Source organism: Bufo gargarizans, chromosome 2 (genome assembly GCF_014858855.1).
Source record: "Bufo gargarizans isolate SCDJY-AF-19 chromosome 2, ASM1485885v1, whole genome shotgun sequence".
NCBI classification, from domain to species: domain Eukaryota; kingdom Metazoa; phylum Chordata; class Amphibia; order Anura; family Bufonidae; genus Bufo; species Bufo gargarizans.
In genome coordinates this window covers 280,261,388-280,549,745 of record NC_058081.1, presented here as the reverse complement: position 1 = coordinate 280,549,745, position 288,358 = coordinate 280,261,388, and the positions used below count along the sequence as shown (strand labels likewise).

The 288,358-nt window shown below is 43.5% G+C and overlaps 2 protein-coding genes across 3 annotated transcripts; both read left to right on the top strand.

The window, feature by feature from the left end:
* The first annotated feature begins 43,932 nt into the window (after positions 1–43,932).
* On the top strand, positions 43,933–72,290 carry LOC122925686 (protein kinase C delta type-like). The gene is made up of 8 exons (XM_044277033.1): positions 43,933–44,011; positions 48,588–48,714; positions 66,363–66,454; positions 68,047–68,248; positions 69,412–69,531; positions 70,070–70,195; positions 70,943–71,159; positions 71,716–72,290. The coding sequence occupies exons 3-7, from the start codon at positions 66,363–66,365 to the stop codon at positions 71,069–71,071; spliced, it is 669 nt and encodes a 222-aa protein (XP_044132968.1). The 5' UTR covers positions 43,933–44,011; positions 48,588–48,714; the 3' UTR covers positions 71,072–71,159; positions 71,716–72,290.
* Positions 72,291–139,499: 67,209 nt separating this feature from the next.
* Positions 139,500–269,436, top strand: LOC122925685. 2 transcript variants are annotated; one of them, XM_044277031.1, is made up of 13 exons: positions 139,500–139,688; positions 146,567–146,656; positions 154,030–154,137; positions 164,714–164,798; positions 199,863–199,924; positions 200,493–200,681; positions 202,454–202,536; positions 219,017–219,129; positions 220,695–220,847; positions 228,056–228,119; positions 238,371–238,425; positions 258,684–258,706; positions 269,062–269,436. In XM_044277031.1, the coding sequence occupies exons 1-12, from the start codon at positions 139,596–139,598 to the stop codon at positions 258,690–258,692; spliced, it is 1,104 nt and encodes a 367-aa protein (XP_044132966.1). In that variant the 5' UTR covers positions 139,500–139,595; the 3' UTR covers positions 258,693–258,706; positions 269,062–269,436. The 2 variants fall into 2 exon arrangements, with proteins under 2 accessions (XP_044132966.1, XP_044132967.1); XM_044277032.1 differs by lacking the exon at positions 146,567–146,656.
* The last annotated feature ends 18,922 nt before the right edge of the window (positions 269,437–288,358 follow it).

Genomic DNA, 288,358 nt, shown 5'->3' with positions numbered 1-288,358 from the left:
GTGACATCACAGGTGAGTTTTAGTCAGGTGAGCTGCTGTGACATCACAAGTGGTTTTAGTCAGGTAAGCTATGACATCATAATTATGTTTCAGTCACATTACCACTACGACATCACAACTATTTTAGTCCCATAATCTATTGTGATATAAGAAGTGTATTCTCATCAGGTAGACATCATATGCAGTCTCCTGGAAGCCCACTGAAAAGAGTTAATGTACTGTACTTTCTGAACGGTGTACCTTGGAGGTTGTGTATGGAAAGTAGGGAGTTAAGCAGCTAGCCAGCCCTTTAGTTACTGTAATCGGGTGTTGCTGGTTCCTCCCTTTTAGCTAGCAGGCTACTGAGTCAGTGTATGGCCGAGAACCAGAGAGACAGGCTGTGTGAGACAGGCAGATAGCAGCCCTGGAAAAGAAGTGAACCAACCTCCGAGAAAACTGAGCTAAAGAGGCGTCCGTTACAAAGGCGACTGCTTAAGAATACGAGCCAGTGAAATGTAAAGCCTATAGTTACGGCTATGGACTATGATACACTGCCATTTAGTGGGCCGAGAAGTTTCAGATATCCTGTCATGCTCAAGAAACAGCCTGATATAATCTGCTCCTGCAGTGGAACCACATAAATGCTTATTGGACTAGCTGGGCATTGTAGTTTCAGCAACCTGAGAAAGGAACAAAGCTCCGTCTGTCATATAGCAGACGCCTCATGGTTACACGGAAAAAAATGCGACAACACCCTTGGCTGAATTAGAGAGAATTGTGCAAATTATAGAGAGGCTCCATTACTTCTGTAGGGAAACTCAGAGGAGACTAATAAACTGCCCATGCTCAAAGCTTTTGAGGAAATTTTCTAAAACATCTGTAAAGACTGTACTGACCCTTGCAAGTACTTGGATGTGTAAACTACCGATATGCTCAGTAAAGTATTTGTTGTAAGAATACTTGCCCTCGTCATTGTCTGCACCAACATCTGCCTTGCATCGCAACATTCAGGGACCCTGCCTTGCACCCCAAAACATACAGTATTTACATCAAGGGCACCTTCACTACCACTATAGAGAGGTGTAGAACCCCAGAGTGGGCACTACCATTCCTACAACCTGATACTGTGCTATGTATTGTATTTCATCCACTGTACCTGGTCGTCCAGCAGGTGGCAGTGTATCTGGCAGAGTACCTTTAGATAGAATGGAATGTACCATTCCATGTGTCCCCTTTTTGGACAGTACTGGGATTGTCCTGCTTTGTACCAAGGGCGGGGTTGCAGCAACCTGTGGGGAGTTGAGAGTTGGAGCAAGAGAGTGAAGTAGAATGGTGTGGTGAGGGAGCGTTTTCCTTCACTGCTGCAGGAGCTTTTTGAAAGTAGTTAAGAGAACAGCTCACTCCTGATATATAAAAGGACTTAGTACCTCTGAGAGGGAAAACAGTGCCAAAGACACCATACTCAGCAAAACCGGTCACAGGATACCTCACTCTCATAAGAAACAATAACTGATAACAATAACAGTTCAGAGAACAGCCTGATGAAGGTCTCCGGCGACTGTTCTCAGAACTGCCTGCTCCCGGTGACCGCATTTGATTTAAGACCGGCTCCCGACACAGGCACAGGTAAGGGCTTACCTGTGCATCGCCGGACGGGTGAGTCAAGATGGCAGCCTGTATGTGTTCGTTGGCGAACACTGTGAACTGACCATGACTGATCACAAGTAGGTTTCAGTCTGGGTAGCGGCTGAGACATCACAATAGTCTTTCTGTCACATACCTGTACATACTGTGACATCACAACCATGTTCCTGACAGGTAACTGTGGTGACATCACAAATATTTTAGTCCGAAAAGTTGCTTTGACATCCCAACTAGTTTTCTGCCAGGTATCTGCAGTGACAGCAAACTTGTTTTTCTATTAGAAAAGCTGAGTGACATCTGTAAGGGAAGGGATTGCTCTCTCACAGGGGGTCGTGTCAGAACTTTTGGGTATGAATAGTCCATAAGTATAAGGCCTATATAAGAGTATGGACATGAGCCTAAGGGACAACCATTTTGTCTTATTTTAAAAGGCAGAGTGAATTCAGGATTTTTTTTTACTCTGAAATTGCTAACCTAAGGTTTACGATATGTACCAAAGTGTTTACCTAAGTCTGTTTTTGTGAGAAGGAGATGTCCCAAGGTCTAATGCAATGTAATTGCCTAGATAAGACAATGTATTAGAAATGTGCTGAGTTCTGATAATTTTTAGTGAATAGAAAGACTCTAATCTTTCTTTGTGGTTTTATATGAATCAATGTATGAGTAGATTGATTTTATATTATCAATTTTAATAGGTGTGCTGAATATATAGTATGTATATATATAATAGTATGGTCCTTATAGCTAGATTCAGTTTTAAAACTAGAAACAAGGTACAAACTCCTCTGTCATTTTTAGAATCTCTCTCAGTGTAACACACAAATTAATTATTTCTTTCCTTGAGGTTTTCTTGAATAGAGAAATGTGGACACAGGTGATCATGAACAAACCCTGTCTTTTACAAGAACAATGATTTAAGATAGTCATGTTTATCTTGATTTAATTAGGTCTGGTCAAAAGATTTAAGGATAAACAAGGTGGTTGACTAAGTATAAAAGTCATTGTCTATTCAAGATCTTCTCAAGGTTTTGTCTGAAACCTTAGATAACATTCATTTCTAGTATATAATAAGAGAGTGGTTCGATTTTTGTATGGAATACTAGTGCCATCTAGTGTTAGGGTAAAATACTAGAGGGAGGTTATATTGATTATAAAGTGAGGTCACTAGTTAATGATAAAACTTGGCCAAGCCCTTTCTAAGATAGGATAAAAAGATGGTATGGGCTGACAGAAAGGGCGATCTCTAGAGCTATCTAGCTCTCTCTCTCTGACCATCTTCAAAAGACCAGATCCAGCCCTGACCACCTTTTCAGTCATTGGAGGCAGCCATCTTAGAACCATTGAAACTGATTTCTGCTAGCTGACATTTTGGTATAGTATAACCTTACCTATATTTTATAGGATAATTAATTAATATAATACATATCTATATATATATATTCAATTAACCATACTTTGTGTATAGTATCTGTTTTGGAATAAGATTGGGGTGTACCTGCAGCATCATCCTGAAAATTAATCCAATACAGGGAGATTGAAAATATACTAGTGAAAACACGGTATTATCTCCAAGGAATTGAATTCAGTTCTAGACCAGTATGGTTGATTATATATATATATATATATATATATATATTTGTATAGATAAAAGATAAACCAGATTTGGGTTTAATCGGACATTTGTCGGCTGAGAGAAATCAAGTATTAAATTGATTTTAAATATAATTGAGGGGTGTTATTATAAGAAGGCATAATTGTGTATACATATGTTCTCAATTATTTTTTGTCTTTATCACTATTTTGCATATCATTGATTGAATTTTATTATCGCCAATTTTATTATATATATTATTTTGCACTATAAATTGTATTAATAAATTACATATATATTTTGTCTGTAACTGGGTTTTGTCTTCAATTCAACGCAGATCACGAGCTTGTTTTAGCTTGATATTTATGATAATAAGTTAGAATCTCCTTTATTACCGATTTTAATTTATTCACATAAATAATATAGACTGTCAATCGGAGACAGCATAAATATTCCGACAGTCGGCAATGACAGACTTCTTATCAAACAAGGGGTTTCCAAGCCCAAACAGTGCTTTATTATGTCGCTTTAAGCAGTACAGATGATCTTTCCAGTTATAACGTCAGTGGGTTCCAGCACCAGAAAGCATAATTAGAAAATAAACATCTTCCCGTCTGTAGAGTTGAGTGCGAATATTCGTAAAGCAAATTCTTTTCACGAATATCGGCACTTCGAGAATTTGAGAATATTTAGAATATAGTGCTATATATTTGTAATGACAAATATTCATATTTTTTTTGTTTGTTTTTAACACAGTACACATCAGGTGATCATCCCTCCCTTCTTCTTGCTTGTGGGCCAATGAGAGTGCTTTGTCACAGCAACATCCCTAGCAACCAATAGAAAAGTTGCCTATCCCACACCGATATTTCGAGCGCATTACGTGAATATCACATTGCCAATTTTCGCAATCAATACAATCTCAAATTCGTGAATTCACGAATATATGACGAATATTCTACAAAATATTCACAAAATATCGCAAATTCGAATATTGCTCCTGCCGCTCATCACTACCCGTCTGGGCTCTAACTAATAAACAGGTCGCTATCTCACCTCTAAGTCCCTGCTTCACTCAGCCTCACGGTCATCCAGTTGCCAAGCCTTTAACCACCTCCCGACCGCTGTACGCGTATATGCGTCCGGGAGGTGGTTGCTTTATTCCTCACAGGCGCGCGCGCTCACAGGAACGGAAGGTAAGCGAGTGGATCTCCAGCCTGCCAGCGGCGATCGCTCGCTGGCAGGCTGGAGATCCGAATTTTTTAACCCCTAACAGGTATATTAGACGCTGTTTTCATAACAGCGTCTAATATACCTCCTACCTGGTCCTCTGGTGGTCCCTTTTGTTAGGATCGACCACCAGAGGACTCAGGTAGGTCAGTACAGTCCCACCAAACACCACACTACACTACACTACAACCCCCCCGTCACTTATTAACCCCTTATAAACCCCTGATCACCCATGATCACCCCATATAAACTCCCTGATCACCCCCCTGTCATTGATCACCGCCCTGTCATTGATCACCCCCCTGTCAGGCTCTGTTCAGACGTCCGTATGATTTTTACGGATCCACGGATACATGGATCGGATCCGCAAAAAGCATACGGACGTCTGAATGGAGCCTTACAGGGGGGTGATCAATGACAGGCTGGTGATCACCCATATACACTCCCTGATCACCCCCTGTCATTGATCACCCCCCTGTAAGGCTCCATTCAGACGTCCGCATGATTTTTACGGATCCGATCCATGTATCCATGGATCCGTAAAAATCATGCGGACGTCTGAATGGAGCCTTACAGGGGGGGTGATCAGTGACAGGGGGGTGATCACCCTGATTACCCTGATCACCCCCTGTCATTGATAACCCCCCTGTAAGGCTCCATTCAGACGTCCGCATACGTTCTGTGGATCCGATCCATGTATCCATGGATCCGTAAAAAATCATGCGGATGTCTGAATGGAGCCTTACAGGGGGGGTGATCAGTGACAGGGGGGTGATCACCCTGATCATCCCCTGTCATTGATAACCCCCCTGTAAGGCTCCATTCAGACGTCCGCATGCGTTTTGTGGATCCGATCCATGTATCCATGGATCCGTAAAAAATCATGCGGATGTCTGAATGGAGCCTTACAGGGGGGGTGATCAGTGACAGGGGGGTGATCACCCTGATTACCCTGATCACCCCCTGTCATTGATAACCCCCCTGTAAGTCTCCATTCAGACGTCCGCATGCGTTCTGTGGATCCGATCCATGTATCCATGGATCCGTAAAAAATCATGCGGATGTCTGAATGGAGCCTTACAGGGGGGGTGATCAGTGACAGGGGGGTGATCACCCTGATTACCCTGATCACCCCCTGTCATTGATAACCCCCCTGTAAGGCTCCATTCAGACGTCCGCATGCGTTCTGTGGATCCGATCCATGTATCCATGGATCCGTAAAAAATCATGCGGATGTCTGAATGGAGCCTTACAGGGGGGGTGATCAATGACAGGGGGGTGATCAGGGAGTCTATATGGGTGATCACCCCCCTGTCATTGATCACCCCCCCCCCCCCCCCCCTGGTAAGGCTCCATTCAGACATTTTTTTGGGCACAAGTTAGCGGAAATTTTTTGTTTGTTTTTGTTTTTGTTTTTTCTTACAAAGTCTCATATTCCACTAACTTGTGTCAAAAAATAAAATCTCACATGGACGCACCATACCCCTCACGGAATCCAAATGCGTAAACATTTTTAGACATTTATATTCCAGACTTCTTCTCACGCTTTAGGGCCCCTAAAAAGCCAGGGCAGTATAAATACCCCACATGTGACCCCATTTCGGAAAGAAGACACCCCAAGGTATTCCGTGAGGGGCATATTGAGTCCATGAAAGATTGAAATTTTTGTCCTAAGTTAGCGGAAAGTGAGACTTTGTGAGAAAAAAACAAAAAAAAATCAATATCCGCTAACTTATGCAAAAAAAAAAATAATTCTAGGAACTCGCCATGCCCCTCATTGAATACCTTGGGGTGTCTTCTTTCCAAAGTGGGGTCACATGTGGGGTATTTATACTGCCCTGGCTTTTTAGGGGCCCGAAAGTGTGAGAAGAAGTCTGGGATCCAAATGTCTAAAAATGCCCTCCTAAAAGGAATTTGGGCCCCTTTGCGCATCTAGGCTGCAAAAAAGTGTCACACATCTGGTATCGCCGTACTCAGGAGAAGTTGGGGAATGTGTTTTGGGGTGTCATTTTACATATACCCATGCTGGGTGAGAAAAATATCTTGGTTAAATGCCAACTTTGTATAAAAAAATGGGAAAAGTTGTCTTTTGCCAAGATATTTCTCTCACCCAGCATGGGTATATGTAAAATGACCCCCCAAAACACATTGCCCAACTTCTCCTGAGTACGGCGATACCACATGTGTGACACTTTTTTGCAGCCAAGGTGGGCAAAGGGGCACCTTTCGGATTTCGCAGGCCATTTTTTACACATTTTGATTGCAAGGTACTTCTTACACATTTGGGCCCCTAAATTGCCAGGGCAGTATAACTACGCCACAAGTGACCCCATTTTGGAAAGAAGACACCCCAAGGTATTCCGTGAGGGGCATGGCGAGTTCCTAGAATTTTTTATTTTTTTGTCGCAAGTTAGTGGAATATGAGACTTTGTAAGGAAAAAAGAGAAAAAAAAATAAATCATCATTTTCCGCTAACTTGTGACAAAAAATTAAAAATTCTAGGAACTCGCCATGCCCCTCACGGAATACCTTGGGGTGTCTTCTTTCCAAAATGGGGTCACTTGTGGCGTAGTTATACTGCCCTGGCAATTTAGGGGCCCAAATGTGTGAGAAGTACCTTGCAATCAAAATGTGTAAAAAATGGCCTGCGAAATCCGAAAGGTGCACTTTGGAATATGTGCCCCTTTGCCCACCTTGGCTGCAAAAAAGTGTGACACATCTGGTATCGCCGTACTCAGGAGAAGTTGGGGAATGTGTTTTGGGGTGTCATTTTACATATAACCATGCTGGATGAGAGAAATATCTTGGCAAAAGACAACTTTTCCCATTTTTTTATACAAAGTTGGCATTTGACCAAGATATTTTTCTCACCCAGCATGGGTATATGTAAAATGACACCCCAAAACACATTCCCCAACTTCTCCTGAGTACGGCGATACCAGATGTGTCACACTTTTTTGCTGCCAAGGTGGGCAAAGGGGCGCATATTCCAAAGTGCACCTTTTGGATTTCACCGGTCATTTTTTACACATTTTGATTGCAAAGTTCTTCTCACACATTTGGGCCCCTAAATTGCCAGGGCAGTATAACTACCCCACAAGTGACCCCATTTTGGAAAGAAGACACCCCAAGGTATTCTGTGAGGGGCATGGTGAGTTCCTAGAATTTTTTATTTTTTGTCGCAAGTTAGTGGAATATGGGACTTTGTAAGAAAAAAAATAAAATAAAAAATCATCATCATTTTCCGCTAACTTGTGACAAAAAATAAAAAGTTCTATGAACTCACTATGCCCATCAGCGAATACCTTAGGGTGTCTACTTTCCGAAATGGGGTCATTTGTGGGGTTTTTCTACTGTTTGGGCATTGTAGAACCTCAGGAAACATGACAGGTGCTCAGAAAGTCAGAGCTGTTTCAAAAAGCGGAAATTCACATTTTTGTACCATAGTTTGTAAATGCTATAACTTTTACCCAAACCATTTTTTTTTTTGCCCAAACATTTTTTTTTTTATCAAAGACATGTAGAACAATAAATTTGGCGAAAAATTTATATATGGATGTCGTTTTTTTGCAAAATTTTACAGCTGAAAGTGAAAAATGTCATTTTTTTGCAAAAAAATCGTTACATTTTGATTAATAACAAAAAAAGTAAAAATGCCAGCAGCAATGAAATACCACCAAATGAAAGCTCTATTAGTGAGAAGAAAAGGAGGTAAAATTCATTTGGGTGGTAAGTTGCATGACCTAGCGATAAACGGTGAAAGTAGTGTAGTGCCGAAGTGTAAAAAGTGCTCTGGTCATGAAGGGGGTTTCACCTAGCGGGGCTGAAGTGGTTAATCACGCACGTCTGTTCTCTGGGGCATATCTCTCCCGAGACTTCCCCCTCCACTGAGGATTGCTGCTCACTTTTAAATGAGAACCGTGGACATGGGCCATCTTGGAAACCCGGAGTGGATCATGGGGAATAAGCACCCACCAAGCTCTATGCTTATTCCCAATAAAGCCAGGCCCGGATTAGCTGAAACCAGCTATGCTAAGTACCAACAGCGTTCACTATCTATCCTAGTGGACACACTAGCTACTGGCTTTTACTCCACCAAGGCTAGGCACCTTGGTGACATGTCTCAGGTGAAACACAGCAAACCATGATATGCATCTCCTCTAATAGATTTCCTGCACCATTCTAGGAGACACATATCCTCCCTCACACATCCTAAGAGGTTTGGGTTAGATGAACTGCTATGACATCACAAATTTGTTTCCGTCAAATAATTGGTGTGACATCGCAACTGTGTTTCCAACATGTAAGTGCTGTGACATCACAAGGGGCTTTCAGTCAGCTAAGCTTTTGTGATATACAGCACTTCTATGTTTATAGTGTGTTTTTATTGGATAGTTGCATGGCAGAATATGTCATATATATTGCCAATGTTATTACACACAACCCAAACCCAAACACATTTGGTTATACCTTATTTTCTATTTATTCAAAATAATACACAACACAGAGAGTGGAGTTAAAAGCCAAGGCCTGTTTATTAACTTAATAAATAACATTCTAACTCATAACATTATAACTCATAACAAAGTCCAGTCATAGACTCGGACTTACCTTCAGCAGTACAAACAAATGTACACATAAGCAAGTCCATCCCTATATCGGGGACGACTATCCTTACCACCCACAGCGCCATGACCGCTTACCATATTATCATACTTGACAAAAAAAAAAATTGGGAGGGCGGGCGGGGGACGAACGCTCCACTTGACACGCAGATAAATCCAAAAGGCACCGCTGCCTGCAGCTCCCCATTTTTATTTGAAAATAGCGGCCTCCAGAGACCAATCAGAGCCTATCTCCAAGTCCCCTGCAAAACTGCCCTAGCCCTAGCATCCTCACAGGCCTACCTAAAAACCAATCATACCCCGGTTACTGGGCAAAGCACCTCTGCCCAGTAACCCTAATCAAAACAGCGGGAAAAAACTCCCGCCTGAATCATCCTAATCTGCCTAACAACCTCAACCCCAGCACCCAGGGTCAAACATAGTTCAACTGGCCTAATGCCAATTCAGCCATGGATCCCCCTCCTAATGGTCCGGGGGCTATTCATGGCAGAATATGTCATATATATTGCCAATGTTATTACACACAACCCAAACCCAAACACATTTGGTTATACCTTATTTTCTATTTATTCAAAATAATACACAACACAGAGAGTGGAGTTAAAAGCCAAGGCCTGTTTATTAACTTAATAAATAACATTCTAACTCATAACATTATAACTCATAACAAAGTCCAGTCATAGACTCGGACTTACCTTCAGCAGTACAAACAAATGTACACATAAGCAAGTCCATCCCTATATCGGGGACGACTATCCTTACCACCCATCCGGCCCGCAGCCGCTTCCCAGAAGTGGCCAGGGCCCCACCCCACCCACAGCTAATTCAATCATAGCCTGCAGGTTTAAATTAAAAATATCATAACCAATGTCCGACAAATGAACCCCGTCCCGGAAAAACAGACCAGCCTCTCCACTCTCAAGATCCACATGCCTAAAAGAAAAACCCCCAACTGACGGCATAAACTTAGCCATAACCCTATTTATCCGCTTCCTTACTTTGTCCTTAAACTGCTGCCCAGCACTTAACCTCCAGCACCTCCTTGGAATAATTTCAGAAAAAATTAACTTAGTGAGGTGAAGAAATCTGCTGAGTTCCAACATGGACTGCTTCATCCGGAAGATCAGGTGCATGGTATCTCCTCCACCGATGTCATTCCCTCCTAAATGAATGATTAAGATATCTGGCGGGGGAAGAACATCATACAACTGCAGTACTAAATCCAACAAACCTGACCATCGAAGACCCCGCACACCGTTCCAGTGCAACTTGACAGCGCCTTCTTGCAAAGACAAATTGAGTCCGTAACATCGATCTGCGGCCCTCCTACTCGCCCAGTGTACAAAAGAGTGGCCCAGAATACAAACCGACACACCTGAAACTAGAATAATTACTCAATTAATAAATGCGGTCTAACATACAATTGATAACGATTGGAAGACCAACGCCCGATCCGTTGTATCACGGATTCATGCAAACCTGCTTGCGCCGCTGACGTTGCTGCCCCAATCCGAAAGGAATGCGAAGAAAAATACCTATCATTCAACTGCAGCATCTTTAAACATTTTGACAAAACAGCCCTAAATTGAAATTGCGACAGCGGTGACAAGTCCTGATGCGCAAAAAAGGATGTCCCCGCCCCATCAGGGCGATAAGCCAGATAGCGCTTCACCGCCTCTACTGGACATATACCTTTTTCCTGGATTGCCCCAATTCTCAGCCTGCAACCCTTACCATCCCGATCCGTTTTTGACTTACGAATGAAAATCAATAACATTGAATCAACAACTACCACATCCCTCCGTGACAATCCCCCTCCGCTATACCTGGACCTGGGCAACAATTCCCCAATCCGCAAAGCCGCAAAAAACGTTACCACAAAAGCTGCCTTAAACAACATCGATTCGAACTGATCAAAACACAACAACTCAGCCGCATCACATAACTTCAATAATATCCCTGGCGTAATAGGACACCTCCCATCCTGCAAAACACCGCCAGCCTTATACCCCTTCAACAACTGCCGCACCACGAAAACATCCGATAACGCCTTACGCCCACATGCTTTAAGAAAAAACGAAACTCCCGCTAAAACCTTGCAAACAGACGCATAAGCTAACTTTTCTTCCAACAAGCTCAAACAGAAAGACAACGCCACAGCATCATTAACCCCCCAGAAGCGACCAAGACCTACCGTTCATGAAACGCTCCCACCTCTGCCATGACGACAAAAAACTCCTCCAAGTCGCACTCGCCACCGAACGTCTCAACAGCTCCCATACTACCGCCAAATCAGCCCCCATAGGTGCTCCGGACATGGAATCCCTAAAGCATCTGCCCACGGAACCAAGCTGAAGAAACGCTGCATCTGTGAACGGGATAACGCATCAGCAATGTCATTATCAATACCCGGGATATGCACTGCTTTTATCCAAATATTCCAACGCAAACAAACAAGCACTAAATGCCTCAACAATTTAACTACTAGCGGATTCTTTGACGACAGACAATTAACCGCAAACATCACCCCTTGATTATCCGTGTGCAACCTGATGCGCTTATTCCTAAAGAAACTACCCCATAAAACCAACGCCACCACCACCGGAAAAAGCTCAAGTAACACTAAATTTTTTAAAACGCCATTCCTCACCCAGGACTCGTGCCAAGCCTCTGCACACCAATGCCCCTCCCAAAATGCCCCAAAACCTACACTCCCTGCTGCGTCCGTAAATAACTTCAACTGAGGGGCATCCACAAACTCCTCCTGCCACATAGAGCGACCATTAAAACTCCCCAAAAAATCCAACCATAACTTCAGATCATCCTGTGCGTCACTGTCCAAACTCACATGAAAACTAGGATTCTTGATACCTGCAATTCTCTGTGACAGCTGCCTGCAAAACACCCGCCCCATGGGCATTACCCTACAACAGAACGCCAACAAACCTAATAAAGACTGAACCTCTTTCACAGTAACCGAACGACGCAACAAAACTCCTTGAATCAAACCCGCCACCTTCTGCACCTTCTCCCTTGGCAACCTCACCTCCCCTAAACCTGAATCTATAATAATACCCAAATACTCAATACAACAAGATGGCAAGACAGTTTTCTCAACAGCTAACGGAACACCAAACTCCCTACATACCTTAAAAAACTCCCCCAAAACCTCAGAACATGCTGAATCCCCTGGAGGCCCCACAAATAAAAAATCGTCTAAGTAATGAACTACACCTCCCTTCATAGCCCGGACTGAAACTACCCACTCTAAAAAAGACGAGAATGCCTCAAAATAAAAACAAGAAATAGAGCAGCCCATCGGCAAACATTTGTCAAAATAAAACCTATCCTTAAAACAAAAGCCCAGAGAATTGAAAGCCGCCGGGTGTATTGGCAACAACCTGAAAGCGGACTTGACATCCGCCTTGGCCAAAAGAGCCCCCACACCAAACGACTTTACCAGTGACACAGCAGCATCAAAAGTAGAATAACACACTCTAGATAAAGAACTATCAATTTCATCATTCAAAGAACCACCAAACGGGTAAGATAAATGATGAATCATTCTGAATGAATTAGGTTCCTTTTTAGGAACCACCCCCAGAGGAGATAACCTCAAATCCTCAAAGGGGGGCTCCACAAAAGGACCCGCCACTCTACCTGCTAAAATTTCTGCCCTCACTTTCTCCTCTACAACATGCGGGTACTGCTCAACTGACGGCAGATTCCTCACCATCTCACAGCCCTGCCCAGAAAATGGCGGAATAATAAAACCCTCAGAAAAACCTGAAATTAACAAATCAGCTATCTGCCGGTTTGGGTACCGACCTAACCAGGGTAGCATGCTCTCCAAGTTTACTGGAGTCAACGCTTTTTTGAAAAAACTCTTTTGCCGACGGCTGCGCCGGCAAACTGGCTTTCTTAAAACATCTAGACATTGGGTGGCCAGCCCCACAGAAAGCACACTCGTGCTTGTATTTACATGTGGCGGGCCACTTACAATGTGATTCATTGTACGCAAAACATACCCCACGCTTCATTACACTTGTAGAAAGAGAAGCCGTCTTTGGCACCGCAACCGGTCTCTGCGGTAATAATAAATTGAGCCATAAGCCCACATCTTTAGTACCCCAACGCAACTGCGGATATACTGCCATTTTTTGCCGAAAGTTTTCATCATATTGGAACCAGCCAAAACCACCAAAGTTCTTGTATGCTTCCAATACTATATCGACATGTTGAAACAAACCTGAACACTTCTCCGGCTGCTTCTCACCCACCACACTAGCAAAAATGCAAAACGCCTGAAGCCAATTGTGAAAAGACCTAGGAATGGGACGCTTCCTCTCCTCCTCTGATTTATCATCCCTGCGCTCCATTTTAACAATAAAATCCTTAGAGGCAGGGAGGAGAGACAAAATATCAATGAAATCCCCATTCCAGATCCTTTCCCTAATTGCTGCAGACAGGTGAAAACCCAGCGGAGAGATAGAACAATGGCATCACTTCTCTAAAACAGTCCTCTGCTATCCCCTTAGCACGAGCCCGCACAGGGACAGACAGAGGCTCTATCACGCTATCCCCCTCCCCCATCCCCAAACCGTCAGCTGGCAGCCAGGCAGAAGAGACATTACCCAATAAACCACCAGCCGCAGCAGGGGACGAGGGGGGCTGAACCCGGGGGTGGCCAGACACCAGCCCCTGCAAAGAAGACAGCACTAAAGACAGCGAGGATATTACTGGAGCAAGTTGCCCCGGCCACTCACCAGACTGTTGCACCGGTCCAGGTAGGGATGCCACCGCTGTCTGCGAACTGGTCTCAGGAAGTCCTTCTGCTGCAACTCCAGCCCAGCCACCAGCCGGCTGGCTTTCCACGATCCCGCTCCCAGGCCCCTCCGCACCCTGAGACTCCAAGCCAAGAGCCCCCAGGGGGGAGTTAGAAGCCTGCGTCGCCGCCACATTTCCAGGAGCCGGAAGCCGCACAATGGGTGACGTCATCTCCCGGCGCCCTCTCGCGATGCCGCCCACCCGGCTCCTGTTCCCGCGAGATCTCGGCCGCTCCTGCGCAGACGGAGAGGGAGAATATCTTCTGTTGGCCCGCCGGCTCCTCCGCAGACGCGACTCCCGGACCGCACCAGCTTCCACCGGATCCTCCGCTCGCATCGCCACAGGAATCACCCCGTCCACACTCCGGACCGCTTCAGGCACAGGTGGCAGCATGGCAAATGGTACTGCAGGCATCCCCGACGGAACCAGCTCCGGACCTCTCAGACGCAGAAGGCATTCACCGATCCAGGCAGGAGCTCCATCCTCCACCGCACGGCTCGCCAATTCCTCTATTAACGCCTCCATCAGGTAACAGCAGCTGGGACGAACGCTCCACTTGACACGCAGATAAATCCAAAAGGCACCGCTGCCTGCAGCTCCCCATTTTTATTTGAAAATAGCGGCCTCCAGAGACCAATCAGAGCCTATCTCCAAGTCCCCTGCAAAACTGCCCTAGCCCTAGCATCCTCACAGGCCTACCTAAAACCAATCATACCCCGGTTACTGGGCAAAGCACCTCTGCCCAGTAACCCTAATCAAAACAGCGGGAAAAAACTCCCGCCTGAATCATCCTAATCTGCCTAACAACCTCAACCCCAGCACCCAGGGTCAAACATAGTTCAACTGGCCTAATGCCAATTCAGCCATGGATCCCCCTCCTAATGGTCCGGGGGCTATTCATTCCTTCCAATTGTATTCACCATTGTATTCAACTGTATCAGCATCCCCAGGACACAGGTACAGTTAAAATCAGGACATGCCACAACCGTTCCGGGACTGTAGGACAGTCGCTGAATTCTGGGATTATCCTGCCAGAGATGGGTTGATACCAGGGTTGAACTGGCCCACAGGAATACATGACAGTTTTCTGGTGTCCCAGGTTCTGTCACAGTAAGGGCTCATGCACATGACTGTGTGCTGGCTGTTCCGTGCATTGGGGACCGCAAATTCACGGCAACATCCGAGCGGCGGCCGCAGACAGATCCAGACCCTTTCAACTTGAATGGGTCCATGATCTGTCCACACCGAAAAAAAGGCACAGACAGAAAACCCACAGAAGCACTTCGTAGTGCTGCCGTGGGCTTCCGATCCGTGCCTCCGTTCCGCATCTCCCGGATTGCGGACCCATTGAAGTGAATGGGTCCGTGCCTGTGCATTGCGGACCTGCCGTATGAAGGCCGCTTTAAGGCCACGGGCAGCACGCGGTTATATGCATGAGCACTAATACTGCCAAGCCACAACAGAGTCCATGAGGTTCAAGAGCAAATCATATGCTAAAGGAGGTAGGTACTGTCATTTCTGTAGATTTATCTTAAATTTTTGAACCTGCTCTTTATATAATCTTGCTCTTTATTAATATGATTCCAAGTAAATGAAAAAAAACCTTGTTTTTGGTCTGCTACGGTCATGAAAATACTGGCCTCGTGAAAACAAAATGACAAGTATTATCTAAATCGTGAATGTAATGAAAAGCAGAACCCCTTCGAGTTTATTTTACATGTACACTCACTATTCTCTAAAACATACATTGCGTTATGTTATTGATGAGAAATACTGATGTCTTCTCACTAGGTGGCAGAACTTTGCCAAGATCCATGGTTTATCAAAATATCGCACAGACATTACACTAATTGAGGAGGAAAACTGGATTAACAAGACAAACAACAGTAATGATTCTATATTCATTGGATACAATAAGGTTTTATACCGGCAGAAGGGAAAACCTTGCATTAAGTACATTTGTGAAAAATATATTTGCTGGAGATCTCCTACAGCTTTCGATGCACTCAGTGGATGTAATTCACCCCACATATGCGCTCCCCTATTCTACGAAGGCACTATCATCTCCTGCATTATACCATTGCACCTTGGTTATAAAATCCTTCGGATTCATTTGTCACAGCTGGCTAGGCATTTTGTTCAGCCTTAATAAATGATACAGATTAGAAAGAAGAGCTGCTTTCCTCCAGCTTCATTTTCCGAATGAAAAACCGTTAACCGCTAAAAAGATGATTAAATATTAAATACAACATATTCTTCTACAAAGCAAAACTATGATGACAGTCAATGTCTTAATATTGCTTTACAAAGTGAAACATTGTCATATATCAATTAGGGTTAACTATTTAAATACGATAGTTGTGATAGTTCATTCTATTTCCTATAGTAAAGCTGACCATCAGGAGTTTGGTTCCAGAAACCTCTGGTGCTCAGCTGTTATTACTCGGGGGAGCTGCAGATGGCAAGTGAATGGCTGACCATATAATAAATGACAAGCTGGGCCTGCCCGAGCAATAAAGAAATGGTGATGATACAGGAGATGCAGAAAGGGTATGATATATATAAAATCATCTGAAAGTTGTGGCAGATTTTGGAGGAAGTTTATCAAAATAGTGCATTATTTATTTATTTTACACATTTATATAGCGCTGCTATATTCGGAAGCCCTTTATACTGTAGACATTAGAATCAAGCTGTTCCCAATAGGGCTCACAATATAAGTCCCCTATCAGTATGTCTTTGCAGTGTGGGAGGAAGCCCACTCAACCACAGGGAGAACATACAAACTCCATGCAGATGTTGTCCTTGGTCAGAATTTAACCTGCAAGGAACCAGTGCTAACCACTGAGCAACCATGCATTGCAACTTTTTTTTTTTATTATTTTTTATTTTTTACTTTTTTTTTTTTTTACACTGCTCACTCCATGTAAAAGTGGTTAGATATGTTAAAGAGGTTTTTCGAGATATTTTAACTGGTGACCTATCCTCTGAATTAGGTCATCAGTATTTGATCAGTGGGGGTCCGACACCCAGGACCCCCACTAATCAGCTGTTTGAGAAGACACGGGCACTCGCATGGATATATAGTTCTGGACAGAATTGTGCACAGTAGTAACATCAAAGATAAATCCAGAACTTCTAAAATCCACAATGTTTTATTGATAATTCATAAAATAGAAATGGGCAAAAGGCTTAAGCGATATTTTTTTATCTGTGGACTCGGTTTCTGTTTTATGAATTCTCATTAAAACATTGTGGATTTTAGAGGTTTCGGATTTATTTTTGAAATCTCAGCATGGACTCCACACTGAAATCCTTATCAAATCCACTAACATTCCACATCCAATGCATAGGAATAGGGCGTTTCATACCTCATCCACATGCTCCAGAAAATCATTTGTGAGAATTTGAGTTGAGCAAACCTGCCAAAAGGTTCTGGTTTGGGGTTTAAGCGAATTACGTAATGGATCCTGTGGGAACGTAATTCAATGCCGACATGCCGCATAATACAAATGTATGGCCAGCCCCGAGGGTTCCGTTCTGCTGGACATACACTTGTATTATGACGGCATGCAAAACGTATTGCCTCTAAAGGCATTTCGTTTGGCATGCCAGCATTGACTTACGTTATGAATTCCGTGAGAACGGAATCCATTACGTAATTCACTTAAAACCCGAACCCAAACTTGAACCTGCCAAAAGGCTCAACTCTAGTGAGAATTAGGAGCATGCTCATTATCCGCACGTATTGCACATGAAAAAGCCACGGATCAGCTCATTAAATGACAATGGGTCTAATTCATGTGTGGCTCCATTGCACATCCACAGCATCTTGGATCATAGTTGCATGATAAGACAGCATACTGTATAGGGTCTGTTTGTAGTCTGTAACCATTGAGTTACATACAGTTGCAAGAAAAAAAAAAATCTGCACAAATTGGTCATAAAATGTGATCTGATCTTCATCTAAGTCACAACAATAGACAATCACAGTCTGCTTAACCTAATAACACACCATTGGCGGATCCAGGGGGGGGGCAACGGGGCAATTGCCCCCCCCCCCGAGAATCTCCCCCCCGCCGGGTCTCTACTTCACTGTACTGTCATGTACTAACTACTCATGACTGACTCGGACTCTCATTCATTCATTTTAGTAGTACTAGCGCAGCAGGCACTGCAGGCACTGCAGGCAGGTCTGACTCTGGCCGGGAGCGGCTGCGGCTGTGTGGGTAAGAGTAACCTACCTACGTCACTCACTTCGTCACGTAAGCACCTCCTGCATTAATGACGCTCCTCCTGCTTCATTAATAAAGTGGGAGGAGCAGGGAGTGAATGACGTCACAAGCCTGCTACGCGGCAACGGCAGCCAGTCTATACTATATGATAGATGAGTTGTAGTGACTCGTGAGTCAGTTGAAGTTACTTGAGAGAGTCAGTTGAGACTGTGAGTAGACAGTGACAGTCAGTCAGTAGTACCGGTCCGGCAGTATTAGTAAGTAAGTGATGAGTACTATATGTGTATCAAAAATGTAATAATTAATTATTCAAAAGGGTCAATTTTAAATCAAATGCCTTACTTACCCTTCAGTGGGCACTGCAGTGTGTGACTGTGTGACAAATGGCACTGACCATTGCCTGGAAAGGAGTCAGGAGAAGATGGCAGTATATGGGGGGCTCTTATTACTGGCACGTGATGGGAGAGCTGGGCTCTTATTACTGGCACATTGGGGGTCTCTTATTACTGGCACGTGATGGGGGGGCGCTTATTGGCACGTGATGGGGGGCTCTTGTTACTGGCACGTTATGGGGGACTCTTATTACTGGCACGTGATGGGGTGGCTTTTGTTACTGGCACATGACGGGGGGCTCTTGTTACTGGCACGTGATGGGGGGGCTCTTGTTACTAGCACATGATGGGGGGGATTTTGTTACTGGCACATGATGGGGGGCTCTTGTTATTGGCATGTGATGGGGGGCTCTTATTACTGGCACCTGATGGGGGGCTCTTATTACTGGCATGTGATGGGGGGCTGAGCTCTTATTACTGGCACATTGGTGGGCTCTTATTACTGGCACGTGATGGGGGGCTCTTGTTAATGGCACATGATGGGGGGCTCTTGTTACTGGCACATGATGGGGGGGCTTTTGTTACTGGCACGTGATAGGGGGGCTCTTGTTACTGGCACGTGATGGGGGCTCTTGTTACTGGCACATTATTGGGGGCACTTATTACTGGCACATTATTGGTGGGCACTATAGGGGCATCTACTGAGGCCACAAAGAAGGGTTATTTTATATGGGGGGCTCTGTACAGTAGCATTTTAAACTGGGACACATTATGGTGGGTACTATGGGGAAGGGGGAGAGGAGTACTATGTGGTCATCTACGGGGGGCACTAAGAAGGGGTATTTTATACTTTCAAATGATGGTGGACACTGAGGGCATCTACTGGGGCACTATATAGGGGCATTTTATACTTGCACATTATGGGGGCACTATGGGGACATTAGCTCAACTGGGGGCATTACAAGGGGGTATTTTTTGCACTGTCACAATATAAGGAGAATTATTTCTACTGGGGGGGCATTATGGTGGGCTTTATTACTCCCCCATGGTATGAGCCCCCTAGTAGCAGCACCGGCCTCTCCCTGCTCTGCTATCGCTCTGCCCCTTCTCCAAATCCTTATTATGAAATCTTTCTCATTAGGATAAAACACAACATCAGCTCCGCCGAGCCCCCGGCCAAGTGTGGAAGTGGCGTCCGAGACCCCCAAGGGCCAAGCCAAGTAACTGTAAGTTTTCATGTAGAATATGTTTGTTATACACATATAGCCTACACTGTGCCACACAATATACAGTATACCGCTACACTGTGTAGTCTGTTCTAGAAGCACCATTGTTTTGTGGCGGCGGACAGAAAATAATCAGGAAGTGCCCCTCCCGAGACCAAGCTCTGGATCCGCCACTGTAACACACAAAGAATTACATGTTACCATGTTTTTATTGAACACACCATGTAAACATTCACAGTGCAGGTGGAAAAAGTATGTGAACCCCTAGACTAATGACATCTCCAAGAGCTAATTGCAGTGAGGTGTCAGCCAACTGAAGTCCAATCAATGAGATGAGATTGGAGGTGTTGGTTACAGCTGCCCTGCCCTATAAAAAACATACATCTGTTCTGGGTTTGCTTTTCACAAGAAGCATTGCCTGATGTGAATGATGCCTCACACAAAAGAGCTCTCAGAAGACCTATGATTAAGAATTGTTGACTTGCATAAAGCTGGAAAGGGTTATAAAAGTATCTCCAAAAGGCTTGTGGTTCATCAGTCCACGGTAAGACAAATTGTCTATAAATGGAGAAAGTTCAGCACTGCTGCTACTCTCCCTAGGAGTGGCCGTCCTGTAAAGATGACTGCAAGAGCACAGCGCAGACTGCTCAATGAGGTGAAGAAGAATCCTAGAGTGTCAGCTAAAGGCTTACAAAAATCTCTGGTATATGCTAACATCCCTGTTAGCGAATCTACGATACGTAAAATACTAAAACAAGAATGAATTTCATGGGAGAATACCACAGAAGAAGCCACTGCTGTCCCTCAAAACCCCCCATTGCTGCACATTTACAGTTTGCACAAGAGCACCTGGATGTTCCTCAGCAGTACTGGCAAAATATTCTGTGGACAGATGAAACCAAAGTTGAGTTGTTTGGAAGAAACACACAACACTATGTGTGGAGAAAAAGAGGCACAGCACACCAACATCAAAACCTCATCCCAACTGTGAAGTATGGTGCTGGGGGCATCATGGTTTGGGGCTGCTTTGCTGCGTCAGGGCCTGGACGGATTGCTATCATCGAAGGAAAAATGAATTCCCAAGTTTATCAAGACATTTTGCAGGAGAACTTAAGGCCATCTGTCCGCCAGCTGAAGCTCAACAGAAGATGAATGTTGCAACAGGACATTGACCCAAAGCATAGAAGTAAATAAACAACATAATGGCTTAAACAGAAGAAAATGCGTCTTCTGGAGTGACCCAGTCAGAGTCCTGACCTCAACCCAATTGAGATGTTGTGGCATGACCTAAAGAAAGTGATTCACACCAGACATCCCAAGAATATTGCTGAACTGAAACAGTTCTGTAAAGAGGAATGGTCAAGAATTACTCTTGACCGTTGTTCACGTCTGATCTGCAACTACAGTAAACGTTTGGTTGAAGTTATTGTTGCCAAAGGAGGTTCAACCAGTTATTAAATCCAAGGGTTCACATACTTTTTCCACCTGCACTGTGAATGTTTACATGGTGTGTTCAATAAAAACATGGTAACATTGAATTATTTGTGTGTTATTAGTTTAAGCAGACTGTGATTGTCTATTGTTGTGACTTAGATGAAGATCAGATCACATTTTATGACCAATTTGTGCAGAAATCCATATCATTCCAAAGGGTTCACATACTTTTTCTTGCAACTGTATGTCTGCATAGGAGCTCTAGTATTTTGTTTATCAAGACTATTTGCAAAGTAGCTTTGCGGTTTATTTCAGAGGAATTTCAGCATGGCATGGGTAGCCAGAACCTGGGGCAAGCCAAGTATTGCTCCCCCTAACCTACGCATATGCCCCTTTTTATAGAACCATGCCCGGCTAGTATAACAAGACAAATATTACCAATAATAACACTATATAAAGGCCAAATAATACTGCTCCACCATGACCATACCCATTTAATAATCCTTAATTATGTAATCCTTAATTATTAGTCATTAATAATCCTTAATTATTAGTCATTAATAATCCTGTTTAGGCCCCCACTCAGTGACTTACAGGTGATGTCTCCTCTCACTGGAGTGTTTCTCAGTTCTGCACAGACCACTATGATGACATCTCCTGACCGTAACTTGTCCCTGCTTAATTTGACACACAGAATACCCCCATCCCAGTAGTGGCCTCTTCATGTATAATGCCCTCTGTACGTACCATTCTTACCCCCTCCCCCATCCCCGTAGTGCCTCCAATAGCGCCCACAAAAAAAAAAAGACCTCTTCCGGCTTGTGTTCCTAACTGCCTGTTTCCTGGAGCAGACGGTCATGATGACAGCACCTTGCTCCGCTGAGGCAGCATGGTGACATTGTCACGCTAACTGTGACCCAGCACAGGAGGCTTCAATTACATCGAGACCATCAGGTCCAGTGGCCTTCTGTCTATGGGGCTGAATGGTGGGGATGGGAACCATTGGCTCCTGTGCCCCTCTGTCCAGTCTGGCACCCTTCCAATTTGGCGCATGGGGCAACCGTTCCCCCTGCCCCTCCCCCACGCCACGCCACACCACGCCACTGGTTTTGTCCTGTTCACTTGAATAGGACAAAGCTGCAATATCTTGCACTAAGTAGATGGCCCCATGCACAATAAAGATTGAAGAGGTCACAGTTGCCCCTGATAGGTGGGGGTGTTGACAATCAGACCCATACATTCTTATATTGATGGTCTATGACAAAGATAGGCCATCAATTAACCCGGAAAACTTTGTAGCAAATAGGTTGAATGTAAGTGCTATTTTTAAGACCATATACCACTCTTCTAATGTAAGGTAAAATGTCACAATATGCTTTGTCATGTTATTGTGTACCTGCATTGCCATTTGTAAGCTTTAAATAGCACTTGTCCTACAAAATATAGGTCACATTAGTATTTATAGCCTCCCATGAGCATGGCTTCGATAAAAATTTGAAGTTACAAATATTAAGACTGCAAAATTAGTACAAAATTATTTTGGAAAAAGATTCAATTAATGGGATTTTCAGTAACAGGAGTAATATGTTTTAGCACATCAATCATTTAATGGAAGCAGTACATAAGAGGAATAAAGCACTATGGTGCACACAATGTGCACTCTATTGTCATTCAAAAAGCTCTGTCATAGGAATTTTATTGTATGTTCTGTGTCATTTATGCTCCTCATATACAGTTAGTTTAATAAAATGTATCACACCATTTGAGTATGTTGTATATCACCAGTGGCAGTCTTGATCACCACGCAAACCACGTAATTATGCGGGGCCCCTTGACAGGCGAGTCAAACAGTGCCATTTGACGGCGAGGCATAGGAGCCTATGGCTTCTCTCCCCACCATTCACTCTCATTGGCCTCAGGCCGCTAGGCTTGAAGCCTATGAGGCAATATACTGGCACAGGCCGTCATCCATCGCAACTACCTGCGCCAAGTCTTCTGCAGCATAGGGACTAGAATGGAGATGCTCCTGGTTGGTATAAGGAAGAGGTGGAGTCTCGTCATCTAGTATTGATTACAGAAGAAGATTACAGAAGAAGCTTCAGAGTAGGTGGTGGAGAGAGGATCTGGTTGCTGCAGGTTGGTGTCTGGAATGTCATTGAGTTACTCCCAGCCTGTCTAGCTGCTGTCCATGCTGCATACTGCAATTACTCTGGATATTAGCTGGTGGTCATAATTAGGGATGAGCGAATCGACTTCGGATGAAACATCCGAAGTCGATTCGCATAAAACTTTGTTTCAATACTGTACAGGGCGAGTGCTCCGTACAGTATTAGAATGTATTGGCTATGATGAGCCGAAGTTATCACTTCGCGAACTTTGCATAATAGCTTAATAAATTGATTTCTACTGTAAAAAAACATTTCCCGAACTCGGGTTCGGTTCCAAGTGGTACGAAGTTTAATGCGAATCGACTTTGGATGTTTCATCCGAAGTCGATTCGCTCATCCCTAATGATGACCACCAGCTAATATCCAGAGTAATCGCAGTATGCAGCATGAACAGCAGCTAGACAGGCTGGGAGTAACTCAATGAGGTCCTGGTAGGTTGTCACAGGTATCTAGAGCCATGCTGACTGCAGTGCAACCCACAGCTGATGCAGACTACATGTAGGAGGATCCATGGAGTGAATGTGAAGATTGAGGTGATTCCACAGATGCTAAACTGGGTTAAAGTCTGGGGAATTAGGGGGCCACGGTAGTACTTGGAAGTCTTCGTCATGCCCTTCCAACAAAAGTTGGACATTTCTAGCTGTGTGACATTGTCGCATTATCTTGCTGGAAGATCGAATCCACCACAGGGAAGAAAATCAGCATGTGTGGGTATATGTGATCTGCAAGGATGGATTTATACCCAAATTGATTGAGAGTGCCTTCTACATGGAAGAGTGGGACCAGAGAATGCCACAGATAGAGATGTGGATATCATTCTTGATTAAGTAAGATGGCCCCCATATCCTCCAGCTCTCAGGTAACACCTTATTCACTCAAGTTCCAAGAGGACCCTCCTCTCTGATGTGTCATATATGATGTATGCTGTACTGCTGTTAGTGTGAAGCCATTACAATATGGCGATTGTACTTAGATGTTTACATAGTTTGCATACCAAAGTTAGTAAAACAATGCACAATGCGCAGATGCCAAGTGTTATCTCTTTCTTTATTTTTGTATTCTAGCCAATGGAACAATGCCACGAGCCTCAGGGCGGATGCCCCTTCTGATCTCCTTAAAAACTGCTTAACTTCCTGTAATAAAGGAGAACTGCTTTGAAGCTTGCCTGTATCAGTGTGGGTTCTTCCATGCATGTAAAATCCTAGGATCAAACCAATTTGACCCCAGACCATAACGCTGCCACCACCAGCTTGCTTTCTTCCGGCAATGGTTGCAGGGTGTTCTCTGATGATTCTCGCCTGACACTCCAACGTCCATCTTAATGATGAAGCAAAAAATACTCATTGGAGAAAGCAACCCTTTGCCAATCAGTGGGGGTCCAATTCTGATACTGCCATGAAAATTGAACCCTTTTCAGCTGATGCAACCTACTTAGCAGAGGTACAGAGACCATCTGTCTGCTTTGGAGCCCCATACACAGTAGGGTTTGCTGAACTGTTGTTTTAGACACATGTCTGGTAGCCCCATGGCTCATTTTGGTGGTAAGCTGCTCCACTGTAGCGTGTCGGAACACCCTCGCAAGCCTTCATAGCCAACGCTCACCTCACACATCAATGGCACATGGTGCTCTGCAGTTTCCACATCGCTTATTTACAATGGTGGAATTTGTCCACAAATAAAATACTTTCACCACACCAGCCATGTAAAAAGTTCACAAACTGAGCGTTTCAGAAATATTGCCATCCTTTGCTCGAAAGCCAATAATCATCTCTTTTTGCAACTCTGATAAATTGCCCATTTTAGCCATGACAACAACGAGAGGTATGTGTGCAGACAGCCTATCGCACACCTTTTATACCCACCAAGTCAGCTCGTTCATGAGCTACACGCTGCTGAAAGTAGGATGTGATCATACTAATGTGACTGGACTGTATATGTAGAAAGATGAAGGAAGGTATATAAAAAATATGTCCCTCAACGTTTTTGTTGGCACATTCAAACTCACACACTTAGCAGCAAAAGTTGCAAAAGAAAAATATAGCAATAAACTAAAATATCAGGTTTCCACCAGAAACTGCTGCGTCTTATGCATCCAATAAATATGTGCTTGATTACAAGTGTGATAGTTTCAACCCATAAGACTTCTCATAAATCACAAGGTCCCTTCCCTGTCTATAATACAGAATAAGAAAACTCAAATTCTGGGCTTATGGAGGCTTGTACTGTAACAGATCAAAATGTTCTGCTTCATTATTCATCAAAAATGAGCCATAGGGATGAAGCAAAGCTATAGTATTATAAAACGACATAGCACTAGAAACGTATACTGTGCAATACACAATTATGTGTGTGATGTATTATTTATCTCCAGAAAATGTATATAGATGTATACAGAACAACATGTACCCTTAAGGGGGACAAAAACGGTTTTATTTTCTTTAGGAACCAAAAAACCAAGATCTACATAGTGAAAATACTTCAATTATAACTGCTATAATGTTGTCATCCTTGATTTCCAAGTGTCTCAGGTTGTTGCAATGACAGAACCAGGCGTGTATTTTTATGAACGGAGCCAGGCGGTTGTGGTAAAGAAACATTATTACACTTTCCTAAAGTCATCGAGAAGCAATTAATTTGTGAAAGATGGAGACCCCTTTTACAATATTTCTAAATGTCATTTCGTATGTAAATTTTTTGGGAAACTATATTATGAGTCTAATTTCATTCTCTCATGAATATTTCACAAAAACATCTGGTGAAAATGAATATTCATTTCATTTCACAAAGGGGGCTAGCCAGCAAATTGCATAAGCAAGCAGTTTAGTTCCTTCGAAGTCTTAGTAAATGAAACACTTAGGCCTCATGCACACGACAGTATTTTTTCACTGTCCGCAAAACGGGGTCCGTTGGTCCGTGATCCGTGACCGTTTTTTCGTCCGTGGGTCTTCCTTGTTTTTTGGAGGATCCACGGACATGAAAAATGAAAAAAAAATCTAAGTCAAGTTTGCCATTGAAATGATAGGAAAAAACGGACACGGATCACGGACACGGATCACGGACACGGATGACAATCTTGTGTGCATCCGTGATTTTCACGGACCCATTGACTTGAATGGGTCCGTGAACCGTTGGCCGTGAAAAAAATAGGACAGGTCATATTTTTTTCACGGCCAGGAAAAACGGATCACGGATGCGGCTGCCAAACGGTGCAGTTTCCGATTTTTCCACGGACCCATTGAAAGTCAATGGGTCCGCAAAAAAAAACGGAAAACGGCACAACGGCCACGGATGCACACAACGGTCGTGTGCATGAGGCCTTAGGAGGAAGAAATAATCTGAAAACCATGTATAGGCATGAATAGAAGAAGTCTATAATTACCATCTAGTCAGCATGACCTCTCTCCCCAGAATGGGAACCTCTGCGCCCCATGTATCGCGTTGTGGAGCGGATAACCTGCTTCATGTTGCCTTGGTCATTGCCTTTGTCCTAAGTAAGGGCTCATGCACACGACCGTATGGCTTTTTCAGTGTTTTGCAGGCCGTTTTTAACAGATCAGTTGATTGAATTATTTCAACATCCTTGATTCTTTGGTGGCTTATTTCTCTCTCCTCATTGAAAACACATGCTGGCCTGAGCTGAATGTGCATGCGTTTTGGGGGAATCAGAAGTAATAACTGCTGGCCAAACAATGGCATCTGAAATGTTTGGCCAGCTGAGGCCAGCACACATGACCCCATTGAAATGAATGGATCCGCATCCAAGCCTCAAAAAATGTGGATCAGATGAAGACCAAAAATACGGTCGTGTGAACTTCAGTTGGTTGGGAAAGTTGCTTGCTTTTGCTTTGATGTTCCACATTTGCTCCTGATTTAGACCTCATGCACACGACTGTATTTTGGTTCCATGTCCTATCCACATTTTTTACGAATTGAAGGTGGATCCGTTAATTTTTATGGAGAAGCAAAAAATGTGGACAGCACACGGATGTCATTCGCGTTTTGTGGACAAGAATAGACATTTCTATGATAGGAACAGAGAGAAAATGCAGGATGCACACGGCTGGTTTCTGTATTTTGCATATCCATGTTTTATGGCCACGTGCATGAGGCCTTATATGTAGGTAATTATATTGTAGTTATGGTGCTGGCCGGCTGTATAGTTTTTGAAATCTAGACCATAACATTTCACGGCACAAAGATGATGCCCTCCCTGTAGAATTCCGCTGAAGCATCTAAATAATTCATTAGGAACTGCGTGACTGAATGTCTGGAGCGGTATAGCGCTCCTCAATGATTTTATTGAGACAGTGCAAACATATAGCTTATGTTCTGGTTAACAGATCTATCTTAAATGTATTGCGCCTAATCTATCACAGTTCACGAAATCTCTGTGTCTAGAATACAATCAGTTGCTAAAATCAGTGAGTGATGATACGTCATAAGATAATGTTTGGAAGAAAAATCTAAAATGTTCCCTGTAATACTTTGTAGTGATTCTAAGTGATTGGCAAGTTCACATTTGGTGGCATATCATAAGGCTGTGATTTTAGCATATTTCGAGGAGCAGTATTAATGGCATACCCTGCAGCATAATAGTACCATCCCACTCTTTCACTGCTGGCTACAGCAGCACACATGACCCATGTAGGGACCTAAAGGCTGTGGAAACAGGTCGAGACCTATAGAGGTAGCAGCAGGGAGCAGGTAAGAACACTTCCCTTCACAGGTCTGGTGGGATACAATTTTTTAAAAAAAGACAACATTGGGGAACCCCTTTAAAGGGAACCTGTCAAACTTTATGCTGCCCATACTAATGGCAGAATAAGGTTCATTGGTCTGTCACTTATAAGTTAAAAGTAGTGGTTGCCGAGAACCAACATCACAATCATTGCAGACTGGGCCTGGAAAAGAGTCATGGCCACCTGAGAAGATCATGGTTATTCATGAATTCCTGCTCTCCTGCCCACCTGCTGATGATTGACAGTCTCCTACCGAGTTTTCTCCCTTTCTGTCTAGGAGAGAACTGCCAATCATCAGCAGATGGGTGAGAGAGCAGGAGATTATGGCTAACCAGGAATCTTCTCAGGTAGATGTGACTCTTTTCAAGGCCTGGGCTGCAATGTTTATGACGCTGGTTCTCAGAAACCACTTACTTTTAGTTCATGAGGGGCACACTGCCAAAATCAAGATTTCTGTCACTATTGTATGCTGTCCTCAGTGAGGTCAGGATAAAGTTGATGACAGGTTCTCTTTAAATTTAATCTTGTTGTAACATCAATGTTCAGTATTCCTCCCAATGCCTGTTATCTTCTTGACAAAGCTATTATATATTTGGATCACATATTGTGGAATAATTAGTAGAGCACTGATTCAGTTTACAATGGTAATTTTATTTTACTGCAATCTGTACAAACATTTCAGCTGGTATTTATAGATTTGCCACCCATGCAAAACCCCCAGTATAAAAAATGCATGTAGGTCTCTGGTGTCCAACTCAAGGCTATGAGGAACATTTGGTCCTTGAGTACTTTTTCTGTAGTCAGATGGTTCTGTGGCAGATGAAAAATTAGGTTGCAGTCTATTTGTTGTTATGGAAACTGGTAGTTATAGTGCTAGGTATTAATTGTCCTCATTTATCTCATACAAAGTTATATCTACAGATTGTACATGCAGTGAAAGAATGTTCTAAGGGTACTTTCACACTAGCGTTTTTCTTTTCCGGTATTTTCTGTCCTAGGGGCTCTATACCGGAAAAGAACTGATCTGTTTTATCCTAATGCATTCTGAACAGAGAGCAATCCATTCAGGATGCATCAGGATGTCTTCAGTTCAGACACTGTACGGTTTTTGGCCGGAGAAAATACCACAGCATGCTGCAGTTTTCTCTCCGGCCAAAAATCCCAAACACTTGCTAGAATGCCGGATCTGGCATTCATTTCCATTGAAATGCATTAATGCAGGATCCGGCCCCAAGTGTTCCGGCAAAATGGATCCATTCTTCTGGCCTGCGCAGACCTTTAAATCTGTGAAAAAAATAAATACCAGATCCGTTTTTCCGAATGACATCAGAGAGACAGATCCGGTATTTCAATGCATTTGTCAGACGGATGCGGATAGCTAGTTTAGCACAGATTGCTTAAAAGGTTAATACAGGATATAGAAGAAAGATGTCAGGAACATTGCGGCTTGCTGAGTATGGGGCCATGTTGCCACAGACTGGTCAGAGTGACCATGCTGACCCATCCATCACCGAGAGCACATACAATGGGATCAAAATGCCCTGTCCTGATTAATCGCATTTTCTTTTACATCATGTGAAATGCCAGATGCATGTAGGTAACCTATCATAGGAATTCACTCTGAGAAGAAAGCAAGCTATTGGAGGAGGTGTGATGCTGGCATTCATGTGGATGTTTTTTTTTTTTTGCCATGTTAGATTCCTGGAGCAAACACATCGTTACCTGTGTAAGACTTAAAAGGGTTATCCGGGTATACATGTTTCTCTTTCCTGGTGTTTTCCCCTGCTAGGCCCTGCAATTTACTAATGTACTTGCCCTACTTTTTCTGTCTCACCCTGGAGATTGAAAGGGTGGTCACACGATTGCACCGTCTGTGGAGACTGTACTTCCTCTGATGTCACGTCCAGGCCTCCTATGATGCTCTCATAATGGTCTCGAATGGTCATGATGTCAGACCCATGTGATCCTGGAATGGGCTGGTCTGTGCTCTCAATCTACAAGCAGGGTAGGAAGAGTCCGCTTGTCATATCGAAGTTGTGTGAGGGGAAGCACAAGGAGGAGAAAGCCATGGGGTTAAGGAGGGTGTAGCAGGTGGAGTTTTCAGCCCAGGAAAGGGTATAATAGGCTTTTACATTTCTGGCTGATCTTGCAGCACACAGCACTATGAGAATTGTTGTGGCTGCAGCTCATCTACTCCCAAAATTCGAAAGTTCAGGTTGTAAACAATGGAGTGCAATGGGAACATGAAGACTGAAGTGAAGACTCAGGAAAAGTTGACATGTACAGCATTATGCTCTGTAGGAGACTAGATGAGGTTTATAATAATTAAATTACATTTTTTTAGGATACTGCACAACCCCATTAAAGGAGTCTGCTCCTAACAATCTAGTGCTAAATACAGGACACCTTGAGTGATCTTGTGGAGTTCAGGCCCTGACTGGTCAGTGCTGTTTTAGTGATATAAGGGAGGCCTACACAATATCAGACAAGTGCTTTAAATGCTATGGCTGATCTGTGTACACTTCCACAGGTTCAACTAATTGTCAATTTATGGATTCCGTTCTTTACAAACCACTGTGTGTACAAGATGTAATAGATGGAGTTTCCAAACCTACTTCAGTTAATAACGTGCCATTCAGAAAGGCACACATCTCATGCATTGTACTTTATGCTTTTTTTTTTTTACTATGTAGGTGCTCATGACTCTGCCTAATCTGTTCCTGTTACAATCTCCCCTGTTCGAAACACTGTAGCAGTTATTGAGTATTTGGTCTGCATGCAGTTTTTTCTTTGATGAGTTCTTAGTGTAATATCTCTACCTATGGTAACTGTCCTTGACATTTTGAGAGTTGAGTTCATCTGATCTACCTCACAAATGTTCCTGCCAACCTAAGATTCTGCTAGCTTTTTATTTCCTAATGTCCCTGTAACCTTACCTAGCAACACTACAAGTCAGGCTACTTTCACACTAGCGTTCGGGCGGATCCGTTCTGAACGGATCCGCTCATAATAATGCAGACGGAGGCTCCGTTCAGAACGGATCCGTCTGCATTATTTTTAGCATAGAACAGCTAAGTGTGAAAATAGCCTAGTACGGATCCGTCCAGACTTTCAATGTAAAGTCAATGGGGGACGGATCCGCTTGAAGATTGAGCCACATTGTGGCATCTTCAAACGGATCCGTCCCCATTGACTTACATTGAAAGTCTGGACGGATCCGCACGGATCCGCACGGCCAGGCGGACACCCGAACGCTGCAAGCAGCGTTCAGCTGTCCGCCTGTCCATGCGGAGGCGAGCGGAGCGGAGGCTGAACGCCGCCAGACTGATGCAGTCTGAGCGGATCTGCCTCCATTCAGACTGCATCAGGGCTGGACGGCTGCGTTCGGGTCCGCTCGTGAGCCCCTTCAAACGGAGATCACGAGCGGACCAGCGAACGCTAGTGTGAAAGCAGCCTCAAAGATGTTACCTGCACTTAGCGGGACCTCATAGGTGGTAAGGGATTGCCTGAATCGGGAAACCACTATAAGCGCAATGCTGAACAGTGACATTCCAGCCTGCCTTTGGCTTTTTGACTATATCAGCGTTTCCCAACCAGTGTGCCTCCAGCTGTTGCAAAACTACACCTGGACAGCCTTTGGCTGTGCCGGCATGCTGGGAGTTGTAGTTTTGCAACAGCTGGAGGCGCGCTGGTTGGGAAACACTGGACTATATCATCCAATTCATATATAAATGAGTTGCACATGCAAATTATGCGTTTGTCTTTAAGCACCTTATATATACGTAGGTAGAATTCAGAGTTACAAGATACAGGGTGTAGGAGAGTACCTGGGGTGGTAATAGACGGCAGGTACGTGCCACCGGGGGTCCTGGCACCGGTGGAGTAAGAGCCAGAAAAGTGCATATTGCAGCGGTTATGCTGTTAACACAGCGGATCCGGGCCGGCTCTTATTGGGAGCAGGCAGATATGCGGGCGGGTGCCTGTCTCCCCACGGTCCAGGCCAGGTTTTGCAGGGAAGGGTTAAAAACCTGACCAGCAACAAGGGTGTGGTGTGCAATGTGAACCTTCTGTGTTCTCTGGCTGTGAGAGTGAGAAGTGGAGGTGAGCTGGGCTGTGTGCTGAGGCCTGTGGAGGACTGTGCAGGATCCTGCAGCTGAACCCAGGAGGGATCCATGTCCTGTGGCTAGAAGCAAGACCCATGGACTTACTTCACCAAGGAGAAAAAGGTGACATTACTCCTGGCTTTAAATAGACTTTGCTTTATGTGACTGAAACAGGCCTCAAGTAGCCTGCAGCAGGGACTTGCTGTGTTTGAACTATTATTTTGCTGTTGTGTGTGACCACCCTCCCTATGAACTGCACCGTCTTTCACTTGTATGCACCGTGTGAATAAACAAAGCATCGTGTTTTACACCAAGACCATTCTGTGTTGCCTCTATACTGCACTCGCTACCACTGCCTACCAGAGCGGATCCCCACAATTGGTGGCTTCAGCGGGCAAACGGCAGTGAGGCTGAAAATGGTGCTGTTTGGACTGTATGTCACATATTAAGCCAGCAAGTTTTGTGGCTCCAGACAAGATGGAGGAGGCTATTAGACACTTGGTGCAAAGTAATGAGGAGGCTACTCGGAGACATGAGGAAGCCCTGAGAGACCAGCGGCAGTTGAATAGTTTACTGGCCCAGCAACTGGCGACTATGCAGGAGTCCATGCGGGTGTTACAACAACAAGCCGTCCCGGGGGGGACCGCAATCCTACCTGCTGCCCGGGATAAGGTGCGCTCAGCGTTAAGAAAGATGGGCCCCGAAGAGGATATCGAGGCGTTCCTGATGGTCTTCGAACGCACTGCGGAACAAGAAAGGTTACCGGCAGAACAGTGGGCCGAAGTAGTGGCGCCATTTTTAGTGGGAGACGCACAAAAGGCCTACTTCGACCTCAGTCAGGAGGAAGCCAAAAGCTATAAGAGGCTGAAGGGGGAGGTGTTGGCTCGTCTTGGGGTTAATACCTATGTGCGTGCACATCGAGTGTACCGGTGGGCCTTCTCCGAGTCCCGGCCTGCTCGGTCCCAGGCCTATGACCTGTTACACCTGGTAAGAAAATGGCTGCAGCCTGAGACATTGAGCCCCTCGCAGATGGTGGAACGGGTAGTGGTTGATCGTTTGGTGCGCACACTGCCAAGGGCCATACAGCGCTGGGTTGGTCAGGGAGACCCTGGCAACCTGGATCAGTTAGTAAGCCTTGTCGAGAGGTATGTGGCAACCCAGGACTTGGTGCGGGACTCACGCAGGCGCAGGAATCCCGTCGGGCTCCCTCTCAGGCTAGGGATCCGGAAAAAGGGACCCAACCACAAAGGGGGGGGGAAGGCTAGTCCTACTCCAGGGAAGAGAGACCGGGGAGGGACCACGGGGATTCAATGTTGGCACTGCCACGGCCTGGGACATAGGGCAGCGAACTGTCCTCAAACACCTAAACCCATGGATTGCAGGTTCGCTCGCCGGTCCTCTTTCTTTGCCCGGCCTGTATGTACCGCGGATGCCAGGCCGACCACCGATATGCCACCTCTGTGCCAAGTCTTGGTCGATGGGCATCTGATTAATGCTTTGCTGGACTCTGGGAGCCTGGTGACCCTAGTGCATGAGTCCTTAGTGTCTGAGACACTCCCAGAGAAGCAAACCCTGTCCATTGTCTGTATCCATGGGGACCGCCGGGAGTACCCCACTGCCAGGGTTACCATGTCCGTGTTGGGCAAAGAGGTGCAGCATGTCGTCGGAGTGGGACGCCAAATCCCTTATGCCGCCATACTGGGAAGGGATTTTCCTTTGTTCTGGACTCTGTGGAAGAGCAATATGCCTTCCCTTAGGGACAGACGACAATCGGGCCCAGTGCCCGAGGATCCCGATGCAGGGATACCAGCTGTAGGGGTCACCACATCACCCGTAGAGTGTCATCCCGATAGGTTTCCCCTAGAGGTGTTGGCAGGCGAATCCGTGGAAACCCCGTCCATCCCGGACCTGGAGGTATCCCGTGACACGTTCGGGACCGCCCAGCTCCAGGATCCGACATTATTACGGGCGAGGGAAGGGGTGACAGTGGTAAATGGGGTGGCTCAGCACCCAGGGGCCGACTCTGTGTTTCCCCATCTGGCTTTTAACCAGGACCTGCTGTATAGGGTGGACAAAGTGCAGCACGAGGTAGTGGAGCAGCTGGTGGTACCCCAGCCATACCGCCGTGTGGTACTGGACTTGGCCCACTCCCACGTGCTTGGAGGACATTTGGGCGTAAAAAAAAACCAAGAGCGGATTCTGCAAAGGTTCTATTGGCCCGGGGTTTATGAGGAGGTCAAAAGGTTTTGCCAATCCTGTCCAGTGTGTCAGATGACGAGCCCCCAGCCCCACTATCGCAGTCCCCTAGTACCCATGCCCATCATCGAGGTCCCCTTCGAAAGAATAGGGATGGATCTGGTAGGCCCCATAAACAAGTCGGCCAGAGGGCACCAGCATATCTTGGTGGTCTTAGACTATGCCACCAGATATCCTGAAGCGATCCCACTACGTCATACTTCTGCTAAGCTCATAGCTAAAGAACTCATGGGTATGTTCGCAAGGGTGGGGATTCCAAAAGAGATCCTGACCGACCAGGGGACGCCCTTCATGTCTAAGGTGACGAGGGAGCTCTGCAAGCTTTTAGGGGTTAAACGGTTGCACACGTCCGTATACCATCCTCAGACCGACGGACTAGTGGAACGCTTTAACAAAACCCTAAAAACTATGCTTAAAAGAACCGTAGCCAAAGACGGAAAGGATTGGGACCTGTTGCTGCCGTACGTATTGTTCGCAGTGCGAGAAGTGCCCCAGGCATCTACGGGATTCTCGCCCTTCGAGCTATTATACGGTCGACGGCCAAGAGGGTTGCTGGACATCGCTAAAGAGGCGTGGGAGCAACAGCCCACCCCCCACAAGAGTATTATAGAGCATATAGAAAAGATGCAGGACCGTATAGAGACAGTCCTACCAATCGTCCGGGAACACATGGAAGCCGCCCAACTGGCACAGAGCCGGGTATACAACCGGAGTGCCCAGGTCCGGACATTTAACCCGGGTGACCGGGTACTGGTGCTAGTCCCCACCATTGACAGTAAGTTTTTGGCACGGTGGCAAGGTCCCTACGAGGTGAAAGAGAAGGTAGGGCCAGTGAATTACAAGATATCCCAGCCAGGCCGGCGGAAGCCAGAACAGGTATATCATGTGAATTTACTGAAATCGTGGAGAGATAGGGAGTGTCTCATTGGGGACAGCCCAAGCACTGTCTTGTCTGCGGGGAAGATCCCAGCTCCACCCGAGGTCCGGGAGGGCACCTCCGCAGTAAAGATAGCGGGTGGTCTGTCGACTAAACAAGCTCAGGAAGCCAAAGAGTTGGTGAGTCGAAATAGGGACGTATTCTCTGAGCTTCCTGGTCGAACTTCGGTAGTCCGACATGACATCGTCACCGAGCCCCACGTCAGGGTACGGTTAAAGCCGTATCGTGTACCGGAGGCCCGGCGACAGGCCATTTCAGAAGAAGTAAGGTCCATGTTGAGGTTAGGGGTGATTGAGGAGTCAAGGAGCGAGTGGGCCAGCCCCATAGTCCTCATCCCAAAACCTGACGGTACTCTGCGCTTCTGCAATGACTTTAGAAAGCTCAACGAAGTGTCGAAATTCGATGCTTACCCCATGCCCCGGGTAGACGAGCTCATAGAACGGCTAGGGAAAGCTCGCTATTTCTCGGTCCTCGACCTCACAAAAGGATATTGGCAGGTGCCTCTCACGGAGGCGGCAAAGGAGAAGACTGCCTTTGTCACCCCCGAGGGGTTATTTCAGTACCAAGTTTTGCCCTTTGGCCTACATGGTGCTCCAGCCACCTTCCAGCGATTGATGGACGTCATCCTACGGCCCCATCGTCCATATGCTTCGGCATATCTGGACGACATCATCGTGTTTAGCCAGGACTGGGAGAGTCACCTGCCCAAGGTACAGGCCGTAGTCGATTCACTTAGAAAAGCTGGACTGACGGCCAACCCAAAAAAGTGTTCGCTCGGGTTCGAGGAGGTCCGGTACCTGGGATACGTGATTGGGCGGGGAGTTGTCAAACCCCAGGTAGACAAGGTTGAGGCGATCAAGAGCTGGCCCAGACCTCTTACCACCAAGCAAGTACGTTCGTTCCTAGGGATGATAGGATATTACATGCGCTTTATCCCCAACTTTGCCACAATAGCGGCCCCATTAACAAGACTTTTAAAGGGGAGGAAGACGGTGATGGTCCGCTGGGATGAGCAGGCGGAAGAGGCATTCTCCCGTTTGAAGTCGGCTCTGTGTGGGTCCCCGGTTTTGGTGACACCCGACTTCACACGGGAATTTGTCGTTCAGACGGACGCCTCTGGAGTGGGCCTAGGGGCAGTACTCTCTCAGGAAATCAGTGGGGAGGAACACCCTGTTGTCTTCCTGAGTCGCAAACTCACCCCAGCGGAAACCAGGTACAGTGTGGTAGAGAGAGAATGCCTGGCCATTAAGTGGGCCCTCGAGTCCCTTAGGTACTATCTGTTAGGGAGAAGGTTCCGTCTGGTGACCGACCATTCCCCTCTCCAGTGGATGAGCCGGGCCAAGGAGGGGAGTGCCCGGGTCACCAGATGGTTCTTGTCCCTCCAGAATTTTAAGTTCAGTGTCGAACACAGGGCAGGCCGCTTACAGGGGAATGCCGATGCCCTTTCCCGGGTACACTGTTGTACATGTGTCCAACCCCTCAGGATTGAACAGGGTGTGCAACCCTTCAGGGTTGAACAAAGGGGGGGGATATGTAGGAGAGTACCTGGGGTGGTAATAGACGGCAGGTACGTGCCACCGGGGGTCCTGGCACCGGTGGAGTAAGAGCCAGAAAAGTGCATATTGCAGCGGTTATGCTGTTAACACAGCGGATCCGGGCCGGCTCTTATTGGGAGCAGGCAGATATGCGGGCGGGTGCCTGTCTCCCCACGGTCCAGGCCAGGTTTTGCAGGGAAGGGTTAAAAACCTGACCAGCAACAAGGGTGTGGTGTGCAATGTGAACCTTCTGTGTTCTCTGGCTGTGAGAGTGAGAAGTGGAGGTGAGCTGGGCTGTGTGCTGAGGCCTGTGGAGGACTGTGCAGGATCCTGCAGCTGAACCCAGGAGGGATCCATGTCCTGTGGCTAGAAGCAAGACCCATGGACTTACTTCACCAAGGAGAAAAAGGTGACATTTACCCCTGGCTTTAAATAGACTTTGCTTTATGTGACTGAAACAGGCCTCAAGTAGCCTGCAGCAGGGACTTGCTGTGTTTGAACTATTATTTTGCTGTTGTGTGTGACCACCCTCCCTATGAACTGCACCGTCTTTCACTTGTATGCACCGTGTGAATAAACAAAGCATCGTGTTTTACACCAAGACCGGTCTGTGTTGCCTCTATACTGCACTCGCTACCACTGCCTACCAGAGCGGATCCCCACAAGGGGCAGATTTACTAAATCTGTAAATGGAATAAACTTAGACAGGATGTCTAAACCTGCACCAGATGTATCACAGTGGCTCAGGCTGGATGATAAATGTGGTACATAGATAGACACATGTGTTTAGTTCTATAACAACTATTGGCTTACTTTGAGACAGAATTTCATGTTAGAATTGTGGCGGATAACGCTGCATTATGCCATTCTCTCTTCCTACAAAGCCACAACCCCTTCTCGATAAACCCCATCCCCTTTATAAATGAGACCCCCAAAAAATTGAGAAACATACAGATTCTAGATGCAGTCACATTAGTAAATCTGGCTCACAATGTTTAGTTATTAGTAGATATACTACAGAGCAGTGATGGCAAACCTTTTGAAGACCGAGTGTCCAAACTGCAACCTAAAGCCCACTTATTTATCGCAAAGTGCTAACACGCCAATTTAACCTGACTACCATTATCATGTACTTTATCATTTAGCTATAATATCCTGCCTACATTCAGTGCACCGCCTGTGCTGTTCATAGCACGCCCTGCGCTGATAAATGGCAGGAAGAGTCTAAGGCATATTAGTACACCACAGACTTTTTCCAGGGTGCGGGTGCTCACAGAGAGGGCTCTGAGTGCCAACTCTGGCACCCATGCCATAGGTTCGCCACCACTGCTATAGAGTGTTTATGCTTTATCCATGAAGTTTGTATTCTTCTGTATTGCATTAATTAATCTATTCAGTTGATACATATTCACGGTTTAAGTAAATATTTATAGAGTACCTTTTGATTATGCGTTTTTGTGTTTCCTTGTCTGACAGGCCAAGAAAGGCCATTAAAAAAAAAAGATGCATTATATAAAATGGGTGTCATTTAGAAAATGGCTGCATTTTCTGCTCAGATCTTAGCAATCATGGTATTTAGAATATGGCTGGAAAGGAAAACTGTGCCCTTCAACAACAAAAATATCTGAAAATGGAGCTGTACTTGGTGGTAGGTGTGCATACATTTTACATTGTGTTTTAACCTAATTTGTTTCTGTTTTAATCACTTTTTTAAGCTATGCTGAATGTTAATTGGCCATTTTTTCAAAAGGCAAAAAATGGATCATTAATAAGAAATTAGAAAATAAATGTATTATTTATGTATCAATACATAAGTGTATCATTAATGAGAAATTATTAAAGGTTGCTAAATTATTTACATCTAATAATAACAAATTATAGTAATGGGAAAACACATTAACATACAAATTAAAAATTACACCAAAAGGCACAATGAATAATACAGCCTAGTTTAAATGGTGTGATGAATGGGGTAATCTTTATCTAGGACATGGACATCAAATATGTTCCAGCCAAATGTATTAATTATTAATTAACAAGAGAAAAATGTTTGGAGGGTGACTGATGTTTCTTAAAATATATTGCAAACCACCTGAACAAATGGAAAGAAGATGTATGGCCGTGATAGATGCTAATGTGGTTGAAGGAGGTATTATGGAATGTGTTAGCACTAGGAATGAAGGACAGTAGTAGATCGCCTTTGCCTATTGGTGTATTGTTATTCAGAAATTGTTATTGTTTCATGAAATAAATGTAGTTATATGATAGATTATACACGATTTCAGACGGATTTAGGCTACTTTCTGGCAGAGGATCTCAAAACCCTAATTAAATGGTTCAGTTTTGTCCCCATTCATGGTCAATGGCGACAAAACTGATCAGGAAGTATGCATCCATTCCGTTTTGTTGTATTTTGATTTGCGAAATGGAACAACCCGGTTTCAGCATGTAAGTCAATGGTGCCAGATCCGTTTTTGTTTTTTTCACTAACAAAAACAACAGATCTGGCACAAACAATGGTTTTTATACCGCATCCGGTTTGAAACAGATCCAGTTGAAACGGATGCATCCGGATGTATTAAATGGAACAGATCCGTTTTTTCTTTCTGATTTTGAGATCCTGCAGAGGATCGCAAAACCAGACCAAAACGGTTCAGTTTTGTCCCCATTCATTGTCAATTGGGACAAAACTAATCAGGGTGCATCAGTATGCATGAGTTCAGTTTTGTGACTGGACTGGTTTGTGAATAGGAACAAACCACATCCGGCATGAAAATCAATGTAAGTCAATGGTGTCAGATCCAGTTTTTTCGTTAACAAAAAAAATCGGATCTGTCACCCATTGACCTACAATTATTTTAATGCCGGATCTGGTTTGTTCTGTTTCGATTTAATCCAACCACATATGAACGGAATGGATGCATAGTGTTGTATTGCCAGATCTTAAAACCTGAAAAAAAAAACGCAGATGTGAAAGTAGCGTTAGCAAGGTCTCTACAAACAGGAGTAATACTCATAACTGTACAGTACTACGATCAGTTTATGCAAAAACAGGTGTGTCTGCAGCTCTCACCTGTGCTCCTTTGCAATGAGCACGGACGCAGCCCCTGGAAAGTGCTGGCAATCACGAATTCAACAACTTGAAAAAGTCCAGCTTCAATTGTCAAAGTAGAAAAAGGTATCTTTATTTCAGCGATTATAACAGGACAAATTGCTACGCATTTCAGACCAGTTTAGTGGGGGTCCTTCTTCCTGACAATACAAAACTTAACTGATCATGCTATATATATACCATCCCCCCACATCCACACCAATAAGGCACCTAATTAAGAACAGGTGTAGGGGAGGCACAAACAGAATGGTTTAAAATCACATGCAATACTGGAAAAAAATTATACAAGTAAATGTGCTTCATTTAAACTTCATAAAAATACATATAAGTAAAAAATCTATTATTAAAGCAGCACAATGCATTGGCACAGCACAAAGATGGATTACGTAAATATAATATGTTATTAATATTGCAGAATAAGATCGCATCTTCTGTTTAAACCCTGCGGATAGTGTGTAGCCAACTGGAACATCCAGTAAGCCTCCCTGTTTAATCATTTTTTTTCTATGATCGCCTCCTCTAACACTTTTTCTATACCCTGTGCACACAATCCAGATGTGTCCCCATCATGACAAACCGCCAAGTGCATGCTGACCGCAGACACGTTGCGGTTCTCATGATGGGGCATATCCGAAATGTGCTTGCGGACCCTAGATTTGAGTTGGCAAGAAGTACAGTCGACATATTGCAGGTGACATATTGTACAGGTGATCAAATAAATTATGTATTTAGTGTTGCAGTTTAAAGGGATTCTGTCACAAAGTTTTGGCCTATAGAGCTGCGGACATGCACGGCTAGATTACCGCTAGCATGTCCGCAATATATCTGTCATATAGGGCTGTGTGCTTTTAATGTCTTTAAAAAAGGATTTTATAGATATGTAAAGCGCCTATGTCCTCCGAATAGATTGCCGTAATCTCGCGATGCGCAGTTCTTTCCCTGAGGCTGATGCCAGCACAGGGAAGGAACACTATACCGGCACTGCGCATGCGTGGGCTCACGCATTGTGAGATTATGGCAATCTATTCGGAGGACATAGGCGGTGCTGGGCTCCTTCACAGGCGGGCATGGCTGGGCACCAGGAAGGTTCGTACAGCCCCTTGGATACCTACAAGACTAATTTACATATCGATAAAATCCTTTTTTAAAGCCACACATCTGACACCTCCTCTCACGACATCCGACCATTGTTCATCAATTTTCAGAAGAGGTAAATGTTTCTTTACAATTTTACACACTTCAGAATATTGTTCACTGTATTGTGTGACAAACATGGTGACATTATCATTATTTTTCTTTTTGTTTCTAATTTTATTTTGATGTTGCTCTATTCTTTCCTGTGAGTGATTACTCACAGGAAAAAACTGTGTTTTTCTATCCATACTTGAAACAACCTTCTGTTCCTCCTTCTCCTTTTTTGACAGAAAACGCCCTATTCGATAACCTCTCCAATATGTTACTAGATTCTACATCAAAATAATCCTTATTAGAACAATTCCTCCTTGCTCTGATGAGCTCACCTTTCGGGATGTTGTGGATGACATGCGGTGGGTGGCAAGAAGTAGCATGTAATATAGTGTTCCCTGCCATATCCTTCCTATGTGTCCTGGTGTGAACACTGGCCAAACTGACATTCCCCCTCAGGCACAAATCCAAAAAGCAAATCGACTCCAGTTCATACTGAACTTCAAAGGAAATATAGTCTACACATTGATTCAAATAATCTGCAAACAGTGGTATGGCCACCACATCACCAGACCATACAATCAGCAGGTCATCAATGTAGCGACCATACCACTGCACACAATCAAAGAATGGGTGGGTGTTGATGACGAGGAAGTTTCTCTCCCACCACGCCATTAATATATTAGCTATGGAGGGAGAGAACTTAGCCCCCATTGACACCCCCGACACGATCAGTTTATATGCGGTGTGGTAATGTGTACAGTGCTGGAAGCGTGTATATCCCACCCAGATACCTCAGCTGGGTGAGATAACTAAAATCCAGAAAGCTGCAGTGGTTTCAGCAAAGTGTAGTTTGCTGAGACAGTTTTGTCTAGATTTTGTTCTGGGCTGGATTTTATTTGGACTGTTTGATAGGTTTGGTATGGGATCTACCAGTCCACACCCTTTCAGTACACGTATTGCCTTTAGCTGAGGAGATCGCAGGAGAGGCCTGCTGTTGTAATCCCGGGGTATAAAATAAAACCTCTGTGTATTACTGGAGAGAGAGAGAATTTGAACTTGGAAGGAAGCCTGCAGAGGCTCTGTGTGGTCTCAGCCAGGAGGGCTAAGGGGCCACAAGGCTGTGTGAATGCCTGAAAATTTGGGGGCCCAGCGATGCCTGCGGAAAGACGTTCGCACAGTCACAATCGGGAGGACTTTTGGACCATCTCCCCCCAAGGGTGCTGGTTTGGTCACAGCCTGGAGGCTGCAGGACCGTTTGACTGAGGAAGACGGATCTGATTCTGTGTGTGAACTGTGATCTATAGGTGAGGTAGAGACAACCTATGTATTAGGTAGTGCCTAGACGGGCAAGTGTTTATTTTGTGAAGTTTGTATTTGTGCTGGTGCTGAAGTGCCAAAATAAAGCACCATTTGAACTTGAACCCCATTGTCAGAGGAGGAGTCTGTGATTGCGACCCCCTGTGAGAGAGTGATCCCTTACAGCGGTAAATGGGAATTCAATGTTTATTTTCTACAGTATCTGGCAGTAAAGCTGCTCTATTATAGTCAATGCATCCATTTATGTGTTTCAACAATATAACCTGCATGAACAAAGTTTTCCTAGAGCAGGGATGCTCAACCTGCGGCCCTCTAGCTGTTGTAAAACTACAACTCCCACCATGCCCTTCTGTCGGCTGATAGCTGTATGCTGTCCGGGAATTATGGGAGCTGTAGTTTTCCATAAGCTGGAGAGCCGCAGGTTTAACATGGCTGTCCTAGAGCAAAAAAATTCATTTCTTGCCATGTACTTTGAGAGGTCTCAACGTAGAGATTCAGTTTCTAACTTGAAACTGGTAACTTGCTGCAACAAAAACCATTGAGAGCCAATCTAAAAGTCAAATAAAAGTTTTTTGCAACTGTTTATTTAAATTGTTAATGCTACTTTCACACTAGCGTTAATATTTTCCGGTATTGAGATCTGTCAATGGGTCTCAATAGTGGGGGAAAACGCTTCAGTTTTGTCCCCATTCATTGTCAATGGGGACAAAACTGAACTGAATGAAACAGAGTCTACCAGAATGCATTCTGTTCTGTTTGGCTGCGTCCCCATCACAGACAGAATAACGTTGAAAATTTTAAGTCATGGGGACGGATCAGTTTTCTCAGACACAAAAGAAAACTGATCCGTCCCTCATTGACTTTCAATGGTGTTCATGACAAATCCGTCTTGGCTATTTTAAAGATAATACAACTGGATCCCTTCATAACGGATGCAGGCGGTTGTATTATTGTGACGGAAGCATTTTTGCTGATCCATGATGGATCCAGAAAAAATGCTGGTGTGAAAGTAGTCAATATCAGTGGCGTACCTCTAATAGAGGCAGACCAGGCAACTGCTATGGGGCCCGTAGGGGAAGGGGGCCCGGCTGTGGAGGAAAGGCCATGCCCCCTTATAAAAATTAGTGCAACAGCTCTGTCCAGAGTCCTTGCCAGGGCCTCTGGCTCTGCCTTCCAGCTCTCCTCACTGTTTCTCCTGTGCAGGCTGTGCTCCAGCTTCCCTCCTCCCCCTCCCCCCAACAAGGGTATATGAGGAGATGCCTCTAGCAGCAGCCTGCACATATCCTCAGGGGCTGCACTGCTGAGGAGGGGTCCATTTTTCAGCAGCTATAGAAAGATGTGCTGCTGCCATCAGAAGCCTCCCCAGTGCTCCCCTCCCCCACTCTGCTCCTCTTCCCTGTCCTGGCACACCGCAGAGTCCTCCTCTGCTGTTATGTAAACCATGTGCAGCAGCGGGACAGAGAAAGGGGGGAAGAGACGTGCACTCCCTGCTGAGGAGAAGATGTCCTCACACCCTGGAGACCTACACAGAAGGTAAGTGTGTGCCAGTGTAATACTGTATGGTGTGTTTACATATATATACTTATGCCTGTGTAGTGTACTGTATTCTGTACATGTGTGTGTAATTGTCTAAGGCTACTTTCACACTTGTGCTAGCAGGGTCTGGCAGGCTGTTCCCCTGCCGGATCCTTTCTAAAGCTAGCCTATGTGTGCTGCCGGAAGTCCGCTCCGGCCCCATTCACTATAATGGGGACAGGCAGGAGAAGCGGCCACAGCACAGCAAACATGCTGCGTTTTTTGTCCGCCCGCCTCTCGGCATGTTTGCCATTCTGCGGTCGCATCTCCCGCCCGTCCCCATTATAGTTAATGTGGCCGGAGCAGACTACCAGCGGCACACATGGGCTAGCGCTAGTATGGATCCGGCAGGCTGTTCCCCCGCCGGAACAGCCTGCTAACGCAAGTGTGAAAGTAGCCTAATGTATCTGTATATGTGTGAAATACATCTACAGTATGACTGAGTAAATGTATATGTGTGTGTACTATATGTACAGTATATATGATTGATGTATATGTGTGTATAATGTATATGTGTATATATATATATATATATATATATATATATATATATACAGTACAGACCAAAAGTTTGGACACACCTTCTCATTCAAAGAGTTTTCTTTATTTTCATGACTATGAAAATTGTAGATTCACACTGAAGGCATCAAAACTAAGAATTAACACATGTGGAATTATATACATAACAAAAAAGTGTGAAGCAACTGAAAATATGTCATATTCTAGGTTCTTCAAAGTAGCCACCTTTTGCTTTGATTACTGATTTGCACACTCTTGGCATTCTCTTGATGAGCTTCAAGAGGTAGTCACCTGAAATGGTCTTCCAACAGTCTTGAAGGAGTTCCCAGAGATGCTTAGCACGTGTTGGCCCTTTTGCCTTCACTCTGCGGTCCAGCTCACCCCACACCATCTCGATTGGGTTCAGGTCCGGTGACTGTGGAGGCCAGGTCATCTGGCGCAGCACCCCATCACTCTCCTTCATGGTCAAATAGCCCTTACATAGCCTGGAGGTGTGTTTTGGGTCATTGTCCTGTTGAAAAATAAATGATGGTCCAACTAAACGCAAACCGGATGGAATAGCATGGCGCTGCAATATGCTGTGGTAGCCATGCTGGTTCAGTATGCCTTCAATTTTGAATAAATCCCCAACAGTGTCACCAGCAAAGCACCCCCACACCTCCTCCTCCATGCTTCACGGTGGGAACCAGGCATGTAGAGTCCATCCGTTCACCTTTTCTGCGTCGCACAAAGACACGGTGGTTGAAACCAAAGATCTCAAATTTGGACTCATCAGACCAAAGCACAGATTACCACTGTTCTAATGTCCATTCCTTGTGTTCTTTAGCCCAAACATGTCTCTTCTGCTTGTTGCCAGTCCTTAGCAGTGGTTTCCTAGCAGATATTCTACCATGAAGGCCTGATTCACACAGTCTCCTCTTAACAGTTGTTCTAGAGAGGTGTCTGCTGCTAGAACTCTGTGTGGAATTGACCTGGTCTCTAATATGAGCTGCTGTTAACCTGCGATTTCTGAGGCTGGTGACTCGGATGAACTTATCCTCCGCAGCAGAGGTGACTCTTGGTCTTCCTTTCCTGGGGCGGTCCGCATGTGAGCCAGTTTCTTTGTAGCGCTTGATGGTTTTTGTGACTGCACTTGGGGACACTTTCAAAGTTTTCCCAATTTTTCAGACTGACTGACCATCATTTCTTAAGGTAATGATGGCCACTCGTTTTTCTTTACTTAGCTGCTTTTTTCTTGCCATAATACAAATTCTAACAGTCTATTCAGTAGGACTATCAGCTGTGTATCCACCTGACTTCTCCACAACGCAACTGATGGTCCCAACCCCATTTATAAGGCAAGAAATCCCACTTATTAAACCTGACAGGGCACACCTGTGAAGTGAAAACCATTTCAGGTGACTACCTCTTGAAGCTCATCAAGAGAATGCCAAGAGTGTGCAAAGTAGTAATCAAAGCAAAAGGTGGCTACTTTGAAGAACCTAGAATATGACATATTTTCAGTTGTTTCACACTTTTTTGTTATGTATATAATTCCACATGTGTTAATTCATAGTTTTCATGCCTTCAGTGTGAATCTACAATTTTCATAGTCATGAAAATAAAGAAAACTCTTTGAATGAGAAGGTGTGTCCAAACTTTTGATCTGTACTGTATATATATATATAAAAACAAAGCGGCAGCACCGTCAATGGTATAGACAAAAGGGTGCAGCTGGCCCAATATGGATATAAGCCAATCCAAATAGATAAAAATTGCAAAAAAGGCCAGCACTCCAGAAAGTAAAAATTCAAAAAATTACTTAATTTACCCAAATGGGACATGCGACGTTTCGGCTCTATACAGGAGCCTTCCTCAAGCTTGAGAAAGGCTCCTGCATAGAGCTGAAATGTTGCATGTCCCATTTGGGTAAATAAAGTAATTTTTTGCATTTTTACTTTCTGGAGTGCTGGCCTTTTTTTTTACTATATATATATATATATATATATATATATATATATACACATACATACATACTGAATTGCACAGGAAAAGGGCTTTTTCTGCAGATCTGGTGACACAACCAGATCTCCAGAAAAATTCTCCAGATTCAGTGCAGGGCAAGGGAGAGCATTGGAGCATGAAATGCTCTGATGCTCACGTCAGAGGGATATGTCTGGGTTCAACTCTGAACCCGGACAACCCTTTTAACTCTGCTACATCCATATATATATATATATATATATATATATATATATATATATATATATAATGTGTTTGTGTCTGAGATTCTGGCTCGTGCTGTTAGTCTGTGATCACTGTCTTTAGGGCTTCTGTATTTCAAATGTTTCATTTTACTTAAACAGAACAAAATAAAGTCATCTGGTCATTGCACTTTGCCCTATTAGGGTGCAATCCCACAACCGCAATTCTGGGTCCGCATCCATTCTGCAATTTTGCGAAACTGGTGCGGACCCATTAATTTCAATGGGGCCGCAAAAGATGTGGATAGCACACCGTGTGCTGTCCACATCCGTAGTTCCATTCCGTGGCCCCTCAAAAAAGATGTATGACAAGAATAGGCATTTCTATCATAGGGCCGGCCATGTGGGGGTCCGCAAAATGAGGAATGCACATGGCTGGTATACTTGTTTTGCGTATATGAAATTTGCAGATCCACAAAACACTACGGTCGTGTGAATGCACCCTAAGTCTTTATTCACTTCTCTGGTGAACAGTATCTGGTAGAGAACATCCTGCCAGAGTTCACCAGATGCAGCATTTCTGGATTCGGTCCTTCACCAGTAGAACAGTTTTTCTCAGGCCGAAACCCTTCTGGAAAGGGGTCTGGATCCCATTATAGTCTATGGCAGGGAAGTTTAACCTGCAGCCCTCCAGCTGTTTTAAAACTACAACTCACAGCAGGCCCCAATAGCTGTATGCTGTCCAGGCAGTTGTAGTTTTGCAACAGCTGGAGGGCTCAGGTTGGGCATTCCTGGTCTATGGGGTCCGGCAGTGAAAGGTAGAATCTAGCAATGCTGGATCTGGTGAACTCTGGCAGGATGTTCTCTGTCGGAACAGCCTGCTGGATATAGTGACCGGAGATATAAATGAAGCCTTAGGCCTCGTTCACATTACTGTTTAGTTTTCCCTTCTTCTGATCCTGTATTTTAAGCATCCGTTATGCTCAGTTATGCATATTTTGCATCCTCTTTAGCCATTTCTGTCTGAGATCCATTTTTTTTTAAGATAGAAAAAAAAGTTCTACACAAAAGTATTTCGTTTTTTTAGTCTAAAATAACTGATCTCAGTTGGAAAAGATCAAAATGTGCATAAATGAGCATAACGGATGCTTAAAATACAGGATCATTTTTTTTGCTTATTTTTTGTTTCTTCTGACGAATCAGAAGAACAGAAAACTGACAGTAATGTGAATGTGTGCTTGGACGGTAGTGCTATATAGTGCATTATACCTACTAATGTCACCCCTTGTGTACATACTGTTTCTTAAGCACCCCCCAGGTTATAAAGAACCCCAGTAATAATGTGTAATGTAGGACCAATGTAGCTACTTAAGGCACAGGTCATGGGTGAGGGAGGGGAGGGGCTGGGGTAGAAGGTTGGTGGGACCGGGGATGGGTAGTCAGAGGGGCTTGGGAAGGACCATGGGGCCCAATTCAGATTCCTGCTATGGGGCCCAATGAATTCTATGTAAGCCCCTGGCATGGGAAGAAGTGAAAAAGGATGGATTCAATGTAAGAGCCAGGGAAATGCTGGGAGTTGTAGGGCATTGTTACTAATGGGGGCTCTCTTGGGGAGTATTATCACTATTGGGGGCACCCTTACTAATGAGGGCAGTCTGGGTGTATAGTATAGTGTTTGTGGACATGGGTGGAGCACAGCGGGCACAGTATTAGGAGTAGCTTCAGGATGACAGTGCTCTGTATACATTTGGGGGCTGATCTTGAGTCTGTGTAAATTTGGGGGCTGAGTTGCAAAATCTGTAACAGTTTTCTATCTACCATGTGCCATATAGTAATGCTGGTATCTTCTTATGTGGCGGGGGGTGCACACCCCTGAGTAAAGACATCTGCCTGTGATGGTCTGGACCAAATGGAGAAGAAAAGGAAAGTGAAGAACTGAAGTCCGTGGAGACGTCACCTGTAAGTCACTGGAAAGGTGTTTTAATCTCTTTATTAGGGTACAGTCACACAGTCAAGTTTCCAGATGTAGTTTTGGTAGCAAAAACGAGGAGTGAATAAAAAAAAAGTTGTTTTGATTCGGGAGGGGGTGGGGTGCAATATGCCTACTCCGCCTAGGGCACCGACATACCTTGTCCTGGCTCTAATATCACATAATAACAGCCTGGACATGCTGGGCGTTGTAGTTCCATGTTTGGGGAGGGATGATCCATGTCAGTACAGTCAAATCATTTCTCTTCCCTATATCTATACCCAGGAAAGCTGGGTAATTTACAGTATGGCTGCCATTATGGCTACTACAGCTGCTATTTTCAGGTACATTTTTATCTGACCTGCCAATGGGACCCCAGCAGTGAATGGAAGGGCCCCAACACTCTGTCCATATGAATCCATGCGCTTGTGTGATCCTACCACCTTGTTCTATGGCAGTGCTGGGATTCTTTAAAAGAATATTCCGGTTACATTATGTTATCCCCTATCCTCATCTCACAGCCATTCCATTCATATCTGTCTAGAGACAGCTGAGTGTTATACTCTCCGGAACTCCCATAGAAATGAATGGTGTTCAACAGGCGTTGTTTACTAGATAAACGCACCATAGCGTGAATACCGTTTGCACAAGTAAGAAATTAATACTCCAAATGGAGGCTCACTTTTGAGGGTTGTGCAAGTGATAGGAATAGTTTCAATTCCCTAAAAAGGTCGTTGTGCAGCCACGGATGTAGGTCCCCTTGATGAGAATGCCTGAAACCTCACGGAGAGTTACTATGCAGAAATAGATACAGTCATCCTTTGACGCAAGGTCAACCAACCAATCAGAAGTTGCAAGTTGCAGGAGTCTTCATCAAATGTTTCTTTATTATTTTTTCAGAGACACTTTACACAATGCATTTCGGGGAATACTGCCCCTTCCTCAGATGAAAACAGTGTTTAACAGTAAAAACTTCACATGCAGCTTTAAATACATACACATATAAAAAACAGGGGTCAATTACGGGGTTGTGGGGGGTGGTACTAGAGTTCAGAGGTGACATTAGCAAGATGAACCCCTCAAGTGTAGCCATAATGTATTAGTAATGATGGTGATAGTGGGGACTTGCTGGACCCTAAGGTACCATAACCCTATTTTCATAACATTTCTAAATATATACAAAGGTTGTTTAAATATCTGAACAAGGGTGACTAAATGACCCTCCCACAACACATGACCGCCAAGTGGTCACGTGCAGAATGCCGGCTACAGAAAGAAATGCTGCGCCGAGGCGCCAGTAAAAATCGGGAGCCCGCGGCGCGATCGCATGACGCCGCCGTCACTATAGGAACATGGCGTTTAGGTCCCGGCAGTCACGTCTCCGGGGAGAGGAACACTTGGAGCGGGATGGTAGAATGGGTTACTAAAGAAGCAGCAATTAGTTATAGTCTTTAAATACATAACTCATATGAGTGATTCAATATAGTTAGATAAATAGATAAAAAATAAAAATATATATAAAATATAAATAGATAGTCATAAGTGATTCATTATAATAGCATCAATTGATAAATATAAACATAAAAAAACACATAGATAAATAAAAATAGAAAATATATATTAAAATTAAATATCCAGAATCAGAAACATTCTGATTTTATGAGAAGGAGGGCCTCTATAATGGGACTTAAGTATTTTGGGGCATATACATAAAAATGAAAACATAATATACCTGGTATAAAAAAAAAGAAAAAAAAGAAAGATGAATGCATGATACAAAACATATATCCCTGTCAGATGAATACAAACCGGATTCCAAAAAGTTGGGACACTATACAAAGCGTGAATAAAAACTGAATGCAATGATGTGGAGGTGCCAACTTCTAATATTTTATTCAGAATAGAACATAAATCACGGAACAAAAAGTTTAAACTGAGAAAATTTACCATTTTAAGGGAAAAATATGTTGAATCAGAATTTCATGGTGTCAACAAATCCCAAAAAAGTTGGGACAAGGCCATTTTCACCACTCTGTGGCATCTCCCCTTCTTCTTACAACACTCAGACATCTGGGGACCGAGGAGACCAGTTTCTCAAGTTTAGAAATAGGAATGCTCTCCCATTCTTGTCTAATACAGGCCTCTAACTATTCAATCGTCTTGGGCCTTCTTTGTTGCACCTTCCTCTTTATGATGCGCCAAATGTTCTCTATAGGTGAAAGATCTGGACTGTAGACTGGCCATTTCAGTACCCGGATCCTTCTCCTACGCAGCCATGATGTTGTGATTGATGCAGAATGTGGTCTGGCATTATCTTGTTGACAAAGGGTCTTCCCTGAAAGAGATAACGTCTGGATGGGAGCATATGTTGTTCTAGAACCTGAATATATTTTTCTGCATTGATGGTGCCTTTCCAGACATGCAAGCTGCCCATGCCACACGCACTCATGCAACCCCATACCATCAGAGATGCAGGCTTCTGAACTGAGCGTTGATAACAACTTGGGTTGTCCTTGTCCTCTTTGGTCCGGATGACATGGCGTCCCAGATTTCCAAAAAGAACTTTGAATCGTGACTCGTCTGACCACAGAACAGTCTTCCATTTTGCCACACTCCATTTTAAATGATCCCTGGCCCAGTGAAAACTCCTGAGCTTGTGGATCTTGCTTAGAAATGGCTTCTTCTTTGCACTGTAGAGTTTCAGCTGGCAACGGCGGATGGCATGGTGGATTGTGTTCACTGACAATGGTTTCTGGAAGTATTCCTGAGCCTATTCTGTGATTTCCTTTACAGTAGCATTCCTGTTTGTGGTGCAGTGTCGTTTAAGGGCCCGGAGATCACGGGCATCCAGTATGGTTTTACGGCCTTGACCCTTACGCACAGAGATTGTTCCAGATTCTCTGACTCTTCGGATGATGTTATGCACAGTTGATGATGATAGATGCAAAGTCTTTGCAATTTTTCGCTGGGTAACACCTTTCTGATATTGCGCCACTATCTTTCTGCGCAACATTGTGGGAATTGGTGATCCTCTACCCATCTTGGCTTCTGAGAGACACTTCCACTCTGAGAAGCTCTTTTTATACCCAATCATGTTGCCAATTGACCTAATTAGTGTTAATTGGTCTCCCAGTTCTTCGTTATGCTCAAATTTACTTTTTCCAGCCTCTTATTGCTACTTGTCCCAACTTTTTGGGGATTTGTTGACACTGAAAATTTTAATCAACGTATTTTTCCTTTAAAATGATACATTTACTTGGATTAAACGTTTGATCTCTCATCTACGTTCTATTACAAATAAAATATTGACATTTGCCATCTCCACATCATTGCATTCAGTTTTTATTCACAATTTGTTTAGTGTCCCAACTTTTTTGGAATCCGGTTTGTAAAAGAAGCACTATTCTTGGCATTTTAAAAACCATTTCAAAGGTTGTTTCCATTGGTGAGATATGGATGGTGTAGAAAGGACAAAGGAAGAAAGGCCCTTCACACCCGTGAAAAAAAAGGTTTGAAACACGTATCAGGCGCCAAATCACTCAGTCAATAGTCGTGATGTAAATGCAGATGGATTCTTATTAGTATATAAGATGTAGATAAGACCTTCACCGGGGTCTGTGTGATGTTAGAGGTCATAAAATAGTGATAATAATAAAATTAAGGGTAAGAATAAAATCAAGGATAAGAATAAAATCAAATCCACTCACTTCACGGGGGGGGCAGTCACCAGGATAAACTCAATACACCTGGGACTATTTTTCCCCCCCAGCCAGGATCGTATGTAGAGATGTAAATAATTGAACGCCGCCTACACATGTGGCTTCTGGTCAATCATTTTATTAATACAAGGCTCAACGCGTTTCGAGGGTCTGAGGCCCTCTTCAGGAGAAATAAATACATTAATTTAGTTTTAACAGAAAAAAAAAAATATATATATATGAACAGATATAGAATAAAATATAAATAAAAAACTTTTTTATATATAGAAATATTTTTATGGGTGTATGTATGTGTAACACTGTGTATACGCATGCTTCAATGCATACACACATAGTCACACAATCACCCACAAAAAAGGGGAATTTTATCTCAGATTTTTCATTGGGTGCATGGATCCTAGAACATAGAAATATGTATAGTATGTATTATAGATCAGGTCTATTCAGAATTTGTGAGTGAATATACCCAACAAAGAAGGAATGAATGGGACCTTGATAAAAAATGCAATATGATATGATGTAATAAAATAATGAACAATAATATCAATATAAAAAAATATATTCGTATATAGAGTATAAAATAATGGACACATGTTTGCTGTCCAACCAAGAGACAAATATACACATATAAAAAATCTACATAGAGAAAACCTAAAAAGAAGAAGAAGACATATATGTCCATAGCAATAAGTCCAAAAAGAATTAAGTTGATCCATACCTTCAGGAGTGCTTTGGTGGATTCCAAGACCAGTCAGGAGTCATTAGGATGAGTTGTTCTAAGTGAGGTATTTATAGTTTGCACGTGTAGTCTATAGAACCTCCCACTTCCTGTCTGCATGGATCAAATCAAGTCTCCCTCCAGAGTTATCTAATTCATATATTCCCTAATGTCTCCTGCTACAAGCACATAGTGGTCCCTAGTCTTATTGTTTTAAATATCGAAGACATTACCTTAGAAGAAGAACTGAGTATTCCTAATCGCGATGCGTTCCACTGTGGAACGCACCGCCATTTACTTCCGGTTGTTTGATGTTAATCTGGGGAATCGGTTTGGAAGATTAGTGTATGGATGAAGATCTTTTTATGGGTAGTAGACAGGGAAACGGGAAGGGGGAAAGGTGGGCCCCCTCTAGTTTGATTTTTTGGCTTAACATTTTCCCCACGGTTGGTGCATCGGCAACATCTATGTTAGCGATGCGTTCCACTGTGGAACGCACCGCCATCTTCTTCCGGTTCCCAGGCAGGGTAAGAAGAAGAGGGGCCGGCGTCTGATTGGTGGGTGGATAACACACGCTATGCGTGTCACCTTGGGACGCAAACCCCTTCCTAAATATCTGTATAATACAGAGGTCCTTTTTAATTTAGGGGAATCTAACTTAATTAGGTGAAAATGGGAAAAAAAGGGGGGTCAAAAAGATACCCAGATGAGCATTAAATATGGAAATTATGGTCTTGCTATGAAGGAATATTGTGAATCAAAGATGAATTTAAATTAAGTTATAATTACTTTGGGAAAGGGGGGGGGGGAAGAATGGAGAAGTTGGACGGCAATGGTGCTGGTGAACATGTGTATAGACATTAATAGATAATACATTTATATGTGCAATATATCTATGGATGAGACACAAATGTATAAACTATATATACCGTAAAAGAATATGGAATAAAAAATATTAAATATTTATTATATTTAAAAAGTAGTTTTTAATAGTTCGCATACTCCAGGGATTCATTTAAACCGAATGGTATTAAAGTGTTGAGGCAGAAAATCCAATACATCTCCCTGCGACATAGAGACTGGTAGGACTTCATGTCCTTTTCTAGTAATGTGACTGTTAGACCGGATGGGTCTCCCTCATGGAACATCGCAAAATGGTCCTTTCTACACCATCCATATCTCTTCATAAGTGGACAAGGGCAATCCTTGATCCATTGAAACACTTGAGCTGCCTATCTTGTTCCATAACTTCAGATGAGCATAACTCCTATATTGTTCTGTATAGAACCCTCCTCCGCCCCCTGGCGCCTCTAATAGCCTCTACTCTAGGTACTTATTTTGCGACTCCTGGTGCACGGTTAGACCAGGTAGTTCAAATTGTACTATAATCCTCTTTTTGTATCTCTACATTCTGTTTCCATTGGTACCATGATTAGTGTTTCGTGGTTATAATAAATTTATTTCAAAAAGCTTTGTTTAGGCCGTTTGGGTTTAAGCAATTTAGTCTAAAAATCTAAAACATTTCACGTCTCTTCAGGGTTTGGTAATATTGCGGCAATTGTTCGCTATTTGCTCGATGGGTGTCACTTTGAAACCCAGAGCGCTCCCTTGTCCGGTAGCGTGGCGGGAGACATTTAACCTATGTTTATTTAGCCTACTTCTAAGCGTTTGTGTAGTTTGGCCTATGAATTGTAACCCACACGGACATTCTGATATATGATGTTTTGTGACCCACAATCCAGGTAATCTCTGATCGGTAAGGATTCACCAGTGGAATAGCTAGAGAAAGTAGGAGACGAGCTTATCATGGTGCAGCACAAACATCTGGATACATTGCATCTGAAACTGCCTGATGTGGTTGACGTACAGCTACCTGTAATGAATTTCTTTTTATTTTGTATGTTGGGTTTTGTTTGCTGGGCGCCAAAACACTTTTTAAGGTTTTTGCCCTCCTAAAAATAAGGGGAGGCCTGGTCGGGAGAAATTTCTTCAGACGGGGATCTTTTTTAATATATACCAGCGTTTGGATAATATGTTTCTAATAACACTGTGATTATCACCATATGTTGTAATAAAGCTCATATTATAACATCTCTTATTTGTATCTGGATTTTCTTTTTTGGTGGTTGTTTTAACTTTGGTAAGGTTATCTTCTTGGGATAATTCATTGGCTTTTTTGTAAGCGGCCTCTATGACCATCGGAGGGTATCCTTTTTGTAGCAATCTATTCCTAATGGTCTCTCTTTGGGATATAAAGTCACGGCATTCTGCACGTAACCACTTGGTGGTCATGTGATGTGGGAGGGTCATTTAGAGAACCTTGTTCAGATATTTAACCTGTTTGGGACACAGGGCATACAGGTACAGGTGATCGGAACAAGGTGCCTGCTCAAATCATTGAGCAGGCACCTTGGGTCAATGCGAGGGGGGGTCCCGTGACACCTCCGTGTCAGCGTTCGCTGCAAACCACAGGTCAATTTAGACCTGCTGTTTGCGGCTTTTACTGTAGGTTGTGGCGGCGGTGCCATCGGGTCCCCATGTGGCCTTCCTTAGGCATCGGCTCTGCCTTCCGGTGACGAGCCTGTAAGATCCAGCCCCTGGATCTCACAGGCCGGAAGCTGTATGAGTAGTACACACTGTATTACTCATACAGCCAATGCATTCCAATGCAGAAGTATTGGAATGCATTGTAAAGGGGATCAGCCCCCTAAAAGTTGAAGTCCCAAAGTGGGACAAAAAATAAAGTGAAAAGAAAGTTGAAAAAATAACGTTTGTCCCCCCCAAAAATCCAAAATTTCAAATAAAAAACAAAACAAACTTGTCATTTCCCACAAATAAAGTAAAAAAAAATTGGTAAAAAATAGAGAAAAAACGGAAGTAGACATATTAGGTATCGCCGCGTCCGTATCGACCGGCTCTATAAACATACCACATGACCTAACCCCTCAGATGAACACCATAAAAAAATAAAAACTGTGCTAAATAAACAATTTTTTTGTCACCTTACATCACAAAAAGTACAACAGTAAGTACAAAAAGGCGTATGCCCACCAAAATAGTACCAATCTAACCGTCACTTCATCCTGCAGGAAATGAGCCCCTAGCTAAAATAATCGCCCAAAAACTGAAAAAACTATGGCTCTCAGACTATGGAGACACTAAAACATGATATTTTTTTTGTTTCAAAAATTAAATCATTGTGTAAAACTTACATAAATAAAGAAAAGTATACATATTAGGTATTGCCACGTTCGAAATACCATGTTCTATAAAAATATCACATGACCTAACCCCTCAGGTGAATACCGTAAAAGAAAGGTGTCAAAAAAGCTATTTTTTGTCACCTTACATCACAAAAAATTTAATAGCAAGCGATCAAAATGTCATATGCACCCCAAAATAGTGCTAATCAAACCGTCATCTTATCCCGCAAAAATCATACCCTACCCAAGATAATCGCCCAAAAACTGAAAAAACTATGTCTCTCAGACTATGGAAACAATAAAACATGATTTTTTTTGTTAAAAAATGAAATCATTGTGTAAAACTTACATAAACAAAAAAAATTGACAACCTGAAGTACATTACATGTGACGAACAAAACAATCTCAGAATGGCCTGGGTAAGTCAAAGCGTTTTAAAGTTATCACCACATAAAGTGACACTGGTCAGATTTGCAAAAAATGGCCTGGTCCTTAAGGTGAAAATGAGCCCGGTCCCTAAGGGGTTAAACAACCTTTGTATATATTTTGAAATTTTATGAAAATAGGGTTATGGTACCTTAGGGTCCAGCAAGTCCCCACTACCACCATCATTACTAATAAATTATGGCTACACTTGAGGGGTTCATCCTGCTAATGTCGCCTCTGAACTCTAATACCGCCCCCACAACCCCCTAATTGACCCCTGTTCTTTTTATATGTGTATGTATTTAAAGCTGCATGTGAACCTTTTTCTGTTAAACACTGTTTTCACCTGATGAAGGGGAACTATTCTCCGAAACGCGTTGTGTGAAGTGTCTCTAAAAAAATAATAAAGAAACATTTGATGAAGACTGCTGCAACTTGCAACTTCTGATTGGTTGGTTTGCCTTGCGCCGAAGGATGACTGTATCTATTTCTGCATAGAAATGAATGGAGCGGCCATGTGAATACCCTTCCAACCACTCTGATCATTTCAGGTGGATTGTAGGGGGTATGTGGTTCCCGTTCTTGAGATCAGTGGGGGTCCAAGTGGTAGAACCCCCATCGATCTAATTGTTATCACCTATACTGTTAATAGGGGATAACAATGTAACCAGAATACCCGTTTTTACAGTGTTCCACATAATCTGAATTAAAAATCATGACTGGTACTCCCTCTGCTTGTAGCAGTGGTACAGTGTAACTACAGCAGCTCGTTCCATTCAAGTGAAGGCAGAACAGCGGGGATGACAGACCCCTGCCGTTCTGATATTGATCACCTGAGGATACATAATCCATATTAAACCACTTTACAAATATCTATATACACTCACAAAGTACATATATCTATATAGTCAAACGTCCACTGTACATATATCTATATACTCACACATACACTGTATATAACTACAGTGAGGAACAGAAGTATTTGAACACCCTGTCGATTTTGAAAGTTCTCCCACTTAGAAATCATGGAGGGGTCTGAAATTCACATTGTAGGTGCATTCCCACTCTGAGAGACAGAATATAAAAAAAAAAAATTCAGGAAATCACATTGCATGATTTTTAAGGAATGTGTTTGTCTTGCACTGCTGAACATAAGTATTGGAACACCTGATAAAATCAGTGTTAATATTTGGTACAGAAGCCTTTGTTTGCAATTACAGAGGTCAAACGTTTCCTGTAGTTCTTGACCAGGTTTGCACACACTGCAACAGGGATTTTGGCCCACTCCTCCACACAGATCTCTAGATCTGTCAGGTTTCAGGGCTGTCATTGAGCAACACAGAGTTTCAGCTCCCTCCAAAGATGTTCTATTGGATTTAGGTCTGGAGACTGGCTAGGCCACTCCAGACCCTTGATATGCTTCTTACGGAGCCACTCCTTGGTTATCCTGGCTGTGTGCTTCGGGTCGTTGTCATGTTGGAAGACCCAGCAACGACCCATCTTCAATGCTCTGACTGAGCGAAGGAGGTAGTTGCTCAAAATCTCACAATGAATGGCCCTATTCATTCATCATCTCCTTAATACAGTGCTGTCCCCTTTGCGGAAAAGCACCCCCAAAGCATGATGTTACCACCCCCATGCTCCACAGTAGGGATGGTGTTCTTGTTCTCGTCCTTTTGATTTGATTACTGCTTTGCACATTCTTGGCATTCTCTTGATGCGCTTCAAGAGGTAGTCACCTGAAATGGTCTTCCAACAGTCTTGAAGGAGTTACCATAGATGCTTAGTACTTGCTGGCCCTTTTGCCTTCACTCTGCGGTCCAGCTCACCCCAAACAATCTCGATTGGGTTCAGGTCCGGTGACTGTGGAGGCCAGGTCATCTGGCGCAGCACCCCATCACTCTCCTTCATGGTCAAATAGCCCTTACACAGCCTGGAGGTGTGTTTGGGGTCATTGTCCTGTTAAAAAATAAATGATGGTCCAACTAAACGCATCACCGCACTGTTACATTATCTATACACACAGCTTGGTTCTGTTACTGTATTTATACACACAGCTTGGTTCTAGTACTGTATCTATACACAGCTTGGTTCTGGTACTGTATCTATAAACAGCTTGGTTCTAGTTCTGTATCTACACACAGCTTGGTTCTGTTACTGTATCTTTACACATAGGTTGGTTCTCTTACTGTATCTAAACATATAGGTTGGTTCTCTTACTGTATCTATTCACACAGCTTGGTTCTGTTACTGTGTCTATAAAAACAGGTTGGTTTAGGTACTATATCTATGAAAACAGGTTGGTTTTGTTACTGTATCTATACACACAGGTTGGTGCTGTTACTGTATCTATACACACAGCTTGGTTCTGTTACTGTATCTATACACACAGCTTGGTTCTGGTACTGTAACTATACACACAGGTTGGTTCTGGTACTGTATCTATACACACAGCTTGGTTCTGGTACTGTATCTATACACACAGCTTGGTTCTGGTACTGTATCTATACACACAGGTTGGTTCTGGTACTGTATCTATACACATAGCTCGGTTCTGTTACTGTATCTTTATATAGCTTTGTGGTCAGGGCTAGGACAACGTTGGCGCACGCAGAGAAACCTGCCCTGAACATAGTGGCTGAATTGTGCCGGGAGCCACGGGCGCGGGTACACCAGTGAAAAAGGGGGCATACCTGAAGGGAGCTTTGAGAAAAAGGGCGGGAGGGAGGGGCGTGAGGCTCGGGCGCCTGGCTGAGCGGCAGGTAGGGGGATAAATAGCCAGACGCCCCTCCCACAAATGCAGGCTGTTAACAGCCTTACTATTTGTGGTCAGGGCTAGGACAACGTCGGTGCACGCAGAGAAACCTGCCCTGAACATAGTGGCTGAATTGTGCCGGGAGCCACGGGCGCGGGTACACCAGTGAAAAAGGGGGCAAAATAACATCAGTTAGGTACAACACTTTATCGCAAACTACAAAGCCAGTGATCGAAAGGCACGAGATATCTCTACTTGAGGATTAGGTATATACCTAGTAAAGCAGGAGGACCGCCACCGCCCCATGGACCGGATGACATGAGCTGGCACCTGATGCCGAGAAGCAGCGGAGGCTACCCCTATGCGACATGAGTGGCCTGAAATTACCTTGGGGTCATAGCCTAGACCCTGGGCGAGGACCCGGATGAAAGATATAAACTGAGAGGTGCTGAGAGGCTTGCCTGCGTGTGGCAGGAGTGGGCTATCTGGTGATGAACCTTGGATGAGGGCTAGCAGTTGATGCAGCACCTGAACTGGACACCAATCGTTCCACGTGGGACAGAATTTAACCTCGGAAGGGGGTCCCGTCTGACTGGTTTTGGTGGAAGGTAGCAGGGGAGTGTAATGGCCCTGGCCCTATAACAGATGCTGCTTCAGAGGATGGTTATGGCGATTTGGACCCGCCAGAACCTCACCGGGCCGGAGGAATCCATAAAAGGTGAGAAACATGGCCGCTTTCAAAATCAGGCTAGTGAAGGGCCCAAAAGGATTACCATCCAATGACGAAGAAAGATCCCTGAACGATTTACCGGACACTGGTTGCCTATGGCTCACGGACCCCTTCCCCTCCTTTTGAATACCCCGAAGGGTGGCTTTAGAAAACGAAGATAGACGCTGACCACCTGGGCGATCCAGGGACGCTGACCACCTGGGCGATCCAGGGACGCTGACCACCTGGGCGATCCAGGGACGCTGACCACCTGGGCGATCCAGGGACGCTGACCACCTGGGCGATCCAGGGACGCTGACCACCTGGGCGATCCAGGGACGCTGACAACCTGGGCGATCCAGGGACGCTGACAACCTGGGCGATCCAGGGACGCTGACAACCTGGGCGATCCAGGGACGCTGACATCCAGGGACGCTGACCACCTGGGCGATCCAGGAACGCTGACCACCTGGGCGATCCAGGGACACTGACAACCTGGGCGATCCAGGGACACTGACAACCTGGGCGATCCAGGGACACTGACAACCTGGGCGATCCAGGGACACTGACAACCTGGGCGATCCAGGGACACTGACAACCTGGGCGATCCAGGGACACTGACAACCTGGGCGATCCAGGGACACTGACAACCTGGGCGATCCAGGAACATTGACAACCTGGGCGATCCAGGAACATTGACAACCTGGGCGATCCAGGGACCCAGAAAAAAAACGGAAAGACCAGGAGACAGAAGCAAATTTGAGACAGAAACAAAACCCGCTGTGTTAAAACAGTAAAGTGTAAACAACCCCTGCACCTAGACCACCAATTCTGGTATTATAATGGTGTAAGATTATAATTTAGATCTATAGTTTTTTTTTTATTTTATAAAACAGCCTATGTATAGCTGCACTGAGTTAAAACGGCATATGCAATCAATGTACAGCCATTTGCTGTTAAGCAGATTAAGGCTTTTTTAAGGGGGTGAATCTCTGCAGGCTGTATAATTGCCCCAGTGCTGCGCTATAATAAATGTTTACAGACATGGAAAACTTTGGAAAGTAATATGCCGAATCCAAAAACCCTTTTCCCATGAGATAAAATTAGCCTCAGACCTTTCAGATTTTCACCCCGTTTTGAAACAGTCAGGGCAGAACAACTAACTGAGCTTTAATTCCTGTATGACACATGTCCTGAGCCGGCATGTGACCGGCGGGACATGACACTAGGATGCCGCTCCCCCAACCCAGCCGCCTGTAATTCCGTGGGCGGAACATACTGGGGGAGAGCGGCATCTCAACCCCGCGCTCCAGGGGCTAGAGACCAGGCCGGACGTGATACACGGCTGGAGCGGGGCCAGCTGAGCCCCGATTACCTGCAAGCTGGCGTGTGGTGATGCGGATGTCGGCGGCACGTGCACGCGGTAACACCGGAAGAACAGACACTGACCGGAAGAGGGAGCGCGATGCCGCAGTGATGCGTGAGGCTCGGGCGCCTGGCTGAGCGGCAGGTAGGGGGATAAATAGCCAGACGCCCCTCCCACAAATGCAGGCTGTTAACAGCCTTACTATTGGTTCTGGTACTGTATCTATACACACATTTTAGTTCTGTTACTGTATCTATACACACAGCTTGGTTCTGTTACTGTATCTATACACACAGGTTGGTTCTGTTACTGTATCTACAGTGGAGGAAATAATTATTTGACCCCTCACTGATTTTGTAAGTTTGTCCAATGACAAAGAAATGAAAAGTCTCAGAACAGTATCATTTCAATGGTAGGTTTATTGTAACAGTGGCAGATAGCACATCAAAAGGAAAATCGAAAAAATAACTTTAAATAAAAGATAGCAACTGATTTGCATTTCATTGAGTGAAATAAGTATTTGAACCCTCTAACAAAAAAAGACTTAATACTTGGTGGAAAAACCCTTGTTTGCAAGCACAGAGGTCAAACGTTTCTTGTAATTGATGACCAAGTTTGCGCACATTTTAGGAGGAATGTTGGTCCACTCCTCTTTGCAGATCATCTCTAAATCCCTAAGGTTTCGAGGCTGTCTCTGTGCAACTCTGAGCTTGAGCTCCCTCCATAGGTTTTCGATTGGATTAAGGTCCGGAGACTGACTAGGCCACTCCATGACCTTAATGTGCTTCTTCTTGAGCCACTCCTTTGTTGCCTTTGCTGTATGTTTTGGGTCATTGTCGTGCTGGAACACCCATCCACGACCCATTTTCAGTTTCCTGGCAGAGGGAAGGAGGTTGTCGCTCAGGATTTCACGATACATGGCTCTGTCCATTTTCCCGTTTATGCGAATAAGTTGTCCTGTGCCCTTAGCAGAAAAACACCCCCAAAGCAAAATGTTTCCACCCCCATGCTTGACGGTGGGGACGGTGTTTTGGGGGTCATAGGCAGCATTTTTCTTCCTCCAAACACAGCGAGTTGAGTTAATGCCAAAGAGCTCTATTTTGGTCTCATCAGACCACAGCACCTTCTCCCAGTCACTCTCTGAATCATTCAGGTGTTCATTGGCAAACTTCAGACGGGCCTGCACATGTGCCTTCCTGAGCAGGGGGACCTTGCGAGCCCTGCAGGATTTTAATCCATTGCGGTGTAATGTGTTTCCAATGGTTTTCTTGGTGACTGTGGTCCCTGCTAATTTGAGGTCATTAACTAACTCCTCCCGTGTAGTTCTAGGATGCTTTTTCACCTTTCTCAGAACCATTGACACCCCACGAGGTGAGATCTTGCGTGGAGCCCCAGAGCGAGGTCGATTGATGGTCATTTTGTGCTCCTTCCATTTTCGAACAATCGCACCAACAGTTGTCACCTTCTCTCCCAGCTTCTTGCTAATGGTTTTGTAGCCCATTCCAGCCTTGTGCAGGTCTACAATTTTGTCTCTGACATCCTTGGACAGCTCTTTGGTCTTTCCCATGTTGGAGAGTTTGGAGTCTGCTTGATTGATTGATTCTGTGGACAGGTGTCTTTTATACAGGTGACTAGTTAAGACAGGTGTCCTTAATGAGGGTGACTAATTGAGTAGAAGTGTCTAACCACTCTGTGGGAGCCAGAACTCTTAATGGTTGGTAGGGGTTCAAATACTTATTTCACTCAATGAAATGCAAATCAGTTGCTATCTTTTATTTAAAGTTATTTTTTCGATTTTCCTTTTGATGTGCTATCTGCCACTGTTACAATAAACCTACCATTGAAATGATACTGTTCTGAGACTTTTCATTTCTTTGTCATTGGACAAACTTACAAAATCAGTGAGGGGTCAAATAATTATTTCCGCCACTGTATACACACAGCTTGGTTCTGTTACTGTATCTATACCCATAGCTCGGTACTGTTACTGTATCTTTATATAGCTTGGTTCTGGTACTGTAGCTATACACACATTTTGGTTCTGTTACTGTATCTATGCACACAGGTTGGTTCTGTTACTGTATCTATACAAACAGGTTGGTTCTGTTACTGTATCTATACACACAGGATGGTTCTGGTACTGTATCTATATACACAGGTTGGTTCTGTTACTGTATCTATTCACACAGCTTGGTTCTGTTACTGTATCATTATATAGCTTGGTTCTGGTACTGTATATATACACAAAGGTTGGTTCTGTTACTTTATCTATACACAGTTTGGTTCTTTTACTGTATCTATACACACGGCTTGGTTCTGTTACTGTTTCTATACACACAGGTTGGTTCTGGTACTGTATCTATACACACAGGTAGGTTCTGTTATTGTATCTATTCACACAGCTTTGTTCTGTTACTGTATCATTATATAGCTTGGTTCTGGTACTGTATATATACACAAAGGTTGGTTCTGTTACTTTATCTATACACAGTTTGGTTCTGTTACTGTATCTATACACACGGCTTGGTTCTGTTACTGTATCGATACACATAGCTTGGTTCTGTTACTGTATCTATACACACAGCTTGGTTCTGTTACTGTATGTATACACACGGCTTGGTTCTGTTACTGTATCGATACACATAGCTTGGTTCTGTTACTGTATCTATACACACAGCTTGGTTCTGTTACTGTATGTATACACACGGCTTGGTTCTGTTACTGTATCGATACACATAGCTTGGTTCTGTTACTGTATACACACAGCTTGGTTCTGGTACTGTAGCTATACACACAGCTTGGTTCTGTTACTGTATCTATACACACAGCTTGGTTCTGTTACTGTATCTATACACATAGCTTGGTTCTGTTACTGTATACATACAGCTTGGTTCTGGTACTGTAGCTATACACACAGCTCGGTTCTGTTACTGTATCTGTACACACAGCTCAGTTCTGTTACTGTATCTATACATGCAGCTTGGTTCTGTTACTGTATCTATACACACGGCTTGGTTCTGTTACTGTATCGATACACACAGCTCGGTTCTGTTACTGTATACACACAGCTTGGTTCTGGTACTGTAGCTATACACACAGCTTGGTTCTGGTACTGTTGCTATACACACAGCTTGGTTCTGTTACTGTATCGATACACATAGCTTGGTTCTGTTACTGTATACACACAGCTTGGTTCTGGTACTGTAGCTATACACACAGGTTGGTTCTGGTACTGTAGCAATACACACAGGTTGGTTCTGGTACTGTAGCTATACACACAGCTTGGTTCTGTTACTGTATCTACACACACAGCGTGGTTCTGTTACCGTATCTATACACACAGCTTGGTTCTGTTACCGTATCTATACACACAGCTTTGTTCTGTTGCTGTATCTATACACACAGCTTGGTTCTGGTACTGTAGCTATACACACAGGTTGGTTCTGGTACTGTAGCTATACACATAGCTTGGTTCTGGTACTGTAGCTATACACACAGCTTGGTTCTGGTACTGTATCTATACACACAGCTTGGTTCTGGTACTGTAGCTATACACACAGCTTGGTTCTGGTACTGTAGCTATACACACAGGTTGGTTGAGGACAGTGGTGTTCTGCCAACCTGCTCTAGAAGCACAATCTCCGAGAACATCAGGGAGAGATTAATGTTCCATCATGTGCTCGGGGAGGGAAGTTATGGAAAGGTCGTCTTGGCTGAGGACACTTCTAACCATCAGAAGTATGCTGTGAAGATCATCAGCAAGAGAGCCATGCTTGCCGACTGTGATGAGGCGGATGTGTTGGTGGAGCACCGAGTGTTACAGCTGGCATCTGGGAGCCCCTTCCTTGTCCACGCAGACTTTGCATTTCAGACCAAGGTACACTACTGACAACTTCACTTTTATCAAATGTCTCCACTTGTACCCCAATCAGCAGAAAATGGGGCCAGCAGCACTCGCTGGAGAACCCAAGACCCTTCACTGTAACACCTGACAGGATGACTATCCATGTCAGAGCAAATGGGTCTGGTAGGATTGCAGGGGCCCCCAGTGATAAGAAGAACAGGGGGGACTGAGTCCCCATGTGAATGAAGAGGTAGTTTGCCTGTGTGACCAATGCTCCATTAAAAACTCCATTAAAACTCAAACGGCTGTGTACTCCCTGCTTCGAGGAGCATACTCACTGCCTTCAAAGGGTCCACGATCTGCAAGATGCGGCTAAAGAGGGGACGTGTCCGTGTTTAGCAGATCTATAGTTTGCAGTCTGGAAAAAAGAAAATGATCGTGTGAATGGGGCCTAAGGGAAAAAAGTTCCCTTGTAATCCAAAAATACAGCACTTTTTGCATCAAGTCGTCACAGTTTGTAAGATCTCTTAAATAGGATCCTTCATTGTTTCTCCTCCCCATGTCATGGACACAAGGACACTTGGATCATTAGAGAACAGTTATCAGTTCTGTGTCTAGTAAAGTGCTGAGCACCATGTCTCCATCACAGGACCAGGACAGATTTATAGCAGCTACAGGAAAGCAGTGAAGGTTTCTATTCATAACTGCAAGCAGAGATCATAATAACTGACAACCTGATACAGAAAGATCGTAAAATTATAATCTTTCACTATATACAAAGAATAGCTGTTACCTAATGAAACTTGAATATCCCTTCAAGGATTTCAAAAGCCACTAGCTATATTCTGTACAGTAAATGTGATCTGATGGTTCGGTAATGGCGTCTTCTATGTCACAGATGCTTGTTCTACTTGGGCTGGAATACATGAGCTGCGGGGACTTTGATCAATTCCTGAGGATGAAGGGGCGGCTTGACATCCCCAGTGCAAGGTAAGACTGAATACAAAACCTCAGCCATACGGTCCGAAAATGCCGTAAAATATTAGATACAGCGTCCTACCTTATGTACATCACACTGATGAGATCTGCTCCTCCGTTTCTTCTCTACCAAAGAAGGATCGAAGAAATGTTCCTCAGGGAATGTTAGGGAATGTCTCCTCTCTTCCTTGGGCCGTGATCCTCCATCTGATATTAAAAGACATACAGGAGAACAGATCTCCCCTGTGTGATGTGAAGAAGCCTTAGTCACATTCCCAGGTACTAAAGGGGTTCTCCAGGAATGGCCATCAATAGTCACAAGCAACTGGTCCTAGAATGTGACTACAACTGGTCTCCTCCAATAGCAGAGCTGCTTAATGGGGTGAGGGATTTTAAGCCACCATGCAGCCTCCTCAGTTGACAGTGATAAGATATATATTTTGACTTTTATTTTAGTGAATGGTAAGAATGTCTAACAGCCTTCTGTGCTATCCTCGCATTATATTGATTTACCGTATTTTTCGCCGTATAAGACGCACCGGCGTATAAGACGCACCTAGGTTTTTGGGGAGGAAAATAAGAAAAAAAATATTTTTAACCAAAAGGTGTGCTGTGGGTTTGGTGGGTTTGGAACTAGGTGGTCTGTGGATGGCACTATTACTGGGGATCTGTGGATGACGGACACTGTTATGGGGGGGATCTGTGGATGACGGACACTGTTATGGGGGGATCTGTGGATGACTGACACTGTTATGGGGGGGATCTGTGGATGACTGACACTGTTATGGGGGGATCTGTAGATGACGGACACTTATGGGGGGGGGATCTGTGGATGACGGACACTGTTATGGGGGGAACTGTGGATGACGGACACTGTTATGAGGGAACTGTGGATGACAGACACTGTTATGAGGGAACTGTGGATGACAGACACTGTTACAGGGGGATCTGTGGCTGGCACTGTTACAGGGGGATCTGTGGCTGGCACTGTTACAGGGGGGGGATCTGTGGATGGCACTGTTATACATGTGTCATCCACCGACCCTCCCAGCCCATAACTGTGCCATCCACAGATCCCCCGCCGCTCCAGTATACTAATATAATATGTCTTATTCAGTTAATAGTTATTAAATATTTATTCCTAAAAGTACCTTAAATCCTAAGCGCTTCAGTACAATGCCGGCAGGCCGGGCAGCCGGCGCGTCACTCACTGACGTCACTTGCCTGCGCCGCCTGCTTCATTCATCAAGTAAGCGGCGCAGGCACGTGACATGAGGGAGTTACGCTGCCGCCCGCCCGGCCTGCATTGTACGGATGCGCTTAGGATTTAAGGTACCATTAGGCATAAAGGGGCATATTTAATAACCATTAATTGAATATTACATATTTTATTAGTACACCGGAGCGGCGGGGCGGGCCTTTAGTACAGTGACTGCACCGCCCCGCCGCTATTGCCGGCCCCAGCTCCTCCTCCCAGTCCCTCCCCGAGTCCCCGCTCGCTTTACATCGCATCCAGCGATGTAAAACTGACTGCATTCGCCATTTTGGGGGAAGAAAAAGTGCGTCTTATACGGCGAAAAATACGGTAGTTACTTTTCTGACAGATTCTATGCCGCTGAGCTCGTGTGTGGCATCCAATTTCTCCATTCTAAGGGAATTGTCCACAGAGACCTCAAGCCCGAGAACATCCTGGTGGCTGAGACGGGCCATATTAAGATCACAGATTTCGGTCTCGCACTTGAGAACATGCTTGGAGACCGCACAGCCACCGAATATGCTGGGACAAAAGGCTATGTGGCTCCTGAGGTGAGAAAAAGGGAGTTTTCCTAATTTCTGCCATTCCATTTGTATTAAAGGGGTTTTCCAGGTTTGGAATATTGCTCGCATATCCTCAGGATCGGCCATCAACATCAGTTTGGTGGTGGTCCGACTCTAGGCACCCCCACCTATTACCTGTTTGAAGGGTCCACTTTGATGGTGTGAGCTCTACGGCCTCCTCATTGATTACTGCACGCCATCTACTTGATGCAGGCTACTGCACCTTCTTCTCATTGACATGAACGGGACAAGGCTGCAATAACCTGCAGGTAGCGTCATGGCCCCTTCATATAGCTGATAGGTGGGGATGTCGAGAGTCAGACCCCCACTGATCTGATACTTATGGCCTATTCTGAAGAAATATAATAAATATTCTGAACTCAGAAATCCCTTTAATGATGGTAATTCTTACTATTATTAATCATTTATTTTCTCATTATTATGTATTGATGAATGTCTCCTCTTACCCCTTTCCGGACCAGACCAATTTTGACAATTATGCTTTCTGCCTTTTTGCATTGGTCTTAATATCTCCTACGTTGCTCCTCCAGTCCATGCGCCTAACCGGAAATCTACCACAGCTCCCATCATCCGTACATTTCTGGCTTCACTTGCGCCAGAAAACTGGCATAAAAGAAAATAACTTTTTTATGGTTGGCTGACCATGCCCCCGTGACATAAAAACGGCAATTTTGGAGTCAAGATTTTGACGGTGTTCTCTAAGGGAAGTTGAACCAGCAATCCTTTGAACTCCTGTACTATTAACAGCAATACTTCTGTATTATTGCAAATATATTTCACGCATTCTTCTACAGAGTGTACGAGGTGTAATAGTTGAGGTAACATGGCAGTAGAATGCGCCTGTTCCAATGAATGGACCACCATGTAGCATTCGGTCACACTGAGCCTATAGCAGTGAGGTTCCTTCTGTCACCTTCATATGAAAGCCATTTATCAGAAACATAAGGGCTACACGGCAACGTCTGTCCCTACAGCAGCAGATGACCTTGTGGTTACAGTTTATCTGCAGCTGGATGGAGGCAGAACATCTTGTCCTCATTTAGCTAAACACCTTGTGTGACACAGCCTGAGCACCTACAGTGCGGGTTTATAGTATAAGCCGTGTATCACTCTTCTCTCCTTTCTGGCAGATGCTGGCTGAGGAGGAGTATGGCGTCGGAGTGGACTGGTATTCATTTGGTCTCATCTTAAATGAAATGATTACCAGTCAGTGCACAACACGCTCCGGCGCTAAAGACATCATTAAAAAGGTCAGTATGTTCCTACATGACACTACTGTACTGTATACAATGTTACATGACAACCTGTGATAGAAGACATCTCTCCCTACAATACCCCATAGTGCACTATGATCTCCTTCACTAGTACTCACCACTGTAGTGTTCGGGAAGGGTCGCCCCTCAGAGATGCTGCTAGCAGGATAGCAATACACAACCATCACTTCTTGTTAACTGGAATAGGAGTTTAAGAGCCTGGTAGTTAATGTATTGAGGACATGTCTACATATTTAGTCCACCCCTCGGAGTTTATGTAACAAGCAGCCACTGATTTCTAAAATCTCCCATTGCTGACACTACAGCCTGAGTTTAGTATCCAGACAGAATAAACATTAGGCAAAATATATCAAAACTGGTGCAAAAGAAAAGTAGAGAAGCCCATAGAAACCAATCAGATTGCAGATTTCATTTCCCAGCTAGCCTTTGAAAATGTTAGATCTGGGGTCTGATTGGTCCTTGTGCTCAGATGTCAAAATAGTGACTAAGTTATAATTACATTCCTCATTTTCAGCTCCTCCTGAGAGATCCTGCCAAGCGCTTAGGAGTCCACGGGAACATCCGAGGCCATCATTTCTTCCAGCATATTGACTGGGTCTCAGTGGAAGCCCTTCGGATGCCCCCACCACACATCCCTGTAGTAAGTAAATAAAGAGAAGCTCTACCCTGCTCTACATACACTTCATATGCTATATACGATTCTCAATGTCAGGGGCTTGATAGGGGGACATGTTGGCAGGTGGGCACAGCCATCCCAGCACATGGCAGTTTGGTGACTGGGCCACTAAACTCCAAATCCAAGAATGCATGTCACCATACAGAGCTTTTATGTATGACTTAGTGGGGAAGAGCACCACAACTCACATGAGGGTGTAGCGGAGGACAAACACTACTCACTGTTCTTCTGACACATATGTCCTCCATGATTTTCAAATATTCATTATGAAGCTTTTAAAGGGGTTCTCTCAAGATGATATCTTCTGTGCATATGTCATAGTAGGGTATATACAGTACATGCTATAGAGAGGGACCAGAAGGGAAAGCTGTTCAGGCAGATCTGACACCTCCAAGTACTTATTCTATTAATCTATGAATTCTGATTTCACTAGTCCATGCCTTTGAAGAAGACATGATTGTAATTATAACAAATACTTGTTGAGTGGAGCTGGTTAGAGGTAGACCTCTGTAAGGAGTGTAGGCTACTACCCTAATATGGCATTTAAGATGCTTTATACTCATCCAGAAAGACTATATCTTATTATGTGGAGGATGAGTACATAAGGTGATCATATTATATGTGATAATACTACCACCAGAAGCTTCATAACAGGTCTGTGACAGCCTGTGATGATCATATCCTCATTTTCATCTATTTATTTGCTTATAGCCATCTATACCTCAACGCTGTGCCAGGCGATTCAACCTGGACACAATAGAGGCAGCAGCAGCCAAGAAGGGACCTTTACCATCTAAACATCAGGCCATTTTCAGAGGGTTTTCATTTGTCACCCGGTAAACCCTCCACCCGCTCTAATGTCATCAGAGCAAAATGTCCTCCTGAGCTCCTGGAGAAGATCGATGGACGAACAGAAGAACGGACCCAGGTATATAGCTGGAAATAAGTGGTGTTCCTTAATAGTTGTATGAAATTCCTAATGAGTCAAGATTTAAGGTGTTCCAAATATGAAGCTTCAGTTTTATGACCATTAGGCGTCATGCACACAACTAAATATTTTTTGTGGTCCACAAACTATGAATGCACGAAATATGCATATCAGATGTATGCGTCCTGCATTTTCCCATTCTGCACGTCCCGCTTACTTTAAAAATGCTTATTATTGTTGGCAAAATGGACAACAATGGGACATGTTTTTAGGGTTTTTTTTGTGGACGGACATACTGTACAACTGCACTGATGTAGACATCAATTGGGTGACATCCTTGTGCTGTCCTCTTTGTTTGAGGCTCCAAAGAAATTAATGGGTCCACGTGCGATCTGCAAAAAATGCAGATCGAACGTGGAACAAAAATATGGTTATTTTCTCAGTACCTTAAATGGTTGTGTAAAATCCATGATCTTCACATGTAGCACACAGTCTTTATATATTATACCATATCTTGTGGTGTCTCTACTGATTCATCCTGTCATATATCCTATAGCATGAAGAAATATGAAGACTGGACCTGCGATTGGCACTGGGCTGAAGAAAAACATCTGGAACACACTTAATGAGAGAGGACACTGGTCCTGAAGCTCACAGATCAACGCTGGATGACTGAGTATGTGTACGGGCATTTGATCCAGGGACTATATTCCCACTGCCAAGGGGAGTGTTTTTCCCCTTAGATCAGGACAGATTGGCAAATGTCATAAAGGGTTTTTTTCTCGCCTTCCTATGGATCAACACAGTTGCCCTTCCCCCAATTCAGCCATTCCCCTAATCAAAAGTACAATTTGGCCAACCTTCTGTGGACAGATTATTTAGTCATTGATTCTGGGACCTATCTGACTGCCATGCGTGGAGTCGTGAAGGAATTTTTCCTCATCTGAAGCTGATGGCTAAGGCTCAGTGAGGTTTTTCGCCTTCCTCTGGATTAATAATATCTGATCCAGGGAAATAGTCTGACTGCCCTAAGCGGAGTTGGGAAGGAATTTTTCCCCCTACAGGGTTTTTTTTTCGCCTTCCCCTGAATCAATAAAAGTCAATGGATCTAACATATCCTTGACTTTGATTTGGAATTTACACCAAAATCGTCTGTCCCATCCTTAATAAAATTATAAATGAAATAAAATTCTCTATTCCCCCCTATATCGTTGTGTGCCTGGTTTTATTTCCACTGACGAGCCATGTGCTGCTCAGGGCTGTATTTCACTGGTCTCCTCATATGATTACATTTTAAGCTTCTACTCTACTTTCTGTAAGTAAAAAGAGAACATACGAGTTGATGGTGAAGAAGAATAATATCCATACAGAATCGTCTGTCTCTTCATAATGAAGACACAAGAACAAAATGGAACAGAAGATCTTCATCAATTATTCCTGCCTTCCAAACATGGAGAGTAAATATCAGAGCCCCTATCTAGAACACTCTAGCGTTGCTAGGGTCTCAAAAGATCCGGAGCCCAAGCCCCAATGCATATGGCCCAATTCTCTAAGTCGACTCTCTCCACCCCCCTCCCCACACAGTCAATGGAGGATAATAAGAGGGGTGTTTGAGTTAACAGCCCCGGGCCCTACGTCTAGTTGGGGCTCATTGCGCCCACATGTTCTTGCAAACAATCAGAAAGGAGATAGAGAACTCACTGCGTTGTGCAGCATTCTGCGCAGAGACCAAGCCAAGACCAGGCAGTGAGGAGGAGTCCATCCAATGAAAGCACGGTTAACTTTCCTGCCTGCTGCTTTGCAATGCAAGGCCTGTCACTCCCAGAGCAGTAAGGCACACAGGGCCAGATTTATCATTACTCTGACAGCTCACTCCACTTTCACATATAGCTAAAGTCCGTTTTAGCCAAGTCAGATTCATGACCGGCCCTTTAAGACTGTAATAAATGTGGTTTGACGGTAGTAGTTTGTCAGTAAACAGCTTTACAAAAGTCGCACAGCTTTACGAAAAAGTCGCACGTCTTTACAAAAAAGTTGCATGTTTTATTAAAAATACTCATAAAATAAGCATGGTCCTTACTGGAGTGAAATTGCACATTTTTTGCGACTTTTTAAATAGTCGCAATAGTAAGTCTGTCTAGAAATTCATTTACATAAGAAAACACGCCCACTTTCAGAAAACTGGTGAGTATAGTGCAGAGCAGAAAAAAGTCGCACATTTTTGCGCAGTTTAAGCGATTGCGCATAAATTTGTGACTTTTTTACTCCATTATTCTGACTTGAGCTAATGATAAATCTGGCCCACAGTGCTCAGCCAGGTCATGCAGCCCTGGAAGACAACATAGCAACCAGTCAGCCTTGCTTGCTCAAGCAGAACATGTGAGCACACTTCCAGGCCCCCAGCCCCCTTCCTGGCTGGTGGGATTCAGCAATGACATGCTTTCCGTCAAAAATAATGGAAGCATGACAGAATGGAGCTTTCTTTTTTATATAAATGAATGACACATACAAACAGAATATGTTCCGTTTGCATCTGTCAATTGTTGGAACGATTCCCTTTTCCCCCTTTTTAAAAAAAAATTCTGACTTCTGACAGAAGAAAGAAAAAGCTCAATGCAGATGTGAACAAGGCCTAAATGAATAAGTGATTCCATTAGGTAACTGCACAATTCCCATTAAATACTGTGGAGTATGTCATCTGGGTCTAATGGTGGGATTACGCTAGTTTTTTCTGCGCAGATTTTGTGCGTAATACAGTACAAGCAAAGTAAATGAGATGTCACTTTTTTTTTTTTTAGGGGAAAACCACTCCACAGAATTGTATGAGTAAGTGACAGTTCAATTTCCACAACTGGTTTTCCCCATAGACTTCAATGGAGTTATTAATATAAACAGAACAGATGCATGAAAATCCACAACAAAAAATGCATAAAAACACACCAAAAACACCACCAAAAACGCAATAAAGGCCTCATGCACACGAACGTTGTTTGTTTCCGTGTCCGTTTTTTTTTGCGGAAAGGATGCGGACCCATTAATTTCAATGTCCGCATCAGTATGTCCGTTCCGTAGCCCCGCAAAGAAAATAGTGCATGTCCTATTTTTTTCTAGTTTGCGGACAAGGATAGGCATTATTACAATAGATAGATAGCGCAGTTATTGACTTGCAGGCTCTGCTGAATTTGCCACTGGCTGGGGGTGTCCTCTGTAGCAGCACAGCACGACTTGCAGGCTCTGCTGTGTCCGCCATTGGCTAGGCCTGTCCAGTGGGCAGGGACATTGACTGTGGGCCTGGGATATAGCGTTTCTATACATGTTTATATTGCTTTGGTGATGCTTATGTTATTACTTATGGGAGAGGCTTTCCTGTGATGAGGGGGGAAGCGCTACCCCTGACCTAGCTGGCTGTGTTGTGCCGGAAGCCAGGAGCGAGGGTAAGCCTAGTAGTGGGCAAAGATAGACGAGGAGAGCAGAGTAGTGACCAAAAGCTTTTAATTCCACTCAGAGAGCAAGACTACAAAACGCCTGGGAAATCTCTACATTCGGGTTCGGGATGTATCTTGTGAAGCAGGAAGAGCGCCAACGACCCATGCATTTGATCACGTGCGACGGGAGCCCGTTTTTTGATGGCCAGTGGGTTATGGCCGAGACCTGAGGCCAGCGTTCTGAGGTAGGACACGAACTGGATTGATGTCAGGGGCCCCCCACGCCAAGGAAGCAGCGGGCCATCTAGGGGGGCATCTTGCAACAGGGCTAACAATTGACGGAGGACCATGACCGGGCACCAATCGTTCGAGGTTTTAAAACCTGACCTCCGAGGGAGGCCCATGCTGATTGGCCTTCGTGGAAGGGAGCCAGAGGACAAAATGGTCATGGGCCCAGGACAACTGCCGCACCTGCAACCCCTGACGTTTAGGGGAGGTGCTGGTAAACTCGCCTGGCCTGAGGAACCCGTAAAACCCGAGATACATGGCTGCCTTAATGATTAAACTAGGAGAGTGCCCAAAAGGATGTCTATCCAGCGCGGACGACAGTCTCCCAAACATCTCGCCGGAGACTTTCTACGGGCGGTAGGGGCATCCCCGTATCTCTGGATCCCCCTGAGGGCTGCCTTGACTGCCTGCACTGAAGAAATGGAACCTCCATTTGGATTATGAAGCATGGCGCAGTGCTGTATCCCTGCTAGGTACAGCCCGATGGTGTTAAATGACAGCCTGAGATTTGCAGTGACAGTGAGCTATGAACGCCAGGGTGTAGGAGACATCGTCCAAGCCACCTGCGGGTGGGACCTTGAAAAACTTTGGAAACCTTGACGCCGGCTTGGTAGTTTCCTGATGGTATGGGAAAACCCCTGAGCGTTTCAGGCAAATATATTGGATCCTGACCGATTCAGGCAAATGCGAACAACCTGTGGGAAATAAGACCTGAGCGATTCAGGGAAATACGTGACCTGAGTGAATCAGGAAAATACATACAACCTGGAAATACCGTCAACCCGAAAGAGACAGGAAAATACAAACCTGAGCGATTCAGGGAAATACATGACCTGAGTGATTTCAGGGAAAATACGTAAAACCTGAGTGACGCGGGTAAATACCTAAAACCCGGGTGATTCAGGTAAATACATGAAACCTGAGCGATTCAGGGGAATACATAAAACCCGAGCGATTCAGGGAAATGAGACCTGGGGTGCGTCAGAAACCCTTTTTTTATTTTTTTATTTATTCATTTATTTTTATTTATTATTAATATTATTATTATTTTTTAAGCGGTGGCCGAGTGACCGGGCGAGAGCGGAAAGTAAACAGGAATGACCATGGTATAAAAAGGATAGCAACCTACCCGAATCCACGGACAGCGCTTCCAACTCTCCGGCGATACTGAAGACCTAGGAATGGAGGCTCGTGATGAATGAAGGAAGGCTCTGAGCTGCGGAGGTGCGTAAAGCCGCTACCCGGCTGGACCTTACCTGAAACCTGGCACCGTGGAATGACCGGACACGGAGACGCCCTGCGACACAATTGAGGATGGATCAAAATTCCGGTGGCCTGAGGCCCTGCTTACCTGAAATAAACTTGCGTTGGTACGAGACCCATGCAGCCTGGGCGTCATGGCCAACTGCTGGATGACCCTGAACTGCCAGAATCAGGGCCCGAAGTCGCTCTGCATGCAACAAGACCTGCGGGAAACAGAAATCCAGACATGCAGGACACGAACCGGGTAACCAGGAACCAGCCACCAGCCGGACCCTGCTGAGAAACCCTCGAGCGTTCCAGGCAGACGCATGGAACCTGAGCGATTCAGGCAAATACATTGAATCCTGAGCAGTTCAGGCAACATGGAATCCTGAGCGAATCAGGCACTTACCTACACCTTTCGTGAAGATGACGGACCCTAGGTGCGTCGGGCATTACCCTGAACCTGGGTGGACCTGGCCACTACCTACCCACTGAGAGACCAGGGAAAATACAGAAGCCTGAGCAATTCAGGGGAATACATAACCAGACTGTTCCTGGAAAAATATGCAATAACTATATGTGACCGGAACGTAGTACGACCGCGAGAAGGCTTGTGTCAGTCTGAGTAACGTACCTGGGATTAGAGGCTACTACCTGTACTGATGTCTTGGGTTACCTGACCTTGGTCCAAATGTCGTACAAGTGAACGGTCAGAACACGTTCCTGAGAGGACAAATCCATAAAGTTCGGAAGGGAAAGAGAACATAACTGGGGAGGATGACAGGCCTGGGTGAACCAGGAGTCAGGTAGGTGTGAGCCTGGGCGAACCAGGAGACAGAGGTAGTTGCGTGCCTGGGCGATCCAGGAGGCAGAGGTAGGTATGAGCCTGGGCGAACCAGGAGACAGAGGTAGTTGCTTGCCTGGGCGATCCAGGAGGCAGAGGTAGGTATGAGCCTGGGCGAACCAGGAGACAGAGGTAGGTATGAGCCTGGGCGAACCAGGAGACAGAGGTAGGTATGAGCCTGGGCGAACCAGGAGACAGAGGTAGGTAGGAGCCTGGGCGAACCAGGAGACAGAGGTAGGTATGAGCCTGGGCGAACCAGGAGACAGAGGTAGGTATGAGCCTGGGCGAACCAGGAGACAGAGGTAGGTGCGTGCCTGGGCGATCCAGGAGGCAGAGGTAGGTATGAGCCTGGCGAACCAGGAGACAGACATAGGTGCGTGCCTGGGCGATCCAGGAGGCAGAGGTAGGTATGAGCCTGGGTGAGGCCAGGAGACAGAGGTAGGTGCGTGCCTGGGCGATCCAGGAGGCAGAGGTAGGTATGAGCTTGGGCGAACCAGGAGACAGAGATAGGTGCGTGCCTGGGCGATCCAGGAGGCAGAGGTAGGTATGAGCCTGGCGAACCAGGAGACAGAGATAGGTGCGTGCCTGGGCGATCCAGGAGGCAGAGGTAGGTATGAGCCTGGACGAACCAGGAGACAGAGGTAGGTGCGTGCCTGGGCGATCCAGGAGGCAGAGGTAGGTATGAGCCTGGCGAACCAGTAGAGGAAACAGCATATAATGTGAAAGTACATACATATAACACATGGCACTGTTGCCACCATGGACTGGATGACTGTAGTGAGCATTGTGACTGCTGAATGAATATGGCGTGTGATGATGACCTGGCCCACTCGTAGTGAGACCCCCAGTTTCTTTGAACATCGTACTGGAACTAGTGCCCTTTCAGCCCAGCAGGGACCCCGGGGCCCCTCCCTAAGTGAGGAAACGTGGATGACCTTGTCTTCCTCCCGCCTAGCGCTGCGTGGCACGGCGGGAGTGCGTATGAGATGGCTTGTGGTTGGGCCCTACTAAGGGATTTTTTTATTTTTATTTCATTTATTTATTTATTTTTTATTTTGCTGCTGTTTGTGGACGTGGCTGTTGTTGCCCAGGGGCTAGATACCCCTACTATGTATGGCCTGTTTTGACGGGGGTGCCAGGCTTGCCTGGGAAAAAATGTGCAGGGGGGGTGACCGTGCGGACTAGCAGACTGGGGGATGGGGACCACCCGTCCTAAGTAGTACGTAGGGCGGGAGACCTGGGTGTGGGGCCAGAATCAAGGTGTGTTTCGAGAGGGGGGAGGGACCCAGTAGGGACAGGATTAACCCAGCTGGAGTCACCGTACTGGAGCCGCCACGTCGCATGACTCCGCCGGGCCTGAATGAAGATTCCGGCGTGCGTTCCACCCTGGAACGCACGCCGAGCACGCGACCCGGAGCTCATGCCTGGTGGCGGATTTCCGGCGTGCGCTCCACGCTGGAACGCACGCCGGGCTGCAGCGGAGCCCTAAGTAAGGAGGGGACGGGGGAGGCCGTGTGGAGGGGGGGACCTGCGGACCGGACCCTGCCCCCCCCTGCTGCCTCGGGAGGGAGTTGGATGGGGAAAAGGAGACAAACAAAAACAAACAAACAACAAAAAACAACCTGGGGCAGGAATGTGTATAGGCATGCGTTCCACGCTGGAACGCACGCCGACTCAGGGAGCCGAAAGTATGGCACAGAATTTACCTCTCCTGAAGAAGTGAACGGCAGTGTATGAAATGAAAATGAAGCAGATGAAAGCAACTCACGACGTGCACGGATGCAGTACCAGAGCAAGCGACTCCCTTATCCAGGAATGAACAGAAGCGCCCTGAGGAGCTGAGGGCTGGAGCTTAAGAAGGTAAGATGCCCCTCCCACAAATTCAGGCTGACTTTTCAGCCTTCCACTTGTTGTGGAAGTAAAGTTTTCTGTTCTTGCATTAAGCTGGTGTCAGTGTCGCTTTCCTTGTCTGTGACTTCACTGTATTCTGGGGAGCCCACCCGGGTACACGGCCTACACATCCATACGCCAGTCTTAATTTCCCTCACTGGTGTGAGATGCACCTAATTTTTTAAGAGGTAGATGCATCTCTGCCCTGCCTTGTGCCTGATACTGAAGTCTGTTCAGGCTGGCGTAAGACTTTACTTATAACTTCTGCCACTTTCCTCAGCACTTCAGAAAAGTGCCAAGAAGCTCAAAAAAGTCGCAAGTTATGGTGCACACTTGCCGTTCACCATAATCTGCAACTTTTTTCACAATAGTGGCATAAAGAGCTTAATAAATGTCCTTCATTGTGTGGTCAAAAACTCCAGCAACTAGTAAAAGTAAATGGGGGCATGACCCAACAGTCACAAAAAATCCAACCTGCTGGATGTCTTGTGACTTTCTGCTTGTGGTTGTAAGAACCCTGCAGGTGGCAATGTGGAGCCTTTCATTTTAACTCCCAGGGACATAGCATTGTGTTGGTGTGATCCTTGGGTGCATGACACATCGCAGGCCAAAATCACTGTGCAGCCTTAAAGGGGTTATCCGAATTATTTATTTATTTATATTATTATATATTTTTTTATTCCCCCTCCTTGATTAGAGTAAGAACCTTTTCATTGCTACTTATTAAATGTTGCTTACTGGGCCAGCGCTCCTTGGTCTTCCAGGATCATATGTGCCATACGTTGTACATGTGATCCTAGTGCATGTACAGAAGTGAATATCTCACAAGCGCTGTAAGTTGTAACCAGGCTAGGATCACATGTACAATGTACGCCACATGATCCTGCAAGACCAAAGAGCGCTGGCCCAGTAAGCAATATTTAATAAAAAGTTCTTACTTTAACCCCTTCAAGACCAAGAGAGTTTTTAGCATAAGGACCAAGTCTGGAACACTTATCCCAGCCATTCAAAAATTATTTTCTAATGTCACATTGTACAGTACTTCATGTAAGTGGTAAATTTGAGTCAATGTGTTTTACGTTTATTTATTGAAAAATTTAAAAAATTACTGAAAATTTAGAAAAATTCACCATTCCCTAAATTTGAATTTTATTGATTTTAAAGCTACTTTTACACCTGCGTTCGGTGTGGATCCGTCTTGTATCTGCACAGATAATGCAAGCACTTATATCCGTTCATAATGGATCCGTTTACATTATTCATAAAAAAAAAGTCCAAGTCAATACGGATCCGCCTTGAGATCGTTGGAAGTGTGAATCTGGTGTTACCCCTGACGACTGCCTTTTACTGATGGTATTGCAATTCAGTTCGGAACCTTATTGATTTGACGGCTCCAGGTTTAGGTTAATCACACACACAGAGCATTCCTTTAAAGATTACTGTTGGGACTTCAACTAGTGTGGCATATTCTCGGGATCTTACCTTTGGATGTGAAAGCTAAGAGTTGATCCACCCCCTTCTATCGTGGTGTAGAGCAGTGCTTCTCAAATAGTGGGGCGCACCCCCCAGGGGGGGCACGAGGCTCCGTAAAGGGGGGCTCGTTCAGGGCCGGCCTTAGGGGTGTGCGGCAGTGTAATATGCGGCAGGGAGATGAGCGCTTCCATTGTGGAAGCGCTCATCTCCCTTCCTCTGATCAGAGGCCGGCGCAGTACGGAGCGGGGGCCGGGGGAGGGACTGGGAGGAGGAGCTGGGGCCGGCAATAGCGGTGGGGCGGTGCGGTCACTGTACTATAGCCCCACCGCTCCCTCCAGTATACTAATATTAAATGTATTATTGAATTAAAAGTTATTAAACATGCCCCCCTCACTCCTAATAGTACCGTATATCCGAATTTCTTCTGTATAATGCCGGCAGGCAGGCCGGGCGGCCGGCGCGTCCCTCAGTGATGTCACGTGCCTGCGCCAGCTGCTTTATGAATGAAGCAGGCGGCGCAGACAAGTGACGTCACTGAGGGACGCGCCGGCCGCCCGGTCCGCCTGCCGGCATTATACAGAAGAAATTCGGATATACGGTACTATTAGGAGTGAGGGGGGCATGTTTAATAACTTTAAACGGCGGCGGCGGGCACACGGAATCTGTGGATGGCACAGTTAAGGGGTGGGGGTCTGTGGATGGCACTGTTATGGGCTGGGGGGGCACTGTGGATGGCACTGTTATGGGGTGGGGGGTCTGTGGATGGCACATATATAACAGATCCCCCCATAAGTGTCCGTCATCCACAGATTCCCCCCATAAGTGTCCGTCATCCACAGATCCCCCATAAGTGTCCGTCATCCACAGATCCCCCCATAAGTGTCCGTCATCCACAGATCCCCCCATAAGTGTCCGTCATCCACAGATCCCCCCATAAGTGTCCGTCATACACAGATCCCCCCATAAGTGTCCGTCATACACAGATCCCCCCATAACAGTGTCCGTCATCCACAGATCCCCCCCATAACATTACTGGCAAAGGGGGGGCTGTTATTACTGGCAAAGAGGGGGCTGTTATTACTGGCAAAGGGGGGGTTGTTATTACTGGCGGGGGCTGTTATTACTGACACAGAGGGGCTGTTATTACTGACACAGAGGGGCTGTTATTACTGACACAGAGGGGCTCTTATTACTGACACAGAGGGGCTCTTATTACTGGGGGCTGTACTTATAACAATTTTATAGACAAATGATACTATTTACAGTCGCGCGGGGGGCACAAAATGTTTTCTTCCTAGGGGGGGCATGACAGAAAATAATTGAGAAGCACTGGTGTAGAGTAATATCCACCTAACTGACGGCTGGAGGTGCACGCCCATTGCACCTGTGAAGCACTCCTGTGGATGACATCGACCGGACTTCTATCCATGCGTGCTTGTAGTGGAGTCTTGTGAGTATAGCTTAATCACAAGGTGCGGCAAATCTTTTGCATACATACTACACCAGAGTGCGGTTTTCATATTTTTTCAGGTTTCCATGCTATGGTTGGGACAGATGTTTGTATGTGGTCCATTTATTTGAAGGCTTTTTCCGAATAGACAAGTAGAAGATTTGACTGAAACTGTAAAAGAACTCTCTCTAGCAGCGCAATCCTTTTTCATTTCTGAGCCTCTGGTACCCGATATGGCTTCTGTCTTACATTTTATCCAGGCTCCGTCACAATGTCATGCTTTATAACAAGTGTTTGGCCTGGTAATTATGAAAATGTTTTTCTATTTTTTTGTATAAACTGCCTAGCCTCTTGAGTTTGAACTGCTGACAGGGTTTCTGTGATATGAACCTCTGGTATATCATTACTAGAACCCTCCCTTGGTTGATTTATACCTGTAAGAACCTCCTGATCCTTCCAGAGTTTAATTAGATTTATTAGATATATTTGAAGGGGTTTTCTTTTCCCCGGTTTATAAAACCTGTAATTCACTTCATTTACCTTTTCATGGATATCATAGGGACGACATGGCCATTTGGCCAGAAACTTACTTTCTACCGTCGGTATTAGTACTAACACGCGGTCGTCTGGTTGAAATGTCCTGACCTTGGCCGACCTATTGTAAACCCTGGCTTGTGCCTCCTGGGCCTGCTGTATATGCTCTCGAACAATCAGTATAAAGGCCATAATTCTGTTCAGCATTTGAGCGATATATTCAACAACACTTTTGAGGGGGGTATGCTCTTGTTCCTGTTCTCTTTGGCTATGTCCAAAAACCCTCAAGGATGTCTACCATATAGTAGTTCAAATGGGGAAAACCCTGTTGACACCTCTGGCATCTCCCATATGTAAAACATGAGATAGTGCAACAGGCAATCCCAGTCCTTTCCATTTTTACCAACCACCTTTTTAAGCATCCCTTTAAGTGTTCTATTGAACCTTTCCACCAGACCATCAGTCTGGGGATGATATACTGAGGTACGTAAATGCATAATTTTTAACAGCTGACAAAGCTCCTTAGTAACGTTAGACATAAATGTTGTTCCCTGGTCTGTTAGAATTTCCGTTGGGATACCTCTACGGGTAAACATTTTGAATAGTTATTTTGCTATGACCTTAGATGATGTGTTCCTGAGAGGTATTGCTTCAGGAACGCTGGTGGCATAGTCTAGGACAGTGGTCCCCAACCTTTTTTGCACCAAGGACCAGTTTCATGCAAGACAATTTTCCCAGGGACCGGGTGGGGAGGAAGGTGGGTGGGGTTTCTTGGACGGGGCTTAGGGGGTAGGCGGGGGTTAGGGGGTGCTAGTCGGTGCTGACTGATTCACGCGCATAAGAAAACACAAGGTGCATATTAAACTATATAACACTATATAACGACTATATAAATTGACTAGGGTCTCTGCTGCTTCTGGTCTCTGCTGCACCTGGTCTCTGCTGCACTGGTCTCTACTGCACTGTACCGTATTTTTCACCCTATAAGACGCACCTAGGTTTTAGAGTAGAACAATAAGAAAAAATATTTTTCATTACACCTCAGGTCAGACCAGCAATCAGACCACCAATGTTAATCATACCTCAGATCAGACCCCCGATGCCTCAGATCAACCCCCCAACCTTTAGCCATCTATAAGCCCCCATGTCAGCCATCAGCCCCTTATGTCAGCCATAAGCCCTTATGTCAGCCATCAGCCCCTCATGTCAGCCATAAGCCCCTTATGTCAGCCATCAGCCCCTTATGTCAGCCATCAGCCCCTTATGTCAGCGATCAGACCCTTATGTCAGCCATCAGCCCCTTATGTCAGCCATCAGCCCCATATGTCAGCCATTAGCCCCTTATGTCAGCCATCAGCCCCTTATGTCAGCCATCAGCCCCTTATGTCAGCCATCAGCCCCCATGTCAGCCATCAGCCCCTTATATCAGCCACCCCCCCAAATTCAGCCATCAGCCCCCCATGTCAGCCATCAGCCCCTTATGTCAGCCATCAGCCCCCCATGTCAGCCATCAAACCCATATGTGAGCCATTAGCCCCTATGTCAGCGCCCAGGGCAAATAAAAAACAAAAATAAAAAAACACTTCCCTCTCCTGCTCCTGGTCACCATCGCGATCCTCTTCATCCTGCAGTCGGCTGTGTATCGCAGTGCACAGTGTAGCCGATAGCCGAGCCGAGGACTAGGAAGCGGTGTGTACAGATCCTTCACTGCTTCCTGGTCCTCCTGTACTAATGAAGCGCTTCATTAGTACCGCGTTAAAGACTGCCTTGATCGCCGCGGCCCAGCAAACAATCTTCCAGGGCCCAGTCCTGGGCCGCGGCACGGCAGTTGGGGACTGCTGGTATAATACACATAAATACATATATATTTACACATTAAACACATTAAAATATTAACAATTAAATAGAAAAGATTAAAATATTACCAATAAAACACAAAACAGTCCCAAGATTTGAAGGTTTTGTCCAAACAACTCAGTGGTGACATCAGTCAATCACTGATTACTTCAGTGCATGGCAGAGGCCAGTGATTGGCTGCAGCGGTCATGTGCTGTTGACAAAACAGAGTCCTGCTGGGAGAACTGCAGTGGCAGCACAGGATCTGTCAGATTCTTTATAAAAGGTCAATTCCATGAGTTGTCTGTTTTCCTCTTGAAACAAGACAACCCCTTTAAAGCTTCAACACTAGGGGACATTTACTAAGATAAACGTGACAGAATTCTCACTCAATTCGCGGCCATAAAAAGCATATATATGCCGTTCACCTAATTTATTAGGTTTCTTAGAATTTTTTGTGGATTGCTCAGCAAAGGAACGCGACTTACTGGAAAAGGGACATGGCGCCAACATTTTGGTGCAAAGTAAGTCAATAACCAATAGGTGGTATAAAGTTAAACAAAAATGTCTAAAGATAAACCAAATTTATCATACAGCATAAGCCACTTTGATCAATCTGGTGCATCTTTAGACTGTCTAGTTACACTGTCCAACTATTAGAAAGTCTTAGTAAATCTACCCCACTGTGTTTTTATTTTTTACAGGCAGAAGGTGGTGAGTATGTAAAATATATGCACTTCTTACACAGTAAAAAAACACTGACATTTAAGGGTACTGCAGCCAGTTCCCACAGAGAATGCTGGGAATCGGCCAGACACAAACTGCAGTATGCAGCAGTTTTTGCCCTGCCAATTCTCTGCATTTTTGACAGATCTCCGCCAGACCCCATGGGGATATGAGGTATTCAGGTTGCATCCGACTCTGCTGGAACAGCATGCCAGAATTGCTGCCACAAATGTGAAACTAGCCTAACATAATTATTCTAGACTAAAGAAATAACACATACATTAAAATCATTTGGAGATGTATTCTAGTGAAAAATATACTTCTTACACACAGTTGCATAGAGGTGAATAAGGGCAGTTTACATGTCCAAAAAACATAAGCATTATTTGACCATCTGCAATTGCCTAGTTCACACTTCACTTATTTAATCCGTTTTTTTTAAATTAGTTCTTGTGAGCCAAAACCAGTTGAGGGTCAAAAACACAGAACAGGTACAGATCTTTCCCGTATACCTTATCTCTGTGTAGCCTTAACTCCTGATTTTGGCTTACAAAAAGGATGGAAATAACTAACCAAATAAATGATTTGGTAACTGGGCCTTATAAGTATGTTTGTGACTGAACAAAGCCTCAAAAGATTTTAAGGTATGTTTTGTCGGACCCTTTTATTTTCTGTTGAACACAAGCGAGGCCCTGGCATCTTTGATCTCTGGAGCTGAATACAAGTGAGCTGGCAATAGTTTTTAAATTGTATTTTTTAAAATGTTTTATTGTAATGATTTTCATGACAGAATATACATTTATTTTACAGTACCTAATGGCTACTATGTATAGCGTTTAGCTACGGGAATGTTCTACTTATACTTTCTCATATGATAGCAATTGTTCTAAAAATGAAATGCAAAGATGGAATAAAGAGTCCTAAAATAACCCCATATTGTGAGCCTATTATTTGTTCCCATGTCACACATGCTAGACTTTCACTGTAGTTGAGAGCTTGTAATTACTATAATGTTTTTACTTCAACTATTATGGAGTCAGCTTTTATGCATGGAGAGAGTAGTGAATAGTCTTGACATGCCTTTCTATAGTTTTTGATAAATAGTACCAACATGAAGTGTAGGTATTTCCCATAGCATCCGTACCGTATCATTGCTTTTTATATTATCTGAAGAAGATAAAATGAAACATGGAATATTGGCTGGATCGAATAGACAGTTGATCCTTTTTTGTTGCACTAGCTTTTATAACTTAGGCTAGTCACACTAGCCTTGTGGGTTTCTCTGGATCTGGCATTGCCAGAAGCCATCATGTTCCCGTTCAGCCCCATTAATGGGGACTGGTGGAGATCCGTCTGCAACCCGGCAAATATGTCGGAAGTGGAACCTGAAGATATAACGCATATCTAGCGATGAGACTCCAACCAACACATGTCAGATATTGGCTATGAAGAGGAACAGCCTGCCAGAGTTCATAGTTTCCGACAAGCCAGATACTGCGTTGGAGCCTGTTGACTATAATGGCACTGGGAAATGGGAAACAGGCCGGATCCTCACCTATTATAGTCAATAGGACCTGGCGGTGCTCAGGCCCTTTCTGGCTATGCCTGTCAGATATGATCGTTTTAATGTCAGTGTGAAACTAACCTAAACCTTCCACAAGCAGCAAAGTCAGTAGCCATAAACAATTAATACCTTGCTAGCATGCATGGCCTTATGATCCTGGACAGTCTCTGGGCAGTGGCATACCGCCAATGGTGGCAGACCACATGATCACTATGGGGCCTGTAAGGTTGGGGGGTCCGGCAGGGTTTATAAGCCGTTTTACACATCAGCAGAGGAAGGAAGCATCATCTTATCTGAACTCTTTAGTGGCTTCCGGATGCCAGCACCACAGCAGGGATGTGAGGAGGGGGATGCAGATTCGTAGGTGCTAAGAGAAGTTTCTAATTCGCCCTCCCAGTGTGGCCATGACAACCAACAACCTGCCTCAGTAACAGCCACATCGGCGAACTTAATGAGTAGCAAAGGCTGCAGGTGTACTGCAGCAATCTTGATCACATTGTGTGTTGTTGACTGACTGTTAGGCCTCATTCACATGGCCGTTACCCATGGCCGTGTTGCGGCCTGCATACAGCGGGTCTGCAATACACAGGCACCGTCTTTGTGCACCCCGCATCATGGATGCGGACCCATTCATTTGAAGATTTTGTAAATCTAATGGTGGCCCAAACCAATTTGTACGCCCAACAATTCATTGCTCAGAACCCCAGTAGATGCAGTAGAGATGAAGATGTTTTGGGGACTCATGCTGCATATGGGCGTAGTAAAGAAGCCAAACGTTAGGCAATATTGGAGTTCTGACATTTTCTACCAAACTCCAATTTACAGTCAGACCATGACCCGGAAGCGATTTAAATCAATCCGAAAATTCCTACACTACAATGACAATACACAGTGCCCACCCCAAAACGACCCAACATTTGACCGTTCAAGGTTAGGCCTGTCATTGACCACTTCAGCAACAAGTTTGCTGAGGTGTACAACCCAGATAAAAATGTCAGTGTAGATGAGTTCCTATTATTGTTCAAAGGGAGGATTAGTTTCCGCCAATACCTGCCTAGCAAACGGGCAAGGTATGGCATAAAAATATACAAACTCTGTGAGAGTAAATCCGGGTAGACCCACAAATTCCGAGTTTACAAAGGTAAGATTCCAGAATAAAACCTCCAGAATGCCCCTTCCCTCCCTTCCTAGGAGTTAGTGGGAAGATTGTATGGGAATTACTGCACCCACTGCTGGATAAGGGTTACCACTTCTATGTGGATAACTATTATACCAGCATACCCCTATTCAGGTCCCTAACTGCCAGAGGTACTGTGGCTTGCGGCACAGTACACAAATATCAAAGAGGCCTCCCTAGATCCCTGGTAGGGAAAGTACTGAGAATGGGCAAAAATAGGGCTCTCTGCAATGAGAATATGGTGGTGGTTAAGTACAAGGACAAGAGGGACATCCTTGTACTGACCACCATTTACACCAATGCCAGCTCCCTTGCCGCTGTACGAGGTACCACTACCACTGTCCCCAAACCAGACTGCATCCTTGATTATAACAGGCACATGGGAGGGGTGGATCTTGCAGATCAACTTATGAAGCCCTACAGTGCCACACGAAAAACAAAAGTACACATTTTACAGATAGCAATGTGCAATGCATGCATCCTATTTCAATCTTCAGGCCACAGAGGAACTTTCCCTCAGTTCCAAGATCAAGGCCCTAATTTTTCAAACCCAGGCCGGGGAGGGTCCCAGTACTGTCGTACTAGGGCAACATTTTCCAGGTCAAGTCACCCAGACAGCAAGGAAGGGAAGGACCCAAAAAAGATGTAGGGTGTGTCACAAAAGAGGGATAAGGAAAGACACCATTTACCAATGTGAAACCTGCCCTAAAAAACCTGGCCTGTGCATGCAGGACTGCTTCAGAATCTGATTCTTCCATGGAATATACATTTTTATGCTCCCTGTAATATTTCCATTTTATATCTGATTTAGTCCACCTCGCTTGAATATCCACTTTCCAACAACCACTACATATTCTTTTCTGTAAGACACCTGTTTGCTAAAAAGTACCCTTTCCACCACTTAAAATGTTCGTACAGGGTGCTGTTTACGAAATGGGGTGACTTCTTGAGGTTTTTCATTTCTGGAGACCTCAGGAAAAATTTTTAATGCGACATGGCAGCAAAAATCCATGTCTGCCAATTCAGGCCTGCAAAAAACATATTTTGCACTTTGCCTGTAGAGGCCTGTTGTGCGCCAATACAGCAGGCTACGAGCACATATGGGGTGTTTGCAAAAGGGGGAGAAAATGGGGAACATATACTGGGGTGCATTTACTCCTTTAACCCCTTGTGAAAGTGAAAAATTGGGGCCTGCTAGTAATTTTTCATTTTTACAAATGTGTGCTTTGAAATCCTCTCTCTAGTATTTCTGCCTTCTGTGAAAAACCTGTTTGCTAAAAAGTACCCTTTCCACCACTTAAAATGTTCATACCGGGGTGCTGTTTCCGGAATGGGGTCACATTTTGGGGGATTTCCACTATAGGGCCACCTCAGCTTGTTTTCATATGCGACATAGCTCCCAATTACCATTCCAGCCAAATCATCTCTGCTAACCATATGGTGCTCCTTCCACTCTGAAGCCTGCCGTGCGGCCATACATCATTTTTTTAAAACATATGGGGTGTTGGCGTATTCGGGGGGAAATGGGTAACAAAACATGGGGTGAATTTTGTCCTGTTACCTCTTGTGAAAGTGAAAAATGTGGGTGGAAAGCAACTTTTTCTGGAAAAATTTGAAATTTTTTATTTTCACAGCCAAGCGTTTCCTAATTCTGTGAAACACCTGATGGGTCAAAATGCTCATTACACACCTTGAAGTATTCCTTGAGGGGTGTAGTTTCTGGAATGGGGTAACTTTTAGGGGTTTCCACTATAGCGACATAGCTCCCAATTACCATTCCAGCTAAATCCTCTCTCTTAACCACCATATGGTGCTCCTTCCACTCTGAAGTCTGCTGTGCGGCCATGCATCATTTTTTTTAGCACATATGGGGTGTTGGCGTGAAAAATGTGGGTGTAAATCAACTTTTTCTGGAAACAATTGTCATTTTTTTATTTTCACAGCCGAGCATTTCCTATTTCTGTGAAACGCCTGATGGGTTAATATGCTGACTACACACCTTTAATATTCCTTGAGGGGTGTAGTTTCCAGTATGGGGTCACTTTTTGGGGGTTTCCACTGTAGGGTTACATCAGGGTGTGTTCAATTGCAAGATGACGCCTGTGAATTATTCCGGTGAAATCTGCCTTCCAGAAGCCATTTGGTGCTCCTTTCCTTCTGACCCGTGTGGTACGCCCAAATAGCAGTATACAAGCACATATGGGGTATTGCTGTAATCAGGAGAAAATGGGCCAAAAATTAGGGGGTACATTTTCTCCAGTTTTTAATTTTTACAGCCAATTCCATGATTTACCTTTGAGGACAAAGTTATCTCTACACATCTTGAAATATTCCTTGAGGGGTGTAGTTCTCAGAATGGGGTCACTTTTTGGAGATTTTCACTCTAGGGGGTACCTCAGGGTGTCTTTATATGCGACATAGCTCCCAAAAGCAAATCCTGCAAAATCTGTCCTCAAAAAGCCCTATCGTGCTACTTCCCTTTTGGACCCTGCCATGCACCAATACATCATTTTCTAAGCTCATTTTGGGTGTTGGCATATTCAGGGGGAAATGGGTAACAAAATGTGGTGTGCATTTTGTCCTGTTACCCCTTGTAAAAGTGAAAAATGTGGGTGTAAAGCAACTTTTTTGGGAAAAAAATAGTAATTTTGCATTTTCACAGCCAAGCATTTCCTAATTCTGTGAAATGCCCCATGGGTCAAAGTGCTCGCTACACACCTTTAAATATTCCTTGAGGGGTGTAGTTTCCAGAATGGGGTCACTTTTTGGGGGTTTCCACTCTAGGGTTACCTCAGGGTGTGTTCAATTGCGACATAGCTCCCAATTACCATTCCAGCTAAATCTGCTCTCCCAAAGCCATATGGTGCTGTGTGCCCATACTTCAGTTTTTGAACACACATGGGGTGTTTCTGTAAACTCCAGATTCAGGGTAATAGATTATGAGTTTTGTTTGGCTGTTAAACCTTAATGTGTTGAAGAAAAAATAGATTAAAATGTAAAATCTGCAAAAAAAATTGAAATTTTTAAATTTCATTCCCATTTTCATTAAATTCTCGTGGGGCACCTAAATTGTTAAAAAAGTTTGTAAAATCAGTTTTAAGTAGCTTGAGGGATGTAGCTTCTAAAATGGGGTGATTTATGGGTGGTTTCTAATATGTAAGCCCCAGAAAGTGACTTCATAACTGAACTGGTCATGAAAAAATTGGGGTTTGGAAATGTTCTTAAAAATTTTGAGATTTGCTTCTAAACTTCTAAGCCTTCTAACATCCCCAAAACATAAAATGTAATTTTCTAAATGATTCAAACATGAAGTCAACATATGAGGAATGTAAAGTAATAACTATTTTTGAAGGTATTACTGTCTATTATAAAAGTAGGGAAATTGAAATTTGGAAATTTGCTAATTTTCCATTTTTTGGGTAAATTTGTTTTTTTTTATAAATAAAAATGCTATTTTTTTTACTCCATTTTACCACTGTCTTGAAGTACAATATGTGACGAGAAAACAATCTCAGAATGACCTGGATAAGTAAAAGTGTTTTAAAGTTATTACCACATAAAGTGACACATGTCAGATTTGCTAAAAATGGCCTGGCCCTCAAGGTGAAAAATGGCAGGGTCATTAAGGGGTTAAGTTAAAGACTTTGTTTTTGCCTCTGTACTGTGTCCGCTAATCTGCCTACCAGAGTGAATCCCCACAATATATATATGCTGCCCATAATTATTCATACCCCTGGCAAATTTTTACTTAAAGTTACTTTTATTCAACCAGCAAGTAATTTTTTGACAGGAAATGACATAGGTGTCTCCCAAAAGATAATAAGACGATGTACAAGAGGCATTATTGTGGGGGAAAAAATTCTCAGCTTTTATTTACATTTAAACAAAAAGTGTCCAGTTCAAAATTATTCATAACCTTCTCAATATTCAATAGAAAAGCCTTTGTTGGCTATTACAGCAATCAAACGCTTCCTATAATTGCAGACTAGCTTTTTGCATGTCTCCACAGGTATTTTTGCCCATTCATCTTTAGCAATGAGCTCCAAATCTTTCAGGTTGGAGGGTCTTCTTTCGATCACCCTGATCTTTAGCTCCCTCCACAGATTCTCAATTGGATTCAAGTCTGGACTCTGGCTGGGCCACTCCAAAACATTAATGTTGTTGTCTGCTAACCATTTCTTCACCACTTTTGCTGTGTGTTTTGGGTCATTGTCATGCTGAAATGTCCACTGGTGCCCAAGGCCAAGTTTCTCTGCAGACTGCCTGATGTTGTTGTTGAGAATCCTCATGTATTGCTCTTTTTTCATGGTGCCGTTTACTGTGATTAGGTTCTCTGGTCCATTGGCTGAAAAACACCCCAAAGCATTAGGTTCCCACCACCATGTTTGACAGTGGGCATGGTGTTCTTTGGGTTGAAGGCTTTTCCTTTTTTTACGCCAAATGAAGGAAACATCATTGTGAGCAAACAATTAAATTTTTGTTTTATCTGACCATAACACAGAAGACTAGAAGTCTTCTTCTTTGTCCAGGTGAGCTTTTGCAAAGGCCAAGTGAGCTTTTGTGTGCCTTATCTTGAGAAGAGGCGTCCTCCTTGGTCTGCATTGTGCAGTGTCCTTTGGATTGTCTACCTTGAGACATTGCCACCAGGAGTGCCCAGATTCACCAGGATGGCATTGGTTGTGATCCTTGGATTCTTTTTCACCTTTCTAACTATCCTCCTGGCCAGCATAGGTGTCACTTTTGGCTTCTCACCACGTCCTCTGAGATTTTCCACAGTGTGGAACATCTTGTATTTTTTGCTCAAATGTAAATAAAAGCTGAGAAATGTTTTTTTTTTCCCACAATAATGCCTCTTGTACATCATCTTATTATCTTTTGGGAGACACCTATGTCATTTCCCGTCAAAAAATTACTTGCTGGTTGAATAAAAGTAACTTTAAATCGAAATTTGCTAGGGGTATGAATAATTATGGGCAGCACTGTATATATATATATATATATATATATATATATATGGATTTATATATACACAGTATATATATATATATTAGTCAGTTACAATAATTGTACTATATATTTGGATGGGGGTCCCAGTTCTGAGTTTTGCTATGGGGCCCCTCCATTTCTATGTACGCCCCTGTCTATTGGCCTGATTTGTCATACAGATATGACACTTTTGTGGCGAGAAAAAGTCACACACTGCATATTTGCAACTTTCTTCACGGGTACTTGAGCAAAAAGTTTTGCTCAAGTGCCAGTACTACGCTGGCCTTGCTACTTACCTAAAAAGGGGGTGTGGTGACAGTGGGGCCAGTGGCTGCAGAAGCAATTTATAATTTATGATGATACGTACACCTCATCAAAAATCACGCACAGCGTCCTGCAGTGCACCTGGTTATAATAACATACATTGCCGGGCTTTCATAAATCTGCCCCTATGTCTTCTCCAGCTTTCCCTCAGGAATTGTTCTCTCAACAGCAGTGATGTTTCTCCTGGAGCTGAACTGAACTAGCATCTGCCCCTTTCACAGGAAGAGCTAAAACTAAACTTGGCTGATGCAACACTAACTAGAAATCTCTCTTAAAAAAGAGAACTAATTCCCTCTGCTGAGTCAGGGCATAAATAACTAAACAGTTCCACCTACAGAAAGCTTTTGGGAATAGATACAAAACATGAACAGATTAAATCAAATCAAGAACAACTTGCAAGTACCCTGTTCTGGGGTACCTCATATGCATAGATAGATTTGTCCTGTGGCATCTTTTGGATTATCCAGCATACTGTAATACATATTTTCTTGTCTTCATAAGCACTGTTTATATTAAAGAGGCTATCCAGGATTTTCATATTGATGGCCTATTCTCAGGAGTGATGTGGCCTCCTTGAAGCTCACTAAGCACCCCCCCCCGTCCATGTGATAGCGGCTGTGCTTGGTACTGCAGCTCAGCTCCATTCATTTGAATGTGTCTAAGCTGATTCTCACTAGAAACTCATCCCTCAAAGGAGAGAACTAATTCCCTGTGCTGAGTCAGGGCACAATTAACCCTTTCGCTACCAGCGCCATACATGTACAGCGCTGGAGCGATGTGCAAAGATGGTGCCCGCTCGCATGTGCAGTGGGGGTCAGAGACCTGCAGCTAATTAGCATGACGGCAATAATGCCGATCAAGGTAATTAAAGGCTTTAGATGCTGTGATCAAGTGAGATCACGGCATCTATATGCACAAAAACCCGGGAAGCACTGCAGCCAATGGGGCTGTCCGTAGTTGCTCTGAATACTATGAGCCTCGCTGATGAGGCTTATAGTATTCATGCTGCAATTCTTATTTTGGCCACCAGATGGCAGGCTAACATAAGAAATGAGCAATTGACAGTCATAAACTCATTTTAAAAATCCCTGATTGTACAAAATTAAAAATAGAAAAAACTGAATTTATAGGCTCAAATGAGCTTCAAAATCATAAAAAAAATTACGTTTAAAAATATATAAAAAATATATAAAAGTTTAAATCACCCCCCTTTCCGTATAATAATAAAAAATAAAAAAAATAACAATAAATATAAACATCGTGGGTATCTCCATGACCAAAAACACCTGTACTATTGAAATATAAAAACATTTTTCCAATATGGCGAATTGTGTAATGGAAATAAAGGGTCAAAATCACTGATCTGCCATTTTTTCATTGCTTCTCTTATTGCAAAAAAAAGTTATAAAATGTAATAAATCAAAAAGCTACACACACTCCAAAATGGTATCAATAAAAACTACAGATTGTCCCCCCCAAAAATGAGCCCTTATATAGCTCAGTATACATAAGTATAAAAAAAGTTATGGGGGTCAGAATGTGGTCATATACTCATATTTTTTAAAATGTATTATTATAGGGTATCGTTGTAATCGTACTGAACCAGAGAATAAAGGGCATGGGTCAGTTTTGCTGCAAAGGAAACACTGTAGGAACAAAACCCGTAAAATGGTGGAGGAATAGCTTTTTTTTCCATTTCCACCCGATTTGAATTTTTTTTACCGCTCCCCACTATGGCATACTATTGTATGCCATAATTAATGGTGGCATTAGAAATTACTTGTCCCGCAAAAAATAAGCCCTCATACAGCTATGTGACCGGAAATATATAAAAGTTATGGCTCAAGGAAGATAGGGAAGAAAAATGAAAACTCAAAAACGAAAAACCACCGGTAGTGAAAGGGTTAACTAAACAGTGCCACTTACAGAAATCTTTTGGGAATACATACAAGCTTTTGGGATACTATTTGAATTTGTCTAAACTATGCCCAGGGCATGTGACCGATGAATGTGACGTCACATGGCCGAGGAAGAGACCTAAGCGCCCATAAGAGTTGGACCCCCGCCGATCTGATATTGATGACCTATCCAGAGGTTAGGCCATCAATATCAAAATCCCAGTAAACCCCTTTAAGCATATATTCTTTCTATACTTTACGTTCTTTGTTATAGACGTTTGGAAATAGCTGTTATTCTTTAGCTATACATTAGCTATGACACTAATAAAGTAAATGCTCCTTAACAAGAACCAAGGAGCCAATAAAGAACTATGATTGTGTAAATTCCCCCTATGTCTGCCCTTTCCTGTAACTACTGTGAAACTAATTTGCAAAAGTAACTAGTAAGCAATCATGACATGTTTGTTAATCTTATAATAATTCCCTCATTTGTGCGTCACTAGACCATTCCCCTTAGACTCAGACACAACAACTTACAGTCATGTCCCAAACATTTTTTATTTGTTTAAAAAAACAAATACATTGCTAAACCATTATGATAACTTTTGTTTCCATAAATGCAAATGCTCCAGAAATACTACACATTCAATTCCAAATAACAACAATAAAAACATTTATCCAGTTTGTGTTAATCCTATACAGAAATTAAAGAAAAATGAATATTAGGCTGTTCAAAAATAGTACTACCAGCATTTAGTCTTTAAAAACTAAAACATTTAATGTATACATTTAAAATATGTTTGGAATTTCAATTTAATTTGAATTACTGAACTAATATTTAGTGGCATAACCATTGTTTCTGTAAACTGCTAGACATCTGTGTTGCATGGAGTTGACCAACCTCTAGCACCTCTGAACAGATATTCCAGTCCAGGACTACATTCCACAATTCAGCATTTTGGGGTTTTGCCTCATAATCCACATTTTTTATGTACCCCCGCAATTTCTCTATGGGATTGAGGTTAGGGGATTGGGCTGGCCACTCCATTACCTCAATCCTGTTTGTCTGTAACCAAGATGTTGTTTGCTTACTGGTGTGTTATGGGCATTTGTTCTTCAGCATAAAGCAACATGATCTCCTCAAGTATTCTGATATATTCATGATCCCTCATATGTGATATATAGGCCCAACACCATGATTGTCACTGCCAGCTTTGTGAGAAGATCTGGCAGACGTCCTTCTCTACCTCCTTCATGATGTTCTTTGTTTTGGTTTCACTTTCTCATCTCCTTCTCCCAGGTGTCACCTATTAAGTCTAATCCTCTTCCTTTATATTCCCTCCCATACTGCCTCACTTTGCGGTTTATACTACTTCCTGGATTGGAGTGGTCTGCTGGAGGCTTCAGTAGCTGCTTGTTCAGATAAGTCTTTTTTATGTATTGTGTTTCCTTGCTGGCTTGATTCTAGGTGACCCTGACTCCCTCCCTATTAAGAGCAGGGAGCCGGTGGTCGTGTCCCCTCACTATTATAAGGTTTTCAGGTGTCAATCAGTCTAGGTACGGGGGCATACAATCGTCTACCTTCAAGACCCTTGTATGTGCTTAGCAGTCAGGGAGAGCTCTTAGGGATTTATAGGGCTCACCTACATGCTCCGTAGTTTGGGATCAAGCCAGTCGGATGTTTATTCATGACTTCCAGCTATCTGCAACATCATCTGTGACAATGATATGAGATACATCCCCATATCATGGCTTTTGCACCACAATTCTTTACTGTCTTCACAGTGTACAGTGGCTTGAAATCAATGCTCGGTGGTCATCTGACATACTGTCTGCAGCCATTAGACCCGAAAAGAGCAGATTTGCTTTCATCAGTCCACGAAATGTTGCGCCATTTCTCTTTGGGCTAATAAATGTGTTCCTTGGCAAATTTTAACCTATTCACGAACAAGTCTTTTGTCCAACAACTGAACTTTGCGTGGAGTTCTTGCTGGTAACTTTGCCTCACTTAATTGTCTTCTGATTGCAGCAGTACTCACTGTTAACTTCATATTTTCTTTGATCTTTCTGGAGGTAATCATTAGCTGAACCTTTGCCATCTACGGAAAAACTGCACTGGATGTCACTAATATGTTAGGGATGTGCACATTTGAAACAGGAGATGTGGTGCGGATAATTTAACAGTCTGCAGCGGACACCGTCTACAAAAAAACTGCACTGGATGTCACTGATATTTTAGGGATGCGCACACTTTAAAAATGGAGATGTGGTGCGGATAATTAAACAGTGCGCATGGGAAACCGTCTACGGAAAAACTGCACTGGAGGTCACTGATATTTTAGGGAATGCGCACAGTTTAAACATGAGATGTGGCGCGGATAATTTAACTGTCCGCAGGGGATGCCGTCTATGGAAAAACTGCACTGGATGTCACTGATATTTTAGGGATGCGCACACTTTAAACAGGAGATGTGGTGCAGATAATTTAACTGTCCGCAGCGGCCTATTACACGGTATTTAGCGCAGGATGTGCTAAAAATATATATTGCTGCTGTCACACACAATAATCCTTAAAAGGACTTTTGGGTCTCTGAAAAGTTTTTTGCATAAAAATCTTCCTATTACACTCCCTACACTGTCTGTCCCTTCCTATGTACAGCTCTCCCTAACACTGAGCAATTTAGCGCAGGTTGCGCTACAAAAATATATTGCTGCTGTCACACACAATAGTCCTTACAAGGACTTTTGTGTCTCTGAAACGTTTTTGTACACTTATAATATTCGATTACACTCCCTACACTCTCTGTCCCTTCCTATCCTCAGCTCTCCCTGACTTAGAATGAGCCGAACACGCGTCATCGGGTGCTATATTGCACCCAATGACGCGTTCCAGCCAGCCAATCACTGTAATGCCAGTAGCCAACAAGGTTACGGCATTACAGTGAGGGCAGTACTTATCTGCATGTTTATTGGCTGCTTAGCAGCTGTGAAACGTGTGGGATGGAGACTCGAGCATTGCGCTCGAGTACATGCGGTACTCGGCCGAGTACCGCCATGTGCTGAGCATAGCAATGCTCGAGCCGAACTGGTATTCGGCCGAGCATGCTCGCTCAACACTATGAAGTCACAAAGCAATCATGTGTTTGGTGACGAAGCTCATTTCTTTGTAAGTAGTGGACGCAATGACGGAGAATGGTGATTGCATCCCCCCACCCCCGTCACTGAACCCCTTAGATGTCGAGGAGTGACTGATTATTTTTTTTCGGCTAAAAAACAAACATCACAGCTGAGGATTACTATGGGGGACATTGGGTGCCACCATAGAGGACATTATGGTCCATTATGGGGGACGTTATTACTGTTGGGAACCACTATGAGGGACATTATTACTGCTGGGGGCCACTATGGCAGACAATATTACTGCTGGGGGCCACCATGATGGGCATTATTACCGCTGGGGGCCATTATGGGGGAAATTATATATACTGCAGGGGTTGAGATTATTTTAAAAAAGCCAATGAAATTCATCCATATTCAATAGCCATGTTTAACATCCATAAAAGGCGGATGCAAAATGGCCATGGCTATCACTTTTACGAAAAACAGTACACTACTGTATTTAAAGAGGTTCTCTGGACATTTTGTGTAATTTTTGTATGATGTTAACCTGTGTAGGGAAGTAATTTTACATAGCACCCTCCATCGCTCCCCTGATGCTGCCGTCTCCGCTGTACTAGAGTGTGCTTTGGGTAGACATCTTTATATTTTGTCTCTCTAGATCCCACTCCTGGTTTTGGCGAAAAAATTCTGATGCAAAATGCTGACCAAATACTGACTGCGTGAAAGTAGCCTTAATGTGCTCTACCAGCACAATAGGTCATATTCTGTGTCTCCTGTGTCCATGCTTGTGTGGGAACGAATCCGGCAACACAGAAGACATAGGTGAGAAACATGTCCTCCTCATTTGGTCTCTATACTGTATATAACCTGCCCTCTCTACTATTATCACCTCCTGATGAAGCCTTTTCAGGTGAAACGCGCCTTGAGGTGCTAGTGCTTGGGGCTGTATATACTTGTAACATGCATGTCACAGGGTATGTACAGTATATTTGACTTTAGAACATTCAATTCGGACTATTTGGCTTATGGTTTTGGCTTACAAATGCTGATGCAAAAATAATGACCAAAAACTGACCATGTGAAAGAGGCCTTTTGTAGACACCTATATATATATATATATATATATATATATATATATATATATATATATCATTATTGGCCTTTTCACTGTAATTTTCACAGTAATTTTATAGTAATCATAATCCGATTTGTTATAACTCATATAATCTGGTATGGCAATGTGATAGTAGTTAGTTATTGGACCTATTATTTCATACTGTATTCTTTTACAAGCCCCAAGTATTTTTCTGTATTTGTTTCCCAACTAGCCAATTTCTTCGACTTCTTTTGTATTTTTTCATATATTATATACTTCAAATAATATTGGTATATTTTATTGTATTGATGAGGATATTGTAGGTTGTTTAAAGGGAACCTGTCAGCGGCAAAAGCCATCCCAAACCGCCAGCAGTACCTTCAAGTAGCCGGCAGTGAGTTTCAAATGATGATTTTCTTACTGCATTCTGATGAGGCAGAAGTATGAAAAACTATCTTTTATCCTCCGTCTGCGCTATTTTCCAGTCAGGCTTGAAGTCAAGGGGGCAGCGGTCTCCTTGCTTCAAGTCAAGGTAACCATGCCCCCTTCCTTGCCCCTTCTCCTGTGACTAACAGTGCTTATACCTGACAACCGGCTGGCTTTGCCAAACTGCCAGCTGTCAGTCACAGTGTTTGTCACCTAAGCAAATTAGTTTCAGCACGGCCTGTTGCCGCTTCAACACTACAGTGCTACACTGCTTCCAGCTACTGAATGATGGCTGACTGGTGCTGCAAGATAAGAATTCAGAGGTAGAAGTGGAGGAGGAGAAGGGGAGGTTGCAGCCACTAATGTAGGTGGTGGCGGAAATCTTGATGGAAGTAGGGCCCGCAATCCTTGGCGTCGGTAGCACCTGTGCCATCATAAGGTACGACCCGCTCCCAGCCTCCACAACGTTCACCCAGTGCCGTCAGGGAAATGTAGCGTCCCTGGCCAAAAGCACTTGTCCGTGTGTCAGTCGTTAAATGGACCTTCCCAATAACTGCGTTGGTCAGGGCACAGGTGATGTTATGGGACACATAAGGCAGGGACAGCACACCGGGAAAAATAGCGGCAGCTGGGACTGAGTAACAAGGGACGGCGGAAAGCCTCAGTGTCCACAAGCCTAAATGGCAACCTTTCCAGGGCCAGCAATTTGGAAAGGTGCGCATTTAGTGCTATGGCCTGTGGGTAGGTGGCTGGGTATTTGCGCTTTCGTTCAAAGGCCTGGGGTATGGACATCTGTACGCTGCGCTGGGACACAGAAGTGGATGTGCTAAATGATGGTGCTTGCGAAGGTCCAGGTGCATGGCGGGAGGCATCTGGGCCTGCATCTTGGACAGGGGATTGGCCAGCACTGAACACAGGGGAGGAGGAGGCAGTGGTGTGACCCGCAGACACTGATTTTGGACCCAGGCGTTCGGCCCACCTATTAGGGTGCTTTGATGCCATGTGGCATCAACGACTGACACACAGACAAGTGCTTTTGGCCAGGGACGCTACATTTCCCTGACGGCACACTGTGGGAACGTTGTAGAGGCCGGGATGGCCTGGGATGGCACAGGTGCTACCGACGCCAAGTATTGCGGGCCCTACTTCCATCAAGATTTCCGCCACCACTTACATTAGTGGCTGCAACCCCCCTGTCTCCACTTCCATCTCTGAACTCTCATCTTGCAGCACCAGTCAGCCATCATTCTGTAGCTGGAAGTCGTGTAGCACTGCAGTGGGAAAGCAGCAACAGGCCGAGCTGAAACTAATTTGCTTAGGTGAAAAACACTGTGACTTGACATCTGGCAGTTTGGCAAAGCCAGCCGGTTGTCAGGTATAAGCGCTGTCAGTCACAGGAGAAGGGGCAGGGAAGGGGGCGCAGTTACCTTGACTTGAAGCAAAGAGGCCGCTGCCCCCTTGATGGCCACTTCCCTGTCCCTTACTGCTCGCCTTGAGCATATTAAATGGTATATATGCTTGCAAGTATGTCACACGTACAGTAGCGCAAGTTTTGTAAGTGTATGCGCAAATAAATTACACCGAATGTCACAAATATTTAGGATGCGCGAACGTTATACAGGAGATGTAGCGCAGGTAATGTCGCTGTGACCAGCGGCTAAGAAAAAATTACATTGAATGTCACAGATATTTAGGATGCACAAACGTTATACAGGAGATGTAGCGCAGGTAATGTCTCGATCACCAGCGGCTAAGAAAAAATTACACTGAATGTCACAGATATTTAGGATGCGCAAAAGTTATACAGGAGATGTAGTGCAGGTAATGTCGCTGTCACCAGTGACTAAGAAAAATTACACTGAATGTCACAGATATTTAGGATGGGCAAAAGTTATACAGGAGATGTAGTCCAGGTAATGTCGCTGTCACAAGTGACTAAGAAAAAATTACACTGAATGTCACAGATATTTAGGATGCGCAAATGTTATACAGGGGATGTAGTGAAGGTAATGTCGCTGTCACCAGTGACTAAAAAAAAATATTTCACTGAATGTCACAGATATTTAGGATGCGCAAACGTTATACAGGAGATGTAGCGCATGTAATGTCACTGTCACCAGCGGCAAAAAAACAACACTGAATGTCACAGATATTTAGGATGTGCAAACGTTATTCTGGAGATGTAGCGCAGGTAATGTCGCTGTCCCCAGTGGCTAAGAAAAAATTACACTGCATGTCACAGATATTTAGGATGTGCAAACATTATACAGGAGATGCAACGCAGGTATTGTCGCTGTGACCAGCAGCTAAGAAAAAATTACACTGAATGTCACAGATATTTAGGATGCGCAAACGTTATACAGGAGATGTAGATCAGGTAATGTTGCTGTCACCAGCGGAAAAAAAATTAAACTGAATGTCACAGATATTTAGGATGCACAAACATTATACAGGAGATGCAGTGCAGGTAATGACGCTGCCAGCAGCGGCCAAACAATTGCGCTGAATGTAACAGATATTTATGATGTGCAAATGTAACACAACAGATGTAGCAGAGGTTGTGTCACTGTCAGCAGCGTCCAAACAATTGCAGGCAATTTAGCGCAGGTTTGCGCTAATAATTTATATTGCAGCCAGATAAAACAATAGTCCTTAAAAGGACTTTTGGGTCTCTAACACCTTTTAACACTAAACCCTGCCAAAAAAAAACTATTCCTGTACTTACACTATCTGTCCCTTCTGCTGCAGCTCGCCCTGACTAAGACTGAGCCGAACTACGTGTCATCGGTTGCTGTATAGCACCCGATGATGCGTTCCGGCCAGCCAATCACTGTAATGCGAGTAACCAACATGGCTACGGCATTACAGTGAGTGCCAGTACTTCCCTGCACGTTTATTGGCTGGGTAGCAGCCAACATTTGTGTGGGGAGGAGACTCGAGCATCGTGCTCGAGCACACACAGTGTTCGGCCGAACACCACGATGTGCCGAGCATCACGATGCTCGAGTCAAAATAGTGTTCGGCCAAGCATGCTCGCCCAACACTAGTCCTGAACCATCTTCTTCACCTGCTGGTATAGAGATGAAGGCACGGGCCTACATCTTTCTTTAATTGGAGGATGAGTGCCAGTGGGAATAGTGTGTTTTATTAAGCTCGTTTGACCATAGACCAAGAGGTGTTTGCTGAAGACTTGGTGGTGCTCCTTGGCTAAGTCCAACACACCTTTGAGTTGTTCGGCTGAGGTGGTGGCCTCTCCAATGTGTAGTTCGGCCCACCAAGGTTGTTCAGACAGATTTTTGTCTGCCTTCGCTGTTTGAAGCAGCTGTGCAGCAGCAGTAGGAGAATCCAGGACGTCTTGTAGACAGACATGGTGTAGACACGCCACTGGAAAAAATTTCTTTAGTTCCACAGTTTCATGACTTAGATTGACCAAGTGTATGGGCACTCTTCCACGCGACACAGTGACCAGGCTCCTGGTGACTCGGACAAGGGGGTGATCTTGTAATTGTAGGGGCTCCACTAGGGCCTGGTAATCCCGACCTTGGACCCTGATGACCATGGACCCATATCAGGGTCTCTGCTCCAGGTGGAGGCAGATTTCTCCCTGTCGGTTGCTGAATTTTTGTTGAGCGGTTAGCACTTGCATAGTCTGGTGTATGACACGTTGAGTCGCTTTGGGTGCAGTTAGCAGGGTTTTCTTCAAGGCTTCTTGCACTTCAGTGTGAAAGTTCCCGATTACTTTCATCCCACGGCCAACAGGTTCTTCTTCGTCGTCTGGAACTTGACTACTCCCTGGTGTAGGAGTTAGGTATCTTCGATCCGTAAGGTGGGTTTCTAATAACTTAGGACAGGTACTGTTTGGCCGTTTGTAGCTCTGATGTGGATCCAGGATTTTGGAGGCTGCATCAACTGGGCTCCTTTCTGGCATATTTCGCATGCTGATCGGCGTATGGTAGTTACTTGAGATCCGGTGTCGATTAAAGCAGAAAACATTACTCCATTGATGCTAACTTCAATCATAGGGCGACCTCCCACATATTTAGGCATGAAGGCTGGATCTTCAGGACCTAGTATTCTTCATCCTGAGGGGCTGTCCTTGGCCTCAGGGGATATTCGTTTAACTGCCAGCAATTATCCTCAGTGTGTCCATACTTCTGAATGATTCACAAGGGGTAGGTAACCGACATTAAAACTTAACATTTAATGTAAAAATTGCTAAAAATATGAGCCCAAATTTATCAAATAAAGTAAACAAGATTCAGCCTTCCCACACAGGATGTAACCTACAGTCAACCAGGTATACATGGGAGAGTGCCAACTGTGACAAGCATTCTACAATATACGATATGTCACAAGGATACAACTAGAGAGCACCGGAGTATATTAGATTAGAAAAGAGGTATCAGAGAGACAAGCTACTGGGTCTATGGTCCTATATCTCCCTCCAAAAATAGCTTCAACTCCCTCTCACTCAATGTCCCTGTCTTTCCCTACTCCAGACAGGACAGTGATTGGCCAGCTTCATCAAGGTATATAGGGAAAGGGAAATGAGGAAAATATAAACAGCTGTAACAAAAACGTCCAGACGCGTTTCCTTGGCTTGCGCCAAATCATCCAGGGACCAATATACCAAGTGATGTTAGAAGGTTGAAAACAATGATATTATGATCAATTTTAAAGCGGTGATCAATCACCTAAACAAAACTACTTAACTGTCTAAGGTGTAGGTCAGCCGTAGAACTTCAGTACAGGTCCTGCGTATGGCTGTCCATAACATGGCATTCCGCGTGTCTCGGCGGATGGTAGTTACTTGAGATCCGGTGTTGAGGTGTCACAGGGCGACCTCCCACATATTTAGGCATGAAGGCTGGATCTTCGGGACCTAGTATTCTTCCTACTGAGGGGTGGTCCTTGGCCTCAGGGGATATTTGTTTAACTGCCAGCAATTATCTTCAGTGTGTCCATACTTCTGACAATACCGACATGTCGGTTTTCTGGTGTATCAATGCCTGGGGTTTGACAACCTATCGGTCGTCTGACGTTGGTCCTCTCCTGGACCGGGTGGAGGACAGTCTCTTGGCATAGTAGTCCCTTTCTGGGCCTTGGGTTGCTGTTCCAGTCACTCTAGTTGTTTCCTCATCCTCTCCATATTTTCAGCTAGGAGGGCAACTTGGGCAGTCAGGGCTGCCACAGCATCTGGGACAGGTGTCTGGGCCCACACTCCGCTATCTAGCCGTGGGCAGCAGATCACAGTACGGGCCAGGCCTTCCTATCTTCAAGTGGTTTGGAGTAGGGATTTTCCCCAGGATGCCAATAGAAAACTCCTTAAAATCTAGGAACGGGATATCCGGGTGCAGAACTGACACCATCTTCAGCTGGCATTTGAGAGGTTCATCATGGACACCTTCGAAAAAAAAATGCTCCCTGAGGGTCTGATCTTGTCCCTCAGCTTAATGGGCATCTGGCTGGATAACTGCCCGTAAAGCTTCTTGCAGGGTTAGGGCAAAGTCTCATAACGACTCTGTGGGCTGCTGTCGTTTCTTAAAGAATTACAGCTTCAGTTCAGAGTCAGACTTAGTGTCAAAGGTGGTACTGAGTCGGTCTAGGATCTGTTTAGCAGTTTTTTGCTCTACCCAGGGCCAGGACTTGACCGCCTGGAGCGCAGCTCCCTGTAACTGACCAACCCGGATTTCCACTTTCTGGTCCTGAGATAATGAATATAGCTTAAACGTAGCCAGCATTTTACCACAGAATTCCATGAGTGAATGGAATTCTCCTGCGTAACGTGGGAGCCAGGGTGCTCCAAAGTAATATGGCATAGTAAGAGGCATGATGCATGCGGCTGCGGCAGGTGGATCGCTCCAGTCCAACTGATTGTTAACTTCTTTGCAGTCAGACAGGTATTTGCTATCAGACTAGAGAGGGAAATGTAGGCTAGATTGCAGTTTTTTGTGCGGGTTACTATGAAGAACTGCAGCGGAATTGGTGCGTGGCTCCTTTAAGAGTCGCTGCAATGGCACAATTTGGAGAAGTATAATGTTCTGGCAGGCAGATAACAGTCCCAAACAGCCTTTAATAAGGTTATTTTCCACAGTAGTACTCACTCAGATCTCTGGACGTAGTTTCTCAGGATTCGGTGTAGAGAGAACTGCACTCTCCCTTTTCCAAGATGGCCGCCGCTTCACTTCCTGTAAGGGCGCCGTCGATTTCCTTTGTCTTCCATGGTGCTGGCGTGAGCTAAAGACGATGGAGGAGCTGCCACTTCCCTTCTCTTTGCCGTGCGATCGCTCCCTGTGGGCGAAGCTGGATTTTCGCGCAGTGGAGAGGGCATTTCTTGTCTTTCCTGCTTCTGGACTGGTGGGAGAAGCTGCGTTATCACCATTAAAGATGGCAGATTAACCCTCCGGATGCCAGTTTGCACAGTTTTGCGCTTGCTGCTCCGTAGTAATTCAATAAAGTCCCTTTTTAAAAAAAAATTGTAATCCTGTAGGATTTATGTGGCACACAGTTTTGCATTATCATGATCCTGTTGGCGACGCCAAATGATACAAGGGACCCACAGGTTCAGTGTCTGGCGTATCCCTCGCCCCTTAGGAGGTTTCTATGAAATATATCCCTCTTATAGAGCAAGTAAATGTGACGCCAGCTGCGGTTAAGCAGCGGAAGCTCAAGGCTCCCTTTGTAGATGGTAATGTTGGTACCCAGAGGTAGGATTGCCAGAGTGGTGCAGGGTGGCCTACAGTCTCTGTAGATGTTATGTACCCGTGTACCTCTTACTTTGATTTTAGGAACTTCTTGTCTTGGCTGGATTTTATGAATTCTGTTTCTCCCTACAGCATGGAGTTCAGGGACCAACTGGTTCTTTCTAGACCGTACTGTCTTATCGGAGGGGAGTGTCTAAGAGAGCTGGAAAGCGAAGTTCCACCCTCTGTAAGTAGCACTGCCAAGTCTGCTGCCACCCGCTGGGGAACCAGGTTATTACATGAACAATACAAATGCATAAGAAGAAATGCACACTACATGGAGGACCTGAAATAAAGACATCAAATGAAATGGTTATTGCATGTACAGACATAAGCAGGGTGTAGGAGTGGTAATGCCACTTGGGCGTGTTACATTAGTCATGCAGAATGCTTTCAGACTTTTGGAATAAGATCCAACAGGTAATAAGCACTTTCCATATCGTCCCTCAGCAGCACACTAAAAGGTTAAACTTCCCTTTACCTACTACTAGGACAGAGGAAAATCGATTAATTATTTCAATTATCCAAGACCACCCATGGGTGGAACACTATAATAATCCTACTGAGACAATATGTGTTTTTTTTCTTCTGTCCCTCTAGGTATTGTGAGACAGTGACAGGTAGAGTGATTGATGGCAGGTATTCCCCCCCCTCGAATCCTGTCATCAGGGGTGTAGTGTGGGGGGGCCAGGGGGGCCATTGCCCATGGCGCCAAATTGTAGGGGGCGCCAGGCAGATGGCAGTAAAATAAGGGTGATGGAAGCCTATGGCTGCCATCCCCTCCCGTCTGCCTGGCCTGAAGCTTTACGACGCAGTAGAGCGGCGCAGGAGTCCAGGAGATCAAAGAATGGGCACCGTTTTATATTATACACAGGGGCCATGATATATTATACAGGGGGCCATTATATATTATAGTTATACAGTGGGGCTATAATATATAATAATTATACTAGGGGGCCATTATATATTATAGTAATACAGTGGGGCCATAATATATAATAATTATACAAGGGGGCCATTATATATTATATCTGTATTATTATTATTATTATATATATATATCTATATATATATATATATATATATATATATATATCTATATATATATATATATATATATATAATGCCCCTCTGTATAATTATTATATATAATGACCCCTCTGTAATATTATGATATATAATGGACCCTCTGTATAATTACTATATATAATGACCCCCCTGTATTATTATAATATATCATGGCCCCCTCTGTATATATGGCCCATTATATATCCTAATATTACAGAGGAGCCATTATACAGAGTGGGCCATTATGTATAATAATAATAATAATAACTAATAATAATAAAACTCTGCAGAGATGTGCAGCGGCTGAAAGGAGGTGTCATGGCGGTCTTATCTCCGAATGAAGATGCTGAGGAAAGTCTACATCACAGGAGATGTCACTGGATGGATGAGGTATGTGGTGCTGTATTCTACTGTATGTAATAATATCCATCCGCATATTTGTTTCACGGTAGGGTTGGGGGCCGCATCCTGGCCCCAGACTTCAGGTCATACTGTGCATGTTCTGAATTCTGGGGCCTTATACCCATCTACTACATTATCTGTAAAAGGGGCGTGTCCACAGGTTGGGAGGGGGGGGAGCGCAATACATGGCTCGCCCTGGGTGCTGGCAACCCACGCTATGCCACTGCCTCAGGGTGCATTCCACCAGAGCTACTTCCACTATATAAGCAGAGTTGGCCAAGATTTCCTTCTATCAAATTTGCAGTACCGCTTTGTGGTCGTCTCCAGGCACGTTTATCGAGTATTACAAGCTAGATATCTCTGCCTTTGGCAGAACAGTGCTTGAACGGGCTGTAGTGTTTTTCTGCATCAAATGTTGCTACCTTTACTGTGGAAAAATGAACATCCTCCTTACAAGTCATGAGAAGTTTTACAAAACATAGTGCTATTGGATACAGTTTCAGCTGTCAACTGAATACCCTGAATACCTTCAAAACTAGAGTTAATCTGGCACCAGTTCCTCTCTTACTGATTAGAAGCATTTAATCAATTTTCCTTCCTCCTTAAAGCAAATGTGTTATCAGAAAATGACCTGTCATTTTTTAAATAATTTTACTGCAGTTACCTGCTTTCTCTGTAATTCTAATCCTGCCTGATATCACCTCTGTGTATAGATAAGACAGGATATACGATTCACAATAGGTGATTGTCACAGACTATATACTCTTTCCTTGTACAATGACTTCTGAACAGATGACAGAGCACGCTTAGAAAACTCTCGTATAGAGGTCAATAGGGTCAGCTCCAGATCTATGTGTCTATACAATTTTCTTAATGCTTTCAAAATGCTGTTAAGAACAGCTCCAGCAAGATGGCCGCCTCCTTAATCATGTGCAGGAAATAGAATTAAAAAATCTTTAATCAGAAAATTAAAACAGATTAGAAAAAAACGGAATTAGACTTACCAGTAATTTTATTTCCATGAAATCACCATGACGGCCATACAGGAGGTTGACCCATGACCTCTGTAGGGGCAGGAACAGAGAAGAGGTTAAATTGCCCCCTCCCACCTCCACTCCCCAGTGTTTCAAAGATTACTGAGTGCCAGAATTATAAGCAAAATAATTCAGGGTATTACATCATACCCCAAAAGGGAGACACAAGGTATTACTTCATACCAATAAAATAAAATAAAAAGGGGAAGGGAAATATGCGCCGATGCGCCGTCATGGTGATTTCATGGAAACAAAGTTACCGGTAAGTCTAATTCCGGTTTTCCATTTCATCACCATGACGGCCACACAGGAGAATTATACAATTATACATGGGGGGGGGGGGGGCAACCGCTTGAAGGACCTTGCGTCCATAGGAAAGGTCAGAAGACAAGACCAGGATAAGTCTAAGCGGTAATGTCTGACAAAAGGTTGCTTGCTTGACCAGGTGGCCGCCCTGCATATGGCATCTAGCAAAGCTCCTGCTCTTTCTCCAAAGTGGTGGAAACTGCTCTAGTGGAATGGGCCCGAACGTTTACGGGTGGATCCAGGTTCTGAAGCTTGTAGGAGAGAGAGATGGTATCTTTAATCCATTGGGCAATGGAGGACCTAGAGACCTTCAAGCCCCTATTCTTTCCTGCAAACTGGGTGAGAAGACTGTCAGATTTTCTAAAGTCTTTTGTGGATTCCAGGTATCTCAGTACAGTGCATCTGACGTCAAGAATATGGAAATCACTTTCCCTCTGTTTTTTTGGTTTGTCGCAAAAGGATGGGAGGATGATTTCCCGACTTCTGTGATAGTTGGAGACTACCTTGGGTATAAATCCTAGATCTAGTTTTAAGATGATTTTGTCGTCAGAGATAGTGAGATAAGGTTCTCTTATGGAGAGTGCTTGTATCTCTCCCAGCCTCCTGGCTGAAGTAATGGCTATGAGAAATGCGGTCTTGAAGGAGAGTATTTTTATTGTGCAGTCTTCCAGGGGTTCAAAAGGAGGATTCATAAGTACGTTAAGGACTAGGTTTATGTCCCAGGTAGGAGTACGAGATCTAAATGAGGGCCTTAGCCTGATTGCTGCTCTGATAAACCGCTTAATCCACCTATGATCAGTGAAACTGGTGTCGAAGAAGGTACTAAGTGCGGAGATTTGAACTTTCAATGTAGAGGGAGTAAGCCCCATCTCCAGAACGTTCTGTAAGAAGTCAAGGATCTTCTGGATGTTAGGTTCCCTGAGGTTTGGTTCTATCTCACCAGACCATGAGCAAAACCTTTTCCATATTTTAAGATATATTGCGGATGTCACTTTTTTCTGACAGTATTTCATTGTAGAAATGACTCTGTCAGAAAGAACTTGGTGTTTCATATTGGCGACCTCAGGATCCAGGCTGTGAGCTTGAAGAACTCTGGATAAGGGTGTAGAATAGGACCTTGGTGAAGAATGTCCCGGATGGGTGGTAACTTCCAGGGTTCCTCTATTGCTAGTTTCCGGAGTAGGGGAAACCAGCTCTTCTTTGGCCAAAAAGGTGTGATCAGTATAACGGTCGTCCTCCCTTCCATGATTTTCTGAATTATTCTCGGAATCAGGGGGAGAGGGGGAAAGGCATATGCCAAGCCCCAATTCCAATTGAGTGATAGAGCATCGATTCTCCAGGGGCGGTTTCTTGGGTTCAGCGAACAGAATGTTCTTAGTTTTGCATTTTCTTTTGAGGCGAACAGGTCTATCGTGGGGAGGCCCCATCTCCTGGTTATCGTCTCGAACACTTCTTGTTTCAATAACCACTCTGAGTAGTCTATTTTCTGTCTGCTGAGGAAGTCTGCTTCCTGGTTCAGAGAGCCCTTCAAGTGGACTGCCGAGATAGATCTCACTTCTTTCTCTGCCCAGGAGAATATTTCTTCCGCAACTCTCTGGAGTCTTTTTGAGCGTGTACCCCCCTGGTGTCTGAGGTATGAGACAGTTGTCATGTTGTCCGATAGGATCTTTACATGGCAGTTTTTTAGAAGCTCCCTGGCTGCATTCAGGCTCTTCCAGACAGCGTACAGTTCCCTGAAATTGGAAGATTGATTGGACGTTTCCTTCCCCCAGGAGCCCTGGTAGTATCTGTCCTCAACCTTTGCCCCCCAGGCTGATTTGCTGGCATCCGTGAGGATTGTGATTGATGGGGATCTGCTCCATGAGACTCCCCTGGACAAGTTTCTCTCCACTGTCTACCAGGATAGGGATATCTTTATGGAGCTTGGGATCTGCAACCTGTGGTCTAAATATCCTAATTTTTTGTTCCACCGATTCAGAATCCAGCTTTACATGACACTATAATGTGCATGAGCCCATTCTACTGAGGGGATGCAGGAAGTTAGAAGGCCCAAGAGGCTCATTGCCTCTCTTATAGAACATTCTCTTTTCAATTGGAATCTTCTCACCTTCTGTTTGAAGGTCTGGATTTTGACCTGAGGGAGTACGTTTTTTTTGTTTTTGTGAGTCCAAGTTACACCTAAGAAGGTCACGCTCGTGGAGGGATATAGAATGAACTTTGACCTGTTCACTATCCAGCCCAGCTCCGCCAGATGGGACAGAAATGTTTCTAAGTGAGGTAGAAGGAGAGTCCTTGAATCGCCTATGATCAAAAAGTCATCCAGGTATGGTACTATGTTGAGTCCCTCTTGTCTCATAGGTGCCACCATTTCTATTACCAGTTTTGTAAAGAGTCTCGGAGCAGATGAGATCCCGAATGGGAGGGCTGTGAACTGGAAATGAAGGATCCGGTTGTGTAAGTCCTGAACTGCGAATCGCAGGAATTTTTGATGGTTGGGATGGATTGGGATATGATAATATGCTTCCCTTACACCGAGCACATGGCTGCTCCCATATTTATTAGGGGGATAATCGACTTCAGGGATTCCATCTTGAATCTCCTGTATAGGACAAATTTGTTCAAGTGCTTCAGATTTATTATTGTGCGAAATGATCCTTCTTTCTTTCTTACTAGAAACAGAGTCGAATAGTATCCCTGTTTTAATTGGGAAACTGGGACTGGAACTACCGCTCCTTTTTCCACTAGTTCCTGGACACCGGAAAGAATGTTTTGCCTGGAATTTCTGGAGCCTACATTTGTGATGACGAATTTTGTTGGGGGGATGGAAGCGAACTCTATTTTGTATCCTGACCGAATGATTTCCAGAGCCCAGGGATTTTTTGTTATCTTCTCCCAGGGGCCGAGGAAATCTCTCAGCCTCCCCCAACAATGGCGTCATTGCTTGTCGTAAGACTTAGTCTGGGGTTTGAAAAGGAAACCCCTACCTTTACCCCCTTTAGGGTAGGCCCAGCGGCCTGATTTGCGCTTGCCCTTATAGGACCTGTTCTGGCAGGCATAAGGGTCTATCTTCTGGGAATCCCTTCTTTTTATCTGCAGCCTTCTCTAGGATTTTATCTAAGACAGGGCCAAACACGTATTCCCCTGAGAAGGGGATTGAGCAGAGCTTCATCTTGGAGGCTTTGTCCCCTGACCAGGACTTCATCCATAGCGCTCTACGAGCAGCAGTAGATAAGCTTGCATCCTTGGCGCTGAATCTAATGGATTCAGCTGAGGTGTCAGCTAAAAACCCTGTAGCAGATTTCAGTAGTGGTAAGAACTGAAGGATTTCTTCCCTAGAATTTCTGTTCCTTAAATTATTCTCGAGTTCATTCAGCCACAAGAACATGGATCTGGCCAAGGACGTGGCCGCTATATTAGTTTTGAGCCTGTACATGGATGCCTCCCATGATTTTCTTAGAAGGGCGTCCGCTTTGCGTTCCATGGCATCTTTAAGCTGAGCAGCATCTTCAAATGGCAAAGCGGTCTTTTTATTAACTTTTGCCACCTTTTGCCATCTATTGTTGGAGTTTCATCAAACAGTTTTGACTGAGATGGGTAAAAAACTAAACGGTTTTTGAATTCTTTGGATATTCCCAATCTTTTCTCTGGTTCTGACCATTCCTCCAACACCATGTCTCTGATGTTCGCATTTATGGGAAATACCATTACCCTTTTCACTCTCAGCCCCCTGAACATTTGATTCTGGATGGAATGAGTCTTAGGGGCCTCCTCAATCCCCATGGTGGCACAAACCGCTTTTAATAGGTCGTGCATCTCCATAGCAGAGAAATAGAATTTCCTATCACTCTCCGAAATTTCTCCTTCAGAAAGGGAGGCATCCTCTTCCCACAGTCTGGAGGAGGAAGCCTCATCCCCCATGTCCGAATCCGAAGAAGAAATATCTTTTATCCTTGGCCATTTAGGGGGTTGAGGTTGAGGATCGGTATCCCGGACCTGGCGGCTCTTAGCTCCTCCTGAACCACCGAACGGATGCTTTTCATAAGCGAAGGCTGTTCTTGGTGGATTACGTCCGAAATACAGTCCTTGCATAACTTTTTTGCATATCCCTCAGGTAATTTCTTTGAGCAAGTTAAACAACGGGAAGGCTTTTTAATCTTTTTCTGTGCCTCCTAAACCTGGGGATATGAAAAATAAAGATAGAGAAGAGCCGTCAGGGAAAGACATGAGGATTTGCCAAGAAGTTTAACAGTTTAAGTAAATAGGGGTCCCACCAGGGGAACTTACGGGAGGCAGTATGGGGGCATCAGGCTCCATAGAAACCTGCAGCTCAGGACCCGACATGCTGGGGGTGCCAGTGGATATCTGGTACTTACTCAGACCTCAGATCGGTTTCTGCCGTGGCTTGCCCACTTCTTATACTGCTCTGCCTCCTGTCCATGAAAACGTCCGGGTTGGTCACGTTACCGGGACCCGGAAGTGACGTCATCACTCATCGACGTTGGAGTGCACGCACGCCGGCCGCTGCACTGCCCACCCCACTGGTGGAGATGAGGAACCATGCGGCCTGGGAGCAGGCTCCGGATGAACCAGAACGAGTCCTCCCGATACCCCCAGCCCAGCATAAGCACGCGGATGCCGGAGGACTGGGGAGCCCCCGCTGGAGCTAAGGTAAGAAAGACCAGGAGACCGTCCTCGGACCTCCTGGAGCTAAAGTAAAAAAAAAAAAGAAAAAGGATAGCTTCCTCTTCATCTTCCTGACGCGCAGGGAGACTCTTCTCCGCCCCTGCGCTCAGTAGGGATAGGAACACTGGGGAGTGGAGGTGGGAGGGGGCAATTTAACCTCTTCTCTGTTCCTGCCCCTACAGAGGTCATGGGTCAACCTCCTGTGTGGCCGTCATGGTGATGAAATGGAAAAAGGAGATGGGTTACTATCTAGTTTTAACTGCCAGATAAAATTTAGATTAAACATTTCCTTTAAAGGGGTTATGTTATGTTAATGTAAAAATTTAAAATTCATCCAAAGATCTCCCTATTTATTGCTGCAATTGCTTTGCAAGAGTCTCTTCAGGCTGGCAGCTCAGGGGACATGTCCGTTCTACTGCAGCACTCTCCCTAATTGTCACAGCTTCTAACAATAGATCCAGCTAGTGGCAGATGAAGGATGTAGCGGAGTATGTGCATCCTCAGTAAGGCGAGGAAAATAACAAACAGCGGCTGGCGCTATATAGATACATTTTATTGAATAATGGGCCCTTTACATAGGCCAACAATTGAAACGATCATTGCTAACCAGCGTAACGCTCATTAGCGATGATCTTGCAGTGTAAATGCACTGACAATTACCCGTTCATCGAGTAATTGTATCTTTTATGCAGCACAAAGGATCATTGTTTCCGGGTTGAAGATTTGTTCTGTGTAAACACGATCTGCTGCCGGGAAACAAGACAGTATGGGGAAGAGGGATAACATTAGCGATCATTCCTCCCCACACTCTGGAAGAACTGGAGCAGATTGGTGCATATGCTCTGGTCTCCTCCGCTAGAGATCAGCAGATTGTTGGGAAGGAGCGCTTCCTTCCTGACAATCTGCTAGATTGTTGTCCCATGTAAAGAGATCTTAACTCAGTGGCTATGCTGCATTTTTAATTACATGAAATTACAAAAGTATTCAAATCAGGTGGTGGTTTGAAAATGTAGAACATTTGTCATGGGACAACCCCTTTAAATTTCCTTTAACCTCCCTTTTTCTTGTTTTTTCCCCTCTCCCATCTTTTTTCCCGTTTACTCTTTCTCTTTCTTCTTTTTTTTTTCCCCCTGAATCAACTTCACAATTCATACTTTTCTGTCTCCCCTCTAGTTTCATTCATAGATGGAAACACTGGTGCAGAACTGAACCCCATATGTCCGTTAGTTTAAGCTGTTCCAATTTGTTTCATGTTTAAACAGCGCAACTTTTTGCATTTAGACATTTTGCATTTGCATTTTGTTCAATCTATTGTCACCATGGTGTTGCGGGCATGCTCCGGCTTTGTGATAATTCCTCTGTTTATAAATACAAGAAAGACATTTCTTCAGTTATGGAGACATTGGGTGAGCGTTATCAAAACTGGTGCAAAGGAAAGCTGACTGAGTCGCCCATAGCAGCCAATCAGATTGATCCTTTCATCTCCTAAAGGTGTGCTGATAAATGGTAGGTGGGATCTGATTTGTTGCTATGGACAACTAAACTGGTTACCCTTTGCACCAGTATTGATAAATTTTCCCCATTGTGTGAATTCACATTGCAAAATACAAGAAAATATTGTCATGCACACCATGACCATGCTCTAAGTCAGGATGGCAGCTTTTCTATCAAACTATCCACCACCTCTACCTTTTCATTCAGTCTATTATAAATTGACGTTATATGTAATGTTTATCTCTTGGACAATCTACTCAGTTATGAAGTAGGAACTCAGATTAGGTGAATAAGGGAGTAATTAGAGTGGTTGTCTACGCTCAACTCTGTATTCTATCTATCTATCTATCTATTAGCCAACATGGCATTTTAACCCATTGGCAGCATCTGCCTTACATGTATGGGGGAAATTGTGATTTTAAACATGGCATCCTCTCAGGAACTGAGTAGGCACCATAGTTGGTTGTTGACTGCTGTATTATACCTCTCAAGTTCTGTCTGGTTGGATTTTGACGGTTGGTGAACACCATTTTCAGGTCTCTCCAGATATGTTTGATTACGTTCAGGGCAGGGCTCAGGCTGGGCCACTCAAGAACATTCAAAGTGTTGTCATTCAACCACTCCTGTGATGTCTTGGTTGTGTGCTTAAGGTCATTGTCTTGTTGAAAGGTTAACATTTTCCCTGTCTGAGGTCCAGAGCACTTAGTCAGGTTTTCTTTTAGAATATCTCTGTACTTTGCTCCATTCAGCTTTCCTTCAACCACGACCAGTCTCCCTGTCCCAACCACTGAAAAACACTCTCACAGCATGATGCTGCCACCACCATGCTTCACTGTAGGGATGGCAACTAATGAGCAGTCCTTTGTTTCCTCCAGAGATGATACTTAGAATTGAGACCAAAAGGTTTACTCTTTGTTTCATCAGACCAGAGAATCTTGTTTTTCACTGTCTGAGAGTTCTTTAAGTGCTTTTATTTTTTAGCAAGCCAAGGCAGGCTTTCATGATTCTTTTACTGAAGATAGGCTTCCTTCTGTTTACTCCTTTTTAATACATTTGCAAAAATGTCTAAAATTCAGTTTTCACTTATTATGGGGTATTGAGTGCAGAATGATGAAGACAAACTTGAATTTGTATTTTATTTTAGGACAAGACCGCAGCATAACAAAATGTCAAAAAAGTGAAAGGATGTGAAGATTTTCCAAATGCATTGTATATCATTAAAGGTTTATTTTTATCGGGTGAATATTATTTTGAATTTTCTATGATTTAGAAAACAACAAAAAAATCTGCTAAAGGCCCATTTTGGGCTTGTTCACGTGTGCCCATGCCCGTGCTGTGGACTGCAAATTGCAGTCCGCAATACACGGACACCGGCTGTGGGGCTGACACATGCAGATAACGACCCCATTCACTTGAATGGGGTTCGCGATACGTCTGTTCCGCAAAAAGATAGAGCAAGTTCTATCTTTTAGCGGTGTGGAGGCTTGGAATGGAACCCACGTGGTGCTTCCGTAAGGTTCTGTTCCGTAGCTCCGGATTTGCAGACCCATTCAAGTGAATGGGTCCGCATCCGTGCTGCAGAATATAACAGAGGGGCATCGGCCATGTGAATAAGCCCTTACATGTAGAAATAGTTCAAACTACCCATGAGCTATGGGTAAAAGAATCATCATGAGCATATAGTGGACATTTACAGTAGAATAATCACACATGCCACATTTGTAAACACCAGATATATTGTTGCTACATTTAAAAATAGTTTATCAAGAGTAGTCGGAGGTGAGTGCACTGATTGTGAGGGTTGCAGTGACTTCTTTTCTGTGACTGAATTCAAAGGGAAAAGTTTCAATATATTTGGAATATTGAAGATTATCTTCTTCCTTTGTTTCAGAGGGCTATAATATCTGACTTTGAGGCTTTATACAGTGAGTGTACATGTAAAATATTATTTTCAATAAAACTTCTATTTTGCGATCTTGTGATAGTTGTCTTATAAAATTCCATACACATACTGGCAGCAGTCTTTGCTGAAGTTATAGCATGTTAAGAAGTAAAAAAAAAGAGAGCAAACTAGATAGAATGTTTTGTTCTATTATTTTTCAGTCGGGTCTCACATTTTATACATATAGCTGATGCCTGACACCTGAGCCTCATATCGTTCTTTGTAGGCCCAATCTGGAGAAATATATTACAAATAATGGAGAAACAATTTGTGATGCCTCTTTTGTGTGTCAGCTTATATGTGATGCAATCTGTTATCTTCAGCAATATCAGCTTCTGTAAGTACAGCAGACAATTTCTTTCAATACTATTACCTCTATTTGTTATTCTGTATTATTGATCTGAATTCAAACACAAATTTCGGCCCTCAAAACAGTTTTTCTGTAGTGAGATACATAATAACTTATCCTAGGTACAATGAGAGACAATTTCAAGAGCCAGAAGAGGAAATGTGCTTGGAAATTGAACTTCTATTGTGTTCTTTATATCACTGTTGGCCACCCAAATAGATGATGGAGACCATACGTACACTTCAACACGCAACATATGTAATTACTTATTGCTCAAACAACAGTTATAGTCCTGAATGCAGCACAACAATATACAAATGTCTCCTTTGGTTCCACACTTTATTCTGTTGTCGTTCATGTGAAGTCAACCAGATGTCAATTATCAGATTACTTATGTTTCTGATGTCAACTTTGCTGATAATTGTTTGTATTTTTAAGTTTTTGTCCTGTTAACCCCTTAGTGACCACCCATACGTGTTTTTACGGCGGTCACTAAGAGATCTTAGGTTGGCTTAGTCTAAGTGCTCTAGCAGCCCGGACAGGCAGGAGTGCCGATCCAGGCTGTTTAAGTGCTGCCACATGTTAAGTGCTGACAGACGGAGCAGACTGCTTCTGTCTCCCATCGGCACCCCACAAATGCGATTGCGGGGTGACGATGTGTGTGAAGGCTGCCTGGGGTCTGATGTAGGCTCCAGACCAGCCTTCAGTAATTTCCAGCAGGCTGCACCTCTCTGCTGGTCAATGTTAGAATAGCATTGCCATTAAAATGCAATGCACTATAAGGATAGTGCATTGCATTTTGAAAGCAATCAAAAAGCTGTCTGTTATAGTCCCCTTGTGGGACTATTAAGTGGTAAAAAAAGTTTTAAAAAAAATCATTTATTCACAAAAAAAAATCCCATTAAAAAAATTACGCTTTTTTTTCCATTGAAAATACGCTTTTCAATGAAAAAAATTGCAAAAAAAAAAATCTGCCCCATAAGTTTGGTATTGCCGCATCCATAATCACCTGGACTACATAAATATCATATAAATTATCTCCTACGGTGAACACTGTAACAAAAAACTAATAATTTTTAAAAGACAGAATTGCTAATTTATTCTTAGTTGCCACCAAAAAACGTAATAACAAGCGATCAAAAGTTGCCATTTACTCCAAAATGATACCAATGAAGAATACAAGTCGCCTTGCAAAAATCAAGCCCTCACACAACTCCATAGAAATAAATAAAAAAAGTTATGGGTCTTGGGAAGCGGCAATGCAAAAACATATTTTTCTTAAAAAAAAAAGAGGTTTTATTGCAACAAAAAGAACTATATGTATTTGGTATCACTGTAATCGTACTGACCCAGAGAATAAAGGTAATATGTTATTTATGGAAAATTTCAGCCCGCACAACCCCTAGCAGGTGCAGATTGCTGTGGCGAAATAGAGATATAAATGTAAAAACACAAAATGCAATCGCACACTGCAACCAGCACTCTGCCCTGCCTTTATGCTGGATGTTGAATAAGGCATTGGTGTACATTTTGGCATGCATGCTGTACCTGCGCTCCCTGGACTTTATGTGGCTGTCATGGCCCATAAAAGGTAGGAACTAGTGTTAGGGACCACTCATGAAGGCGACCTTGACGTGGTGAGTGGCTTATTACGCTTTGGCCAAAATGTACACCAATGCCTTATTCAACATCCAGCATAAAGGCAGGGCAGAGTGCTGGTTGCAGTGTGCGATTGCATTTTGTGTTTTTACAAATATGTTATTTATACCGAAATATAAGCGCTGTAAAATGTGTAATGTAAAAACGCAGCTGCAGTATTGCTGTTTTTCCCATCTCCCTCCCAGAAAAAGTTAATAAAAGTTAATCAAAAAGTTGTGTGTACCCCAAAATGGCACCATTAAAAACTACAACTTGTCCTGCAAAAAACAAGCCCTCATAAAGCTATATAGACAGAAAAATAAAAAAGTTGTAGCTCTTAGAACGCGACGATGAAAAAAGGAAGAAAATTTCTTGATCAGTAAGGCCCAAAATAGGCTGGTCACTAAGGGTTAAATATAATCTTTCACCTGCTTAAAGAGGACCTTTCACCGATCCTGACATTGTGAACTAAGTATACAGACATGGAGAGCGGCGCCCGGGGATCTCACTGCACTTACTATTATCCCTGGGCGCCGCTCCGTTTTCCTGCTATGCCCTCCGGTATCTTCGGTCACAAAGTTATAGTAGGCGGAGTCTGTTGCAGAGCTCACAGCCTGGGAGAAAATAACCCAGACTCCGCCTACTATAACTTAGTGACCGAAATCTCCGCCTATTATAACTTAGTGACCGAAGATACCGAAGGGCATAGTGGGAGAACGGAGCGGCGCGGCGCCCAGGCATAATAGTAAGTGCAGTGAGATCCCCGGGCGCCGCTCTCCATGTCTGTATACTTAGTTCACAATGTCAGGATCGGTGAAAGGTCCTCTTTAAACCTCTGCATTACTCCACTGAGTCTTCTGGTGGTACATTTTTCTTGGGGGTGCCTCTGAGGAACTGTTCCCACTGGAAGACTCAGTGGACCAGTACCGAGTGAGGAAGTTACAGAGATTTGAAAGTGTCAGCAGGAAACAGGTTCTCTTTAAGCCTCTGGTAAAAAAGAGACAGCTCATCACTTGAATTTCACAACGTAACTCCAAATCCCCACATATAGGAAAGTGCATGGACAATTTCCACTTTGGCCACTGGAACATGTAATGCACTGGCAATGGAATCCAGCACTCTTCCAAATAAAAGCACTGCTTTAGGCCTCATGCACATGACTGTGCCGTTTTTTATGGTCCGCAAACCGCGGATCCGCAAAAAACGGAAGCCGCCCGTGTGCCTTTCGGAACGGGCGGCCTATTGTAGACATGCCTATTCTTGTCAGCAAAATAGACAAGAATAGGACATGCTATATTTTTTTTGCGGGGCCTCAGAACGGAGCAATGGATGCGGACAGCACACAGAGTGCTGTCCGCATCTTTTGCGGCCCCATTGAAGATGCGGATGCGGACCCGAAAAACGGTTGTGTGCATGAGGCCTTATTTGATGAGTTAGAAAGCAACATGTGTATAGATTGTACACTACAACTACAAGTGTTTTGGACATATAAACTCGTCCTTAGGGTACTTTCACGTTTTTCTTTTCCGGCACTGAATTCCTTCAAAAGGGCTCAATGCCGGAAAAGAACTGATCAGGTATATCCCCATGCATTCTGAATGGAGAGTAATCCGTTCAGGATGCATCAGGATGTCTTCAGTTCAGTCATTTTGACTGATCAGGCAAAATATAAAACTGCAGCATGCTACGGTTTTATCTCCGGCCAAAAAAAACAGAAGACTTGCCTGAATGCCGTTTTTTCACATAGGAATGTATTATATTCAAAATACCGGAATGCCGGATCTGGTATTTTGTGAAAGACAGATCCAGCATTTCAATTCATTTTTTTCACTGATGAGGCATTTTTAAGACTGATCAGGATCCTGATCAGTCTTACAAATGCCATCAGTTGGCATACGTTTTGCCGGATCCGGCAGGCAGTTCAAGCGACTGAACTGCTTGCTGGATCACTCTGCCGCAAGTGTGAAAGTACCCTTAGTCATAGCAAATTTTGTGTTCCACAGCACATAATATTTAAAGCAAGACAAAATATCAAGTTAATGCCTACACATTAAAACTGAAATCTTGCATTTTTCACAGTGGTAACTGAGGCTCACAATAAGTGAGACTTCCTGTTCCGTAGTCATCATTTTTCAGCAGTCATCTCAGTATCATCACAAGCAGGATTACAATTAGGGATTAGCGAATGGACTTCGGATGTTTCATCCAAAGTCGATTTGCTCATCCCTAATTACAATGAATGGTAAGGGCTCTGGATTGGGACAAAGATTGTGGACAAACATCGGTTTATTGCATATTTCATATGGCATGTGCCCTAGAGTCTGCATGACTGTGCATTGGAGTCAGGTAACCTGCTACCAGTCCTATCACAAAAACCCTGTATCCTGCAGTGGATACTTCAGCCACTATTACACCAGTACTACTGCCCGCCATAGGTTTTGTTGAAAGACATTTTAGCAAGATAGATAGAAAGAGGCCCATAGCTCCCATCCTTTCCGAAATCCATACATCGCTATCTGGGAGAGAATTGTGCTGTGTACAGTTGGAGCTGTGTCTGTGAACTGTGTTTGCTATAATTGGATGTACTAGTGCAGTGAGCCGAACCGTGGTACGGTTACACGGACGCTAAATTATGCAGTGGGTCAGGATATGGGTTTAATAGTCTATAGTTTTGTTCGTGACACCAATTGCAGCGTGCTCAGGGTACTAACACAGGACCCTTTAAGGTGTTTTAAGTCACATACCAGGTTAGGAATGCCATAGTGAAGTAATGTCTCTGTATGGTAGTGGGTATAGTATCAACGGTGTCTCCCACCTGGGTACAGCTGGACTCCTGGATCCTGGCTCACTTGCAATAAAATGAGTGTGGTGCTAGTAGGAGTAATTGAGGAACTTGCAGCAGTAATTGAGATCCAGACCTTTGGTAAAGTTCAAACTTGTCTTTACTAGTTGCAGCTTTCATCCAAGCGAGATACAGCAATAGTCTTTGGTCCCAGCAGGTATCGGCAATGTGTGGCAGGAATCTATCTTCTGCTCTATCATGTGCCTGAAGCTTTTGCAGGAAAGGGACGTCTGCTTGTTGCTCTGTAATGTGGCAGGAATTTATTTTCTGCACTCTCTATCTTCTGCTGTCTTGGGGACTGACTAGCTGAGGAGGAATTTGGCTTCTCCTGGGTCTCTGGACTGTGACTCACAGTTGTTGTCTCAGGGTATGCTTCTTCCTGGAGTTCTGGAGTTGGCTGCTTGCTTTCTTCCAGCTGACGCTGCAAGGCTCAGGCTGGGGTTGATGATCAATTGTCTCAGCTGAGACTAGATCGTGGCTTTGGATCCCTATATCTGGGAGCTCCTACTCGCGCAGCTTTCCGCTAGCCGGTGTGGCTGGCACTCTAACTTAACTTCATTCTCTCCCCATGAGGCAGGATGTGGGAGTTATCCACTCTGCTCAAAGAGGGGGGAGCTGAACTGGAATGAACTATTCTAGTTTAGAAGCACTAAAATGTAGCTAAGTCCCTGCTAACACATTGCTGCCACCTGCTGGTGAACATGGAAAATGACAACAATATACATTTAACAAGGCTTAGAATGCAAATTTGTGAGAATATGATGTGAAATTACATTAGATGACAAAGTTAATGCCCTTAACAGGTTGTAGCAGGGTAAAAGAGTTTAGTAACACAACTCTGGGGTGTTACACTAGAACTAATGTAAAGAAAGGCATATATTCTGCTACATCTGGCTGCGGCATTGCACTCCACAAGCCCTTCCTTGTACCCATGCAAACACCTAACACCATGGGCCCCCCTGCTACCATCAGGCAGGAGCCACCGAGTCAGGCTGTGTCCCAAAGGAAGAAAAGGTGCCCCCTCCTTTTGCTGCACTGGGCCTATGGAGCAATGGTCTGAGGGAAGCCACTGTGGTAGATTGTGATAGCCAGAGCCACTACTACTCTTATTCTCTGCTCTGATTTTTCAGGGGCTTACTGCAGATGTGAATGCAGCTGAATGATCAGGGAGAGATCGGGAACAAATGATTCATTCCTGAAGTTTGATGGGTAAATGTTTTTATTAATGTAAACTCATTTGACTGTGTAGAGCAGTTATGTCCTTGTTTCCTTGTTTGCTTTATGTGCTCTCCCTAGGGCTGTAATGGCTAACCTTAGCAGTAAATATGTGGTAAAACTACAACTCCCAAGATGTACACATGCTTGGCTGTTCTCAGAACTCCATAAAAATTAATGGAGCATGCTGGGAATCGTAGTTTCAACATAGTTGGCGTGCCGGAGGTTGGCCATCACTGCTCTAGGAGATTGCAGTTTTATTTGGCATAGTCTACATGAGTCTTCTGCATACTGACTGCTCTGCAAAACCATAAAAAAAGTGAAGAGCTCCTTTGCCTCTTCTGTTATGAAGGATTGTCTCACTTAAGCAAGTGGCATTTATCATGTAGGCAAAGTCGCATATGTCGTGAGTGCGCTTTTGCTGAATTAATATATTAATAATATACAGTACAGACCAAAAGTTTGGACACACCTTCTCATTCAAAGAGTTTTCTTTATTTTCATGACTATGAAAATTGTAGATTCACACTAAAGGCATCAAAACTATGAATTAACACATGTTGGTAAGGCTGATTAGTCAGCCTGCATTTGTGGGAGGGGCGGAGGCATTTCATATACGAGCCACACCCTCACTTACAGGTGTGTGTTTTCAGGTGCCATTAGCACACTAGCGTCTCTGGTGGTAGGAGTCTTTCTTTGCAGCATGGAGCTTGTTATTTTGCTCTCTGCTACCATAGCATGTACGCGCCATACTACGTAAGTAGGTTGGGCCGGGGCCGGGGCCGTCTCTCCAGGCCGGTCGGATCCGACTTTGCTAGCGAACGGGAGGCTTCGCCGCAGCATCTGCTACCTCAGGTTTGCTCGTTTGGGCCTAAATACTTCCATTTGCTTTTCATTTGTTTGTTGGTAATAAGAGTTGGTTCCTATAAATCTTACAAGTTTCACTTTGCTTCGTTCGTCTCGTATGAAAAGTTTCTTTACAGCAATCCGGCTGAAGTAAGAGTTACCCGGGCTGCACCTGACGTCATGTTTGGAGATCGGACGCAGCGTTTATTGTTTAGGCCTTTTGCTGTAGCTGTTCCTTGCCATGTGTCTCCCCCCCCCCCTTTTCCCCCCGCTACCAGCATCTTTAAACTTCATGTATTTCACGTTCGTAAGCCGTGTACCGGCGTGGGCTCCCCAGGATACAGCAAAGTCACAGACATGGAAGCAACACTGACACCAGCTTTATATGCAAGAATATAAACTTTACCTTGGAAACAGTATTAACACAAGTACAAACAGTATAAGTAATACCCCAGGCCCACAGTCACCGTCCCTGTCCGAGGGACAGGCCTAGCCCATTGGCGTACACAGCAGAGCCTACAAGTCGTACTGTGACGCTATAGAGGACACACCTAACCGGTGGCAGACGCAGCAGAGCCGGCAAGTCAAGTGCTGCAGTCCAGTACAGTAAGGCCTAACAAAGCTATAACCCTATCTAACTAGCGCATACAAGGCCTAGGCTAGTCTCTGTTACTTTAGGCGCCAAACAGTGAAGTACAATTGGTAATCAGGTGTACTAACCTGCGTCCGTTCTGGGCCCTAGGATGCCGCTTTCCCAGGATGGCCACCAAGCTCTCAGCAACCGTGCGGTCCTTGCTTGATGCTAAGGTTTTCTGTCCATACACTGGAACTGGTCTTCCTGGGACAACCTCTCTTTCAAAGTGCTGGATCCAGACAGGGGACAGCAGATGCTCTCCTTCCTTTGAGTGCCCATTCACTGCCGGACATCTGCAAGCCAGGATGGAATCGGATTCAGTCCCTCACAGCACAATCCTTCCACCATGTCAGATCAACATTTACTGGTTCACCCAGAAGCATGCTGACTGTGCTGCAAAACAGCGGCCTCTAGTGCCCAGAATGCCAAATGACAGCTCCAGTACAATTCAAACATAAATATACAGGCAGAGCTTATCCACAATCTCACACTTTCACGCTCCGCTGTTATCCTGAGCGGCATTTACACTTTCGGCTTTTATTTAATGTCTTATGCTGCATCCGCACGTCTTCACTGTACTGCACTTTTCTACTCTTGGTTCGTATTCACTCAGATTGGTCTAACATTCAAGCTGCGCTCACCTGTTGGCTGTTACATCTCATTCCGTCCCCAGCAGACAGCCGGATCCGTATTACATGCCTGTTATTACATGTTGTATACTCGGCTTACAGCCATTGCTGCTACTGTTACTCCGTTTTCATGCTGGACGCACCACCCTGGTGTTCCCACCTTGCTCCACTCACAACCAGAGCTGCGTTCATACCAATTTTCATGCTCTGCTTATACCCAAAGTTGTGTTCACACTTCTACTGCTACACCAGGTTGTATACCCCACTCACCAAAGCCGCTTTCCATGTCTGCGGTCACATCAAGTTAATATTCCGTTCACATCCAAAGCTGCGTCCGCATGTCTGCTTTCACATCTTGTCCTATACTCCTTTCACTACTAGAGCTGCGTCCACATGTCTGCTTTCGCATCACGTCAATACTCTGCTCACTTTCAGGTTGCATTTATACGTCTGCTTTATACCATGCTTTTCATGCGCTACCCATACTCAGAGCTGCGCCTATACCATGTTTTTAGGTACCACTCACATCCAAAGCTGCATTCACCCATTTGTTGTTACATCATGTGTTGTACTCTGCTCTCACTCAAAGCTGCATTCTCCTGTTTATTGCTACAATATGGTTTTGCTCAATCTCACCGGGGCAGTCTGCACCCACCGCTCTGGTACCTCTCTCCTGACAAACATAACTGCGTTCTTTTCAGGCTTACGTTCCCTTCCTCAGTGGTCTGTCACATTCCATAGGCCTACTTTCTGTTTAATCCTGGTTCGTATTCCCTCAGACTGGTCTCCTTTTACTTCTGGTTCGTATTCACTCAGATTGGTCTCCTGCCCCAGTTCACCAAACAGCTCCTCAGCGGATGTCAGTGGGCCGATAGGAGTACGTTTCCTGCTATGTTTTCACAAGCTGTTCATTTGTTTGTCACGATATGAGACTTCTCTTAGCGAACTTGAAATGTCTCAGGCATTTCATGTTTACATTTATGGTTCGCGGTGGTTAGTGTTTTATGTACGCACGTGCTTCGGATTACTAATGTCTATATTTTTAACGCCTGTCGGCAGTCATGTTCTTTAGGCCGCCTTCTAGCCAATCCAATCATTCAAGTCGCTTCATATGCCATCAGGTCCGGCTTACGTTTTAATTACTTATCGTCACCGCAACGTCATCCCTCTGGCTTCGGGGGCCCTATGACCGATCCGGCCTCATGGCTCCGGGGGCCCCTTGACCGCTTTTCATGTTTTGTTTGTTAAGGGTACGACATGGTTGTAGGCTAGTTAGTGTCCCAGGTTTCTGTTGGAGGGGGTCATGGTTATGCGAGTCCATGTCTTTGTCTTTCTAGGTTATCGAGTCCCGGTTGCTTACTAAACACGTTGGGTTAAGGCCCAATCTTTTCCCCAGCCGTCCTTAATTCTAAGGTTCGCATCCCGGCGGCTGCCCGGCCCCATGGGCCCCTGGTGCTTGCTTCAGCCCCATGGCTTCAGGGGTCTGACCAATGGTTGTCTGTCCACCTGTGCAGCTATGCTTTTGAATGACTCATATCTTTACCTGCTTGCCAGCTTATGTTATTAATTTTAGTTAACGTCCGTTATTATCTCCATTTTCTGTCACGTTTCCCTTCGTCTTTTCAGGTCATGCAGTTGAACTATTGGGGTCACCTTCCACGTCGGTCAGGTCTCGTCTTAATTTCCTAATAATCCATGTTGATCGCTCCATGTTGATCCATGGCTTCGGGGGCCCGACGACTGCTTTGGCCCCATGGCTTCGGGGGCCCGACGACTGCTTTGGCCCCATGGCTTCGGGGGCCCGACGACTGCTTTGGCCCCATGGCTTCGGGGGCCCAACGACTGCTTTGGCCCCATGGCTTCGGGGGCCCGACGACTGCTTTGGCCCCATGGCTTCGGGGGCCCGACGACTGTTTTCAAACCTGCTAGGCTGATTGCCTGGTTGGTTGTCCATCTGTGCATCTAGGCTGATTTGGCCCCTATGTATCACATACATACCTGCTTCCCTAATTTCCTAATAATCCATGTTGATCGCTCATTTTATGTTTTGACCGCAAACTGGTCCGGTTCGCCCTACAGCATTATTGTCATGTCTTACGCAGATATTTCGTCTTTCTTTAATTGTTCATGCTTTCGTTCAGGTCCTGCCAGAGGAATAACAAGTAGGGCAATTCGCTCTAACATTTCAGTCTCTGATTGTAGTCGATCATATCTTGTAAACCAGGTCCCCGCGCAAAGTCTTTGCCTTTTTACCACGACCAGGAATTCATTTTCGCCAGTAGCTTCATTGCATTGCATTCCCTCACTCATGGGAGGGCATAGACAGAATCTTGTATATTATGGCTTCATAGCTTCTTGCCGCACTAACCTCCGACTCCCTACAACCACGTTGAATCGGATTTTGGACAAGGTCCAGCATTTTCTCACGGTAGAAGATTCAGATAGTAGGTCGGTCTTCACGTCTCAAGCGTAAAAACAATTCTCAGGGGCGCACAGTAGAACAAAGCGCGGATAGCTGTTGTCTGGGTAACTATTCAAGGATTCTCTTCCTATCTACATAGTTCTTTTGGCCCTCATCCCTACATAGTCTAGGCAGTTAGGTTTTGGTCCCACGATCTCCTGACGCTAGGGCATTGCCAGTACTCGCACTAGAACCAAACTTTACAAGTTTCAGTTGGTTTTTATGATCCATTTCATAACGTATTCCCGGTCCTCCATTCCGCTTCGGGGCAGTATTGAGCATCATGTCTCTGGCCTTGTCATCCACAAGATGGGTTGTAGGTTTCCTACTGGTCTTGCCTCACATACCCCGAATTTTCGCTCTAGATCCCGGATGCCTTGCAGTTGGCTTGGGGATTAGTTTGTACATGCCATTCAAATTCCTTTTCTACCCTACTTGGCTTGGTTTTTGCCCACTTATAGGCCTACCCACGATCATGGCTTAGGGCACACAACAAGCCATTTAGTCAGGTGAGCTAAGACACGCCTAGCTGGGTTAGGTTGTTCCTGTTGTTTTCTCCCTAGGGTTCTTCGGATACCTCTTGGCCGTAGCCATGACCACAAGTTGGTAAGGCTGATTAGTCAGCCTGCATTTGTGGGAGGGGCGGAGGCTCTTCATATACGAGCCACACCCTCACTCACAGGTGTGTGTTTTCAGGTGCCCCACCCTCCCTCCCTTATCTTCTCATTTCCACAGGGTATGCCCACTTATAGGCCTACCCACGATCATGGCTTAGGGCACACAACAAGCCATTTAGTCAGGTCAGCCGAGACACGCCTAGCTGGGTTAGGTTGTTCCTGTTGTTTTCTCCCTAGGGTTCTTCGGATACCTCTTGCCCGTAGCCATGAACACAAGTGGAATTATATACATAACAAAAAAGTGTGAAACAACTGAAAATATGTCATATTCTAGGTTCTTCAAAGTAGCCACCTTTTGCTTTGATTACTGCTTTGCACACTCTTGGCATTCTCTTGATGAGCTTCAAGAGGTAGTCACCTGAAATGGTCTTCCAACAGTCTTGAAGGAGTTCCCAGAGATGCTGTCACGACTGTGACTGATCCAGACAGGTCTGGGAGGAGAAGGTCGCAGCGACTTGCTACTCGCGATAGCTTGTGAGTTTGCTCCGTGGTTCAGGGTATGTCATCCGGGTTTTGCCTTGTGAACCTTTTTGTCCTGACTGGGAGTTTGTAGGCATCCTTCTCAGGTGAGTCCTGTCTGCCACTCCCAGCTACTATATTAGTTTCAGTTTCACTTGCAGTCATTGCCAGATATAGTCCTTACTTCCAGTGCTATTCTGACCTTTGAAGGAGATCGTTTGACGGTATTGCTGTGGAGCTCTTGTCTGGCGTGGACTGTCGTTATTGGGATCACCTTCTCTGCTTGTGACTGGATAAGTCTATCTATGTTATAGATTGTTTGTTTGTTTGTTTGTTTGTTTGTTTGTTGCTGTCTTCCCCTGTTGTTCTCCTAGACATGAGTGATGGTGACTAGTGCTCCCGTCTGCCTTTCCCCAGTTTAGTCTTGTTAGGGTGACTGAGGATTTAGGCATCCTGCTCGCCGCACGGGTTCACACCCCGTCTAGGGTATCAGGGCAGACAGGTGCCAGCTTAGGGTTAGTCAGGGGTGGCCGTTCTATTTCCCATCCGTAGATAAGGGTCCCCCTTCCCCTCCGTCTGGTGCGACACGACTGCTGCTGGGATAGCGGTCGTGACAGTATATCTGGCCTTTTAAAAAAAAAAAAAAAAGTGACATTTCTTTTTTTTTTTGCTTGCTGTTTTGCTTTGTATTTTTCTGTTCCACTATGGATCCAGTTACGGTTTTGGTGAAACAATTACAGGGGTTATCCCTTGAAGTGGCAGGATTAAAAGCAACAGTGCTGCAGCAGCAGCAGCAATCCTTGGGTTCCACCGTTGCTACGGGAAACCAGGGTACTCCTGAGCCAAAAGTAGCTTTACCTGATAGGTTCTCAGGAGGGAGAGACCAATTTGTAACCTTCAGAGAAGCTTGTAAATTGTTCTTCAGGTTATGCCCTAGATCCTCTGGCGGTGAGGAACAACGGGTGGGCATTGTAATTTCGCTCCTGCAAGGAGATCCGCAGGCTTGGGCTTTCTCCCTACCATCAGACTCTCCGGCCTTACGATCAGTGGAGGAGTTTTTTGAAGCCCTGGGTCTCGTATATGATGACCCAGACAGGGTCTCATTGGCTGAGTCTAAGCTACGTAGACTTCGGCAAGAGAACCGGTCTGCTGAACTATATTGTTCCGAATTCCGTAGGTGGGCTACTGATACATTATGGAACGACTCGGCCCTTAAGAGTCAGTTCTGCCAAGGGTTGTCTGAAAAATTAAAAGACGCGGTATACAAGGTCCCTGGGTCTCTTGAGGCTGCTATGTCTCTGTCCATAAGAATCGATAGACGACTCAGGGAGAGACTATTAAATTCTACAGAGGCCTCTATAGGGCAGGGATCGGTTTGTTATGATCCAGTCGAACCAATGCAAATAGGGGGCACCACTAGACGGGTGAATCCTCCTAAGGTCCGCTGTAGGTCAGAGGTTTGTTTTCGTTGTGGGGGAGGGGTCATTTTGTAAAGGTATGTCCCTCAGAACCCAAGAGACCACAAACAAAGGAGCCGCCGGAAAACTAGAGTCCCCAGATTGTGCGGAGGATAACAGTCTGGGTGTATTAGTTTCCTCCATATGCATGTCTCAGTTTTTGTTGTCCGCTACCGTTGAGGCGGGCAATAAGACTGAGATCTGTTCCGTCTTTTTGGACAGTGGGGCAGGGGTCAACTTGGTGGATTCACGGTTTGCTCAGGCTCTGGGTTTTACTCCGGAACCGGTACGCAGAACTATTCCTGTTTTGCCATCGACTCCTCCCCTCTTACCCAGAGAGAGTTAACTCAGATCATCCATAATATCAATCTGCAGGTAGGGGACCTCCATAAAGAGCATATCTCTTGTTATGTCCTGGACGGTCTTCCGGCTCCTATGGTATTGGGGCTTCCCTGGCTGGTGACTCACAATCCAGTGGTGGATTGGCAGGCCGGGGAGATTGTGGAGTGGAGTGAACATTGTAAGGACAACTGCTTGAGTAGTAGGTGCTCTACACTCTCTGTAATATCTCTACCTGCCTTTCTGTCAGATTTTATGGATGTGTTTTCTGAGAAGGGTTGTCAGGGGTTACCACCTCATCGTCCATATGATTGCCCGATTAGTCTTTTACCTGGGTCAAAACTACCTAAAACCCGGTTTTACAATCTTTCCGGCCCGGAGAGGAAGGCTATGAAAGATTATATTTCGAAGAGTTTGGCTAAGGGACACATCAGACCCTCTTCTTCACCCGTGGCTGCAGGGTTCTTTTTTGTTAAAAAGCAAGATGGGGGCCTGCGTCCTTGCCTGGATTTCCAGGAAATAAACCGGATAACTATCCGAGATCCCTATCCTCTTCCTCTCATTCCCGACCTCTTTAATCAGGTTGCTGGTGCTAAATGGTTCTCCAAAATGGATCTCAGAGGAGCCTATAACCTGGTTCGCATCAAAGAGGGGGATGAGTGGAAGACGGCTTTTAATACTCCAGAAGGGCATTATGAAAATCTGGTCATGCCATTTGGTCTTACTAATGCGCCTGCGGTGTTCCAACATTTTGTCAACGATATTTTTAGTCACCTTATCGGGAGATTTGTTGTGATATATCTTGATGACATCCTGGTCTATTCTCCGGATCTGGAGACACATAAGATCCATGTGAGACAAGTGCTGCAGATATTAAGGGCCAACAAATTGTTTGCTAAATTAGAAAAATGTGTGTTCGCCGTAAAAGAACTGCCATTTCTGGGGTATGTGTTGTCAGATTCAGGTTTCCGCATGGATCCAGAGAAAGTCCGGGCGATTATGGACTGGGATCTGCCTGAGAACCTGAAGGCATTGCAACGCTTCCTGGGGTTTGCCAATTTTTATAGAAAGTTTATAAAGAACTATTCCTTGGTGGTCAAACCACTGACGGACATGACCCGAAAGGGATCCAATTTTTCCAAATGGTCACATGCAGCCAAAACTGCCTTTACATCTCTGAAGGAGAGATTCACCTCTGCCCCTATTCTCGTACAGCCAGATGTCTCGCTTCCTTTTATTGTAGAGGTTGACGCATCAGAGGTGGGGGTGGAAGCGGTACTTTCTCAGGGCCCGTCCCCTGGTGAATGGTGTCCATGTGCTTACTTTTCGAAGAAATTGTCTACTGCAGAAAGGAACTATGATATTGGCAACAGGGAACTTTTGGCTATTAAGTTGGCCTTTGAGGAGTGGCGTCATTTTTTGGAGGGGGCGGTTCATCCCGTCACAGTGATTACTGATCACAAAAACTTATTATATCTGGAGTCTGCTAAACGTCTCACCCCTAGACAGGCTTGGTGGTCGTTATTTTTTTTACTAGGTTTAATTTTGTAATAACCTATCGCCCGGGGGCAAAAAATACTAAGGCGGATGCATTGTCTCGAAGTTTTCCTGGAGGGGGTGATGTTGAGGTACCAGAGCCTATTTTGCAAAAGGGGGTGGTGGTCTCTGCATTACACTCAGGTTTAGAGGGGAGGGTGTTGGAAGCTTAGGGGGACACCCCTGGCCTCCTGCCCCTCGGGTAAACTGTTTGTGCCAGAAAATTTACGCCTGGAGATACTAAAAGAACACCATAACTCCACACTGGCAGGACACCCAGGTAGTAAGGCAACCTCTGAATTAGTGTCTCGTCGGTTCTGGTGGCCTAAGTGGCACCAGGAGGTGTTTAATTTTGTGTCTGCATGTGCTACCTGTGCTCGTTCTAAGGTAGATCATACTCGTCCAGCAGGGCGTCTTTTACCTCTGGCCATCCCCAACAGGCCTTGGACGCACCTATCAATGGATTTCATTACGGATCTACCAGTATCAGCTGGGAAGACTGTTATTCTTGTAGTTGTTGACAGATTCAGTAAAATGGTGCACTTTATTGCTCTTACCGCATTGCCTAATGCTAACACACTGGCTCAGGTTTTTATTGACCACATCGTCAAGCTTCACGGGGTCCCTTCCGATATTGTTTCGGATCGTGGTACCCAATTTGTTTCTAAATTTTGGAAAGCTTTTTGTTCTCGTTTAGGGGTTAATCTGTTGTTTTCTTCATCTTTCCATCCACAGTCCAACGGTCAGACTGAACGTACCAATCAAAACCTAGAGACATATTTGAGATGCTTTGTTTCCGAAAATCAGGGGGAATGGTCATCTTATTTACCGTTAGCCGAGTTTGCCATTAATAATCGTCGCCAAGAATCCACCGATAAGTCACCATTTTTTGGTGCGTATGGTTTCCATCCTCAGTTTTGTACGTTTAGTGAGGGGAGGCCGTCTGGGATTCCCGAGGAGGAACGATTTGCGTCTTCACTTTCATCAGTGTGGCAGAGTGTGCAAGAAAGTTTGAAGAGAATTGGTGGTAGATACAAACGTGTGGCTGATAAGAAGCGCTCTGAAGGTCCGGACCTTGGGGTGAATGACTTGGTGTAGTTGTCTACCAGAAATATCAAGTTGAAGGTTCCCTTGTGGAAATTAGGTCCGAGATTTATTGGTCCTTATAGGGTAATTAAGATCATTAACCCGGTGGCTTTTCGTCTGGAGCTACCTCAGACTCTAAGGATCCATAATGTCTTCCACAGATCTCTGCTTAAGAGATATGTAGAACCTCCTGAACCATTGCCACTACCGCCTCCACCGGTGGTTGTTGATGGCAGTCTTGAGTTTCAGGTAGAAAAGATTGTTGATTCACGATATGTTCGCCGCTCTCTTCAGTACCTGGTGCACTGGAGAGGTTATGGTCCCGAAGAGAGAATGTGGGTGCCAGCATCAGAGATAAAGGCGGACAGACTCATTCGGGCTTTTCATAGGTCCCATCCGGAGAGGCCTGGTCTTGAGGGTCCGGTGGCCCCTCGTAGAAAGGAGGGTACTGTCACGACTGTGACTGATCCAGACAGGTCTGGGAGGAGAAGGTCGCAGCGACTTGCTACTCGCGATAGCTTGTGAGTTTGCTCCGTGGTTCAGGGTATGTCATCCGGGTTTTGCCTTGTGAACCTTTTTGTCCTGACAGGGAGTTTGTAGGCATCCTTCTCAGGTGAGTCCTGTCTGCCACTCCCAGCTACTATATTAGTTTCAGTTTCACTTGCAGTCATTGCCAGATATAGTCCTTACTTCCAGTGCTATTCTGACCTTTGAATGAGATCGTTTGACGGTATTGCTGTGGAGCTCTTGTCTGGCGTGGACTGTCGTTATTGGGATCACCTTCTCTGCTTGTGACTGGATAAGTCTATCTATGTTATAGATTGTTTGTTTGTTTCTGTCTTCCCCTGTTGTTCTCCTAGACATGAGTGATGGTGACTAGTGCTCCCGTCTGCCTTTCCCCAGTTTAGTCTTGTTAGGGTGACTGAGGATTTAGGCATCCTGCTCGCCGCACGGGTTCACACCCCGTCTAGGGTATCAGGGCAGACAGGTGCCAGCTTAGGGTTAGTCAGGGGTGGCCGTTCTATTTCCCATCCGTAGATAAGGGTCCCCCTTCCCCTCCGTCTGGTGCGACACGACTGCTGCTGGGATAGCGGTCGTAACAGATGCTTAGCACTTGTTGGCCCTTTTGCCTTCACTCTGCGGTCCAGCTCACCCCAAACCATCTCGATTGGGTTCAGGTCCAGTGACTGTGGAGGCCAGGTCATCTGGCGCAGCACCCCATCACTCTCCTTCATGGGCAAATAGCCCTTACCCAGCCTGGAGGTGTGTTTGGGGTCATTGTCCTGTTGAAAAATAAATGATGGTCCAACTAAACGCAAACGGGATGGAATAGCATGCCGCTGCAAGATGCTGTGGTAGCCATGCTGGTTCAGTATGCATTCAATTTCTAATAAATCCCCAACAGTGTCACCAGCAATGCACCCCGACGCCATCACACCTCCTCCTCCATGCTTCACGGTGGGAACCAGTCCATCCGTTCACCTTTTCTGCGTCGCACAAAGACACGGTGGTTGGAACCAAAGATCTCAAATTTGGACTCATCAGACTAAAGCACAGATTTCCACTGGTCTAATGTCCATTCCTTGTGTTCTTTAGCCTAAACAAGTCTCTTCTGCTTGTTGCCTGTCCTTAGCAGTGGTTTCCTAGCAGATATTCTACCATCATGTGTCTAACAGTTGTTCTAGAGATGTGTCTGCTGCTAGAACTCTGTGTGGCATTGACCTGGTCTCTAATCTGAGCTGCTGTTAACCTGCGATTTCTGAGGCTGGTGACTTGGATGAACTTATCCTCCGCAGCAGAGGTGACTCTTGATCTTCCTTTCCTGTGGCGGTCCGCATGTGAGCCAGTTTCTTTGTAGCGCTTGATGGTTTTTGTGACTGCACTTGGGGACATTTTCAATATTTTTTCAAATTTTTCGGACTGACTGACCTTCATTTCTTAAAGTAATGATGGCCACTAGTTTCAGGTGACTACCTCTTGAAGCTCATCAAGAGAATGCCAAGAGTGTGCAAAGCAGTAATCAAAGCAAAAGGTGGCTACTTTGAAGAACCTAGAATATGACATATTTTCAGTTGTTTCACACTTTTTTGTTATGTATATAATTCCACATGTGTTAATTCATAGTTTTGATGCCTTCAGTGTGAATCTACAATTTTCATAGTCATGAAAATAAAGAAAACTCTTTGAATGAGAAGGTGTGTCCAAACTTTTGGTCTGTACTGTATATAGAAACTATATATATATATATATATATATATATATATATATATATATATATATAATATAGAACATTCAGCGATTTTCACACAACACAATAGTAATGCATGAAAACCACCGCTCATGTACACAGCCCCATTGAAATGAATGGGTCCGGATTCCGTGTGGGCACAATGTGTTTGCATCACGCATTGCACCTGTGCGGAATTCTTGCTCGTGTGAAAGTAGCCTTAGGCTGGGTTCACACCTGAGCGTTTTACAGCGCGTTCCTACGTGCTGTAAAACGCTCAACAAGGAGAAACCAATGCTTCCCTATGGGAATGGTTCTCACCTGGGCGTTTTACAGCGCGTACGATCGCGCTGTAAAGCGCCCGATGCCCCATTCTGAAAGGAGCGCTCTGTCCGGGGTCTTTTTGCTCTCTCCTATATATTTCTAGACATTCCCTCCTGTCTCCTGCTATAGTGACACTAATCAGCATGGCCAGCACTGACAATGAATGACGCTGGGTTCACACCTGAGCATTCTGAAAGGAGCGCTCTGTATGCGCGATTGTACCGGCTTTTGCAATCGCGCATACAGAGCGCTCCTTTCAGAATGCTCAGGTGTGAACCCTGCGTCATTCATTGTCAGTGCTGGCCATGCTGATTAGTGTCAATATAGCAGGAGACAGGAGGGAATGTCTAGAAATATATAGGAGAGAGCAAAAAGACCCCGGACGTTTTAACTCTCAGTGCTGCCCTATGATATGAAGATGGATATACCTTTTTATGGACATTTTACAGAGCGCTGCTAAGGGAAATTTCAGGGCAAGTTTTTTCATATAAATACTGTATACAAGTTCTCTAAATAAAGTGTATTAGAAAAACGTCCATTATGACTATCCCTAAACATTCACAGACAAAATTAATAAATGGCTGTTACACTTTAGATTGGCAGTATACAGTATGTAATGGGTAATATTATACTAAGCTCACATATATTCTACCATGAAGATGTACAGCTATTATTGTTATTTTTTAAAGGCTTGTGTAACATTTTACTGCCAGAGCTATTTGTTTCCCAAGTGCATAGAGTGTGCTTGTAGCACTCATTTAGTAGTTAGTGGAGACAGTCAATATTCTCCTGTAGCTGCTGCTTGCTGGGGCCTCATTATTAAGCCACGGTGATATTTACATTGCTTGCCTTTATTCTGGTGTAACAAAAAACATTAGTCTAGTTTTATAAATCATTGAAATTACTAAAATACTGTGGATATAGAAAACAAGTACAGTATTTTTTCAATTATAAGACTCCCCTTTTAACAGGAAAAAAAATCTTGCTTAAAAGTGCCTGTGCCTCATAGTCCGCAGTCAGGGTGATCCGGAAGTGCCAGAATCTTTTGATTGCATTCTTCGTGATCCCGCAGAGCGCTTTGCTGGATTAAAGAGACAGCTGTGCTCTTACACTCTGCTCCGTCTCAATGGCTGACATCAATCTATGTGATCAGTGCAGTCAGGAGAGGAGACTGATAGATCTTTTAGCTCATGGAAAGGACTGTGAGAAACATCTCCCTCCCTATGCTGAAGGTCCTTAGGCAGCAGGGACATACATTAAATCTCTGACACAGTGTAGCTAAAAAACCTTTGATGTCATCAGACCAGTCAGAAGAAGAGGACTTCACAATCAGTACTCTATTGTACGTACACTGTAGCTTGAGATGTTTATTGCGATGCTGGTACTCCTATCAAGTGACCAGATGCGCCATTGCTGTTTGCTTCAATGGTCAAAAGATGACACATTAAGATTAACAGGAGATGACTGTAAACTATTGACCCCTCCATTTCATTAAATTACCAGGGAAGTTTTAACTAGTAGAAAATATTTACCGGTATTTTCTAATTCCATGTTGTCTAAATCTGGGGTTGTCTTATGGTCAGGGGTGTTTTTATAGTCTGAAAAATATGGTACTTTAAAACTAGTAGAAATTCAGCATGTAGTTATTATCCACATATTATACATGCCTTTTTAGCATTAAAGGGGTTGTGCCATAAATTACTTTTCATTCTAACAACAATACGACTAATTGATCAGCTCACGGCTCCCATTGGGGTAGATGTTCTGTGCATGGACCATGGAGAAAGTAATCCACTGGAATTCAAAAAGAAAAGGCGTTCAGCGCGATAGTTGATAGAAAATTAATTAATGCTACTTTATTGATATAAATTAAAACATAGCGGTACAGACAGGATTCCCCATGGAATAACAAGTCAACATGTTTTGGACGTGGACTTATTCATGACACAAAATAAGTGCTAGACCAACCCCGTTTTTAAGAACATTAGTTCAATCACATGACCAGTAGATAGGAGGAAACAATCAAGAAAAAAGACACAATTTTTATAGAAAATATTAGTTTATTAAACAAGCACAAATTAATAACAATAAATGAAATACTGCCTCTTATCCAACAAGCTAGATTAATTGTGTACTTCTGTTTAGTCAATTCAGAGATGTTCACTTTATGGCAGCATGCGAAAAATGACATTTCATTCGAACCTTCAGAAGCCCTGAAACTTACCCCACATAATTATAAACTTCAAGATGTAAAAGTGGCCCAAAAAAATTTGGATGAGTAATGTTGCAGTTAATATAAGCATGTGTTCTGCAGAGTGGCACAATTCAATCATGTTTAGCAATGCCCTCATTTATATGAGCAAGGAAGCAATAGCCATGTTTTTGATTTTGCATCTCTAGAAATATACACACTGTGGGACAACATATTCCCCAGTACCAAAGAGAGCACACACACAGGGAATATTTTTAATTAATATTAATGATTGACCTTATTGGCAATTTTCTCGTATCCCGCGTGCTTGAATTCTACTTTCTGGTTTGTCACGTGTCTGCTGTCTCATCGTGCCTTAGAGCAATGACATCAGGAGGACATGTGACACTAACCATGCCCCATGTTCTTACCAGTGATGATTGAGCGTCCTACATTACATGGCTTAAATGCAAGACGTAACCTACAGCAACCGAATATCAAATCAGATTTGCAATGGTAGGCTAATAACTTTAGAATGAGGCAGGGATACACGTAGTAGAGGCACAACCCCTTGAAAAGGAACCTGTTACATTGAACATTGGTGTGTAATCTGCAGGCAACAGGTTATAGCACAGGAGGAGCTTAGCAAATTCATATACAGATTTGTAGAAAAACGTTTTTATGCTTAGGAGTCCAGTGGGCGGTCCTACTCAGTGACTGACAGCGTTCCCTGTTTGATTGTGCATGGAGTTACTGCATAGGAACATTCATGAGACTCCTAGGCATAGAACGAGTGGGGACATGAATACAAGTGAAAGTGAAACTTTTCCCATAAACTAATATATATCAATCTGCTCCTCTTGCTCTATAACATGATTCCAGCAGCTCAGACATCATGTTTAATGTTAAAGATTCCCTTTATATCCTACCTTACCTTCTAATGTCAGGAACAGTGAATTGGAAAAGTGTATTAGGCACAGTTCTAATGATCTTTGTCAATAAGGAGCATTACGCGAGGCTCTACAATACATACATTGCGCTGATAAGAAGTGGACTAGGACCATCCAGCACAATGATAATTTGCTTCTCCAAATGGCAAATCTCCTAATAAACTTTCATGCATACCTGACCCTTCTATTTGGCAAGAAGCCTACTGGCTTTGATATTATACAACAAACCAAATATACAGCCTCTGGTTAGTCTATTTGTAAAGCATTACAAAGTGCTGGATTGCTTGTCTGGTCATGCTTGACCCCACAGGACAAACATAATATATTTGCTATGCGTTTCCTATTACAATTAATCATTACCATAGATCATAGTCATAAGAGCTCATGGAGTTAGTATAGGGTGCTAGGGAGTGTGGCTTGCTATGGAAACTGTGGGTATATTATTTGCAACTGTTATGTGCAGTTCAGTGCACAGCTCAGCAGTACCTGGTGCATGGCTGGATTTCTGCTCATATCAACGCTCCATTTTATATCCATTTCCATTTGAACCCACAGTTTTCATTTAACTTTTGTAGTAATCTTGTATTCTTCTAGGGTTACAGATGACCTCTACAGGATTCCGTGTTCTGAACGAAATGGCACAGTTAAGCCTGGACGTTGCCATATCCAGTGAGAGAGCAAAGCTCTGGGGGAAGGTAACATCATTAACTCATTTTTATCATTTTGCATAAAAAATAAATAAATATATATATAAAGAGAGAGAGAGAGGAAGAATGAGATATGTGTGTGTGTGTGTGTGTATATATATATATATATATACTAGCAGAATGACCTGGCTTTGCACTGGTATATTTCGACTATTTAATTTCATGTTTATGTGTATGGTTAAAAGATATCCATGTGTCCTCCATTACAGTAACCTCCACAGTGCCCAATCCAATTAACAGTGACCTCCACAGAGCCCCATCCCCTTAATGATGACCTTTCACCACTCCTCACATTCCTGTTTTAATAGCTCCATGCATTCCCTGTGTAATAATTCTGGAGCATCTATTCTTATGGCTCTATGTTGTGTCATTCCTTTATTACTTGTACTATAAGTTATGAATGAGTTGCTAGCAGTCTGCAGTAAGGGTACAGAGGGGAGGTAACCAGTTGGAGGTGTGTACCTGCACAGACTTACTCTATCCAATCAGTGCTGCCATTTTCCGACTGTGCAGGTACACACCCCAAACTGGTTACCTCCCCTCTGCACCCTTACTGCAGACTTCTAGCAATTCATTCATAACTTGTAGTGCAAATAATAGAGGAATGGCACATCATAGAGCCATAAGAATAGATGCTCTAGAATTGTTATTACATGGGGAATGCATGGAGCTATTAAAACAGGAATGTGAGGAGTGGTGAAAAGTCCTTTTTAACTTTGTACTTCGAAAGCAGCCCGCCACCTTAACAGTGACCTCAACAGTTACCTGCCCCCTTAACAGTGACCTCCACAGTGCCCCACCCCCTTAAATTTGTACTTTCAAAGCAGCCCGCTACCTTAACATTGACCTCAACAGTAGCCTTAACAGTGATCTCCACAGCAACCCATCCCCTTAAAATGGAACTCCACAGCACCCTGCCCCCTTAGCAGTGACCTCCACAACAGCCTGCCCCTTAACAGTAGATACCCACAGTGCTTATCCCCCTTAAGTGACCTTCACAGTAGCCCACGCCATTAACAGTGACCCCTCACAGCGCACCACCACCTGGACAGTGATGTCCTCAGTGGCCTCCCTCCTTAACAGTGACTCACCCACAGCTCCCTGCCCCCTTAACAGTGACCTCCACAGAGCCCCACCACCTTAACATTGACCTCCATAATGGTCCACCCCCTTAAGTGACCTCCACAGTGCTCATCCCTTTAAATGTGAGCTCCACAGCACCCTGCTCTCTTAACAGGGATCCCCCACCCACAGTGCCCCCTTAACTATGACATCCACAGTGGCCCACCCCCTCAAGAACCGAGAGAGCTGAGGCCTTTACAAAAACCTTCCTGGACACTTGATGTATATATCTGCCAAATTTGGTGCAGATAGGTCCAGTTGTCTGGCTATGCATAAATCAAAGACAGACAGACAGACAACAGACAGACATAAATTCATTATCATATATATACTAGCAGAATGACCGCCTTCGCACGGGTATATTTAGACTATTTCATTTAATGTTTGCGTGTGTGGTTAAAAAATATCCAGTGTTCCCCATAACAGTTACCTCCACAGTACCCCACTTTATAACAGTGACCTCCACAGAGCCCCACCTTTAGCAGTGACCTCCTCTTGGATAATTAGTGTCATGTGTCCGTGTGTGTGGCAGTTAGGATATGAGTGAAGCTGCAAGCTCCGATTGGTTAACAAATTTTTGGGGAATATCTCAAGAATAGTGCATCCTAGAGAATGGAGACCTTTATGAAAACCTCCAGTCATTTGGCTGTGCATAAGGAACAGACAACAGACAGACAGAAATGTGTGTGTGTGTGTGTGTGTGTGTGTATATATATATATATATATATATATATATACACACACGCACACTAGCTTAAGGCCCGGCTTCGCATGGGTATATTTAATCTATTTCATTTAATGTTTGTGTGTGTCGTTAAAAGATATCGACAGTATCCACTATAACAGTGACATCCACAGCCCCCCACCTCTTAACACTGACACCCTTCACAGTGCCACATCTCCTTAAAATGGGACCTCCACAACAGCCCACACCCTTAACTTTGACCTTTACAGCAGCCTGCCCCTTTAACAGTGAGTTTCACAGCATCCCACCCCCTTAACAGTGACCTCTACAGTACCCGCCCCTTAATACTGACCATAGGTTACAGTCCCCTTAACTGACTTCCACAATTTCCGGCCCCCTAACAGAGACATCCACAGTGACTGCCACGGTATACCCATCCCTTAACAGTAACCTCCACTGTACCCCACCCCTTTCAGTGATCTCTACAGAGCTCTGTTCCCTTAAAATGTGACTTCCACAGCACCCCACCCATTAACACTGACCTCTGCAGCACTCCGCCCCTTAACACTGACCTCCACCGTTCCCTGCCCCTTAACAGAGACCTCCACAGTGCCCACCCCTTTAACAGTGACCTCCACAGCATCCCGCCCCCTTAACAGTGACCTCCACAGCGGCCGCCCCTTTATTAGTGACCTCCACAGTACCCCATCTCCCTGAAAGTGATTTCCACAACAGCTCTCCCCCTTAACAGTGGCCTCTACAGCTGACAAAATTTTTACCTTAATTTTTTCTATCCCCATTGGCTGTGGAGTGGGAGGGGTCATGGCCTAACCACATCAGGGGCGTGGCTTAGCGGGACCTGGCGGCAGGGTTTTTAAGTCCGTCTTTTGAGAGTGGCCTGAATGGCCACCCTACCTGCCCCCTGAACCGTGACCTCCACAGCACTCCGCTCCATGGTTGACAGATGGTGGGGGGAACCACAGGCCTTGAGCAGGATCTGGGGAGGGAGGAGAGCAGAGGAGCTTCCTGGCTGTAGCCTGCTGTTTATTGTATAATGTGAAGTAGGCAGTGCAGCCAGGACAGGCCCTCCCCTCTCAGTATGATGTGTAGAGACAGGCCTCAACAATAGAATTTCAGCTGTACAGTGTTTGTTTGGGAGTGGCCTATTATATGTAGGAGGGGCTTTTAATAATTGGCGGGGTTAAAAATGGGCCACTTGACTGGATTTGCCTCCCAGGACTAAGGCTGCCAGCCCCCCCCCCCCCCCCCAGCAGTATTAGAATGTATTGGCCCTGATGAGCTGAAGTAATTACTTCACACAATAACTTCATAAAATCATTTGTACTGTAAAAAAAAAATCCCGAACTCAGGTATGGTTCAAATGTACCACTTGGAACCGAATCAGCGTTCGGGAAATGTTTTTTTACAGTACAAATTAATTTATGAAGTTATTGCGCAAAGTCTCACGAGACTTCGCAAAGCAATAACTTCAGCTCATCGGAGCCAATACATTCTAATACTGTATGGAGCTTCTGCTTCTGTATGCGAATCGACTTTGGATGTTTCATCCGAAGTCGATTCGTTCATCCCAAGTGGTGATACCCACCAATAAAATTTCAATGTCTCAAGAACTTGTCATGTGGCCTTGAGCATCAATTACAGCTTGACAACAATGTCTCATGCTGTTCACAAGTTGACTTATTGTCACCCCACTCTTCTTGAAGGGCGGCCTTCATGTCATTGAGGGTTTGGGGTACAGATTTACGAGCCTCTACACGGCGACTCGGCTGACTCAGCTGGTCACCCCATTTGAGGTACCCTAGTCTCCAGCAGCCGTTCCCTAATGATAGGACCTCGATGAGCTGGCACATTGTCATCCATGAAGATGAAATTAGGCCTGTTGTTCATGCAGAGGCACAATGACTAGATTAATGATGTTATTGATGTAGTATGGGCTTGTCTCTGTACTATTCACAAAGTGTAGGGCAATTCTGTATTAACTAGACACACCTGCCCACCCTGTAGCACCACCACCACCAAGGGCTCATCTGGTGACAACAGCAGCTGATGCATAGTGCTCTCCTTAACGCCTCTAACATTCTTGGTGGCCATCATTTCTGCTCAGCGCGAATTGACTTTTATTAGTGAACAGCACTGAGGCCCACTGGTCCCTCATCCAACGTAGATGCTCCCTGGCCCATGCAAGACGATGACACCTGTGGTCAGGTACCCTTGCAGATCGTCTAGCACGCAGACCATGCTTTTGAATGGTCTGAGGTGACACTTCGGTGCCTCTCACCTCCCTTAAATGTGTCTGGAGTTGTGTGTCATTTATCATCAGGTTCTGTAGGGCATTGTTCACAATGAAGCAGTCATCAGTGTAGGATGTGGCCAAAGGAAGTCCACTTCTATTCCTTTCTGTGACTCTTCCAGTCTCTCTGTATCTCTGTTGCAACCTGCTGATGACACTCTGTGACATTCTAAGCTCAGTGGCTATTTCTGTCTGAGAACATCTTGCTTGAACTCTTGTAATGGCAAGGTAGTGTTGATCAATTATTAGGTGTTGTCTTGGTCTCATGATGTCAAAATGTTAACAGCATGAAGAGGAGGACTGTTTAAATACCAATTATAATTAAACTGGGAAATGTATTAGGCAATTCATGGATCAAACACCTGTTGTGAATTTTGACACTAAGCTCCTTGTTAGAGAACAGCAAGTTGTACAAAGCACTGAAACATTGAACAGTTGGACATCCGCATTCAAAAGTTTATAGAGGGTCTCATAAAGTTCACTTGTAAAGTTTAGAGTTCATTTTAGGTTCATCCACAAGCCAAATATCCCTAACTTTTTGTGAGTAGCGTGTATGTATATATATATATATATATATATATATATATACAGAGAGAGAGATGTGTGTTTGTGTGTGTGTGTGTATATATATATATATATATATATACAGAGAGAGAGAGAGAGATGTGTGTGTGTGTATATATATGTAATGACCGGCGTCACGCAAAGGGAGGGAAAAGGGAAGGCCCTGCCCAAGGGAGAGGGAAAGTTGGTGACCCCTGACTCACCTTGCGGCTGGCATCTGACTGCCCTGACGTCCCTTAACACTGACCTCCACCGTTCCCTGCCCCCCTTCCTCACCCGTACGCTGATCACGTGCCTATACCCTGGCTTTCCCTAAGATGACCCTAGGTAGTGGACGGGGTGGTGGGATCACTAGTCCACACCACTGATACTAAGAGGGAAACACCAAGGAGAGGACAGACAATACAGACAAACATATAATCCCAGGTGGGCGACAACAGCAGACCACAAAAGCCCAACAGGGATCCGGAGGGTAACGTTCTGGAACAACAACCAGGGAACGCAGCAACACAGCTCCAGTGGGTCAGTATAGCAGTCCAGGCAGGAAGCTCTATATCTGGCAACCAGAGAAGTGTGAGTGGGGAATATAAGGAGGTTGGGAGTGCTGGACAAGGAACAGCTGAGGAGAAGGAGCTATGGATCCCTGAGTGAGCCAAAAAGGGTTGCAAAGCAAACCCAGAAAGCTACCATAAAGAAACAGCCCTATCTTTCTACATAGAGCGCGCAGCCAATCGATGCGACTTCCTGACCCCGGGTATAACGGAGTCAGGAGTGGTTCTTGACACCCTCGTGACATATATATATATATATATATGTACAGAGAGAGAGAGAGACAGTCATGCAGTGGTTGCGAAGTGGTTGCATAGTAGCCGAGTACTGTGTGGCCATGTACAGTAAGTTGCAGCAGGCTCCAATTAACTAATTAGGACTGCATTGTTTAGTAGGTTTTTAATTTAGAGAACCACCGCGACTAGTATGGTTGCATGTTACTCTGCTGCAATGTGACAGCATCGCAGCTGTGGCACAGCCCTGTTATGTGGTCATAACCTAACAGGGTGGTAGTAATAACTTTACCTGTGTAATATAAATTGCATGAAAAAGCTTTACCCATCAACTAATAATTCTGGAGACTGTTGATAGGGGTGTAGCTATGTGTGTGTGTTTTAATAAAGCCCTAAGCTGGTGGTGGTTCCACCGAAGTTATGAAGAGTTGTGGGCCTTCCTAGCTGTCTTACATTCAGGCCTTTTTGTACACCTGAAATAGGCATAGAAAATGGTAAATGAGAGGGGCCTGCCGGCCGTCCCCTTCCCCGCCCACACCACGTCCACTTATTTAGACTTGGCGTGAGCGGGGCAGTCTTAGATTGCTAGCTGTGGCGCCGCAATCTGAGCCTGACATACACCTAATATAGGCATATTTTAGCTTAATAAATGATCCCCTAAATCTTTAAATATCTCACACTTGGAAAATTCACGTTGTTGGGTGCCAGCCATCAGATCATGAGTCCAAAAGATTAAAAAAAAGGAAGATTTGCAGCACTTCACCATGTTTCAGGTTACTTTATGTGTCCATATTAAAGTAATGTTTCAGCTCTCCCCAGAGACATTTTCAAGATTTTTACGCTGCTGTGAAAAGGGCAAATACATTTTTTTTTGAACTTCATTAAAACTTGGTAGAGTGCTACAATGTTTTCTTATATGTATGTGCATAGATAGTTACAATGATCCCTCAAGATACAATGGCCTTAGGATACAATTTTTTCAACGTGCAATGTTCTTTTCTGACCCATCGTAAGTTGAAACCAGACTCAAAATACAATGTCTCAGACTCAGATCCAACCAATCAAGGCCACTTCTCTGGTTAAATTGCTGTATTAGTTGTTAGTTAGCAGCTATTCCTTACTGATATATGTAAGGACTTGTTTTATCTGTCTTAGTTACAGTATATGCTTATTTATCTTAAATCTTAATTTTCTCTTATCTTGGATGACATTTTGGGGCTTTGGAACCAATTACTCAACTTACAATGGTTTCAACATACAATGATCATCCTAGAACCAATTAATATTGAATCTTGAGGAACCACTGTGCTGTAGATAAATACTGTAGATAGATCAAATAATTTGCCTTTTAATCCCTAACAAGCACAGTTGTTTCATTATTCTATTTTATATACCAATTTAGGCAATAGAAAACTATAAGAAGCTACTGAGATTTCTTAACACAATTAAAATCTCTGAAAAGGTGGAAATGGATCCACAGCTCAAACAATTGGTAATTTTAAACATAACTTTTAATTCTTACTTCCAGTCACATAACGATGGCCTTATTACTCACTTTTATTGTTTTATATGATTATGTAACATTGGTCTCTTGCCAAAAACATTATGCAATGCACAAAACAAATCTTACTGAAAAAAATTTGCTTCTAAAGTTCATATGACATAATTGTGAATGTGGCATAAAGCCTATTCTGAAACAGTTGTATAACTATGCAATGCAAAAAGGGAGCGCTGTACAGTAAAGATTATAGCTAGGTGAGTGAATTTTTAAAAAATTCGGTTCCTAGCTGCAGAGAGCCTTTATAGTGGTGTATAACACTGTGACTTGCAGTAACACACACAGGGAGTCTGCTGTGGTAGTGAAATAATACTGTGAGTCAGTATGACATGCAGATGACAGGTGTCACTATTTGGGCAGTCACTGGGCCAAAACTGACCAAATAACTCAAGTATGAACTCAGCCTTACAGGTCGATGTTAGCGTCAAGAAGAAGCTTGCTTTTTTTACACCATCATCAGCTGATTCCACATAGATGTCTACAAAACCTGTTCTATTAAACGCTTATAAAAGTAGAGCCCCCCGACAGAGTGGAGAGGGTGTCAGCAGTAAGTTTGTGTTGACGTCACTGATTATTTTGCCCTTCCTCTGATCCATCAGAACAATAACCGGAATCCTGTCTGTGGAGCATCTGCCTTCACTCAGTCAGCATTTGGTCAGTAATCCATCAGTATTGCTAAGGCCCAAAAAAACAGGAGTGGATCCAAAACAGCAATGACATGTGAATGGAATATTTGCATGTCTTTTGTGTTTTGTACCCACTCCTGCTTTTGGCCACAGAGTGGCACAATGACAGGGTGCGGAGGTGGTGGCAGCATCAGGAGGCCACACAGTGGCAAGGTGACATAGTGTGGAGGTGGTAGCAGCATGAAGAGACCACAGCGGTGGCAAGGTGACATAGTGTAGAGGTGGCAGCAACATGAGGAGGCGACAGAGTGGCCTTCATTCTCCCTATAACTTAATCATGGTAATGTAAATATATATTCTTCTATGATATGATCTTGTGATTATATTTGTATTTTATAAATTGACCTATGAGCTGATATGAAGATAATTGAGAGGTGTGTTGAGTTATAGATAATTAGCTTTAGCTGTATACAGGACCTGGGAGCATTTCAGCTATGGTTGAAGGACCTGGGAGATGGTCACATTTCCATGACATCAGGACCATGTGACCAGGTAGCGATTATGTGATTGGCCGGCACATGTGCTGTGTAATTGCCACCCGGAAGTGCTGGAATCAGGTCGCATTTTAATGACCAGGGAGCACTGAAGGAGGCTGTCTCACAACATGAACACCCCTGGTACAGATGATCATGGTTAGTGATAATTAATCCCTCCTCTTTAGCCTTTATATGCCCAAAATTGTCTTAGTGTGTCTGTACTTCCCGACGAAGCCTATGTGGCGAAACACGTGGCGAGGTTGAAGCAGTGGGGGAACCGTGTCTCCATTTTTCAGCAGCAACATGGGTAGGTAACATGGTATCTGGATTAGGGTGGGACTAGTGGTTTGCAGTTATTGTTATATGCCATCTTTATGAGCAGTATTGCACTGTCCATTTATACTGTACAGTATCCATTGCTTGGACGCTGTGAATACGAGCCAGGTAGTTGTTCAAAACCAGGGAACAGAAATTGTACCCGCAACTACTCCAATATTTACAGCTTCTGTCAATTGTCTGTTACCTGCTGTATATGGTCACATTATCCCCCATTGTGATTCTCCACATTGTAGACCCCTTTTGTGGCCCAGTCTCCATGTTCTGTCCCTTTTGAGTCTCACCTGTAATGATCATGTGATTTATATTGAATAAAATGAGATTTTGTTTACCTTGTTAAATCCTTGCTCTCTTTTTTCGTACAGAGTGGCAAGGTGACATATTGTGAAGGTGGCAGCAGCATCAGGAGGCCACAGAGTGGCAAGGTGACATAGTGTGGAGGTGGCAGCAGCATGATGAGACCACAGAGTGGCAAGGTGACATAGTGTGGAGGTGGGAGCAGCATCAGGAGACCACAGAGTGGCAAGGTGACAGTGTGGCGGTGGCAGCAGCATCTGGAGACCACAGAGTGACCCGGTGACAGAGTGGGGAAGTGGGAGGCAATAACAGTACCTGCTGATGATGGTAGGAGTAAGAAGGAGCAATTGGCATCAGATGTGTGGCATCAGGCAGGTGGCAGCATCAGAATAGTAGCCGAGGCAGGTACCCAGAAGCAAATTCTGGCTGATCCATGCCTGATTCATCTTGACAAAGGTCAGTCTCTCTACATTTTGGGTGGACAGGCGAGTTCTTCTTGGGGTAACTATGGCCCCAGCTGCACTAAACTCCCGCCTGATGCCACACTACTGGCTGAGCAGGACAGCTTTTCCAGGGCAAACTCTGCCAGTTGCGGCCAAAAATTCAGTTTGTCTGCCAAGCAGCGGATCTTCAATGTAGGGTGGCAGGGTGCTGTCCAAGTATGCCACCACCTGCTGGTTCAGTTCCTGCTCTATGTCTAGCTGCCGGTGAGTAGTTTCTTCACTATGCGGGTGAAGACAGCTGCTCATCAGCAACTCTAGACTCAGGCTGCTGCTGATGGAGCTGGTACTGCTCCTGCCACCCCACCCCTCCCCAGCAGCCATGGCAGAGGAACATGAGCACAGAGGGCCCCCCCGGTCAGACCTGTGAGAGGATGGACGATGGCGCAGATAGGCAGCAGCCAACTGACTACATAGGATGTCTCTATAGTATTTCAGTTTGTCCTCCCTCTCAGCGGGTGTGAAAATGGCCCCCATTTTGGACCAGTAGTGAGGGTCCAACAAGGTGGAGATTTAGAAGTCATCCCTCTGCCGAATGGTGACAATTCAGTTGTCACTGTGCAAACAAGTGAGCATGCATTGGGCCATTTGTGCAAATGACTCAGAGAGACTCCCTGCCTCCATCTCCACTGCATACTGCCACGGTGTGTCTGGGTCCTCTGCTTCCTGTCCCTGTAACTCCTCTGGCTGCTCCTCCTCTCCTGTCACCTGTGTGCAAAAACCACCAATTTTGCTACACATTGCTTGTGCTATAATGTCCTCCTCCAGTTCAGCCCCCACAGGGCTCATGTGGCCGTGGGATCTAGGCGCCATGTCTCCAGTCCCCTGACCAGCCAGATTTACCAGCATCTGTTCAAGGACATGAAGCAGTGGAATGACATCATTCATCCCGTAGTCCTGGCGGCTGACACATAACGTGGCCTCCTCAAAGGGCCTGAGCAAACAGCAGGTGTCACGCATAAACTGCCACTGGCTGACATCGAAGTTACGCAGGGGAGTACTCCTGTCGGCTTGGATCATCAAGAAATTGTTTATGGCATTTCTCCGTTTGTATAGTCGGTCCAACATATGGAGGGTGGAATTGTGGAATTCCAATGGGTGGAAACGTCGCATATCGGCCTATGTTGGGGGATGCCGTGCTCAAGGAGGATGTGCTTTGCGGTGCATGTGCATGCAAAGTTTCCTGGCCATTTTTAGGATGTCTTGCAGATGGGTGGAAGAATTCAGAAACCGCTTGACAACCAGATTGAACACGTGTGCCATGCATGGCGCATGGCTCAGCCCTCCTTGACACAGCGCCGACACCATGTTTTTCCCATTGTCGGTCACCATGGTTCCGATTTTTAGTTGTCGTGGAGAAAGCTAGGATTCAATTTCTTGATGAAGGACACTGAGCTGCTCCTCTCCTATGTGAGTCAGTTCACCTAGGCAAACGAGGTGCAGAACAGTGTGACACTGCCGTGCCCTGCACATGTGGTATGCTGGAGGGGCACTGTGAATTGTCCCTGCAGTGGAGGCTGAGGAAACAGTGGAGGATGAGGAGGCATAGGCGGACATTGTCATAGGACCAACGGCGTGAGAACGTGGAGGCAGAAGCGGCGTCCCCTGGCCAAGTTGCTTGTGTGGCTGGGCAGGAACCACATTCACCCGGTGGGCCATAAAGGACATGTATTGTCCCTGACCATAGTTACAGCTCCACACCGACAGGCTCAAGGACTGGCCAACCTTCTGTTCTACATGTGTGTGCAGTGCTGGAACTGCCTTTTTGGCAGAAGAAATGACTTCTTGGGACTCTCCACCTCGGCTCGGCACAAGCCATCAGTTCTCTGAAAGGTGCACAGTCCACCACTTGGAAAGGGAGGGACTGCAGCAGCAGCAACTTGGACAGGAGCACATTCAGCTTCTGCGCAGTTGGATGAGTGCACCCATACTGTTGATCATGCTTCGGTGATCGATTTCTGATGGAATGACTGGTGAGGAGTAGGAGGGCAAGGAGCAGGAGCATCAGGACCAGCAGATGATGGGAAGGACAGACAGCTCCCTTCGGCTGAGGTGGTGGAGCCTTGACTGCCTGAAATCGGCTGCGTGCCACTGGTGATGCAGCAGGCTGGAACAACAACATAATAGCCACGGTTTTCCCAGGCCACTTTATGGTGACGCTACATATGTTGACGCAGGGCCATGGTGCCATTATTGAAACCCTGGTCACGTTTTACATTCTGCCCACAGATTCTACATATGGCCATGTTCACATTCTCTGGCGGCTTAAAATAAAACTGCCACACCGCTGAGTAGGTGATTTTACCTCCAACACTATGCACTGACTGACTGCTACCGCCGCTGCCTCAGTGAACCCGTGCACCTCTACTTCCCGGGCAGGTAGGTTCCTGCAAGGCGGGTGGTCTACCCCAGGCACTTTTGGCTCCCGGCCTCCCACTGCTGCCACCCTGCTGACTCCCAGCCACGCTAGCGACTTACTGGCTCTACTGCTGCCTCAAGGGCAAGCTGCCACCCTATTTTGCCGGCTCCCAAGTGCGATCAGCTACATCATCATCTTCGAGTACTGTCTGCACGTCACTGATATCCTCCTCAACCGTCTCTGGGTCAGGAGCCTGACTGCCCACAACACCAGCTCCCACGCCACTCTCCTCATCACTACTTTCCCGCCTAGTGGAGGAAGCGGCAAATGTCTCCTCCACATCTTGGCTTGCCAGTAGCTGCTGCCCATCTTCTAGTAGCTCGTCCTCACTGTATAGTGGAGCTGAGCCCACAGCATACAATACTTCTCTGGCTGAGGGAACAGAAAAGGACAGAGGCAGGTTGAGGACAGGTGAGGGCACAGGGCCTGCTCCCAGGCCATGCCAACTAAGGGTTGTGTCTGACAAACCCACTGACTCTCGGCTGGGGGTGTCTAATGTCACTTGTGACGAAGTCGAAGATCGAGTCAACCATTCAAAAACCGCTAGGTTGCTGGTCAAGACACGACATCTGGAAGTGACCCCCTACTGCCACGGGCCCTTATTCTGCTGTGATCTGTGCTTTCGCCAGAAAGACTCCCCTGTGCAGGGCCTGTCACGTCTCTGTCTAACATACTGTTAGATCAAATAAATTTAAAAAAAGGAAATTAAAATACCTAAAATAAGTCTGCAATTTTCTCACTTCACCACACAATGACTAATAAGCTCTTTTTTCACACTAATACACACAAAAAATAGGCTTTAGAACATATAACTGCACCGATGAATGGCAAATATATTTTTATCTTGCCACTATTACACAACAAAAAGGGCTTTAGAACATATAACTGCACCGCTGAACGGCAAATATATTTTTCTTTTGCCACTTATACACGACAAAAAGGGCTGTAATTTTAGCACTTCACCACACAACGGCTAATACACCCTTTTTTCCCACTAATACAAGCCAAAAAATGCTTTAGAACATATAACTGCACCGCACAAGGTCACATAAGAAATATTTCCTTGTAATAAACCCTGTTAATGGCTGTAACACCCCAATAACAAGAACGGTTTGGTGGAATTACAGATCTGTATAATGGCAATTTGGGTGCCCAGTCAGTGCAGCAAGGTGTAATAGGATTGTTCCTATTACCCAGGCTGTAACCTCCCCTACTGAACCCATGTTCAACATAAATGCTGTGGAATGATTCCTCCCTATCCTTTCCCTACACCTTAAACAATCTTTCCCTGCATTTATAAATCGCTTTTTTTAGCACAATTAAATTTTTTCTAGAACTGTCCCTAGCGGCTGCTAACATCTCTCCCTGCACTAAGTACACTGGAAAATGGCTGAATCCAAGATGGCTGAGGCTATTTATAGGGCTGTGACATCACAGGGCTATCTGGCTGCTGATTGGCTGCATGCATGGCATTATGGTTGATCCCCTCTTCCCAGAGTTCCTTGCTCCATGTCCTCACACATGCAGCAGCCATTTTAGGAAAAAATGCAATTTGTTACCACGAAGCGTGAGGAAATTTGGATTCGGTACAAATAAACTTGGATTCGCTGATCTCTAATTATAGCAGCAGAACTGAAAGGTAGAAAGAAGTAAGAAGATCTCCAGCTGCCGATATACATAAATATGAGCAATGGCAGACTTCTGTTTGCTGAAAATGTGATCTTCCCGGATAGACAATGTCAACCGTGGTTCACTGAAACTACACATTTGGAATAATCAGCCAATTATTTTTCACTTTGCACAAGCAGTTTTTTTTCCATAAATCAGCTCCATGATGGGTCTTGTTGGTGATGAGATTGTTCATTGATTGATCGGCGTCATTCTAACTTTACAGATGTAGCCCACATACAGCGGTGACAACTGATCTTGCCACACCTTGCCACATCTTGGCACATTTATATTGCATGTCATATAACTTTGTGGCATTATACTATATGTAATCTTTCCTTATAGGGCATCTATCAGCAGATTTTAACCCATGAAACTGTCTGACCTATTACATGTCAACTTGGCAGCTGAAGGCATCTGTGTTGGTCCCATTGCTGAGAAAAATGATGTTTTAATATATGCCAATGAGCCTAATGGCAATGGGGGCGTTGTCATTACACCTTGAGGCTCTGCTCTCTCTGCAACTGCCACACTTTCAGCATTTTTATTGACAGGGCCAGACAGTGAAAACATCATCATGCCTGCGTGACCCTGTCAATCAAAGTGGAGAGGGCACAGCAGTTGCAGAGCTGAGCCTTTAGGTGTAATGACAATGACCCCATTGCTCCTAGGAGCTCATTTGCATATATTAAAACATCATTTTTCTCAGCAATACAGACAAATATGAACATGGGACAACACAGATGCCTTCAGCTGCCAAGCGCACACGCAACAGGTCAGCCAGTTTCATAGGTACAAATTTGCTGACAGATGCCCTTTAAAACTGTATTAGCATTTTAAGCTGTTTACCTCATAGAGTTCTCAGTTTTGCAGTGTGTTTTGCCATTGTTTCTATTTATGATAATGGAGCCATTGTATTTTTCAGCTTTATGAAACCTACTATCATATGGGTGTTGCATATCAAAATATAAATCATCATGAGGAAGCTGTGCTGCACTACACTAAAGCGTTACAAGCCGCATCTATCCAAAAGGTATTTGGCACAAGTGAAAAAAAACTCAGTGGGAGAATTTATCATAAGGGTAATATTCAAATTTTAATATTTAGTGTATAATAATGGTCAGTAAATTTACAACATACACCAATGTTGGGTAAAGAACAGTCTTGTAATATGGTGTTTGTATCTAAATCTTGATGGTTTTAAATGTTACCGATACAATGTTCCCCTACTGATTTGTTATAGGTTTATATACAGTAGATATAATCTCAACAGGGAGTGAATGAAGTAGTGGATGAAGTTGACACATGGGTGTGTATGTCTCATCTGTGGCCAATCACTCCATCATGTGTTACATTGTACCAAACATGCTGCTATAAATAAGGGCAACGTGTGTGTCCAAAAACATGTAACCGTTGTTTGGACTGTCATTTGTCATGTTATAGAGCAGGAAGAGCCGGGCAGATTAATATATTGTTTTCAATATTCAGTAAAGATTGAAATTGATACATTTATAGAGGCTCTGTCAGCATAATCAACCACATTATAGGAGGCATACAGCCTGATAGGTAGGTTGATCATGCTGTTAAAAAACAATACCTTTTACTATGAATCCTCATTGCTGACAAAAACATTTTTTTATTTATATGCTAGTGACCTAACTGGAGCACCAAGGGTCTGGCCAAAGCCCTCAGAGCACCAGTTTGTTACACCTCTTCCTGTCCCTCCCCCCAAGGCTGTATGTCTGGTTTAAAAAAGTTGATCATGCTGACAGAGGTGCCTTAAATATCTGCTCATTGTGAGCTTAGGAGTCATGTGCTGCGGTAATTGACTGCTATAACTATATCCACAACGGGAAGGCTCAGCGAGTGAGTAAGAGTTACTGAATCTTTTCCCACAAAACTATATATCAGTCTGCTCAGCTCCTCCTGCTCTATAACATGCTGCCTGCAGATTACATTGCATTTTTATGGTGACAGGTTCTCTTTAAGAGTTGAGGAATTTAAACTCATAAAAAATGGAATAATAATAATGATGATAATTAGGTTTGAGCGAATCAAGCTTCGGATCACAGATCCAAAGTCGATTAGTTAGAAAACTTCATTGTTAACGCTGTTTCCGTACAGCATTAAAATGTATTGGCTCCATGTATCTCCATGTAGCCAAACTTAGTCTCAGCCAAAGTTGCACGAGACTTCGGTGAATGTCTTCGGTATTCCTATCTATATTCAATTTTCTCAAGCCTAATAAGGACTATAATAATAATTCTAATTATTAGTGATAGGATATTTTTTATTTAATTTTATTAAGCAATAATAATTCCATACAAAATAATACATCAAGATTACAGTTTCTATAATTCCCTCCCAAACTCCTACCCCTTTGCGATGCGTCTCCCATCCCCGCAACATAAAAAAGATGGAACGGGGACAGTGAGAAAATTGAAGTAGGAAAAATTAAGAATTCCATTCTCCCCATACCTTAAACCATTTTATCCTCAGAATTTTTTTGTTTGTATAAGATGTATTCATAACTTTTTATCTTATTAACAAGATTTAACCATGTATTAATAGTTGAAGCATTAGATGAGTACCAAGCCCGTGCAATCAGGTAGTCTTGCCAAAAATATTGTTTTAACCAGAAGATTCCGTTTTTACTTATGGCACCCTACCTTGAAAAGATCACTCAAGATCCAAAATTATGCCGTAAATGGAATCATAACTTTTAATTTTTGGATAATATAACTATTATCTTAACTAATATTCTTAGTTCTATATAAGTCCAGAACATATGTAAATGATCGGCCTCAGGTAGATAACATGGTGGACAATTAGAAGTGTTTCTCAAACCCCATTTATTGAGCATTAAGAGTGTAACATAAATTCTGTGTAAAATATTAAATTGAACCAATGTATGATTAAACTTGTGAGAAACTAATCCCATATTACCCAATATGTTATCTCAATCATCCAGTTGAACCATTGGGCAGTCCCTTCTCCAGGTCTTTTGTCTAGGAGACTGTAGATTAGTAAATCGCGCTTTAAGTAAATATTTATTACACTGTGAAATCTTGACCCTCTGTGCTGACTTTACTATTAAATCGTGCAAAAAAGTGGGAGTATCTATAAGAAAAAGTGATTTTTCTTTTCTACTAGAAAGTGCTGAATGTAACTGAAAATACCGAAACCAAGATAAATTGGATATATTTTCTCTTTGTGATAACTCCAACATATTTTTTATTTTATTTTTTTAAACATTTTATTCAGGGAGAATAAAGGCATAGCAAAATGTACATGAAATACAAAGATAAGGTACATAACTTGTCATTAATGATTGTACATTAATTTCCGTTCCAGTGGCCTAATGAGGACATTTACTTTTTATTGATTTTGCCGACCCTAGCCCTTAATGATCAAACCTAGATCTCCCAAATTTTCTATTTTCAATCACTACAATTCCCCTTCAATAACTAAGTTAAAATATCTAGTCATAAACCAAAGCTTTTCCTTCTAAGATGTTCCTCTTGAATGTAACCGAAAAAAATCCTATCAATTGGATTCACTTCAACGGTTTCTCCACCTTATTATGATTAAGAATATTCTCGCTATTCTGTTACCAAATTTTCCAGTTTACCCTTTAACTGTTCCTCCAAGTACCATTTGGTGTCTTGGAATGGTTTAATCAGTTCTTTCCTTTCTACCGGAGATAGTGGACTATAAACCTCCTCCATTTGCGGAAAAAGCCGTTGGTATCCATTTCTTTATTCCTCTCTGTTTCTAACCTATCCATATAGAGGATATGTTTCATAGTTCCTATGGCTTCTTTCAATGTAGGAATAGTGGGATATAACCAGTGTCTAAGTATCGTTTTCTTCACTGATAGAAGGAATAAGTGGACACCCTTCACCTGTGTAGATTGGGTGATTTCACCTTTATGATCATAAGGTATATAATGAAAGATGCAGTGTAGCGGTGTATTTTGTGTATCTACAGTATTCCCCTGACTTGCTTTATAAAAGCTATTGCTCCTTCCCATAAATGTTTCAAACTGGGACAATTCCAAAGGCCATGTAGTAGGTTAGCTTTTTGTAGGTGACATTTCGGGCACCATCTGAGATCTTGTATGGCAGGTCAAAAGCATAAGTCGCTTTGTGTAAAGTTCTAAAGTGCATTTCTCTCCATGTTTCGCTACTAATAGCTTGCCTCACCTTTTCCCTCCCTTCTCTCAATTTATTTGTCAGTGACCCAGCCCCTAGTTCCTCCTCCCACTTTTTAAATACAGACTCTCCTAGTGAGGTGGATTGAATATTCTGGATTTTCCTGTATAAATCCGAAAGGGAAAATTCCTGAGATCCCACCAAGGCCCTGAACCAACTCAGTCTTTCCGGTTCTCCTAGTTTTGTGGCTTGTGCCCAACTGTACGATTTTATTTGGCAAGTTCCAGCAGAATTAATAAACATTGATGTAGTGGGGTATATATATCATAATTTCCAGCATAGAAAAATAAACCCCTAAAATAATACTTTAATGGTATACGTTAAAAGGATCCCATGAGGGTCCGCTATATGCAAACTAATTAGTATACAAGCAAAAAAATAAAGTGACCGATACCCACATCCAGCAAAAGTTGATCACCTGGGGTGCGGGAATACTTGTCCCTAAATCTACCCCTATCCTAATACCTCAGCCCAGGGAGGGCTCCTGATGGTGGAGGCCCCCTGTCCACATACCTAAACTGCTAACCCTCACCGATCCCTATAGGGGTGTCGCAGGGATGGTTATAAATTGTCCCAGGTATGAGGTATGGATATTAATTTACCAAGTATATAGGTCAGCTGGATGGGAAAAAGAAGGAAACACAAAACATAGTACAGACAAATACAAAAATACGAGTGGCTATCGGTCACTTATTTTTTTGCTTGTATACTAATTAGTTTGCATATAGCGGACCCTCATGGGATCCTTTTAACGTATACCATTAAAGCATTATTTTAGGGGTTTATTTTTCTATGCTGGAAATTATGCACGATTTTATTTGGTTGTATGATAAAAAATGGGAGGTATGGAATTGGAACTTAGATTGGATTTCAGGCCATGTTAGGATCTCGGTTCCCGGGGGATTCAGCAAATGTTTTACTGAGGTTATCCCTTTTTCTCTACACAGAGCAAACATCTTAGATTGCCTACCTGCTGGGAAAGCTGGTAGAGACCATAGTGGCATATAAGGTGTGATGTACATGGGTAATCTGTACAGTTTCCTATTCCCTCTCCATGCAGCCATGGTGTGCCTCACCAGAGTATATTTTTTTACGGAAGGGGGGGGGGGTGTCCCACCTATCCAATCTCTGACATGTCTAAACAGAGAAGCCAAATTATATCTCCTAATGTTTGGTAATTGTAACCCACCCTCCCATTTTGTTAAGAAAAGTTTATCATAAGCAATCCGCGTTCGATTCCACCGCCATATTAAATGTGAAATTCTATTGACATCTGTGTTTTATAAGTAAAGGGATGGTCTGGATGGGATAGAGTAATCTGGCAAAACTCACCATCTTTAACAGATGGGCCCTACCAAACAATGATAGTGGTAAACTAGACCACCGAGCCAGTTCTAATTCTATTTTCTTTATTAACGGGTCGTAATTTAGCTTGTTAAAGGATGATGGTTGCTTCCATATTTTTATGCCTAAATACGTTCGGTAATGGGGCATTACTTCAACATCACAAGCTTCTGATGCCCTTTGTGTCTCTTGTGAGGGGCCACATAGATATAATAACTGGCTTTTATTTACATTAATTCGATAACCAGTGGTTTCGCCATAATAAATCATGGTATCTAGAATCATTCTGAGGTTGGTACTTGGGGAGTTTATAAAACTCAAAATGTCATCTGCAAAACAGATCAGTTTTATTTTCTTCCTCCCCACTGTTATTCCCCGATACGTGTCTGGATCAAGAATTGAAACAGCGGCTCCAAAGCCAGGTTAAAGAGGTGGGGAGATAGGGGACAGCCCTCCCTTGTTCCCCTGCCAAGGCGAAAAGGTTCCGACAGGAAGCCCGGAGTGCTCACCCTTGCCTGAGGATTTTTATATATTCCATCCAGGAAAGATCTAAATGATCCATCGAATCCAAAAGCGTCTAGGATCCGCCGGAGCCATCTCCAATTTACATTGTTGAAAGCCTTTTCCACGTCAACAGGCGTCCCCTTTTAACCCCCAGTTCTCACCCCAACCGAAGGACCCGATACCTTCAGGCCTGTGGCCGTGAGTCACTGCAAAAGAGGAAGTTTGCTGCCTTTAGAACTGGACCCAGGGATAACATTTCATTCCTATTCCGGACTTGAAGCGCGGGTCTGGTCTCTCTCAGATGATCGCGGGGAAATGCCATCATATCTCCTGCAAGACTTCTCTCCGTTGTGGCTACCGCGTGGCAATGGGCGTCCTCTAAGTGGTGTTTCCCCGCCCAAGCTTCTAGGGGATTTCGCTTCATCCAATGCTTCTGATGCATCGCTGGGTGATAGATAGGTGTCAATTCTACCGTCTTGTCTGAAGACTCTCAGAATGGCTGGGTATATGAGGGCAAATTTGATTTTCTTTTGTACCAACTGTGTACATATGTGTGAGAACACTCTCCTCTTCTTGGCCACCTCCACAGAGTAGTCCCCAAAAAGCAAGATTCTATGTCCCTTAACCTTAAGTGGCTGATTAAGATGTCTGTATTTAAGCAGAAGGGATTCTTTGTCAACATAGTTAAGGAACTTGACTATAGCTGGTCTCGGTCTCATCTTGGGGCCCTCTTTGGGAGCCTCTCTCAATGGGCCAATTCTATGTGCTCTTTCCACTATTACCGGAGACTGAAGCCCCAGCGCTTGCGGCAATTCTACTGCACAGATACGGGTCAGCTGATGCACTGGAATATTTTCAGGTAAGCCAATAATCTGCAAATTGCTCTGGAGCGGTTTTCCAGGTCTTCAACTTTATCTTTCAATGCCTGGTTTGAGTGTAGCATTTCTCTGACCTGAGTTTGAGCCTTCTCCAGCTCGTCTTCGATGCCCCCGACTCTTTGCTCCAACTCCCGGATACGTGCTGAGTTTGGGTCACTTCGCTCTGCATTTGCTTCATAGTGGCAGCTATCGTCGCTTCCAAGGTGGCCTTTATATCTGGGGCCAGCAACTGTGCAACCGCTATCGCCAACTCTTTGCAAGGCATTTCCAGCCCTGGTATTTGCTGGAATCCATCTAGTCGAGCTCCCACGGAGTCTCCCGCTTCTGGTGGGTGGGGAGGCTGGGACGAGGAACGGGTTGCTCTCCTTCTCGCGTCGGCCATCTTTCCTTTCTGCTGCACTCCAGTCTCCCGCGGCGGGAGAGGAGAGGAGAGTCTGCTGGGAGCTGCTGCGCACTATGAAATTTTCCATGAACCTCCAGGGAATGTCAGGAGGTATGATTTCGGGGTTTTATGGCCCTCAATTTCAGCTAGCTCCTGCGGTAAATAGCTGGGCAGACGGAGCTCACTTACTGCACCGCTTTACATGTGCGCCTCCAACATATTAAAAATATGCCCATTCCCAACCACCTGAGCAAGATAATGAATATTATTATTTTGCCAATACTGATCTCCAACCAACTCATCTAAGGCCTGCAAAAAATAATTATGCAAAAGGGGCATGCAAAAAAGGGATCCCTTTATTCCCAACCAGTCCCGCCTCCCTAGTGATGCTCCAGGACTTCACAGCAACCCTATATTCCTGTTGGGAGTTCATTAATTCACTGGATTCCAATAAAACAAAAATATTGTCATGTGAAGAATTCTTCACCAGTATTCTACAAAGTGGGCTCTTCTCCCATTTCTAATACAGCCATAACTATGATGCTATGAAATAACTCTTGAAACAGGGAAGATTTAGTCCTCCCTGTTCCATTGGTTTAAAAAAATGCTCCAATTTAAGCCTCACTCGCTTTCTCCCCCAAAGTAGATAATTCTCTCAATAAATTTAAAGAATCTATCTTCAATCCATACTGGGGAATTCCTGAGCATATACAGTAGTTGGGGCAGAATGACCATCTTCACAATGGGAGTCGAAGCCATATTTTTATTTTAGATCTCAGTTTTGTTATCAATGGGGTTAAGTTAAGCTGCATAAAATCTTCGATCTTAAAAGAAATATTAATCCCAAAATATTCAAATGAGTCAGAGATCCTCAAATTACTAAATCACTAACCAACTCCTCAGTAAGAGGTTCTAATCTGTCTAAAGGCAAAAGAATGGTTTTGGACCAATTGATATCGAGGCCTGAGATATCGCCAAATGACTTAACAACTCGAAAAACCCTCAAAAGTGGCATATAAAGAAATCCGATCTTCTGTTCCCAATGTCCCAAACCTTTCAATCCCATTGACCCTTCGATCCTGCCTGACCCTAACAGCTAGGGGCTCAATATAGATATTAAATAATAATGGAAAGAGAGGTCATCCTTGGAGAGTGCCTCTCGGCAAGGAAATATACCTTGTAAGCATCTTATTATTATTCAACCTCACCCTAGGGGATTTAAATAGAAGCTTAACTATCTTTATGAATTTAATACCAAATCCCATCTTCTCTAGCACCCTCCAGAGGAATCTCCACTCCACCCTGTCAAAGGCCTTAGAGGCACCCAAAGACAGGATGGAGCGAGAGGCCTGAATATTGGCAAAAAGACGGTGCAAATTATAATGGGTGCCCTTACCAGGGATAAAGCCGTTTTGATCAGGATGTATAATAGATTAAATGACTTTAGACAACCTAGTGGCGAGGATCCTTGAAAAAAAGCTTAAAAATCTGTATTTAGTAAAGAGATCGGCCTATATGAGCTCATTTATAAAGGATCTTTACCTTTTTTTAGTATTAATACTATTACAGCCTCTGTAATAGATTCCAGAAGATTACCGTCTTCTATAGCCTCAGTAAATACCTTCAGAAGACGGGGAAAAACAACCTCCCTGTATTTGCGATAAAATTCATATGGGAATCCATCAGATCCTGGAGAAGAGTTTCCCGCACAGGCTTTCAAAGTGGCCTCTAATTCTTGCAGAAAGAGGCCGGCATCAAATAATTCTCTTTGAGTATCTGTGAGGACTGAAAAAGAGATTGAATCAATCGCTTCATCTGAGATACTATCTTCTGAGTTATACAAGAAATACAAATCTCCCCTACTTATCAGTGGAGGAGGCCTGGCAGATAAAATCAATCCCTTTATGGATTAATACTGTTACTCCTCTTGAATAGCTAGTACAAGTGGAATGGTAAGTCTGTGCAGCCCACCTCCCACCGAGTCGAGGAATCTCCCCCTCAATAAAATGGTTCTCTACTAGACTAACAATCGCTGGACGGTGTCTCCGAACCCGATCACAAACTGTCTTTTCATTTATCGGCAAGACCCCGAACATTCCAAGTTAGGATTCTAACCAACATCAATCAAGAAAAAAAACTAACAAAGGAAAAAAAAATAAAAAAAAGTCCCACTTCTTCCCCCCACAACCTGGGAGACGCATCGCAACACACCCCGCAAACTACCTACCTCCCCCACCCAGCCCACCAACTCTTGATCCGCCACCATCTTAGGACAGATCTTTCAACTAAGACCACCTCACCTCATCACCCCCCACACCCACCACAATGAAAAAGAGAAAGGGAAAAAAAAGGATCAGATATTATTCTGATCAAGCTAATCTGCCACTAGATCATGAGTAATAGGTCCCACTATTGAAAATAATGGGCAATTTAGCCGGGTAAACAAATAAGTACTTGATACGTCTCTTAACATGAATATAGCTACGTCTCTTTTCTTGAATGTCCTTGGAAAAATCAGGAAAATAGGTATATTTCCATTATACAGAATAGGGGGGCACTCCATTGCCTTTCTCAAAATCATATCCCTGTCACGTAAAACAAGTATCTTTGCCAAAAATATCCATGGATATCTTCCGGGAGTTGGTTTACCCCCTGGAACCCGATGGGCCCTTTACACATAAAATAATGAAGAAAAGTGCTCCCTTCCAAACCTTTCCAGAATTAAGTTCTGTATCATATGAGCAGAATTGTCCCCTTCCATGCCCTCCGGAAGGCCCACAATTTTGACGTTGCATCGCCGAGACCTGTCTTCCAAGATATCGCCCTCAGATCTCAAGATAGGGATTTGCATTTTAAAGGCTTTGGCTTCCTTCTCCAGAACATCAACAGTTCTTTCTTTAATAGTTACTCTGTCCTGTATTTTGGAGACACTGTCTCTTATCAGAGCCATGTCGGTCTGGATTGCCCCAAGTTGAGTTGAAATATCTTTTATTAACTCTCAATTTTTTCTAATCTCACCCAAAATTTCATTCAATGGTGAGGATTTATCTTTAGAGAGGACATTTACATTATCTCTCTCCGCCCCTGGATGTAGTGATCCAATGCGTCTTCCACTCTGGATCTACCTTTTTTGTTCTACATTCAGATCTTGCAACCCTTTTTGTCCCACTCTTGTAGTTGGGGACATTTGAGGAGCATTTGGGGACTTCAGGAATTGTTCAATTTTAGACAATCCCGCCGGTTTCTGACCTAATTTAGCCGATGTATGTTCAGCAGAACACCTATTTTGCTTTGGGGGCATTTTTTTCTCCCCTTTTTTTGTTTCCTTTTTCTGTTATTTTCCTTGTTTTCCTCTTCTCCTCTACTTTTCCTCCTCTCTTTTTTTTCTTCTTTTTTTCCTTTATCTTTCTTCACTCTCTTTCTTTCTTTTCCTCCCCTTCCCCTCTTTATGTTCTCATATTAATTACCAAGGGGGAAATGCCATCAAATAGTTTGTTCAAAAGAGTACCAGATAAAAAGAAACTTTAAAAAACAAACACAGGAGGAGCGGAGAGCACTCAGGAGGGAGGGCGGGCTGAAGGAACAAGCCAGGGAGGACAGGGAGGAGTGTTTGTTCAAACCTAAATACCTGTACCGCCAGGAGGCAAAGGAGCAGGAAGCGGCGAAGCAGAGACCAGAGACAGGGGCCTTCCACGAAGCTCCAGATGGAAACGAGCAGTCAGTACAGTGAAGCGAGGGAGATCTGAAAGGTCCGGGCAAAAAACAGGATTCAGCGGCAGTTAGGCGGTTAAACGATTAGGCAGTAAGGCATGAGGCAGCGAAGAGGTGAGTTGGCCGTTATAGGATACTTATTACATACAGCAGGCATTCAGAATGTCCATTTCACTTTTATTATTATTAGCATTTTTTCAACCTTGCCGTACTAGCATTTGAATATATAAGACCCTGTTGCTAGCAACATGTCATATCCCCCCGCAGGTTATAATGCTTCTATCTTGTACTCACACACAATGCAATTATAAAATAAATGACATTGTCATTTGGACATTACCAGTGCCCTGTAGGAGAAGTGCTGGTCTTTAGCCAGCTCCAACACACCCCTGCTGGGCAAAATTAGTATTTTAATTTGAAATAAATGAAAGACTACAAAGCTTAATATCTGCAAATAGATAACATCATTACTGCACACAAAGCTTATGTTTATTGCTCATGAGTGATCAATGGTGGTGAAATCTTAAATTGTTTCAGCTCTTTATAATGTGAAATGGTATACTGCTCTGTCTGCAGAAAAACTGTGCTGTTGGCTGTACAGTAGGAACCTGTCTACACACTCCTATACTGACCCGACGTGCCTTTGCCTTTGTAAAATGTGGTAAGATATGTTATATTTTGTGTCTCCGTTGACCATAGCATTTGGTACAAAGATGTTAATATGAATTGCAAAGCCCCATCATGCTGACCTTTGTACTCAATTTACAGGGTAGCTAACCTTTTACACAACTTAATTTAAAAAGATTCTAAATACCCAAAAATTTTTGGAATGTACTTCATTTATCGATTTCACTGTTTTACTGTTAAATAGGCCCCTGAAGTTCATGGTGTCTATAGTGCTTTTCACTGTTGGTATCCGAACACCGCTGACATCTAAGCGGTGTACGGATTCCACGGTACTGCTGGAATAGGGGCCTCAGAAAGTTCAGTACTAGCAGGAACACATATCACTGCTCCTGCCTGTGCCGGCTCTGCTCAGCTAAATCTTGGTATAGCACATTGGAGTAGGGTTTCCTTTACACATGTAATATACAGAGCTAATTGAGGAGCGGGCACCGGCTGGACCTCTGCATAACACATCACTGCTCCTGTCTGTGCTTGCTCTGCTCAGCTAAATCCTGGAACAGCACATTGGTGCTGCACCCATGTGCTATACAGAGCTTGTAGCTGAGGGGAGCAGACACAGGCAGCAGTACATATGTAAAGTAAACTCTACTCCACTGTGCTATGCGCTATGCCAGGATTTAGCTGAGCAGCGCAGGCACAGGCAGGAGCAGTGTTTTTTTTTTCCTTTCTAAAAAGCCACAACTTTTTAAAACTTTTTTGTTCACATAGCAGAGATTTTTTTTGTGGCACAAGTTGTGTTTTTAATAGTACCATTTAATTTAACATACCTTATCCTATAGGAAAATGGGAAAAAATGTTTGTGGCTGAAATTGAAAAAACAAAAACACACACAATTCTGTGAATTTTTTTGTTTTAATATTACAGCGCTCTCCTTGAGGTACATATGACATGCATTTTTTTTTCTTACTAACAATTGCTTTACTACTTAAAAAATAAATAAAAACCTTTGATTTAAAATTTTCTTTGCATTGACGTTTTCTGACACCCAGAACTTTATTAGATTTTTGTCTACAGAGCAATAGGAGGGCTTGATTTTTGTTGTTAGTTTTTATCGGTACCATTTTGGGGTACATATAACTTTTTGTTAAAGATATGTTGCACAAGAATGACAAGGAATCAATTTGAGGTGCACCCACTGACAGATAACACCCAATCCGAAAAAAGCTAAATATGTAAATAAGTAGTAGTGGGGCACTCTCTGTAGTATTGAGAACAGTAGGGTTTATTAATAAATATAAATATGAATATAAAAGTGAATAGATATCCTAAAAACTATATTAATTGATTTAGCAGCAATAATGATTACCAAAAACAATAATGCACAGAATGCTAAAACTAATAGTGCAATATTTATCAATAGCCTTCAATAATTCCCAATGACTAAATGGGATACTGATCATCCGGAACCACAATAGTGTCGAATAGTCCGCAATATAAGGGATATATCAATGTGATTAGGTTACAGTCAGATGTCTTTCAAAATTTTAAACAACGATCTTACCAGGAGGACTTCAGTGGATTTTTCCTGCCCTCGACACGGTGTGCCTCTTGTGTGTTTCGGCGCTTCGGTCTCAAGGGCTGTCAGTTACCAGAAGATCCCGCGCCAAGGATGGCAATCCACGTGGACCCGCAAAGGATAAAGGCTTCCCTTCGTACAGCAGGCGTTGTTCGTGCGAATTGAGTTTGCAGGATGGTAAACTCCACTCCTCCTTAAGTGGTAAATAATTGTATGTCTGTGTTCCAATACTGGGGGATAGTACCATACGCGTTTCGGGGTTTAGAAGAATGACCCCTTCATCAGTGGTACCACCGTGTCGAGGGCAGGAAAAATCCACTGAAGTCCTCCTGGTAAGATCGTATTTGTTTGTGAGAGTAAGCGATCGCACTCTTCGAAGTATACAGTGGGACGCCGCTGTTTCAGTTAAGTGAGCTGGACGCCGCTCTGAATATTGTCAGCGCTTGCTTGCGCTTTAGACTGGAGACTACCTGGCACATTGTTTCAAATTTTGAAAGACATCTGACTGTAACCTAATCACATTAATATATCCCTTATATCGCGGACTATTCAACACTATTGTGGTTCCGGATGATCAGTATCCCATTTAGTCATTGGGAATTATTGAAGGCTATTGATGGACTATTGAAGGAGTTGTCTTTTGGAATATTGCACTATTGGTTTTAGCATTTTATGCATTATTGTTTTCGATAATCATTATTATTGCTGCTAAATCAATTTATATAGTTTTAGGATATCTATTCACTTTTATATTCATATTTATATTTATTAATAAACCCTACTGTTCTCAATACTACAGAGAGTGCCCCACTACTACTTATTTACATACAACTTTTTGATGCAATCTTCTGATCACTTGTTCCATAGACTGCAATTGAATGCATTGTAGAGTAAATGGTAGTTTATGGGATTCTGACAGCCTGCCTGAGAAGCCATCATCGCTAGTGTGGATCGAGCATGCTCGGCCAAACACCAGTTCGGCTAAAGCATCACGGTGTTCGGCCGAATACTGCTTGTGCTTGAGCGCGATGCTCGAGTCTCCTCTCTGCACGTTTGTTGGCAACAGGTTAGTCCGACAACTTCTGTCCTTGGTAAACCCATGCTGGTTATCACTTATAATATTATTTATATAGTCACATACTCCTCTATATACCGGTAGTCCCTTAAGATTCCTTCAAACATTTTTCGCACAACAGAAGTTAAACTAACTGGTCTATAATTACCTGTGGAGGACCTTGATGCTTTTTTGAATATGGGCACCACGTTTACCTTGCACCAATCACTTGTCACTATACCAGTCCCTAGAGAATCCTTAAAAATTATAAACAGGGGCACAGCAATGACTGAACAGAGTTCTTTAAGCACTCTTGGGTGTAATCCATATGGACCCGGAGTTTTGTTCACATTTGCCCTATTTAACTTCTCTTGGACCATATCTACAGTTAGTCAATTGAGTATATCACTGAATGTACTAACAACCCCAGCTCCTTTCTCTTCTTTTAAATATACAGAGCTAAAAAAAAACTATATAGAAACTCTACCTTTTCCTTATCTTCAGCGAGTACCCCCCCACCCTACCATTATTTAGGGGACCTACCTGCTCAGACCTACGTTTTTTAGCATTTATATATTTAAAAAACTTTTGGGGATTTGTTTTGCTTTCTTTTGCTACCTGCTGTTCATTTTGTATCTTTGCTAAATGTATCTCCTTTTCTCTTTACAGTAGCTGTAAGCCATGGGGGGTTTAATTTTATCCGTTTATACTTGTTACCTAAAGGGATACATTTTTTAGTGCAATTGCTCAATGTGGATTTGACGCTCTCACATTTATCCTCTGTATTATTATGTGACGGTAGCTGCTCCCAGTCTATGCCCTGAAATTCTGCCCTCAACCCAGGGAAATTAGCCATTTTGAAATTCTGTGTCTTTGCTCTGCCTGACGACAGGCAGAGCAAAGATATTAGGGGGTCTATAGATTACACCAAGTATTATTTTTTCAGTGTTTATATCCCTTTGAACTTCCACCCATAAGGTTTCCACATTCTCACCATTCTCACGCACAATTGCCTCTTTCACACTTGTCTTCAGATCACTCCTCACATACAGGCACACGCCACCACCTTTTCTATTGACCCAATCTTTCCTAAATAGTGTAAAACCCTCAATATTAACAGACCAGTCATGTGAAGAGTCCAACCATGTCTCAGCCACACCAACTATATCTATGTGTTCTTCAAGTACCATAGCCTCCATCTCCCCCATTTTTCTACCTAGACTTCTGGCATTTGTGAAAATACATTTTAAATTTGTATTACCTGTAAAGTGATTATCCAGAATTTTTTGGTTACCTTGGTTAATTTTGTATGTAACAGATTCTTGTTACCAGCAGTTCTATTTTTTATAAATGTATAGTTATTCCCAGTCTTCTCCCTATTTTCCTTGCTAACCCTGCCCCCCACAAAATCCCCACTGTCCCATTCTATAACCCACTCTCTATCTACACTATCTACCCCCTTATTAGTATGACACCCAGATCCTAGTTTAAAAGCTCCTCCAGCCGTCTAACTATTTTTTCCCACAGGGCAGTTGCACCCTCCCCATTGAGGTTCAGCCCGTCCCGAATGTAGAGCCTGTAACCGACCGCGAAGTCGGCCGAGTTCTCCATGAACCCATGTATATCGTTTGCCCATCCTAAATATCAGTGACATTTAGTGTAATTTTTTCGCCGCTGGTGGCATCGACATTACTTGCGCTACATCTCCTGTATAACATTTGCCCATTGTAAATATCTGTGACATTCAGTCTAATTTATTTGCGCATACACTTACAAAACCTGCGCTACTGTACGTGTGACATACTTGCCAGCATATATACCATTTAATATGAGGAAGGCGAGCAGTAAGGGACAGGGAAGTGGCCGTGCTGCTGATGGTGCACGCAGAGGCCGTGGCCCTGTGCGTGGTGAAACTGTGCCTACTGCCAGAGCACAAGAAACACACTCATCCACGATACCTAGCTTCATGTCCCAGTTTGCAGGGTGGCACAGGACACCACTCTCGACATCACATCAGTGCGACAAGGTGGTCAGTTGGATTGCAGCAGATAATACTTCCAGTCGGTTAAGCACCACCCTGTCTTCCACAAAGTCCAATCTCAGTAGCCAAGAGTCTGGTCAACAGAATCCTCATCCTGATCCTCCTTCATCCCACCATGGAGAGTCTTTGCAAACAAGTGATCCCACACTCGGATATTCCGAGGAGCTCTTTTCATCACCATTCCTTAATTTGGGCTTCTCACCAAGCCTGCTTGAAGAGGGACATGAGGAGATCTTGTGCCCTGATTCCCAAACTCTTGAGCATCCACAGTCAGAAGAAGATGGCAGTGGGGAGCGGCAATTAGTGTTTCATGAGGTGAAAAATTATGATGAGACACAGTTGCCAATAAGTCAATCGCAATTAGTGTCTCAAGAGGTTGATGATGAGGACACAGTTGTCAATAAGTGAGGTTGTTGTTAGGTCAACAAGTCAGGAGGATGACCAGAGTGAGGAAGTGGAAGAGGAGGTGGTGGACGATTAAATCACTGACCCAACCTAGCAAGAACAGCAGTACAGAGTGGGAGGCAACAGGCTGAAAGAGGCAGTGGGGTGGCAAAAGGGAGAAGGCGGGCCACACCAAACAGGCCCACAACTGTTCCCTGGAGCACCCTCTTGCGGAAATCTTCCTTTCCAAGGGGTAGGTGTTCTGCAGTCTGGTGCTTTTTTGATTAAAGTGTGGATGATAAAAGAATTGTCATTTGCAACCTGTGCCGTACCAAAATGAGCAGGGGCGTGAACACTAGCAACCTCACCACCACCAGCATGATCCGCCACATAGCATCAAAGCACCCTAATAGGTGGGCAAAACGCCTGGGTCCACAATCAGTGTCTGCGGGTCACACCACTGCCTCCTCTTCCCCTGTGTTATGTGCTGGCCAATCCCCTGTCCAAGACACAGGTCCGGATGCCTCCTGCCCTGCACCTTGACTTTGGCAAGCACCATCAGCTATCACATCCACTTCTGTGTCCTAGCGCAGCATACAGATGTCCATACCCCAGGCCTTTGAACTAAAGCGCAAATACCCAGCCACCCACCCACAGGCCATAGCACTAAATGCGCACCTTTCCAAATTGCTGGCCCTGGAAATGTTGCCATTTAGGCTTGTGGACACAGAGGCTTTCTGCAGCCTGATGGCGGTGGCCGTCCCTCGTTACCCACTCCCCAGCCACCACTATTTAACCTGGTGTGCCGTCCGCGCCTTACGCCAGCATGTGTCCCGTAACATCACCCGTGCCCTGACCAACGCAGTTATTGGGAAGGTCCACTTAACGACTGACACATTGACAAGTGCTTGTGGCAAGGGATGCTACATTGGGTGAATGTTGTGGAGGCCGGGAGCAAGTCGTACCCTGGGATGGCACAGGTGCTACCAATGCCAAGGATTGCGGGCCCTACTTCCATCAGGATTTCCGACACCACCTACATTAGTGGCTGCAACCCCCCTTCTCCTCCTTCTCCACTTCCACCTCTGAATTCTCATCTTGCAGCACCAGTCAGCCATCAGTCAGTAGCTGGAAGCAGTGTAGCACTGCAGTGGGAAGCGGAATCAAGCCGTGCTGAAATTTATTTGCTTAGGTGACAAACAGCACACCGCCACAGAGCTGTGGCAGGGTATAAGGGACCAGACTGAGCTGTGGCTCTCGTCACTCAACCTACAACCAGGCATGGTTGTGTCTGATAATGGCTGTAACTTGGTGGCGGCTTGTGTTGAGCGTGAATATTCAAATTTTATTTGCGAATATCGCCACTTCGAAAATGACGAATATTCTAAAATACGAATATATAGCACTATATTGAATATAGTGCTATATATTCGTTTTTTAGAATGTCCGTCATTTTTTTCCATCTGAAGTCATGATTCTTCCCTGCTTAAGTTGGTTGTGGGCCAATGACTCATTGGCCCACAAGCAAGAAGCATGGAGGAATCATGTGTTCAGATTGAAAAAATTACGAATATTCGAAAAACGAATATATAGCACTATATTCTATAGTGCTATATATTCGTTTTTGACCCACGCCTGTATTGATCGCGTAATAGTCACATATTACGCGATCATTACCTTGCCGATTTTCGAGTAAAAAAAATAATAATGTAGAATATAACAAATATTTGAATTTGCGAATATTCAACGAATATTCTACAAAATATTAGCGAAATATCACAAATTCGAATATGACCCCTGCCGCTCATCATAGTGGCGGCTTTGGAGCTCAGCAAGCTCACACACATACTATGCCTAGCCCACGTGTTAAACTTAGTGGTTCAGCGGTTTCTCAAAACCTACCCAATTTGCCTGAGCTAATGGTGAAGGTGCGCCGTGTGTGTGTGACCATTTCCAAAAGTCATCTACAGCTGCCGCTGGTCTGTCAACTCTGCAGCAGCACTTGCAATTGCCAGCTCACCGACTGTTGTGCGACATGAGCATGCGCTGGAACTCCACGTTCCACATGATGGCCAGGCTTTGTGAGCAGCAGAGGGCAGTAGTGGATTGCCAGCTGCAACACGCTCGTCACCTTTCCAGTCAGCTGCCGCTCTTCACAAGCGACGAGTGGGCATGGATGTCTGACCTCTGTGAAGTTTTACGCAACTTTGAGAAATCAACAGACATGCTGAGCGGTGATGCCGCTATTATCAGTGTAACCATACCACTTCTGTGTCTGCTGAAACACTCGTTGCTCACAATGAAGGCGGACGCTTTGCATGTGGAAGAGGTGGAAATGGGGGAAGACAGTACACAGGGTAATAGCCAGACCACCCTCATTTCGTCTTCTCAGCGCAAATTAGATGAGGAGGAGCAGGAGACGGTTGCCTCTGCTACAGAGGGTAGTACCCATAGCAGGTTTATTCCATCGGCTCAGCGTGGATGGGCAGAAGAGCAGGAAGAGGATGAGGAGATTGAGAGTCATCCTCCTGATGAGGACAGTGAAATCTTGTCTGTTGGGACTCTGGCACACATGGCTGACTTTATGTTATGCTGCCTTTCCCATGACCCTCGTGTTGTACGCATTTTGGCAAACACCGATTACTGGTTGTTCACCCTTCTCGACCCCCGCTACAAAGAGAACTTCTCATCTCTCATTCCTGTGGTGGAGAGGACTGACAAAATGGTGCAAAACCAGAAGGTCCTTGTGGAAAAATTGCTCCACAAATTTCCAGCTGACAACGCGGCAGAGTACGTAGTTCTTTGGGCAACCGAGGAGGGGAACACACAGCAGTTCCAACAGAGGCAGGGCAACACTCTCCAAGGCCTGGGACAGTTTCATGACACTCCGCCAACACCCTCACCCTGATGCGCGGCCTTCTGTCACAATGAGGGAAAAATTATGGAAGATGGTGAAGGAGCACGTAGCAGACCAGGCCTGCATCCTCAATGATCCCTCTGTGCCTTACAACTATTGGGTGTCCAGGCTGGACACATGGCTCGAACTGGCGCTCTACGACTTGGAGTTGCTGGCCTGCCCTGCCGCCAGCGTTTTGTCAGAGCGGGTATTTAGTGCTGCTAGGAGCATAATAACTGATAAGTGCATCTGCCTGTCAACTCAAAATGCTTACCGGTTGACTCTTATAAAAATGAACAAGGCTTAGATTGCCCCTGACTTCTCTACTCCACCAGAGGAAAGCGGCTGAACATAAAGGCACTTTGTGGCTTTTATGGTGTATTGAATGCACTGTATTCCCATGCACTCCTTCCACCACAAAAAAAGGGTATATGGTTCAATCTTCCTTTTCTCGTCCTCCTCCTCCATCATATGAACATGCTTATTAGGCTGCCCTCGCTTCTAATGTTTTAGAGGGTCAGCTCAGCAGCAGGCCCTCGCCCATAATGTTTTCTATGGTCAGATCAGCAGCAGACACTCGCCCCTAATGTTTTAGAGAGTCAGCTCAGCAGCAGACCCTCAACCATAATTTATTCGATGGTCAGCTCAGCAGCAGGCCCTCGCCCATAATCTTTTTCATGGTCAGATCAGCAGCAGGCAGTCGCCCCTAATGTTTTAGATGGTAAGCTCAGCAGCAGGCCCTCACCCATAATTTTTTCCATGGTCAGATCAGTAGCAGGCCCTCACCCCTAATGTTTTAGATGGTCAGCTCAGCAGCAGACCCTCACCCCTAATGTTTTAGATGGTCAGATCAGCAGCAGGCCCTCGCCCCTAATGTTTATGAGGTTCACTAGCAGGATGTGTATGATGCTCTCTTTTATGTGTAATAAAGGGTGTATTGTAGTGCCGGTTCCTTGTAATTTTTGGCAACCCTTTCACTTAGTGCATAGGTTTTATGAGTGTAGGAGTCCCACTACCTGAACAATTGTACCACAATGTGAATGAGGCCCTCCTTTATGTGATATACAGGTTGTATCGGAGTGCCTCTTCCTTGTAATTTTTGGCAGCACTTGCACTTTATATACAAGTAAATATACAGGAAAGAATCTTTCCTAACAATTTTTCTTTTATTAATTTTATCTTCAGTTTTGTGCATAATATTGTTAGTCTGTAAAAGTGGCGTACTACTCGACAACATCGTTCCCAGCAGCGACCTGAGAGTCCAAGATACTTCCAGACATCCTCCCCATGCTGTTCCCGAACCATTTCAGTGGTGTTTCCATCAATTTCTAACCTTTTCATGTGAACCAGACACCTTCCCCTCTTCAGAGGGGGTTCCTGGTTTAATGTTCTCCCATTGACCGAGGTGCTCGACTCGAGTACCCGAGCACTTTGGTGCTCGATCAACACTAATCATCGCCAATCCTAGTCACTGTCAGCGAGTGCATGCTGTATTATACAGCCAGCGCTCTCCTTGTATGGCGTAAGCTCGGCATATGAGCTCACTCCATACATTCCCTTAACTCTAATCACATACATATATGTGATTATGCATTAAAGGGGTTGTCCGAGTTATGAAAAAAAATATATATATAGCACTGTAAATCTGATGGGCAGCAATATATAACTAAGCCATATTTCCTAATTTCCCTGTTTTTTTTCCTGGCCCTTTGTTTACCTGCAATAACAACAATCTTTGCCCCTCCCCCGGCTCTGCAAAGGGAGTGAATATAAGTGCTGCCCTGAGTGACAATGTCTGCCTGCTGGGAGACTCAGCAGCATGTTGTATTTGTAGGACTACAAGTCCCAGCTGTACAATGACACTAATGATACACATAGGATCTTCCCCCTACCTGTTCTTGTGCAATGCTCTTCAGAAATACTCTGTCAGCTCTTGTGCCCAGCATTTGTCTCCTCACTGCCTGCAGCTACTCAGTAAAGCCTTCAGCCATGAGTCTGTGCAGCTGAAGGGGTTAATGTTTTTCCTAAAAAATCCAGGGAGAGAGCAATAAACTGCAGCACAGTGATGTCTTGTGTACAGGCACATATCTGCTCTCTCAGGCTTGTGAATGAAACATCATCAGAGCAGGGAGAAAAGCTAACATCACAGGTCATGTGACCCTCAGTGAAATCTGAGAAAGGAGCAACTGGAGATAAAGTAAGTGAATTGTAAAGTCCTTACTTTTGCCTAGTTAGAAACATACAAAGAACAAAAAAATAACCCAGACAACCCCTTTAAGGGTTTGAGGAGTTTTCTGGAATCAGGATATTGATGGCCTATTCTCATCCCTACCATTTCTCATGTCTCATCAATTTTCTGATTTGTGAGGGTCTGACTCTCCCACCCCTGATTAGCAGTTTAATGTTTTTTTTTTAGGCACAACATTCAGGGAAGTGTTTCGACTTCTTTATTGTTTTACCATGGTAAACAGATTGACGTGGCAACATCCTGCACAGTTGCTTCTTCAAAGCCAAAAATATGTAGGTAGATGTGCCGAGGGGCATAAACAGGTAATTCATAAATATCACACTCATTCTGAACACCATAGTTATCAATGTGTAGTATTTATATTAGACACACTCCCCCTAGTGCTGGGTGCCGGAAAATGCAATACATCTGTGTTGGAAGCAGGAAAATCACTTCCAGGCCCCATTCCTTCCAGCCGCATTCACATGTATGGAACTGATTTATTAGTAGCATAAATTTCTGCAACAAATCTTCCACATATGAATATCCCCTTTAGGCTGCATTCACACGACCGTAAAAATGGATCAGCATCTGTTTAGCATTTCAATGGGGTCGCAAAGTTTTTCTGTTCCACGACCCTGCAAAAAATATACAGCATGTCCTATTCTTTTCCACGGTTGCGGACAAGAATAGGCATTCTCTATATAGCGCCGGCCATGTGCGGTCTGCAAAATGGGGAACGCACACGGCCGGTATCCGTGTTTTGCAGATCCGCAATTTACAGACCGCAAAACACTTACGGTCGTGTAAATGCACCCTGAAGATGTAATTCCCCAAATATCATATTATGGAATGGCTCGCAATGCAGGTCCTTTACATTATAATTTAATTGTCTCAAATCCCGTTCTCACTGTCAAAACTGAATGGATTTCTATATCTAGGACTGATTGCTTGACTAAATGGTTCTCCAGAGACTTATACAGCATGCACTCAGGGTTATGCAATCATATCAAGAGTCCTTATGGACACCATTAATACAGAGTTCTACTTTAATTCAACTTTTAATAATTATGCATATGAAACCGTGAAGAAGAATTGGCTCTGTGGGAAATTGTTTTTTTTGTTTGCAATAGTCATAAAGAACACATTAGTATTCCTAAAATATAGCTGCTAAATAATACCCCATGGAGGAAATCTCTTGGAGCTGCTCAATAAATTTCTGTTAACAGGCTTCCATTGAAATGAAATATATTAAAATATATTAAAATATATTCTCTTTCTAGCAGGCATGCATCGGCATTATGGACTTATATATTGCAATTCTGTGCACTGTTGAAGGTAGCAGAGAGACACGTAGCTCTAATCCCTGGTGTTTTTAAACTGGTGCCAATAAAGAATTGTTTTTTAGACATTGGCTTTTCTTTTACTTGGAGTACTGTAAATCCAGAAGGGATCTTTGCATCTGGCAGAAACCTGCTATGCCTGTGCTGCACAATGGTTCAGTGCCCATTCGTGTTACCTTGACTCCTTCTGGGTTCAAATCTAATCATATTCACAGTTTGCATGTTTGGAGGAGTGGGCTGGTTTCTATCACTTTATTTAGAGACATAAAAAGACTAATGCTGGCTTTAGATGGATGTTGGCTGAGTGATCATGCTGACCCCCAATTACCATGCAGGTCTGGCTCAGCTAAGAATGCATGTGTTCTAAATAGAGAGGAGAAAAAACATTGGTGGTAGCTTTTCTCACTTGAGAACAATTCGATAGAGCATGTTAAAATCCAACAGCCCTATCTTTCTTCTTTCCTCAACATTTACTGGTAGGGAAAGTTGGCACACCTCTAGGGTTCAGTGGACCTGAGGATGTTTGGGTTTGCCGGATTCGGGACCCGAACTCAAACCCGAACCCCATTGAAGTCAATGGGGACCCGAACTTTGGTGCACTAAAATGGCTGTAAAATAGTCATAGTAAGGGCTAGAGGGCTGCAAAAGGAAGCACAATTGGGGTAAGAGCAGGACAATTGCCCTGCAAACAAATTTGGATAGGGAAATTACTTAAAATAACATAGATATAAAAAAAATATAAAAATAATCTTGAACTAGGAGGCAGAGGTCAAATTGGAGTAGGAGGTTGAGGAGGCGGTGGATGTGGTGGTTTAGGTGGAAGCGGCGGTGGCGAAGGAGAACGCAGCCAACACTGTTTTTGTTGTTTTATTATTATGATTTTTTTCCTTAATTTTTTTTTCTTTTTTATAAATTTTTGAAGACCCCAAAACATTGGGAAATAGAAAAGAGAAAGTGCACTGGAGTCTAACAAAGGCTGGGTGCGGCCGGTCTACTTGTCTATTCAGCACAAGGTACGGACAAGTTCTGTGGGATCCATGCCTGGTTCATTTTAATGAACGTGAGCTGGTCCACATTGGCTGTGGACAGGAAGCTGCGCTTGTCTGTGATCACCCCCCCTTGCCGTGCTAAACACACGTTCGGACAATATACTGGACCTCCAAGGCTCAGAAGTTGAATGGGGCAGATCCATCAGTCAGTACGTGTAGGCTTGTGCACACAAACTGTTCAACCATGTTGCTGAAATGCTGCCTCCTGCTAAGACGTTCCGTATCAGCTGGTGGTGCTGGTTGTTGTGGTGTGCTGACAAAGCTTTTCCACATTTCGACCATGCTAACCCTCCCTTCTGAGGTGCTGGCGGTGCTCCAGCTGCGTTGGCGACCTCTTCCTCCTCCTCTGCCTTCTCCTTGTGCTTCCACTGAGCCCCTGCTGTGAGTTGGGAATGCCACCAGCAGCACATCTACCAGCGTGCGCTTGTACTCGCGCATCTTCCGATCACGCTCCAGTGACAAAATTAAGGGCGGCACGTTGTCCTTGTAGCAGGGATCCAGCAGGGTGGCCATCCAGCAATCAGCACTGGTTAGAATGTGGGCAACTTGGCGGTCATTGCACAGGCACTGCAGCATGTAGTTGCTCATGTGTGCCAGGCTGCCCAGAGGCAACAACAAGCTGTGTGGGAGGTGTATCGTCTGTGTCCTCTGTATCCCCCCCAGCCATGCTCCAGTGATGCCCATGAGCTGCTTTTGGTGTCACCCTGCTGTGAACACGGTTCCTCCTCCTCATCATCCTATTTATTCTCCAGAACTGTGTCCTGGCTGGACAGTTGTGTACCTGGCCTCTCTTGGTGCAGGAACCCACCCTCCGAGCCACTTGTGAATGACTGACCTGATAACCGGTGGAATGATCCCTCTTCCTCCTCCTCCTCATGTGCCACATCCTCTTCCATCATCACCAGCAGCGTTTTTTCAAGGAGGCATAGAAGTGGGATAGTAACACTGAGGATGGCGTCATCATGTTGGTGGAGTACTTGAAACAGTGCAACGCGGCACACACATCCCGCATGGAGGCCCACTCGTTGGCGGTAAAGTGGTGCTGTTCCGCAGAGCGACTCACCCGTGCGTGCTGCAGCTGAAACTCCACCATCACCTGCTGCTGCTCGCACAGTGTGGCCAGCATGTGCACGGTGGACTTCCACCTTGTGGGCACGTCGCATATGAGGCAGTGAGTGGGAAGGCCGAAGTTACGCTGCAGCGCAGACAGGCGAGCAGCAGCAGGTAGAGAACGCCAAAAGCGCACACAGACGGCCAGCACTTTATGCAGCAGCTCTGACATATCGGGGTAATTTTTCAGGAACCTCTGCACCACCAAATTCAGCACATGTGCCAGTCAAGGGATGTGCGGCAAACCGGCTAGTCCCAGGCCTGCTATGAGATTTCGCCCATTATCGCACACCACCAGGCTGGGCTTGAGGCTCAGTGGCACCAACCACTCATCGGTTTGTTGTTCCATGCCTGTTCACAGCTCCTGAGTGGTGTGTGGTTTTTCCGCCAAAGTTAACAGATGAAAACAGATGAGTTTCAAAACAGCCTGCTGTCGTTTTCCCCTGGCTGTGCTGAAGTTGGTGGTGCAGGTGTTACGCTGACCGGATGAGGAGGTGGTAGAGGAAGAAGTGGAGTAGGAGGAGGAGGCAACGAGAAACATCCTGCAATCCTCGGTGGCGGAAGGACAGGCGCCAAACTGCTATCCGCCTCAGGCCCAGCCGCCACTACATTAACCCAGTGTGCACTTAGGGAGATATAACGTCCCTCCTGTGCTTACTGGTCCACATATCGGTGGTTATGTGGACCTTGCCACAGATGGCATTGTGCAGTGCACACCTGATTTTGTCTGCCACTTGGTTGTGTAGGGCAGGGATGGCTTGCCTAGAAAAGTAGTGGCAGCTGGGAACCACGTACTGTGGAACAGCCACCGCCATAAGGTGTTTAAAAGTATCCATCTCTACCAAAATGAATGACAGCATTTCAGGCCAGGAATTTTGAAATGCTGGCATTCAGGGCCAGGGATCGCTGGTGGCAGGGGCAGGCTGGCAAATTTTAGCCTGAAGGGCAAGCACACAGCACCAGCTCATGTATAGCAGCCCACCCAGAGCATTTTCCAGGTAAAATTTCTCTCAGGGCGAGCATCAAAACTGCTCGATGAAATCATATCAGAAGAGTACTTGCAACAGTCTCACCATATTTATTTTTTATGCTTAACACACGATTTATTGAGAGCAAAAGAAAATCATAAATTACTGCTTAAACTGCTAAAAGTCGCAGGCAGAGTGGTACAGGAGAACTGCAGTACAAAGGAAGGCAATACCCTTAGAAGAGTAGTCATGAAATACAATCATCAATAATGTGCAAAACCAAAAAACTATCATGTTAGCATTTAATAACTAACTAAAACTCAATCACAGCAGGTCTCAACTAGCACACACAAGTAAATATACAAAACCCAAATAACATATAAAACCAGATTCAAAGCATAGATGGCAAGGCGGATTACTGTATATTGTACATAAAATGTATGGAGGTTACACCATGCCGGACAATATAACCTCTGTGCCATGCTGTACAATAAACAGTATAACCTCTACACAGTGTAGAGGTATACTGTATATTGTGTGGCACAGTCTATGCTAAATGTGTATAATATAAACATATTTCACATGAAAACTTACAATTACTTGGCTTGGCCCTCGGGGATCTCGGGCACCACTTCAACACTTTGGTCGCGGGCTTGGCGGAGCTGATGTTGTGTTTTATCCTAATGACAAAGATTTCATAATAAGGATTTGGAGAAGGGGCAGAGGGGTCGCAGAGCAGAGAAGAGAGAGGCTGGTGCTGCTACTAGGAGGTCATACCATTGGGGAGTAATAAAGCCCACCATAATGCCCCCCAGTAGTAATAATTCTCCTTATAATGTGCAAAACATAACCCCTTGTAATGCCCCCAGTTGAGCTAATGTTCCCATAGTGTGCTAATATAAAATACCCCTTCTCAGTGCCCCCGTAGATGACCCCATAGTGCTCCTCTCCCCCCTTCCCCTTAGTACCCACCATAATGTGTCCCAGTATAAAATGCCCCTATACAGAGCCCCCCATATAAAATACCCCTTCTTTTTAGCATCAGTAGATGCCCCTATAGTGCCACCCAATAATGTGCCAGTAAGATGTGCCCCCATAGATGCCACCTAATCATGTGCCAGTAAGATGTGCCCCCATAGATGCCCCCTAATCATGTGCAAATAAGATGTGCCCCCATAGATGCCCCCAATTATGTGCCAGTAATAAGAGCCCCCATAGATGCCCCCCAATCATGTACCAGTAATAAGAGCCCCCCATCATCATGTGCCAGAAGCCAGAGTGCCCCCCCTATCATGTACCAGTAGCCCCCCTATCAAGTGCCAGCACCCCCCTATCAAGTGCCAGTAGCCCCCTTTATGTGCCAGTAGCCCCCCTTATGTGCCAGTAGCCTCTTATCATGTACCAGTAGCCCCCCTAATGTGACAGTAGCTCCCCTTATGTGGTAGTAGCCCCCCTTATGTGCCAGTAGTCCCCCTTATGTGCCAGTAGCCTCCTATCATTTGCCAGTAGCCCCCTTTATGTGCCAGTAGCCCCTAATGTTCCAGTAGCCCCCCTTATGTGCCAGTAGCTCCTTATGTGCCAGTAGCCCCCCTTATGTGCCAGTAGCCTCCTATCATGTGCCAGTAGCCCCCCCAATGTGCCAGTATCAAGTGCCTCTCTCCTTACCACCCACCCCCCATGTGCCAGTATCATAGTGCCATCTCTCCCCCAATGTGCCAGTATCAAGTGCCTCTCTCCTTCCCCCCCATGTGCCAGTATCATAGTGCCATCTCCCCCCCATATGTACCAGTATCATAGTGCCATCCCCCCCACCCAATGTGCCAGTATCAAGTGCCTCTCTCCTCCCCCCCATGTGCCAGTATCAAGTGCCTCCCACTCCTTCCATGTGGGTATTTAAAAAAAAAAAACACTTACCTCCATGTCAGCGATGCAGCCTCTTCCGGCTTGTGTCCCACGCTGTATGTCCATATATGGAGTCAGTGCTTGTGTATTTCAGAAAAGTTTCTGCTGGGACTCGAACCCTCGACCTTCTGTATCTGAGGCATGGCACTTAATCACACAGCTATAAGAGCTGCATAGCCACTGCCTGAAAAAATATGAGACTTCTACTGTAGACTCGTTTATAGCTTTGATAGCTAGTGAACATTCATACACAAGACAGCTGCCCCAGCGCACTCAGCTCTGCTATATCTCTATATATGATAGCTGCCCCAGCTCTGCTACATCTATACACATGACAGCTTCCCCAGCACACTCAGCTCTGCTATATCTCTATATAGCTATCTACTGTATAGTAATACTTAGAGATATATAGATATAGCAGAGATGAGTGTGCAGTATCATAGTGCCATAGCACACTCAGCTCTACTATATCTCTATATATGACAGCTGCCCCAGCACACCCAGCTCTGCAACATCTATACACATTACATCTGCCCCTGCACATTCAGCTCTGCTATATCTCTATATATCTCTATATATATATATATCTACTGTATAGTAATACTTAGAGATATATAGATATAGCAGAGCTGAGTGTGCTGGGGCAGCTTTCAAGTGTATAGATGTAGCACAGCTGAGTGTGCTCTAGAAGCTGTCATATACAGATATAGCAGTGCTGGGTGTGTTGGGGCAGCTGTCGTGTGTATAGATGTACACTGGCTATAACAGCTATAACAGAGTCTACAGTAGAAGTCTCATATATATTATTATTTTTATTTTATTTTATTTTTTCAGTCAGTGGCTATGCAGCTCTTATAGCTGTGTGGGTAAGTGCTTTGCCTCTGATACAGAAGGTTGTGGGTTTGAATCCCATCTTTCCCTCTCATGAGAAGTGTGTAAGTTTTGAAACAGGCAGGGTGTCTATAAAGTAGTAAGGACGCTGCCGGAAGGTGAGAGAAGGCTGCTGCGTCCTGCATGTCGTTACATTGTGTGGTGTAGACTTTGTAGTCGCTACACCGGCCAAGGAGCCTCCTCGCTGCCGGGGTGGCCACCTGGCCTGCCTGGTCCAAGAAATGGCCCTGAGCCCACCCTTAACATGTTTAACTCTGCCTATTACATAAAGTTGGCATAGGTAAGACGCGTTTAAATCATGAAAATGAGGCAGTTGGTTGTGTTTTCATGTTGGGATCGTACACACATGTGCAATCCCAAATACAGTATATGATTGAGCTGAAGAGAATCCATAGACTATAATGGGTCTGCTCAGGAAAGTTATTTTTTACCGGACAAAAAAGTCTTGCATGCAGGACTTTTTTGTCTGGTCTTTTTGACAGAATCTGTGACAGTGACCCGAACGAAGATGTGAATGGATGGTATTAGATCAAAGTATATGTGCCCCCTTTATGTATAGTGCCTCTTATATGTGCCCCCTGTATGTATAGCACATCTTAGCACATCTTACAGTGTATGTGCCTCTTAATGTATAGTGCCTCTTATATGTGCCTGCTTTATGCATAGTGTCTCTTATATGTGCACCTTAATGTGTAGTGCCTCTAATATGTGCATCCTTTATGTATAGTGCCTCTTATACTGTATGTGCCCTTTATGTAAAGTGCCTCTTATATGTGCCCTCTTTATGTATAATGCTTTCTTGTATGTGCCCCTTTTATGTATAGTGCCTCTTATATGTACCCCTTTATGTATAGTGTTTCTTATATGTGCCCTTTATGTATAGTGCCTCTTATATGTGCCCCATTTATGCATAGTGTCTCTTATATGTGCCCCCTTCATGTATAGTGCCTCCTATATGTGCCCGCTTTATGTATAGTCCCTCTTATATGTGTCCCCTTAATGTATAGTGTATTTTTGCACATCTTAAAGTATATGTGCCCCTTTTATGTATAGTACATCTTCTATGTGTCCCTTTTATGAATAAAGCCTCTTATATGTGCCTGCTTTATGTACAGTGCCTGTTATATGTGACCCTTTTATGTATACTTCCCCTTCCCACTTTATGTATAGTGCCTCTTATATGTGCCCTCTTTATTTATAGTACCTCTTATATGTGCCTCATTTATGTATAGTGCCTCTAATATGTGTCCCCTTCATGTATAATGCCTCTAATATGTGCCCCCTTTATGTATAGTGCCTCTTATATGTGACCCTTTATGTATAGTGCCTCTTATCTGTGCCTCTTGTGTGTATAGTGCCTTTCATATGTTGCCCCTGTATATAGTACCTCTTATATGTGTCCCTTTATGTATAGTGCTTCTTATATGTGCCCCCTTTATGTATAGTGCCTCTTATATGTGCACCCTTTATGTATAGTGCCTCTTATATGTGCCCCCTTTATGTATAGTGCCTCTTATATGTGCACCCTTTATGTATAGTGCCTCTTATATGTGCCCCCTTTATGTATAGTGCCTCTTATATGTGCCCACTTTATGTATAGAGTCTCTTATATGTGCTCCCTTCATGTATAGTGCCTCTTGTATGTGCTCTCTTTATGTATAGTGCTTCTTATATGTGCCCCCTTTATGTATAGTGCCTCTTATATGTGCACCCTTTATGTATAGTGCCTCTTATATGTGCACCCTTTATGTATAGTGCCTCTTATATGTGCACTCTTTATGTATAGTGCCTCTTTTATGTGCCTGATTTATGTATAGTGCCTCTTATATGTGCCCACTTTATGCATAGTGCCTCTTATATGTGCCTACTTTATGTATAGTGTCTCTTATATGTGCTCCCTTCATGTATTCTTTTGTATGTGCTCTCTTTATGTATAGTGCCTCTTGTATGTGCCCCTTTTATATATAGTACCTGTTATATGTGCCCTGTTTATGTATAATGCCCCTTATATGTGCCCACTTTATTTATAGTGCCTCTTTTATGTGCCCTCTTTACTTATAGTGCATCTTATATGTGCCCTCTTAATGTATAGTGCCTCTTATATGTGCCCCCTTTATGTATAGTGCCTCTTATATGTGCCCCCTTTATGTATAGTGCCTCTTATATGTGCCCCCTTTATGTATAGTGCCTCTTATATGTGCCCTTTTACTCATAGTGCCTCTTATATGTGCCCTTTTTATGTATATTGCCTCTTATATGTGCCCTCTTTATGTATAGCTCCACTAATATGTACCCCCTTCATGTATAGTGCCTCTTATATGTGCCTGCTTCAAGTATAGTGCCGCTAATATGTGTCCCTTTCTTGTATAATGCCTCTTATATATGCGCCCTTTATGTATAGTACCTCTTACGTTTCCCCCCTTTACATATAGCGCCTCTAATATGTGCCCGCTTTATGTAAAGTGTCTCTTATATGTGCCCGATTTATGTACAGTGACTCTTATATGTGCCACCTTTTATGTATAGTGCCTCTTATATGTGCCCACTTTATGTATAGTGCCTCCTAAATGTGCCCCCTTTATGTATAGTGCCTCTTGTTTGTGCCGCCTGTATGTTTAGTGCATCTTATATGTGCCCCCTTTGCATGTATTGCCTCTCATATGTGTCCCCTTTATTTATAGTGCCTCTTGTATGTGCCCCTTTTATATATAGTGCCTGTTATATGTGCCTTGTTTATGTATAATGCCCCTTATATGTGCCTACTTTATTTATAGTGCCTCTTTTATGTGCCCCCATTATTTATAGTGCCTCTTATGTGTGCCCTTTTTATTTATAGTGCATCTTATATGTGCCCTCTTAATGTATAGTGCCTCTTATATGTGCCCTTTTTACTCATAGTGCCTCTTATATGTGCCCTTTTTATGTATATTGCCTCTTATATATGCCCTCTTTATTTATAGTGCCTCTTATATGTACCCGCTTTATGTATAGCGCCTCTTAAATGTGCCCCCTTTATGTATAGTGCCTCTTATATGTGCCCCTTCATGTATAGCTCCACTAATATGTACCCCCTTCATGTACAGTGCCTCTTATATGTGCCCCCTTTATGTATAGTGCCTCTTATATGTGCACCCTTTATGTATAGTGCCTCTTATATGTGCACCCTTTATGTATAGTGCCTCTTATATGTGCCCCCTTTATGTATAGTGCCTCTTATATGTGCACCCTTTATGTATAGTGCCTCTTATATGTGCCCCCTTTATGTATAGTGCCTCTTATATGTGCCCACTTTATGTATAGAGTCTCTTATATGTGCTCCCTTCATGTATAGTGCCTCTTGTATGTGCTCTCTTTATGTATAGTGCTTCTTATATGTGCCCCCTTTATGTATAGTGCCTCTTATATGTGCACCCTTTATGTATAGTGCCTCTTATATGTGCACCCTTTATGTATAGTGCCTCTTATATGTGCACTCTTTATGTATAGTGCCTCTTATATGCTCCCCCTTTATGTATAGTGCCTCTTATATGTGCCCCCTTTATGTATAGTGCCTCTTATATGTGCACCCTTTATGTATAGTGCCTCTTATATGTGCACCCTTTATGTATAGTGCCTCTTATATGTGCACTCTTTATGTATAGTGCCTCTTTTATGTGCCTGCTTTATGTATAGTGCCTCTTATATGTGCCCACTTTATGCATAGTGCCTCTTATATGTGCCTACTTTATGTATAGTGTCTCTTATATGTGCTCCCTTCATGTATTCTTTTGTATGTGCTCTCTTTATGTATAGTGCCTCTTGTATGTGCCCCTTTTATATATAGTACCTGTTATATGTGCCCTGTTTATGTATAATGCCCCTTATATGTGCCCACTTTATTTATAGTGCCTCTTTTATGTGCCCTCTTTACTTATAGTGCATCTTATATGTGCCCTCTTAATGTATAGTGCCTCTTATATGTGCCCCCTTTATGTATAGTGCCTCTTATATGTGCCCCCTTTATGTATAGTGCCTCTTATATGTGCCCTTTTACTCATAGTGCCTCTTATATGTGCCCTTTTTATGTATATTGCCTCTTATATGTGCCCTCTTTATGTATAGCGCCTCTTAAATGTGCCCCCTTTATGTATAGTGCCTGTTATATGTGCCCCTTCATGTATAGCTCCACTAATATGTACCCCCTTCATGTATAGTGCCTCTTATATGTGCCTGCTTCAAGTATAGTGCCGCTAATATGTGTCCCTTTCTTGTATAATGCCTCTTATATATGCGCCCTTTATGTATAGTACCTCTTACGTTTCCCCCCTTTACATATAGCGCCTCTAATATGTGCCCGCTTTATGTAAAGTGTCTCTTATATGTGCCCGATTTATGTACAGTGACTCTTATATGTGCCACCTTTTATGTATAGTGCCTCTTATATGTGCCCACTTTATGTATAGTGCTTCCTAAATGTGCCCCCTTTATGTATAGTGCCTCTTGTTTGTGCCGCCTGTATGTTTAGTGCATCTTATATGTGCCCCCTTTGCATGTATTGCCTCTCATATGTGTCCCCTTTATTTATAGTGCCTCTTGTATGTGCCCCTTTTATATATAGTGCCTGTTATATGTGCCTTGTTTATGTATAATGCCCCTTATATGTGCCTACTTTATTTATAGTGCCTCTTATGTGGGCCCTTTTTATTTATAGTGCATCTTATATGTGCCCTCTTAATGTATAGTGCCTCTTATATGTGCCCTTTTTACTCATAGTGCCTCTTATATGTGCCCTTTTTATGTATATTGCCTCTTATATATGCCCTCTTTATTTATAGTGCCTCTTATATGTACCCGCTTTATGTATAGCGCCTCTTAAATGTGCCCCCTTTATGTATAGTGCCTCTTATATGTGCCCCTTCATGTATAGCTCCACTAATATGTACCCCCTTCATGTACAGTGCCTCTTATATGTGCCCCCTTTATGTATAGTGCCTCTTATATGTGCCTGCTTCAAGTATAGTGCCGCTAATATGTGTTATATGTGTTCTTGTATAATGCCTCTTATATGTGCCCCCTTTATGTATAGTGCCTCTTATGTTTTCTCCCTTTACATATAGTGCCTCTAATATGTGCCCGCTTTATGTAAAGTGTCTCTTATATGTGCCCGATTTATGTACAGTGACTCTTATATATGCCACCTTTATGTATAGTGCCTCTTATATGTGCCCACTTTATGTATAGTCCCTCTTGTTTGTGCCCCCTGTATGTTTAGTGCATCTTATATGTGCCCCCTTTGCATGTATTGCCTCTCATAAGTGACCCTTTATGTATATTGCCTCTCATAGGTGACCCTTTATGTATATTGCCTCTTATATGTGCCCCTTTATGTATAGTGCCTATTATATGTTCCCCCTGTATGTTTATTGCCTCTTTGCTGTGTCTCCTGAATACAGTGTACAAACACTGTATTATAAAACTCGGTAGAAGCTAGAATGCAGTGGGTAACAGAAGGTGTGACTATCGCTAGGATATGCACCCATTGTCAGATAGGTACAGGTCCCAACGGAGACCCGAAAGTGAAGGATTTCGCACTGCACATGCCCAGCCACCCTCCATTCATTTTTTATGGTGCTGGAAAAAATATTTTCGTTGAGCCCATAAAAGTGAATGGGAGTGGTGGCCGGTCATGCGCGGCACACTCCCATTCTCTTCTATGGGGAGCCGGCTTGGTGTTGGTCAGACCGGAGTTTTCCAGCCACCACCTTGCGGGGACACGACCCGCAGCTTTAAGACAATGGGAGCATATCCTAGCGATATGCTCCCATTGTGTATGATGAGACAACCCCCTTAAGAAAGAATGAAGCAAAAAAAGAATACCGAAACAGGAGCCGCACATCTAAAATATAACAAATTTATTCGAGAAGACAGACACAACACAGAAAAGTTAAAATCGTTGTATACAACAAATCAAGGCCATGTGAACCATGTATCAGCACATGCCATCCTGACTCACCACAAACTCATAGACAAACCCCCACATCCATAAGCATATAACATTATAAAGTGCATGTAATCCATCAACAATGAACAAGGCTCAAATACTTATCATAAAAATGGCATGATGGGGGGCATGCGTGGTGGTCAGGAAAAAAGCCCAACGCGTATCGCCAGACTCGCTGGCTTCCCCACACCGTGAGCCGGCACTCTTCCTTCTTTATTGTTGGATGTGCCCCCATTCTTTGAGTTGCCGAGACAACCCCTTTAAGGTTACGGTCAGTTTTAGGGTTAGGATTAGTATTAGGGCCAGTGTTATGGTTAGGTCCAGTATTAGAATAAGGGGGCAGTATTAAGGTTAGGTTCAGTATTAGAGTTAGGCATACGATTTCCATAAGGCTAAATTCAGACGACCATAAGTGTTTTGCGGTCTGCAAATTGAGGATCCGCAAAACATGAACACTGGCCAAGTGTGTTCTGCATTTTGCTTAATGCACACGGCCAGCCCTATATAGAAATGCCTATTCTTGTCTGTGTTTGTGGACAAGAATAGGACATACTCTATATTTTTTGTGGGGCCGCGGAACAGAACTACGGATGCGGACAGCTCACAGTGTGCTGTTCGCATCTTTTACAGCCCCATTGAAATAAATAGGTCCGCACCCGTTCTGCAAAGTTGCAGACGGAGAAATACGGTCATCTGAATACACTTAGAGGCCAGTATTGGGGTTTGAGTCAGCTTTAGGGTACATTCACACGAAGATATTTCCATTCATTTCAATAGGACCACAAAAGATGCGGACAGCACACCATGTGCTATCCGCATCAGTTGTTCCATTACGCGTCCCCGCAAAAAATATAGAGCATGTCCTATTCTTGATTGCAGACAAGAATAGTAACTTCTTTCATAGCGCTGGCCGTGTGTTCCACAAAATGTAGAACGCACATGGCCTGTATCTGTGTTTTGCGTATCTGCAATTTGCTGACCGCAAAACACATACAGTCGTGTGAATGTAGTCTTAGGGTTAGGTGTCAGAATTAGGGTTAGGGGTCAGTATGGGTTAGGGAAAGGCCCCTTACCCTAATACTGGCCCCGGACCCTTAAGCCTAGTATTGACCCCTAGCCCTCTAGGGCACACTTCATACTCACAGGCTGCGACGCCGTGGTCCCACGCTGCAGTGATGCAGACCCGGCCTCTTCTGGTGGGTCTGTTCCTGAGGAACATCGCAGATGGTGCAATGACATCATGGTTCTGCCTACGTCACGTCAGTGTGCGCCGCTGGAATAGACAAGCAGGGAACCAGTAGTTCCCTTGTCCCACCGGTTGCTGCTGCAGGCCCAATTGTATCTGCATCCAGTGAACGCAGATAGAATAGAATTCAGGGGCAGCAGCAGCCCTGGACATCGACTGGCCCAGGGGGCATGTGCCCGCCTGCCCCCTAGCCCAGCCCGCCCCTGGCTGGTGGATAGGGGAGTACTTCCTCTTTCTCTCCAGTGTTTGGGGGATGGATATCTAAACGCTTCCATGGGACAGTGTGGACATGCTGGGTGACAATGGTGGAGGTGGTGTTGTTGCTGCCACATCCTCTATTTGTGGGTTGGCAGGTATGCAGCCATGAGGAGAACACCCTTATTGGATAGCTCAATAACTACAGAAGTCTTGCCTGTAAAGAGTAAATCCTAAAGAGAACTCCCCAACTAACAATTGCCTAAACCTGATAAAAGAAATACAATTAAACTTATTTCTGAGTCATCACTTATATCCTACAAATGAACTGTGTCTGTACTGACTACTTGAAGACAATTGATTTAATAAATGTTCAACTGTTTGATAACAACTGACTCCTCATCATTTCCACTACTACTCTCAACTTTTGAACCTAGCGGTGCTGCCCAGCCACCAAAGCACCTTAAACACCAATTACCATCAAGGGCACCTCAACCAACATCTGGCTGGTGTTCCCTGTAACCGAGAGTGCTCCGGAAGATTTCTTGCTGTCTTCCCATCCACTGCATGCTGTCCCCACGCTGACAACTTAACCATGAGTGCTACTATCCTCCGCACCATATCACTAGTACACTCATGCACATCACCCCTAGGGTGTCCAGTTGTTGCAGGTGACACTGTCACTCCAGAGGGGGAGGAAGAGGCCGAGACTGCAGCAGAAGAGGGAGCAGGAGGAGCCTGAGAACTTTAGTGGTTTTTGAGGTGTGTACTCCACTGCAGCTTGGTCATGCAGCTGGTGCTCAGGACTAGAACATTTATGCCTTGCTTCAGGCTCTGATTGCACAGTGTGCAAACCACTGGCGTCTTATTGTCAGCACATTGTCTGAAGAACTGCCACACCAGGGAACTCCTTGGAGCTGGCTTTGGTGTGCTCAGTCCCTGGGTGCGATGGGCAGTAGCAGGCGTATTGGCTAGGGGACCGCCACTCTGCTTTTACACCTTGCTCCCGCTTTTGCTGTGCGGCTGGCGCTGTGTGACCAACACCTCTTCCTCCGAACTGCACACGTCACTCGCATGACCTTGATTCCATGTGGGGTTTAGCACCTCATCATCCTCCACATCATCTTCTACCCACTCCTCACCCCTTCCCTATATGCTGGTCTGCACACTGCAGAAAACCGCAGCAGTTGGCATCTTTGTTTCGTCATCATCAGAGACGTGCTGCGGTGGTCCTCCTATGTCCACATCCTGAAACATAAGTGGTTGAGCATCAGTGCAATCAATCTCTTCCACTTCTGGGGCTCAGACTGCTTGCCTGATTTGCAAGGAAATGAGGTGAAAGACAAATGCCCATGGGCCAACTCTGCGCTTTCAGCAGTGGAACGGCTGGGAGACAATGTAAAGGAACTGAAGGCACTGTCAGTCCCCCAATCTACTACCGCCTCTACTTGTTCTGGCCTCACCATTCGTACACCGGTATTCGGGCCTACAAAATAACGCTGAACGTTCGGTCACTTACTTGCACCTGAGGAAGGTGTTTCATTTGGGCATGTAGCTGGCACAGATCGACCACGTCCACGTCCTCTCCCTGCAACAGGAGCTCCACCAACACCAGCAGCACCATGACCAGGGCCACGTCCCTTATTTGATGCTCTCCTCATTCTTTGAGGTCACCCACCGAACTAACAGATGGATTAACTAGATTTATTTCCCTGTCATGTAGGCATTGCAGGTGTACCTCAGACAAACAATGGGTATATGTCACCCACCGAACTAACAGATGGATTAACTAGATTTATTTCCCTGTCATGTATACAGTGCAGGTGTACCTCAGACAAACAATGGGTATATGTCACCCACCGAACTAACAGATGGATTAACTAGATTTATTTCACTGTCATGTATACAGTGCAGGTGTACCTCAGACAAACAATGGGCATATGTCACCAGTGATGGTGCATTGCAAGCACAAAAGATCGCTATAGGTCACCCACAGAATTAACAGCCAGATTAATTATTATATTTCTTTGTCGGGGTGCAAAGCTGGTGTATAGCACCCACAAAAAAAATCACTATAGGTCACCCACAGTATAAATAGCTAGATGAGATTCCTAACACTTTCCTTCACTTCAGCTGCATGCTTCCTGTCCCTGCAATACTCAGAGCTGATGGGCGGTGCTACACGTGATCCAGCTTTTATAGAGGATGGGTCACATGATGCATGGGCCAATCACAGCCTTGCCATTACTAGGCATGGCTGTGATGTCTTCTAAGTGCCCACAGCTTAAAATCTTGTTGATTGGCTGCCATACAGCCTTTCAACAAGCTTTATTAAGTGCCCGAACACCGAACTCGAGCCCAAAAGTTTCCTGAAAACTTTACAGTTCGGGTTCACTCAACACTATACACCTCCATGCACCTTATAGCCACAATGAAGAAGCAGACCTCCAAATCCCTTTAAAAAACTTTGCTATTGTGGTGAGAAAGACTTGAGCCGAGCCTTTGGAAGCTTGCACCTACCTAAGCTGTAGCTTTTACTTGTTTGCTTCATGTTCTGGTTTAGTGCCCTAATTCTTCCCCAGTCTATGGCTGGCTACTCCAGAGTAATAAAACACCATTTCCTGTGGGAAGTTGGCTAAGCAATTTGTTAGTTTTATACTGGTCCTGCAAAGGTGTACTACTCTGATTGTCTGCCTGTGTACCAATGTCTGCCTGATACCTGAATGTGAACCTGACATGAACCATGCCTGTTCATTGTATTGACCCTTCACTGCCTGCCCTGACCTCAGACTGTTATATTGGATTAAAATGTTCACAAAAGATGGGGTTGCTCTACCAATCAGTAGGATGGAGTGGTGCTCAATATCTATGTGTTAGCTCCAAAACACCAATGGGTTAATTTAAAATAGTAGTAGAAGATATGGCGTATACCTCGAGGACTGCTTAAACATTCGACTTTATTTGAATTCAACCAATTCATATATCATAATATTTAAAACATAATAATTAAAAGATCATACAAGATACGTAAATTGTACAGAAATTAAGAAACAAATGGATGAAACATCATAAAAATGAAGAAGTCAGTACCTTTTTGGGACTTCGAAACGCGTCTGGGAGGAATCTGGACCCCACAATACCACCATTCTTGCGTACGCAGAACATCTCTACCTGTACCTCCTTATCAGCAATCATCTGAGAGACAGATCCGTCCCATACAGAAACCAGTGCTCGTTGAATTTCCTGGAGCGATACAGTTCCATCCCCATCTTGACTGGAGCAAGCCAGGACTAGAGCACGTGGGACGCAGAAGGAGCGGAGACCAAACGAACAAGCCGCACTTCGATGTTGGAGGTAAGGGATTAGTACAGCTCGAAAACAGGTGGGACGCCACCTAGAGCAAAATTCCCAAATAAGTTAAACTTTCGATTAATCTGCAAACTGTTGCATTGAATTCCTAGTATGAAATATTGACTCTTCCAGCCGCTCAAATTAATAATCGAACCGAAAATTACACAAGTATACTATACTACCAGCATTTGGCGATTATATTAACCGAATATTTGGTGATTATCCAATTGAGAACTTTTTTGGGCGAATAATCGATAACCAGATTATATCGTAGTGGACATTCCAAGCATCTATATGCTGTCTGACTTATGTGCTAATTAGTTATTCTATACCTCAAGTGATTTTTTTTATCTTTATCGTCATTTTTATGATGTTTTATCCATTTGTTTCTTAATTTCTGTACAATTTACGTATCTTGTATGATTTTTTAATTATTATCTTTTAAATATTATGATATATGAATTGGTTGAATTTAAATAAAGTCGAATGTTCAAGCAGTCCTCCAGGTATACGAGTGCCATATCTTATACTACTATGTTAAGATTGGATTGCCTGTATGTTGCCAGTCCTGACCTTACCCTGCCCCTGATTTTGTCCACTCCTAATTCCTTGGTTCTTTGCACTGGTGTTTCTGATCCCCGTTGGTCAGCTTTTAACCACACTGGGACTACTGTAGGAAGTAGCGGCCTGGTGTCTCCTCTGCAGTTAAATCCAGGGGTTAAGGGGTGGAAACCAGGGGACCACTAGGATAACACTTCTGTGGGGAAACCTGGCAGAAAGTGTAAAATTTCCCTGAAGTTCAGCCACAGCAAAAATTAGGCATTACAAGGTATACATTCAAATCAATGAGTTGTCTTTGTAATGCAGGAAAGGACAGGTCCTCCAAGAGAGAGACATTCTGGCCAAGAAACGAGAACCTCCATTATTAAGTCAGAGTTCCCTTACAAATGAAAACCCATATAAAACTGGGCATACGCTTTAGGTAGCCAAAAGCTATTAGTCCTGACTCCCCACACACATTAGATGGTCTGCAGGCTGGCCTTAAAGTGTATTGTCAGTTTCAGGCTTTCACACTAAGCATCTATTATCACATTGTAATGGAGCTATGGCACATCCATTTTGAAACTGATTCCCAACAAATACTCTGGGTTTTCACTGACTTGGTTCTGTTTTGCGGTCCGCAAACCGCTGATCCACAAAATACAGAGGTGGTCCTGTCCAATTTTTTTCTAGACCAAATTATTTCAATGGATGCGTGGTCCAGGGACATATTCTTTTAGAGTATGATCCATGTGCTTAACACATCTCTGTGTCTTTTCTGCAAAAACATGTCCTATACTGTAGACCATGGACACATTAAAGTCAATAAGTCTTCAAAAAATGCAGATACAACACGGATGGTATCTGCATTTTGCGGATCCACAACTTGTGGCTGCAAATTACATATGTTTGTGTGCATGAAGCCTTATGTTTATGTCAGGTTTCCACTGGATTTCCAGTATCGTTGACACCAACAGACTATACTGTTCTTGCCATCAAATGAGCCTAAATCTAAATAAAAGAACAAAGTAATAGGATAAACAAAGACTAAATCCCTTTCCTTTTCACAAACCTACTATGCAAGTCTACAAGTGAAAACTGTAGTGTTCCATTCTGGTGCAAAATTTGACTCTATTTTAGAATCTGTATTAGACTGGATCTGCACATTATCCAAAACCAGCGGATAAAAAAAAAAAAAATTATCAGTTCTTACATAATAATTTACCTCCCTGTAAAACCCACTGCTGACTTTTGCCAAGAAAGTCTATACCATAAAGTTCATGTGTGAAACTAGCTTTTGAAACGTGTCATAAGCCTTCTAACATTTTAGTAAACGTAAAATCACAGATAACGGAAATGACTTTGTTTATGCTGGGAAAGATTTGTCCTGTAACAGTATTGATAACTCCCTTCTGGTATGTTCACATCATAGAAATCATGGAAGGAATCGATAATTAAATATATAAAAATGTTGATGTAGCAAAACATAGTGATGTTGAAAAAACGTGACACAATTCAGACTTAGAATAGACTTAGGTAATCAGATAATGGTCAGTCAGCACTCTGTCCAGGAGGCGTGGTGCACGTGTCCGAGATCCCAATCCCGCATGTATTAGAGGAAGAGACCGGCACTCACTTGGTCTTTTGCGAATTTAATCTTTTATTTGTCACATATAAGATACAATTACTGTGACGCGCATTTCGACTCACTATACAAGCCTTTCTCAAACAGATATGGCATACACATGATGCAATGTACGCGATTTAAATAGACCGCCAAAGCGGAAATGACATCAAGTAACCATAGTGATCAATTAAACAAAAAGAAGCAAAAACAGAAACACGTGAGGAAACGGCCCAACTGCAGCAGCATCAATCAAGACAACATTACTTAGAAAATATATGAAATTCTCCAAAAATTGACACAACTTCCAAGTCAGATGATACGGTTGGGGGTTCATCACGTTTTCTGAAAGAAAAAAAGATTTTTTTTTCTTTAAATTTAAATACATAAAGTATAGGAAGTAAAATACACATAATAAGGGAGTTTGGAAATTACAGGAAGCTATTCAGATCATATTCCCGGTTTATGCCCATGGGTTCTAGTGTATGCAATATATGGATCCAATAGGCTTCAAGCCTTTTTAACATTTTAATCCTCTCACCCCCTCTGCGTGGTTGTGGCACATGTTCGATGATTTGAAAACGCAATTGTGCGATATTGTGATTGCAGCGATCAAAGTGGTAGGGAATCGGTAGGAGTAAATTATTTTTTCGTATGGTCGATTTATGTTTCAAGAAGCGATCCTTCATTCGCATGGAGGTCTCTCCTATGTATAGGAGTCCACATGGACATTTCAATAGATACACTATGTAATTGCTATTACATGTAAAAAAAAAACTTAACAGGAAATTGCTTTCCCATATGGGGATGTGAAAAGTATTCCCCTCTAATCACGCTCGAACAATGTATACATCCCAAGCAGGGAAACGTACCCTTTCTTGGAGTAGACAAAGTGTGTTGTCACTTCTCGATTTGACCATTACCCACGTCAGCCCTCACCACCTTATCGCAAATATTTTTATTGCGCTTATAACATATTAAAGGAGAACTTTTGAACTCCTCCACAGAGGGGTATGCCCGGGACAAGATGTTCCAATGTCGATTAAAGATGTGCCGACACTTATTAACCCATGGGTGGTATTCAGTAACAAATGGAATATGTGACTTTTTTTCTTCTTTTTTTGGAGCCAAAGAAGTGACCTTTCTTCTCTCAATTCAACAGTGAAGTGGCATAGCCTCGATTCTCGAATCTCACTGACATTTCATTTAGACGATTTTCTTTAACCCTTGCACTAGAAACAATCCTGCGAACCCTCTGAAATTGAGAATGGGGCATTTAACGGATATCCTGGCACCCCGACCGGGTACCTCCGTCGATAGATGCTCCTAGCGCTTCCCAAGGACTCCAAGCACTCCACTTGACACCGTAAGCGCTGCAGACCCCACGAACCGCCGAAGCTTGGTTGAGGTCTCACCGTCTCCTACCCACACTGGACCTATGACAAGGCTCCAGTGGGTGAACCTCTCCTAAATCCAGAGAGCAGGAACAGCTCTTACAAGAGCTAATAGTATAGCCCGGGGAGTATAGCAAATCTTCAGCGTATTGCAATCCCCAGTGTCGATCAGTTACCCAAACATCAGCATCAACATGAACTATTGAATGGGTTATTTTTCAGCCTTTTATGCAGGTCTCCTAGCAAGGGACACTCCCCCTGGGGCCCTTGCAGAAGACTGTGACAGTTTATATTTTAGTCAATCACATGCATTTACAGTATTGAAACCTTCCCAGCAATTGTACACAAAACCCCCTTCCCTCTTTCTGTAACGCAATCAACAAAATACACTGGCATTGTCTGAGACGCAATTAACTAACGCACTGGCATTGTCTGAGACGCAATCAACAAAATACAATTACCAATAACACAAAGGCTACAACCCACATAGAATCCTCCCCTCTGCCTGTGATATAATCATGGTACACCATGGTTAACACAATCATCACAGGCAGGAGAACACACAATGTCCTCTGTCCTGGAGACAACCGACTTGTAATTCAATTATCTCTCAGGACAGAGGGCAATTGCCAATACACACAGAGAGACAATGGAACAGACCTCACTACTCAACGTATACAATGTCCCACCCTTTACAATACACATAGTCATTTAACATCCCAACATAGCACAAATTAGTTGTAAAAGTCTCTTGGGCATGGCCGTACTCATGGCTTTTCAGTCCAAAACAGTTCCACAGATTTAAGCTGTGAGGCCGGTCTGTCTTCTCCTTCAAAGTTAGTATGGGCTATAATCCTGGGGCAAGAGGCTGGCAACCAGGCCCCTTCAAAACCCAGTGGCGAGGTTGGTTTTGCCACACATCTCCCCCTCCCAGGGAAGACTAACCAGATACCTGACCTCACGCCGTTCGGTACCTGAGTTAGTCTGGCAGTCCACCCACAACCAAATACTGGACCTGTTGAATTCTGGAGCCTGGCTCTGTTCTGTACGTCTCCAGCTGTTGACTGGGCATCTTCTTCTCCTTGCTTCATTGGTGTTCTCTAGCTTGGAGCTGTAGGTACTTGGTGGGCAGAGGCTGACTGCACTCTGCCAAGATGCCAGCTCTTCCGCTGGGGTAGCCAGTGGGGAGTCAGCCTCCAGACAAGAGGATAGGAGAGGGCAGAGGCTGACTGCGCTCTGCCCAGATGCCAGCTGTTCCGCTGGGGTAGCCTGTGAGATGTTAGCCTCTGGTCAAGAGGATAGGGGAGGGCAGAGGCCAACTGCGCTCTGCCAAGATGCCAGCTCTTCCGCTGGGATGGGGTCAGGGAATCCTGCCCCCAAGACCTTGTTGCGGATCAGCTGTGGAGAGGAGGGATCACTTACCTCCTCCTCCTGGCATTCCTGCGGGGTTGGTGAGGGATCCTTACCAGCCGTCCAGCATCCCGGTAGGCCTGGTGCAGAGACTGTGGTCCCATCTGCCCCATCGGAGTTAGGGGTGCTGTCCCCCTGTGGTTGGGGAGAGAGACCGATTGTCTCCTCTCCCTTCAAGGTACACTGCCGCTGAGGAATGTAGACAATGCTCTCCTCTCCCTGCAAAACATACTGCCGCTGGGGAGCAGGACCAACTGTCCCTACTCCCTGAAACTCCAGCTGCCGTTGGGGATTTGGGCCGACTGCCCAGCATCCCTGTAGGGCCGGTGGAGAGATCTCGGTCCCATCTCCACCTGCCATATGGGTTTCCCCCCAGGACCAGTCTATGAGGTCCCCTTCCTCTGTAGCTGGTACTGAAGCAGGGGATACTTCAGTCGGGTCTTCCCAGCTGTAGGGTTGTAGGTCTGGGACGGCCACCCAGCTCTCTGGCAGTGTATCTTGGGACCGAATTGAGCTGAAGAAGTATTGGTAGTGCTGCTCCAGCTCCCACTCCTTTGCCACTAGAGATGCCAGGTCTTGTCTCACCTCTCTCGCTGTAGCCCAATCATGCATAGCCTCCCTGAAGTCATAGATATCCCAGAACCGGGACTCTCCAGCATCTCCGAATTCCGGTTCTGCTAAGGCCTCAAACAACAGGCCAGGGCCATCATAATCCTCGCCCTCGGGTCTGTCTGGCTCAGCCATCCAGGGTGAGTGCCGAATCACATACCACCAGAGTGCCTGGTAGGCTTTGTCTAGCCAAAGCTCCTTCCATACCAGGCTCTCCAGTTCTGTCACCCACTCATCCAGGGGCTTCTCTCCCAGAAGGGGCATTCACAGGGCCACTCGCATCCGCAACTGCTGCTCCTCACTGGGGAGACTCTCACCTCGCCACTGGGCATTTTCCAGGGCATCATACCAGACTTCCTTTCTGTCTGCATCCCTGTAGTCCGCGGCTGTCTCCTCCTCGTCATGGAATGCTGTCCGAAGACTAGTTGATTCCATCCTGCTGTATCCAGGGACGCTGTACGGATACTAGCGTTGCCCTTAATTTTGTAAATCCACGAGCAGTGTCTCCGTGCTGCTTCTCCTCTCACTAGGACGCCATCCCACCGCTGCCACCAATGTAACGGATCTCCTGGCAGCCTGACTAGGTACCTCCATCGATAGATGCTCCTAGCGCTTCCCAAGGACTCCAAGCACTCCACTTGACACCAGTAAGCGCTGCAGACACCACGAACCGCCGAAGCTTGGTTGAGGTCTCACATCTCCTACCCACCCTGGACCTATGACAAGGCTCCAGGCTCCAGTGGGTAAACCTCTCCTAAATCCAGAGAGCAGGAACAGCTCTTACAAGAGCTAATAGTATAGCCCTGGGAGTATAGCAAATCATGTGACTTGGAAGTTGTGTCAATTTTGGGAGAATTTCATATATTTTCTAAGTAATGTCTTGATTGATGCTGCTGCAGTTGGGCCGTTTCCTCACGTGTTTCTGTTTTTGCTTCTTTTTGTTTAATTGATCACTATGGTTACTTGATGTCATTTCCGCTTTGGCGGTCTATTTAAATCGTGTACATTGTATCATGTGTATGCCATATCTGTTTGAGAAAGGCTCGTATTGTGAGCCGAAACGCGCGTCACAGAAATTGTATCTTATATGTGACGAATAAAAGATTACATTCGCAAAAGACCAAGTGAGTGCCGGTCTCTTCCTCTAATTAGAATAGAATTACTCACAATGTTATACTAATTACTTGTTTGAGATCTGCCATTGTGAACTATACAGCTACTGCTACTCTCGTCAAAATAATGAGCAGCCTATTTCTATATGCTTGTTGTGTGCCCCATATGTTTTTATTTTTTTATTATTTCTTGTAGGTGAAACAAGGAAAGCCTTGAGAGATGCTGATACCGCTGTTGTCTCAGATAAGTTTAATCCTGTGAGTCTGAAAAGATATTATTAGAATTAATCTAGTTATTCATTAACATGACCTTAAAAATGTGGATTAATGGGCGCAAAAAAAGGAAATAAGGAATAGGAATAAATAAATCAGTAGATGGCTGGCTAATGTGTTCTTTTCACACTGTGCCTTGAGCTCTAGTAAGACAATGAGTAAACGGCTATACAATCTCGACCCTTCCTCCTTCCCCTCGGCCAAGTATGCATGTGACTTGAATAGGGAGAGGGGAGAAAGACTTTGTCAGAGTTTGTCTCCCCGATACCAAAACAACTGGGCAGCTGAAAGCCAACCACCTGATCCTTATCTACTGCATCATTTATGGTCAGGGGCGCGTCAGAAGGTGCCCATACACATTATATGGTCAGCCAGTGGGGTTTGGCCAATTCTTCTCTAATCTGTATAACCATATTTAGAGAACATTGCATTGTCATGTTCACAGCATTCTATCTTTGTTATACTGTATATCTGTCATTTTGATTTAGCATACATTCAGTGGATACTAAACAGAATTCTATTATCAGTATTTTTGCATTTTCCCTCTGTTCAGGATGTTTATTGCATCTGGGCTCTGGTGTGGTGCACAATGCAGAAAGAAGCGGAAGCTATTAAAGATTTAAATTATGGGCTACGCATCAACCCTTCTCATGCTTGTTTATTGATACTAAGAGGCAACATAAAAAAATACATGAGACCAGAAAATAACTCCGATCTTCCACTGAATAATGATCAAGAAAAGGTAATTAGTTTTTTATTATGGAAGTAGAATAAACACTTCAAACAGGGATATTACTGCCATTGTTTTAGTATTTAGCATGAATGTTCATTTTGTAGGGACATCTCTGCTATTTGTAAGGACGGCTTATATTAAAGGGGGTTATCTGAGATAATTAAAAATCTGTACCAGTGCGGCCACTATCCTAGCCTATTTGTTTGTATGTCCTTGGCTCCTGATGATACTTCTAAGTTGAAATGCATCGAGCCTGTAAATTAACCAGTTGGTCTCTGGTGCCCTTGCTATGTGCCATTGAGCGCTGCAAGAATATATGTCTGGGGGGAAGGGGAGGAAACCTGATAAATGTGCGCTTGTAGTACATGTCCCTGGATATATACCTATTAGAAGCACACCCTATTATCTCAGTCTGTGAATTGAGACTGCAGATGGTCAGAAATTTCTTACTCCAAGATTGGGATTTCACCCAGTGACCGCTAAGTGCAGCCAAAACACAGTCCATCCAATGACGGCCTATGGCCACTTAAATATGATATAAAGCTTTGTATCAGAAAAACTGAGCTCTGATCTGAATAAAGATATATTTAAAAAATTTAAGTATTTTTCCTAGACCCCCCCCACAAAAGTAAGATGATGGCCGAGAATGTTATAAAATGGCTCACATACCTGTTCAAACCCATGTTCTTCTAGCATCGCTGAGCCTTTGCTCTCTTGGTCTTTTTTTCCAGTGCGGCAGTGCCCACTACACCACCTGACAGCTGTGGCCAGTGATTGGCTTAAGCATTCATGTGGACTGGTGAGGCATGTCACTGCTGCAGCGCCAGAAACAAAAGGCCAAAAGAGTAAAGGATTGTGACTCTAGAAGAGCGAGGGTTTGAGCAGGTAAGTAAGTCTTTAACCAGCACAGAATGCTGGACATTAAAAAAAAAAAAAAAAAAAACAATGTAGAGATTTTAATGAAATAAAGGGGTTTTCCGTGTTTTTCTTCAGGATAGCTTATCAATATCAGATCGGCTGGGGTCCGACACCCGGCACCCCTGCCTATCAACTGTTTTAAGAGAAAGCAGAGCTTGTATACGCTGACTTCTCTTCTCTGTTTACCTGCTTGCCGTCGCAACTGCTGTGGCGAGTGGTGTAATTACAACTAAACCCCCCCCCGCTGATCTGATATGGATTACCTATTCCGAGAATAGGCCAATAGATAAAAGCGGAAAACCCCTTTTACATCTGAGAAACCTTACTTACTTTTTTTTTTACCCAAACAATGTAGCATTGGCCTGCTCTGCTGTTTCCCAGCCGCCTGGTGGTCAGGGCTTAGTCCCATCTTGTCTTAGTAACGGTGAGATGAGAAAACCCCTAAATAATTTAGCTTTGGCAAACAGTGGCTAGAATATGATTCTGATGTTGCATAGCCATTGACATTGTTGCCAGCAGATAACATGCTGCTATGGAAATCAGGCTGTGCCACCAGCTGTATCAGGGAAGGGAAGATGGCACGTACTGATTTGTACAAAGAACACTCCTTGAAACTATTGAAGGAACATGGTCACCATCTTTAGCACTGGAACACAGTTGTTTTTTCTTCCTTTAAATTCAGATGTTGTGAAGATGATGGTAAAGGGTAAATGTTATTTTTTCTACTATGCTATTATATGGTCACATATATTTTATAATGTTAATTGTATTGCAATTATCATTGTACATTCAAGCATAATTCTGAAAATTCACAATATATCTAATTATGTACAGGATTATTATTATGGTATTTATTATTACAGGCCCTTCAAATCAACTACGCCTCAATCAAATTTTTAGGTGTAAAGAACTTCAGTAACCCTGACATATCTGCATTCTACAATACGTATGTAATGTAACTTTTACTGGTTCCTACTATGAGACATTAGATAAGCAAAAATGTTGATTTTGAGAGGTGGATTGTATACAAAAGGGGAAGTTTGCTTCATAGAATTTGCACCGATTCATTAAATCTACTACTAAATACTGTGGATACTGATAAGAGATTAGGGGTTTGTTAGTGGAACAAAGCATTCCCCCTATAAAAGTATACTGTAGAAAAAATATATTACTAAAAACTAATGCATCAATTTCTGCCATTATAGGGATTTTTCAGGCTTTTGTTATTGATGCTTATCCTCAGCATAGACCATCAATATCTGATCTGTGTGGGTACAACACACCCAACCCCTCATGATCAGTTGTGTCAATCTTGCTCCGGCACCAAAAATACACAGCTCCATCCATTGTGCAGTAGACAGGTCTGGTAACTGCAGCACTGCTCCCACTAAAGGGAGTCTGTCACCTACTTTACACTGTTATCACTGTCCTGTAGGTGACATAAACAGTTAACAGATCATACCTTTCTTTCTTATTTCTGTGTATTTGATATTGAATAAACAAAGTTTGAAGATAAATGCAAATGAGCTGCAAATGCCCATGTTCTCCTGAGAATGTCGTTATCGCTCCTCCTATGTTTCAATGTAAGCCAGCCCAGTGCCCTCATGGACTCTGCTCTCTGAAATCCCACGACACCTCGTGTCAGTGCCAGGCCTGAGCATGCGTAGTCAGTTTACTGATGCAGCTGCTCACAGTGGGCAGTGTACAGCGCAAGCCCGGGCCCGGCACTGACATGAGCTGTACTGATGCAGCTGCTCACAGTGGGCAGTGTACAGCGCAAGCCCAGGGCCCGACACTGACATTAGCTGTACTGATGCAGCTGCTCACAGTGGGCAGTGTACAGCGCAAGCCCGAGCCCGGCACTGACATGAGCTGTCACTGGACTGGCTTCAGAATATACTAATAAATCACTGGGCACAGTACATATATATTCAGAAAATTTGTTCCGTTGGGGCCTTGTGCTAAAAAAAAATTAAAAAAATATATTTTTTTCATAATGAGAAAGTAAAAACAGAATGTTCAAAATCTTTGCTAATTTAATGAAAAGAAAAATCTTGCATTGACAGTATTCAGACTCTTTACTTAGTATTGACAGTATTCAGACTCTTTACTTAGTATTGACAATATTCAGACTCTTTACTCAGTACTTACTTGAAGCACCTTTGGCAGTGTTTACAGCCTCCAGTCTTCATGGGTATGATGCCACAAGGTTTGCATACCTGAATTTGTGGATTTTCTGCTTTCTGCTCTGCAGATTCTCTCAAGCTCAGACAGGTTGAATGGGGACCATCAGTGGACACCATGTTCAGGTCTCTTCAGAAATGTTTGATTGGGTTCAAGTCAGGGCTTTAACTGGTCCACTCAAGGACATTCACAGAGTAGTCACTAAGCCACTCCCGTGTTGTCTTGGCTGTGTACATAGGGACATTGTCTTGTTGGAAGGTGAACCTTTGACCCAAAATTACTGAAAAGAATATCTCACAGACAGTTGCTATAACAACAGAAATATCACTGAGGGCAACTTCCTAAAACTTAACTTTTAATCAGTTTATCATAAAATACATCCAATAAATCAGGTCCCTAAAGGACCAATATAGCCTTAATACAGAAAATAAATTGGAGAGCTGTCACACAAGGATGACTAGCTACTAGAGAGGACCAGAAGTGCATATGGAACAGCACATCACAGATACCTATGCCTGCCCCCCTATGCCTACACTGAAAAAATCTGCTCATGCCTCGGCTAAACTGTCCTTATGTAGCCCTATAACTTATCTGATACAATATACACAATCCCCTATCTGATACAATATGCAGAGTCCCGACGCGTTTCCCCCTGTATTAAACAAGGTTCATCAGGGGACAGATGGTATCAGTCTAATGATGGGATACCAAAATGTCCAAGAAAAAATATAAGAGATAGCTAACAAAAACTGGAGCACCCCAAACCTGCAGTGCTCTGTGATGAAGTAACGAGACAGTGGTTGGTCTCTGTTACAGATACACAATATGATACTCAATTAATTCAGAAATAATGCAGTTAACTAATCTGATAACGGTAGACGTGAACATTACCCTCTCACAGACCAGCATGCACGGTTGGAGGGCTCCAGGGGGCCAAAGATGCAGCTCCATTTGATCAAGGGAATGTACTCACTTTTAAATGTAGGATCTTGGGCGGGCTAACGCCCCATAGGTGGATTCAGACTACCAAACTGCTCATCCAGGTCACATGGCCCTGGTATGTGCAGCTATTGGGTAATTCATTCCCCTAGCTCCTCCCCAAGTTCTTGCCCCACCCCCAGTGAGTTCACTGGGAGGGCAGAGTAATAAGGGTGCGCTCCATGCCATATCCACATGGAGCGCATCTGCACATGCGGCAAACCAAACAGCCCCATTGAAAAAGCGAAGTGGGGGATCACACAATGGGATTCCGCAATACCTTGCTGGAGATACAGACGTATTGCGATCACATGGTGTGCTCACGTGATTGCATCAAAGATGGCCGTGCATTCCACCCGTATAAGGTGGCCCCTTCCCTTACGCAAATCCATACATTGTTGAACTCCTCTCTCCAGGATTTGCAACAGCGCATGAAGTCGGTGGAGGTGGCAGCCTCCGGCCCCCCAGCAGCGGCTGTCCCGGTGGTTCCTGCAGCCCCCCCAGTTCTCTCAGGTATCCCTGCTTCACCTCCCTCTATTACTCTGGCTCACTTTGTGCCCCCTAGCATCAGGAAGTACATCCTGGAGGGAAAGGATGTGAACCTCGCTTCCTTGCTGTTGGTGTCGCAGGACATGGCCGAGAACAAGGCCATTGCCTGCGGGGACGTTTCAGTGATCCTTAAAGCGAAAGATCTGCGTCCCAATCGTAAGCTGTCCCTGCCAGAGTTCATGCTGGCGTTCAGCGTGTACAGAGACATGGTCTATTCGGTGGCGCCCAACATGAGGGAGGAGTTGGACCTGTATCTGTACCAAGTAGTGGAGTTGGGTCACAAGTTTGGTGGTTGGGTGTTCTACGACTACCACTGTTTTTTTTTCGGCTAAGGCAGCGGCCATCCTGGCTCAGTTCCAAGTTGTGACCAACTGGGGCGGCGTGGACATGGAGCTGTTCTGCCGTCATTTTCCAGGTTTGAGGGCGCCGGTGTGTGCTATCTGTCTCCCATGCCACCACTTGGTGTCCCTCCGCTGAGATCTCCTCCGTCGCGGGTTCTTCCAGATTGGCTGCAGCCTCTCTCCCAAATCCTAAGCAAGCAGTGCAGCTGGATAAATTGGGTAGGCCCATTCATTTTTTGGGCAAGGCCTAGATATGCAACAACTTCAATCATACCGCCTGTAACTTTGGGGGGTTCAGCATGACTAAGCAGGGTTGACGAGGGGTTCCTGTCACCCATCCCCATCTTTCCATGACTTCTGGTACAGGGGTTCACCCTGGGGTTCCACACGGGGTTCATCACCTTGCCCACCTCCTCTTTTGAGTGCAGGAATCTGCTGTTGTCCTCCCTGGATCCGGACGAAGTTGACGGATTGCTGGCTCAGGAGCTGTCCAGTCTTGTGTAAGGGAAAGGACCATTGAAAACAGTGATGTAGTTGAAGTGAAAAATTAAAATGTGAAGTCATGTGAAGTATATGATGATGACATGCCTTTTTCCTTTCAGGATGTGATCAGGAGAGAAGTGCACCCTCCTGGTAAAAATATATGGGATAGAAAAATGCTGGTTAATGTTGTGAGCCCAGAGGGTGTACCACACGTACCAGAGGTGGATATGCAGTACCCACGGGGTTTTATAGTTGCTGGGGAAGTGTCCAATGTGGGTATTAGCGCATCGGTGCCCCTAGAGGTCAGAACTGATAATGATGACACAAGTAATATACGTTGTATAGAAAGGACCAGCACTTGCTCTAATTGTAATTTCAAGTAAATTTAATGGTCACATACACGTGGTAAGTGACGCGTTTCGGCTGCTGAGAGCCTTTGACAAAGGCTCTCAGCAGCCGAAACGCGTCACTTACCACATGTATGTGACCATTAAATTTACTTGAAATTACAATTAGAGCGAGTGCTGGTCCTTTCTATACAATTATCTGTGGATCTTCTCCGGGACACGCGCACCGCATCGCTGATAGCAGAAGTGCCGCTTGTATCTTCTTCTGGACAAGTAATATAAGTGACGCATGTGCCGTGGCCGATAGCAACTCAGAGAGAGAGGCTGCCATGTCGAGGTCTTGCCAAATTGACGTAGTTATGGGTAGCAACCAGACGATAGTTGTACCTGACATGACTAGAGTTGAGTGGGGAGACGCCAGCCTAGTGTCTGAGACCCATATTCAGGCAGCGGTAGATGACCTGACCTGTCAGTACAGCTGCAATCATGAAGATGATTTCTCTCTCTCTCCACACGGTCCCTAGATACGATAGAGAAGGGACTAGTTGTCATCATAAAGACATTGAAGAAGGCTGCAGAAAGGTCAAAAGAAGAGACCCCGGAAAAGATGAGTGAACTGAAGGGTCTACTACTGTCACACTGGACAGAATACAAGATACAACAGAAATCTACAAACAAGTGTCTAGGCCAGAAGCTGGGGATAAAGGTCACCTCCTTACAAATCCCTACCAGCTTTCCCTAGACTTCTGTGCCCACGTTCAGATCCTAGTAGTGGGAATAAATGTGCCCCTGTGCCTAAGGCTGAAGATTCCCTAAAATCCCTAAGATGGTGACAGGGGAAAAGAGACAGCTTGCTTCCTCAGACCTGGAGGAGGCAGGCATCTCTCTAACAGCCTAAACAGAACACACACAAGAAAACAAAACCAACTTATCTTGTCACAGAGCAGATACAGCAAATCCTTCATTCCTTCCTTCCACTGAGCATGATAGAAGCTATAACCCACACAGGACACTGGGAAGGGGCATAATTTAAACTCTTACAAATGCCAGTGCACCTGAAGGAAGGTGGATACAGCTCAACTCCAAAACAAAAACAAAAAACTACACACGTGCTGTTAACCTGGCAGACCTCCGCACATAACCTGAGCAGGGCATGACAACTGCCTGGTGTCCCGGAGAAGAGGAAAGACTCCAGAAAGACACGGAAGTCTGTAGTAGACATCGACAATGGGCTTGAAGAGTCCCTGGGTGGAAATCCCACAAAGTGTCTAAAGGAGAATGGTGGTACTCCTTTGTCTGATGTGGCAGCAGAACAGAGTAAAGAGCCGCTGGAACAGGAGGCTTAAGAGTGGGGCGCTTTCAACAAGCTAGTGCGAAAAACTAAGAAGGAACAGAAGTTTGGCCAGCTCCTGGCTGAAGAGAAATACATATCGGCTCAGTATGCCAAAGAATATGACTGAGATGATGCTCGGAAGAAAGAGTCCAAGGCCAGCGTGCTCCTGCACAGCAGGTGGAAGAAAATGAGAAACCAGAAGAGGAAGATCCTCTGGAAGGTGCCAAGAAGTCAGAGCCTGGTAAGAGCCTGTCACATGGACATGGGAACCTTGTAGACAATGTCTCTTGGGCAAGATGTCAGTGTGGGTAACAAACCAAGCACTAATGGAATAGGTCTGGCAAAATAAAGGGAAGCCTCTGACACTGACTACATCTTCCAGGGGGAAGGTTGAGCCAGGCAATGGCAAGATAATGCGGATGCCCTGCCACAAGCATCCAGTTGGTACAAGTGTTCACCCCCACGGGTTTGAACGGAGGGGGGGGGGGGTTATGTGGTAATGTGAACAGTGCTGGAAGGTGTGTTGTAACACTTCAGGTACCTCAGATGGGTGAGACAGATACAATTCAGAGAGTGGCAGTAGTCTCAGCAAAGCATAGTTTGCTGAGACATTTTTTGTATACATTTTCTGGGCTGGATTTTACTTGGACTGGTGGCTAGGCTTGGTAGAGGGAGTTGCCAGTACACACCCTTCCAATACAGGTTTTCCTTTCTACCTGAGGTGATCGCGCCTCAGAGTAGGTCAGTCTAGGGAGAGATACAGAGACCCAGAGCAGAGGCTCTGTGCGTGGTCTCAGCTCGCCAGGCTGAGAGACCCCGGGGCACTGTGACAGCCCGAACTTTGGGGAACGCCGTGATGCTGGGATTCAAGGGTCACAAGCCGGAGTCAGGAGGACTATTGGGCCACACTTCCCCATACAGGTACAGGACTGATTACAGCCGGAGAGGCTGGGGAACTACGGGCTGAGAAAAAGCCGCATATGGGTTCGGTGTGTGAACAGGGTTTTGTAGCTGAGCCAGGGCCACGTTAACAGGTGTAGTGAGAGCCCAGCCGGGCAGGTATTTGTTTTGTTTTGATGTATGTGGGAACCTCACCACCCCAGTGATTATTAACTGGACTGTTTCGTTTATGAAAAATGTCCCAATAAATGCAATGTTTGGCCTCGAAAGCTGTGGTGGACGATGATTCTTGTGAGAATGACCCCCCAAGTACAGCGATCCCTTACAATATATATATAGAGATAAAATCATACTTCTGATATATATGAATGCATAATATGTGGGAAACTATTACTGATTTTTTAGCCATAATATATTTACATATATTATAATATATTATATATTCTAAATATATAATAATATATGTAAATATATCATGACTTAAAAACTTTCCACCTGGATTTGAACTCAGAACCTTCTTCATTAGAGCCAAGAAACTTAACCACTATGCTATAGAGCTACATGTTAACCTGCCGTTAAATATAAAATTATACTTCTGCTATATAGGAACACTTACTAAATGAGAAACTACTATGAGGTTTTTCTGACACAGTTTATCATACACAGTTTATCATTCAGCTTTATAGCTGAGTGGTGAAGGCTCTTGCTGTTAATGTACAAGGTTGTGAGTTCAAATCCCAGCAGAAACTTTTCAGAAATAGAGGCTAAATTAGATTTAAATACACTGGGTGTCCCCAAGCATATATGGACATTGCTACATATGGAGTCAGAGCAGGCACTCCTAAGCGCAAACTCACACTGGGGGATTCCCACACTGTACAGCCATCTTCTACATAGACCTCAATGGAACCCGGCACCTTCCCCTCTTCAGAGCAAGGGGTGCCTGGTTTACTTGGGTTCTCCCGTTGACTTCCATTGTGCTCGGGTGCATCTCAGGTTATCATAACAAAGAAAAAAATGTATTTACTAATATCTGATACACTATAATGGTCATCCCAGCTTAGGCAGAAATATTAAACTATAAAATCATACAGGTCAATAATTATGGATGCATGGAATCGTCCCAAGTACAATAAATTCTTAAACAAATAAGCAACCGATGTCAAAGATGGTGGTCTGAACTCGGCGTGATAATCCAGGTGATGGCCAAAGAAACTATTAAGGCTTGAATCATGCTGAAATGAAAGAAAAAACAAAACCCCCAGAGTTTTTTTTTGGGCGTTTTCGTTTTGCGCTCCCTGCCTTTCCAGGGCCATACATTTTTTATTTGTCTGTTCACATAGCCATATGAGGGTGTGTGGTTTTTTTTGCGGGACAAATTGTACTTTCTAACGCCACCGTTTATTATTGCATATAATGTAGTGGGAAGCGGGAAAATAATTCCAAATGGGGTAAAAAAAAAAAAGGAATTCCACAACCATTTTGCGGATTTTTATTTACAACGTTCGATGTGCGATAAAACTGACCAGTTACTTTTATTCTACAGATCAGTACAAATATGGCAATACCTTATATGTATAGTTTTTCTTGCGTTTTAATAGTGATAAAAAAAAAAAAAGTAGGGAAAAAAATCTGTTTTATTTTTGTGTCGCCATATTTTGACCCCTATAACTTTTTTGTAATTATGTGCACGGAGCTGTATGGGGGCTCATTTTTGGCGGGGCGATCTGAACTTTTCAGTGATACCATTCTGGGGTGTGTATGACTTTTTGATCACTTTTTATTTAATTTTTTGTAGAAAATGAAGCGACCATTTCGCTATTTGCCGTATGGGGAATATATTTTTATACTTTTGGCATTTTCGCACATCGCAACATTATTTATTCTTTTAGTTCTTTTATTTTTATTTTGGGAAAAGGGGGGGTGACTTGAATTTTTATGTTTTTTTATTAACTTTTTTTTTTACACTTTTTTTTTACACTTTTTTTTTTAGTTCCCATAGGGAACTATGACAATCAATCACCTGCTATTATCATAGACTCTAATTCACTTGCATTGGAGTCAATGATGATTTTACTACTTTCCTATGGAGCCCTATTACAGGCAAGGGCTCCATAGCAAATACTATGCAGCAGCCTCCTGTCATTCACAAGCTACGGCTCCTCCGATCGCCACACGAGGGAGCCGGAGCAGCACCGAAAGTGCGCACTCAGGAAGGACAACGGCATCTGAGGGGTTAAATGTCCGTGATCGGCATTACTGCCGGTTGCGGACATGAGCCACAGGTGTCTACTATAAGATGCAGGCGGTCACCAGCGTCTATGGCGCCGCAGCACTCAGGAGTGGGCAATATCTTGAAAGACCCTCCCAGCGCCATACTATTATGGCGCTGGTAGGGAAGGGGTTAATATAATGCAAAAAAAAAAGGCACTTGTATATTACAACATCCAGAGATCATTGAGTAGCAAAACCTCACCGTTCGTCTGGTTAGATTACTCTAATCTCCACATTTAATCCCTTAGGTTTTAAAGATTGCAAATGATAAATCCAATATAATTCTCTCCTCTTAAGAAGGGCAATTCTATCACCCCCATGTCTGAGTACCGGAATTTGCTCAATGATTCTAAACCGAAGGTGACTCTGTGTGCTTGGCCTCCGTAAAATGTTTAAACACCGGTAGATCCATCCTCTTTTCCCTGATAGTAAACCGGTGTTGGTTGAGACGAGTCTACACGTCCCAAGTCGTCTCCCCCACATATAGGAGACTGCAAGGGCATTCAAGGAGAAATATGACGTGGGTGGAGTCACACGTCAGATACTTCTTGATCAAGAACGTCTCACCTGTGACTGGACGACAGAAACTAGATTCTTTTAATATCAATGGACAGTTAACACAGTTATGGCAAGGAAAACAACCAGTTTTTTAGACCCAAAATATGTTCTCAATGACACTTTCTTAGTACCGACATGCTCCCAAGTCCTCTCTAGACCAACACACACACAAACACTGGCAGTTTATCTTTTAAATTAGCTTCCAGCTGTGTGAGGTGGTAACACCTGAGATGGAGTATGGGAGTGACCTTCCCACCCAAACTCTTCAGTCAATCCAAAATCCTCGACCCAAATTCCAGCTACCAGAAACTCAGTGATTTAACTATAGTGGGGTTTCGCTCTGGTAGATAGGGTAAGCAGGCACAGTACAGAGGCAAAATACAAGTTCTTAACTCAAAACGTCAGTGTTTATTCACCCTTGAGGCAATTGCACAAAACAGCACGTAACTTTGCAGTCTTGGTGTTAATTCACACACAATGGAAAGTTCATATAACACAAGTCACCTTGCTGGCAGTTCTGCCTCCAATAGTCCAGAGCAGGCTTTGGGGGGCCTGTTTCCCCAATGTGTGGCTCTCAGCCCTCCAGCACGGCACAAAGCCTCAGATCCCAAAAACAGAGACATCTCTGCTGAGCACAGCTGCCTATTTAAGGATAGCCAGGTGCTGCCAAAACCTGGACCGGCACTTAAACTCCGGTCCGGTATTTGACATCACCTGGCTGGAAACCAGCCCAGCAGCACATGTTGGGAGGAAAATACCTGCCTTGCCAGACACAACCCCTCATATATGTATTCCCCTCCTTATCCATTTAACATATCTTGTATCATCTCTTGTCTCTATACTCAAACTTCACCCAATCCAATGTTTTTAAATATCTTTTTAAGAAAAGTCCCAGCTGCATATTACTGTACATCCAATATCTACAGTACCAACATCTTCAGTAAGGGAACTAAGGTCACAATTGTTTAGGCTTCTGTTCCACTTCTGGCTAGCTCAGTAAATTTTGTGACATTGTCATGCATCAAAACACATAAAAACAGCAAATGAATTTCACATCTTTTCTTGATAGTTTTTGCTGTGTGGCTGTTTCTGTACAGCTGCATCCCGAACAGCTTCATACCGTGAAGGTTGCCTGCTAGGTCATACTTATTATAAAGTAAAAAGAATTCTGCCTTTTCCAGTCATTGGTCTCATGACTCACACGTGCAATAAAAGTACAAAGAAAGAAAGTTCACATTTTCTTATAATAAAATAAATAGGCATGCTGATTTCACAAGTTCTACCCCGAAATCTTATAGTTAGACTCTGTAAGCTGCTTCATATAACATGCAGCTGCCTACTTTACTGCTATCATTAGACTTAATAAAGTCTCACAGTGTTTCATCTAGTGAATAGTTCTCACAACACCCATCTTAACATCAGGAGCTACATTTCTAACATCATTGCTAAGTTACATTATTGTAAAGACGCTCGGCCTGTGTTTTACCTCAGTATTGGGCTCTCAAGTGATTCTAACTGCATGGGACTACAAATATGATGTAAAATAACTATGTTACAGACAGTGAATGTGGGCCCACTGTGCCAGCCAACCATTTTGACTTTGGCTAGTCCTGAGGGTGTTATCCTGGCAGTCTCCTGGTTTTCATCTTTTATATAGACATCTGTCCTTCACTGCAGATGAGTCACCAGGCTGCAACTTCTTGGAATAGAACCGTGTGGTTGGTTGCTGACCTACAGGGATCAAAGACGCCAATGAATGGCACCAAGGGATCTGGCAATATACATAGTCATGAAAAAGGCAGGGGTCAAGGAGACAGAGTTCATGTGAATCCGTGAAACAATACAAAGGTTGGGCCAGGTGTCAGAGGAACAGGAAACAGGATGTCATAAGTACACAGGTAGACAAATTGATTATAGCTCTTTCACAGTCTGTAGCAAGCTAGAAAGACCTATTAAGATCTGTAGCGACTCAAGCAAGGAAGTAAGGTCAGCAGCAAAGTTATATAGGAGAGTTGATTAGCTCATTAGTCAGACAGCTGGGCGCAGGATTAGAAAGGGAATTAACCCCTGCAATGCTGCAGGGAAGGGTCTTTGTAGTACACACACAGGCAGAAGCTAAGTAAGTGATGCAACGCCCCTGCCAGCTGGATGGAGGTGGGCATAGAGTGCACCATGATGAACTACATGTTGCTCATCAACATGTCTGCTGCTAAATCCAGTCTATATTCCAGTCAGCACTACGTTCTCATTTTTATTCTGTGCTTGCATCTAGGAATGGCATCCCAAATCCACTAGTATATAGAAAGACTGCCACTCTCTTCATGCAGTTTAACCCTTTATTATCACATCAATATGAATACTTGTGGCACATTTTGGCCCAGGCACGAGCCTTCTTCGAGCATACATACACCCCCAATGAACTGAAACCCATTGTATAACACCCCAGACACCTAGTGATGACATCACATCACCATAGCAACAATTATACACAGTAAATATGTTGATCCTCCATTTTATGAGTTCTCATATCGATCATATATCCCCTTCACTGTGCGACCTGTAAATCAAAATGTATATTAGACTTATTATTGTTTATGTATACACTTGTGAATAAAGTAAAAAGGTAAAAATGAAAGAAAACTATGCAGCTCATATTCCCTATGTCTGAAGTTTATGGATCTAATATTCCTTTTATTAAAAATAAGGAACTATTGCCTCATCTCCTCGGTTGTGCTACCTGTTCTGTGATCTGTAACTGTCAAAGTGGTAGGGTACTGGAAGGAGTAGATTTTTGTGTCTGATCGTGGACTTATGCTATCTTTCATGTACATGGCCATTCGGAGAAAAGCGTCATATGTATTCATATTAATGCGATAATAAAGTGTTAAAGAGGACCTGTCTCAACAAAATGCAATGCAATCTGAAAGCACCATGATATAGAGCAGGAGGAGCTGAGTGGATTGATATAGATTTTTGTGTGAAAGGATTCAGTAAAACTTGTAATTTATACTTTTATATCTTAGCTTTTTTCCGCCTCCTGTGAACAGCATCGGTACAGGAGGGAGGAGTTATCAGTGATTGACAGCATTGTGTATATAAGTGTACATAAGAGATAGCTGTCAGTCACTGATAACTAGGGGTGAAGTTCGTGTTTGGGTTGTGGTATATGCTAAATTGCGTTATGGATTCCGTTACCAACGACCATAACACAATTCCATGACGGAATGCATAACGAAATGCCTTTAGAGGCATTCTGTTATTTTAGAAGTCTGTGGCCTGCATAATGGATCCATCCCGTTTCCGTTATGCAGGAGAGGACTCCGGCATAACGAAAACGGGACGTATCCGTTATGCAGGCCATAGACTTCTATGATGACGGAATGAATAACGGAATGCCTCTAAAGGCATTCCGTTATGCATTCCGTCATGGAATTGCGTTATGGTCTGTGGTAACGGAATCCTTAACGCAATTCAGCATATACCCCAACCCTACTGATAACCCCTCCTCCCTGTAACTAGTTTTTCACAGGAAATAAAAATAAAAAAAAACAAAGATATAATATAAATTACATGTTTTACAGAATTTTTTTCACAAGAATGTATATGAATCTGCCCAGCTCCTCCTGCTGTATAGCTTAGTGCCATTAGATTACATTGAATTTTGTGGTGACAGGTTCTCTTTAAACTGCATGTTCCGGTCTTTCTAAGTCTCCCATGGGGCAATAGACACTTCTGCTCAATGATCTTTCATACATCTGGAAACTGAATATTTTCTGACACTAGCTATGAATGACCAGTTTTAGGGAGATTGGAATCATTACTAAAGTTGGCATGTCATTCTGGTTGCTGTCCCTCCAGATTGGAGATGCCATATTTGCAGTGTGAGACTAATTACACGTGTAAGAATGTCACTGCTTTTTGTAGCTCCTGTTATGACTTACAAAGCTTTATTTAAATTGTTATGGCGGGAAGTTATACAGAGATTTCCAGTTACTTCAAAAATCTGCATAATGAATAAAAATCTGCTATCCTGCAATAACGGAGATAAGTCTTGTAATGCTTGTATTGTAGAAGAAAAAAGTATTCTCTATGTGGACATCAGTAAGAGCAGGTGAACCTTTCTATTAGCCCATGCTACCGGTTAATGGTGCTTAAAGGGAAGCTATCACATTCATAATACAGTCCGATCTGCACCGTTATAGAGCAGAAGAAGCTGAGCAGATTGATATATAGTGAGAGGTTCTAAACAGTAATTGACAACTAGTGTTGAGTAAATAAAAAAATTTTAATTTAGAAATGTCATCTCTATTTTCCTTAAATTCTTGTGGAACACCTAAAGGGTTAACAAAGTTTGTAAAATCAGTTTTAAGTAACTTGAGGGGTGTACTTTCTACAATAGGGTCATTTATGGGGGGGTTTCCACTATGTAAGCCCCACAAAGTTACTTCAGACCTGAACTGGTCGTTAAAAAGTGGGTTTTGGAAATTTTCTTTAAAATTTTAAGAATTGCTTCTAAAATTCTAAGCCTTCTAACGTCTTAAAAAAATAAAATGACATTTACAAAATGATGTAAGCATAAAGTAGACATATGGGGAATGTTAAGTAATAAATATTTTATGAGGTATCACTTTCTGTTTTGAAAGCAGAGAAATAGAAATTTTGAAAATTGCGAATGTTTCAATTTTTTTTGTAAATTTGGGATTATTCTATAAATAAAGGTGAAATATATCAACTCAAATTTACCACTGTCATGAAGTACAATGTGTCACGAGAAAACAATCTCAGTAAAAGTGTTCCAAAGTTATTACCACATAAAGTGACACGTCAGATTTGCAAAATTGGACTCTGTCAGGAAGGGGGGTAAATGGCCCGAATGTGAAGTGGTTAATTCAACGCATTGGCCTCTTATAACTAATTACTTTATGCTGCACAGATCCAGTCTTGGTCTTTTGTTTCCTTAATCCCATGTCTTCTGCTGACACTTCCATAAGTTTTCCTTTATAGTTATCCTTAGTATTTTATTTTTGAAAAAAATAAAGATTTCACACCTCAGGACTAACTAGAAGATAGCAGAGAATAAAAATATCACCATACCATAAAATATCATCATATCATTGGCTAAACTGTGCTTAGAACTGTATAGTAGTGTCTGAGTAATGAGGAACCATTCATAAAACATCTAAACTTCTGAACATAGCATAAAATTTGCAGTTGACCTTAAAAAGATTTTCTGGCATTTGCATTCTGATGGTCTATGCTCAGGATAGGTTGTCAATATCAGATTGCTGGGGTCTGCCTTCTGGTACCCCCAACAATGAGTTAAGCTGCGGCAAGGTATGAATGGGGCTGAGCTGCGATACCTGTGCAGAGGCCACGCCGCTCACCAAAGCTGTGGTGAGCACCACGGCTTCCTCAAACAGCTGATTGTCGGGGTGCTGGGAGTCTAGACTACCACCGATCTCATATTGATGACCTATCCTGAAGATAGTTCATCAATAGGTTAATCCAGGAGAACAAACTACACATTGGCGTGGTATTAAAAAGCAGGAAGTACTCAACCACATATGCAGTGGTGCATCTATAAAGGGGGGGTGGGGGGCAGATCCTGCACTTGTGGTCCGCTGCTAATGACAATCCCCAGCAAAAATGCATACAATGGAGGATGCCTGCAGCGGACCACAAGAACCACAATGGACATCCTACACAGGATAGCAAATGTGTGGCTGTGATAAACAGTATATATAATATAACAAAAACAAAGACAGGTGCACTCTGCGGTCTTACTAAGCCCTCAATACCAGGAGCCAGTGGGCGAATAACAGGAGCGCAAGATCCGACTCAAAGCAATCTCCCAGTAACCTCCAGTATGTGACCATCCATACAAATGGAGGAGGCAGAGAGCTCGGAGCGCTACCCAAGACTGGCTGATCCAGGAGAACCCCTGAAAATTTGCGTGAAGGGTCCACATCACGAAAGCCCTGTCCACTGCAGTATGTCTGATATACAGGTTGTAATGATAAGGTGGCTTAGTATCTTGCAAAAAGTAGAGTTATATACCTTTATGTGGTACAAGGAGGCACACCTCTTGTTAACTTTTTTCACATGTTCCAACTCAGTCTTTGGAAAATGCCAAATATATCACTAAGTTACAATTTATCTAAAAATATATTTCTCCACTAAACACCTACAGAGTCTTAGGGTACATCCATATAGGACAGAAAAGTATGACGTGAATCTGCCTGTGGATTTCGCTGCAAATCCATAGTAAATCTACATGCTGAAAAATTGTGCAGTGTGTGAGTTCCCATCTCATCCACATGGCAGGTACTAGAATCAGTTATTGATTTTCCATGTGCAAATCTGCATGGAAAATCTGCAAGATTTTAATCAATTAAAGCAACCCCCTATTTCAAGTATTTCAAGGATAAAATTTCACATTAACTGGAACACAAACAGAGCACTTACCTGGTGACAAGTCAACCTTTCATCTTTTCAGCTGCAGATCCGTCAGTTCCCAGGCTCCTTTTCTACCATCCAAGATGACCGTACCACTTCTCAGACTGCCTGAGGAATGCTGTGCATTTGGTAGCCTAAGACACTTCATGCTGTCCTTGGATTGACCAGCTTTGTCCAATTCAAGAGCAAGGCTGAACAAGTGGGACTGAGAATTGACGGGTCGCCAGCTAAAAAGATAAATAAAGACCACCATGTAATTGTTCTGTTTGTCTCCAAGTTAATGTATTTTTTTCTTGAACCAGAAGGTTGCTTTAAAGGGAATCTGTCACCAGTTTTATGGTGTCCTAACTAAAGGCAACATAAATAAGTGACTGATTCTTTTAGCTAACTGCTGGGTCACTTTCTTTAATTGACCCAGTCAATCTGCCAACATCTTGTATTGAAAAGCTCCAGCTGATAATGACGAGTCATGAATATTCATGAGCTCCTGACTCTCCCCGCCCACCTGCTGCTGAATGACAGTTATTTTCCATATGAATCAGCAGCAGGTGGGCAGGGGAGTGGCTATAGCTCTGAATTAAATATACGCTGGAGTCACTGACATCACTCTGGTCTCAAATCAGCTCATTAGCATGCAGCATCTTTGTGTGTATATTATGAGGTAACCATCTGTCAGTAAGTGAATACATCTAAGGTACTTTTTAGTAGTTAATGATTGTATATAATTAGTTAGATTATAATCAAATATCCACATGACAGCTTCTCTTTTAAGCATATACCCTGTCTATACAGAGGACCTATTTGTGGAGGTAGAAAGCTCACACAAGGCCTTAACTTCTTTCTAATGACAGCAATACAAATTGTTTATTCTGGGTTTTCTGCTGTTGTGCTTTTCTCAGCTAGTCTGTTCAGCCACAATTTGCAGTGCAAGGATATGCATTTTCCTAATTACAATCTAAAAGTAAGATGTTACTTTAGCATATTTGTTAGAGGTTGGCAAACGTGCATTTCTTTTGTCTCTAGTATGCTTTGGTCTCTAAATGTTCCTCACACAGTGGTCTCTGTATGTCGGCCTCCTGCTTGCTCCACGGCACAAAGTGTTTTATTCCATTTGCAAAGAGCATCTTCAGCACCTGGTAAGCGCGAAAAATATTTCCCAATATACTTCTCAAAAATATCGTTAACTGGCAATGTTCATTAAATAAAAACACTTATTATTATTTCTCAATGTCATGACGTTCATTTATACACATTAGTGGCATTCTAACTTCCTGGTTTAGATAATACACGTTTAATTAGTGTGTCTCCCCAGAATTTCCCCCTTTTATTAGCCTTGTCTACAATACAATTAGTGCTACTGTGGTCTCCTCTAGCAGTGCATAATTTTTCATTAAAAGACTGTCTGAACTCACCTTGATGGAAAGAGATGAACAATGGAGGTTTTATTCAATTACTTAGTTATTTTTACAATCAGTGATGTGGCTGCTGGGACTGTTGGATCAGTGTTAACGACCTCTGGGATGCTACCATAACCAAATCCATTACATACTGCTGCTGGATATATAGCGTATGCCAGAGTCTGTCTATCTATCTGTTTATCTATAGTTTCTCTCTATCCATCCATCTCTCTTTATGTTTATACACAGATCAGCTATAACATTAAATTCTCTACTACTGCTGCACCCTCTACACTTTGATTGACAGGGCCAGGATTGATGATGAATCACTGCCTGGCCCTGTCCATCAAACTGGAGAGGGCACGGCAGTTGCAGAGAGCTGAGCCTCTAGGTGTAACGGCAACACCCCTGTTGCTCCTAGTGGCTCATTTGCATATACTAAAACATTTTTTTCTCAGCAATGCGGGCACATATGAACATGAAACCAACACAGATGCCTTCGGCTGCCAAGTGCACATATAACAGGTCACCAAGTTTCATAGGTACAAATCTGCTGAGAGATGCCCTTTAAACCCTTTTACCTATGATTTTGTGGGTCTCCCTTGTGCTGCCAAAACAACTCTGACCCTTTGAGGCATTGACTCCAAAAGACCTCTAAAGGTATTTAATGGTAACAGCAGATCCTTTAACTCTTGTAAGTTTCAAGCCAAAGCCTCCATAGTTCATACTTTTTTTTTCCCCGCACATGACACAGATGCTGAATAGGACTGACATCTGAGGAATTTGCAGGGAATACCTTCAGGGGTGATTATCCTGTTGAAAGATGCCACTGCCATTAGGGAATTCTGTTACCAAGTGGCCTGCAACAATGTTTAGGTACTGTAGATGGTACATGTCAAACTAACATCCACATGAATGCCAGGACCCAAGGTTTCTAAGAACTTTGCCTAGAGCACCACACTGCCTCCACTAGCTTGCCTTCTTCCCACAGAGTATTCTAGTGCCATCTGTTCCCCAGATAAGTGACGAACATACACCCTGCCATATAAATTATGTAAAAGAAAATGTGATTAATGAGACCAGATCATCTTTTATTGTTCCTCCATGGTCCAGTCCTGATGCTCACCTGCCCATTGTAGGCACTTTTGGCAGTTGTCAGCGTTATTTACTTCACCTGTGGGTTTAATATTTTCTCTGATTAGTGTATATTTATTACTGCTTGATATTACAATGCTGTTGGCTGATGTTGGAAAATTAAGCAAGATGACAAATCAGATGAAGGAATGACTGTTTTACTTATACAGTTCCAAGAAATCAGAATGAACACTTTTTTACTCAAGATCAACATCAAGTTTCATTTCGTGGTAGTGATATGACCAGAAACGCTCCAAAAATTGGACTGGAAAGAAGGCTGAATTATGGTAGAGCTGTGACTGCATACACTGTAGGACTTAGAGGTATCCACTAACTCTTATGTTACATTTTTAAGATAAAACTGTAATAGTAGCGCTGTATATGAATGTTCAAGTTGTAGAGGATTATCCCCTTGATGAAAGCACCCTACATGTAAGGCCGCAGTTAACATAAAGACCTCGACATGCTCCTTACATGCACAGCACTCCGAAAACTCGCCACCATGCCTACTCGCACAGTGACTGGGCTTAGATGGTGGCTGTCCCCTACTGTCAGCCATCTAAGTGAAGGGAGTTTGTACCACCCCCCTGTCCAATCGCAGCTCCCTCATTGCAAAAGCCAGTGAGGGGGCTTCAGATGGGCTGTGATGGGGGTGATTGGTGCTGAAATGGACAACACCAATCACCCCCAAGGTTACACAAGGGACACCATCCCCTGTAGGTGCTGTGATTGGCTGGTATACCATACTAGCCAACCAATGCTGTAGTGGGGCCTAGAGAATAGTAAGTCTCTCTGCTGGCAGCCATTTCAGTTGGTGACTGTGTGCAGTGAGGATCTGCATGCTGCTGTGTGCTGCCTGCTAGGTCTTGTGGTGCACCTGTGCCCCACTGTGATTTACTGTGAACTACTGTACCCTTACTGGAACTTCTGCAGTTCCAAGAAATCAGAATGAACACTTTTTTACTCAAGATCAACATCAAGTTTCATTTCGTGGTAGTGATATGACCAGAAACGCTCCAAAAATTGGACTGGAAAGAAGGCTGAATTATGGTAGAGCTGTGACTGCATACACTGCAGGACTTAGAGGTATCCACTAACTCTTATGTTACATTTTTAAGATAAAACTGTAATAGTAGCGCTGTATATGAATGTTCAAGTTGTAGAGGATTATCCCCTTGATGAAAGCACCCTACATGTAAGGCCGCAGTTAACATAAAGACCTCGACATGCTCCTTACATGCACAGCACTCCGAAAACTCGCCACCATGCCTACTCGCACAGTGACTGGGCTTAGATGGTGGCTGTCCCCTACTGTCAGCCATCTAAGTGAAGGGAGTTTGTACCACCCCCCTGTCCAATCGCAGCTCCCTCATTGCAAAAGCCAGTGAGGGGGCTTCAGATGGGCTGTGATGGGGGTGATTGGTGCTGAAATGGACAACACCAATCACCCCCAAGGTTACACAAGGGACACCATCCCCTGTAGGTGCTGTGATTGGCTGGTATACCATACTAGCCAACCAATGCTGTAGTGGGGCCTAGAGAATAGTAAGTCTCTCTGCTGGCAGCCATTTCAGTTGGTGACTGTGTGCAGAGAGGATCTGCATGCTGCTGTGTGCTGCCTGCTAGGTCTTGTGGTGCACCTGTGCCCCACTGTGATTTACTGTGAACTACTGTACCCTTACTGGAACTTCTGCAGTGTTCGATAATCTAATTGTACATTTACATAATAACATAGTAACATAGTTTATAAGGCTGAAAAAATACATATGTCCTTCCTGTTCAGCCTTTTATCCTGCAAGTTGATCCAGAGGAAGGCAAAAAAAAAAAAACTGTGAGGTAGGAGCCAATTCTCCTCACTTTAGGGGAATAACTCCCTGGAGCAACAACCCATCTCTAGTAGCTATAGCCTGTAATATTATTACACTCCAGAAATGCATCCAGGCCCCTCTTGAACTCTTTTAGCGAGCTCACCATCAGCCACCTCCTCAGGCAGAGAGTTCCATAGTCTCACTTGCTCTTACTGTAAAGAATACTCTTCTATGTTTGTGTACAAACCTTCTTTTCTCCAGACGCAGAGGAAGTCCCCTCGTCACAGTCACGGTTCTGGTGATAAATAGATGATGGGAGAGATCTCTGTACTGACCCCTGATATATTTATACATAGCTATTAGCTCTCCCCTCAGTCATCTTTTTTCTAAAGTGAATAACCCTAATTTTGATAATCTTTCAGGGTACTGCAGTCCACCCATTCCAGTTATTACTTTAGTTGCCCTCCTCTGAACCCTCTCCAGCTCTGCTATGTCTGCCTTGTTCACAGGAGCCAAGAACTGTACACAGTACTCCATGCGTGGTCTGACTAGTGATTTTTAAAGTGGCAGGACTATGTTCTTATCACAGTCATCTATGCCCCTTTTGATGCAACCCATTATCTTATTGGGCTTGGCAGCAGCTGGCTGACACTGGTTTCTACAGCTTAGTTTGCGGTTCACCAAAATTCCTAGGTCCTTGTCCATGTCAGTGTTACCCAGTGTTTTACCATTTAGTATGTACTGGTGACTTGCATTATTCCTTCCCATGTGCATAACCTTACATTTGTCAGTGTTAAACCTCATCTGCCATTTCTCTGCCCAAGCAGCCAATCTATCCAGATCCATCTGCAGCCATATACTGTCCTCTTTCGTGTTAATTACTTTACAGAGTTTAGTGTCATCTGCGAAATTGATATGTTACTGTGCAAGTTTTCTACAAGATCATTAATACATATATTGAAGATAACAGGGCCCAATACTGACCCCTGTACCCCACTAGTGACAGTGACCCAATTTGAGTGTGTACCATTAATAACCACCCTCTGTTTTCTATCACTGAGCCAGTTACTTACCCACATACAGACATTTTCTCCCAGTCCAAGCATTCTCACTTTATATACTAACCTTTTATGTGGTACAGTGTCAAATGCTTTGGAGAAGTCTAGATATATGACATCCATTGATTCGCCACGGTCAAGTCTAGAACTTACCGCCTCATAGAAACTGATTAAATTTGTTTGACATGACCTCCCACATGAAGCCATGCTGATATGGCGTTATTTGCATTGAGGTACTCCAGGATAGCATCTCTTAGAAAACGTTCAAACTGTTTACCCACAACAGATGTTAAACTTACCGGCCTTTAGTTTCCCGGCTCAGTTTTTGGACCCTTTTTGAATATTGGCACCACATTTGCTATGCGCCAATCCTGTGGAACACTCCCTGTCATAATAGAGTCCTTAAATATCAGAAATAAGGGTCTGGCTATGACATTACTTAATTCTCTTAGAATACGGGGTTGTATGCCATCTGGTCCTAGCGACTTGTCTATTTTAATCTTTTTAAGACACCGCTGTACTTCTTCCTGGGTCAGACAGGGCACTTTTAATGGGGAATTTACTTTTACAATCTGCATTTCATGACAGTTTATTTTCTTCAGTAAACACAGTTGAATTTTTTTTGTATAGCTTTGCTTTCTCCTCATTACTGTCTGCAACTCCCCCCTCATTACTCTGTAAGGGGCCAACACCTTCAGATTTATCATTTTTACCATTTATATAATTGAACATTTTAGGGTTAGTTTTACTCTCTTTGGCAATTAATCTCTCTGTCTCTTGTTTGGCTGCTTTTATTTGTCTTTTACCTATTCTATTTTTTTCTTATAGTTTTTCAATGCTTCCTCGTTTCTCTACTGTTTTAGTGATTTAAATGCTTTCTTTTTGTCATTTATTGCTTTCTTTACAATTCTATTTATTCACATTGTTTTTTTCTTGTTCCTTAACTTTTTATTCCCATAAGGTATGTACCTCTCACAATTAGATTTTAGGGTGGTTGTAAAAAATATCCCATTTTGTGGCTGTATTTTTATTTTTGAGGCCTATGGCCTCTCTTATTTGGCTACATTTTTGCTTTTTTGAAGTTTGGTATTTTTGTTCCTCCCTGAAGAAACACTCTTTTGAGTGACAATTGGAAGGTTATTACTTTATGGTCACTATTTTCCAGGTGTCCCCCAACAGGATCCCTAATCCCCAAGTCCCAATCCCTGTACCCCCTCTTCCTTTCCCCCTGTGTGTTTTCAGTGGCCGCTGAGCTTTTTTATTATGTTTTTATTGTATTTTCTTTCCAGTCCTCCACCAGTTTTTCTGTGTGCAAGCTGTAACTCAAATTCTGCTATGGACTTGTTAGACCAACAAATCCCTGTAGGGGTCACTAACTAATATTTGAAAAATATATATCTATAAACTTATCTTTTCTTGATGCCAATCTACGACTTACATACACAAACTTGTTTAAAATTGTCAGGGTTCAGTGAGATGATGTTAGGCTGTTTATTTCTGTATGCTAAATGACTCTTAGCTATATTGGGATATTCCCTTCTGCCTATGGGGTGCACTAACGAGGCACATACAATTGCATGCTATAGAGGACCTCTTATATATTTTATTTATTGGGTAATTATGACCGGTCCATATCAATAACCTTTTTATTTTTTAAGTTGTTGATCCACTATACATAGGATACAGGAGTGACAAGTTCACTGTATATTGCAGTCTATCCGTGCATGCGAGCTCCAGATAGCACTATCTCCTATACTCCCTATTATGGGATAACCTTATTGGCAGTCTGAGTGTTCTACTCAATTTTCTGATAGGTGCTCCCCTATAGTGTGATGTAGTTACTGGATGCTCAATTGCAGCACGGGTTGCTGCTAACTGTTGTCACTGTGCACTCACTCACTGCTGAATGCTCAATTGCAGCATGGGTTGCTGCTAACTGTTATCACTTTGAACTCACTAGAAATGCCCTGTGTAATAACTAGATAGACTCGGTAAGACTCCCTTGTGCACTTTGACATTGGATTAGTATCACTGTGCCTTCATTGTTGCTCCCTCAACTTCTCACTGTCCTTGTTTAAAACATTAAACGTTACACCCCTCCCTCCAAGCTGTAACTCCCAAGCGCTGATTATGGGTGGTTTCTATTACGTAAGCCCCTCAGAGTCACTACAGAGTCCTTAAAGTTGGTTTTGGAAATTCTAAGCCTTCTACCATCCTAAAAGAATAAAATGACATTGACAAAATTACATCAACATAAAATAGGCATATGAATGTTGATTAATAAATATTTTATGACTTATCACTGTCTTAAAATCAGAAAAATTCACATTTAAAATTACCACTATCATGAAGTACAATGGGTCATGAGAAAACACTCTCAGAATCGATAAAAGCATTCCAAAGATATTACCACATAGAGTGCCAAGTGAGCTTTGTAAAATTAGGCTTGGTCTTTAAGGTAGAAACTGGCTGTGTCCTCAAGGGGTTAAAATGGGCAAACAACCAAACTCCAACCAAAGATAAGTTGATGATCTAGAAAGAAGCAAAACAAAATTGATCAATTTACCAATGTAGCCATAAAACAATAAATTATACCTTCCTTTCTATATATGATAGAGATGTAGCAAATGAAAAAAAAAAGAGCTCATAGGGTAAATAAATCCAGATGTATCCCTCTGCGGGGTATGTTAGTCGTGCTCACCTATTTATGTTGTGCAAGGTGGGCACAACTCCAATAAGTGCTTGAGGTGAATTGGCTAGCGGTCAGTGTAGCTGATGCTATCTTGGACTCCAGGGTGGGTGCCAGCCCACCTTGGGAGTGAAGGAGTGCAGCTGCAGAACAAAGCGTGGATTGGTTGGGTTCCCCTTCAAGATGATAGCTCACTGGTGCAAAGTCACTACTCAACGTATGTAGATGAAAATATTTTTATTGGCAATATTCACAATGATAACACGTTTTAGGGTACATGGGACCACTTTATCAAGTTTGCTGTGTACGATACTCTAGATGATAGGAACGCCACTTGTTGCTGGTGCAGAGCAGGGCAGGCATGCTGAGCCCACTCTGTATTTTACCTCTTTTGGTGCCATAATGGCTTGCTTTAAATTCAGGGAATGCAGGTTCCATATATATTAATATATTTATAAATTAAAACAACCATACACATATTATCAGGCTCATTTATCAAAGACTGGCCTTATGTGGGTCTTCGATATCCCCTGTGCTGCCAGAGGATGTGCTTAAATTACTGTATGATGAGGCATATGCCTTGTCATAAATTAGAAACATCTTCCTGCAGTCCATGTGCCTAGTTTGAAATCTACTTCAGTAGATAGCTGGAGTAGATTTCAATCATCATTTACACCAGGAAGCACAGGAAACAGGTGTAAATGGTAGTGGATGTGGTGGGGCCGTTGGCCATGCCCACACCCCACCACTCCCCTGTTTTAGAAAGGCGGTATTGAAACTCCACTTAAGCCTAAATTTAGTCATAATGGCAATTAAAAAGTCGCAACCTGTGATACAGGGGTGTATTATGGAGAGATCAGAAGTTCAGGGAAAAAAATAGACTTTGTTACATGAAATACAAAAATATATACAAAGAGAAAGATAAGGAACAGTCACCGAGAGTAGTGCGAACAAATGAGCAAGCTCCTATTGACCAGCACCCAACATGGTACTCGGCCGACGACCATATGATACAAAGAGAGGTGATGGTAGCAAGACATCTTACCCTGATGATGTCTTCAATGAAGCTGAGCTCTCTGTTCCAAAATTAATTGTTCTCTCCTGGGCCTTCCTAGCCCCACTTAAAGGTTAGCACACATGTACAGTTACCTCATACTACAGAAATGCAGCTAGGTATAGACATCACTAGGCAGTTACATGAAGTTAAAAGGGAAGAACCCATAAAAATCCTCGCTTTACAAGGGGCTTTGTAAATTACTACAATTGTCTTAAATATAACATGTGTATGGAGTAAACTCTGAAGATACCAGCATTTGTACCCAAGTCAGGTATTTCACTTGTTATTTCATGCCTTGTTATTTTCGGTTGTTACATTTATTAATGCTTGTTTTGAATTATAATGCATTGTTTTTTACGTAAAGTCACTATTTTATATAAAAACCAAAAGCCATAACTCATCAAAGAATGTTCCTGTGGTGTGATCACAGCAGTGCTTTATCAGGCACCAACAGAGATCAGACAAGTTTTTATTTATTTTAATAAGCTATGACAGGCTAACTGTTGAATAACCTTAGTAGGGTTTTACCTTTCTAAGAGTATTTCACTAGTCTATGGGGGTACATAACTGCTGAATGAAAAATTTCATTTTGGATTCATGCACCCGGCATAGCTATCTGCATGGATATTAAATTGCAGTGTATAGATCTCACACAGATTTCTAGTACTGAGATGCACAGCTGAATCAGTCATAGACAATAAGCAAATAGTTCTAATATTACTTGCTTGTTATGTAAGATTGTAAGCTTTTTACACATGTTTTATACCATTATGCAAGCTAGTTATGTAGACACATAAGTTGAGCTTCATTGAGATCATACTATATTGAATGCATTCGTGTATTCTACTAACATTTTATTATTTTGGTTATTATGATACCATATATTAATGATCACATACATATTACATTGTATTTCCAGGTATTGGAAGAAAAGATTTTGAAAACAATGTTCAATTATGTGACAGTTTTACTGTATGTACAAGGTATGGCTGTGCAGAAAGCACACCTTATTAATTTTTCATAATTATCGTTATAACCCTATACAAAGTATCCTACATAAAGGTGACCAAATCCTTATACCACTGTATAAAGTGAAGGACAGAAATGTATATTATTTTTACTAATTTGTATTGTATAGTACAAAGGAGATCAACATCTTCAAATTTGTCTCTGTTTGACTTCCCACTACACCAATAATGCAAACCTAAGCCTAAGACTGGCCATATATATAGGATAACGGTCAAACACTCGGCAGATAGCTATCTATCCTGACCCCCATACAAATGCAAGCTGGGCTTGACTGAGCACACTTGGGTTGTGAATGGAAGAGGAGACAAAGTCAAGGCCAGACACCTCTCTCCCCAAGAACAAAAGGATCGGCATGTCAACATTCCTGTGTAATTTTTTTTCCCAACATCTGCCATCAGTGGAGAATCGGGATGCTCCCTTAGACATTAGATGGTTGGCAAATTGGACCAAATCCAACAGCTTCAGCTGACGTGCATCTAATATGTATGGTCAGCTTAAAGAGTAACTAAACTGTTAATTAACTTTTTGGTAAAATGTCCCTAATGCAGTAATAATACATTTTCTAATGTACTTTATTTATGCATTTTAAATTTTTAATAGAGATATCCCCCCTTAAAGCACACCTTTCCCTGTGCACTTAAAATCCACTTTTCTGTACACCACTGACTTCTCAGCGGTGTTGTCACGAGGGTGTCAAGAGCCACGTCTGACTCCGTTATACCCGTGGTCAGGAAGTCGCAGCGGGTGGCTGCGCGCTCTATGTCTAAAGATCACGGTGTTTCTTAGTGTTTGTTTTCTGTGTTTGCCTTGCTATCCTTTTTGTCTCACTCAGGGATCCGTAGCTTCTCCTCCTCAGCTGTTTCTTGTCTGCCACTCCCAAACTCCTTATATTCTCCTCTCACACTTCTCTTGTTGCCAGTTATAGAGCTTCCTGCCTGGACATCTATGCTGACCCACTGGAGCTGAGAATCTGGTTGTTGTTCCAGAGTGCTACCCTCCGGATCCCTGTTGGGCTTTTGTTGTCTCCTGTTGTTGCCCTCCTGGGATTATATGTTTAGTTTGTATGGTCTGTCCTCCCCTTGGTGTTTTCCTTTAGAGCTAGTGGTGCGGACTAGTGTTCCCACCGCCCTGTTCACTATCTAGGGCTTATCCTAGGGAAAGCCAGGGTTTTAGGCACGTGATCGGCGTACGGGTGAGGAACCCGTCTAGGGACGACAGGGCAGCCAGGCGCCAGTCGCAAGGTGAGTCAGGGGTCACCACCTTCCCTCTCACTAGGGCAGGGCCTCCCTCTTTTCCTCCCTCCGTGTCACGTATGTGACAGTTACGCCGATCGTGATATTATAACTGGCCCTTATTTATTTTTTTGAGAAAAAAAAAAAAAAAAAAAAAAAATATATAATTTTTTTTTTCTCTACTTAGAATCCAATATGGATCCTATTGCTGCTTTGGCAAAACAGCTTCAAGGCCTGTCTTTGGAGGTGGCAGGATTGAAGGCGTCTGTCCTCCAACAGCAGCAGCAAATGCAGCAGACCGTAAGCCCAGCGGTTGCTATGGGTAACCAGGTTGTTACAGAACCCAAGGTTGTTCTTCCTGACAGATTCTCTGGGGGAAGGGACAAATTTGTGTTGTTCCGTGAGGCCTGCAAATTATATTTTAAGCTGCGCCCTTACTCCTCAGGTAATGAAGAACAGCGGGTGGGGATTGTTATTTCCCTGCTTCAGGGGGACCCGCAATCCTGGGCGTTCTCGTTACCCCCTGGTTCCCAGGCTCTCCGGTCAGTGGAGGGATTTTTTGGGGCTTTGGGTCTCATATATGATGACCCTGACCGTGTCGCCCTGGCTGAGTCGAAGTTACGGAGACTCCTACAGGGAGATCGGCCAGCAGAGGAATATTGCTCAGAGTTCCGCAGGTGGGCTACGGATACTCAGTGGAACGACCCGGCTCTCAGGAGTCAGTTCTGCTCTGGGTTATCTGAAAGGGTTAAGGATGCGCTGGCGCTGTATGAGACCCCCCTTTCCCTTGATGCTGTTATGTCCCTCTCTATCAGGATAGATAGACGTCTTAGGGAGAGATCGAAAATTCCTGAGCAATCGGTAACCTCTCCCAAGCAGCAGTTAGTCTGTACTGACTTAGGATGAGCCTATGCAGCTAGGAGGAACTTCTCGTCAGGTCCGTCCTCCTGAGGTTCGCCAGTAGGTGGGGGGCTTGTTTTTTCTGTGGGGGGAAGGGTCATTTCATTAATGTCTGTCCCTCCTTTTCCCAAAAACAAAAGACCGTCGGAAAACTACTAACCCCAGGCTGTGCGGAGGATGTCAGCCGGGGGGTATACGTTTCCTCCATACGAACATCTCAATTTGTGTTGCCAGCGGTTATTGTTTTTGGTGTTAAGACGGAGTCTATTTATTTTTTTCTAGACAGTGGTGCAGGGGTAAATTTGATAGATGCCCATTTTGCCCGCACTATGGGTTTGTCTCTCTGTACGCTGCAGAGACCCATTCCCATATTCGCTATTGACTCTGCTCCTCTGTCTCAGAGAAACCTCACTCACGTTGTCCATAACTTACATCTTCGGGTAGGGGACCACCATAAGGAGCGTCTTTCATGTTACGTTCTGGAGGGCCTTCCCTCTCCTGTGGTATTGGGTCTTCCCTGGTTGGTAGCGCACAATCCAGTGGTGGATTGGCAGGCCAGGGAGATATTGGAGTGGAGTGAGCATTGCAGAGAGAATTGCTTAAATAACAATTGCTTAATCGCCTCCATAGCTTCCCTACCTACATTTATTTCGGACTTTGAGGACGTTTTTTCTGAAAAGGGTTGTCAGAAGCTACCACCTCATCGTCCTTATGATTGCCCGGTTAACCTGATTCCCGGTGCAAAATTACCCAAGTCCAGGTTGTATAATCTTTCGGGTCCCGAGAGACAAGCCATGAAAGATTATATCTCCGAGAGTCTGGCCAAGGGACACATCAGACCCTCTTCTTCACCCGTGGCTGCAGGGTTTTTCTTTGTTAAAAAGAAAGATGGGGGCCTGCGTCCTTGCCTAGATTTCCGTGAGCTAAACCGGATAACCGTCCGAGACCCATACCCTCTTCCTCTCATTCCTGACCTTTTTAATCAGATTGCGGGTGCTAGGTGGTTCTCCAAACTTGATCTTAGGGGGGCCTACAATCTGATTCGTATCAAGGAAGGGGATGAGTGGAAGACAGCTTTTAACACCCCTGAGGGGCATTACGAAAATTTAGTCATGCCTTTCGGTCTGACCAATGCCCCTGCTGTCTTCCAACATTTCGTTAATGATATTTTTAGTCATCTCATCGGCAGGTTTGTAGTCATATACCTAGATGATATCTTAATTTATTCGGCTGATCTGAAAACACATGAAGTACATGTCAGGCAAGTACTGCAGGTCCTACGGACGAATAAATTATATGCGAAAATTGAAAAATGTGTCTTCGCCGTTCAGGAAATACAATTCCTGGGATATCTATTATCTGCTTCAGGTTTCCGTATGGATCCTGGGAAGGTCCAGGCAATTTTAGATTGGGATCTTCCTGAGAACCTTAAAGCTCTACAACGGTTTTTGGGTTTCGCAAATTTCTACAGAAAGTTTATTAAAAATTATTCAGTGATCGTTAAACCCCTTACTGACATGACTAGGAAGGGGACTGATTTTTCTAAATGGTCTGACGCCGCTAAAATTGCATTTTCCTCTCTAAAAGAGAGATTTACCTCGGCACCTGTCCTAATTCAACCTGATGTCTCCCAGCCTTTTATTGTTGAAGTTGATGCGTCGGAGGTGGGAGTGGGGGCTGTATTGTCTCAGGGTCCGTCTCCTGGCAAATGGCGTCCTTGCGCTTTCTTTTCCAAAAAATTATCTGCAGCAGAAAAGAACTATGATATTGGAAATAGGGAACTGTTGGCGATTAAACTGGCCTTTGAAGAGTGGCGTCACTTCTTAGAGGGAGCAATCCACCCCGTCACGGTAATTACGGATCACAAAAACCTTCTGTACCTAGAATCGGCTAAGCGTCTCACCCCTAGACAAGCTAGGTGGTCGCTATTCTTTACCAGATTTAACTTTGTAATCACCTATCGTCCTGGGGCAAAAAATACCAAGGCAGACGCATTGTCTCGTAGTTTCCCTGGAGGGGGTAATGTTAGTGATCCGGTACCTATTTTACAAAGAGGAGTGGTTGTCTCTGCTGTACACTCTGTTCTAGAGGGAAAGGTGTTAGAGGCCCAGGGGGACGCCCCGGCCTCTTGCCCCTCAGAGAAATTGTTTGTACCGTTAAACCTGCGTCTTGAGTTATTGAAGGAACATCATAATTCGGCACTTGCTGGGCACCCGGGTAGTAAAGCAACCTTGGAGCTATTGTCTCGTCGTTTTTGGTGGCCAAGGTTGCGTCAGGATGTAATAGATTTCGTGTCTACTTGTTCTACTTGTGCACGCGCGAAAGTCTCTCATACACGTCCAGCAGGGTCTTTATTGCCACTTTTCATCCCCAATAGACCATGGACACATCTATCAATGGATTTCATCACTGACTTACCTTTGTCTGCGGGTAAAACAGTTATCTTGGTAGTAGTAGACAGGTTTAGCAAAATGGTACACTTTATTGCGCTACCCGCACTTCCTAATGCTAAGACTCTTGCTCAGGTGTTTATCAGTGAAATCGTGAAGCTTCACGGGGTCCCTTCCGATGTGGTTTCGGATCGGGGAACCCAGTTTATTTCTAAGTTTTGGAGAGCTTTTTGTACCCGTTTAGGGGTACACTTATCCTTTTCCTCAGCTTTCCATCCTCAGTCGAATGGACAGACTGAGCGTACCAACCAAAACCTAGAAACATATTTAAGGTGTTTTGCGTCTGAAAACCAAGAGGTGTGGTCATCATATTTACCGTTAGCCGAGTTTGCCATAAATAATCGCCGTCAGGAATCCACTGGCAAGTCACCATTTCTTGGTGCATACGGTTTTCATCCCCAATTTTGTACTTTCAAAGAGGGGGGGTCTTCTGGGGTTCCCGAAGAGGAACGGTTTTCTTCATCTCTTTCATCGGTATGGCAGAAGGTGCAAGCTAACTTGAAAAATATGAGTGGTAAATACAAATGCATGGCCGATAAGAAACGGTCGCCAGGTCCGGACCTAGGAGTGAATGACTATGTGTGGTTGTCTACTAGGAATATTAAGTTGAAGGTTCCCTCTTGGAAACTGGGTCCTAGGTTCATTGGTCCTTATAAAATTGTAGCCGTCATTAACCCTGTGGCTTTTCGCCTGGAGCTACCTCAGACTTTTAAGATCCATAACGTCTTCCATAAGTCGCTGCTCAAGAAGTATGTTCCACCTCTAGAACCATCACCGCTGCCACCTCCTCCTGTTGTTGTGGATGGTAATCTGGAGTTTCAAATATCCAGAATTGTTGATTCTCGTCGGGTCCGCCGCTCTCTTCAGTATCTGGTGCATTGGAGGGGTTACGGTCCCGAGGAAAGAATGTGGGTTCCAGCGTCAGAGGTAAACGCCAACAGGTTGATTCAGGCTTTCCATGTCTCTCATCCGGAGAGACCTGGTCCTGAGTGTCCAGGAGGCCCCTCGTGAAAGGGGGGGTACTGTCACGAGGGTGTCAAGAGCCACGTCTGACTCCGTTATACCCGTGGTCAGGAAGTCGCAGCGGGTGGCTGCGCGCTCTATGTCTAAAGATCACGGTGTTTCTTAGTGTTTGTTTTCTGTGTTTGCCTTGCTATCCTTTTTGTCTCACTCAGGGATCCGTAGCTTCTCCTCCTCAGCTGTTTCTTGTCTGCCACTCCCAAACTCCTTATATTCTCCTCTCACACTTCTCTTGTTGCCAGTTATAGAGCTTCCTGCCTGGACATCTATGCTGACCCACTGGAGCTGAGAATCTGGTTGTTGTTCCAGAGTGCTACCCTCCGGATCCCTGTTGGGCTTTTGTTGTCTCCTGTTGTTGCCCTCCTGGGATTATATGTTTAGTTTGTATGGTCTGTCCTCCCCTTGGTGTTTTCCTTTAGAGCTAGTGGTGCGGACTAGTGTTCCCACCGCCCTGTTCACTATCTAGGGCTTATCCTAGGGAAAGCCAGGGTTTTAGGCACGTGATCGGCGTACGGGTGAGGAACCCGTCTAGGGACGACAGGGCAGCCAGGCGCCAGTCGCAAGGTGAGTCAGGGGTCACCACCTTCCCTCTCACTAGGGCAGGGCCTCCCTCTTTTCCTCCCTCCGTGTCACGTATGTGACAGTTACGCCGATCGTGATAGGTGTATGAAGTACGGGAATGTGTGCTCCTGCCTGTACTCCGTGTGCTGTAGGCCCATTTATAAACTGTACAGCCCCTACTCTGTACACCATTGAGAAGTCAGCGGTGTGCAGAAAAGTGGATTTAAGACGCGCAGGAAAAGGTGCACTTTAGGGGGGGGGATATCTCTATTAAAAATGCATTAATCTCTTCAGGACACAGGGCCAACAGGTACGACCTTATGTCCTGGTACTTAAGGACACAGGGCGTACCTGTATGCCCTGTGTATTTCCGATCACCGCCGCGCCAGGCACCTCAGCTAAATGCCCAGGCGGGTCCCGTGACCCCCCCATGTCGGAGATCGCCGCAAACCGCAGGTCAATTCAGACCTGTCGTTTGCGGCTTTTATCTATTGTGGCGGCGGCGGGAAGTGCCATTGGGTCCCCATGGGGCTGTGTGGGGGACCCGAAGGCATGGAAGGCAGCGCGATGCCTTCCTGAGGCATCTGTGCTGCCTTCCGGTGACGAACCTGTGATATCCAGCCCCCTGGATCTCACAGGCCCCGGAATCTGTATGAGTAATACACAGTATTACTCATACAGCCAATGCATTCCAATACAGAAGTATTGGAATGCATTGTAAAGGATTAGACCCCCAAAAGTTCAAGTCCCAAAGTGGGACAAAATTTTTTTGTGAAGAAATAGTTGAAAAAATAAAGTTTTCCCACCCAAAAATTAAAAGTTTTAAGTAAAAATAAACAAAAACGTAATTTTCACCAAATAAAGTAAAAAAAAAAATTGGTAAAAAGTAGGGGGAAGGGAGAAAGTATACATATTAGGTATCGCCGCGTCCGTATCTACCGGCTCTATAACAATATCACATGATCTAACCCCTCAGATGAACACCGTAAATATTTTTTTAATAAAAACTGTGCTAAATAAACCATTTTTTGTCACCTTACAACACAAAAAGTGTAATAGCAAGTGATCAAAAATTCCCACGCACCCCAAAATAGTGCCAATAAAACATCTCATCCCACAAAAATCATACCCTACCCAAGGTAATCGCCCAAAAACTGAAAAAATTATGGCTCTCAGACTATGGAAACACTAAAACATGATATTTTCTTTGATTCAAAAATGAAATCAGTGTAAAACTTACATAAATAAAAAAAAAGTATATATATTAGGTATCACCGCGTCCGTGACAACCTGTTCTATAAAAATACCACATGATCTAACCTGTCAGATAAATGTTGTAAATAACAAAAAATAAAAACGGTGCCAAAACAGCTATTTCTTGTTTTCTTGCCTCACAAAAAGTGTAATGTAGAGCAACCAAAAATCATATGTACCCTAAACTAGTACCAACAAAAACTTCCACCCTATCCATTGTTTATAAAATGGGGTCACTTTTATGGAGTTTCTACTCTGGGGGTGCATCAGGGGGGCTTCAAATGGCACATGGTGTCAAAAAAACCAGTCCAGCAAAATCTGCCTTCCAAAAACCATATGGTATTCCTTTCCTTCTGCGCCCTGCCGTGTGCCCGTACAGTAGTTTACGACCACATATGATGTGTTTCTGTAAACTACAGTATCTGGGCAATAAATTTTGAGTTTTGTTTGGCTGTTAACTCTTGTTTTGTTACTAGAAAAAATGGATTAAAATGGAAAATTTGCCCCCAAAATTTAAATTCTGAAATGTCATCTCCATTTGCCAATAACTCTTGTGGAACACCTAAAGGGTTAACGACGTATGTAAAATAAGTTTTGAATACCTTGAGGGGTGTAGTTTCTTAGATGGCGTACATTTATGGAGTTTCTACTTTAGGGTTGCATCAGGGGGGCTTCAAATGGGACATGATGTAAAAAAAACAGTCCAGCAAAATCTGCCTTTCAAAAACCGTATGGCATTCCTTTCCTTCTGCACCCTGCCGTGTGCCCGTACAGTAGTTTACAACCACATATGGGGTGTTTCTGTAAACTACAGAATCAGGGCCATAAATATTGAGTTTTGTTTGGCTGTTAACCCTTGCTTTGTAAAAGTAAAAAAAATATTAAAATGGAAAATCTGCCAAAAAAGGGAAATTTTTAAATTGTATTTCTATTTTCCATTTATTCTTGTGGAACACCTAAAGGTTAAAAAAGTTAGTAAAATCAGTTTTGAATACCTTGAGGGGTGTAGTTTCTTAGATGGGGTTACTTTTATGGAGTTTCTACTCTAGGGCTGCATCAGGGGGGCTTCAAATGGGTGTAGTTTCTAGAATGGGGTCATTTTTTGCGTGTTTTCTATTATGTAAGCCTCGCAAAGTGACTTCAGACCTGAACTGGTCCCTAAAAATTGGGTTTTTGAAAATTTCTGAAAAATATCAAGATTTGCTTCTAAACTTCTAAGCCTTGTAACATCCCCAAAAAATAAAATATTATTCACAAAATAATCCAAACATGAAGTAGACATATGGGGACTGTAAAGTAATAACTATTTTTGGAGGTATTACTATGTATTATAGAAGTAGAGAAATTGAAACTTGGAAATGTGCAATTTATTTATTTTTTTGCCAAATTTGGTATTAAATAAAAATGAATTTTTTTAACTTCATTTTACCAGTGTCATGAAGTACAATATGTGATGATAAAACAATCTCAGAATGGCCTGGATAAGTCAAAGCATTTTAAAGTTATCACCACTTAAAGTGACACTGGTCAGATTTGCAAAAAATGGCCTGGTCCTTAAGGTGACATAAGGCTGTGTCCTTAAGGAGTTAATATAGTACATTACAAAAAGTATTATTAGGGAATTAAGGACATTTTAGGCTACTTTCACACTAGCGTTCGATCGGATCCGTTCTGAATGGATCCGATCATAATAATGCAGACGGAGGCTCCGTTCAGAACGGATCCGTCTGCATTATTTTAGCATATAACAGCTAAGTGTGAAAATAGCCTCGTACGGATCCGTCTAGACTTTCAATGTAAAGTCAATGGGGGACGGATCCGCCTGAAGATTGAGCCATATTGTGGCATCTTCAAACGGATCCGTCCCCATTGACTTACATTGTAAGTCTGGACGGATCCGCACGGATCCGCACGCCTCCGCACGGCCAGGCGGACACCCGAACGCTGCAAGCAGCGTTCAGCTGTCCGCCTGTCCGTGCGGAGGCGAGCGGAGCGGAGGCTGAACGCCGCCAGACTGATGCAGTCTGAGCGGATCCGCTCCATTCAGACTGCATCAGGGCTGGACGGCTGCGTTCGGGTCCGCTCGTGAGCCCCTTCAAACGGAGCTCACGAGCGGACCGACGAACGCTAGTGTGAAAGTAGCCTTACCAAAACATTAAATAAAAGTTTAGTTACTCTTTAACCTACAAGGCCCTGCCCCATATGTGCCTGATTACATTTCCTCACTTAACGGCAGCTACCACCCTATGTGTAACTTCTGCTCTGCCCACAACCTTCACAACTCTCTAACGTCTCACATAGTCAGTTTTTCTCCTTTAAAAATTATCAAAGTTTGTATAGTTGGGGAAAATATTGTATCCATGTGAACCTCGTTGTTGTTTTGTCCCTCCTACCACATGTAAATCAACAGTCTTTTACCCTCTGGTCCTTTAAAGAAACTGCTAAAATTCTCCAATTTTGACTAAAGTTTCCTTCAAGTAATTATGTCTTCCTAGTGGAAAACTACCACATATCACTCTAACCGCATATCTGTATTTAACTGAGGGTACTGTATATCCTGAATTGGATACATTTTTGAGAGGTACCAATTGGTGCCTAACCACAAAGGAGACAGAATGCATAGGAACGTAAAAAAAAATGGACAGGCAGTATATGTACAGTATTGCATTGACTTTATAAAATAATATTTTTTGTGGCCTTTTGTATTTTGATTTAGTAAATGAGATTCCTGTCTATGATTTAACGATTCATCTACATATCATGCCATGTTTACTTTTACCATGCATAGATCTTCTCTTCAGAAGTATCTGCGTTGCAAAATATATGAAGCAACGGATTTTTCTGTGAGTATATATCTTATTTTATTAGCATGTTTAGATTCATTGTTATAAATGTTATATATTGAGTACTTTATTCATAATTCTTAAAAATTCAATCTACGAGTATTTGCAATTGCAGCTATATCGCTTTTCATTTGGCTTATAATAAATTGAGGGTAAATGATACTAATAAAACATTCTTAGAAAATACAGTGGATCATCAGCTGAAAAGCTAATACTAAGTGATAACCAACATGGCCGCACTTCTTGTCACTTTTTGCAAAAAAAGTACTGTGGAAATATCCCCAGTGGAAATAAAACGTAACTGCCAAAATTCCCATTAATTAGCATACAGCTTTTTTGGCTTACTGAAAATACTTTAATAAAATATTACTTTATTATAAATATATTCCCAAATACCTTCATTAGTTATAATGGCTTGTTTTGTCTAGGAAGCAATCATCAGGGGAAATAAAATGGGCACTGTCCTATTAGTACATACAAAACCTGTCCTAATCACACAGTAGGAGAAGTTACTCCACAACACTGATCTAAAAAGCTGCCTCATCCTCCTTTCCTACTTGTCAGGGATTACGATCCTAAATACAGACTGGTATGAACTTTAGCTTAATCTCTGTAGGAATGGAGTTTATGAGGAGATATGAAGTACAGAGAGGAGGGTGGGGGCGAGGCTAATGAGCAGCAGCACTTATATGCAGTCTCAATTGCCACAGCCCCACATTACCACAGTCCATCTTCTCTGTACTTCATGTCTCCTCATGAACTCCATTCCTACAGTGACTCAGCTGAAAATCAGAGAGCAGAGAGGAGGATGAGAAAGCTCTTTAGCTCAGTATTGTGACGTAACTTGCCCTTCTGTATGATTAGGACAGGTTTTATGTGTACTAATAGGATGGCGGCAATTTTATTTCTCCTAATGATTGCTCCCCAGACAAAACGAGCCATTATAACTAATGAAAGCTATATATAATACAGACAATCAGATGAGCAATATTGATCTTAAATTAGCAGGGATATTGGAGGCAGTTAAAACAACTAACCAATCATTAAGTACTAGAGTTGAGCGAACACCTGGATGTTCGGGTTCGAGAAGTTCGGCCGAACTTCCCGAAAATGTTCGGGTTCGGGATCCGAACCCGATCCGAACTTCGTCCCGAACCCGAACCCCATTGAAGTCAATGGGGACCCGAACTTTTCGGCACTAAAAAGGCTGTAAAACAGCCCAGGAAAGGGCTAGAGGGCTGCAAAAGGCAGCAACATGTAGGTAAATCCCCTGCAAACAAATGTGGATAGGGAAATGAATTAAAATTAAAATTAAATAAATAAAAATTAACCAAAATCAATTGGAGAGAGGTCCCATAGCAGAGAATATGGCTTCCCGTCACCCACCACTGGAACAGTCCATTCTCAGATATTTAGGCCCCGGAACCCAGGCAGAGGAGAGAGGTCCCGTAACAGACAATCTGGCTTCATGTCAGCAGAGAATCAGTCTGCATGTCATAGCAGAAAATGAGGCTTCACGTCAGCCACCACTGCAACAGTCCATTGGCATATATTTAGGCCCAGCACCCAGGCAGAGGAGAGAGGTCCCGTAACAGACAATCTGGCTTCATGTCAGCAGAGAATCAGTCTTCATGTCATAGCAGAGAATCAGGCTTCACGTCAGCCACCACTGCAACAGTCCATTGGCATATATTTAGGCCCAGCACCCAGGCAGAGGAGAGAGGTCCCGTAACAAACAATCTGGCTTCATGTCAGCAGAGAATTAGTCTGCATGTCATAGCAGAGAATGAGGCTTCACGTCACCCACCACTGTAAGAGTCCATTTTCATAAGTTTAGGCCCAGCACCCAGGCAGAGGAGAGAGGTCCCGTAACAGAGGATCTGGCTTCATGTCAGCAGAGAATCAGTCTTCATGTCATAGCAGAGAATCAGGCTTCACGTCAGCCACCACTGTAAGAGTCCATTTTCATAAGTTTAGGCCCAGCACCCAGGCAGAGGAGAGAGGTCCCGTAACAGACAATCTGGCTTCATGTCAGCAGAGAATTAGTCTGCATGTCATAGCAGAGAATGAGGCTTCACGTCACCCACCACTGCAACAGTCCATTGGCATATATTTAGGCCCAGCACCCAGGAAGAGGAGAGAGGTCCCGTAACAGACAATCTGGCTTCATGTCAGCAGAGAATCAGTCTGCATGTCATAGCAGAGAATGAGGCTTCACGTCAGCCACCACTGCAACAGTCCATTGGCATATATTTAGGCCCAGCACCCAGGCAGGCGAGAGAGATCCCGTAACAGACAATCTGGCTTCATGTCAGCAGAGAATCAGTCTTCATGTCATAGCAGAGAATCAGGCTTCACGTCAGCCACCACTGCAACAGTCCATTGGCATATATTTAGGCCCAGCACCCAGGCAGAGGAGAGAGGTCCCGTAACAAACAATCTGGCTTCATGTCAGCAGAGAATTAGTCTGCATGTCATAGCAGAGAATGAGGCTTCACGTCACCCACCGCTGTAAGAGTCCATTTTCATAAGTTTAGGCCCAGCACCCAGGCAGAGGAGAGAGGTCCCGTAACAGAGGATCTGGCTTCATGTCAGCAGAGAATCAGTCTTCATGTCATAGCAGAGAATCAGGCTTCACGTCAGCCACCACTGTAAGAGTCCATTTTCATAAGTTTAGGCCCAGCACCCAGGCAGAGGAGAGAGGTCCCGTAACAGACAATCTGGCTTCATGTCAGCAGAGAATTAGTCTGCATGTCATAGCAGAGAATGAGGCTTCACGTCACCCACCACTGCAACAGTCCATTGGCATATATTTAGGCCCAGCACCCAGGCAGAGGAGAGAGGTCCCGTAACAGAGGATCTGGCTTCATGTCAGCAGAGAATCAGTCTTCATGTCATAGCAGAGAATCAGGCTTCACGTCAGCCACCACTGTAAGAGTCCATTTTCATAAGTTTAGGCCCAGCACCCAGGCAGAGGAGAGAGGTCCCGTAACAGACAATCTGGCTTCATGTCAGCAGAGAATTAGTCTGCATGTCATAGCAGAGAATGAGGCTTCACGTCACCCACCACTGCAACAGTCCATTGGCATATATTTAGGCCCAGCACCCAGGCAGAGGAGAGAGGTCCCGTAACAGACAATCTGGCTTCATGTCAGCAGAGAATCAGTCTGCATGTCATAGCAGAGAATGAGGCTTCACGTCAGCCACCACTGCAACAGTCCATTGGCATATATTTAGGCCCAGCACCGAGGCAGAGGAGAGAGGTCCCGTAACAGACAATCTGGCTTCATGTCAGCTGAGAATCAGTCTTCATGTCATAGCAGAGAATCAGGCTTCACGTCAGCCACCACTGCAACAGTCCATTGGCATATATTTAGGCCCAGCACCCAGGCAGAGGAGAGAGGTCCCGTAACAGACAATCAGGCTTCACGTCACCCAACATTGGAACAGTCCATTGGCATATATTTAGGCCCCGGCACCCAGACAGAGGAGAGGTTCATTCAACTTTGGGTAGCCTCGCAATATAATGGTAAAATGAAAATAAAAATAGGATTGAATGAGGAAGTGCCCTGGAGTCCAATAATATATGGTTAAGGGGAGGTAGTTAATGTCTAATCTGGACAAGGGACGGACAGATCCTGTGGGATCCATGCCTGGTTCATTTTTATGAACGTCAGCTTGTCCACATTGGCTGTAGACAGGCGGCTGCGTTTGTCTGTAATGACGCCCCCTGCCGTGCTGAATACACGTTCAGACAAAACGCTGGCCGCTGGGCAGGCCAGCACCTCCAAGGCATAAAAGGCTAGCTCTGGCCACGTGGACAATTTAGAGACCCAGAAGTTGAATGGGGCCGAACCATCAGTCAGTACGTGGAGGGGTGTGCACATGTACTGTTCCACCATGTTAGTGAAATGTTGCCTCCTGCTAACACGTTGCGTATCAGGTGGTGGTGCAGTTAGCTGTGGCGTGTTGACAAAAGTTTTCCACATCTCTGCCATGCTAACCCTGCCCTCAAAGGAGCTGGCATTGACACAGCTGCCTTGGCGACCTCTTGCTCCTCCTCTGCCTTGGCCTTGGGCTTCCACTTGTTCCCCTGTGACATTTGGGAATGCTCTCAGTAGCGCGTCTACCAACGTGCGCTTGTACTCGCGCATCTTCCTATCACGCTCCAGTGCAGGAAGTAAGGTGGGCGCATTGTCTGATATAGCAGAAACCACTAAATTATGAAATTGCTAAATTGGGAATTGTATTTCAACCCAGAACAAAAAATGTGCTTTGACAGACACTAAATAACTTTCCCAGCCACAACAGGACAGCGGTAACGAGAGATTTAGCGGGATAAATTTGAGGCCTAGTATTTAGGCGCTGGGTGACCGGTATGGATTTACTAACAGAATTGGACTTGGAAATGCACAGTAGCGTGTGTGTGAAGTTATTCTGAATGACCCTATGTGCACCTTGAATATTATATACCCTTTTAGGGATAGATTTCAAATAGCTCTGATATAGCAGAAACCACTAAATTATGAAATTGCTAAATTGGGAATTGTATTTCAACCCAGAACAAAAAATGTGCTTTGACGGACACTAAATAACTTTCCCAGCCACAACAGGACAGCGGTAACGAGAGATTTAGCGGGATATAAATTTGAGGCCTAGTATTTAGGCGCTGGGTGACCGGTATGGATTTAGTGACAGAATTAGACTGGGATATGGCCAAAAAATAACCACACTATTGCTGGTTAAATGCACTTGGTGTGACAGCTTGACCAACCACACTACTGAGGGTTAAATGCACTTGGTGACGGGCGCAGCTTGCCCCTGATGTAGTATATGGCCAAAAAATGAACAGACTATTGCTGGTTAAATGCACTTGGTGTCACAGCTTGACCAACCACACTACTGAGGGTTAAATGCACTTGGTGACGGGCGCAGCTTGCCCCTAATGTAGTATATGGCCAAAAAATGAACAGACTATTGCTGGTTAAATGCACTTGGTGTGATAGCTTGACCAACCACACTACTGAGGGTTAAATGCACTTGGTGACGGGCGCAGCTTTCCCCTGATGTAGTATATGGCCAAAAAATAAACAGACTATTGCTGGTTAAATGCACTTGGTGTGACAGCTTCACCCTGATGTAGGCTTTAGCCAAAAAACAACCACACCATTGAGGGTTAAATGCACTTGCTCGCAGCTTGTGCTGGCGCACCACAAGACACAAAATGGCCGCCGATCACCCCAGAAAAATGTGACTGACAAACGGTCTGGGCAGCCTAAAAACAGTGAGCAATTGAGGATCAGCAGCTCAATGATCCACAGCTGCAGATCGATCAGTTAATCAAGTCCTTTGGAGGAGTTAATCTGCCTAATCTCGCCCTACTGTCGCAGCCGCAACCTCTCCCTACGCTAATCAGAGCAGAGTGATGGGCGGCGCTATGTGACTCCAGCTTAAATAGAGGCTGGGTCACATGGTGCTCTGGCCAATCACAGCCATGCCAATAGTAGGCATGGCTGTGATGGCCTCTTGGGGCAAGTAGTATGACGCTTGTTGATTGGCTGCTTTGCAGCCTTTCAAAAAGCGCCAAGAAAGCGTCACAAAAGCGCCAAGAAAGCGACGAACACCGAACCCGAACTTTTACGAAAATGTCCGGGTTCGGGTCCGTGTCACGGACACCCCAAAATTCGGTACGAACCCGAACTATACAGTTCGAGTTCGCTCATCCCTATTAAGTACCCTGACAACTACGGTGGCAGTTGTGCAGACTGACATCTTGGTAATCCGAGATCAGACAACGTAATCGCCGTAGAAGTAGCTCCAACACATACAGTGGAGAGAGCACACCACATTCCAATAAGAAAATTACCACCAGGGTCAGCACCAAGACCACTGTTAATCAAAATGATTTCCTCAAGAGACCGGGATGACATCCTTAGGTGGAAAAGAGAGATACAAACGGTGAAATATAATGACGCCAATATAGAGATATACCCGGACTTTTCTAAAGTTACGCAAGATAAAAGAAGAGAATATAAAGATGTAAAGAAGAGACTGATACAAGCCCAACTAAAATACTCTATGATGTACCCAGCGAAACTATGGGTTATCTACAAAGAAACAGTTCAATTCTTCTCTAACCCAAGTGATGCAGCTGATTGGATGGACTCTAAGGGCATTAAATAATCTACTCGCAATAATACAGGGGGGAGCCGGGGGGGGGGGTCGACGGAGGGGGGGATAGCCTATAGTTAGTGACCCATGAGTCACACTCAGCGACTCGCAGGTCAGCACGGGAGTAGGGGTAGGGGGGGCTTTTTCCGCGGGGAACTGTCAAGGTATTGAGGGTGTGTGGTTGGGGGTGCCCCTGCCCTTCCGCCCAGCGCTGTGTTAAATTTAAGAAAGGGGGGAAAAAAAAAAAAAAGTCAAGAGTATTGACATGGAACATTCACGGTTTTGCAGATAAAATTAAGAGGTGTGCGGTGTTTGATTTAGTTTCTAGACATTTACCAGCCATAGTGGCCTTGTTAGAAACACACCTATCAGGTGAAAAAGTGGCAGCACTTGGCGGAAGGAGATGGGCCTCTCACGAATACCACTCCTGTTATTCCACATACTCACGTGGAATTAGCGTTTACGTTCACAGACAGGTAGACTATGACCCAATAGAACAGCTAATTGATCAAGAGGGTCTGTATATTTTTCTGCATTGTCATTGGCAGGGTCAAAGGAGTATTATTGCCTTAATATATATATTCCACCCCCTTTCACAACAACTGTGTTATGTAAACTGATGGATTATATTTCAGCATGAGAGGAGTGCCCGGTGCTGGTGATGGGCAATTTCAACTCGGTCATGGACATTAAAATAGATAGGATATCCACCATAACTAATTATGAACAAAACTCCATCTCAAGTACTTTACTATTTAGAATGTGTAAAGAAATGGCATTGGTTGATATATGGCGATCTCTCTATGAAAATAAGCAAGTATTTTCTTGCTTTAGTAATACATATAGGTCCATGTCGCTAGTTGATCTGGCCCTCGCCAGCCCCGTGCTCATCAACAGAGTAAAAAAAAATTATGAAAGTAACGGTATTTCCGACCACTCCCTGGTTATGGTAATATTGGATAGCCATAACAAACCAAACAAAAATAGAATTTTTAAACTTAACCCCCACTGGATGACATTAATAAGGGATGTGGATAAGATTAATGAAGAAATAAAGTTCTTCTGGAGCGACAATATTAACTCAACACACATTCACATGGTTTGGGATTCGCTTAAGGCATACCTTCGAGGTTTATATTCACACCAAATTTGCTCAAAATTGCTCAAACTCAAAAAGAAATAGAAGGTACGCTCAATCAGATACTGAATGAGATTACTCAGGTAAACACCCAAGAAAAACAACTTCAATTAAAAAAAGTGCGAGACGAATATAAACAATATCTATATAAAAAAAGCACAGAATAAAATGTTCTTCTCGGGGCTGAGGACCTTTAGTCCGGCAAACCAAGTAGATTGTTATCCACAATAATAAAAAATCAAAAGGGGAGTAATAATATCATGGGAATTAGGACAGAGGCAGGAAACATTTTACGAGACCCTGATGATATCCTAGGGGAATTCACTCGATATTTTTCCATGCTATACCAGGCTGGGCCCATAGATCAGGGAGGAAAAATAGATCAATACCTAGACAACATTAATATTCCGGAATGTGACAAACAAGACATTGATTGGCTGAATAGACCGATCCAACTGACCGAGTTACAAACCACGCTGAAAACCATCAAGGGCAATACGTCCCCAGGGTTGGATGGTTTCCCATTCGAAGTATACCAAAAACATGAGGGAATTATCCTCACCCAAATGTTGGAAGTATTAAATCAATCATGGACATTGGGCTCTCTACCCCCATCATGGATGGAAGCAACCAAATTGGAATATTATACGAAGCTGAATATAATCCCAATAATAGATAAAGTTAAGAAAAAAATAAGAACATGGTTAAAACTTCCCCTGTCACAAATTAACCGTATAGCCCTTATAAAAATGACATTACTACCAATGCTATTATATGTACTTAATGCAAGCCCAATAACGATAGAAGATATGTTTTTTAATAAACTAGAGACCCTTTTCAATGAATTAATATGGGGGCGCAAACGGGTTAGAATTAAAATAAAATACCTGTATAAAGAAGAGGGTGGAATCTCTGTCCCTTTCCTAAAAGGATATTACGTGGCTGCACAGTTGAGATGGTGTGTGAGGAATCGAAAGAATAAATGTATAAGGCTTATTTTTGGGGAGTACTGTAGACCTTGGGAGGATCTTTTTTACCGTACATCCTCAAAACTGGCCCCATTGAGAAGAAAACAACAACAAACCCGTTTAGTAGAATGCTTGGGTATATTTGGCAACAAGTTAGACTTATGGTTGGAGTATCCCAAGCGGTTCAGTACACCCCCTTGTAGGGGAATGCACACTTATCACAAGTTAGGCAACTGGGTGATGTCGAATACTGGGAAAAACATGGGATTCACTTAATTGCACAAGTTTTTTATAAAGGACAGATTAAGCCTTTAAACAAAATCCTTTCTGACACTACATTAGGATTCATGGATAAATTCCCATATGAACAGCTACGACACGCCATATACTACATGAAAAACAAGAACTATTTAAATATTGTATGGAACACTTTTCTAGACTTCTGTCATGACATGACATTAAACACTTCAGCTATATCGCACATCTATGCAAAGTTAAAATATGAATACACAAAATCGATCACATTTAGAGGTGAGGCTAAATGGGAAAAAGATCTGCAGAATGTGGAACCCATTTCGTGGAACATTGTTTACAGAACTATTAAAAGGTCTACGGTCTCCCCCGCCCATAAGTGGATTCTTCTAACAATTATACACTGTCTCTATTACACACAAGTATTATTGCATACTATCTATAAAGACAGAGAACAGAACTGTTATAAATGTAACAAAGACAGAGGAGATTATAAACACCTGTTGTGGGAATGCCCAGGGATAAAAGATTACTGGATCAAAATATTTCGGAAACTGCAGAATAGCTCCCCTATGAAATATGAAGCACGTATTGACTATGCGATTCTTAGTAATCTCCCAGAGACAGATAATGGATAGAGGGTATGAATAGGGTAAAGCAGTATGAACACAGTTTGGCACAAACAGCCGGAAAGAAAGTAGCCTGGCTGCGGATATGGGGTAATTGGAAATCATAACACTAGGTGTGATGACAGTAGGACAGGGGTGGGAGGGTAAAAAAATAAGAGGGAGACTTAGTATAAGATGAGACTATGTTGTATTATACTGTTTTTGATATCTAATTGGAAGATTGTAGATTTCTATCTTTTTTTTAAAAAAAAGAAAGCTATATATAAAATATATTTATAATAAAGTAATAGAAACATAGAATGTGTCGGCAGATAAGAACCATTTGGCCGATCTAGTCTGCCCAATATACTGAATACTATGAATAGCCCCTGGCCCTATCTTATATGAAGGATGGCCTTATGCCTATCCCATGCATGCCTAAACTCCTTCACTGTATTCGCAGCTACCACTTCTGCAGGAAGGCTATTCCATGCATCCACTACTCTCTCAGTAAAGTAATACTTCCTGATATTACTTTTAAACCTTTAACCCTCTAATTTTAAACTATGTCCTCTTGTAGCAGTTTTTCTTCTTTTAACTATTCTCTCCTCTTTTATCGTGTTGATTCCCTTTATGTATTTAAAAGTTTCTATCATATCCCCTCTGTCTCGTCTTTCTTCCAAGCTATACATGTTAAGGTCTTTTAATTTTTCCTGGTAAGTTTTACCCTGCAATCCATGTACTAGTTTAATAGCTCTTCTCTGAACTCTCTCCAAAGTATCAATATCCTTCTGGAGATATGGTCTCCGGTACTGAGCACAATACTCCAAATGAGGTCTCACTAGTGCTCTGTAGAGCGGCATGAGCACCTCCCTCTTTCTACTGGTAATTCCTCTCCCTATACATCCAAGCATTCTGATAGCATTTCCTACTTCTCTATGACATTGTCTGCCTACCTTTAAGTCTTCTGAAATAATGACTCCTAAATCCCTTTCTCAGATATTGAGGTTAGGACTGTATCCCTGATTTTATATTCTCTTGCACTTATCAACATTACATTTTAGTTGCCAGATTTTTGACCATTCCTCTAGTTTTCCTAAATCCGTTTTCATTTGGTGTATCCCTCCAGGATCATCAACCCTGTTAAAAATCTTTGTGTCATTAGCAAAAAGACACACCTTACCATCGAGGCCTTCTGCAATTTCGCTGATAAAGATATTAAACTATATGAGTCCCAGAACAGATCCCTGAGGTACCCCACTGGTAACAAGACCATGGTCTGAATATACTCCATTGACTACAACCCTCTGTTGTCTGTCCCTCAGCCACTGCCTAATCCATTCAACAATATGGGAGTCCAAGCCCAAAGACTGCAATTTATTGATAAGCCTTCTATGTGGGACAGTATCAAAAGCCTTACTAAAGTCTAGATAAGCAATGTCTACTGCACCTCCGCCATCAATAAGATTAGTTTAACATGATCTCCCTGAAGTAAACCCATGCTGTTTTTCATCTTTAAATCCATGGGATTTTAGATGTTCCACAATCCTCTCCTTAAGTATGGTTTCCATTAATTTCCCCACTATTGATGTCAGGCTTACTGGCCTATAGTTGCCCGATTCCTCCCTACTACCTTTCTTGTGAATGGGCACATTTGCTAATTTCCAATCTTCTGGGATAACTCCTGTTGCCAGTGATTGGTTAAATAAATCTGTTAATGGTTTTGCTAGTTCACCGCTGAGCTCTTTTAAAAGCTTTGGGTGTATCCCATCGGGCCCCTGTGACCTATTTGTATTTAGACAGCTGACTTAGAACCTCTTCCTCTGTAAAGACACATGCATCAAAAGATTCATTAGTCTTCTTTCCTAACTGAGGTCCTTTTCCTTCATTTTCCTTTGTAAAAACTGAACAGAAGTATTCATTGAGGCAGTCAGCTAGTTCTTTATCTTCTTCCATATACCTTCCTTCTTTTGTTTTTAATTTTGTAATTCCTTGTTTTAGTTTCCTTTTTTCATTTATGTATCTGAAGAATGCCTTATCGCCTTTTTTCCCTGACTGAGCTCATTTCTCTTCTGCCTGTGCTTTACAAGCTCTTATAACTTGTTTGGCCTCTCTCTGCCTAATCTTATAAATTTGCCTGTCATCCTCGTTTAGTTTTTTTTTTTATAATTCCTAAATGCTATCTTTTTTTTTAAATGTTTTTGGCCACTCCTGCTACCACAGTGGTCTCTTCCTTTTTTTGCTTTTACCGACAAGCCTAATTCAATTTTCTGTTGCCTTCAATAGTGCCAATTTTAAGTAATCCCATTTCTCCTGGACTCCAATGAAACTGTTCCAATCTGATAGGGACTCGTATACCACTAATCTAATTTTAGAAAAGTCAGTTTTTCGAAAATCTAAAACTTCTGTTTTTGTGTGGTGTGACTCAGTCACTGTAATTATAGTAAACCACACTGACTAGTGATCACTCGATCCCAAGCTTTCCCCTACAGTAATATCAGATACCAAATTCCCATTTGTGAATACTAAATCTAAAATGGCCTCCTTCCGGGTTGGCTCCTCAACTACTTGCTGTAGAGATAATCCCAGTAGGGAATTTAGAATATCTGTACTCCTGGCAGAACTAGCTATTTTGGTTTTCCAGTTTACATCAGGAAGATTGAAGTCTCCCATAATGATAACTTCCCCCTTCAATGTAATTTTAGCTATTTCCTCAACTAGTAGATCTAATTCTTTGACTTGGCTAGGTGGTCTATATATCACACCTACACGAGTTACCTTATGATTATCAAGCTGAAAAGTAACCCAAACTGACTCTAAATTGTTCTCGCTAACTTGTATCAAATTAGATTTTTGCCTTCTCTGTCTTTTCTGTATAGAGAGAACCCTGGTATTGTTATATCCCAGTCATTACTCCCATTGAACCACGTCTCAGTAACAGCCACCAAATCTATATTCTCAGATGCCATTATAGTCTCAAGTTCATTGATCTTATTACCTAAACTGCGAGCATTTGTAGACAAGAATCTGAGCTTGTCATTTCTTAACCTTTGTGCTACTGGCATCTTCTGGCATTGTTCCAGGGGGCAGTTGGACTGCTGGATTATCACTCTTTTGCCCCCCTTTCCTAGTTTAAATGCTCCTTAGTAAATACTTGGAACTGTTCACCGAGGAAATTCGTTCCCTTGAGAGAAAGATGCAAACCATCTTTCTTGTACAGTTCTTTTCCATTCCAACAAGAGCTAACATGAGACACAAAGCCAAACTCTTGGTTCAGATACCATTCATCAAGCCATACATTGAATTCCTTAATGCACATCTTCCTGTCATGCTGAAGGTTATGCAGAGGCAAAACTGCAGAGAATGAAACAGTTGATGCAACCTCCCATATATCCTTTCCAAGTGTGTGAAAAGCTTCTTTCACCTTTGAAACCTCATTGCAAGCCAGATAATTTGTCCCACTGTGCTTGAGCCATCCTCCATGTTGCTCTTGCACTCTGAAAGTGCTGCAAATGAATTACGGAGAGCCACAGACTGTGGGACATGTCTTCTATCCACAACTCTCAGTCTAAGTATATTTAACTTAATATTACTTAATGCAGTATGCAGCCCTGCAGGGTGAGGTGAATGGTGAGGTCAGAGGAGTAGTTACTAACCGAGGGTGTTTCTGGTACTCACAGTTTTTATATACCCTGGGCAGGCGTACAGCAGTGATGGAGAGGCTGGCACAGGGGTCCTCTGGGGCACTCTCTGTATATAAGAACCAGGCCGGGTGGTAGGTGAGGTGCCCTGGATGTTGCAGGTTTTTAATGTGCCGGTGGCAAAATCCCTTTAAGTTCGTGACGCCAGTGCCGGTAATGGTGGCACACCGATTTGTTGTAGAAATAATTGAGGAACACGATGTTGTGGTGAACCAAAACTTCTGTTTACTGAAACAGTTAACTAAATACAGTCTTTGGTCAAAGTTCCACATGTAAGAGGTAGTAACATGCAGACTTTACATCAATTGGCAGGTACAATGTTCTTGCAAGATACTCAGAGGGGTAAACACTTACAGATAAGGCTGCACTTTCCTCAGAATCTTGTCTGTCTTTATCCCAAGGCCCGTATGCCCTATTGCTGGCTTCATCGTTGGTTAGGGAAAACTTCCTCAGGTATATGTCTCTTTTCTTTAAATAGATCCTTCTGCCCTTCAGCTCTCTGGGTCGGCTGGAATCACTTCTGCTCTGCACTGTACTTTGTAGGAACTTAGTTTCTCTCAGGAGGCAATTCTTCTCCTGGTGGCAAGCTAGGAGCCTGGGCTATCTAGCTGCATGTCAGAAGCGCCACTTCAGATGATGCCTAGCTAAAGTACACACTGACCTCTGACTCTACACAGACTTCCCTTAACAGGACCTGACTATTTATACTAGGGGTTCCCTAGCTCCCTCTACTGTCTAGGAGGAGGAACTACACCCTAACAGGCCTGGTACACAGATAACAGGGAAAAATACACATAAAAACATTATATAAAATTACAGTGACCCTGTCCCGCAGGAGGTGGGAACAACGTGGCCCAATTGACCCTTGTGTAGTGCCCACATTTACTTAGTGGGACACTACATTAATATTTAAGTATTTTCATATTCTTAATTCTGTTTAATATTTTATCTTTTTTAGAGATAAATTATAATTTTTTCTGTTAAATTATTTTACAGACTGTATTCTACATATTACCATACAGTTATACATTATCATAGCTCTTGATACTTCAGTTTCAATCTCTTAACCAGAAAAAATAACACTAATAACTCAAATATGAGGCCTACTGAGTAAATATGGCTATATGTCCATATAGAGAACAAAGAATAAGGGAAAATTTACCTTGTTCACATATATGTTGCAAATCCATGGAGGCTGAAATGCTGGAATATGAATCCTTTTTTATCCCTCCATTGTTTTATATACATAAAATGCACCTAGAAGAAAAATGTTCATTGTCTGTATATTTGATCTTGTATAGCTAGTTAAGAAAACGATTAAACTGGTAGGGTAGACTGGCTACTTGACCCTTATGACCATGACCTATATACAGTTGCAAGAAAAAGTATGTGAACCCTTTAAAATGATATGGATTTCTGCACAAATTGGTCATAAAATGTGATCTGATCTTCATCTAAGTCACAACAATAGACAATAACAGTCTGCTTAAACTAATAACACACAAAGAATTAAATGTTACCATGTTTTTATTAAACACACCATGTAAACATTCACAGTGCAGGTGGAAAAAGTATGTAAACCCCTAGACTAATGACATCTCCAAGAGCTAATTGGAGTAAGGTGTCAGCCAACTGGAGTCCAATCAATGAGATGAGATTGGAGGTGTTGGTTACAGCTGCCCTGCCCTATAAAAAAACACACACCAGTTCTGGGTTTGCTTTTCACAAGAAAAGCTCTCAGAAGACCTCCAATTAAGAATTGTTGACTTGCATAAAGCTGGAAAGGGTTATAAAAGTATCTCCAAAAGCCTTGCTGTTCATCAGTCCACGGTAAGACAATTTGTCTATAAATGGAGAACGTTCAGCACTGCTGCTACTCTCCCTAGGAGTGGCCGTCCTGTAAAGATGACTGCAAGAGCACAGCGCAGACTGCTCAATGAGGTGAAGAAGAATCCTAGAGTGTCAGCTAAAGACTTACAAAAGTCTTTGGCATATGCTAACATCCCTGTTAGCGAATCTACGATACGTAAAACACTAAACAAGAATGGATTTCATGGGAGGATACCACAGAGGAAGCCACTGCTGTCCAAAAAAAAAACATTGCTGCATGTTTACAGTTTGCACAAGAGCACCTGGATGTTCCACAGCAGTACTGGGAAAATATTCTGTGGACAGATGAAACCAAAGTTGAGTTGTTTGGAAGAAACACATAACACTATGTGTGGAGAAAAAGAGGCACAGCACAACAAGATCAAAACCTTATCCCAACTGGGAAGTATGGTGGTGGGGGCATCATGGTTTGGGGCTGCTTTGCTGCATCAGGGCCTGGACGGATTGCTATCATCGAAGGAAAAATGAATTCCCAAGTTTATCAAGACATTTTGCGGGATTACTTAAGGCCATCTGTCCACTAGCTGAAGCTCAACAGAAGATGGGTGTTACAACAGGACAACGACCCAAAGCATAGAAGTAAATTAACAACAGAATGGCTTAAACAGAAGAAAATACGCCTTCTGGAGTGGCCCAGTCAGAGTCCTGACCTCAACCCGATTGAGATGCTGTGGCGATTCACACCAGACATCCCAAGAATATTGCTGAACTGAAACAGTTTTGTAAAGTGGAAAGGTCAAGAATTACTCCTGACAGTTGTGCACGTCTGATCTGCAACTACAGGAAACATTTGGTTGAAGTTATTGCTGCCAAAGGAGGTTCAACCAGTTATTAAATCCAAGGGTTCACATACTTTTTCCACCTGCACTGTGAATGTTTACATGGTGTGTTCAATAAAAACATGGTAACATTTAATTGAGACTGTGATTGTCTATTGTTGTGACTTAGATGAAGATAAGATCACATTTTATGATCAATTGGTGCAGAAATCCATATCATTCCAAAGGGTTCACATACTTTTTCTTGCAACTGTATATTGTGAAGTGTTAAGTGTAAAGATTTAAAGAGTTAGAGTTAATAATTATATTGACATTACTGACTCTTAATAATGGCACTGAATAGTTGCATTTTCTAACAAGCCCGGCATCAAGTACATGAAGGTTTCTTGATTCTAATTACAAGTACAAGTACTTAACTACGGGCAACTACTGGCTAGCTGTCCTTTCATCACAGCTGCCTTCTTTTAACTTGAAAAGGACTAAGACTATCCATCTGATTTACTGGATGATGTATTCAATGTACCATGAATGGTTCATTACACATTAGTAGATCTCATATGGAGAAGAACATCATTAACCTTTATATGGCTTGAGGAGCATGATGTTAGCAATAGCAATATACTTTCACACTAAAAGTATACACTTTTACGGACAAAAATATTTCGCTTTCATTCAGAGACAAAATTACATATTCAAGTCTATTGGTGGATATTATCGCCTGTTTTTTTATGAAAGTATGAAGAGAAGAGATATTTCATTGAATGGATCAATGACATATTTAAATATTAGAGAGACCATGGTTTACAGCTGTACACCACCTACATTTCTTTGCAATTCTTAGCATAGTAGCAGTGATATTTGCCACAGATAGTTCTAGAAAATGGATAGAGTTTTGGTAAAACCCAAAATTATCTTTAGGCCTCTTGCACACGACCGTGTGCCCCCGTGGCTATATTGCGGACCAGAATCACAGATGCGGACTCATTCACTTTAATGGGTCAGCAATTCCAGAGATGCGGTGCGGCAGGAACGGAACCACGGAAAGTAAGCACTACGGAGTGTTTCTGTGGTGTTCCGTTCCGTGCTTCCGTTCCACAAAAAGATAGAACTTGTTCTATCTTTTTGCGGAACGGACGAATCGCGGACATATTCAAGTTGAATTAGTCTGGATTTGTCCCGGCTGCCGCACAAATGTTGCCCGTGCATTGGGGACCGCAAATTGTGGTCACCAATGCTTGGAATGGAACAAATACGTTCGTGTGCAAGAGGCCTTATATACTGTATGTGCTACTGACCAAATTTGTGTTTTAATAGTTAACCTACCAGCTTGGTCAAAAGTGTATCATGTTGGTAAGTTATCTGTTGCAACATAACTATTTGACTTTTAGAAGGAACCTGTCACCTTGAAAATGCAGAGCAATCTTTAGGCAGCATGTTATAGAGCAAAAGGAGCTGAGTTGATTCACATATAGTTTGGTGGGAAAAGATTAGGTAAAAAATGTTATTTTTACATTTAAATCTCTGCTCTTTCTGAGCCCAACAGCTATATATGTATACACACTCACACAGAAAATGCTCTCATTCACTGATAAAGACAACCTATATAGTTACTAAGCTCAGAAAGAGCAGAGATTTAAATCTATACTTTACAAGTTGTGCTGAACCTTTTCTCACAAAACGATATGTCAATCTGCTCAGCTTCTCCTGCTCTATCGTTAAGATAGCTGCCCATGGCTGCCACTGGCCTGCTCATCCCTGCTCTACCCTGTGGACAAGGACGCCAAGCTACGCACCATGCTGCTGTCTCCATGTTTCTGTCTAGTACTCCAGCCTCTGTCCCCTTAGGAAGAAAGTGCCCATGCGAGGGTGCCTGAGCTTAAGTTTTATGGTGACCAGCAAAAGTGTTGAAGTCTAGTGCTCCTGTGATTCTCCTGTGCTTTGCCTGCATTTATCCTTTAATTGTTCCTGTCTGGGCTCCAGCCCTGTACTGTTCATATTTAAGTTTAACCTTGTCCATCTGCCTTGTTTGAGTTCCTTTCATGTACCCAGCCTGCCTGTCCTGATTGTGTCTTCACTACCACCCAGCTTGCCTGTTGTGTTTCCAATCATCTACTCTACCATTGTACAATCCAGATCTATTATACTAAACTTAAGCCTTAGTGATTGTTGAGAATGTTCTTGTGGTTTTCCTGCAGTTTTGGTGTGTTTTGTGTATCCTGATCTCAGTGGGTCAGTGGCCAACTGCACCGGGACTATCCCACAATGTTGTGGTCCATTGCTTCTCTGCATCGAAGGCCAGATTCCTGTACAGGGTTTAAAGGGTTAATACCAGGGGGTGCCGGAATAATGCCCTTAGGGCACTATGCCAAACCAGTTAGTTGGCACAGTGGGTTCACGCTCACTGATTCATAACATCTGTAACATGCTTCTTGCAGATTGCATTGCATTTTGTGGTGACAGGTCCTCATTAATAGAGAATTGTCCTTAGGGACATGCAGTGAGTATGGGTGACAAGTTTTTCCTATCTTTAGCCAAACTTTTTATGGCGGGAAAAACTGTTTATCTTTAATATACAGAATACATTTTTTAGGCGGGAAAAACAGTTTATCTTTAATATGCAGAATACATTTTTTAAATAGCATTCAGTATTATGGTTGTTACTTAGATGACTTTCTCTTAATATGTGTGTGTGTGTGGGGGGGGGTTATCTATGTGACATTCCATACTTTCTTATTATTAGGGTTATTATTAATAACAACAACTTTAATAACAACAACTTTAAATTAAAATTAACAGCAATATCAACTTTTTGAATGTAACACATCTCATTGTCAATAACACCTACCTCCTGAAAATGGCTGGACAATGCATAGATGGACAACCCCTTTAAACCCTTTCATACCCAGCACTGTGCATGTACGGCGCTGGGCGGGTGTTTAAAGATGACCCATGCTCCTGCCCGCTGTGGGCGCCATAGCCGCGGGTGGCCGCCTGCTTCTTTTAGCAGACACCCGTGGCTCATGTCCGCAACTGGCATTAATGTCGATCGCAGACTTTTAACCCTTCAGAGGCCGTGGTCAATCCTGACCACGGCATCTGAGCGCACTGAAACCGAAAGTGCGCACTTTCGATTGTGCTCCGGCTCCCCTTGTGGCGATCGAAGGAGCCGTAGCATGCATGCAGTAGCCCGTGTCTTTATGAATGACACAAGGCTGCTGCATAGTATTTCCTTGTCTGTAATAGGAAAGTAGTGAAATCATCATAGACTTTAATGCAAGTGCATTGGAGTCTATGTTAATAGCAATCAGATGATTGCATGTTATAATTCCCTATGGGAACCTTAAAAAAGTTGTAAAAAAAAGTTACAAAAATTTTATAAAAAAATAAATATTTAAATCACCCCCCTTTTCCCAAAATAAAATAAAAAATAAAAAATTACTACATGTTGTACTATGACACAATTTCTTTATGTTTGGAGACAATTTCTATATCCAAAAGAAAGGGACCACTATGGACGCCAATGTAGCACCCCCTTACACTAACGAATTTAGTTTGAAGAGGATTGGATTTATCCAAAGAATTTGTTCCAAACACATGCCACAATGTGGCAGAGCTATATTGATGACATATTTTGTATCTGGAAGGGCGACCAAAATTCGTTCTTGGAATTTCTCTCCTACGTAAATGGAATTGATCAGGACCTACAATTCACATCACAAACTGATTTACATTCCATCAGCTTTTTGGACACAGTTGTTATCAAAACAACCCATGGCACACTGACTACCGATCTACACAGAAAACCCAACAGATCGCAACACCCTTGTTCACTTACTCAAGCTGTCACCCACACACCACAAAGAAATCGCTATCTAGGTCCAAATTTCAAAGAGTGACCAGAAAAGTTAGTGACCCCACTCTCCGCAATCAACACCTAGAGGAAATGTCAGAAAAATGTCTATATAGAGGCTTTCCATTTTCCTTACTCAAAAGAGAACAGTCCCCTCCTTCATCTACATTACCTCTGACCAACGACACTTTCTTGCCCCGTCTTTCCTTGGTCGTCCATTACCAACCAATGATACCATGAATTCAAACTATAAAAACAAATCCCATCAGAATGTGCTACAAAAGGCCACAAAATCTTAAAGATAAACTAGTTAAGGCAGATATCGGTTCTCTCAAACCCTTGTCTAATCTAAACAATCAACACTGGCACCCGTTAAATCAGGAATCTATCCATGCCTCAATTGCACACAGTGCACAAACGTCATCAAAGGCAATAAAATTGTCCACCCCATTCAGGCAAAATCTACCATGGAAAGAGCTTCTATACATGCAGCTCATCCTATGTGATCTACTTAATCCGCTGCCCATGCGGCCTCGCATATGTGAGTAAAACCTAATGTGTACGGGACCGCATCTCTAAATCGGACATCTGTTGTCAGAAAACGGAACTACCCATTCCATACCACTTCATCTCCACTAAGCACCAAGTCAATCAACTCAAATGTCAAATCTTAGAGCAAATACCACTGGCAAAAACGTGAAGGAAATTTTGGATCTTTGAACTCAACACCCTGGCACCAATAGGGCTAAATAGAGACTTTGTTTTCTGTATCACATGACCATGTACACTATAGGATTCCTGTATTATATATGTTTGAATCAACATGCATGTCAATATTTCTTGTATGATCTCAAAATGATTTTCCATGAATAATAATTGTATTTATCCTTATTTTTCACAGACGAAATGATTCCTGTCAGACAGGTAGTATCTCGCTCTGCCCATAGATTAGTGACTAACTGCATGTTTTTGATATAATAACTTCATAATAGTGATGGATGAACATTGGCCGCGATCAAATGTTCGTGACGGGCCCATTCACTTTAATGGCAGGCGAACCTGAAAAACCTTCAGGTCATATTTGCAGTCCGCAAACACTTACTAGAAGTACACAAATAGTCCCACAACATGGACAGTCATATACTAGAGGGGGATCATTGGCAAAAATTCCAACAAAAAATATGTATTTTAATGAGGGGCCATTTTTAGGAGTCTTAAAGGGAAACTCTCAAAAATGTGCCCTACTGGAGCCTAGAAATTTTTTATTTGCTATCAGTTTGATGTATACAAATGTGCAGCACTCCATGTTTTTTTAAACTGCGGAGTTCATTTAAAAAAATGCATACGTTAACAAATTGTTTTTTCCTGCCATGGAACTATATGGTGAACGGACACCACAGTACTGCACCAGTCAGAGGCATCTGTTAACGCATACATTTTTGGAATGCATTAAATGGATGGCAAAAATAGGATGTGAACCCAGCCCTGGTGTCAGAATAAGAACACAGTGGAGCAGCGTGGCGGAGAGGGGAGGCCGCCATGTACTAACAGAGCGCTACCTGGTCCTGGTAGTCAGGGATGAGGACTGTGTTTCCCAAGGATCATTTTCTACTGGTAAATACAGGACACAGCATAATACACTAGAATCTATATAACATAAAGATATTAGTTGCAAGAAAAAGTATGTGAACCCTTGGGAATGATATGAATTTCTGCACAAATTGGTCATAAAATGTGATCCGATCTTCATCTAAGTCACAACAATAGACAATCACAGTCTGCTTAAACTAATAACACACAAATAATTAAATATTACCATGTTTTTATTGAACACCCCACGTAAATATTCACAGTGCAGGTGGAAAAAGTATGTGAACCCCTAGACCAATGACATCTCCAAGAGCTAATTGGAGTGAGGTGTCAGCCAACTGGAGTCCAATCAATGAGATGAGATTGGAGGTGTTGGTTACAGCTGCCCTGCCCTATAAAAAACACACACCAGTTATGGGTTTGTTTTTCACAAGAAGCATTGCCTGATGTGAATGATGCCTCACACAAAAGAGCTCTCAGAAGACCTACGATTTGAAGAATATTTTAAAACAAACTGTACCCCCGAGGTTTCGCCTCAAACAATTTGGGATGCCCATAAAGCATTTATAAGGGGCCACTGTATCAGTTTAGGGGCCCATCTCAAAAAAGAGAGACAAAAACAGTTAGACGCCCTCTATGAAAAAATTAGTCACCTGGAGAGTGCCCACAAAAAATCCCAATTAGAATCACACTTAATGGAACTTTCTTCATGTAGGGCTGCCATCAAAAATCTGTTAAACACGGCCTCTGCCAAACTTTACCTACATTCACAATATAAAATATTTGCCCACGGAAATAAAGCTTCTCGATATATGATGTCCAGACTTAAACGTAGAAAACTAAGTAATTACATACATAAACTAAAGACTCCAGAGGGTGCTCTAACCTTTGAACCAAGTAAAATTGCTTCACTATTTAGAGACTATTACGAATCTCTCTATAATATTAATTCAACGCAATCTTCCTCCGGTGATACAGTGGTCCCGCCATCTCTTACTTCATATTTAGTGGTTTGGCCCTCTCCTCTCTCTCGGAACAGGATAAAGCTCACTTAGCTTCCCCATTTTATTCAGATTAACTCCTACAAGCCATTAAAAACTCCCCCAAAGGGAAATGCCCAGGCCCGGATGGGTTCCCTATACCCTACTACTTGTCTTTTCATGAAGTACTAATCCCACATCTTATACCAGTATACAATAGCGCCCTGCAGGGTATACCATTATCGACGGACATGACCAAAGCTCACATCACCTTAATACCCAAGGAAGGTAAAGACCATTCTCTTTGTCCCAACTATAGGCCCATCTCTCTTCTCAATATTGATTTAAAACTTCTAGCTAAGATGCTCTCAAACAGATTATCAAAATTTCTCCCCTCATTAATCCACAGAGACCAAGTAGGTTTCGTGAAAAAAGAGAAGGGAAAGATAACACGGCTCGTATCCTCAACATTATACACTATGTCAAGAGGAAAGGCCTACCTTTGGTCCTTCTCAGCACAGATGCTGAGAAGGCATTTGACAGAGTCAACTGGTCCTTCATGTATGCGGCGCTGCAATCTCGTAATTTCCCCCTCCCCTTCATAGCAGCAATAAAAGCAATGTATCAACATGCCTCAGCCTCAGTTAGGGTCAATGATACCCTGTCAAATTCTTTTAGAATTAGTAATGGCACCCGGCAAGGCTGCCCTCTATCTCCCCTCCTGTTTGTTCTTGCCTTAGAACCTCTTCTACAGACTATTCGGATGGATGTTGACATATTGGGAATAAATTTAGGAGACCAACAGCACAAAGTAGCCGCATTCGCGGACGACTTGCTTTTAATAATAAGTAACCCCGAAATGGCTCTCCCGAAAATTTATGACCATTTTGAAACATATGGATCACTTTCTAATTTCAAGGTGAATCACAATAAATCACTAATAATATCCACAGGACTTAAAAAGTCTTTGAAAAGTCAGCTAGAAGCATGTACGCCATTTAACTGGTCCTCTCCTTATCTAACCTATCTAGGCATCAAAATGAGTACAGATCCCAATCAACTCTTTAACCTGAACTATATCCCTCTCCAAAATAAATTGGCGGAAGATTTAACTTCTCTTGATATCCCTATACTCTCGTGGTTCGGGAGGAAAAACATATTAATGTCACTCATCATCCCTAAACTTACCTACCTCCAACAAACCTTACCAATCCCCGTCCCTTCCACATATTACTCTAAACTCAAGTCCATTTTTCGTTCCTTTATATGGAATAAGAAAAAGGCCAGAACGTCTTACAAATCTTTGTCTTATCCGAGAGAGAGGGGAGGAATAGCTTTACCAGACCCTGAACTCTACGGCAGAGCTATTTTACTCACTAGAGTAGTAGACTGGTTAACGGCCCCCAAGCAGAAATCTTGGGTCCCAATGGAAGAGTCCTTGTTGGAACTTCCGTTCAGAGCGGCTCTACTGGGACGCATGTCTCCACTGCACCTCCATCCTAATATTACTCCAGTTATGAAAGCCACTCTGAATGCGTGGTACACCTTACAAAAATCATCCTTAAGCTCCCCACTCCCATCTCCTGTCCTCAAAATAGAGGATATTTTTCACCTAGCCCCCCAGGCCTTACATAGCAGCCTTCCCACTGAAATTACTCAGTCTAATCTGAAACTGATAGATTTATACAAAGAAGGCAATCTACTCTCCATAAAAGAGATATGTGATCTCTTAAATAGCCCTCTCTCAAGTTTTAATGGGCTTCATTTCTTAAGGGCATACATGTCACAAAACGTACAATTACATACATTGTTACGCCCTGGTACCTGGCTTGAACATATTATCTCTCGTGATTCCACCCCACATAAACTGATCTCACAATGGTACAACAGGCTGAGAACTCCTCCTGAAGCCCTAACACCTGCTTTCATAAGACTTTGGGAAAAATACCTAAATATAAGTCTCTCACCGGAGGATACCGGCATCAGGATTCAGGAGAATAACTATAAAATCATCACAAGATGGTATAAAACCCCCGACAAGACATGCTTATATTCAGTTACAGCATCTGACACATGTTGGAGATGCTCAAAAGAAAGGGGCGCTTTTATCCACATATGGTGGACCTGCCCAATTTTACTTAATTGGTGGGAAAAGGTTTTTCAAATCAGTAACAAGATTTGCAATTCCAATATTACTCCGTCTCCGGAAGTTGCCCTCCTGAATCTTTATCCTCGTAACCCCTCCCCCCCTAACCTACTTCTTTTCAAACATCTAGTGAATGCTGCAAAATTGCTGATCCCTACACTATGGTTATCCTCCGAGGTTCCTTCTTTGGATCAATGGTATCAGAAAATAGATCAAATTTACCGATTAGAGGAGTTATCCTCATGGGAACTGAGATCTCATCATAAGTTTCTAAAGAACTGGAGTCAATGGATTTCCTTTAGAGGCTATTAGACAGAGATTAGCACTATCAACATTATCCTTAGATATACAGCATCTAGGGCCTACCCCATCTATCTTCCCATCCACTTATCGCCTAACCCTTCTTGGATTAATGGACGTTGAGTTGCTCAGACGGTGTTGCTGCTCCCGCTTGGGACCGTCTCGGATGGAACGTATCATTAAGACCTAAGGAATTTAACAGACATTTTAGATCAATAATTGCCACCTGGTTCTTAAATGTGCTTTTTCTAAAGTGTATTTTCCATGGGATATTCTATACCGATTAACCCCTTGGATGCCAGCTTATCATACTTATTGTATATTTGATATTTGACAGACCTGTATTCCGTTTTCTTATATATAAGAGTAGAGGAGTTTGTTTACTTCTCTTCTGCTCTATTTTTGTATTGTACTGATTTATTCAATAAAACTTTAAAGAAAAAAAAGAAAAAGAAGACCTATGATTAAGAATTGTTGACTTGCATAAAGCTGGAAAGGGTTATAAAAGTATCTCCAAAAGCCTTGCTGTTCATCAGTCCACGGTAAGACAAATTGTCTATAAATGGAGAAAGTTCAGCACTGCTGCTACTCTCCCTAAGTACCTTGCCACCTAATATTGGTCCTTAACCTTTATGCTTTTTATACGGGGGTCCCTTTTCAAACACTGGAGCATGAAGGCCCCCATTTGCACTAAATTGGAAGCGCCCATGAGAATGTCATCCTCGGTCTTCTCCCCCCAACCACGGACAACACCAGGGATCCCCGAAAAGTTTAAAGCCTGCTCTTCTTGCTCCTCCTCCTCCTTCTCCCCTTAGCCACCATCCTCTTCTGACTCCTCTTCAGACTCCTGCTGACTTGTCTCAGATGGAGTAGCCCCCCCCCCCAGGAATTCATTCAGCATTGCGACTTCCTCATCTTCCAGCTCCTGCTCCTCGACGGCTTGATCAATGACATGACACAATGCACGTTCCAGAAATAAGGTGTAAGGTACAACGTCACTGATGGCACTCTGGCTGTGACTGAACAGTTTGGTGATCTCATCAAATGGCCGCAGAAGTCTGCATTCGTCGCGCATGAGCAGCCACTGGCCGGTGAAAAAAAAAACAAGCTCCCCAGATCCTGTCCTGCCACAGAGTTCGTACAGGTAGTCGTTAACGGCACGTTTCTACTGGAGCAGCCTATCAAGCATATACAAGGTGGAGTTCCAGCACGTTGGGCAGTCACAAATCAGACGTCTGACGGGCAAGTGGTGTAGCCGCTGAACATCAGCAAGGCGAGCATGGCCGTGTAAGATCTTCTAAAATGGCCAGAGATTTTCCTGGCCTGCCGCAAGACGTCCTGGGCCCCGGGGTATTTGGCAATGATTCACTGCCCGACTAAGTTCAGGATGTGTGCCATGCACGGCACGTGTGTCATTTTCTCCTGTGTCAGCGCACTCAGCAGATTGGCACCATTGTCACACACAACTTTACCAACTGTCAAACTGAATGTGGTTAGCCATTGATCGGCCTGTGACTGCAGAGCTGAAAGGAGTGCAAGACCGGTGTGGCTCTTGGCTTCCAGGCACAACAGCCGCAGCACAGCATGGCAATGTCTCACCTGGCATGTTGAATAGGTTCTGGGGAGCTTGGGGGGTACAGCAGAAGAGTGGAAAAGGAGGAGTCAGACAAGGAGGAGACAGAGGATGGAGTAGAAGGAGGAGATGATGAGGCAGTCCTGCATGCAATCTGTGGCGGCAACACCAAATCGACACAGGTGCCACGGGTTACATGCTTGATGGCTGTCACAAAGTTCACCCAGTGGGCAGTAAAAGTTATGTACCTTCCCTGCCCGTGTTTGCTAGTCCATGTGACTGTGTTCAGATGTATCTTGACACCGACACTGTGTGCCAGAGATATATTAACTTGCCGCTGAACGTGGCCATATAGTTCAGGGATGCCCTTCTGGGAGAAAAATGTCCTTCCGGGGACCTTCCATTATGGTGTGCCAATGGCCACAAATTTTCTAAAGGCCTCCGAGTCCACCAATTTATATGGCAGTAGTTGGCGGGCTCGCAGTTTCGACAAGCCAGCGGTCAGCCATTAGGCAAGAGGACTATCCAGAATCATCTTTTTTTATGCTCGAACATTTGGGCCACGGAAGCCTGCCTTGTGCCCGATGAACGCGACGACGGCAGGATGGAAGGTGGAGTGGAGAACAAATGGGAGGAGAGAGGAGAAAGATAAGTGGCTGGACGTGTAGCGCCGGGAGTCTGACTTTGTGGGTTCTGACGGCGTTGCTCCCTCTGAGCTCGGTGATGGGAGGCCAGGTGTCTCCTTAAGGCAATCGTCTCTAGGTGTTGGGCTTACCGCGACTTATGCGTTGACAACATAGGCTGCAAATGGCAACACTATTATCAGCAGCTGACACGTTAAAAAAAGGCCACACTGCGGAGCCATGTGCCGGCGTCCTGGGAGTGCAAGAGTTCTGCTTGCTTCTCCTCCTTCTTTTCCCTATCTGCTGCTCTGTTTCTCCCTCTGAACTCCCCTCCTCTTCCTCTCTTGTGGCAACCCACGTGACTTCCATAGACACGTCATCATAGTCACCTTCACCAACACTGACATTAGAGATCTCTGAGTAGGCAGCAACAGCGGGGACCACCCTCCTTGGGCTGACCTAGGCACTGTCGTCAGACCGCTGGGCGGCGGCCATTGCTACCTCCTCTTCCTCATCAGATGCCAAGAATGGTAGGGTCTGGGAATGGATGGGAAAATAATTCCTCTGACTCGAGTGGAGGGACTATGGTGGTGGTGGTGGTGGTCATTGGGGTGCACATAGAAGAGAGTGAGGCTGGTGTAGATACAGAGGATGAGGAGGGTGCAGAAGCGGCAGGCTGAGTGAGCCACTCAACCAACTCTAGTGCGCCCTTTGAAGTTATCGCACGCGCCTTCTCCAACTTCCCACTTAGGCTCCGGCCTGGTGCACCTGCGCGACCCCTACCATCCCTGCAGAACGGTCTGCCTTCTAAATGACCCTCTGCCTAAACAGTATTTGTGGAAGAAGGTATTTTGCAGCTCTCAATCAGTATTTGGTGGAAAAAAGTATATAGTAATAGCACCCCTCAAATCAGTATTTTGTGGAAGAAGGTTTATGGCACTCCTCAATCAGTATTTGGCGGAAACAGGTATATGGCACCCCTCAATCAGTATTTTGTGGAAGCAGGTGTATCGCAGCCCTCAATCAGTATTTGGTGAAAGAAGGTATATAGCTATAGCAATAGCACCCCTCAATCGGTATTTGGCGGAAACAGGTATATGGCACCCCTCAATCAGTATTTTGTGGAAGAAGGTATATGGCACCCCTCAATCAGCATTTGGCAGGAACTGATATATAGCACCCCTCAATCAGGATTTTGTGGGAGAAGGTATATTGCAGTCCTCAAGCAGTTTTTTGGGGAGCAACAGGTATATCATATCCTTTGCAATTAGTTACTCCAATAGCGTTTGTCCCTCTATCTAGCTGCGGTATTGCAGCAGAACCATACACAACTGCTGCACAATACAAATACACTATAATATAATTTCTATGTTAGAAAGTATATTATAAGTATATCACACCCCTCTATATCACACCTATCAATAGCACACCTATACCAGTCCTTAAAAGGACTTTTGTGGCCCTATTAGCTAGTGTTTGGTGTCCCTAACTGTCCCTGCTCCAAAATGCAACCTCTAGCTACACTGGCAAAACACATAATTTAAAATGGCTGCTACACGTTCTGTTATAGGGTTGGGGGTGTGTGCATGTGCTGAAACGTCTCAATTAGCTGTCCTGTCCCACCTGATGGATGTGTCATGGGTCAAAGTTCGGCGCTATGCAAAAAAATATGGCGCATGCAAATATTGCCATATGTTCACATGTTTGGCGAATCACGAACGAGCAAAGTTCACAGCGAAACGACCACTGGGCGGACCGCAAGGCCATCTCTGCTTGATAAGACTTACCTTATATTACTGCATTATACTACTGCATGGTTCTTCTTTAACCACAATTTTCCCTATTACTGTCAAAGTAAATATACCTGTCTGCTAGTCTTACTAAGTGATCATATATTATTTCCGTCTTAATTATAATCTTATACAAATTAGTTCTCCCTGTCCAAATATCGCTTTCACAGTCACATACAGGTCCTTCTCAAAAAATTAGCATATTGTGATAAAGTTCATTATTTTCTGTAATGTACTGATAAACATTAGACTTTCATATATTTTAGATTCATTACACACCAACTGAAGTAGTTCAAGCCTTTTATTGTTTTAATATTGATGATTTTGGCATACAGCTCATGAAAACCCAAAATTCCTATCTAAAAAAATTAGCATATCATGAAAAGGTTCTCTAAACGAGCTATTAACCTAATCATCTGAATCAACTAATTAACTCTAAACACCTGCAAAAGATTCCTGAGGCTTTTAAAAACTACCCGCCTGGTTCATTACTCAAAACCGCAATCATGGGTAAGACTGCTGACCTGACTGCTGTCCAGAAGGCCATGATTGACACCCTCAAGCAAGAGGGTAAGACACAGAAAGAAATTTCTGAACGAATAGGCTGTTCCCAGAGTGCTGTATCAAGGCACCTCAGTGGGAAGTCTGTGGGAAGGAAAAAGTGTGGCAGAAAACACTGCACAACGAGAAGAGGTGACCGGACCCTGAGGAAGATTGTGGAGAAGGACCGATTCCAGACCTTGGGGGACCTGCGGAAGCAGTGGACTGAGTCTGGAGTAGAAACATCCAGAGCCACCGTGTACAGGCGTGTGCAGGAAATGGGCTACAGGTGCCGCATTCCCCAGGTCAAGCCACTTTTGAACCAGAAACAGCGGCAGAAGCGCCTGACCTGGGCTACAGAGAAGCAGCACTGGACTGTTGCTCAGTGGTCCAAAGTACTTTTTTCGGATGAAAGCAAATTTTGCATGTCATTCGGAAATCAAGGTGCCAGAGTCTGGAGGAAGACTGGGGAGAGGGAAATGCCAAAATGCCTGAAGTCCAGTGTCAAGTACCCACAGTCAGTGATGGTCTGGGGTGCCATGTCAGCTGCTGGTGTTGGTCCACTGTGTTTTATCAAGGGCAGGGTCAATGCAGCTAGCTATCAGGAGATTTTGGAGCACTTCATGCTTCCATCTGCTGAAAAGCTTTATGGAGATGAAGATTTCATTTTTCAGCACGACCTGGCACCTGCTCACAGTGCCAAAACCACTGGTAAATGGTTTACTGACCATGGTATTACTGTGCTCAATTGGCCTGCCAACTCTCCTGACCTGAACCCCATAGAGAATCTGTGGGATATTGGGAAGAGAAAGTTGAGAGACGCAAGACCCAACACTCTGGATGAGCTTAAGGCTGTTATCGAAGCATCCTGGGCCTCCATAACACCTCAGCAGTGCCACAGGCTGATTGCCTCCATGCCACGCCACATTGAAGCAGTAATTTCTGCAAAATGATTCCCGACCAAGTATTGAGTGCATAACTGAACATAATTAATTGAAGGTTGACTTTTTTTTGTATTCAAAACACTTTTCTTTTATTGGTCAGATGAAATATGCTAATTTTTTTAGATAGGAAATTTGGGTTTTCATGAGCTGTATGCCAAAATCATCAATATTAAAACAATAAAAGGCTTGAACTACTTCAGTTGGTGTGTAATGAATCTAAAATATATGAAAGTCTAATGTTTATCAGTACATTACAGAAAATAATGAACTTTATCACAATATGCTAATTTTTGGAGAAGGACCTGTATAAGCCGCTTCTTGCCAGTTCCCTCTCTGGACACAGACAGCCGTACTGCGCATGTGCCTGCCCACAATGACAACAAACACATAGCGATTCACACCCAGCATTACTCCCATAAATATCCAGGCAGTGTAATGGCACGCACACGCCATCCTGCACTCTACATGCTACTAAGACTATGGTATGTACCAACTGATCACCAACGCATCTATTTATATCTTTTATCTCTGTTCTTGCCACTAACACACTATACACTAGGTTAGCATGCACCAGGCGCTCCTGCCTCCTCCCCCTCCCCCTCCCCTTCTCACAATCTATACATACCATTTTACATCTTAAATTCTTAAATGCTTTTCCTCCCACCTATTTACAAATGTGCTGATTATAACAAATGTATTGGTTATACAAGACTAGATGACATACTATGTATAGATCTAGACTCGTTTTCCTAGAAAGCTACCTAATCTTGCGGCATGTCTATTCTGTGTACAGATCTGGACTTCTTATCCCGGAAACTCATCTAATCTTGCAGCAAGTCTAGGACTTCCCATCATATTCCCTACATCCAGCTGAAGACCGTCTCAAGTGGAGCCCCCTGGGACACCCCATTATATTACTATAATATATCACTATAACGTATAACCCTAATATTGTACTACATCATGTCTCCTTGCAACATCCTCTTGTTACGTATAAATCATGTTCTCTTACGAATATTCTATGTTTATGCCACCATTTCCACTTTCTAGATCATATGACTTGTTATCCCCTTTTATGAATTTCCTTTGATATTTGTCAATGTTTTCCTTTTTTCATGTATATCCCAGGCCGTGAACAAGGTCTAGGTTAGACCTAAACGTTGGCCAGTGGCTGCAAATAATGTTTTGTGGATGGATAAAAATGTAATGTTTATATAACGTAACCAGTGAGTGCCGTGGTTTTCTGAATCTACTGGAATCTACCTTTACCACTGAGCACCACCTTCTTAATCGAGGAGTGCCATTCAACTCTCTTTATTATTGTTGTCAGTAGGCACATGATTGCTGTCACTAGGCTTGAGTGAATCAAGCTTCAGATCATAGATCCAAGGTCGATTCATTAAAAAACTTTGTTTGCAATACACAGCAACAGGACAGCAATACAGATAGATGCTGCGGTGGGGCAGTGGAGAAGCGTTTCCCTTACCCGTTCCTTTTGTAGGCTGCAGGCACTAGGCCTGCAGCCTAGAGGCCCGGTGCAGGCAGTGCAATGACATTATCACTCCGCCTGAGCTGTACACCGCGGGACACAGGCCGGAAGAGGCCTCCACTGCTTTACTGAGAGTGTCATGGAGGTAAGTATATGAGTATATATTTTTTTATCAACACTATGCTGTTGTCCAGAATGAGGAAGGGGGAGAGGAGCACTATGGGGGCGTCTACTAGGAGGCATTATACTGGCACACATGAGGGGAGAGGAGCACTATGGAGGCATCTACTAGGGAGAATTATTTACTGGCACAGATGGGGGGAGAACTATAGGAGCATCTACTAGGGGCATTATTTACTGGCACACATGGGAATAGAAGAGCACTATGGAGGCAGCTACTTGGGGGCATTATTTACTGGCACACATGGGGAGAGAGGAGCACTATGAAGGCATCTACTAGGGGACGTTATTTAGTGGCACACATGGGGGAGAGGAGCACTATGGAGGCATCTACTAGGGGCATTGTTTACTGGCACACTTGGGGGGAGGAGCACTATGGGGGCATCTACTAGGGGGCATTATTTACTGGCACACATAGGAGAGAGGAGCACTATGGAGGCATCTACTGGGAGCCCTATATATTAGAATTATGGCACTATGGGGGGGAGAGGAGCCATATGAGGGCATCTACTGGGGGCGCTATATATTGGCATTATATACTTATTATATACTGTCACACATGGTGGGCACTATGGAGAAGTGGGGGAGAGGAGCACTATGGAGGAATCTGCTGAGGGGCATAATAAAGGGGCATTTTATACTGGCACAAACTATGTGTGCAATATGGGGGTGGGGATGAGTACTATAGTGGCATTTTATACTGGCATACATTATGGGGGCTCTATGGGGAAGGGGGGAGAGAAGCATTATCAGGGCATCTACTTGGGGCACTCTATAGGGCATTTTATACTGTCGCATTATGTCAGGCACCATGGTACGGGGGAGGAGCACTATGGGGGCATCTACTGGGGGCACTATATAGGAGTATTTTACTGATGCAAATTATGGGGCACTAAAAGAGTTTTACACATTATGAGGGCACTATAGGGACATTGGCTCTACTGGGGGCACTAAGAGGAGTTTTTTTTTTTACTGTCACACAACAGGACATTTTTTTGTATCATTATTTTTGGGGGACATTTTGTTTACACTATTAGTGTCGGGAACACTGTTTCCTGGGTGCAGTTATTTTAATATATATTATTGAAGGGGCACTATCTGGTACTAGTATTTTCAGGTTTTTTTTTCTGTTTCTGCAGTATAGTATTGGGGGGTACAGCAGGCACAGTATTAGAGGTGGCAGGATGGGGTGTTCAGAAGATTGGAGGATGTTGGAAAGGTAGGAAACTAAGATGTCTGTCTGTCAAACTCTGCAGAGAGAAGAGATGGCTGAAAGAAATCATCATGGTGGTCTGGTCTGAAAGGAGAAGATGAAGACAGAGAAGGTCTACAGTACATCTAAGGAGACATCACTGGATGTACAAGGTATATGGCGCTGTATTAGGCTACTTTCACAACAGTGTTAGTGATTCTCGCAGGCTCTTCCAGCAGAGAACAGCCTGCCGGAATTCACTGGATCCAGCACTATTGTATGCAGACAAAATGCCTGCCGTCCCCTTTAACTATAATGGGTACTGCAGAGATCAGGCCACAATCTGCATGCTGTGGTTTGTGTCCGGATGGATTGTAGTAACACAGGTGTGAAAGTAGCCTTAACCTGTATGTTTTGTATTGCTGTATGTAATGTTAGGAGGGAATAGGTTATGTTGAGAATTTGGCATGGGGGTGGAGGGGCCCAGGCCCATTCTTTGCACAGAGGCCCTCTGCTGTTTGTGTCTGCACCTGTATTGGACCAAAATACTACAATATTCAATTTCTTATTTTATGAGCAAGAAATTAAGATAACCTTCTTCAGTTAATAAACTTGAACTGTTACTACTGAACTGAGTTTCAATGCCAGCTGGTAGCTATGGTGCTCAGGACTTCCTATGGCTTGCCCACAGCATGGTGACGATTTTGTAATGAAATTGGAAATTCATAGCAACATAAACACAGCTGTTTATACTCATAAAGTAAGACATTTACAATGAACAGTTTCATTAGAATAATCAGACATGACGTGTTATGTCAGTTACAGGAAGACAGTATGATGCATGCATGAGACAATGGATTAGCAAAGATTCAAGTTTATATTATCATAAGAAATTATAGAGAAAGTCCAGGTTTCCATTAGTCAATTACAAATTCTAATTTTGACGATACTATTCATATATTTCAGTGCAGATATATTCATGAAAAAGATACAAGCTACAAGAGAATTAAAAGACTATCCCCCAAATCTGAGAAAACAAATGCTATCTAACCATCTTTCCACAAAAGTAATCTGAATCAGCCTTGGTTTACCACTTGTAAGATGCACATCTAATTTAATGTATAACAGAGAGTATCTATAACATCCTCCAGTACTAGTAGCCACCATTACCTGGCTGTAGACTCTGCTCCACAAAATCCAGCAATATATATATTTTTTCCTTTCAACTGGTGCTGGTAGTTTTGGCTCGCAATATGTTATTCAGGTCAATCCCGACAGTGTCAGAAATCTGCTTTACTCCCCACTGAGAATCATGTCCCTGAATCAGGAGCCGCAACTACCAGCACCGTTTACTGGGGAGGGTTTAGGCAAAAACTGCAGCAGAATCTGTGCAGCATTGGCAATAGCCAGTTAATGGGGCTGCCCATTTTGGAGGACATGACAGGTTGGATTTTTCTCCCTTAGGCCTCCTGCACGCGAACACGTGGCACCATTCACTATAATGGGTCCGCGATCCAGCCGTTCCGCAAAAAGATAGGACATATTTCATCTTTTTGCGGTACAGAAGTACGGGACGAAACCCCACAGAAGCACTCCGTAGTGCTCCCGTAGAGTTCCCTTCCGTGCTTCCGTTCCACACCATTACGCATCTCCGGATTTGCGGACCCATTGAAGTGAATGGGCCCGCATCTGTGGTGCGGAATGGCCACAGAATGGCGCCCGTGTATTGCGGATCCGCAAATGCAGTCCATAATAAGGCAACGGGTAGCACACGTTAGTGTGCAGTAGGCCTTAGACTGATAGGATTTTTGTACAGACACCACTTCTGTTAAAAAAGTAATGATCATCATAACAGTGCAAATAATAATATTAACCCCCTTAACAGGCACATTTTAGACCCCTTTGTCATTTCAGAATTCATAGTTCCTGTATGGAGCTCAGCTTTTTTTTTTGAAACAGATAGTAATAATAATGTAATGATAAATACAAAAACAAAATAAAAAAATAAACACAAAAATAAAACATAGCATCTTGTCATTTCCTCACCATTGAATGTGAAGTTTTGCAGACAAGATCATATCCATCAAAACTAAAGGCCCCTTTACACTACTCAATAGAGCAGAAGATTTTCGGAAAGGAAGCATTCCTTCCAAACAATTGCCTGCATATCAGTGGAGGTGAGGAGCTGCATTTACATGTAGTGATCGCCTCCACTGTATGAGGACGAGAGATGGCTACTATCGCTTGTCCTCATAGAAATTGATTGCTTCTGGGTAGCAGAGTGTTGTTTACACAGGACAAGCTCCTGTCCAGAAATGATGATTGAGGTATCCAGATGAAAGATCATTTCTTCATGATCTGCATCAGCTTTATATGGGCACATTATTGGGAATGAGTGTTCATAGGAACATTAGTTCCAGATAATCTGCCTGAAAATTGGGCAGTATAAATACAGCTTTAGGCTAGTGTGGTGGAGGTTGCATTAGAAGCCTACATTACAGATTCTGGGAAAAATGCAGGACACAATACCACATTATGCTGTGCCATTTAATCTGGCCAAATGACAGACACCATAAAGAAAATCTGATGGATCTCATGCCACCGGTGCCGGCCTCTGATGACATAAGGGAACAGCGGGGCATGGGAGCGACATCTCATCCAACTGTATTGCCGTCCTAAGGACAGCGATATGGTTGAATATAGGCCCTGACGCCACCCCTCACTCATCTCCAGCCGTGCCGCCTGACACAATTGCCTCACTTTGCCTAATTTGCGGTGTGGCCCTGTATCTTTGGTGTTGTATTCACAATGCATTATTAGGCACATGTTTGAATGTGTGTCATTCAGGTTTATTGTTTTAAATTGACCAGAAGTCACTTGAAGATCACAAAGTCCTACATCAGGAATCACCAACCTTCGGCACTCCAGCTGTTGTGAAACTACAACTCCTAGCATGCTCCTTCCACTTCTGTGGGAGTTTAGAGAACAGCCAAGCAAGTGTGTATGATGGGAGATGTAGTTTCACAACACCTGGAGTTCCGGAGGTTGCTGATCCCTGTCCTACATGAAACAATCAAGTTGGCTAAATCTAATCCCTATAAATTGTCTTTATCTCTTTTAGGGAACCCATTGTAACATTTTAGTACCCCTAAACCACCACCAATGTCTTATACTGTAGGGGGTTTATGGGCTTAAAATGTGGTAACAGGTTCCCTATAAGAAACAACATCTCTAATTACCATTCATATAATGTATGATCTAACTGTACACTGCTTATAATGTTTAACCGGTTGGTCTACTCCATTAATTAAGAGTTCTGATAAGTAGCTAACTTGACATTATTTAAATAAGTTAGTAGTAGTAATAGTAATTTCAATGCCTTCTAATCTTTTCATAGTACTACATTAATTAAAAAAACTAGGACTAATCTGTTAGTTTATATATAGAATTACTGTGCCTCAGTATTAAAGGGTGGTCTAATATATTGCCGCATTTTTCTTGTTGAACTGCTGCCACAATATCCGTTAATCTGTTAGTTTATACATAAAATTACTGTGCCTCACCCCTTCCCTGTAGCAAATCGCAAAGTTCAGTTAGGTTGTCATGGCAACTTGTGGTCTTATGAAGGCTCCTAGTTATGCGATGGTAATCATCCTATCAAACCCCGATTCTAGCAGGGCTTAATAGGAGGATTTCACAATTACCGTAGACTTCAATAATAATTTATGGTATACGTGATCAAATGTGTGCATGTTAAAATCCCCTTGGAAAAATAAAAAGTCAAAAAAAAAAACATTTTCACAAATTTGTATCAAAAATTCATGTCATACTATATATCCCAATTCTATATACAAAAATACATAAACAATAAAAAATAATTGGTATTACCACATCCAAAAGTATCAGAACTAGTAGGATATTACGACATATTTTTCCTGCACGGTGTACACCATAATGGGGGGAAAAAATGCCGAAATTGCAATTTTTTTATTTAGTGATATTAAAATAGTAAAAGTATCAAAAATTCAGATCATCTTTCCCAATTTTACATACTAAAAGAAATAAACAAAAAATATTTGGCATTATCATGTCCGAAAGTGTTAGAAGCATTAAGATATAAAAGTATTTATCCTGCACGGTGTATGCTATAACGGGGTGTGGGGTGGGGGGGGGGTTGGGAATCGAAATGCCCACGCTGTCATTTATTTTTCTTTTAGCACCTTTCCTCCTGAAAGAAAAATGAATAAACAGTGATACAATAATCAAAAACTTCTATATAGCAAAATGAAACTACAACTCTCTCCACACAAAAAAAACAAGCTCTCTAACAGCTCTGTAGATGAAAGTATAAAAAAAAGTTATTGGTGTCAGAAAATGGCTACTGAAAGATCTTTTTTTCAAAATTTTTTTTAAATATTTTTAAAGTGATACTTGAAAGAGCAGCCTTGGATTCAGAATTTCTACACTTATTTCCCCTCCTTTCCTTTCTCCTCATTTCTTTGTTTGTAATATTACTTGTTCTCTGCATTAATGTTAACCAATAGGGCAATGTTGCTTGATCTGTTAATCACAGTCCCTTGATGTTGTCCAGGTCTTTGTGCCATCTTCTTTAGTTTTCATGGCCTTGCCCTGGCATGTTGTCAATTATTTACATACAGCCTGTATTTTTCCCACGCTATGGTCTACACCCATTTTACATCCGTCTTTACCAAGGCAGACTACTTGCTTTGAGCTTGTGGTTCAGAGCCCTGGACAAGCAACCTGTGTATTGGACTATTATCTGTGTTGTTTTTGATATTTCTTTCCAAATAAAAACTGCTAGTTATACGAAATAAAAACTTTTTTAAATGAAAAAAGTAGCAAAGCATATGAAGAACTCAATAAATTTTGTATTGCTGTAATCATGTTTAATTGCACAGTAAAGGTAACATGTCAGTTCAGTGCACAGTAATCAACGCAAAAACAAAACCCCAAAAACAATGGTTTAATTTTTTTTCCGATTTCACTCCATTCTTTTCTAATACATGATATGGTAAATTAAATGGTGTCATTCAAAACACAACTTCTCCTTCAAAGAACAAGCCCTCATACGTGTATGGAAAAATAAAAAAAGGTATGGCTGTTGGAAAGCAGGGGGTTAAAATTAAAAAAAAAAAAAGGAATATCGGCTTCATCAGTGAGGGGATAAACTCTGACACCTTTATTGACACCTACAGTTGTCTGATTTGCTGTCATCCTTTTGCAATCTAACATCTGCATTTAGAGAGAAAGTGCAGTGTTAGTAGCCTTATCTGACATGGTGCCATCTTGATTAGAGACAACAGCAGATTACCTTTTCCCTTTTCAGACAAATTTAAATCCCATCTAGTAAACTGCTTCTCTGCAAATTGCATTTCATGATATTGCTTTCCATTGCTTGGATTAGGACATTTCAGAGCATAATATAAACCATTTTTAAAATTGACTCTTTTTTTCTTAATAACTGTGCAAGATGAGCTTCATAGTATTACAGGCAATATTGTCCTCACAACAAATTTGAATGTCATTTAATTATAGGACATGTATATAAAAAGATCTCTCCACATTTATCAGTCATTTTAAGGGGGTTGTCTGGGACATCTCGAAATTGTGCAAATGTCCCCAAAATTAAAAATTGTACTAATGCTCACAAATGCTTTAAAAAATACCTACCTACCATACCTCTTTCTTTAGCGTTGTTCTCTACATACCTCTTTCTTCTGTGTTGTTCTCTGTGCTGCCCATCTGGTCTGTCTTCCACTGTCTGTCTACACACTGCAGTGGTGACGTGCTGGTACATGGCAATCAGGGATATTGCTACAATTTCTAATTATCTTGGACAACTTTGTTATAGAGCACTTTTCTCTCATGTATAATACAGATCCATTAATTCTGCTAATCCAAAAGTTCTTATGCTAGAATATCTGGTATACATCTGATATACCGACACGGTCTTCCTTCTTCCCTGTTTGTGTGTATATACAGTGCCTTGCAAAATTATTCACCCCCTTGACTTCTTCGTGTTTTGGTGCCTCACAACCTGGAATTAACATGGATTGTTTGAGGATTTGCAAAATCTAATTTGCAGAACATGCCCATAACTTTGAAGATTTTTTATTTTATTTATTGTAAAGCAAACAACAAATAGGACAAAATAACAGAAAAAGTCAATGTGCATAACTATTCATCCCCCTAAAGTCAATACTTTGTAGAGTCATCTTTTGCAGCAATCACAGCTCCAAGTGTCTTTGGAAGTCTCTATGAGCTTTCCACATCTTACCACTGGGATTTGAGCCAATTCCTCCTTGCAAAACTGCTCCAGCTCCTTCAAGTTGGATGGTTTGTGCTTGAGAACAGCAATCTAAGTCTGACCACAGATTTACTATTGGATTGAGATCTGGGCTTTGACTAGGCCATTCCAACACATTAATGTTTCCCCTTAAACCACTCAAGTGTTGCTTTAGCAGTGTGTTTGGGGTCATTGTCCTGCTGGAGGGTGATCCTCCGTCCTACCCTCAAATCACGCACAGAGTGGTACAGGTTTTGCTCAAGAATATCCCTGTATTTAGCACCATCCATCTTTCCCTCAACTCTGACCAGTTTCCCAGTCCCGGCTGCTGAAAAACATCCCACAGCAGGATGCTGCCATCACCATGTTTCACTGTGGAGATTGTCTTCTTTGGGTGATGTGATGTGTTGGGTTTGTGCCCAGACATAGCATTTTCTTTGATGGCCAAAAAGTTAAATTTTAGTTGCATCAGACCAGAGCATCTTCCTCCATACATTTTGGGAGTCTCCCACATGCCTTTTCGCAAACTCACAACGTGCATTTTAGTTTTTAGCTCAAAGTAATGGCTTTCTTCTGGCCACTCTGCCATAAAGTCCAACTCTATGGAGCGTACGGCTTATTGTCGTCCTATGTACAGATACTCCAGTCTCTGCTGTGGAGCTCTGCTCCTCCAGGGTTACCTTAGGTTTCTGTGCTGCCTCTCTGATTAATGCCCTCCTTGCCCAGTCCGTGAGTTTAGGTGGGTGGCCGTCTCTTGGCATGTTTGCTGTTGTGCCATGTTCTTCCGATTTGGTTATGATAGATTTGACGGTGCTACTGGGATCATCAAAGATTTGGATATTTTTTATAACCTCACGCTGACTTGTACTTCTCAACAACATTGTCCCTTACTTGTTTAGAAAGTTCCTTGGTGTTCATGGCAGTGTTTGGTTAGTGATGCCTCTTGCTTAGGTGTTGCAGCCTCTGGTACCTTTCAAAAAAGGTGTGTATATGTAATGACAGATCATGTGATACTTATATTGCACACAGGTGGACATCATTTCACTAATTATGTGACTTATGAAGGTAATTGGTTGCACCAGAGCTTTTTCTGTGCTTCTTAACAAAGGGGGTGAATACATAAGCACATGCCAATTTTCTGTTTTCTATTCCTAAACAACACACACAAAGTCAAATCACATTATTATGACCACTTCTTGGTTTGGTGGGTATATAAGGTGTGCCATAGGCGATTTATCAGAATTGCAAAAATGGATGATTATTGGCTTTCGGGCCAAGGGTGGAAACTGCAGAGCACAACCATTGATGAGAGGTGGCTACGAAGGTGTGCGAGGGTGGACCAACACACTACAGTGGAGCAGTTCACCTCCAAAATGAACCAGAGGCCTACCAGACTTTCATCTAAACTGACAGTTTAGTACTGCATGTGGAGCTCCGAAACAGACAGATGGCCACTGCACCTCTACTAAGGAAGTTGCATCTGCAGAAAACGCTTACATTTTTTACGGCAGTATCGGAATTGGACCTCTGCTGATTGGCAAAGGGTTGCCTTGTCTGATGAGTCACGTTTTCTGCTTCATCAAACAGATGGACATTGGCATGTCAAGCAAGAAACATAAGAGAACAACCATTACTAGAAGAACACAGGCTTGTGGGCAGTGTTATGGTCTGGGGAATGTTTTTGTGACATTCTCTGGGCTCACTCATCTTTGTGATAGGCACTGTCCCATGGCTAGAAATATCTGATATTAGTTGCAAGAACACGACCAATGACCAAGACTATCAAGTACTATCCTGACCCCCTAATTCCCCAGACAGACTGGTAGAAAGGATCATTTGATCCACTGACAAGCACAAACAGCCCCCGCAATTTCATTGTCCACCATCCAGGTGGCACCTTCTTTACGTGTCCTCCCATTGACAACCAGCCACCATCGCTTTCATTTGCGTGGTGTTGTGAACAATAAACCTGGACTGCTCCAGACTGGAACTGTATTAATGCTCACCCAAACACAGCAAGGGTATCCTAGCAATGACTCTGCCAGATTCCTTGACCAGCAGGATCGTCATATTTATCGTCAATTGAGCACTTATGGGACCAACTGGGAAACTAGTTTCGGCAACATCTGTAGACAAATGTGCTGCAGGATACCATACAGAACCTGTATGTCTCCAATCCATGCCCAACTGTTTTGCTGATAAGAGAAAAACTTCAGGCTTGGATACTCTTTGAAGAGAGACTCTTAACTGAAACTACAGCTACAGATCAAAGGAAGGTTTATAATATGATTTTATTAAATATAAATAGTATATACATAAAGCGATATAATGTCCTTCTTTTGCACTTATCTACAGTATATAAAAAGGATAAAGAACATAATACAGAATTACATCAACACCTCAACTGGAGTCCTGACTACATCCAGAATGAAGGTACTTACATCACCGATTCAGTTAACATCACCTGACAGCGACACATCAGTGAAAGCAGAGCCTTGATTGGGAAAACACCAATTAGGTCCCTAGGTAGGGTGAGCTTCTGACTATCCCTTCCCCCCGAAGGCTTACACCTTTTATATAGATTTAAATAAAGAGCTTCACTCCCTAGTGGAGTTGCAACAGGCGCCTTCCCCCAGGGCCCTCCTATAACGCGACCCAGGTGTAGGAATGCTGAATGGTATAGTGCGGCCGATCTGTTTTTTTTTATGTGTGTCATGGTGCTCCTACCTGAATACGGCTGGACCCCAGGCTTTGGCTCCGAAGCAATAAATAGGGGGAATAATTGAGAGATTTGAAGAAATAACTTGAGTCCAGACCTTGAGATGGAGTTCAATGGCAGCTTTACTTAAATAAACATTTCTCCAAACAGTTTGAGACTTTGTCTTGGTTCCAGCAGGCTTTAGCATTAAACTGGCAGGTAACTCTATTCTGTTATATCTTTCACTCTGCTGTACTGACAAGCTAACTTGGTGTCTTTGTTTCCTCTTTATGCTGCACTTCACTCTTGTAGTCGGACTTATGTTTAGCCAAAAAGTAGGTTAGAATCCTGGCAGCTCCATTGGAGTCTCAACCAGAACAAACCAGAACTGCCACACATTCTTCTGGTAGCAAGCAGGACTGGCCCACTTCTGACCAAAGGGGTGGGGGTGGGGGGGGGGAGGAATGGTGAGTTCCATTCTATCTAACTAAGGCTCTGCTATGTTTGCTCATTACATGAACAGTTAAGTAACATTATTATAAATGCACAGTGTTGAGGGACCTGGGAATAAATGCATAAGATGACATTTTGTTAGCCCAATGAAGACAGTAGCAGGGTGCAGGAGTGGTAACACTCTGGGGTGTTACAGAGTGAAGCCAACACATGCACAGTACAAGGGTCACTGTATGTATCCTGGTCATCCATTATTATTCCGTACCCTGGAATTGCCAATTTCCAGTTCTGGAATAAATCCAAATTCTCAAAACAACTCTAAGCAAAGTATAAAACCTCATTCACTCATCAGTGTTTTGGTCAGTGATTTCCATTAGTGATTGTGAACCAAAACAAGGAGTGTAGGCTCCACAGACAATCAGGTGAGAAGGAAAGATCTGATTTATTAAGACTGTCGTTTTAGACGCCGATCTTAATAAAAGCTCCTGCTCTGGCGTTGGATAGCCGAAGTTATGTAGAGGTGTCGTCCTCTACATAACTTCGGTGCATCCAACACCCCTTCTAAATGTAAGCCAGCTTCCTTGCTGTCTTACATTTAGAACATATTCTATGCCTAAACCAGGCATAGAAAATGATGAATGAGACAGGCCTGCTGGCCCATCCCCTTCCCCGCCCATGCAACTTCGCACAGCTATTAAAGAGGAGTAGACCAAAATTCCACAGGCCACAATTAACAACTTCATCAACTCTATGCGATGGAGATGTGTTGCACTGCGTGAGGCAAATGGTAGTCTAAGGCACAAAAAACGTTTTAAACCTCACAGAGGATATGCATATAGGGTAATTATCAATTCCTGCAATATGAACAATTGGATCACAGTAGACATGAATAAAACGTAACTTTTAATATTAATGTTAATAATTCCAACCACATCAAGGTATAAATATATATACGTGAAAACAAATACGAAAATTATTGTGACATCATATTTTCTTATCACCTTGATCAAAGCAGAGGGGAGAAACTGACAGAGAGGGCACGCAGGGGACCACGCTATCCCTACGAGGACGTCAATAGTGCCTCAACCCACAGGAACACCCTGATGGTGGATGGCCTGTGGTCTCGTACCTGCCCTGACTCACCCTCATATAACCCTAAATATTCCAATGTGTTTCCCCTAGTAAAGGTTCATCAGGGGAGAGATAATGGATAAAAAAACTAAAATAACACAAAATTACTATAAATCCTAGATGTACAAGATGATAGCCAATATATACTACAAAAACAATGATTCACTATGCACCGAATAAGCCCGATAATAGGTACAGATAATTTAACAAGCCAATAGCCCCAACAGCCACATCATTCAAGAGTGGCCTTAATTCTGCAACCAACTCGTTCACCAGTGGCCTAGTCCTTGTATAGGTTAGACATAATTTATACAGTGTGTCCAGATATCGCTGACATATAATAATGCACTTAGCTAATAAAGGATGCTCAACTAAGTACGTATCCACCAAATTCACACATATAGGATTACCAATGCCACCAAAACTATTATCTCAAAGGTGGTATATCTAGATATTGTTGATATATTCGGATCATGTAAGATACTCAATACACCGGATTGCCAAGACTATTGGCTCAAAGGCGGTCCATCAATAATGTGCCATGATCCCCTTAAAAAGAGATATCAGAATAGCATTTCACACAAAGAACTTGATGGTGGTCAAAAGACCTCTTACATATCCTATGGTTGCATCGGTGGCAGGAAGGGCTGATGCATAAATGGATGGTTAAATCAATGACCGAAGGGGCTAGTGCATGCGTGGATGTCCTGAAAAGAGATGCAGTCTAAGGCACGCCTGTGCAATATTCATGCTGTCTAATCAGCACCTTGATATGCCACACCTGTGAGGTGGGATGGATTATCTCGGCAAAGGAGAAGTGCTCACTAACACAGAGTAGACAGATTTGTGAACAATATTTGAGAGTAATGGGTCTTTTGTGTATGTAGAAAATGTTTCAGATCTTTGAGTTCAGCTCATGCAAAATGGGAGCAAAACCGAAACTGTTGTGTTTATATATCTTCTTACTGTAACTCAGGATTTCAAATAACCTATAATTTTTATGGAATATATTAAGCCATTAATAAAAATGGCAATATATTTGTACTATGAGATACACGAAATAATAATTTCATGATGAAAATGCCATCCTAACAATCTCTACATTTATAACCAGATTTTCTCTACTATTCTAATGCTAAACCTGAGAGCAAACACTGATAGTAAAGGGCAAATTTGGAATGGCAATTGATTTACCTAAGGTGAATTGTCAAAACATGAATCAGGCAAAATATATTGTCACCTAGTAAAAGTAATAAAATAACATTAAAACAGTGTAGCTACTCAGTGCTTGCCATAAAATCATTGTCTGGAAAGATTCACACTTACCTGCTATCCACAGCACCGATCCTGCACTCCAGCTGCTTTGTGTCCATCTTCCGGTCCGTGGTTTGTTTACTTTCTGCCCAGCATGGGCATGATCATCTGCTCCACTGCAGCCAATGATTGGATTCAGTGGTGACATAAGAGACACATTTCTCCCGAAGGCAGTTATTGGCCGAAGTGAAGCAGATAATCATGCCCATTCCAGGGATGAATTAAATAAGCTGTGGACTGGTAAATGGACACATGGGAGCTGCCACGCAGGTCCAGGGCGGCGGGAAGTAGATAAGTATGATTCTTATCATAGCAGAAACAAGCTTCTTTCACCTGTGAAAAGTTATTTATTCCCGCTCAACACCTTTAATGCTGTCTTCCTGCTCTGTCTAGCAGTTCTGAGATGACTGCAGACATGCCCAGTATAGAATTCTAGTCTTCACTACTGATCATGTGCTGCACAGTTTCAGGCACTGTAACTAAGGACATTGGAGCAGCATGAAGATAATTAGTATAAGGGACAGGAACAAACAAAGGAGAAGCAAGAAGTAAGAACTGATTTCCTTTTCCTACTAGAACACCTTGCTTATCACTGTTTATAGTATAAGGACAGGAAAGAACACAGGAGAGGTAAGGACTGATTATCTATCACTACTAGAACACCTTTCTTATCACTGTTTATAGTATAAGAACAGGAGAGAACACGGGAGAGAGGAGAACTGATTATCTATTACCGCTAGAGCACCCTGCTTATCACAGATTATAGTAAAAGGACAGGAGAGAACACAGGAGAGGAGAAATGATTATCTATTACCACTAGAACATCCTGTTATCACTGATTATAGTAAAAGGACAGGAGAGAACACAGGAGAGGGGAAAACTGATTATCTATTACCACTAGAGAACTCTGCTTTCCACTGATTATAGTATAAGGACAGGAGAGAACACAGGAAAGGTGTGAACTGATTTTCTATCACCACTAGAACACCCTGCTTATTACTGCTTACAGTATAAGGACAGGGGAGAACACAGGAGAGGTGTGAACTGATTTTTTATCACCACTAGAACACCCTGCTTATTACTGATTATAGTATAAGAACAGGAGAGAATGCAGAAGAGGTGAGAACTGATTATCTATCACCATTAAAATACCCTGCTTATCAATGATTTTGATAAATAAGGGCCTTAGATTGATAGAACACAAAATATATTTATGATTAACATTTCTAAACTTTTCAATATGTATATGAAAGTTCAAAAGGCACTATACTTATAGAGAAAGTGAAAGTTTAGATTGGTGGGGGTTTCCCATTTCGTGTAGCAAGGAGACTGCAATAGGCAAAGGCTTCTTTCCCCTTGTTCTAGAGATTTATGGGGGGTCTCAGCCCTCAGATCCCCACTGATCTAAACTTTTGTTGATATAACAGTGCCACTTTCATAAATTAATTACGCAATAATAATAATAGATAACATTCTTTTTAAGCTGGATTGGGAGTCTATACATTTCTACACACAAGGTGCACATATGCACATTAACAAAAATTATAAAATTATTTTGAGTAGCAAGAAGAGTTTGGTGCATTGTATGCATTTAGATAAAATATTTGTCTTCTTAAAACAGAAATGATGTACATGTGCACTAGAGATATATCCACTCAACAAGGAAATCAATCCTCATTCTAGGATAGTGGGCAGAGACATGCAAAATGTTGCCCTTGTTGGCCAACTGTGTGGGGAATCCTACTTCATCTTGTAAATTAATAGTATTAGGCTACATGTACATTCATTGTGAAATTTCACACAAGGAATTCAAGTTTGGGGTGAATTCATCCATTTTTATCAACTTTCAACTAATATGTATGGGTACCTTTAGTTGTGGGATGTTATAAAGTGCAGTTTCTTTTACGTGATATACAGAAAGGTCGAATTTTAGACATTTTTGTATACTCTGTGTTGCCAATTCTGGCTCTGGAGAGTTTTAATATTTCTATTTTTGCATACATTTTCCTCTTCATTGTAAGAGACACAATTAGTTTAGAGCAGGCATGGTCAACCTGCGGCCCTCCAGCTGTTGCAAAACTACAACTTCCATCATTCCCTGACAGCCTACAGCTATCATCCTACAGAAGGGCATCGTGGGATTTGTAGTTTTACAACAGCTGGAGGGCCGCAGGTTGAGCATCCCTGGTTTAGCGGTTTATATTTTGCTTTCCTAGCCTAAAAAATTTGTCGGTCTGTGTAGGGCACATGGCTGTAACATGGATCCAGCGCCTTACCTGTGCCTCCAATTTTACATGGATTTAAAAAATCATGCCATTTTACATCGCTTGTGGTGTTACAGAGGTTTTATCTCTAGGAACATTGGAGCAGATTTACTAATCCTATCAGTGACATAAACTTAGGCTGGTTAGACCTACATCAAATCTATTGCAGCGGCTCAGGCTGGATTATAAATATGGTGCATGGATAGGCAGTTTTGTTTAATTTTATACCAACTATTGGTTGGCTTAGTTTGAGACAGAATTTTACACATTTGTGGAATAGGTTTGGCCCTAGATCAGGGATGGGCAAACTGCAGTTCTCCAGCTGTTGTAAAACTACAAATCCCATCATGTCCTGCTGTAGGCTGATAGCTGTAGGCAGACTGGGCATACTGGGAGTTGTAGTTTTACAACAGCTGGAGAGTCACAGTTTGCCCATCCCTGCCCTAGATGACGCCCAATTTCCAGTGACACCATGCTGCTTTGTCAGTCTCATCACAGATAATTTGTCATTTCACATTTTGGAGCAATTTACGCCACAATCTAGGTGCCAACATCTTAGTAAATGTGGGTCATTATTTCTAGGGGAGAATATGCAGTTGTGTGGAGGCACCATATAACATCATTTGTAGGGACATACCTACGTGTACAAGTCAGTGCCTTGGTTTTATTAAATGGAGAGCTATTGCCTTACTTTTTATTACAATTAAAATGATATACTGAAACTGGATATAAGAATATAATGTTTGAATATTCCTTGTTGACTTCTGTGGAAATCAATGAAATTCCCTTTATTCACAGGATAAGAGGAAACCAATCATTTACAGCTAGCAGTTTAGCGTATGACCCAATGTCACGGCTGGCCACACGGGGCCAACCCACACTATCAGGTCATGCCATTATAGATAGTGAGCTGGTTATTCACATCAGCAAATGTATCACATTGACGATGTACTACTTAATTCAGTTTTTTTTTTTAAAGGCCATGGATTGGAGACAAACTTCCGGTTAAGGACAAACACAAGAAAAGAAAGTAAATAACAGGGACAACCAGGAAAGATATACAGTACGGATACAATCCTATATCTAGCTTCAAAAAAACATGCGATGACTGCAGCAATGTGTGAACAAGACTTTATAGAGGAGCAGCTTCTGATTTCTATTTAGAAAATTATATTAAGGCTACTTTCACACTAGTGTTTTTGCTGGATCCGGCAGGGTTCAGCAAAGACGCTTCAGTTACAGATAATACAACCATCTGCATCCTTTATGAACGGATCCGGTTGTATAATCTTTAACATAGCCAAAACGGATCCGTCATGAACTCCTTTGAAAGTCAATGGGGGACGGATCCATTTTCTATTGTGCCAGATTGTGTCATAGAAAACGGATTCGTCCCCATTGACTTACATTGTCGTTTGCTCTCTGGTATGAGAACGGAATGCATTTTGGAGCATTCCATTCTGTTCAGTTAAGTTTTGTCCATATTGACAATGAATGGGGCAAAACAGAAGCGTTTTTTTCCCAGTATTGAGACCCTACGGTGGATCTCAATACCGGAAAATAGAAACGCTAGTGTGAAAGTAGCCTTAGGTGAACCTAAGAAGAGATCAGTAGAAGAAGAGCATTGCCTTCAGACAACTGTTAGTTCAACAACTTCTACTTGTAATTATATCCCCCCCCCCCCCAAGGTTTCTTATGACCTTATAGTTTATAAAAACTTATGTAAATAAATACGTAAAAATAAAATCACAAAAAATTGTTGATGTCATTCAAAACAGTAGCGCTAGTCCTGCCTCAATGACCTATTTCAAAAATAAAGTGTGCCAGAGAGGGACACAGATACTTTATTTTAGTAGGACTTTTGACAATTTAAAATTGAACATAGATTAAAGGTGAATGTAATAAGTTATTATAGCTGTTACACCTGCATGGAACTAAATATTGCTGCGTTTGATCATTAGCGGGGGGGAGGTCTGACACTGGTAGCACTGACTGGATAGTGTCAGACTTTACAGGAACACAACCCCAACTGGTAACTCCTCTGGACCCACATTGTAAACTGCTAGCCATTCATTCACAACTTCTAGAAGGAATAATAAAGGATCAGCACAATATAGTGTCATAAGTATAGATGCTCCAGAATTGTTATTACATGGAGAATTCAGGTACAGTAGTTGATGAAACAGACGGGTCAGGAGAGGTTACAGCTCCTTTTTAAGTACATGGAGACATAGCGGTTTGCCTATTGGCAGGCACTATAACTACAGCTAGACATACACATTAGGGCTCGTTCACACAAATGTGTGCTGCCTGTTGCCGTATTGCGGACCGCATTTGCAGATCCCCAATACACAGGCACCATTTCGTGTGCATTCCGCACCACGGAGGCAGACCCATTCACTTCAATGGGTCCGCAAATCCGGAGATGGAGAACGGAATACTACGGAAGCACTACGGAGTGCTTCCTGGGGTTCCGTTCCGTGCCTCCGCACCACAAAAAGACAGAACATGCTCTATCTTTTTGCGGAACGGAGGGATCGCAGAGCCCCGGCAACCCCATACACATAAACAATCGGCTCACCTGAATGTGTCTCTGTATTCTACGGGGAAAGAGGATAAAGCTGCTGATGGAGAAATAGCAGTTGGCAAAAACAATCATTTCATCGTCAGTTTATGAATGTGTATGGGCAGCTATAAGCTGAGAAGAAAGTCATACTAAATGTACATGCTGCAAGGCATGTTATACAAGTGTCAAAAAGATTGCTTTTCCTCCAGTCTGTATCAGCTGAGATCTTCCTGGGGGGAAATTTTCCCATTCTCTTTCCCTGTGGTTCACAATCACTTGCTGACATCCACAGTGTGACAATAGGCAAAGATAGTAAAACTGGTATATCCTGAGCGCGATTCTAGTCTGCAATGTTGAGTCCATCAATATCCAGATATTCATTAGCCCTCATGTGATCAGCGTGTGCCTGGATAGCAAGCTTCCTATCAGGGATATTATGCCTCATTCACACGTCAGTGTTTTGGTCAGTGATTTCCAACTGTGATTTTGAGCCAAA

Coding starts and splice junctions, on each gene's coding strand:
- LOC122925686 (XM_044277033.1), top strand. CDS start 66,363: ATGCTTGTTCTACTTGGGCTGGAATACATGAGCTGCGGGGACTTTGAT. Junction 66,455..68,046: donor CTTGACATCCCCAGTGCAAG/GTAAGACTGAAT, acceptor CTTTTCTGACAG/ATTCTATGCCGCTGAGCTCG. Junction 69,532..70,069: donor CTAAAGACATCATTAAAAAG/GTCAGTATGTTC, acceptor CCTCATTTTCAG/CTCCTCCTGAGAGATCCTGC.
- LOC122925685 (XM_044277031.1), top strand. CDS start 139,596: ATGACCTCTACAGGATTCCGTGTTCTGAACGAAATGGCACAGTTAAGC. Junction 154,138..164,713: donor AAGCCGCATCTATCCAAAAG/GTATTTGGCACA, acceptor CTCTGTCTGCAG/AAAAACTGTGCTGTTGGCTG. Junction 199,925..200,492: donor TCTCAGATAAGTTTAATCCT/GTGAGTCTGAAA, acceptor CCCTCTGTTCAG/GATGTTTATTGCATCTGGGC.